Source organism: Syzygium oleosum, unplaced genomic scaffold (genome assembly GCF_021117445.2).
Source record: "Syzygium oleosum isolate NSW1041296 unplaced genomic scaffold, Sole_v2.1 Sole_v2.21, whole genome shotgun sequence".
Lineage (NCBI taxonomy): Eukaryota > Viridiplantae > Streptophyta > Magnoliopsida > Myrtales > Myrtaceae > Syzygium > Syzygium oleosum.
Window position 1 is genome coordinate 4,938,390 of NW_026607505.1, and position 275,338 is coordinate 5,213,727.

Genomic DNA, 275,338 nt, shown 5'->3' on the forward strand with positions numbered 1-275,338 from the left:
GAAACAAGAAACCAAAGAGGAAAAGAAAAAGATATTGCAAAAACACCCACACAACACAAAAAACAAAAACAAAGCAGCCAGAGAAAGATAGAGAGAGAAAACCCACACCCCCCGCACACAGCACAGCACAGAGAGAAGAGGGGGGAGAGAGAGAGAGAGGAGAAAAGTGGCCTCATAGCTGAGATAATACTCTTTAAGCTCGAAAACCCAGAATTTTAATCATCACTTCTTCTCATATCTCCCCTTCCTTCTCTCTCTCTATTTCTTGAATATCTTGCTCTGATCCACCCCTTTGACCTCCAGCCGATGCTTCGATTCAGCTCCTTCCGCAAAGGTACGTGTGGTTTGGTTCCCCTCCCCAACCCCCCCGCCAGATCTCTTCAACGCTTTCCCGATTCCTTCTGTTGCTGTCGTTGCTGGAATCGTCTGCTGCGTGTTGGGATTCGTTTTTTCTGTCACGGGTCTTGACGGGCTTGATGGTTTCGAATTGGTTTGAGGGCTGGGGTTGTCGGTTTTCGTGGATAATGGGGTTGGGGTCGCGTCGATGTTGGGTCTACGTGGATTTGGTGGAGCTGTTTGGGGTTCAGTTAGTTAAAGTTAGGGTTTTGATTGGTGGGGTTTGCAGTTTTGGTAATTTCGCCCCCGTTCGTCTTGTTCTACCTGGGGAATTCTTGGGCTGGTTGGATTTTAGGGTTTTGAGTTCGAGGGTGTTGTTTTTGAGGAAGTTAGGCCGGGGTAGTTTCTATATATATATGGTAAATTCGTTGTCTGATCGTTTGTTGGTTGCTTTTTCTGTGTTCAACCGGCACATGATTTGGTCGCCACCCGGCCGATCAATATCGTTCATTCGTGGAGCATATGTTTACTGTTGTCGAGTGTTGTTTGGTCAAACTGTTTTCGGGACAGGTCAATTGTGATTTTTAAAAAGCTGGATTCGAGCGTTGATTATTCCTCTTTCAAAATTGTTTAGAATCATGTAAATTGAAGCTACAGTTGTACGTAAAGATCCGTTTTTTTTTTTAACTCTTCATTGTCAGTTTCTGATGTTGCATGAGACATGAGTCTCTGGGTAACTGACTTGAATTTTTTGGCAGGCTACTTTATAAATCGAGACACTCATGGTTTGAACCTTTTTTTTTTTTTGCAGGTTTTGGTTGAAGATTGCCGGATTTCTTTGATTTCTGACAGTGTTAGTTTCTGAATGTAGATATTTTGTTTCAACTTTCATAAAGAATGAGCTTATCCAAGAAAGGATTACAATCAAGTGACACGAAGCTAGGTTCCTCGAGTAAAGCCACCGCATTGAATCCTAATGCGGCGGAGTTTGTTCCTTTCTCTCTTAGATCACCATCCTCTGTAAACTCCAGTAACACCGATGCAACAGCAAGATTTTTGTCTTCTGGGTCTTCGGGGAAACCAGTTATAAATAGATCAGAATCATCTGTTTCGAATAACTCCGATGATGAAGCCCACCAGTTTTGGCGTCGCCAGCTCCCTGATGATATTACTCCCGACTTCAAGTTCACGGGGGATGATGAGTCTCAGGGTCTTGGAGGGCTGTCTTTAGCGGGCTTGTCCTTGCATGATGATAGTGAAGCAGCGAGATACTCGGCTTCTGCAGGCAGTGGATATGTGTTGAATGACCTTCAGGAATTAGTTTCTCATCAGCTCAATGGCAATAGTTTCACTGAAAAGCTCAGATTTACCGGTTCTTCCTTGGTAGATAATTCTCCTTCAGCTGGCTTTCTGTCTATGTCAACCAAGCCTTGGGACAAGCAAGTTGTTGTTAATGATGACCAGCTTTTTGGAAGCAGCAGGGAAATGACTTCTTATAACGGGACTTCCAGGAATACTTTCGTAAATGATGTTTTTGCAGAGCACAGCATTGTTGATGATATGGATACAAGTCCTTTAGATTTTTTGGCTTTGCATTTTCCTGGTTTTGCTGCCGATAGTCTCACCGAAGTGTACTATGCCAATGGATGTGATCTGAGCATGACCATTGAAATGCTCACTCAGCTTGAGGTATATCGAACTTTGCGACAAACTCTTCTATGAGGGTTTTTTTTCACTGTGTTGTAAGTCTGCTTGCGAAGAGGGATTCTCTCTTTTTACAGTTTTTTCTTTGGGGTTAATCTACTTAAAAAATGGGATGGACATGACGATTAAACAAATTCGTAAAATGGTTGATTGCTAGTATGAACTTTTGTTTCTTAAAGAAGCTTAGAGAATACAGATTGGTTAAGATGCATTTTCTAAGGTCAAAACATACTCACTCTCTCTCTCTCTCTCTCTCTCTCTCTCTCTCATGCGCTCTGGCATGTTTCTGCAGACGTACCTGATATGCATTTTTCTGTTTTCCTTCCATTTTGCTCATTTTGTGTTCATGACGGGGAATTGATTATGTCTAAATAAATTATGCCATGGATATCATGGATGATTTGAATACTTGGATGCCAAACACGGGAGAATCTCTTTTATGCCTTCTCTTAGCGAGCGAGAGCTGGCTAATCATTATTTATTGAGGTGGTCTTGGTTTTAAGTCCTATCCATATACTTCAGTTCTGAGGCTCGTCCTCTGGTACAGGGCACTATCAATTTGTATGGGATTGTTTCAGACATTCTTTAACCTTTTTATGTTTGTTCTCTTTGTTTGTTTACTTTTCTCCATAAGCATTTTGGATATTAGGAGGAACAATGTATATTCGCAATATTGAGAGCAAGTATGTAGGAACCCTGTGTGATTGAATATATGACCTTCATTCGTGCTTTAAGTGCTCATGTGTTTAGTTCTTTATGCTGAGGGAAACCGTGTTGTACTTTTTTTTTTCCATGAAATGTAGCTTCAAATTGATGGTGCTTTTACTCCAAACTTGAACTCAAAGACCTTATCGGCTCCAAATCTTAGTGCAATAGACTTTCCAGCACTTTCCTCAGCAGAAAGTCAGAGTGTCCAACAAAAATATGCTGGCGATGATGTCCATCAGAGTGGCATGCCTTATCGATCTACTGACAAGGACAACCTTCTTCTGTTCAAGTCCAGTCCTTCCTTTCCATCTAGAGGTGCTATTGATTTTGCTTCAGCAGTTAAGAAAATGCCATCTCAAGATTCCAATATTTGGAAATACGATAGGAATGGTTCAACCAATTCCAACATTGGTTCCAGTAGAAATTCCCAAGTGTTGGCTGGTGCTTACAATAGTGGGCATGGAAGAGGCATCTATGGTGACAGGTTGCAGAGTCGTGCTTCTGCCCGGTCATCTCCTGTGTGGCTTGAAACTGGAGAGGCAGTGGGTAATATTCTTAAGTTTAACAAATGTCATTTGCATTATTTACTAGTAGGACAGATGTCTTGTGCACATATCTATTTGGCTTAACAATTTTGAGATGGCAGCTAATATGTATTCTGAACTGCGGGAAGAAGCTCGTGACCATGCACGATTACGAAATGTGTACCTCGAACAGGTTTGCTTTCAATTACGTTGTTTACTCCTTATTCCAAACTTTCTCTGATCATAATTTGCATTTGTCCATGAAGACTGTTACTAATCATCTGCACTTCGTCGGGTGCATCATGTTACAACAATGGTACAAAACGTGCCATGAGTAAATAAGTGACACATATTGTTGGGACCTCAAAAAAGATTGTATATGTATTAATGAAGATTTGTTGTGCTTACCGAAGGGTGTGATCTGTCCAGGAAAAAATGGATATGATGGGATTATGGAATTTGCTACTAGTACAGATGCAATTCCTTAATTCATTAGTTGAGAGTATCAATCTGAGGTTCTCTTTTATATTCTAAAAGAAAGAGTATAAATCCGATGTAAGAGAGAGCTTCATCAAGCAGCGCAGAAAGCTGTGTTGTAGTATCTTAGTATTTGCTTAGCCTTTTCAAGTTGATAGTATTACTAGGCGACATTTCTTTAGGAGCAAAGTACAGACTCACACCTTGCCAGAATGTTCCTTTCACATATCTGATGCCTGTGTCTACCACAGCATATTCGATGCTTGTATTCACTGTAGTCATTGGATAGGTTGCGAGCAAGCATTCAGCTGTTTCTGCTGACTGCTGAGCTGATCCCATAAGCAATTGATTTGCCCTGAGTCGCTAGTTTTATTCTTTAAGGTGTGCACTTCTACTTTTTGTCTCCAAGGCGTCCCTACAGGTTCTTATGATACTCTTGCACAATGTACATCAACTAAAACAGGCTCGACAAGCATACCTCATTGGTAATAAGGCACTAGCAAAAGAGCTTAGTGTGAAAGGGCAATTACACGGCATGCATATGAAGGCAGCTCATGGAAAAGCGCAGGAGTCGATTTACCGTCAAAGGTATGTAGCACTTGTTACCCTTGCCTGGTATGCGAAGTAATATGCTGCTGTTCTGGCAGTTGATATTCCTGTCATTTTTAATGGTCATGAAATGATCCTCCCTATTTCGATAGGAATTCTTATCTGGTAGGTTTGGAATCTGTGTAATTCAACAGCTTCTCCGTAGCAATGCAACTCGGAAGTTGGTTAATTTGCTTAGAAATGGAAAAAAAAAACCATCATTTAATGTTGTAAGCTTCATGGTGGCTTATGGCCTTTCTTTCCCCTCTTACATCGGGTTCTGAAGTGGGTTTCTTATCACCATTGTAACTCCAATAGTGTCAATATGCATCATCAAAAGGCCTTTAGTTTGATTACCGGGCATTTAGGCACCACTCAGAACAGAGAATTGGCTTTTCCCTTTACAAGGGGAAAACTGATGCGAATTATTGACCTTTATTCTACTTTGAAAGCGTAATTACTTTTCTCTTTAGGAATCCCGTTCCCGTGGAGCTGCAGGGTGATGGGAGAGGGAAGGAGCGGATGATAGATCTACATGGTCTTCATGTGGGCGAAGCCATTCATGTGCTGAAGAATGAGTTGAGCGTGTTGAGAACTGCAGCTCGTGCGGCAGATCAACGATTGCAGGTTTATATCTGCGTCGGGACGGGCCATCACACTCGCGGAGCCCGCACTCCAGCCCGACTCCCAGTAGCTGTGCAGCATTATCTGCTTGAAGAAGAGGGCCTCGACTATAGCGAGCCACAACCGGGGCTGCTTCGTGTGGTAATGTACTGAGCGCCTCGAGGTGCAAGGTATAGGAGGTTTTCTGACATGGCGAAAGCCATCAAAGGCATAGTCATTGTAGTCATTCTTGTATCTGTAAATGAGGAGATGGAAGAGAATGTAGTCAAGTTGGAAAAAAAATGGGGGAAAAAACAAAAAGGTAAAAAAAGGAAACACCACGAACTTAATTAAACACAAAAAAAGAAAAAGCTGGAGGAGGGAGAAAAAAAGGGGAAAAAAAAGGAGCTGTATCATCACTGTGTAGGCAGGTTGCAAGGATATTGCATTTTGGTAGCTGGCAGGAAGACTAGGATCAGCCGGTCTTTAGCGACTCTTCTTCTTTTTGGGTTTTAATTTTGTACCTTTATTGTATTTCTTTCTTTATATTCCTTTTTTTCCTTTATTCTCAGATGTAACTGATAGAATTTGATTTTACAAGATAGCTGGAGCTTCCCGAAATTTGTCCCGTCATATCATGATGTGTATGGGAGTCTTGAAAGTCCTACTGCTCGTCCCCTGCAGCCAAGTATTCGGTTCCGGCAACAGTCATGTCTCGGCTGCGTCTCGCTTGAGATTGTTGGGATATACTCGCTTTGAAGGGTGTGATTTCCCTCCCATCTACATATCCGAGCCATTAGAGTGTGGACTCGGTAGTGCCTTCGACATTGCGACTCATTTGTCGGTTTGCTCTGTAGATATGGCGAATTGCAATTGCAAATGGGTTGTCCTCACACTCAGCACATTATAACTTCTTGTACTTCTGGAGAAATGAAGGTCACAGGTCATGAATGGCCGTCACCCATCAATTCTTTTCAATTTTCCTTCGACTGTCGCGTTCTTTCCCTCGTTCTCTTCCTACCTTTAAGGGAATAACAATTCGGAAATGCACCACCAAAGAATTTCCCATTGCGGAACCAATGATTTCCAAGTATGGTACAACCACCCAATAAGAAGAAAAGGAAAAAAGAGGACAATGAAAGCCACAACAAGATCAGTAATAGACAACCAAAATCAGGTATTCCTATCTGGGAAAGAAGCCTATGAATGTACAGCTTTATGTGATTAACCTGCACACCAAGTCTCGAGCAAATAAAAGTATTGTCTTATTCATTCCTCTTCAAAATAGAATTTGCGCTAAGCGAACCGGGGCTGTTCGATCAGCTCAGCACGATATCTCCCTCTTAAATCAAATTCGCTGAGTGCTGACTTTCCAATATACAGGATGCAGTTCAAGATCCGATGCAATCATTCCTATGCTCTAACCAACAGTTCATATACGTTGCTGTTATTGTCCCCGCTGACCCGCTTTAGCATTTCAAAGCTCCTGCGGCTACCCAAGAAGTCGATCCTTTTGAAGGCCACAAATCCACAATCAGCAGTTTCTTTACTACAGTACATTGATCTAAGACGGTCAGCATGCCTTGAATCTGTGTGAATGGCAACCTCTATTTCCTGAGCTGACATGTTCTCCTGCAAAATGGCATCAGAAACTTCAAACTTATGCCAGATGAACCAGCCGTTTTATTGTTGCTTTGCAAGATCAACATATTCAGCGTCTGCTAAAAATAATCCACATACAACCGTATCGGGAAAATGGACTTACGTCCTTGGTACACTACTTACCATGCAATGACCGATTATGCACTCTTCATGTGTATCATACATAAATACCTAAGCCGATAAAGTGGCCTGATGGTAAGCTGACATGTCCTTACCATACATTTTATTGCAGTCTAGGGGGCTAATTCACTTAACCGCGGAACAATCGAGGACTCCTATGCCTCTACATTCAAGCAACTAAACTTGGGAAAAAGAATGTAAAAGTATACCTGATAAAAAGCATAAATATGATCCAACACCCGAAAGCATGTAAAACCTTTGTCACTGAAGAATGTCCTTGAAGATGGCCCCATTTCAGCAAAGCGGTCAACTGGGAACAGAATAGTGAGAAAATGGTCTTTAAAAATCAACTCGTTCTTCTCACTGCAATACACAAACATAGATGTTTGATTGAAAAGTCCAACTCACCAATAGTTTTGAGCATTCAAAGCTAAACCAGATTGAATGAAAGACATAACAACAATCTGCCCCAACACACACACAGATCAACCTTTCAGTAAGTGGCCTCGTTAAGTTTGCAAAAGAAGCTTCTGAACCCTTGCCATCGCCTTTTGCATCAAAGAATGCGCGTGGATGATTCTCACGGCCATCATCAGAACTAAACGAATCCGTATAAATGGAAGCAGTTGAAGTTGGCTCAGATATAGACCAGCAAATGGAATCCAGAAGACTGCTTGGGGTTATCGGCCGTATCGGGGTCTGGCACGTCTATTAAAATTAACAAAAGACAAAATTACAGTGCATGTTGTGTCTGGACAACCAAGGCAATAACGATTGTGGCTAATTATGCAAATAAAAAAGAATCGACAGATCATCTGTAAAGAGATCTCCAGAGCGATGTAAAATTCAAATTCCATTAATCTAGTTTCCTACAACTACTTATGGTATGTTCTCCCAGCCGAGAGAGCAAATCACTGCACCCAACTTTTCCGCTGAATTCTAACACAATAAGGGTCCATTTGTTTGAAGGAAAACTATTTCTGGGAAATTGATTTCCAACTTTCCAGTGTTTGGATAATGGAAAACTAATTGATGTACGAAAAATATTTTCCATGGATGAAAAAAAAGAAGCTTAGATTGGGGGAAAACGGCTTCCTCTTCTAGCAAAAAAGAAATCACTTTCCCCAAATCACTAAACAAATGAAAACTAACAATTTTCCTTGAAAATAATTTCCTTAAAATATATTTTCTTTTATCATAAAATTTTCGGTGAAACAACCGCGCCATAAATTAAGATAAAAAAGTTACCTAGCCCTATTCCAACTCAACAAGGTTTCGAAACCTTGAAACTCAAAAGTGGCTAAAGATATTATAAAGCTAGAATTAAACAAGATGCGACCATCTACCTGCATTTTGCGACCACGACGATTTCTCACACCACTTTTAGCAAAATTTACAATTTTTAGTCTTTCTTCATGACTGGCTTTACAGCTCAGCCCTTCGGAGACAACGTCATTCTTCTTTGTTTCCTGGCAAAAACAACATCCCCACATCTTAGGATGCAAAAGAACAATAAAAGGCATATGAAAAGAGTATTGAAAATACAGTTACCATAGGTAAAGGCATACACTCTTTAAGAACTTTATAATAATCGTCTTTGAAAAGTGTTATGCTTTCCGAAAGGAAAGGAATATGCACTTAATGACGACACAAATTTTTCCATAAGAAAGTTTCATTTTAACACACTACAACTTTTCATATCACAATACCAGTCTAGTTTCTTGACGCTTCAAGTGCTCTTTTGATTCTTGACATTTTTAGACCAATTTTAGTATTTCACAAGACGGGCAGCAATTACAACTAAGGCACAAATAAAGCAAAGTATTAGTAGGACTCAGTGGGAAAAGTTGATGCCCTCTGTCTTAAAGAAGCAGAAAATAGAAAACCTCAGTAACCTTTTGCAATCACGAGACTTCTCGGTGCCCATCTTAAGCACAAACTTTAATTCCCAACAAGTCAAATGAGATTACCTCCTTCAGAGGACCATTATGATAATTATCAAGCATCGTTCCCAGCTGCCTGGCCAAATCAGCAGATAGGTGAACGAGCCTCTGGAGATGTTGCTCTTTTGCTGTCTTCAAAAGCCACAGTGGCTGAGCCACATCATTCGAAAAAGGATATTAGAGCATAAAACACAAGATTTGCGAGCACAAAAGGTCAATTAACTGGAATATCCAAAAAGTCTAAGCATCAAAGTTATTTCTTTTCCCAGAAACATGCAAAATTAATCCAAACATTCAAATGCAATGAAAAAATACTCACAGTGACGAGATTGTTGCAATGACCAAGATATCTTCTGATGGAAGTCCCTTCGCAGACAACATGACTCGCATTGCTACCAATGTACCACTTATCTACAACTGAGGCGCCTTCTCTAGTAGCTGCATCAATCACCTGTCCAGAATGTAGACATATTCATACTACATGAGCAGCAAGCAACATATCAAATGAAGAGAAGATTTCTCTATTCCATGAAATTCTAATACAAAGACGAAGGATGAACTTTCAAGAACAATTCCTGATTCTGAAATTCTTACAGAGAAACAAAGACAAAAATATTGTGTTCCCAAAAGATAGTAGAGCTAACCTTGTTCTGTAGTTCAGCCGAAATGTCTGAATCTAAGTAGACAGACTGACCAGATAAATTCATCAAATCAACACTCCTTTGACAATCTCTTCCAGAAGACAAAAGGCGCGATTCTTCAGCCTTTTCAAGTTTCTTGGCTTCTTGAATACTGGCAGGAAGACAAGATTTCTCAGCACCAGTTATCCCACGAGCCCGATGCAACTCTTCTATTCGACTGCCGCTATCTCCAACACTCTTAACACTGTACAATGTTTCACTCAACCTCACTGCATGATGAAAAAGAACAGATAAAATATTAATTTTAAGCACCTTCACTCCACCAATCTATTCAGACAAAATTTGCAGGTATATTTCAAAGACATTGATTTAAACCTTAAGTTACTGAAAGACCTATCTCCTAATATGATATCAAAATGAATCTGATCATAGCTGCAGCGAAACGGATTCAGTTTGAAACTCCAAACAAAACAAAAAGGAGCGCATCAGGAAATCCGATTCCTAAAGTAATTAGACATCTTAAGTCAGGCGGACTACATCGAGAGATTAACCACAGGGCAGGTAGTTGATTTATCAGGAGCGTGTTTGCAATACCTAATTGAATGCAAGCCTGACAAACAAACTCTTTGTTCTCTTCTTGCAGGGGCCAGATGCCAATGGTCCTAACTTATTTGACATAACATCACTGCAGCAAACCGCCCAGACACGTAGTTTTGTGCATATGTCTGCATTTTATTTTTTTGCATTCTGGAATCACAGCAAGAGAGAAGACGATCAATTGTAAAGAGCCAAGTGATGATTTGAACATAGCTCGCCTAGGTATCTTTCTCCATGACAGGTTTCCAACATTACATAATGACCAATTTATAAACCTAACTCTCGCTAGATACATATGAACATAAACTCAGGGTGAAACGCTATGTAGATTCATCACAGGTAGTCTATCAAGTCAAATCCTCATCGCAAATAGACAAATCCTATCCGACGTATGTAACCGGAATGTACAACACAGCAGTCAGCCTCCATACCATTCCTCTTGACGCTCTCCACAAACCATCCCAGCGTAACGATGAAGAGACCATTTTTGGGTCCATGCTTCAATGCGTGCTCAAACTTCCGTCCACCAAAACTGTAGCCACCATTAAGGTTCACACAAACAATGAAGAGATATAATTGTCATGAACTCCACAAAAAAGCACAGGGTACTGGAAAGTTCACCACAGCCAGGCATCACCATAAAGTATCCTCATAAATACTGATCTAGTCACCTAACAAAAAAAACATCTTCTAATTAAAAGCTGAAACGGGGTTAAATAAAAGGATATCTGGACGATTAAATGGGTACACTGAGGATGTAAATCGGGGCTATATTTGCCACCTAATCTCTCTGTTGCATCCATGACTTGTTTCCTTGCTTCTGCAGTACACAATAAAGCACATTTGAAAGAGCCACGAATTTGAGGAAAAACGCCCAAACCTCAAACAATCACATTCAATATCAAAAGCCACAAAAAGAAGGCTACAAAGCAGAATGATATGAGGCTAGCATCTCAAATGCAGATTGGACATAGTAAAGGAGAATTCACAAGCTCTTACCTTTAGAGAGACCGGTCACACATATCACAAGCCCTGAAAATGGACCACTTGATCGTGTGCTTGGCTGAGACCCGACCGACGACGGAGCAGGAGACATGGTCGGCTCCAACGGTTGCAGACCTCTAAAAGAAGGCAATGAAGCCGAGAACCCACCCACTAATTTCGAACACCCCTTGCTACTGATCACCTCCACTCTTCCACTTCCCATGATCACCACCGACACTCACACTCCCCTCATCTCAAAAACTCGCTGCTCCGAAACACCCGCATCCCTCAACTCCTATTCAATGCGCAAATGTTCAAGAAAGCACTCATTTTGCATAACGCGGGCACCGAAGTGGTCGCCTAACCTCAAAAGGGTCGTCGAGAAAGACGCCCAAGAATCATTTTCTAGACAGAACCGATCCCGGGTCACTCGCCAAATACAATCAAAGGTCGTCTCACGACGACCCGGAAACGAATGCCGACAGAAGTTTTAACAAATTGGTCAACTTTAATGCACGAAGAAGCAAGCAAAGCTCTGAGAAAGAAAAGGGTAGAGCGTGAACATGCACCGCTTCGTTCCAGTGAGAAAGGAGGGACGAAAGAATCGGACAAAGCAAGGATTTTTGAACAATCCCTCTGTCTCGCTCTGGTATATGCACTAAAGGGTGTTGGTATATCGCATAAAAAGCGGAGTTTTTTTTGAATCCTGCGCTCGGTCGTCGCCCGTCAGCACTCGCGCATTCGAGTGCTTTGGCCTGCTGCTCCGCCTTTTAATCTTTCATGCTGTTAAAGCTTCAAAAGGGAGACGGGAATCGCAACGCCCACACCACCAAAAATTCAACTGCCAATAGTCGGGGCACGGGTTGGTTCTTTGCTTTTCCACATCGCCCTTTTTCTGTGGACTCCTCACTTCGCGTTCAAAAAGCTCGTTGAATGAACGGGCATGGTTTCCCGCGGAATTACGGTTGTGCCACTGAATGTTCACGTTCTTTTCTTTTTTCTCTCTCTAGGTCCTTGAACTGTCACCTAGTTCTCACTTCAGGACCAGAATTATAAAAATTTTGGCAATCTGGTCCTGTTCGGTTTTCTCTTGTTTGTTCCCAAAACTGATGGTTTTTGGTCGCATGTGTCTCCAACCTTGAATGCAGTAGATTCCATTGCGCAAAAGTTTTTTCGAGCAAACCAAGTTTCATTAACTCGAAAAGCCAAACAAGAATTGAAATGCATTTTATCGAATGAACTGCAATGTCGGAAGTCGAAGCTAAGCCAATATGTACTATTGCAAAAGAAGTATAGAATATCTACGCTAATATCAATAAAGGTTGTGTTGGGTGGTCTTGAGACTTTCTCATCTCAAAAACTAACTCAAAGGGTAAGACTTTCTCTTATACTTATAAATTGACCACCAGTATCTTTTACAACCGACGTGAGACAATCTCAACATGTAGTCAGGTTTGTTTCTCATGAACCAAAAAAGTTTCTTATTTTTCCATTTTGTTTATGCCATTTTGGTATAGCAATTCGCTTCGGCTTCGTCCCGAAGAAAGTACTGTCCACATGCTCGAATGCTTGCCTTCGAATTGAGTAGACCCAACCTGTCTTCAATCTTCACCCCTACGCAAGAGTGCATTGAGATTTGAAGCTTGACTCAATGCAACTTCAAGGACCAGCTATGTAATCAAATTTGTGGGGGAAGCCATTGCAAAATGAGAATTGGGGAATGGGAAGCCCCACCCTGCAAGCAAGCTGAAAGTGAGTGAAAGAGGGAAACATGGGCCATGCGGGGCGGTCCACCAAGAACACCGCGTGGGGGGGCAAATCGGTAAATAGGGTCAACTTCAATTAGGACAGGGTGGAGGGAGATTTTAATTTCATGGGGAACATCAACTTCAAGTCTTCAACCATCATCATCATTTCTCCTTTGAAAGAACGGATTGGAAGCTACGTGACAGTGATCTTTTCTCACTTTTTTTTTACCTCATAAGAAATGCCAATTAGGAACTTATAGCTCGGTAGGCATATGACATATGTTCGATTTTTCACATTATTAAGATCGATCAATCTAATATTTGAGTCGCACCCGAATGAATTTTGATTTGCATCTTATCCGGTCACGAAGATACCGGACTTACCCGAGCATCAAATCAAAGATCACTTGGGAAAGGGAAGGAAACGTAATTCCGGGTCATCTCTTTAACATGAATATAAAAAGGCACCAAAATTTACCCTCATGAAACAAAAAAGGAAAAGAGGAAAGGCGCCTCTTTTTACAAGCCAGTCAATAAATGCGGGATCACGGGTCGAATTCGTACCGCCCGCAGCTTCCTCATCATGCCTATTATATACAAATATAACCAAACTCAATACCCAAAAATAAAGAGAAAATCAATGCGGCAGAAGGCAAATCGGTCAATGAACAGCGAGGAAACTCATAAATATGCTTGGTCAGAAAACGACCGAGGCAGATGAACGAAAGGGAACTGCCATCCTCCTCGGATTTTATTCGTTTGCGCTCTTAATTGCGCGTCCTGTTCAACAGACTCGCTCCGCATCAATGATCAATGGCGTGGCTCGACATAGTCGAAATCGCTTGAAATTTATTGAACCCCGTGGCGTTAATCGAGTAAGCTAATCATATTCCGATCTTTACGGCGATCTCGATAAAATGTGTCACTAATTACTTTGGTCCATAGGTCATGTCAGCTTCACCTCTTTCTCTAATAGCGTAATTCGAAAGCATCTAAATTATCTTTCTCGTTAATTTTTCTGTGTTTTTTTTTTGAACTTTTTGGTTGGTGTGTCGTTCAATTTTCTCACGGATGTAGACGTCCCTTTCCATGCGGCATCCCGGTTGCTACCCAGACGTTGACCTGCATAGTTTGATCAGCCCCTCCACAACCCCTATAAAAGATCATTATCGTTGACTTCATGCCCACATGTTGGCATGTCTTTCTGCACTAACTCTCTACTTACCCAGATAGTCACGGTGATCGAAGATGAGCATTGCTTGCGCGCTCAGTCATGCGCTGGAGGAGCTACGCGCGGCTGTGAGAAGGATGCTGAGGTTTGCATGCTTGGTTGGTCCAGCAGACTATTGATATTATAATGCTGCGGCAACTGCTGGCGTTGGAGAACTGCTGAAGACGTTGTGAGTAGTTTTTTTTTTTTTTTTTTGTGAGTAGTTTATTGGCTTATGAAAAGCGGCACTTTGGAGTCGTGTGTGGGGACTGGAAATGCCTTTGCTTTGTGAGGAATATGGAAGAGGGTAAAAGGGTTGTTTAAAGGAGGAGAAACAGACGCGCATGCAGACACCGGAAGGAGGAGGAATAGTCAATGAAGCTGTCAACCTCCGACAACGAAACGGAGCAGGCACATGAAGTGAAGGTAGCCCCGTTCAATTTGGCCGACTGATGGGTCGATGACAGCTAATTATATAATAACCCAATCTTTCAATCAGGAAGTTGTGATATATACCGCAATCTGTCGCATTGATGGATGGTTAAAGGTGACTAGTAAGCGAGAGTTACTGGAACATGAGAACAAAGAGATGGGGTCTCACCAATTTCTGTAACTTCAGGTTGTCACCTCTCGAATCCATGAGTAGCAGATATTTGAGAGTTAAAAAAGTTCCTTGGAGGCCACGGGATTGTCGACATCATGAAATTTACTCGACAGCGCAAAATTACACACTGACTACACCTCACTAGTATCTGAGAATAAGGAGTAAAATCTTAAGGCAAGTCATATTTTGTTGACAACTTGACAAGCTGCGAACAATATCGAAATATCACCATAAGCAGTTGAATGTGAACTATGATTGGAAAGTTCATTCTGAGATGCATATTACTGTCAAAAGCTCATACGAGGAAGTTTTGCTAATTTGTAAGCATGAAATGCTTGTAGTAGGCAGAGAAAAAGTCCTCTGAGGCAGTCAAACTTACAAACAAAATAAGAAAGCTTGATCTCAAACCAGAGCCATAGTACATTCGTCGTGCAATCAATAATCAAGCACATATCCCCAGAGAACCAAAAATGTGTTGTTTTGATAACACAAACTGCAAGAGACCAGGAAAAAAAAATGAATCCAATAAATTTTCCCGTCTCTCCCGTTCTAGGGCAGTGGTTCGGAAAGAACGGCCAAATATCCTATCGCACCTGTGCCTTTAGTGGGAGACGGAGTTTTAACCATTCTGTTACAGAAGGACAGGCACGCCAGAAGAAGAGCAATACCAAATGCCAACACTTGCATTTAACTTCTATCAATCATTCTTCTTAGTATTTAGGAATTTTGCAGGAATGCGGGACTTAAATTTGCATCCAAATGAGAGAGCTTCCAAGACTATTGCATCGATTTCTTGTTCCTTCTTCTCATACACCAAGAAAGCTATGAAGCCGACAGGAACCCCTGCAGCGAGATTTTAGACAGGCATTACTTTCAATTTGAAGTGAGTCCCAGAGCCAATGCAGCAAGATATGAGGAGTTAGCACAAAGTTGCGTTCATGCAAAATACTGAAATGAGAAACATCGAGACAGAAAATTATTAAAATGTCCAGACATGTAGTTGGAGAGTTGTCCCTCATAGATTATCCCGGCCATATGGCATTTCCATTTTGAGGGACTGGAGAGAATCACAAGATTTTCTTTTTTCCAGTATAAAGAGAAAAATCAAGGGACTTTCTTGAGTCCATCAAAGTGGATATAAATTGCCTATTAATTTGACTCTCACCAAAGAGCTGGAGCTGAAAAAGAAAACGAATAACTAAGCCAAAAAAAATCATGATAGAGAAATATTGACAATGGCCCCATCATATTTGGACTTATGGCACTAAAGATAGTCGATGTCAGGCAATTTCTCTTTTTCCATGTTGACTTAACAACAATGGCAATCAACTTCAACATTGTAGTGGCAACACTGGGACATTTCAAAGATGCCCCATTTCATTTTACCCATCCGTATTAGCATCAATTTGACTAGCAAGAGTAAATAAAACAGCAGACTGTACTTTCCAGAATTCCAAGCGTGCCATTGGCAGGAAAACTGGAAAAAGGAAGAGCATTGCATCCAAATTGGCTGGCATTAACAGCCATATCTTGTACATCAAGTAAAGAGAAAAGTCTTGTCTTTTTGTGAAAAAGGGCCCATCCATCAGCGCACAACAATCACAGAAGACAACACAAACAATCAATACTAACAGCAACCAAGCATTAACAATTTTGAATGTCTTCTCTCGAACTTCTCTACATTTTCTTCATGATTCTCCCACTCTCTTCAACATTGCATCATAGCCATTTCATATTCAATAAATAATGACATGTCTAAATAGCATGGCGAATACCAAAAATGTTAACATTTCCAAATCAACTTAACCAAATTTCCCTCAACTTAATTAAGCATCAGTGCAGTGTCAACTTCAGAAACATTATACTTCAAATCTTTCTCATAAAAACACAATCAAACTTCTTCACATTAGGTTCATTCATTTATTATGCATGAGCAAATAAGTGGCAGAAGAAATACTGATATACCTCTTTGTCCACGTACTTTGTGTAAAATATGAGTATAGCATGTTCATGCATGGATATATGTACATTTGTGTGCGGGCGAGAGAGAGAGAGAGAGAAAGAAAGAGATCTAACCTATCGCAAATAAACTCTGCACAGGGATGGCTCCAATGATGCTAACAATAAGAAGCACACCGATGACCTGTTTCATTTAAAAGGCAGAGTTCATTAGCAGAAACTGGCTATTGGAACAAGTTTTTCACTCTTAGGTACCATGATAGCAATAAAACAAAGAATTGCACAATCAACATTTAAAGCCACGTGCAGGATCTAGGTACTGCTCCCAGAAATAATTTATTATGATGATGGGCGGGAGGATGTCCAGCAGCTCTGCTATGGATCAGATACTTTTTGCAGAGTGCGACTGACCCCAATTGGTGATCAAATTTACAGCCATAATAACCCAGCGACTATGAGAAATGAGGAACAATCTTTTCTAATTGTGCGAGAAGTTGATCCCTGGTAATATACTAATATCGTAAGAATGTGTCTTTCGTTTGGGGTCGGTAATTTAATTTAGGACTTCATCCCGAAAAGTAACAAGAAGTCATCACCAATTCCAGCCAGTTTTGCTTGTCGCAAGAGTGATATCCTTTGAAAAGATATTTACACTTAACTATTATTTTTAAGAACTTGATTGTGCTATTGCACGCATGTCACATGTCCATTCCCTTCATTATCATCTTTAAATGCAAGAGAATAAAAACCATGAGAAGGAAGTGGAAGCAAGCAATTAAATAAAATCAACCAAGAGTTGAAGTACCTTAAGAAAAAGTATCCAATCATTACCCATGGAGAGGGTTGCCATAATTTTTACAGCATCATTCCATGATGAGGCCACTGACAAAGCAAAACTTTGAGATTTCTCTTCTGATATATAAAAACTTGATGGGGAGATTTTCTCGATCTTTAATCCCAATCTGCACAAACATAAAATTTTACTAACAGTCAGATTTGGCTTCCCTCAAGTATGAAGGTAGAGATTCCGCACTGTCATATTAAACTAGGCCCAGAATTAATCAAATTCCAACATAGAATGAGTTTCTTCCTGTTTTCCTGTGTAGATGAACTATTGACCTCAAATCGCTCCAACAACTCTTAGCTCAAAGAATTTCAGTTACTGCTAAATGACTTCAGTAAATCAAGTCATTTTAAAGTAACACAATCAACTGCATATTGTGATCTGGTCACAGTGATATTACTGCTTTCCGAATGAAAAATGGGCAGAACCATAAAGCATGTACATAAGGTAGAATAATGTGTTCTTCGGGTAAAAATGAAAAGCAAAACAGAATTGGCTTACATCTTTGTTGGTAAGATGCCATGAACAAACAAGAATATGGATGCCACGAGAAGAAACTTCGAAAGAGCAGTGATGATAGTTGACCCCGAAGCAATAAAGTTGTAGTAGATTGCAGCCAAAACTACTAGTGTGGTTAATGTCATTTTCTTGTCCTTCCAGAGCAATGTGTCAGCAACTGCAAACAGTGAAGACTAAAAGATACCAACTTGTCGAAACAAGATATTACAGCTGTCTTACATGAGAATTTCCAAGGGGCAATAAGCCTTGTAGCAAACAATTACATAATCCAACAGTAATGACAACCGTTATACCAATTCATGACACCAGATCCTCATGCCCACATCAATTTTGTCCAAAAAATTGCATCCTTTTAAGAAAAATACTATGATATTATGCATCAAAGAGAGGCAAAAATGCACAGAAGGCAAATAAAAGATAAAAGACTGACAAGTACCAAGGTAGTTCCCATTGCTTTCAGCTAAAATAATATGTTAGATTCTATAGCCATCCATCTCACATACCTATAGATTGCAATAAAGTTAAACCTCCTGCTCTTAAATCTTTTATCTCATTATATGCAGTTTATACCCTCGGGATCCAGTTTATGGACTTCCGTCATCAAAAACCAAGGAAAAAAAGGCTTGGATAAATATTGAACAGATCTATCCAAACTAATTGGCTAAAATGCTTCTTCAGATACTCTGTATCTTTCCTCAAACACTATCCCCCATCATTAATAAGTTTTTCCTCCGCTATTAGCTGCACACTGCAAAGTCTTTAGCATGTTTTTCTTTTTTGGTCTAAAAGTCTTTAGCATGTGGAAACCAGCTAAAAAGTCTTTTTTTTTTTTTTTTGGTAAAAAAGTCCCATGGATGTTGAGGAAAAGGCATGCTTTAGATAAAATCAAATTAACGCTGCCTTTAACTCTCTCATTTATTCATGCATTCTAAATGTTCCTTATCAATCAGTCATATCAAGATTATCATAACCCTTTACTACTTTAACGGTAAAGAGAGAGCATCTTAAGCAATAAAAATCAATAAAAGATATATTTTGTGCAATTGACTGCAGCATAAATATTCTTCATAAGCACCACATACACCATTGTTCAATCATATATCCCAGCCAACGACATCCCAAAAGCACCTAATCTAAGGCAAGGTGACACGTGGACAGATACAGCTACATACCCCTTCCATTTCCAAGATATATGGATGCTTTAGATGGCCCTTCTCTTCTAGGCTGATTGGCAGCCCTGAGGTGTGCATATGACTCTATAGTTCGCCTTATACCCTCCTGCAAGAGATCTATGAGTCCAATCACATCACACAAGTAAACAACCTGGTGGCACCAGGTATAAGCACTCCAAAACTTCGTCATGCATAAAGGTTCATTTCATCATATACAACGCATAAAAATTAATGCAGTTGAGGTACTAGGAAAGTACTGGTCTATTCTCATGTAAGTTATCCTGTAGTATTGACACAATATGTTTATTAAAACTACAATAGGAAACTCAGTACATAGATGGACAAGATCTGACTTATTTAAACTTGGTACAACAGCACTTCGCATCTTCATCATGCAACAAATAGAGGACAGTTTAAGAAGCGACAAAACTACCATATGCCATTAAAACAGCACCTTAGTTAAAGTAAATGCAAGCGACTCTTAACCTATCTGATAGAAGAATGAAAACCTGAAGAGGTACAATGGGTGTGTAGCCAAGTCGATCCTTTGCTTTCAAACAGTTAAATGATCTGCTGCAAGAGAGGAGTCTAATGCGCGAAGGTGTAAACTGTGGAATCGGCATCCCATACTGGCCCAAAAGTCTATAAGTTAACTCCACCATATGTGCAATCGGCATTATAGCAGCAGCAGGAATCTTTATCCGTGGCCTGCAAATCATTAAAAGCTCTAAAAAACTGGTATAACATACAACGTACATTAGATTTGAAGTCAAAAACCAATGGCCAACAGAGAGACAAGAACTCTGTTTGTTCGTTGTTTTTTTTTCAACTTAGATGGGTAGGAGACCTGTGATACTAACTGCTTAACCTAAATTGCCCCAAAGACAAGGTCGCGACATCAACCTGCACTAAAATGTGAGACAAAAACAGAAGCAGTAGAAATATTCTGAACAACGAGATCAATAAAATGCTCCTAAATTTCCTTGAAAGCAGTTCCAGCGAACATATCCTTTAGAAGTTAGAAGAGTAGAACCTAGAGAATCATGTAAGCCGCAAGTTCCTGATTCATATAAGGTTGATGACATGAAATCAATTAGCGTTCATGATAACAGTTATCCATTAATTGCAACTGAACAGTTCATGAGAAGCAAAAATAAAAACAATAAATGTGCACGAGTATTTCACAAAAAATAATCGACTCACAGTTTGGAATGGTAGCCTTGACACCTATTTTTAAATTATGACTAGCTTGTCAGGATATGCATTGGATTCTAGATTTGATGTTTCATGTATCACATCAGCAGCGTCATTATTACTGGTGATGTCAAGAAACTTAAAACAAGCTACATCACAACTCTCACTCTGGGCTACTGTTAGAGCAGCAAGACTTGTCTCCAAAATCACGGTATCAAGGATGGTCGCAAATTCTTTTACCAAGAAACAACAAGAAGTTTCTGTAAACTTAAACAAGAAAAAATCTTAGGAAAGAACGAGAAAAAAAAAAAAAAAGTACCTTTCATAGCCAAGACCTTCAAGAATTAATGAGACAAACTCCCAAAACTTGATTGGCTCCTTATTAGTTATAAAATACGCCTGCAGAAAGCAATTCTTTTATCTAGAGAATGCCCAAATCAGAATCATCTCCTAGCTAGAGACAGCTCTTATATTATCCAGTACGACTGCTATGTCACCTTATGACTTCGAAAAGAAGGTAATGCAGGTATATCCTTGGAAACAGATTTCTCAATTTCCTCTATTACAATAATCAAAGCAGCAATTAAACTCTATCTCAACATTGCCATAGCCAAGAATAGCAGCCATGGCTTTAAGAGAAGCGCAAGCAAATTGCTTCATTTCAAGGATACTCAGTTTGCATGCATCGGGCCTGTAGATAAGGCAACTAACTGGCTCATGCTCAAAACAAATTTTTCTTAGCCCAAACTAATCTTTATCTTCAGATTTCAGCCTTCCTCTACAATCCTTCTTTTAAGGTAGTACAGCACCTGTTACCAACTAATAATCGAGAACAGTCTACTAATGCAAGCAGCAGGATCTGGAAATAAAAACCCTTGGTGCACTTGAGATGCTACCATTCCAATGCAGGTCCACAATACAGACGTGAAAGAACAGCAACACAATACAGAGTTCAAATCCAGGTTTTTTCTTTTCTTTTCTTGTCTTTAACAAGTTAAACTAAGTCAAGATGGATTTTGATGAGAAGCAGATTGAGTTGATTCAGGCTCAGCCAATAATAAAAGACCTTTTGCCAAAAAAATATGCAAAATATAGAGAAGATTAAATGCACCTGCCCTGAAGCCTTTTCTGATACATCACCTCCTGATGCTAGAGCTCTTTCAGCACATATATGGGCATGAGCTACATTTTCAACATAAGTGAAGTCGTATAGATTGTTGCCATCACCTATAATGAACTGGTCGTTTACAAAACAAGCAAATAAGTACGTAAAGAAATAACTCAGTTCATAATCAGCTGGTCATAAGAAATTTTTAAAGCAATTACATCAGTTTCTACACATATCCTTTCTGTATTCAGCAGACAGAAACACTAAAAGACTTTTGAAAGAGTCCGACATGAAAAAGATTAAGCAAAGAGACTAGAGATGAAACCACAGAGAGGGCAACAATAAGAGAATTAGCGATTAGAAGTTTGTGGTAAACAGGGGGAGAAATTGCAAATTACCGGGAGAACTGCCAGGACAACTTTTTCAAGAAAGTAATGGTACTGACAGTGCTGATGATGGACTGGAGGTACAATGAGATAAAATAGAGGATGACATAGTAGTTTTATTGCCACGACATCACATTTGAAACGCTAAAGACAGTTTAGCATGACTCAAATTCATTTATTCAGCCATATTTGGAATGCAACATAAAGATAAACAAATTACCTTTAATTTTCCCACTCTAGCAGCATCCACTAAAGATGGAACCAACAACTTATCACCAGGACCGAAAATGCTGCTAGGACGTATGCAGCACGTCAGGAGCCCATCCCTACCATTCGACTTAATCACCAAGGCTTCTCCTTCAGCTTTAGTCGCTGAATATGAATCATTGTGCTAAAAGTTCAAAAAGTATGTATTCAAAGTCAAAAGATGATATAAAAGGCAAACGCTAGCTAAAGGTTCTACAAACAGACACATGCATAAGTCCGTATGTACAAACATATTACATGCCACTTTTCTTCTAGATGCTCATGTTAGAAGTCAAATTACGTTCCTTTCATGCAATAAAAAGTATAGGCAAGCATTTATGTGTGAAAGGGTAGTTTTCAATACTTTGAACTTTAACCAGGTTAATACCTTTGGTGGATAAGGCAGCGATTCATCCCCGTTGAGTATTCCATGGACTCCATCAAACACAACACTGGGGGAGCTAGTATAAATAAGTCTCTTTACTTTCAGCTCGACACATGCGTCAATCACATTCTTCGTTCCTGCGAGTTCGAAAGAAAGTAAAGACAAGAACTCCATTACAAAATAAAAACCCTGGAGACAAGCAAACTGTACAAGATGGCCCAAATTACCTTGCACATTGACTGAATAATGGAGCTGCTGGTTATTGATGGATGAATTAGGAGCAGCCATGTGGTATACCACCTCAGCTCCTTCAAATGCTGTGGAACAAAATGAGATAGCTTATCTAACCGAAAAGGAACAAAGTTATTTCCTGATTAAATCTCTCAAACTTAAAACCCGTAAAACACTATAGATTATACCACACTATGAGCAAGCCCACCAGCGATTTCATATAACAATGAGTAAGTAAACAGAAGCAACAGTATTAAACATATTGATACGAAGACAGAAAAGTTGCAACCTTTAAGCACTTGGGCCTTGTCTCGGAGATCGACGGACACGTATTGAGCGCGGCCAGACCTCAAAGCCTCCCCGAGGGTCCCGTTCTCTTCGGACTGCTCGAGCTCGATCTTCGACCCCAAATCAGCGACGCGGACCGAAAACATCTCGTACTTGATCACCATCTCCACCAAATGCCGCGCCGCGAAGCCTCTCCCACCGGTCACCACGCACCACCTCTCCTCCCCAGCCATTCTCCTGCAATGCCCTTTACTGCACACACACGCACCCGCTAACCGCTCAGAATTTGCACACCACATGCTAACTAAAAACTACTAGCAGAACAAGAAGCGCAAAAAAACACATCTGCCCATTTCTTCTACGGAGAGGGTCAGCACCGGCGGGGCTCAGGGGTATGGAGACAATGCGGGAAACATTCGAAAGAGAAGGGAAAAAAATCGGAACTTGACGAATCTAACGCTTCGTTTCTTAAGAGGGTATTGCCGAATTCGATCGCTCTAACCTTTTCGGAGCGGAAGCGCCGGCGGCGGAGATGGACGGGAGATCCAGAAGCCGATGAACGTCGAGAAGATCGAACGGGGGTATATGGAATGCGAGTGCGACTGTTCGAGACTCGATGGGTATGTGCAGCGGATGTCAGATGCAATCGCGGGGACAGAGAGAGAGAGAGAGAACGAGCGTGTCCCACTCGTTGTCTTCTATCGGTTGTGGAATCTCGCGGTCCGGTCGGACATGGCAGAGACTCTTCTCTCTCTCTCTCTCTCTCTCTCTCTCTATTCGTCGTCTCCGTCACATGCACGCCTGTCGCTGGCCATTGGTCGGAGCCGCGGATGCTCGCGGATCCGGATCGGAGCTTTTCGGGTCGGGCGACGCCGAACCGGCTCCACGGGCCCGCCTGCCGTTCGGGCGGGCTTGGGAAATGTTGGGTTTTTTGGGCTCTAAGCCCTTCAAAAAATCAAAACAACACAACATTGAAGCTGGGGAGGGAAAAAATTATAGTTTAGGCTCGTTTTGTTCATCGAAAAATGAATAATTTAGAAAAAAATTTCCTAAAAATGATCATCTGTATCGCTTGAAATAATTATCTAATGAAAAATGCTTTCATTATATTGTCTAAATATTTCGTGGACAATGAAATTTTTTTTCGTTGTTATCATTTTTATAAGCTATTAAAATGATCATTTTTGGGACAATGTTTTTCAAATTATTTATTTGTTCACAAAACAAACATAATATTAGTTTGGAAAAAAATATTTCGGGTGATTTTAAGTAGGAATAGTAATATCGAGAGGAAATTACACAGAGTCCTCATGAATTTTTAAGGCGTTGCACGCTCGCCACCGAACTCTCAACAATTACGCGATACTACTCCAAACTTTCATTCTTTTATTATTTTTCTAAGAAATGATTGGGTGATAGTTTTTAATGTACTGTGAGAACAACAGTCTATTTTGTAGACCTGTCAAACAGGTAGGTTGGGTCGGGTCAGGTCTGGATTAGGTCAAAAATAGTTCAACCCAATAGATCCATTTAACTCGTTTTTAACCCATTTTCATGTAATGCAAATATAATGACCCATACCTAACCCGACCCGACCCGACCCATATTGCTAAAACACTTCCATATTTAACTCAATCTTGAACCCAAACTTAAATGAGAGTGCAAAGTGAATGAGTGCGAGATTGAGCGAGGGCAAGAGAGATGAATTGAGTTTAAATAAGTTATAAACCCATTTATGATCCATTTAAAACCCATTTATGACTCATTTAACACTCATATTATGTTTATACTCATTTATAACCCATTTACTGATATATGGGTTAAGAAATGGATTTATGACCCATTTTAACAGGTTTACTATTCTGGGCCTTAAAAAAACAAATAATGAATAATTATAAATTGTTGCGAGGTCCACTCATTTAAGAATTTGTAGTTTACAACATGCCATTACTCTCGCAATGGCCTAAAGACTGTTATGCTAACAAAGCCACATTTTTCTTATTTAATTACTTGATAGGTGCTCTAAATACACTTTTTAACGAGATCCTCTACAAAGAGAAACGGGACTTCCGGAAGACTTGAGATCTTAAGGAGCTAAACACTTCAATTGGAGAATCAAATAGCAAAAGGAGTTAGAATTAAGTTATAAGTTACCAAGCTCGAATTGATATGAATTCCTATCGTCTATTCAGAATCCATTTATATCAAAAGTAGTTGTGATATGATGCGTTCGGCCACGAATTTCCATGTATGCAATTGGAAGTTCGTCTGAATTATTGGATTAACTAGGACGAGTGTATGCACTCCTAATTATGCAACCTATATATGAATACGATCGATTGTATCGGCTGTGCTTACTCTACTTTGATCCGATGATATTTGCTAACTTGAAAAAGCTCACAAAGTTTTCATTGTTGTGATACCCGGAAACCCGGCAACGGCGTACCAGGAGATCGCCGGTTTCTCGTGCCCTAGTCTTCAACAGATTCATGCACACCAAATGCATGTCTTCAACCTCTTCCTGATTCCTAGTACCTAACCAGACCAAAGTCTCATATAAGTTCACTTCATGCCACGGTGTAATTTCCATCATCTTCGACCAGAAGTTATTAACAACGTTTGACATTTCCGAAACCTTTGGACACCAACTATGTCTTCTCACAAGCCCCTAATGATCTTCACTCTCTCTTTGCTCTTGCTTCTTGCAGGTCCATACAAAGCCGATGCACGCCTCCGGCTAGGATCGGTTCCTACCGTTGCTACTAAGCGCGACACCTCCGATCAAAGTCTAACCCAGAGGCTGGTGGCTCGGGACGTCATCACCTTGAGCATCGGCGAAGTCAAGAACGCGAAGAAGTTCGTCAACATGATCCCGAAGCTCAAAAGCGTCCAGCAGACCCCGAACTCGGACCCATCGAAGCTGCTCAGCTGCGTGGACGGCCTGACCGATAACTTGAGCAATCTCGAAAACGTACTCAAGAGGCTAAGGCATCTCAAGGACCCATACGTCGCTTACGATACACGCGAATTGGGTAGGGTTGAGGGCCGCATCATGGGCATCTCGGGCCCTTGCCGCAACGCGTTGAAGGATGCGGATGGAGTCGTGACCCAGATGCTGAATAGCAATCTAGCAGATGTTGTTATGCTCGTCGGCAGCGTCGAACGCGCCATTTTCGGCATCGGCATTACCGACAAGGGGGCAAGAGATCCTTAGTTACCATGCGATCTTCATGCTCTTGATCACGTATAATTACGTCAAACTTAGTGCCTCAGATAAATAAATGGGGTTATAATAAATAAGACTTATTACCAAGTGCCAAAATGCAGAAGCTGTGTTTTTCTTTGTGGAGAAATAAATAATGACGACCTAATCGTATCTAGATTTCGTCAGAATCACCCCATTTTTCATAAGAAAGCATATAACTTTGCGACAGACATATTTATTTATGTACGTGTGTGAATACGTAGCTTTTTATATTTTTGGTGAGGTTCAATGTGAAATTGTCAAATGCAATCGAAATATTCATTCAGGAAGTCGTTCTAACAACTAAGATCAAGCAGTAAAGTCAAATCCATGTTGCAACTGAAATAGTACGTCAGACATATCTGCATCACCTCCAATCAATCAATGCCTAAACCATCACCTTGAAAAGGACCTTTGAGCCAAGGCTAGACAAGGGATGACAAAACTTGACATTCTCAGTTAAATGATGTAATCGGAACCGCCCGAGCCGAAAATTATCCGAACCGGCCGATCATGGACGGTTCCCATGGGAATTGGTTCAGTTCACAAAATAAAAACCTTAATCGCTAGTTTGCCCTAATCACTTCACTAGTTAGAGTGTCCTAATTCACTTGACTCTCCTCTTGGTCACGCAGCACACTCACACAGGGACATCAAGTTCAAAATCCTAATTGCCATTTGCTGCTTTCTAGTTTCTTCACTCAAGTCTCACGCCTCTCTCTCGCAACTCGCTCTCTACTTTGACATCGGCAAAAAAGTCAAAGGTCACTCCATCTCCTTTGTCGTCAATTGTCTTGAGCTCATTTCTCCTTTCACGCACATCCGGCGGATTTTCTCGTCTGTTGTTCTGTTCAATCGTTTGAGGTTTTTTTGTTATTTCATGTGATCATTATTGTGGTTGTTTGTGGTGCAGATCTTCTCTTCAAGGACTACCAGAGCAACCACAGGTTCATCATCACTACCTCTTCGGTCACGTTGTGAGTTTTCATCCGTTTTTTTGGAGACCTTTGCATGTATATTCACTTCCTCTGTTTTCCTCTATTTTTTTGTATCAAAACATTTCCCATTTCCACAACATGGCCAATTCCTAGACCCTTGAATCGGACCGACAGGGCCGTTCCGTCTATCAAGTGGGTCCAGGACCAGGTGGGCAGTTCCCCATTCCACAAACCGGGAACAGGCACCGATCGGCCCTTACATGTAACCTCTTCAAACATGTTAACCTAGTATGCCCCATTAATGCGCATGTCAAAGCTTGACACCGCATTCAACTCAAACCGGTCAGTCATCACTCGATGAACCTAACATGACATCTCTTCAAAGTCAAATACTAGGAATTGTCATCTTATATCATAAGAGAAATTAAAAATTAGATTGACTTGGTAGTTCTGGTCCGTTCGAGTTTAGTTTATCTTCATGTTGAGAACAGTTGTTATAAATCATTTTCCTAGGAAAATTCAGCGAGGTTATACGATCTTGTCTCCACGTTGATGATTCCTCTGGGGAGGTTAGATAGAGCAATGAGTGGGGAGTTTCTCAGTTGACTCTCTGAGTACCAATGAATAAAAGAAGTCGCTCGTATTGCCGTCCTAGATTCAAGACATCCCACTGCATAACAATCTTGACTTGTTCATTATCCCCAAATATAAAAAAGAAGAAGAAGAAGAGAGTGATTAGGTTGACTTTAATACTGATAACCAGCATTTGTCCCATTAATAATGTTGCAAGCAGTGGTTAGAGAGACTTCTTCTCTTGGGTTTGCAAGTTGCAATTTCTTGACGATTGACTGCATTTCAGGTCAACCCTAGCTTTGTATGTAGACTCTTAGACACTTTGAAACGTGAGCTCTCCAAAATTTAATAGTCACAAATGGGAAATCCTACAGTGACCTCACGTAATATAAACATAAGCACACTTTCTCCTTTGATATGCATAGATGCATCAGCTAGTTCGACATGCGGAGAAATTCTTAGGTGCATTGGTCGGGATGCGTCGAGCCCAACCCGGAGCATGCAAATCGTTGTCTTAGCCTGCCTATCATAATAAACATCTTACTTAAAGATTTATGATGAAGCCGGATCTGGTTAGACTCAAGTAGAGAGTCGGACTTCCTTTGAAAGATGCCACTGCCAAACTTGTTTACGTTCGGTTAGGACTAATAATCATCGAGCCAGGATCGACCAGCCAAATAGTTTGCCCGAATGGGGCAGCCCCATTAGACAACCACGCCCACGAACAAGTCCAGCCACAGAGTGATAGGAAAACCTAATCAAGAACCGCTTTAATTTGGAGTTTCAAATTCAAATAGATCTTCCCATGATCATACAGTCACTGTGATGAAGATCTAGCTTTGTTCGAGCTTTGTATCAATTAGTAATGTCAAGGGATTTCGAGCCTTGAGTTTATGGTGTTAAGTTGAATGAGGTTACATGCACAAAGTCAGGATACAACCTCATAAACCAGCAAGTTGCGATTAATTATTTCCACGTTCTTCTCTCACTGACAAACTAGGTTGGTGGAAAAAGCAAAGTCTAGTCAAGAACTGCTTTACTTCGGAGTTTCGAGCATAAATAGGTTTTGGCATTATCATAGAAAGTCACCAAATTAAGATCTAGCCAGTTGGTGGCGTATGTCAAAGGATTTCCCGCCTATAATATTAAGATGGTACGAAAAGATTGTTGAGTTTTGACTCAGAACCTCTTATAAGAAGGCACAAGTTTATAATTATTTAAGATCACAAACAACACCATAAACAAGCGATATGAAGTTAATTGCTTTTGGAAAGATATTTTGTACGAAGAGATCTAAATAACTTGTCCATAGACAATCTTTCATGCAAGTGGTGTACGATATAAAACTCGAACTTTTGATATATGATCAAATGCTTCTAGTATTTTAGCTATGGAGTAATAATAATCTTAGCACGGGAACTAATTAAACAAAGAGATTAGAAAACAAAAAGAAAAGGGTCTTTCTATCTATAATGCATAGCAGACTACAGTGGCTGCGATTTCAGTACTTACTATGACATATGGGCGGCGAGATCAGCATGCTTTAGTGGAAGACCTGAAGATATATCTCTATCGTTCGTCCTTTCTTTGTTCAGGGTGTGAGTGACAGACATCTCTTTCCTTGAGAACACGCATGCATGTGGTTTTCTCTTAGTCCACTCCCAAAAGCAAGTGCCCTTAAGCCAGTGGAAAATGCATATATGGAGTTGGGCGCGCTCCTATCCGTTCAAAAGCTTAAGTTGTTAGAAAACGACTCAGAATATATTTTTGCATTGTGATAATCCTCCTCGCACGAGGGCGACTCGGCAAAAAAAAAGTCTCAAGGGTGAAAACCGCAATGCGAGTGTGGACCGTGGGCGAAAGAATCGTCAGATCCCGTTTTTCCATAATTCTAAGGATATGAATTCGGGGTTTTTTAGTTCAGATACTAGTTTGAAGTTGAGTGCGTGGTCATATTTATTCTAAAAAACTTAAGCTATTCGAGAATAAAGGGTAATATATATTTTATCCCTTTTTAAAAAAATCGTGCATGTTCCATAAAGAGTACTTAATAGTTTGTGACATATCAGAAATCACCCTACGTGTTGGCTACGCTAATTACTCTTGAGACCCGTCCTATGGATGATATCACTACGGTATACAAAAGCAATAGCGTTGAAAGAATAGGTAAAATAATTGTCTAGGACCCATTGTGCATCTTATTGTTTATGAATCTCTAATCAGCTTGATCTAATAGAAAATAATCTATAATTGCTCCATGATGTTATCATGCTATAAGGTACGTACACCCCTTTTTTTCCCATGAAGGTACTTACCCCTTTAGGAATAATGGCGAAGACGAAGAACATAAACTCAAAAAGCCTTGGTCGGCTTATGATACATCGTAGTCACAGAGAGACTTAGTTAAGTGCTTAGATTCCCAGCTAAATACATGCACATGCACACTCTCGCCCTCCACACACCAAGCTGGCCACGTGAGTATGTTGATCTCATCTCTCTTTCCATAAAATTTCCTACTTTCTTCCCAGATGCTGCCCTACGAATTAGGTCTTGCCACGACAAGAAAAGGTCTGATGTTGGCCTTAGCGTCCCATCTGTTAGCAATAGAATTTGGCAAAGTGGCATTGGAAGTTTGGCTAATGGACAAAGTGGCAAACTAGGGGTGCAAGCGAGTCAAACTGCTCGAACTTGACTAGGTAAGTACTATTCAAGTTCGATAAGACTAAATTTCAAATTCAAATCGAGTTCTTTTCGACTATTTGAGTGGGTATCACTCATTGAACTGATGGGGGGTAAAGCTCAAAGTGTATTTGAGTTGAGCAAGTTGCTAGCGAGCCTAATTGAATGTTTTACTTATTTGTGAGTGCAATTAGCATATACTTGTACTATTCTCCATACTTCTAGACTCGAGTTCGAGCTTAAGTCGAGTTCTTGAGTTTGAGCTATGTACCGAGATTTAATTTCGGTAATCGACCTTACGAAAGTCCTCTTGAGTTACACAATCGGAGGAATCATTAGGCAATAAGAGGTGTAGCAAAAAGATATGATGTTGGCAAGCTTAAGCAACATCATTTAATGATAACCTCAACCCTTTCTTCTCCTCCCGGGTAAATTACGATCGTTGCATACTTCTCAAATGCGTCATATAGAACCAACTTCCTATGACAAGTCTACTACATATAATCTCGATCTTCTCGCAGTTAGAGCAAACTTAATTTAATGAGCCGGCCAATTGAAGATTCAAAAAATGGACCAACGCGAATAAAATTAGTTGGAGAGAGTCAAATGCTTCACTTGGGAGACATATACGAGTCGTGACATCATCATTATATTATTTGTACCATCGCTTAACTACCTAAATAATGTTAATAATTGAAAACTTAGATCTGAAAAATTTTGATATGCGTTGACCCATAACCGAGAAACGCGCCTCATGCCAGGAAGGTTATATCGCGGTCAGACTCCAGATATGGGAACACAAGAGTTCAAACTGGTCTTGTCCTAACTAACCCATAAAATATGTGAGCAAACTATAGTTTATTGCGATTATAATCGAATTCACCACGAGAGGAAAAGACCTGGCTATGCAAAATCAGTATTGTATAAGTATCGTGTAAGGGAAATGAGAAGCATATCGTGTGTCATGCCATGCATTCTTGTTTCTCGAGCAATCATTTTTCAAAGAGTTTATAGGATATCATTTCGAGGAAAATGGGCAAAAGAAGACTACCCTTTAAGTTAAGTACAAAGTTCAGAATAGTTTTTTTCATAATTATAATGATATCCATGGTGACTAACCGAGAAAATGTCAAATGGTCATCCTAGAAACTCTATAAATAGGCCCCTCATTCCATAGTTTCGAAGCACACACAAGAAAAACAATACCGATCATTTGCTTTTCTATCCATATATCAAACCCTCCCGAATCATTCGAATCACATACTAGCCTTTGTACCGATATGTCTAGTGATCACGAGCAAACCCTTGTGCGGACGTCGAGAATCGGCATCATCGGTGCTGGAATCAGCGGCATCGCGGCTGCTAAGGAGCTCTCGAGCTATAACCCGAGAGTTTTCGAGGCCACCGGCTCAATCGGTGGCGTCTGGAAGCACTGCTCTTTCGCTTCCACGAAGCTCCAGACCCCTAGGTGCGACTTCGAGTTCTCGGACTACCCGTGGCCCGAGAGAGACAACGTGAGCTTCCCCTCCCACGTCGAGATACTGGACTACCTGCATGGGTATGCCGCGCACTTCGACGTGCTAAAGTACGTGAAGTACAACTCTAGGGTTGTGGAGATTCGTTACGTTGGTGAGCATGCAACGTCAACTTTGCCCCAGCATGATCACGGAATGCTGAGCTCTAGCGAGTATGGTTCGCTGTTGAAAGGCCAACCCGTTTGGGAAGTTGCCGTGGAGACTGGCCCTTCAGAAACTGTTCAGGTTCTTTAATCAAACTTTTTCTCGAGAGCGTTCTACTTTCATAACACAGTTCACGCGATCTTAGGTCTCGTCTTCTTATTTTAGGACAGTATGTCCCTTGATATAAACTCTCATTTCAGTTTGAGTGGTGCTTCTAACAATCGGACATGCTTGGCGTGTGTTTATTGCAGTGGTATGCCTTCGAGTTCATTGTGATGTGCATCGGGAAGTATGGCGACGTGCCAAGAATGCCGGATTTCCCCCGGAACAAAGGCCGAGAAGTGTTCCAAGGCGAGGTCTTGCACACCCTGGATTATGCGAGGCTCGATGAAGATGGCGCAAAGAACCTACTCAGAGGGAAGAAGGTGGCCGTCGTTGGCTACAAAAAATCCGCCATCGATGTTGCCATGGAGTGTGCGGAGGCCAACCAAGGTATATTCCTTGAATTGCATCCTAACTTACTAATCATCTAGTCCAATTTAGAAGATTTCGGTTTTCAATTATTGAGTTTTTGTGAATATGATTATATATATCCGAAGAGTTTTTCCGAATTCGTCACCTCTTTAAAAATTGAAGATTTCAAAATAAAAGATTCTTGAATTCTTGATATGATTTTCCATGTTGATATGAGTGGAGTTTCTCTTATAAGGACATGTTTACAGTACATTCACGTACCGCACTGCGTTAGAATTCGAAGTTAAGATGATTGCAGGAAGGCCAAGAAACAATAACTAAGGACTATAATATCAAAATGACGGGCGATTAATTAATCAATAATTATTCTTGACGCTGACTTTGTGGAAGGCCGTCAATTGGTTTATTAAGCGGACGACTGACATCTACTGAACAGGAAAATTGACTCATTGACCACACGTTTCCTCTGTTCTTTCCTTTTCTCTCTCCTTTTCCTTTCCTACTCTTCTTTTTTTCTTTTTCTTTTTTTGGGAGTTGGGCCATACTTTTCCTCGTACCGGATAAAAAATTACCTTAATTTGTTGCAAGTCTAATGTTGTCCGAGCGCAACACCTTGATGTGGACTGGTCAACAAAAGCGCAAAGTCTAATGTTGTCCAAAAAGCTAAACTCGTTAAATCATATCGTGGAGCCCTTTCGGTCCTAATTCTTGATCAGTTTTATTATTCCTGAAGAATTAACCTTAGGCTTCCCTTTCAATTCTATGTAAAAAAAAATATCAGGGCCTGAGGGAAAACCATGCACAATGGTGATAAGGACACTGCACTGGACAGTCCCTTCGTACTGGATATGGGGACTCCCATTCTACCTGTTCTATTCAACAAGGTCCTCGCAGTTCCTCCATGAAAAGCCCGACCAAAGCTTGCTCTGGACCCTCTTGTGCCCTCTTCTCTCACCTATGGTAAGCCCAGTTTCTGCTCAAAAGCACTGTCACCAACAAAAATCCCAGTTCCAAAGAATGATATGGTATGACTAAACACGTCCCTCTCTCTTCCTTTGGTTTGACAGAGGAGGGCCATCTCAAAGTTCATCGAGTCGTACTTGGTGTGGAAGCTGCCGCTGGTGAAGTACGGGCTGAAACCAGACCACCCATTTGAGGAGGACTATGCATCTTGCCAGATGGCCATATTGCCCGAGAACTTCTTCTCGGAGGCTGACAAGGGCAAGATTCAGTTCAAGAGGGCTTCATCGAGATGGGATTTTTGGAGTGGAGGGATTGAGTTCGAGGACAGGTCCAAGCTGGAGGCGGATGTGGTTATCCTGGCCACTGGTTACGATGGCAAGCAAAAGCTCCAGTCTCTGTTGCCTGAGCCTTTCAGCAGCTTGGTTGTGGACTCTTCTGGAGTCATGCCCCTCTACAGGTAATTCGCACCGACGCTAGTATTAATCATTCGGGATGCGCCCGTTAAATCACGTGGGTTCCACTAAAACAAGGTATTCAACAACCGTGATCAATCCGGAGGACGTGCTCGATTGTAAGTGCACGAAATGTATTGCATGCCTCATGATCAAGACTATAAATTCAGTAAACTCACCAAAAAAGGTCACACGAGAAATTTTACCAGACATGATAAAGGTAGGTACAGATTTAGACCCGAGCCTAAAATTCCTTGGTCAGGTCTGCCCATGATCTCAAAAGTCATCGAGTTTTCTTAAAAATTGTGCTTGGGGCCCGATAAGCTTTGACGGTCACAATGGTCTGCCACCAGACCATGATGATCTGGTCCAGTTACTATTTGCTACCGGGCCCATTATGGTTCAAACTTCACATCTTGGACAAGATCTAACTCTGATATTTTTGGCTGCAACAGAGGCACAATCCACCCCATGATCCCAAACATGGCCTTCGTGGGATACATCGAGAGCGTGTCAAATCTCCACACAGCAGAGCTGAGGTGCAAGTGGCTGGCTCAGCTGGTCAATGACAGGTTCAAGCTGCCCACAGTTCAGGCCATGATCAGGCAGGTGAGCCAGGAGATGGAGGTGATGAAGAGGGCCACCAGGTTCTACAAGAGGCACTGCATCTCCACCTTCAGTATCAACCACAGCGACGAGCTCTGCCGAGAGATGGGCTGGAGCCCATGGAGGAAGAGCAACTGGCTATCCGAAGCCTTCGGCCCCTACAGCAGCCAGGACTATGCAGACCAGACGGTGAACAAGAAGAATGACTAAGCGAGAGAAGCAATGGAGGGTTTGTTTTACTAGTGGCGATTAGGACAGATGAATAAGGGCAGATGAAAAGGGATTTGGTTTGCTATATGACTTTTGTTTTGACCATTAGAGGTCTCGTGCATTATTCTACTATCTGTGATATTTTTCCTATTATATATGGAATGTTTCAAATGGGAATGATATTTAGTCAACAAATTATACCTATGGATATGTTTTCTGTGAAAAATATATTCAATTTTCATTCTCCAGTTTGACCCACTTGCTTGAAACTTCGTGGAAATTGAGTGAACTGACGAGTAAAACCACAAATGAATGATATAAAGAAGATTTGGAAACAAAAAATTGCTTGGTATATCTGAAAAGGCAATAGAATCCCAACGGAGTAACACGCTGAGTTTGCTGGAATGGAATTGAAGTTGTCTATCACATTTTTCCCGGGATAATTACCAAAAAAAAAGTTCTAATTTTATAGTACGATGACCAATTCAATATTAAATAATTTAATTTTGTCAATTTAGTCATAAATCTTTTGACAATTTATCAATGTAGTCCTTCTGACCAATTTTGGCTCGCTGACGTAGATGAATTTTTTTCAAATTTTTAAATTTTCTGAATTTTTTCATTTTTTCCTTTGGATTTTGAGCCGACGAGATTGCCAGGGCTTCGATGACCCTCGCCGGCCAACAGGTGAGGGGCTGGATCCTGTGATCAGCAAGAGCGCAGAGGCCCTTGCTCGTGGCCAACAAGGGCGTTGCTGGCCACCGCTAGGGCTCCACCAGCAAAAAATCCACAAAGGGAAAGAGAAAAAGGAATGAAAGGAAAAAAAGGAGAAAAAAAATAAAATTTTGGAAATTTTTAAAAATTTTAAAAAATTATCTACGTTAGCATCGATCTTGCCACGTAAGACGTCTAATATTAATGTCAGCGATTTTCGTCCAAAACTGGGTTAATAGATTATATTTGTAAATCGTCAAAATATTTAAAATTAAATTAATAAAATTGAAATGTTTAAAACTGAATTGATCGCCGTATAATAAAATTATGACTTTTCTTATAATTTTCTACATTTTTCCCTGAGAACAAGGTTGACTTGAAGGAATGATAAAACTTAAAAGTCAAAAAAAAATCACAGGACTCTTGGGCTTATTACAATCAATGAGGGGTTCATGATGTTCCTGCATGGCTTCCATTTGGCCACAATTCTGCAAAAAACCTTATGATGGATAGAAGAGAGCAACAACCACCTGTAACCCAGCAACCTCTCCTTATTCAATGGAGTAAAACAAGGGACAAAAGGCAGAAAAATAAAAATAAAAAATTGATTTGTTGAAAGAGCATAGTCATCATCCTTTCTTTTCCTGTTTTTTTTTGTTATTTGGGGCTTCAGATCTGATTTGTTGTCTGCAGTTGAACCAAATCTCCATTGCTGTATACCTAGCTAATGTGAACATAGGCAACTTGGAAATTATTGGTACTTAAAGCCAAATTGAATGCTGGAATTTTTTATCATTTTAATTGGTGAAATATTATTATCACAAAAATGTCAATGTTTACATATTTTTAGAAGATTTGAGGTTTTTAATGTCAGATTGAAATCAAATTTCAGATGTTAAAATAAAAGCAGGAGCAGGATGCTCTTCCAAAACACCAGAAGACTGACAATGTTTGGGTTGTACCTTGATCTCATTGGATAAAAGCAATGTACAAAAGTGTGTTGTAGCCTGATTATCATGTAAAATATATGGCGTCAGTGCAATCTTGCAAAATATATGTCAACTGGTCAAGTACAGTTCATCATGCTGTGAATTACAGAGTTAAGCAGTACCCAACATCCTCAAAAGCTGTGTGGCACACGACATAAATCCATCTAGGCAACATCTATCAGTATTTCTCGGTCCTTATCTCATTCCTATTTTATTCATTTCCTTATGCTTTTTTTCCCTTCTTTTTCATTATGAGGTGGGTGAAATATGCCTAGCAACAGTTCAATGCCAAAGGGGAAGGCAAAGTTTTAATATGAAATCCAGCTGTGGAACAAAAGAATCTCATCATGTACGGAATGATGATGTGGAATCACTTATCTGGTCGATAAAAAAAAAGTATATATATTATATGTAATATATGTATACATATTAAAACTACAAAAATTTCCCAATAATTGGACCTAGACTGAGGAAAGCACATTCACTTCCTTCCCTAGAAGTTATTCTTTCCTCTTGAGGCTTCGCCAACTTCAGCTTTCTTCTGCAAGCCTTATTAATGTGGGGGAGGAGGAGGGAGAAGAGTTCTAAGAAACAGACTACAAAGTACAAAAAGAAGCAACTTGATCCTCAGAAAAATATGCATCTGCAAGAAGCAAAGATTTGATTAACCAAAAAAAATCAATCTTTGTCACGATAGCCACTCCCCATCAATTCCTTCGATTTCTCCTATGTCCATGCTGTTCCATCAACACAAAAAAGGAAGGACAGAAATGAGTTAGCACAGGATCAAAGCAAGAATCAGATGGAAATGAAATTAAACAATCAGAATATGATAATTTGGTGTCATTTCTTTGTTTCTTTTTTTTCACTCCACTAAGCTAATTGAGTCGCATACCGCACCCATCACTGTTTATACGGGCCAGCCTGGATCTTCAAGACAAGGACACGAAATTCCTACACAGAATACTCGTTGTTCAAATTTTAAGAGGACTTTGGAACTGGGCCTTCCACCAATACAATCTACTTCATTGTTGACTAACCATGGCATACAAAATGCTTAATGTCATAAGAAGTGAGAGTCTACTTTCTTAGCTAAATTGCATCAATTTGATTAGGGTTTCCTGAGAAAATTATCAGTTTTCGCACTTAAAGCTCAACACTGATGGTGAATAAACGAAGCTGATCCCAACCATCAGGCAAAAGGACTACCAGAGAAAAGTATATGTATGTCCTCAATTTCAAACTTCTTATAAAGATTTTTAAAAAATTGTGGACTCTTACCAAGGTAAGGCAGGATCTTGGTAATAGTCCTCTGAGAAGCAATCATTGAGATGTTGCTGCAAGCAATTCTCATTTGAACTCAACCAGGAAGGGAACTCCATGACCTCATCAAAGGGTTGGTACCCATCATCCTCAGCCTTCACTTCAGGTCCAATGTCCAAATCCTTCAAGCACTTGAACCACCAGGCTGATGTGACCAGGTTCATGGCATCATTCCACTCCATCTGGTGCTGCTCCCCAATTGACCTGATCTCTGCTATCTCCTCATCGGCCACCACCTGGTGCAACCCTCCACCACCACTAGGTGACCCTGGCTCAGTGGCCTCAGCCACAGCCACCATGGGAGGCCCCTCAGAAGAAGAAGCCCCCACTGAAGGAGCAGCCTCCTCTGCAGCAACAGACAAGGTAGGAGAGGAAGATGATGATGGAGACGAGGCTGAGTAGATGGATGGTGGGTTGTTACCATTGTGGTAAAGATTGGTCTCTACGAGGTTGTCAAAATCATGGAAATTCAGATTGAGCCCTAAGGGCTGGTTTGGAAGTATGAAGTTCAGGCTCTCAGCAGCAGGTAGAGGGGAAGTTGGAGAAATTGGCCAGGAGGAAAAAGGGTTTGGAGGAGGTGGTGGAGGATATGAGAAAGAGGGGTAGGCAAGATTTCCAACATAATTTGAGGAAAAGGCATGGTATGATGAATGGCTAATCTTTTGGTCCATTCTGGGCACTATTTTTCCTTCTTCAGGACATGGCTGAGGTTGTGGATGAATTGGCAGCGGCGGCGGTGATAGCTGCTGCTGATGTTGATCTTTTTCTTGTTGTATCTGTTTCTCTTTGGCTTGTTTCATAGCTGCTCTGTGGAATTTCAGTGCAGTGACAATCTCTCTCCTAGCCTCAGCCATATTCAGAAGCCTTTCTTGGAAAGGCCTACTGGTATGGAGTCTCCTCCTGACCTGCTTTTTGTGGGGTGGTGGAGGTTGCTGAGATTGTTGTTGGGTTTCACCGAAAGCCTCTTGAAATTTGGATAAACTTTGGGCAGAGAAACCATCGCTATCAACGGATTCTGGATCCTGTTGTGAGCTCATGGGATCTTTGGTTCTTGATGAGGTCAATTGTTTCACCAAGCTACGGATATAAGCACCAGAAAGATGAGCCTCGTCCTTGAGCTTACAGGGCTTACTGCCTATTTCCATTGCCTCTCTGGTCTCTTGTTTTGAAGATCTGCCCATAATATGCCTTTTTGGGTGTGTTTTGATTCCTCAGAGTAGGAGGAAAGGTAATACAGAGAAACGGTGGTTAAGGAGAATCATGGGTTTCTTTTTTCTTACACTCTGAAAGACAAAGTACAGTATGCAGAGAGAGAGAGAGAGAGAGAGAGAGAGAGAGAGAGAGAGAGAGAGAGAGAGAGAGGGGGGGGGGGGGGGGAGAGAGGAGGCAGAAGCTGATCCTGAGATGTCCTAAGGAGGGTCTCGTGGATGTGTGATATAAATAGCTTGGGCCAGTCTAGAGTTTTTAAACTTTCTTGGATTTTTCCCTATTTTAGCAAACACGTTGGTTACCATTTTATTAGCAGGAATAATAAATGGGCAGTTAGGAAGGGTCTTCTTGTTCCTGAAGTACCCTACTCTTTCACCAACATCTTGTGAAACACTAGCTTCTTTACCTCGGCAAAGGTTTATCCCAAAAGAGAAAACCCAACTCAGGGAAAGGGTAAACACCACATAACCAACTCGATGCTTTTCAATAAAGAAAAGAAAATGACTGATAGCTCATTTGGCAGTCCCGTAGCTTTTGGTGCTGAATTATGCCGTGTTGAGTTGTGGCACAATTGTGCCTATAAGGTGTTCGCAAGCATCTACTTTTAAGTGCAAGTCCATATCCTAAGCTGTTGAAAAGACAGTATCTGAAATGATAAAGCTATTTTTGCCAACATAAAGCTAAGGTGATAAACCCTCAAATCCAAGTTTTTGCAAAATCACCTTGGCTACTGAGACGCCAGGACTTGTGAAGTGTCGCCAAACACCTCATTGCGCTGCCTAATAAATTCAAAAGCAGCAAATGAGCTACACATATTTGTCAACAAATTGGTCCTAATACCGAACTCCATTCACCAAGATATGCAGAAGCTTCGTCGAGAATGCATGTTTTTCTACCATACTGACAGTGAAAAAGAGAAATATGCATTCAACTTAAATGTATGAACGATAATTAATGCATGGAAACAGACAACGCAATGGATTTTGGTCCAAGATCATATGACTGAAGCATCAAACCACGCACACAAGAACTGGTAATCCTAGAAAGGTAGTCCTCTTTATGCAAAGGTGACGACCCTTTGATTCCTAGGTTGTTGGTACACCTTAAAGTTGGATTCTTGGGTTGGTGGGGAAGTAGGGTTCTTTTTAGTACCATGGGTGAATATTGGTTTGTAATTTTCAATTCCCGCAGTGATTTTTTTTCTCGCTCTAAAAAGGGTATTTTGGGGCATGAAACAAGGGTGGGCACGCTGAGATTTTGGCTTGAAAATAACAAGGGACCGGGCTCCAAAAGGACTTCAGCAAAAGCCTAGAGAGACTGACAGAAGAATCTCCATTACTGTTGTAACCTTCTCTATTTTTTTCTTTTCATGTAAATGAGTTGGGAAAAAAATTTCCTCTTTTTTTCTTTTTTTTCTGTCTAAAGGAATCCTCTAAGATGATTAAAGTCTGTTCAAGAAACAAAGAATTTGGACCTTTTCAAAAGACAGTATGTTAAAAGACAGAAATGCTCCATACCAGTCTCTCTCTTCCCTTTGATTACTATTTTCCTTTTCCTTTTGCATCTTTCTCTACATATTTTGTTTTTTAATGGACGCTCCAATTCTCTTGACTCTAATTGGAGGAAGCAGAGGCAAGGCTTCTGTCTTTTAGCAGAGGTTCCAGACAGCAACAGTAATGAAAATTAAAGGCCAAAGAGAGGAAAATTACTGCTGCAATAGATTGATGGACATGAAACATGCACCCTATAAATGGGATAGACAGAGTAAAATAAAAAATAAAAAACAAGAAAATGGTTCACCAAACTTGTTGCACGAGTGAATTAGTAGTGTTCAAAGGGAGCAACTATATCATTAGATCAGCAAAAACAAAAAATATTAATTTCCAGAACAAGACTAAACTCTACTTTGATTTGTCAACTGGTCCATTCCATCCGATTCAAGCAGGTCAAATTTTTCATGGAGAGAGAGAGAGATTGTTAGGTTGGAAAGCAGTCTGCCCCAAGAGGGTAAACTAAGTTTTAGACTATTACATCAACAAAGGCAAGGCAATGTATCGGAGTATCAATCAAATCATTGTCAGGCAAATGAAATTTTCCCGACAGTGTTACTGAAAAGAGCCAGTTTTCTTACTGGTTGTGACATTTGCCGACTCTGAAACCCCTGCTCCATGAAGCGTTAAGCAGCTGTCCTCAATGTCCAATAGGAAGCCAAGACACTTGCGCTTCCCTTCATCACCAGAAAATTAGAAATACTAGCAGACTCTGCACTTAAGAAATTGAACCAACAGCTTAATCGTAGCTATAATGTAGTCTGGAGGTGGAATTGTATAAGAAGTCTAATCCTTCTTGAACAGGAAATTTAAGTGTTCTGTGCTATAATAAACCTTGTAAAATTAAGACTTGCCTAATGGACCAATTTGGCTCAATACTTTACATGATCAACCTCAAGCTCCTCGTCTGCCTCCCGGACAAGCCGATTTTTGTTAAGAGCAAATAATGTCAACACGAACAATGGTAATCCAGCTCAGATCAAGAGACACAACCATACTACAAGTGACTGGACTGGTATCTCTGAAGCGAGTGTCTATATATTGTAGCTACAAATAGTTGAAACCATCTTTCCTATAGCAGATAAGCAAGTAATCCCCAATAGTAGTAACCGGCTTGCCAAATCATCATGCTTCCAGGCGCAATAACATTCTTCAAGATAAAACTAGTGTAGCTGTGAATTTGTAACCCTCGTATGCCAGCAGAAATCTTCGATGACTTTCAGATTTTTCTATAAGATAAAAGTTCGAAACCGGACCGAGTTAAGAATATCCTAAAAGAAACATTGAGCATCACATTCGATCTCCCTTCTTTTTCCAACAAGAAGTATCCAAGAAGATGCACCAATCAAAATTTGTCCATCTTTCACGACCACAAGATTCAAACTCTAAATACTCTCAAAACAGTTTTATACAGCAGATCAAAACCTTAATTTAACAAACAGCATCATCACAGGGTAGTAAAATTTGAGCCTCCTACTTTCTGCCTCTAGCCATAAATCCTCTGAGTATCATAGAGGGCGAGTATTTATTTCTGTCAATGTCTCAGCTTTGACACTTGCACTCTTTCCCTGCACGACACAAAGCTTTTGGCTCTCTCTCCAGCATCTCACCATCTGTTAACAATAGCGAGCGAGTCCCGAACTTATTTCCCTTTGCCCAACTAATGCAATTTAGCCAATGTGGTCCTTGCATTGACAGCTTGATTCTTGCTGAGACAGACCCTTCTGATCCAATTTCAATGTCCTGGCTTCCACTACTACAGTCTAACCTTTCCCATTATCACCAAGAACAAATTTTTTTACTTGGGGCTACTTTTTTCCACTTACCCTTTTGTTTGAATAACATAACCAATTGATAATTAGGCACCAAAAGGATTTCCAGTATCAAGAAATGACAATCACTCAATCAAGAACTAATTCTGTGCCTGTTTTTTTCCCTCGTGACGGTTAATTTGAAGCCTTCAGCAGGAACAAAAAATACATAAAATTCCAAAAGATCGTGATACGTGAAAATACAAGAAACCAATCATGAGGCCCCCCAAAAATGAAATTATTATGCACGGGGGAAGAAACCGAGGAGTGTAATGGAAACACAACGACATCTGAACAGAAACAAGTAGCGTGAATTGCAGGCTGAGAAATGCAAGAGGATAAATAAATAATTTATGTGAGGAAATCATGCCAAAACTAATATTTTTATAAAGGAGAAAAAAAAAATGTGCAGTAAAGAGAAGGAAGAGGGGGACTCAGCTGTTGGGTTTTCTGCTTGTGGACAAAGATGGAGGATGGCTTCTTTCTTCAGAGAGAGAGAGACAGAGAGACAGAGAGAGACAGAGAGAGAAGCTTCCACCAATCGGGTTCACGCGCAGGTGGCTCTCCCTGATTAACAAAGAAGATCACTTTGACGAATCACTCTTGCCCGCCCACCCCCCAACAAACAGTCAAATCTCTCTCTCTCTCTCTCTCTCTCTCTCTCTCTCTCTCTCTCTCTCTCTCTCGCTCTCTCTCTCCAGTCTGAAAAAGAAGTGATTTTTCGTATACCCTTTTATCCATTTTGCAGCAGGAAAATCGCGAGAGAGGAAAAAATAGTGGAACTCGCACGATCTTGGGGGAGGAAAAACCATCATTGATTACTCGACTGCTGATGAATGATGATGACACAGGCTGAGACAGACAGAGGGAGAGACTACACAGATCAGCTGGACCTCTGCGTTCTTGCTTCCCCTCTGTTCCCACGAATGTGATGACTGGAGTGGAAGCGATTTAGAAGTTAGAGCTCGTTTCGTTTGAGGCACGATTAACCATCGTTACGATATTGCAATGCAGAAATTGGCAGATGTATTTCGCAAATCGTAACGCACTGTACTTTCAAGAATCTCATAACTCTTGTAATATTACTAGCAAATTTACTTAGCGTTCCTAAAACACGTGTAATTATCTCGTGTAGGTCATGGCATTACGTCGAAGTAACTACGATTTAGAATACTCTACTCGATTAATAGACTCGGTCGAATTTGTTTGAAATGAATTACATTTAATAGGCTAAAGATAAGTTTAGTTTCCTCTACTTTCTGCTTTTCCATTTTCTGCTTCTAGTTTCATGTGCATTTTGAATTTGGAGGCCCCTTTACCCCACACACACCCCCCACCACAACAAGTTGAAAATAGTTGTTTATCACACAAACGGTTTGAACAAAGATACTAAATTGATATACACAATAAGAACACGATAAGAACACAGTATTCTTAAACTATGAACTCAAGCCCGCGAATTCAATATGAAAATATAACATTAGGGAAGTATAAAGGTCCGTTTGTTTGGAGGAAAACTATTTTCGGGATATGGTTTTCCGACTTTTCGGTATTTGGATGACGGAAAACTAATCGATTAACAGAAAAATGTTTTCCACATACTGAAAACAACAAATTCAGATCGGAAAAAACGATTTCCCTTTTTGCCAAAAAGGAAATCATTTTTCTTTAACCACAAAACAAATGAAAATTATCTATTTTACTTAAAAAAATATTTTCAAGAAAAATCTTTTCCTTTGTCGCGAAGTAATGAACGAAACAAACACGCCTTGAATGAAGAAATTCACAAGTATAGGTTTTTTCATTAGCATTTTGCAATTATATTTTAGTCAATTTGAAAACCCAAAATGGAATCGTTGCTTTAAAATAGCCGTAACTATTTCAATTTAATTTCAAACGGTTACGATTGAGTCGCGATTGGAATATTTTCCATGCATCACACTTTTTGGAACAAACTTGATCTTCAAGATCACACCTTTTGGAATAAAGATTATCGAGATTTGTTTTCATACTTTTTCATACGATAAAGTCGTCGTTCTGTCACAAGAAACGATCGGATCGATGGTCCACAATTGACCCACCTAATTTTCTTTTTCATTCTTTTCTTATCCAACGAAATGCAATGTAAACACAAATATTACCCCAGTAAAATTGCAAAATTTAAAATTATTATCAGCAAGTGCTCTTCTTTTTTGGGTAAAATTCTTTACCTAGGGTCAATAAAAGTATATAGCGCATAAGGTGAGGGCCAAAAAGCACTGTACAAAATAACGGACCTGATGTGACTAGTCATAATCGAACGGCCATATTTCACCACCAGGAGGAGGTGCCGACAGTGATGACACGTGGGAAAAGATTAAAGGCTCCAATCAGAAGGAGCTCTCCACGTGGGAATCAAAGCTAAAAAGACGAAAAAAATATTTGACCTTCGCTCGGTCCCCCCCAGGCGGTAAATAATTACTGCAGCCTTAAATTCGAGAATAAATGATTAAATTACTTTCTTTTTTCTCCCCTTGCTGAACAATAATCTTCTGATAGTGCTACGTAATAGCCCATGAAAGTTTTTTATTTTGTTCTTTATTATCTGCAATTCATTAGGAAATTATACAAATATTATCATCGGAGACAGAAAATATTTTGGCACAAGATCTAATTGTGCTCCAATCTGTCAAGTAAATTTTGTTTATTATTTCATCCGCGATTATTCTCTTTGCTGTCAATTGGACCAACTTAGCCGTTTTGCATTCACCCAGCTTTTATATATATATATATCAACTTTATTTTTCCTTTCCGAACTACCATTTCGTAAAAAATTAAAGTTACCCACCGCTCTGTTTTCATCAATTAACTATTCGAGTCATAAACATTTAACAACTGTCCATTTACAGATCCATTGAATTCATTAATCACTCGATTACTTCCACAAAAAAAAAACGGTCAATTTATCTTCATACGTAATTAATCCACCCGGAATCACGCACATGCCTATTCCAACACTAGTCGATAACTAGGGAAAATCGGGTAATTCCTCGCGTGCCTGGGCAAAGTCGAAACTATTCGAAGAAAGGCGTGTAGGCTAACTCCATCTCGCGCGCCGATCGACATCAAGAGCGGCAATAGAGAACCCCCAAGTCTCGCGTACGGTCAATTTCACGAGCAAAAAAAATCTCATGCCCACATCACCGGTCACATGCAACGTGTCGAAAAGGAGTTACTTAGGACATGCATCCCACCATTTATCCTTTAATTAGTTAAATATGTCGAGCTAACGTGGCATCACAGTAAAAACAGAGTCGCCCCAAGTAAAAGTTGTGTTTTTTTATCCGCCACGCAATGGACCATCAAAATATAAATTCGTCTTCCTCACCGCCTCGATGTGCATGTATTTATGATTTCTTAATGAAAAGAGACAAGATCAGAGAGCAAGGGAAGGTCAACTGTGTTGCCCCTGCCCTCCATAAATTCACGGGGGGCAAAAGCTAAGAAACCACCCAAGAATTCTGAGGCAAAAGGACACATCTCGTTTGACGACGAACAATTGGCGAACGGTCTGAATCGAGCATCTCTTCCTCATCTCTTCTTCTCCTTCTTTTATTAGATTTATTTATTTTCTATCGTTTTTTCTAAATGCCGTAAGGCTTGACGTAAGGCTTATGTAATTTGGAATTCGGGTCCCACTTTGGGAGTTCTTCCATCGCAAGGGACAATTATAGAACGGAATCCTTCCACGCGTTCAATCTTATAACGGAAGAATTGTCCAAAAAGTCGTAAACTTATTATACTTTTGTCAATTCAATCCTAAAACTTTTTAATTGTGCCAATTGAGTCTTAAAACTTTTCGCATTTCGTCAATTGAGTCTATTCGGTCAATTTTGGCCGAAAATCGCTAACATGAACATCGGCCGTCCTACATAGTACGACCAATGCTGACGTGAACAATTTTTAATAACATTTTTCGATTTTCTCTTCTTTTCTTTGTTTTTATTTTTGCAACTTTGCTGGCCGACCATCGCCGGCCATAGGCAAGGGCCGGTGACCCTCACTTGGTCCGGGCGAGGGCGTTGCGGCCCTCGCCTAGATCTGGTGAAGAGATGACGGAGCAATCATCTAGCTAGCGCTCGGAGAGGATGAGGCACTGGGAGGGGATAGGGGTCCTGGAGATCTCGAAGATGCGGCGCTTCATGGAGAGGGCGTCAACGTGCGAGGTGTTGAAATTGAGGATGAAGGTTTTGGCCATCGATCAACTTCACGAAGAACTGGAAAGGCCTGGAGGATTCTGTGGAGGTTTCCATGGTTGATTTGATTTCCCTCTATGTGCGTATGAACAGAAGAGGGAGAAAAAAATTGGCCGAATTGACTTAATTGGCAAAACGTGAAAAGGTTTAGAACTCGATTTGACAAATTGAAAGGTTTATAAATGAATTAGTAAAAGTGCAATAAATTTATAACTTTTGAATAATTTTCTCGATTACGATTGATATAAAGCCCTGTCCAATCAGACCTCAGCGGTGCGGGTCAAACCGGTCGGCCCGTATTGGATAACCTTTGGTGATGCGGTATTTATCCCGTTTCGCACATCAAATTGGACACGGAATACATATCTTACATTGCGAATTATCAATACGGGCAAAAAGAATCGAAATTTGCGAAAAAAAAAAAAAATTAGCCATCTACTCATTCTAATCTTGTATATTTTGTTCCCTATGTAACGTCTGAGGCTAAGATGAGGATAATTTGATACATATAGGGATAAAGAAGTCATCCAAAAGCCACCAAATTTTGCCATGGATATGGATCGAGACTAGAGGGGGTCACAATTAGCAATAGTTTGAAACTTGGGGGTTCAAATCTCTCTGTGCAATTGGACCCTTAATTTGAACTTTCTGCCCTTTAGTGGGCGGTCAGTGTTGATCCGATTTCACAGCAATCTCTCTCTCTCACTCCCTCTCTAAAAATATTTTTGGTGGCAATAAATAGGAAAAACTCAATTTTGATCATTAATTTTTTTTTTATTTTTGCTAAAATTTTGATCATTAATTGAACACGAGGGCGGGGGGGGGGGGGGAGGGGGGGGCGGCCTCAGATGATGCAGCCCCCCCCAAATTGAATGGTCACTTTCCGCTATAAGTGTGGGGATGCGGTGGGACCATTCTTATTTTTTCGAATTTTTTTTAGTATAAGGTTTGGACCGTTTTGATTTTCAATCAGCCCCCCAACAAAATTCCAGCAATCCTTTTTTGTTGTATCCCTGTGTGCAAGTTATGGCGAAGAGACGTTTTTATTTAGGGCCGTGGCTTTGATTGACAAGTTGCAAACAATGAAAACCAGCAAAAGGCCGATCCCTTTGCGCAACATATGAAAGGGGACTCGCCATTGCCATTGCCATTGCCATTGCCATTGCCATTGCCACCATCCAACCCCACACCTTTTAGGTCCACTACCTAGATGTGCTTTCGTATGTTACTCTTTTGGTGTATGTATGGGCGTGGAAGATGAACTTAAAAGAAAGATTGTCGTATAAGAGACGCGTGCCGTGTGCTCTTTTCCTTCGTGTCGAAACTGACAGGGAGAATTATAAAAAAAAGTCCTAAATCTATCGTAAATGTGCGAAATCTATATACATACATATATATTGTTGGTAGGTCATGCATGCATGAGGGGAATACGTCATGGACGATGCATGCATGAACACAAAACCATGGGCTCTTTCCCGACAACGTATCCTATTCAACATAGAGACAAACGGCCTCCTCGTCGATATCCCCCCATGATTAGCCTATTCAAAATCATTTGGGTCCTCGTCACTCTTCATATCCGCAACATTGATTGAAAGGACAGATTGTTTTTTGCCTAATGCGTCTGGCACATATGATGATTTCGGATCCTCTGGGTACGAGTTTCTCGCAACTACGCACGCAATACGTGTCGAGAAAACTCGAACACGACACAACAAAGCACGCCCTCGAGCTCGACTCATGTGTGTATCGGCAAGAGGTGACGTGTTTATGTAGAAACTCAATCCCTTCGGGTCATTAAACAAGAAATACAAGGATGTCGTGATGCCGGCATGAAATGTCCCGATTGTTGTTAATTCGAGTCTTCTATGTTTTCGAGTCTAGGGTTAAACGGTGGTGAAATTTCTTGCGGTGATGTTTACGAGTTTCGTTACATGGCTCAAGACTCCAAGGTGAAGTGACGATGGGCTTGGTTCGCGGCCGCAATGGACGATCAGATACCATCTGAGCAAGTGATGTTCTGTCCTCAAGCCCAGGACTGTATTAGCACCAGCACTTCTATTTTCGAAAAATGACATGAATGGACCATGTATTTTGATGTAATGTGCGACATCGTCCCTGAATTTTTAATTTGTTCAATATGGTCTCTCTACTTTGGTCTAATATGCAATATCGTACTTGAACTTTGTTCAACATGATCCCTGAACTTTTAAACATTTTCATATAGTGGGACTACATGGAACATTTACCAGAGACAACATTGCACATTGGGCTAAAATTCAGAAATCACATTGCACATTAGACCAAAATTCAATGATTATTTGTGCTATTATCCCTTCTATTTTCTACGCACACATCTCCTCCAATCCGCCGAGCTTCAAGGCTCAGAAGAAAGTTTCAGCTGATAGTAATGGCAATGGGACCAAATAATTTAGAATACAAAGAACCAGAACCGCAGTTCTCAGAGCCATACGCATTCAGAAAACTAATCTCCTACATTCACGAGGCACTTACTGTTATGAGTGATTACAGGACCTCGAACGACCCTTCAACACTAGCAACTCTTAATTTTTATTACGTGAGGCACTGACTGTTGAAGACCGGATTTAGATAACTAGTGTACTTTGTCTTGAATTCACATTAACTAGTATCTGCTTCTCGGGGGGAAAAAGAATCGTTTCTTGGCTTCCAAGTGAATTTCTCAGACAGAACATCAGTCTGACTTGTGACGCAACCGCGGCATAATTCGATAATCTTTGGATTGCTTTGCTACATTTCACATTATGCAAGTTACATTTGCTGCACTCTTAATTCTTGAGCCCTGTCCGGCAGAAAAATGATTTGAGAGAGCTGACTTCGTGATCATTAGCTTGCCATCGACTTCCATTACTGGGATGTGTGAGAGAGAGAGAGCTTACCTGGTGATCATTACTTTCTCGGTTGCAAAGTTTTCAATCTAACAATCAATTCCTGCGGCTAATATCGCAAGATCGTGTACTACATCGAGCATGTTGAAGTGAAAATAGGGACCGACACCCTTAAATTCCTCAGAGAAGGATATTGACAAGAGCTCCTTTATATATGTATAGCCAACGTCCTCCAATGATTGGCTTCTGCTTGATGGATGAATGAGCCCAGACCGGATCCATAGATGACTTAAGAACGAGTTAGCATGCGAGAAATTTTTGCAAAAAAATTGAACAAAAGGCAAAACACTGCTTCAACTGGGAGGGCAAATGATCATAATTCCACATAAGTACAGGTAGAATGCCATCCTCTGTTTGTCACAATCTCCTAAATATTGATCTTACAAGTACCCGATGTCCTTCGCTATCTTTGGCATACAGTAAGCTTCCCAATGTTTTCACAGCAAGGGGAGCTCCTCGACATTTTGCGACGATTTCATTCCCAATCTGCTTGAGATCAGGATGTAGTTTCTCCATTCTTTCTTTGATCACCCTTTCTTGAATAAAGACATGGAAGTCTTCATGAGAAAGGCCTTTGAGGTTGTATGCTGGAAAAGAAGTCAATCGCACCTTTCCACCCATGTTGCCGTACAGATTGTTGACTTACTTCATGAAAACTTCACAGTGAATTTCATCAAACAAGTCCTCGCCAGCCATCGCATAGCACATCTTTAAGTTGGCCTAACCAAAGTCTTAGCCAGTGCTTGTCTGCCTGTTTGTTCTCAGCATCTAAGAGCACCGCCTTAATCGTGCTCGAGGTATGCTCGAGCTTCCAGAGTTGACTTTTGAGGACAGAGGCCAAGAGAACCACTTCTCGGAGGACAAGAGAGACTGGCTGCACAAGCATTCTCTCGCAATGCTGAGAGACAAACGATGTGGCCATGTTTGATCAGAGTAAAAGAGTAAGGTGTGGGGATGTACTAGAGAGACCGTTTCTCTGATGAAAGAAGGAATGCTTTCATATAAAGATGATTCAACTGCAAAACTAAATTCAAAAACAGTGCTAGACATGTAGAATGACAAGACAGACTAATTCAGCTTCCATATTATCTACTTGTTTAAATACTCATTCGCAGTTTGTTGGTAATTTCATAAACTAGTATGACAAATGAATTACTGTTTCCCTAATACTACTCTTAGTGTATTTGTTCTAACCCAGTCCCGTTTGGTTGCTGTACAATCGTCAGCCCAGCGAACCATCAATGGTCATCAATCTGACCAAACTACAGTGTTATTGAGTGAGGAACGTGTAAATAAGTCATTTGTCAAACGTAGTTATCGTTTTTATCATTGGCAAAACGCTTGCTATAAAATAATTGATTGGAGTTTTTCATGTTGTTGCAGAGTGCCGGATCTTCATTGATTGAAGAAAGAGTGATGCTAGGGATATGCTTCAGCGTAATCATTGTGGAAGAAATCCAGCCTTGAGCAGAAAAACAAGTTGATGTATGAACTCGGAATAAAATTATGAAAGTCATAATCTTGGCCTAGCAATCTTTGGCCAATAAGCAAAACAAATGGGAAAGAATACAAAAATCAGTAGCACTCCTAATCCCTCCAGTACAAACACTCCCGCAGTCAAACTAAACCGTCCTTTTTATCACCCACAAGCCTCAATCCTGGGCTCAAAGGAGAAGGCAGACATGAACTCCATCACTTCACCCTTCATATCACATGTTGGCAATTCAATCCATTCATTGCCAACAGAATCATAAAGAATGTACCTAAACAGCTCGCTTGAATTCAAGCATATCAATATCCGGTCACCAGCCCCAAGGCAGTTTATGTCCACCTTCTTGCCATAAAATTCATGGGCCATGGCCGGTGGCATTGCCCCGATTTGCTGCCAAGACCTGTTCCCTTCGTTGTATCGCCACATCCTGAGGCTTGCACTCTCGAAAAATTCCGATAAGACCACGACTATCATCTCACCTCTGCACTCCACTATGTCAACGGAGTACTCGGACCAAATAGGCAGTAGCCTCGGGTACTCGGAGAAGCACTTGCTTGTCAAGTCGCAGGCCACAACTGTCCCCGAGGAGCTTAGGAAATAGACAATCTCATGACCATTCTTGATGGTCATAACTGAGGAATATTGCTTTGATGGGCTTCTGAGCATATAGGTAGCCACCAGATTGCCTGCCTTACTAAGGAAGTAGACAGCATCCTCTTCGATCTCCCCAGAATCTTCGTGATTTTTGCTGAGCGGATTACCGTCATCCCATCTATTGAGTGCCGAATTGAAGGTTTTGAAATAGACCCTTGGGAATTCACCACACACCAATACAAGCTTGAAAGAATGGTAAGGCCCAGGACTTGATTGCATCACTATGGCATGAATTGTTTGGTTCTCAGTATGTGGGAGCTCACGGAAAGACCCTGTCACGGGATTGGACACGATGAAGTTCCCGGAAGCATTTCGGAAGCAGATCAAGCCACCAGATGAGGCCACGGGCATAAAGCTGAGGTCCTTTCGGAGGAAGGATGGGTGATTGAGTTGCTTCCACTTGGATTCGGCCGAGTCGAAGACGACCGATTTGTTGAGGCATGAGCCAACCATGAAGAAACATGGCTCACGGGAAGGAATCTCAGAGCAGGCGAGCTTGAAGCTCGTGGAATCAGCAACCGACTTCCACCTCTTGCAGACCGAAGTGAGGCGGAAGAACGCAGAGGTTGGTAGCCGCGAAAGCACCTTTTCAAGGAGGTCTTGATTGAGATCATCCAAGTCCAGGGTTCCATGATCTTCTTGGTATTCAAACTTCCTCTTTCGACTCAATCTTGAAGCACACAGATCATGGCTATCCATGTCGAGTAGCAACTTGTGGAGAGAAGCCTGCAATTACAAGAAAAGATAAGTGAAGTTATAAGCTACAGGTTATGCTTTAGTCTCTGTACCATATGCTCTTGGATGAATTAAAAAAGGAGCTTCAGTTAAGATTCGAGCGGAATCTTTAAGAAGTGAAAACAATATGCATGGTAAAAATAAGCATCTATCCACTAGTATCTACTTGTTAATTAATAGGCTTTCATTAGTTGAAGATAGCACAATGCCTCAAAGGTTCATGATTGGAGAACTTTTCATGGGAAAAATTGACCCTTCAGATTTGCCGAAGCGATCAGATTACTCCAAGCAAAGAGTGACCACTGAAGACCAAACTTCAGTGTGCTGTGGACTAGGAGCGATGAAATTTCAGCTCACACAGAAGAAGAATCAGTTAGAGAAGCTTCATCTTGAAACACTGACTTAGAGCAGGAAGAGGTAAGACAAACATGACCATCACCCACAAGCAGAAAACCAAAAAGGAAGTAAATTTAGCAAAAAAAAAATTTTCAGTACCCAGGCTCAAAGCAGCAAAAAGGAAGAGCCAAGCTCAAGAGCAGATGGAAAAAGTACCTGCTTGTTTGCTGCTGCCAGTTCTTGCTGCTACAATGGAAGTCTTGATCAGAAAGAACACAGAGAGAGAGAGAGAGAGTAGTGAGCACTGAGCAGTGCAATGTGATAGAGAAGTATTGGAGGGGGGCTTTTGGGGGTTTTAAAGAAGAATGGGGGTTGGACTTTGAAGAGAGAGACAACAACCCAACAAAAAAGTGGAGTGGGAGAGCTTGTGGAGGAAGAGTGCCAGGAAGGTTCCTTTTTATGCTCACTTCTCCCTTCTTGTTGGGTGTTGACACCAGTATTGGTGTAGTGAAATAGTGAGTTCTGCGTGCGTGCGCGCGCGCGCGCGCGTGAGAGAGAGAGAGAGCGAGGGAGAGAGAGAGAGAGTCCACCCACAAACAACAACAAAAAGAGTCCACCCACAAACAACAACACACGGGTGGTTATTGATTCTTGTTTAAAGAACCAAAAGGAAAAGAAAGACGATTCTTGTTCACGGGCATGTCTTCCTTTCGTATAATTTTCTTTATCTCACCAGGTTGGACCTGCGTGCTGTTTTGACTTTTCTTTTCTCCCCCTTGCTACAGCTACTGCTGACTCTAGCTACGGATGGCCTCGGATCCGGGTGTTAGCTCCCGACCCAGAAACCCAAAGCCTCAAGCAAAGCCTGCGCAACAATGTCAATGTGCGCACTTTATCTGAAAAAGAAAAGATGAGCGTAGTGTGCGTGTGAAACAGCGACGAGGAAAAAAGGGGGAGGAAAAAGAGAAAGGGGTAGGGCTTGGTTTCAATTTCTTTCGCATGTCAAGGGGGGCATTCCTGCTAAAGAAGGAGGTGAACATATGTTATTTAATGAGTAGGGTTCTTGGTTCTGACCTTTGGAAAGCCAAAGGAGGAAAGGATAAAAAAGCAAAGGCGAACCAAACTTATGCTTAACTTTGAGCCTCGTTGAGGAATCTTTCGGCTGCGTCTGCAAGTCAAAATGCCCAGAATCCAGGGCCATCGGCTCCTTCTCAGCTTCAGGAGAGAGAGAGAAGACGAGAAGAAGTAAAAAAATAGTTGTCAAGCAATTCATAGAAGAACAATAGGATTACGACACAAATAGTTCCTAAATTTTGGCTGAATGTGTAATATGATTTCTGAACTTTTAACTTATTCAATGCGGTGTATAAACTTTAGCCCAATATATAGTGTGGTCCATAAACTTATAATTCATTCAATATAGCCCTGAACTTATGGTACATGTTCAATTTAATCCTTGAACTAAATGAAAGTGTTCGATGTTGTCCTGTCATTAATTAAAGATCATGGACAATATTAAATATTTTTATATGATTTAGAGACTAAGTTGAATATGTATCAAAAGTTCATGAACTATGTCACATCGTACATTAAGTTAAAGTTCATGAATCATATTTCACGCTGAGTGAAAGTTTAAAAATCATTTGTGTCGATTTTCATACAAAAATAATTTGTTATTCTCAGATGAAATTAACAGGCTTCGAGTGCCGTCCTTTAACAAGACTCCAAAAACAAGAACGACAGATAAAAAAAAAAAACTGGGACTGGCCCCAACGGAGATGAACAGGGGCGAGAGATAAAGCCGCCGATTGCGATCTCTTTTCGCGCGCGGCCTCATATGCAAAGATGGGAGATGCTTAGTTTAAGTCCCCATGAGTGCAGAGATCTCGATGACAGCTGATCTGAGCCCCTCGATTAATAATAATTTCTTCGAACTCAAGAGGGTTCTTTTGTGCTTGTGCGCTGGTTTCAGACCCTTTGACTTTTAGCTCGCGGGTGGGACGATGCTGTCCGTTTTTTGGAGTCGATTTGTCCCTTTGTTTTTGGTCGTCGTCCTCTGTTCTGGCCCCGTGTTTCTGGGTCCTATGCTCCCCCTCGTACTTTGTTTCTTGGCCACCAGCGCCCTCTAATTCACATGTTCGCTCGATATAAGTAGGATTCGGCCGGTGCAGATAGATTGTAATACGGGTGACTGTTCGGCAGTTTTGTTGGGACCAACAGCTGCATTCAGTTGACAGAGAAATGTTCACGACTCGCTACATAAGTATCGACCACTCGGGTTCGTAGATATATAAGCGGTTATCGACGTATGGCTTAGGGCTGTACAGCCAGATCGGTTCTACTCAAAAACCGGTTGAATCTCGATTCCCAGTGAAGAACCACCCGAGAATTGAACATACTTGATCGAATTTGAAACTGGTCTCATAAAGTCAAAAAACCATAATTTTTCTCTTGATATATTTTTTTTCAGATACTTCGTGACTCTCTCGCCCTCGCTCATTCCTAACTCACCTTTGCTCGTTCAACCTCGTTTATCTTTTACTTTGAACGACTTTGTTGCTCATATTATTTTACTGTAAAAAAAATTAAACCAAAAAAAGGAACAAAAGAAAAACGGGTTCCCAGGGAGACCTTGGATCGGACCAGAGAAATAGAGTCGATTTCAAGGCAAATTCCTAGTTTCAAAAATTGAGAACCGTTTCTAACATGATAGGTTTCATGTTTCAGATGTTGAATCTACTCATCTTGGAACCGATCATCCCTAGGATGGCCAGCCTCGAACCAGCTTTCTTTTGAGAGTCGACTGATTGAAAGAAAGGATTGCGTTCAATTTAAAAGATAAACTCTCTATCTCGGATATTGGTCGCTACTTAACATGGGGTTTGGAAATTTTGAGTTTATGACATCACGAGAGATTCTTGAAGTCCGGACGGCAATATGGGGTGTGTTCAGGTTGGTGGTGGTGGTGGTGGTGTTAGACTAAAGCATAATTATTTATGCTTGTCCATTTATTTGGTCACTTCTTCTTTCCCCCTCCTTATCTAGTGTCTAGCACTTTGGACTAAGCAAGTTTAATTGTGCTCGAGTCTATCCAATTGATCGTGCCCATTATCGTTAACTCTGATATTTGTTATTAGGATTTATATTATGATTATACACAAAGCAATTCGTGAAAGGGGTTAAGGTTTTTATTAATTTAATTTTGGGTTCTAGATTTTGTTATTGGAGTCTAGGATTTCACTTTAATTAATTCATCGAGTGTCTTAAATGCTTTATTGCTTTCTTGGGGCTTTGACTCCATTGGAACCAAAAAAAATAAACGGGTCATTTTATAATCATGTGGGATCGATGGCTTTACATTTTAATCTAGTTTTCTTGGCAAGAAAATAACAAGCATAAGTCCAAAAATTACTCTAAACGGGCTTATAATCTGCGTTATGAAAAATGAATCATCGTTAAAAATAAGAACTTCACATGTGTCTATTTTTAAAAACTACTTGTCAAATATATTCGCTTATCACTTGTGTTGTACGTAGACTAAATATCGAAATTATTAACCACTTGTATTTCTAGAACCTCTCAACACCTTTGGATCCGCCTTAGGCCAAAGGCCTCTTGGAAATGCAATTGTATCTTCCCAAAACTCTCCAAAAAATTTGTCAAATGGTACTTTACACTCCTTAGGAAAGTGGTTCCCAAACGCACTATTAGAAGCCCAAAATCTCTTGAGAAAGCTGAACCAAACGCTGTATAAAACCTTTTGTTGGACCACTCGAGTCACATGTGGTAGTCATAGCAAGCTTATTATGTAATTCTTTTAGTCTTCTGATATATAAAGTGTTATTTATTGCTCATGACAATTTAGACATTAGTTTGTGTATCCTCCAATTTTCATTGTATAATCCCTGAAAGAGGTTTAAATGACAGTTTATGCAGTTCCATACAACTATACTTGATTGTGTTTGCCCTGATCTAGTGGAGTTTTGTGACTTGTGAGCTGAGAAGTTCGGTTGCATTGGATTTCTGTTCTCTCCTGTTATCCTCACGTCAGGGCGTTGAACAAAAATATCATCTTTTTGAGAGTAAAAACGGGGATAACTTGAAAAGAAGAGTGAAATCTCATGTTTTTGTAAAGAAACGACGCAATAGAAGTTATGCCATAGAGATGGAAATAAGATGAGTGAAATCCTCAAACCCCATCCTAACTCCAAAGAAAACAGTCAGTAAATTTCCAGTAAGTAACAGCTCCCTCTTAAACAACTGCAATGGAAAATGTCTCAGAGATTGAGCGGCCTTGAAATAGCACGAATCGATCTCTCAAACACAAAGTGTTCTGACAAGGCAAATGTAATGCGTTTTATAGTAAAGGACTTCAGAGCAATCATTTCCGTTTCGAGTACTCGGCAGGGAGTATGGATGTTACAGTTAACGGAATATATTGATCGGAATTGCGAATTTATCAAGTTGCCTTCTAGCATAAGAAGCCTTTCATCGTGTCACAGATTCCTCTGTCCAATTGTTTGAGCTAGGTTCGCAGCAAAGATTGAGTAGTTGCCTTGCAAGACAAAAGAAACACGGAACACATGATCTGCAGAAATAATGACCTTACATTGCACTGATCAGAAAGCCCAACGTATTTGAAAGCTTAACTCTAGCCGAATACAAGTTAAACTCAAGTCGTCCCACCAAATTCACATACGAGGCCATGGATGATGCATCGCCAGAAAGACACATAATTACAATATGAAATCCAGCTCTCGTTTTTAATGATTAAGGTTTTTTTGGATGAATCACATTCAACTTCACTCAGAACTGCATAAAGCTAAATGTTTGATATTTGAAGCCGAATCACATTTAGTCCTGATTTGCATCTTCTAGATCTTCATCCTCTGGGACGCCTCGAAGATACAGGACATTGTTACATCTGCAAAGAGGGAGCGGGGGCGTGTAAAAGAAGTGAAGCTTCTGAACACCGAGCTTACTCCACGAGAAAAACTCAGCAAACATCAAAATTTACAATTATATAAGTGCCCAGCTTACCCAAGTAGGAAAAAAAATGAGAGTATATGTTGACCACCCTAAAGGGTCCACATGCATGATGCAACAACTATCAAAATCAGAACTACTAAAGCATGCAAAGGCCACAGGGAAGGACAAATAAGGTCACTCATCAAGAGATCGGTTTTACTGCTCCTGTAATCTCCCGTTCTTGCTCAGGACAGACATAAAATATAACAAAGAACTTCAGCTTGCCAAAAATATTGATGAAGACTTCTTTTCTCCACCACGTTGGAAGTTACCTGATCAGAATCTCTCCCAGACTTCCAGTGAATTGTCCATCTATGTATTCTTCTGTGTTGGCAAGCTGCACAAGTTTTCAGATTAAGGAAATCCTTGAGAATGTTGACAATTACCAGGAAGAGCTACCAAGCCCATGAAGTTAACCGGACATGCAACCATCATAAAAGAATGTATTTACAAATCAGTCAGAAGGTACAAACCTGCAAATTCATGTAGGAATCCACCGAGACAAGAAAACCTACAAAACATATAACCGAAATCATACTAGGTTAGTCAACAAAAGGCACACTTACATCCGTAATTGCAGCTAAAGAAGCCCATCATATATTTATCGCAGGAAATACATAGTGGTAAAGTTTCCAATCGGAAAAGTTCAGAAGATTGCTGGAATTACCTTTGTATTCCATGCCCCACTTAAGCTTCACAATAACTGGCTTCCCAGTCAAGTTGTTCAAGAAAGGTTTAGGATTAACTGGAATAGTCTGCAGTGTATGGAAAACTAGTTATAAAGCGGATGAATACTATAACCACCAATTACGAAAGTTCAGTGACTCGATTGACGATCTCCGGGAGCATGGTATTAGTGGAAACGCCTCAAAATGGCAGGAGCGAATTCAACAGAAAATGGCAACAAACACCTCTTTTTTCTTTAATTCTGACTTAACAAGCAAAGTAAGCAATTTTCCTTACCAAAAAAAAAAAAAAACAAAGTAAGCAATTTCTATGCTTTCTCATTCTCTACTCGAGCATTTGCAAATCTTTAAAGGACAAATTTTTATCCAGAGAGAGAAGTGGGCAAACATATACTATGTTAGAGATCAACCGTGCGACTAAAGACTATATAGATTTAAACAGCTAGACATATTCATCCGAAAAGTAAAAGAGAAATCTCATGGAACAAGATTTGAAGGACCAACTTTCCGTATCCCACCGCATCACTCCGTCTCTTCGATACCGATATTCAATTCTTACACCAAAAATATTCAACCATTTTCGTCGGAGAAACAGCTAGAAACTGGCTAATATCATCAATTCCAGCACAGCTTAAGACCGAGCACGAAAACTCCCAACGAAAGTAAGAGCTTTCACCGTGAAAAGAACCAAGCAATGCCCATTTCGCTACAGCCTTCGAAATGCAATGTATCGACCTTCGAATGCACGAGAAATCGAAACAGATCCACCAAATTGCACACCACACGAGTCCATGCGTGAGACGTAAACAAAGAAAGAAAAGGACTCGCGAAGCGAATCAGAGCACTCACGGCCATCGGAAGAGGAAGGAGCAGAGGGAATTTTGGGGGGTTCGCAGAGAAGGAAAGGCGCGAGGATTCTCCTCCACTTGCGCAGCTCCGCTTGCCTCCGAATCGCGGGAAATTTTAGGGTTTTGCCAGCTTCAAATTTTCGTTGAAGAGATGAAGTTGGGTGGGCTTTTTACTTTCGATTTCCTCTATTGGCCTGCTACATGATGAGGTTGGTGAACCCAATGACGTTCTTTCACTTTTGAAAAATGACACAAACAATCATTGAACTTTAATAAATATTATTCCTAAACTTTTAATTCGTTCAATATAATTCCTAAACTCTAACTCAACATGCAATGTAATCCTCGAACTTGTAATTTGTTCAATGCGATTCCTGAACTTTTGGTACATGTTCATTTTCATGTACGAAAAGAAAACTTGCTTGTGTTTTCCCTAAATATCATCAAATCTTAAATAAATTTTTATCAAATTAAATTCTCGCAACTTACATACTTTTATAGATTGTAAATAATTTATGTTTTTTAAGTTATGGGACCCAAGCTCTGATGCTTAGGTCCCTTGGGGTGCTTGAGCTCGAGCGCCAAGGTCTTGGACCCAGTCAGAAGAGGACCCAAGCAAGGCCATTGGGGCCATTGGGGTTCGAGGGCTTGGACACCACTGCCAAAGGCCTGGGCACGAGCACCGAGGTCTTGGACCTAGTCTTGAGGGACCCAAGCCCGATCACCAAGTCTTGCATTTGAGTGCCAAGGATCCTAACTCGGGCGTCAAGCTCGATCTTAGGAAATTTGGGTTCGATTGCTACGGTCCCCAAGCCCAAATGTGGAGACCATGGTTGCAGGAGCTAGAGTTTCTTGGGCCCGCCACTTGGAATCCAAGCACCAGTGCCAAAGACTTTCTGGTGCTTTTGGTTTGGCTTTTGAGGAAAGTCTTTGAGAAAAATGCAAAAGACTTGAAGTCAAAGGAGTTTTTCGAAATACAAGTAGTGTTTGGTAAATTACAGTTTAAAAATGGATTACGAAACAATTTTATTTCAATTGATGTTTGGAAAAATCACACTTTGTAAACGACTTTTGTGAATGTTCTTTTAAAGAAAAATCTCAAAACCTGCGAAGGGCTCAACGGTAGGGCGACGGCCTACTAACGGCCTGTTGGCAGCTAAGCCCTTCGCTGGCGACATCGTATGAGGTGAGGACAGTTCTGAAATCAGAAAAGTTTAGCGAGGGTAAAGTTGGAAAAAAATATATTAGCATACCAGAAATGCTCAAAGCCTAAAACATCTCCGCAAATTGAAACAAATCCACCAAATTGGGCTTAGCCGCCGGCAAGTCGCCGAGCCCTTCACCAAATTTGATATTTTATCTTTAAAAAATCAACAAAAGTTCTTTGCAAAGTGTGATTTTTCCAAACATCAGTTGAACCAAAGTTGCTTCCTAATACATTTTTAAAACTCGATTTTACCGAACACTGCTTGCGTTTTCGAAAAACCCCTTTTAACTTCACCTTATTTTCCCCCCGTGTTTCACAGTTTTCACGGCCGGGTATTCAAATTTCACATTGAAACTCAGCTATATCTAGATCCTTCACCCAATGTGGAGGGAGCATTGGAAAAAACTCCCATTGCATTCTCCTCCTCCTCCGTCTTCATCCTTCTCCAAGCACAAGAAAGCTACATCCTCCTTGCCGAACTGGGCCCAATCTTCAATTCAGATCGTTCCCCCCAAACTGGGCCGAACCAAAAATCGCGCCTTTCCACGTCCCACCGCTCCAATTCCTACGCCAGAACCCAGAAAAATCGAGTCTTTGCACACGATACTTTCACGAACTACAACGTGTGCAAATGCAAACGCCGTAGGTACCCACGACAACAAAATGGCGCAGAATTTGCTGACGCTCCGCAACTCGCAGTCTTCTCTGCTCCTCCTCCCACGAGAGCTCACCTTCTCTTCCCTGCGGCAACACCCTCGAGCTGCCCGATCTCGCCTCCAGTTCTCGCTCCCCGGGACACCCATTTGCTGCAACTTGAGCGCGAGGCCGAACCGCTCCGTGGGTCTTAAAGCTCCGGGGGTTCTGTCGGCGGATTCCGCGACTTCGGCGGGCGTACTCACCGTTGACCCGGAGGGCAAGGGCGTAGGCGCGGAGCCGGACGCGACCAGCGGCGGCGGGTTCGGCGATTTGGGCGACGGCGGTGGAGGCGGCGGAGGAGGCGGAGGAGGAGGAGGAGGAGGAGGAGGAGGAGGCGGTGGTGGTGAGGGAAAGGGCGAGGGCGAAGGGGGGTCGTCGGAGGACGGTAGCGAGAAGAAGCCGGGGATGTCGATGTCGCAGAAGTTGACCCTGGGCTATGCTGCACTCGTTGGAGGTGAAAGTCATGCCTCGCGTTTAGCTTTTCCTTGATGTCGTTTTTACAGTGTAATTTCATTCGATGGTTTCTTTGTTTGCTGTTTATTAGAGACTGTTACCTCCTATATTTTGTTTCTCTTTGTGCTGGTTAGGCATTTAATTTAAGGTTAATTTATGGAGTTGGATTTGAGCTTATGGAGTCTTGAGCGTGGATTGTGTCGAAGTTCTCTTTTCATTGGTCTTAGTATGATTGAAGGGATAGGCATCTTCATTGTGAATGTCATGTGTTGGTGTGTGTGGAATCAATAGTTGCATTTCCATGGCTGACTGAACTTAATCTCGTAGGGAGGCCATTAATCTGCGGATCATATGTTAGTGTGTCGAGAATTTAATTTAGTAGTAGTAATGACGTCACTAGTCATATCACTTTCGCGATGACTAATTAAGCTTCATATCTGATGTCACTTGGGCTCCATAGTTGGAAGAGTAGGCAAGGTTTGACAGAAACTATTGGGATGAAATGTCTTAAGTAATTACATTGATTGTTACCGAGGGATTTCAATAACGACTTGTTAGATTGAGTAGACAACTATTGAGACGGTTGTATTTCTGCTTTGCTGTTGATACACTCTCTGTAGCCATCGTAAGAAAAATTTGCAGACGATGATTTCTGATGGATTTACAATTCATTTGTAACTTAGATTTGCTCAGAACAGTGGAATGACCTGTAATTGCATTAGCTAAATAACCAATACAGAAATGATGAAGAACAGTTCATCTCACATTAGCTGCTTTACAAGTTGCAGTATTGCGGGGATATATGTCGGTCATACAACTTTTGAATATCTTCGACATTTTGAATAAAGCAGCTCTTGTCAGTGTGCTTTCAAGTTTCCTGTGCTCTCGCAAGATCTCTTGCAGCAACACGTCTTCCTTCTTTATAATCCTCCATAATTTTGCTGTGTTTGCTTTTCTGGATCTGGAGTTCTCCTCCTGTTCATCTTGCAGTTGCTGCCTTGATCTAACCATGGTTCATCTTTTACAGTGGGTGGAGTCATGGGGTATATGAAGAGTGGAAGTCAGAAGTCTCTTGCTGCTGGAGGTCTGTCAGCCGCAGTATTGTACTATGTCTACACTCAGCTTCCATCTAATCCAGTTTTTGCATCTTCTATAGGGCTGGGTGAGTGATCTTACTTGCTTCAGAATTGTTAAATTTATTCTTCCTAGAATGCTTCAAAATCATTTGCTTCATTGACTTTTGCAAAAAATGGAGAAAAAGGTTCTTCCATATTGATTTTGGGTTGCGTAATCTAAACTATCGATGGACGAGGAGCCTATATTCCTTCTGTCACAAGTGACATTTGGGCCCTTTTGTTTTTTTTGGATAGTACATCTAAATAATAACTATGGTTTTTGAAAGGGACATTCATATTACTATAAATTGGCAAATGTTTGATATTTGGCTTTAATATTAACGAAGGAGACAAGTGTCTTGAGAATTTCCAAACTTCTCAATTGTCTAGCAGCTGCAGCATTTGGCTTTCCTCTAGTAATTTGCTGCTTGCCAGTGCTGCCTTAAAAAGAATTAAGCGTTCAGAACTTTATCACCACATAAGCTTGAGCATAATTGTAGTTTCTAGAAGTTCTAAGTAATTTTCTGGAGCAAGCATCTCACCAGATCTGGGTGATATTGTGCACCGAGTTACTTGAATTATCCCGGAAAAAGCTTGGAAGATTATGAGGACCGGGGTAATTAGATTAAGTTTATAAAAGAGGACACTTCTTAGGATATTAACAATGTTATTTGCATTCCTCTTCTGTTGCGTCTTTTCTTCTCCCTTCTTCTTTTATGATGAAAAATTATCCTCTTACATGTGTGTTTATGATTGAGACTTGTATGTACCTTCTCGATTTCCAGGTATATCAGCTGCCCTTCTGGGAGTAATGGGCTCTCGCTTTAAGAAATCAGGGAAGATATTCCCAGCAGGTGTAGTATCCGTGGTCTCTCTGGTTATGACTGCTGGCTACTTGCACGGAATTATGCGGAGTGTTCACTAAGATTATCATATGTCCAGTTGAAGCGGTTGTCCGTCCCCTCTTCGTTTGTTTACTGAGATAAAAAGGAAAACAGCAGCTGTGTCTCATAGCTAGTGTGTCTGTTTTATGTTACAGTCAAGACCATTATCACAGCTACATACTTCGGTCCTTTTCTCTTGTTCTTTGTGGTTTTTTTAATCGAACTCATCATGGTTAGTCTAGCTCGTATGGTCAGTTGACCTTGTTTTTGTTTAAACGAGAACAGTGCTGTGGCGGATCAGACTATGTTTCTTCTTGTGGAAATTGCGAGTCTCTGAACCTTCTGTTACTGCGTTTGCTGCTCCATTTCCTGTTTCCAAGCATTCGTGTCTTTATTTTGTTGTCAAGTACGGATTTGATATTCGAAGAGTTGGGCATCATGCTTCTTGCCGTGGTTGAATCATATAAATGCATGCTAGGAGAGAATGGAGGAGTTTCTGCAGCTAGATAACAGATGCTTTCGTATCAGGAATTTTGTTAGGTTCGTTGCCGGTCGAGGAATGTTTTTATGCATGTATTGATCTGATGACAGTATAGAAATCGGGTTATCATGCCCGGCTTCTTCCGTACATATCATGTGATCCAAATGGTGTGAAAAGATTTGTCTCCGCTGGCTCGGTGAACTTAACATTTGCTGGTTACTCGCCGTGCGCTCCTTTCGTTTTCACCAGGTTTGTCCATAAGAGCTTGTGTTGCGTGGATTCGCACACGAGAGCGAGAGTGTGTGTGTTTGTGCGAACGAGCGTGAGAGAGAGGGACAGGATCGTATCCTTAAATCACGATGAACCAAGGAAGCACCCTGAATTTCTTACCTATAGCTTTGGACAAATGCAAGCACATTAAAGACCTAAAAGCGAATATAATGGGAAGTGACAACTGTTTCAATGAATTAATAAAGAGAGCATGCGCCAGCCAAATGCATTTTGCCAACTCACCCCCCATCAACACAGAAGCAAGTCACCTATCCGAACAGTTCCAATTACAGAAATCAGTATTAATAAATACTATTTAGCCAGAAAAACGACAAAAGAAGATAAAGGAAAAGGAAAGAAATCAACCACCTAACACCATGTTTAAGCAGACAAAAGATTTCAACTGCCAAAGCCAACGTGGAACAATCATCGCCTATCCGAAGCACTATCAGACATTATCTACACGTGATGATATTAAACTCCATTTTAGAGACCAACAATGCTGTTGGGTGAGCTTGAGCAAGATTATGAAAGTACATTACATTACACGGACAAAGGAAGACGCGACTACGTAGCCATCCTTCATTAATACGACGGCGATCAGAAACTAGTAACATGTTCGTGTCCTAAGACAAGTCATACATCAGAGTCCAACATGCTTTGCATTAGTGCAGCTGACACAGAAACATCCGGGGTAACAACACCGGCACACACGCACAAACACGCGAACGAACATTAGATACATAATGACACAAGACATGTTAACGCTATAAGATAGATAAAGCTCATGCAAGCAGCGCTGTGGCCTTCAGCTGATTCTCTTCCTGAGGCACCAGGGGCTTTTCACCACAACTGACATCAGAGGAAGCCATCGTTCCGAGACCAATTTGTTTGTCTTCAGCCAGTTTTGATCCTGATGGATTTGCATATGGTGTCTTGTTCACCAACCTGCCCCCAAATGGAAAACGAAACGGCACAAGAAGAACAACTTACTCAGCTTGTTTTACCCAACATTTAGTTGCACTGATCAGATGCATATGTGATGGAATAAAGTTCTGCTGCTAAAGGTTGGATAAAGTATGATTCTGTTTAAAGCTTGATCAATCTATCACTTCAAGCTTGCCTATAGAAGGCAACAAGTTAAGAACGGTTGCCATTCACTTGTCTGTGAAATTAAATATCGAATTTTGGGACGAAGAAATGTTTTTATGATGTTTCAAATAGAGAGAAAGCTTTTGCTTTCCTTCATACCTATCCCGCCGTTTCTCAAAGAACCGCTGCAGGGAGTGCCTCCTTGCAATTGGTAAATCTGACCCAAGATGTGCAAACAAGGAACTAGTCAAGCTACAGTCGTCATTATGGCCCATAAAAAAGCTAAAGATATCATATTATGACCATCAGGAATGTAGTTGCTATCAATTAGTCAGAGTCTTGTGAGCAGATTATTACCAGCTTGCAATTTGCAAAGCGGGTTTTGCTGCATTGGGTGGATCTGAGGCTTGGGTGAAGCCAAAGCAGTGGCAGTACTTTGCAGTGAAGGGGACCTTGTAAGAGCTGGTGAAGAGGGGCCGTAGCTCCCGCTGCTCTTCATATCCCCAGGCTTAGCCGCTGCCGCAGCAATTAGCATGATTTCACGGACCTAAACATGCGATACATTATCTTTATCAACATGAAAATCAATATCAGTAGTTTAAGCTTGAGGAGAGGCCAACCTTTTCTGGCGGGATTGCATCAAACACGCTGACATTTCCACCATAAAAGATGGTAAGCTGAGTTGACATTGCCGCAGCCCTAAAAATATCGAAGGCAATATAGTTCACAAAATTGATCGAGGAAATTTATATTAGGATTGCACATCCAAAACAAAAGAAGTAACCATTAATCAGAATATCGTGCAGACATTGGTGAGAATCTGTTTCTAGGGTTAGTTCAAACCGGAGGATTAGGACAAAGGTAAATGAAGGAAGCATCCGCTGAATTACTGCTTGACCTATTAAATGCTCAAACTAGACTCCAAAAAACTTTCGTTGCTTGAGGTAAGAACAACAGAGAATCTTTCCCTTTAATTCATATAATAATTGGAATGTTATGTATTGTCTTCTTCATCCAAGAAGGTTCCTACCACAGACTCTGACTAACCAACAAGGAAACTGCCAACCTACAGGACGCAAAAAGCTATCAGACAACACAATGATCAAAGCCGACGACCCTCTTTGATGAGCACTAACAAAACATTCCGATCTTGAGTGAAATTCACTCGCATACGGGGGACAATACGAAATTGATAAGCCATCACTTAGGGAATCTCCTCTTCTTTCAGCAATATGCTCCTGCATGACTGGAATGCACCTTTTTCTTTGTCAAATTTACAAACAAACTTCAAGTTCTTTTGACCAAATTGTGAACAGTGGCCGCCGACAGGCCCACTCATGAATAACCCGAGGTCAAAAGGCAACATCTTTGTTTGGTTGGTTCAACCAAATCCGTGCCCCCATTTCTTCTTCCCCAGTTTTTCCACAGTTTTATCAATCAATCCCCTTCAATTGCTTCAGATTAGCCAGATGGGTCACTTAACCACTCTCCCAAAAAAAGGGGAAAAAACCATCTTTCAACTCTCCGTCAAAACACTCTCCTGAGACCACCATTCGAATTATTCTTCTCCACCAAATAATAATTTTACAGAGAATAACTGCAGGCAGAGATAAAAAAAAAAAAAAAAGAAGTAAAATTTCCATCTGTGCCGTTTCAAATTTAGCAATTTATTTGACCCGAGAAAAATCAGCTCAGGATAAACCACTTAAGCTCCTTAAAGTTAACACCAGCTTAGGTTTTCATTCTTTCTAGAAAATTCACGACAGAGAGGAAAAAGGAACAAACTTGACAGCACCTGTTGCAGGTGGCACCGTTCGTCCAAGGCTGGACCATGCTCAGATCGGGAGATCCAGCGTCGCCCTGCTTCGCGGCGTCGTTCTTGGCACCACCCAGAAGCAGCTCGTCCGTCTCGCTCGAGCTCTCGCTCTTGGCCTCCCCGGAGCTCGCCTTGTCTTGAACCACCTCCTCCTCCTCCACAGGCTTCACATCACCAGATTTCCCTTCCATCTCTTGAATGAAACCTCACAAAAACAAGACGCTCGACCAGCCCTCTCCTTCACCTGGATCCTTCTCTGCCTTCAGCCTAGAGAGAGAGAGAGAGAGAGAGAGAATTGAATCCCAGCTTTGCCAACAGCCGGTGTTTCTTGCTTGTCTTCCTTCCCAAAAGAACCGAAAGTTCAGTCATTGATCGAATTTTCGCTTTCTACTTTTTTTTTTTTCCCGAAACTCCTTTGGATTGGCGACGTGTCGGGGTGGGATTGGCCGGAGGGAGCTGTAGACACGATTCTGGGGAAGCAGCACGACCCAGTCGCGGTATTCTCGTACGGAAACGCCGTATTTTTCAACGAAACGCGGGCGTGGCCGGTCGCCATTGGTTGTCCGTGCGATTGCCGGTTTTAAGGAGTCTCCTCGCCCCTTTTTTCTAAGTGAATGAAACCACCCAAGATGGGTCGACTACTGTGACCAGTCAATTCTCATGTTTTTTTTTTTTTTTATAACCGAGATGTCCGGAGCCAATTACCATACAAGACCTCGATTATTCCTCGAGTAGACAGGACAAAGAACTCCACCGCCACGACCCCGCACTTAAACATGCTGCTCACTGTGAACCGAACCTGGGACCAGTGCGCCTAACCGCACAATCCCAAGTACGCCCTAACCAACTGAGCTACCTATGAGTGGGTGGTCAATTATCATGTTGTTTCCTTTACTTTAGGAGAATAAAGTAACAATGGTCAATAGACATGCGACCTTACTAATAAAGAGATTAGGAAGATAGGGATACTCTCGCTCTGCAAGAGGCAAAGTAAAAATCAAAAAGTGAGAGGGGAGTTAGAAATAGAATAGACAAAAAAAAAAAACACCACTCGAGATAGATTGGTTAATTCTCGTGTTGTTTTCGTTAGAATGATGTTCTTTACTTTAGGAGAAGTAGCAATGAAAAAAAAGTTTTATGCAGCAATGAGAACTAGGTTTACTAATTCCAAATTATGGATCACGTCGCCCGACAAGAGAATTTTGGACGCGAGGTGATTCTTTAAAATGATCCACGGATCTCGAATGAATCCCGATCTACTGATCGATTCCGCCCTGGAAGTATGCATAAGTGATGCATCTTAGGCTCCGCTTGTTTCGCGAAAAATATAACGTTTTCCAGGAAGTTATTTTTCAGGAAAATGATAATATTTTTCCAGTGCTTCGCTAAAACCTGAAAATGAACTAGAAAATATTTTCCGTCATTTGGTTAGATTTTCCTATATAGACATATCTTTATTCAGGCACTGGTGATTTGCGCATGGGCAGCCAGGAAATTGAGTACGGGCACCGGGGCCTCTAGTTCGGCCTTGATGGACCTTGACTCAGGCATGGGAACCTAGTCCTAGACATGAGCACGGGCATCGATCTCAGGTCCGATCTTGATGGACCCGTGCCTAGCCTTGATAGATCTAGGCCGGGTGTCAGGGACCCGGGCCCAACCTTGATGGACCCAAGCCTGGCCTCGATGGACTCGGGCGCAAGTGGTGAGATCTTGGGCCCGGGAGCCGAGGACCTGGGCACGAGTGCCAAGGTCCCAAGTTTGGCCTCAATGGACACAGGCTCGGCCTCTAGACTCGGGTTTGCTACTAGGGCCCAAAAACAAGCGTTTAGATTCCCGTGCTCAAACATAGGTTTTCTGGTCCAAGCGCTGATATTTAATCATATTTTGAAAAATGATATCCGATTTTTTTTTTAAAAAGAAAACGATTTTCATGAATTTAAGAATGGATTTTCCGTTAATTAGGAAAACATTTTCTGTTAACTCGTTTTTTTAAGTGATCCAAATGCTAGAAAATAAGAAAAATATTTTCCACGAAACAATAAGGAACCTTAATTTGTCGTGCATATCCAGAAGTCTTGTAATGCTAACAACAAGAAGTGAGTTTTTTACCATCATGCGATGTTAATTAATGTATTTTCGCTAGTCAAGCCAGAGGTACACATAACGAGGCACAACATATCCAATGCTATATTCCCCGGCTATTTCCAAAATTAGTCAATGAGTTATTACCAAAAGATTAAAAGTTACTAGCTATTAAAGTGATAAAAATTGCCCTTTCCTTTAGAGAAATTACAAAAAGCATTGAAAACTTTACTCATTGCTGGTTTTATTGATGCTAATGCATCAACACCGACGGCCACCAGGGCGCTCTTGTCTGGGCCCAGAGCAGTCAGCAACGTGCCACCACCGTCACCTCACCACCTCCATAGATCTCTTGCCCTGACTTTTTATTATTTTATTTTTTTTAGTATTGTTTTATTTTGTGCCTCCTTGGAGCCGTATGCCCATAAAAGACGGGGGAAATTGATCTAGGGAAAATGATACGAATAATTCTTAAATTTTGGTTCAATATGCAATATCATTCTTGAACTTTCAATTCGTTTAATATGGTCCTCGAGACATTCCTCAATGTTTGATCTAAACCCTAAACTTTTGAACGAGATTATAAGACAAACAAACCTACGTCATTCGATCATTTGACAAATGCTACGAACTAGTTTTGCCTAATATTTTTTCGGTTATTAAGGTAGCTTGTCTCACCCTGGAGGGTGGGAAGAGTCGAGAACAAAGTGGCAAAGGGGTGCGTAAGGCGTGGGAATCTACCGAACAATTTAGGCCAAATCATGAAGAAAGCTAAAAAAGTGCTGCTTGATAGGGCCTAAGTAGTGTTAGGTAGCTGGTCAGGTAAAGGCATGCCAAGCCCCAATGATGCTTAGCTGGTCTTTTCGATGATTAGACACACTGGGGAGTGAGACACGACCTTGCTTGACCACGGAAAGATAATCGAAGAAAGTTTGAAAAGCACTGTGGCATTAGAATATAACTTCTTTTATTGGCATGGCCCCTCTATTTATAGCTTTCCCATCCCATAAGATAAATTTTCTATGTCCATCCCGGGCGTGGGTCTCTCTCTTTTGATATTGAAAAAACAGTGCATTCAAAATCTGGAAACACGAGTAAGGAATGCTATCTTATAAATACTTTCAATTGGTTCAATTGAGTTGTAAACACTTCAAAAAGGGTAATCAAGTTATTTCACGAGAATTAGAGGATTACTTACGCATCTTTTAAAGATTGCATGCGTGACATCGTCAAACTACACCTGTTAACATAAGCTTTGGGGATTAATTACCTTCTTCAATAGAGGTTTAACACCCAATAATATGAATATAAAAGACAAAAAACCTAATTAAACATCTCCCAAAAACTCTTCCCTCTTTTGAAGCTTTCTCGTAAGCTCTCGGCTTTGGGTTCTGAAGGTGAAAACCTACTTAGTCTTTGGTTTTCCATTTCTTTGCTTTGATTGTCATTTTTATTCGTCTCCCGTTCTAATTTGGGAATTTGTGAGTGTTAATAAATTTCTGCAGCTGAACTTGGGTGAACGTGGAGACCAGTTTGACCATTTGTCCGGTCGATAGCTATCGAGGAGGATGTCCGTGACGTGGCGGATCCGTTCTCGAGGGATGAGAGTGTGCCTTTTAGTTGCAGATTGTGCTTTGTTATTTGCATTATGGCATTTATTTTGTTCCATAATTATTTGGGATTTGCTAGGCTCTAGCATTATTCCGAGAAGTGAATGTAATCTTTCTTTCGACAAAAAAAAAAAAAACACCTAATTGAACCAATTGAAAATTTTAAATCTCGACTGTACTTTTCGATAAATATTTAGATATTAATTGAATAAATTGAAACGTTTACAACTCAATTCTATTTCATAAACGATTTACTTTTCATTCTCTGTTTAATCTAAATCTTGCAGCTCCCGCAGTTCGAGTCCGACTTTTCTTGGAACTTTCGAAATCGATACCTAAATTCATGCATAATTCTTTATAGCTTTTAAAATGCGAATAATATCTTAAATTTTGATAAGAAGATAAGAAAAAAGTCACCTTTGCTTATTTTTTCACTGTAGTAGACGAACATGATCGGATCGTTGGATCGGGTGCGAAAGCGGGTTGGTTTTAGCCCGCCCACCGCAAAAGCAGAACACGTCAATTGTGCTCCAAAACCGAGACCGGACATGGAAGCCATCCATCGAAAGCTCGCAGTGATCTCCTCCTTCGACCTCCACCCATTTCCAAACATATAAAAGCCCGAAGAACCCATCCGTCGTGTCCATCGAAACGGCCATCGAAGATGGAGCCCCCTCCCTTCCAAGAAGCAGCCCGCTGCGATGTCTGCAAATGCAGCTTCAACACCTTCAGGCGACGCGTAAGCTCCTTCCTCTTGCGAACCTCTTGCTCTGCTCTGTTCGATGATTTGCCGATGTGGGTCGGCGATGGTTGTGTTCTTGAATCCGAGGCGTGAGTTGCGTTGTCTTTCGAGCTTGATCATCGATGTGGAAAAAATGGTTACCTAGCTTGATTATCGATCGTTTGTGTTTGATGGATCTCGTGAGGCGCGGGATCAAATTCTGCAGTGACTGCTAATTGGAAGTTGATAGAAAAGGGCTCGTTTTTTTTTGTGGATTGATCGAGCATGTTCACGGATGGCTTCTCTAGACTCGCTTATAGACCGACCCTTTTTGGGTTTTAAGGCTAGAGTTGACATTTTTGGATCAACGAGTCATTGCTTTGGTGGGTTTGTTATGTAAATGGCGACTTGCATCTTTGTGGGTCTCTTTTCTCCTCGCTAGCTGCTGTGCATGTGAATTCGCTGGCCTGTTATAATTAAAACCCGTAATGCCAGAATTATGTTCCCTGGTCGATGCTTGAAACTTGAAGAGTGCTGCCTGTAGGCCAAACAGAAATTACTGCCTTGCTTTAGAGGCGAGAATGCGGCAATTATATACAAGAGCTATCGTGGAGGATGTCTAGCTTCCATTGGTTAGGTTTTTATAGCAGTAGTACGAGGAACTTGCTCGAGGCAAGGGTGGGCAGAGTGGTGCATAGTATGTATGTGGAAGAAATCAATAGCTGGAGATAAAAGTGAGATTGAACTGATTCTTTATTGCTTCATGATTTTAGGGAGTTGATGTGTCAAGGCCTGCATCTTTGCTTTACCATCACTTGATCTCATACCTTGTTACCGCATGGCACTGTCTGAGAATGCTCATTAACTGGGATCTGCTTTCTGCTGCTTTATAAATTGCAAATCGACGGGTTAGTGTGGGCTCTATGAAAGCTTATGAACTTTACACAAGCAGATGCTCCTCTAACCTTGTAGCTCTCACTTCATTCACGCATTGTTTGATGATGACGTGTTTTTCCTTTTCTGTTTTGTTTTGGGAGCGTTGAAGAGTAAGTGCTGTTGTCATGTGAAATGGGGCTTTTAATGTAGTCTAGAACCTCAAAAAGTAACTACTCATTCCAGTTCGCCATTTGCTTCAGCATCATTGCAGATGCTGCGGAAGGACCTTGTGTTATGAACATTCATCAAATCAATTGGTAAGGCCTCTCATCTTGGTCTCAACAACTAATATTCTTTGTACAGCTCCTTTTTTCGCTCATGAATCTTAATTAATTCTCTGTGTGAAATTCAGGCTTTGCCACAATTTGGTATCCACTCACTTGTCAGAGTTTGTGCAGATTGTTATAACAACCCTTCTCAGTAAGCGAGACTATGCTGCTTTTTTCAGAGTCTGTAGTGTTCTAAATATCTGTAAAAGTATTTTGAAAATGGGAAGCTTCAACTTGTTTTTTCATTCCATAAAGTTCTTGTTTCTCTGTTACTTAGGGTTGTTCTCATTCTTGCAAGTATGCTTGCTCGATCATCATTAGACATCTGGGTCCTCACACCATAGAAACCGGTATAGCCACAAATATTTGAGATTGAGCTGCCAGAAATTCTCCCTATATGGGTAAACATCTGACTGGCATGGTCACTAACTAATGCTGTGCCTGTTTCCTCTGTCCTGGTCTCTCTCTCTCTCTCTCTCTCTCTCTCTCTCTCTCTCTCTCTCTCTCACACACACACACACACACACATGAGCGCACGCGTGCACACACACAGAGACACGCATGCACGCACGCACACGCACACACACAACCTCAAGTCGCTTATGGGTATAGGCGGAAGAGATCCATTGCCGCTGAATTGTGGAATATTAAGTGGTGGCGGCTATCTTATGATTCTGCAGACAGGTTAAATAATGACACCATCCTCCAATATGAAAATTGAGCTACAGTTCCCTGAGCATTCATCCCAATTTTTCACCATTTAGTTTTCTCTATCCAGACAATATAAGGTTGTTGATTATTCTTATTAAGGTTAGGTTACTGTCGCTTGTATAGTATTTGTCTTGCCTTTAGTTGATTGGTCTTTACATGTTGAAGATATTTGCTTCTATAGAGAACTTGTAAGCTCGATCCTTATTAGAAGAGAAACTTTTGATGTACTTGTCAACTAGTGTTGTACCTTCTGTTTGCTGAACACTGTAACCCAAAAAATGTGTAAGATGGCAGGAATCTGTTTGATTTACATATCACTTCCCGTTCCACCTTGCCTGTTCCAATATTAAGAGTAAGTTCAGAGAACTAAGACTGATGACTGCTATTGTTTTGGTAATAAGCCTTTTCGTGGAAATTTGTCTACTTGGATCTGTGGTTCTATACTATCTGTCATTTGATGAGATAAGGTCGGCAAAGGGTATTAGGATGATAGTCAAACAAAGAATCTTGCAGTTTACTTTATATAAGGGATCAAACCAGTTGAACTAAAGGAGATGTGAACGTACATTATTGCATTTGAGTCCTAAATTCCACTCCTTTTTTCCCTCCTGCAAGATGCAATAGGCACATCCCTAGTGAAGGCCGTGAAGCTCACTGTCCTCTAAATCCCTATTTACATGTATATTTGATGCTTTTACACTTCTTTCTTTATGTATCATGGAAAGATTACGTGTGGCTAGAACTAGCCGCTGAAAATATCTCACATCGTGTAGATTTTCCAATATTTGTACTAGATATATAATTTGCTTTTCAATATGTTTGGAGCAGACCTGCAAAGGGTGATAGACAAGCTTCAGTAGAGGGAGTCGATCATGTTACAGATTCAGTTTCTAAATTAGACATCGGTGATGTAGTTCCAGAGGAAAAACCAATTGCAGAACATCAAGCTGGCCAAGGTGTTCCAGACTGCAAATGCGGGATGCCTTTATGCATTTGTGAAGCTCCTGCCCCATTTGTCGATACGCTTCACTTACAGGTATGAAGTATGAACAACTTTTAAGTTACCAGAAGTGTGTGCACTTTATAATTGCTGTGGCATCTCTCTTGCAGACAAAAACCACTTCCACTACTTCTCAGTCAAGCCAAAGACCCAAAAGGGACCCTGTTCCGAAGAATAGGGGCTCCACCTCAACCAGCAATAATTCGTAAGTAACATATTAATTCTACTTCAAAGTATACTCATCTTCTTGACCAAGTAAAAAAGTATACTCATCTTCATAATTGACTGTTTACCGTTGTGTGTTCATCCTGCACATATTTTCTAGCAACCCAAATTTTTTATCAAACTGTATGGTGGTCTAGATAACAAGATGTTAACACCTTTGCTCCCTCAATCTTTATATAGGAGGAGTACAAGGTGAGTATAGATAATTATCTTCCTTTAACATGAATGTAATGTTGGGCAGTTGGAGTTGCATAGATAATTCAAGTTATTGTTTTAGCAAAAGGCAAAGACAATATGCTTGACTCGCTCGTAATGTCATATCACATATGCACCGTCTCTGTCAGCACTTGTGTGTGTGTGGCCGGCCTAGTTTCCCTGTAGGGGTGATATTTTCCTTGAGCAGGGACACATACCTCTCACTTGCTGGCATCCAAGAAAGCAGATAACTTTTTTTAATTAGTGACAACTTCTAAGTATAAAGCCCAAAGATATCGGTGAGACTAAGCTCAATGGCTTGAGGGACGGAGGTGGCGTGTATATAGAGGCCCAAGGCACGCCAAAAAGGGAGGTCTAGACGGCGTCGCTTTCCGCGGAACCAGGCATATATGTACGTGACTAAAAAAGCATGTAGCTACTAGTGTAACTGCCGGTTTATGTGGAGTTCATCAGGTTATATCCTTCTTGATTAAGTGTACTGCACAACTCATGATTACCTAAGGTCTTCACCTCGGATATGCGGATAGGCATATAATGAGGATAGATGGTAGTGAATTACCACGGGTTTATGAACTACTGCTTTTTTTCTTTTGTTTTTTTGTCATGGATATGCTAAGGCTCTATGATTGTTTTTATATTACAGATCTTATAAATCATTTCCCTTTGCTCTCTCTTTAGTACAACAAACTTGTATCCCTGTAAAGTGGTTTCTGGTGCATATACAAGCAACTTACTCTCTTTAAAGCGATTTTGTATTTCCTCCATAACAGTTGAACTTGTCTGGAAATAGATGCAGGTGTTGGTTTCCATTATCAGTGTACATCAGAGCCGTACCGTTATTCTGTCATTTTTTATGATAATTAGCTTTTTACGCAAAATTTGCAGGTCAGTTTTGAATGCTGGTCAAGTTTCCAATGGCGCTCCAGAGAGACCTAAGATGGATTATGATGTAAATGGCGAGGTATTTGCTGCTGCCTGCTACATTAAGAAGGTGGATTATGTATTGTGAAATCTTAACAGTATATTCCTGTGCCTAGGGTCTAAGGGAAGCAATAAAGAACGATGATGCTGCTGCAGTTAAGAAACTTCTCAGTGAGGTATTGAGCATCTGTTTCTAGTCATAAGGGAAGTTATGAAGTCTTGTCGTTGCACGTTCATATCCGGTGACTATAGTGCTGAAGTAAATACATTCTAGCCCTCTCACATTGCAAATTACTGTAAGAATTTTGTAAATGAGTGCCCCCGTGGCATTTATTAAGCAACCAAATAAGGAAAGTCGACAATTAATCACTCTCTTCTCTCATTATATCTTCTCGTGGTATATGTAATAATGACTAGATAATGGTAACATTTGTCATTGACTATGCTTAACAGGTTTGGTGGGGCACTTGTTAACAAGATCCTTACTTTATAAGGAACTTAAATATTAATTATGTGTCCCATTTTGACTCTTCAGTTTCAACCACTTTTTTGGTGGTCCCCTGAGACTCTGAATTAGCAGTTAAATCGGTCCCATTCATCGGTGATCCAAAGTGAAAGATAATGAGGCGTTAGAACTATATTTGTACTGTGACCCACGATGAACGGGATATGGTCAAACTGAGCTTTTGAATTGTAGCGGCATTTACAAACAAGTGCATTTTCATTTGCACAATAATCCTTTATTCTTGTCGTTGTCGATAAGTCAACTTTTCGCACATAAGATGTAATGCTGCTTTTCTGCGTGCGTGCGTGTTAAAGGTGAATGTCTGTTGTATAAAAATTGTAAATAAATATCATGTTGGTCAATTGCTATCCTCGAAGAAATGAATTTGTTCTCTTTTTTGGGGTTATGGCATGTTTTTGTTCATCTGATCTGTATTTGACACAAAATACACAGCAATTACACGTGTATTGACCTTTTGACTAATATAGCTAAGAGAATGTGGAACTGATTGTTGTCATGCTGGCAGGGAGTGGACCCTAATTACCGTGACAGACAGGGAATGTCTTTGCTGCATTTGGTACTCTCTCTCTCTCTCTCTCTCTCTCTCTCTCTCTCTCTCTCTCTCTCTCTCTCTCTCTCTCTCTCGTTTTAGTTATTTGAGAATGTTGTGTATTCTTGCTCTGTTTGTGCAGGCGGCAGTTTTTAACCGAACCGACGTTGCTTTTATCCTTATGGAGCGGGGAGCAAGCTTGGATTACAGGAATGCACAGGGTAACCAGTCATACCCCTGTACTGTACAAAGTTGTTGATTCTCCTATGAATTAGCACCTAGCTGTAGAACTCTAAAGTTTAAAATTTTAGGAAAAAAAAAATGCATCAGTTGCCTATGCCTGTATGCCATGCGGCTGCTAAGAAGCTAGATGTAAGTTAAAAAAGGAAAAACAGAGAATTGAAAACCTTGGTTGAGAATGGCCAACCTGACTTGAGGTGCTTGATGTCCAACATTTAGAACTGTATGATGTATGTGTTTCAGTGTTTTGGGACGATCACAGCAAAAATAATAAGTTGTAGAATGAACAACTTGCAGTTTCCCTAATTTCGAGCCGCATTTTTGTTGGCCAATTCTTTTTTTGTCTTTAGGAGAAACGCCTTTGGATTGCGCACCGGTCACTTTGCAGTACAAGATGCGGCAGAAAATGGAGGAGGGTTGCTAGTACCAGTCTGACTTGCCCCAAATTTGTTTCAAAGGAAATACTTGCTTAATGCTTGAAGTGTGCTTGTTATCTTTATCACTATAAGGAAATGTCTAATCGACACCATCGACATGTTTGATTGGCTATTTTCGGACGGTTAATGAGAGCTCTTTTCTGAGGCAAATAATCTGCTCAATTATGATGGGGGGCAAGATAGCTTTGCCCTGGATTTTCAAATCTCTTTCGTCTTTTTACAGAATGAATATTCTTGAGTTGTGCTGAGGATATCCTTCACGGACTTTTTACCCTTTTATAGATTAGAAGGAACCAAGTAATTAGTACACAACCGCGTTTGATGCTTTCTTAAATTGGTCTGATGTTTTTGGCAGAAGTTGTGTTGAATGAATATTCCACCCACGATGCGCCACTTTCACTGTTACTGCTTCCAGAAAAATATAAATATGACAATCGATAGAATGATACTGAGTCTCTGGTATCTTATTGGGATGCTTGGAGTTTTGGATTGTTTAGCACGCAGCATTAGTGATATTTGATGGTTTATTTGACCATCTTTCACTATCATGTGTTTGCATATTCTTTTGACTATTGTATAGATCCTATTACATTCTTTCCTTCCATATACAGTCTTTCCTCCTCTTTCTTTAGAAAATCAGCAAGAGTCAATCATTACGAAAGTCTCGCCGAATTGCACCCGGTTTATATCCATCATTTTTCCCTCCGTCCTTTTAATGTCTGCGAATATTTTCTGGCTCGTGCGTTACCGAAGAGATGCATCAGAATGGACAAGGCACTATCGAGCAGAATTAGACAAGAACAAAACCTTATGGAGGGCGGCCTAATCGCGCTTTTTGTATTGTCGTGTTTAGCCTGAATACTTACTGCTCTCTTCTAAAGAAACAGAGACCTAAATATGTGATGCCACAGGTACAATGAAGCGGCAATATAAAATGCCAAGAGCCATATCAGAATGGATGATAGGCCACGCTCCTTTGTAGCCTTGTGTGAATCATCAAAGCACCATGAAGAGCAAGATTGGTCCGTGAGTCAGCAACACTTCATGCCTCCTGACTGAACGCGAACGAGAAAAGATGTGCTTGGAAAATTGGTAGTAAAAGCGAAAAGAATATGCCATGCTCTCTTGCTCATGCATCATCCACCTTCCCCTCCTATAAAAAGAAAGGCCAAAATAGCTAATTTCCAATCATCTCTCTCTCTCTCTCGAGATCTCTCGACAATGGGTTTCTTGATGGGGGATTCTAAGACGATTGCCACGCACTATCTGCTGTGCAAAGGAGCAATCTTGTTGGCCCTACTGAGATGGGTCTTGTCTCGGGCTGTCAAGCTAAGAGACAGAGCCGCCATGACCCTCTTTTCAAGTGCCTCCACAGAGAGCCTCCGCTCTCGTTCTTCTCCACCTCGCGCGCCGCCCTCGGAGCTCGCTGCAGACGGTCCTCCTCTGGCCGCCAACTACGGAGATGTCACGGTCAAGAGACTGCAGGCGAGCTGCGACACCTGCGCGGTCTGCTTCAGCCCGTTGATGGAGGGCGACGAGGTGAGGGTGCTCAGGAACTGCTGCCACGTCTACCACAGAGAGTGCCTCGACAGATGGGTCGGATGCGATCCCGATCATCATCACGATCATGATCGTCGTGATGATTGCAGCAATCACAGGACGTGCCCGCTTTGCAGGGCCCCGCTGTGGGCTCCTTCGCAGAGCTTGAAGCTGGCCAGGACAGAGCCCAGATGGACCGTGAAGAGGCTCTGTTCCTCCGTCTGGGGATGCGATCCGTAGCGACAGAAACCAGTTCGGACATGCACGATGAAGAAGCACGAAAGCAGATATATATGTCATTCACTTCCCCTTTTCGTTTTTGTATTTGAAGTTTGTATTTTCTTTCTACTCCTTCCTTACTAAGAAGAGGAGAATCTTGGAGATGGATACCCTAATTTTGGCTTGTCTATAAATGGAGGTAAAAAAGTAACTTTTTTTTTGTCATTTTCACGAGAAGGTATTGAGTATCATTTGAATCTTGAAAAACTACGAAAAAGTTAGAAGCTAATCCTTTTAAGGTGTGTGACAAAACCTTCACGAATGGCTGCCCTCTTTCGTAGTTTTCGAAATCCCGCCCTTATTCGTTAATCAATCGGGTCTAACACGCGAGACCTTATGTAAGGGGAAATTCTTGTCTGAACTCGAATCTGATGGGTCAAGCATATCGTGACCGTTAATTTTGAGTGATTCACAAAATCAACAATCGCGATGTACCAGGCTGAGCGACCTTGATTTAGGGAAGAACTTCCCTAATATAAAGACCACTAGAAAATACCTGCGCTTTGTGGTGCATGTCCTGTTGAATAACTCGTCATAAATATCTTAAATTTTTCATACAATGATTTCCATACTTTATTAGAGTGTAGCATTCTTTCGTATTTTAAGAAAAAAAATTGTATTTTTCCGTACATGTATTTGTTATATCTTCTCAAAATCACACTTGAATCAACTTATAATAGTCCTGACTAATTAAATGAGCATCTACTTCTCTATTCCAAAAGCACGTGGAAATCAAAGCCAAGAAACCTTCCTTTTCTTCTATTAAAATCCCATTCTTGTAAAGTTCAACAAAATAAAATAAATTAAATCGACAAAAAAGATCATCGACAATGTGGAAAAAATATCTTTTCAAATACTTATCCATGAAATAAACTTTTGCTTAATCCTAATTGACTAATATTAAAAAGGAAAGCACCTTAAAAATGAATAAGCAATTCTTTTCGCTCCTTTTTACTTGAATTTTGAGTGTAGGACCATCCTTTCTAAAAGTCTAAATTATATGTATTTGGTGAGAGACACAAAATATACATTACACACTGCTAATTTTTACCACATTTAAAAGATTTTTTTTTTATGTAACTAAGTAATTGACTCCGTATATTCGTTTATTAATATAAAAAGATTTTGTCTACGTAGCAATTGAAAAGGAGAAAAAGAAAATGGAAAAAGGAGAAAAAAAAAGAGAGGGCATAGTCTGAAGAGGCAAAGTACCAAAAAAGCCATAAACTTATTGCATTTGTATCAATTCAATTATAAACCTTTCAATTGAGTCATAAACTTTTTGCATCTGTGTTAATTGAGTCCATCCGGCCAAACTAGGTCGGAAATTGCCAACGTGGACGCCGGTCGTTTTGTATGACACTGGCAACCGGCGTCGCTGACGTGGACATTTTTGATAATATTTTAATAGTTTTTTTTCAAGAATTTTAATTTTAATTTCTTCTTTCTTGTTTTCTGTTTTTTTTTTCCCGCCTTGTCAGCCATAGGGCGAGGGTCGCAGCCCTTGCCCTTGCCCGCCTAGCTCGCTCTGACCATCGCTAGCGAGCGTGGACAAGGCCTCCTCTCCCAGATCTGGGCAAGGCCGGCTTTAGCCTCGCCATCTGCGAGCGAGACCACGGTCGCCTTGGCTCGTGGTCGGCTAGGCCCTGGCGAGGCGGCCTCAATTGGCACAAATACAAAAAGTCCTGTACTAAAATAGCCCAATTGAAAAGTTGAGGATGGAATCGGCACCAATATAATAACTTCAAAGACTTTTTTGGGCCCAAATTGATGGGCTCAAACATAACCGCGTCTCGGCCCAAACCCGAGGACCCGAAAACCGAAAAATCAAAAAATCAAAATAATCGCCGGAAATAACAAAAAAAAAAGTCAAAAATCCTTGCTCTTTCCCTTTCCTTCGACCCTCGCTCATCATAGAATATTTTACCAGTTGCGCTCACCGGAGCCGAGGAAAAAAGAGAAGTTGCAGGTTCCTCTTCCTCCTCTTCTTCTTCTCTAGGTCCGTGCAGATCTGCATCTCCCCCTTCCCCCCCTCCCCCTAGATCTCCGATCCCGACGAGGCCGAAGGTATGCTCCCGCCGTCCCTTGCGATCGTCCTGCGCCTCCGTGCATGAGAATGCCGTGATCTCGTTGCGGGAGATCTCGATCCTCTCCGATTCGGAGGTTCGCCGCTGCTGACTCTTCCGTTTTTTGTGTTCGTGCCCCGGCGCAGGGAGCGCGCGCGCGGCGAGAGAGAGAGAGAGAGAGCGAGAGCTGGAATCGAGGAAATGGCGGGCGGAGGAGCGGCGGGCGGGTTCGTCACCCGAGCGTTCGAGTCGATGCTCAAGGAGTGTGCCAGCTCGAAGAAGCATCCCGACCTCCAGGGCGCCATTCAGTCGTATATAGGTGCGTGCAATTGGACATCCGCTCTGGTCATTTTCCTTTTTGCGCGCGCGAATCGCGAAGCCGGTGATTGTCGAGCCGGAGATGCTGATTTGCTAGCTCGCTCGTTCGTTCGTTGCACAGAGTCGTGCGCATCGGAATATTTTGTTTTTGTCTTGTCCTGGTGCCCGGTGCTGTAATTAGCTTCAGGCTTTTCGCTTGCCTATGCAAGTGCGCTGGCTAGTTAGTTCAGTCGTGCTCTGAGAAGTGAATGAAAATCGCTAAATGAAAATGTATCTGTTTCGGAGAAAAGCCGGGAAAGATGGACAGCTCCAGTGCTGGAATGGGGCTTCTTATAGTGAGAGTTGCTGTTGGTTTCTATGTGTCTGTAGATGACTACTATTTCTGGTTTGATTGTAGTATCTATGTTCCCAGTCATGAGTCATTGAGGCAGAACATGATTTGGATTTTCAGCTTGTCAAATTTTTTTTTTCTCCTGTTAGAATGCTGGTCCAGTTGCCAAGTTTTGGCGTTTTTTATTTGATGTAATGATTCCTTGTGTTTATTTGAGTCTATCGATTTTCACGTCATCTTTTTTTATTTTTATTGCTAAGCATTACGAAGGCTCATCGAGGTTTATGTTGTTTCAGACAATACAAAAGAGGTGGCTCAACCTTCTGCCAACAATGAGGCAAAGGGAGCGCAACAATTGGTTGCCGAGGGGAGGTATGGGAGTAGACTAATTCAAAACTTGCTAGCTTTGTTTTCATTTTTCAATTTGTCACTATAGATTTCTTTAAGCTTCTAGAATTTTCTTTATTGTACTCGTTCTTTCGTATTTGAGATTGCGTGCCGCGTAAATGAGATTCACCTTTAAGTCAACGATTTTCCTTATCATGCACCATTGGGATGAAAATGTAATCTCTAGGTGATTCAGTGTATGCAAAATTTGTTGTTTACTCCGTTTTGCTTTTTATTGGACATGCATTATTTGAAATAACGTAGTCTTGTGATGAGGCTGGTGTTTTGCTAGGATTTAGGACATACGAGAAACTTTTGTATGTACTTGATTCACAAGTGTAGTGGACCGTGTGTATATCGTTCTCCTTTTCCATTCTCACCAGCAAAGAAATTGGTTTTAGTCGCTTCCATTGTTATTTATGTATTTTATTGGCAAAATCTCTCCAAGAACGTGTTGTGCTTATGTTAAATTAAAGAATTTTGCATCTCTGTACTTGATGACATGGTAAAATGTGATTCTGAGATGACATGTAAATTGCAACTACATAATCTTTGGACAAGGATAAACCATAATGATTTATGCGGCATATGCCACGGCGTAATTGGTGGTTAAGCATTTAAATTAGAAGGAGTTGGATGTGGTTGAAACAATTGATGATTTCATAATGGATGGGGGCATGTTGAAAGGGATAAAAAGGATAGGATAGAAAGATAGTGTTAATCGTATGTCACATTGACTAGGAAGATCTAGGAGTATACGGGCGCTATGTAAAGATGTTCCTCTCATCTCATGGAGAGGATGCTGGATTGAGATTCTGGGGAAAGACTTTATTTGTGCAGATTCTAATTTTTTTTTCCTTTGAAAATACTCATGATTGAGGACACAATTTTTGTTTGCTTGGAAGGACTGTGCGTTCAGGTGTAAGGAATCGGCACCTTTCCAGGATGGGAATGCCAATAACTTTGCAATTTTGCACATTAATTTTGACTGTGTGCGCACGTTCTCTTTCTCAATAATTTATTTAAAGGACATAGTTGACATTTTTCACTGCTTCCTTTCCATTTTCACCTGCGTTATTAGTCACAACCAAAGCAGGCAACTGAATTCCCTATCAAATCCATTCATCCACAGTTACATCCTATTGCTTGTGCCAATTGTAATATGCATTCTGTTCTTCGCCCTTTATGATTGGAAAGGAGGGGAGAAGTGAAGGGAGGAATTTGACCTATCTTGATTTGGGACCATTTAATCTCTTGTTGCTGTAATCTCTTCCTCTGTTGGAGAAGTTTGAAAATTAACAGAATACTGGATTTGCATCATGTGATTCGATGTATGGAAAAGACTAGATGCGGATGATTCTGACTTGTCTTCAAAACCCCCTCTTTCCCTACCCAATTTTCTACTCTCAGTGTGGCTGAAACTGATGGTGGAGGTGCAAAACAAGTAATAGAGTCCGATCAGTCACACACATTGGCACCCAGTGGTGAAGGAGCAGAGCAAGTTGTGAAGCCAGTGGTTGCAGCTGGAGCTATTACAGCTGCATTGGCTAGTGCAGGGAACACTTTAGGAGGAGCTGAGGTGGAGCTTGTCCTGAATCCACTCAGACTTGCTTTTGAGACAAAGAACACGAAAGTTCTGGAACCTGCTCTGGATTGTCTCCATGTATGTAACAATAAACTCTTGTCTAGTTCCAACTTCCCCATGATTCTTCTTCCGACTAGGAACCATGGTCGAATTTTAAGGGTGGCTATATTCAGTCTACTATTTAACTCTTTGGGTCTTTATTATTATTATTATTATTATTATTATTATTATTATTATTAAGTATTTATGCTTTTAGGGCTGTCGCAACATATTAGATTTGACATGGCTGGGCTTCATCAATTGGGAGCAACCAGCTATCTTTTCTTGACAAGATACTTATAGTACATAACAACTGGGCAATAACCTGTTTATTCTGATTATTTTGTCTTCCAGCTATTGTTTAATCTTACTTCAAAGTATGGTTATCTTTCCTTTGATCCCCGTGTCCAGATTTTATCATCTTGTCATAATTGTCCTTGTCACACTTCAAATGACTTGGTAACTAATTTTTCCAACCGAATGTTTTCCAGAAACTTATTGCTTATGATCATTTGGAGGGAGATCCTGGTTTAGATGGTGGGAAGAACGTTCCTTTGTTCACAGACATTCTGAACATGGTTTGTGGTTGTGTCGATAATTCATCACCTGATAGGTATATATTCTTGAATCTTAGTGATCTCTTATTCATAATATAGTAAATGGGGACTATTGTTCATATATGTTGCTCGTTCTGTCCATTTTGTGAAACAATGTGCAGCACCATCCTGCTAGTGTTAAAGGTACTTCTCACTGCAGTAGCATCGGCAAAGTTCCGAGGTATGTTCTGACCAATTAAAACCTTTGTCTGTGCTTACTTTGGATTTCTCGTTCAATTAAGTAATTCCCAGTTTGCTATAGTGGGTGAAGGGGTACAAAGTGGTGCTCTTATTAAATGAGTCAGGCAGATGCTTTCCTTTTCCTTTCCTTGGGATTTGAGTAATCTAAGTCCATTTAAAGGGGGTGCTCCTGTTATCTCTGTGATGCTGTTCTTGTTGGACTTCATATTGAAAAAAAGTGGCATGTGTCTACATGAATATGGAAATATGATGATACTTTGATTAACTCCTGCTTTGCTGAGTGTGGTTGTTTAATGCTAAAATATGATCTGTATTCTGTGGTGAAATGTCTTTTGGTAATCAAGTGCCAAGTAGTCCATGAAGTAAGGCACACAAGTTAATAGTCCTTGCCGACAGTAAGGCACACAAGTTAGTAGTAAGTCTTATGATCAAGATTGTTTGCCTCTTGTAGGACCTCCTTACAAGAAGTATCCTTATCAGTTAAATCTAAAGAAATAATAAGCCAAACTTAGTTGATCAGTGAAGCTACAGTTCAGCTAGAATTGAGTGAAGCATAGATATTGATGTATACATATTTTAACAACAATCTTTATGTCGTAGTTTTAGCATACAATGAAATGATAGCCGACATTTCAACAGAGGCACCTGTGTATTTCAAGATTCTGTCCTATAATCTCCTTTATCATTGAGACTTGATGAAAGAAATCTGAAAAATGTCAGGGTGGTGGACTGTATAATGACTAGACTTTAGTTTGTAATTGATATTGGTGATAATAGATCTCATGACTGAATCACGTCAAATTATAAGCAGTGACCAACTGCATCTTGGGCAATTATGTATACTTGTTTTCTGCAAATATATTACTAATAGTAATGTGGCCAACAGGTTACTTGTAGCACTCATACTGTTGTAATTTGAGTTTCTGCTTCCCTGCATACGTGAATATGTCATGATGTGGTGATATCTCAATCTGCATTATACGTCCGTGTTTATACTATGCCCTTTTACATACCCTGTGTTGCTTATGTTGCAGTGCATGGGGAATCTTTGCTGGGAGTGATCAGAGTGTGCTATAATATTGCTCTTAATAGGTACGTCCTATTGATTACCATCTTCCATGTGATGAAAACTCAAGAAAATAATTGTGACTGAACATTCTATTTGCAGCAAAAATCCTATAAACCAAGCAACATCAAAGGCAATGTTGACACAGATGATTAGCATCGTATTCCGGAGGATGGAGTCTGATCTGGTAGGGATATATCTTTTGTTCTGAAAATCCATTAGACCTGTATGCCTTGATGCATTTAGATATAGATATGTGTGTGTCGCATGTAGGGGTAAAAACAGTTCTCTTTGCTGTTTGTCCAACAAAATTAACATCTGTTGAAATTATTAGGTCTCTGCTCCCTCAGTTTCTGCTAGTGCCCGAAAACCAGAAACTCCTTCAGAAGAGAATTCGAGCTCAACAGCTGAAGAGACTTCTTCCAGTAATGAAAATGAGAAAGAAATGACGTTGGGTGATGCGCTAACTCAGGCCAAAGAGACCTCTCTTGCATCTGTAGAGGAACTCCAAAGCCTTGCTGGCGGTGCTGATATTAAGGTGAAGTTCTTTTCATATCATCTCTACAATTTATTTGATTGATATCAACGATTAAAGTCACTGGTCCTCATTTGTGCTAACTAGCTTTTGGGCAAACATGCACCCTGCGCTTTATGATTTATCATGTGGATTTGAGCTGCCTATCATGATTATTTAGAATCTCTAAATCACATATGTTTTGGTAGTGAGAGAGATTGCTAAAATGCAATGTTCTTTGCACCTTTGATCTTAGTTTATGAATTCATAGGCGCTTAATGTCCAAGATAGCTTCATATTGCATTACTGTGTTTTTTTAGGTGCAATGGCAATATAATGTTGCAGGCATATGGAACCGTTATTTATTGTTTTGTAATGGCATATGCAAGCACAATGCAACTATTGTAGCAGAAAAAAGGAAAGGTCAATGGCATTATAAGTGCTTCAGTTCCATTGTATGAATATGCTCTATGGTTCAGCATATATTGCTGAGGGTCTGATAGTTCGGATGGAAGCTTTCCTCTCTCTTTATTTTTTTCTGATGCCATAACATCTTAATCTTTTGGAGCAGACACTTCCTTGCTAGAGTTTCCTGTATTAAGCTTTATATTTTCTACATTTTTTTATTTGAATTTATGAAGGAAAAATAGTTGAAATTTGTATTGTCATCTTGATATATATGCGCAGGCAAGCATCGCATATATCCATGCGTGTCAATGAATCCGATTCTGACAATTTTTACTACGACGACACTTTCTTTCTTCATAGGGTTTAGAGGCCGTGCTTGACAAGGCTGTCCACCTTGAAGATGGTAAAAAGATAACAAGGTATGCATAGCTATGTGCTAGGTGTGCTTGTGAGGTCGTTATTCAAAAATAATTTCCTGGATGCGTGAACATTTTACTTTCACAGAGGAATTGACCTGGAGAGCATGAGCGTAGGACAGCGTGATGCTTTATTGGTGTTCCGAACACTTTGCAAGGTTGGTGTTTTACAATTATTTCTGCATCTCTTTATGCTTTCATAAGCATCTTCTGAATAGTCTGCCTGCAATTCATGCAGATGGGTATGAAGGAAGATAGTGATGAGGTTACGGTGAAGACACGTATATTGTCTCTTGAGCTACTGCAGGTCTTCTTGAATCTCTGCTTTGATGCAGCATGTTTCCTTTGTTATTTTACTGGAATAATCACCAAATATCAGTTACATTCTCAATGTCACCCGACATATTTAATTTCAACTGTGGTTTGGCATGCTTGTAGTTTCCTCTGTGAGGAGTGTTCTCGGATTAATACCCTAGCTTCTATTGTACATTTTGATGATAGACTTATAGAATCCACAAGCAATGTGATGTATAAAAGTGGTTTTTTTTTTTTATCTTGAGATCTTTGTTGAAAATTTCTCTGATAGTTTGAAACTGCAAATGAATTAAGCTGGTACGTAATATTGCTGCAGGGGTTGCTGGAAGGTGTTAGCCATTCATTTACTAAGAACTTCCATTTCATCGATTCAGTGAAAGCTTATCTTTCGTATGCTTTACTGCGGGCTTCGGTTTCTCAATCCCCTGTCATCTTTCAGGTTTATATTGATATTATACACGCTTGCTTTATATATGCTTGAAGATACTTGGTTTGACTTAAATCTTTTGCAGTACGCAACTGGCATCTTCTCAGTACTCATGCTGCGGTTTAGAGAAAGTCTTAAAGTATGCCTTGCTCTGAGTACACCAGAAATACTTTCTTTCTTAGTTTTGTTGTTAGGTGCCCCATGATCTTTGTTCCTACCTGACTTTTCAGGGAGAGATCGGTGTCTTCTTTCCCTTGATAGTTCTACGGTCATTGGACGGCTCTAAATCTCCCATTACCCAAAAAACAAGTGTTCTTCGGTACATTTATCGTTCGATTTGTTATATCCTTCAACTCTTGGCCACCTACAAATGGTCAATATTCAAAAATTGCTATGTGATGGAGCATATTTCTGCAGGATGCTTGAGAAAATATGCAGGGATCCTCAAATGCTTGTCGACTTGTATGTGAACTACGATTGTGATCTTGAGGCACCAAATTTGTTTGAGCGCATGGTGATCTTACTTCCTATATCCCCATTCACTGCACGTTACTGCACTCATATCCTGCCCTTTGACTCTGTTATATGGTTGGCACATCTTTCTCAGCGTCTGTTCGTTGCTTTAGGTTACCACGCTGTCTAAATTAGCTCAAGGGACACAAAATGCCGATCCCAATTCTGTTGCTCATTCACAGGCAGCTTCCATCAAAGGTTCTTCACTTCAGGTTGGTTAATCTGTTTACTGAGGTCTCGAAAGTTAGCTGTCAGTGTCTTCCTTAACTTTATATCTTTGTATGCTAAAAGATGATGGTATATGACTCATCAAACCTTTGTACATCAATTCTGCAGTGCCTCGTGAATGTGCTCAAATCGCTTGTTGATTGGGAGAAGGCACACAGGGAGTCAAAAGAGCAGAACAATCTTGATGATGTTTCAGATAGAGAGTCGTTGGAAATGAAAAAAAAGGAAGATGTGCCCAGTAACTTTGAAAAGGCGAAGGCTCATAAATCATCATTGGAAGCTGCCGTCTCTGAGGCAAGTTACTTACGCTTGTGATTTTTATGGAGTATGTTCATTTTGATAGATCAGGAACCCGAGTATGAGAAAGAACAAGCAGTGCAGGAGCTAACATTCTTGCATAGTGTTTCAAGGCAAATCTCTTTATTCATCGAAAGAAGAATTTTCTCGTCAATATATGACGAGAGAAACGTGACCAGAAGTTGAGTAAACCATGCATTTCCCATCAGCCAGTTCTATCCTTGTCATGATTTTTCAGAGAAAGTGACCGAGACAATTAGATTCTTGAATCTGGAATTAGGATTTACTGGAGTCAGTTAGGTTTTTATCATCACCTTCAAATAAATCAGTGGAGATCAATCTGCGGAGTATTGCTGATTGAAGATGAATGGCGATTAGTTTGCCTTTTACTGTGGTCTTTGATGTATTTCTTATTCTCTCTTACTGTTTATTCAATTAGAAATGGCATCTTAAGGATGTTTGTTAATGATTGCTATAGTAAGTTGTGGATGAACACAAAACCATAGAAGTTGTCCTGTGTTTTGATACCTTATAACATTAATCTAGATGGCCTTTTCAAATTTTATCTGTCATAAATAGCATTTTTCTTGGTTATCTAGTTAACAGAACCTTTTTTGTATAATGGCAAATTGTTGCTTGCACTGGATATCTCATCTAGCAAAAAGTTTAAGAAAGCATCTTCTTCTGAGATATTTGATAGTGGTCTTTCATTTTTCTTGTCCCGTGATTAGACTTTACTGGCTTTACTTCTGCAAAAATATCACTGGGTGATATGTTAGTCCTGCACTGTGTGAAGAATACTCTTTGTCGTTGTTTCAATATGCAGCTCTATTGAAGGGCTCAATCTTAGCTTTGTCATGTTGCAGTTCAATAGGAAACCTGTGAAGGGTGTAGAGTTTTTAACATCAAATAAGTTAGTGGAGAATACACCTGCTTCTGTTGCCCAGTTCCTGAGGACTACAAACAATTTAGACAAGGTTCGATCTCTAGACTACATTTCACCAATTTCAAGTTTGATATTGAATTGTCTCAAGATTGTTGCTTCTGCAGGCTATGATTGGTGATTATTTGGGTCAACACGAAGAATTTCCGCTCGCTGTCATGCATGCCTATGTGGAGTCCATGAAGTTTTCAGGAATGAAGTTTGATAGTGCCATTCGTGAATTCCTTAAAGGATTCAGACTTCCAGGAGAGGCTCAAAAAATAGATCGGATTATGGAAAAATTTGCTGAAAGGTTTGTATCTGTCTTCTTTTGTCCCTGCCTTTGGCAATTAAGTTATAGTATGCATAGATATGATCGGATTCTGCGTGATTAAAGGTAGACAACTTATGCAACTGGGAGGTAAATGGTCACAGTCTCAATTTCTGGGAACCATCCTGTATTTTCGTCATACAAGTTGATCCGAAATTCTTGAACCAGCTTTGCTTTCCATGAATGCACGATTATGTACATATGGATGGTTCAATCTGCTCCTGTCGATACAATCCACATTGTCTATGTGATCATTGGCGCCATTGGGAAATTCAATTTGGTTACAGATTGTGGTCAAGTTCCTCCTCTTTCACCCTTAATCTTTCGTTATACTTGACATAGCAAAAACTTGCACACATTTAGCATTAGACGGTGAACCGAGTTTTTGAAGGCTGTCAATGTTGTAATGGTTTTGTTGTTCTGGCTATGACTGACTCGATATCATGGTTTTTTTTGTATGTTTCATATTTGAGAGGCAATGGAGGAATACGGTGTTGTTCTTGTCATGTCACTTGTCACATTTTCATCTTGACCTTATGATGGGGATCATTGGTCTAACAAAGTAATAAGCATCCTTTGCTGTTTATCTTTGCTATCTTCTGAAAACTCTTATCTGTTGTTTTGGCAGATATTGTGCCGATAACCCAGGCCTCTTTAAAAATGCAGATACTGCATATGTTCTTGCTTATGCTGTTATAATGTTGAATACCGATGCGCATAACCCGAATATTTCGGCTAAGATGTCGAAATCGGATTTTGTACGCATGAATATCATGAATGATACTGATGACAATGCCCCGAAGGAGCTTCTTGAAGAGATTTATGATTCTATAGTTAAAGAGGAGATCAAATTGAAAGATGAGACAGCTGGTATGGGGAAGAGTAACACATTGAAGCCAGAAAATGAGGAAAGAAGTGGCCTTGTCAGTATTTTGAATCTTGCTCTCCCTAAAGGAAAGTCATCAGTGGATCCTAAGAATGACAGTGCTGCTATCGTCAAACAAACACAGGCTATATTTCGTAAACAAGGAGTAAAAAGAGGAGTATTTTACTCATCACAGAAGATTGAACTTGCAAAGCCAATGGTTGAAGCCGTAGGATGGCCTTTGCTTGCAACTTTCTCGGTTACAATGGAGGAAGGGGATAACAAACCCAGAGTTCTTCTTTGTATGGAGGGGTTCAAAGCTGGGATACACATCACTTATGTTCTTGGAATGGATACAATGCGCTACGCATTCCTAACCTCCCTGGTTAGGTAGGTTCCCTTATCAAAGCTCTAAAAGCTGATTCTTTACCTGAACAACACACCTTCTTTCCCTCCTCCTTCCTTCCTTACGGCATCCTTTGACATTGGGTGTACAGTACCTTTTACTAGTTTTCTTTACTTTAATTTTGAAAAACCTTTCTTGTTTATGATGTTTGCAGTTTTAGGTTGCAATTTATTTTCACTAGAATTAGATATGATCTTTGTAATGTTCTTCTACAACCCATTTTCAATCTGGAATCTCACCAGCTCCCTTCATGCAAAGGGCTCTGCAACCAAAATGGCTACCTGAACCTTAGCTAGCTAAAAAGTAATCTAACAATGTTGAAAAAGGGTGAAATTATTATTGTCAATTTTTTTTGGGTGGTGGGTGGGTTGAAGTTGCGGGGAATGGGGGCATGGGCTATTTAAAAATAAATCTTGGAAGGTGTTAGGTTAATGCTGGAGGTCTCTCTGGTGCAGACTATTTAAAATTGTTTATTTGGTGGTCGATTTTACTAGCATGTTTTGTCTATATTATGGTCTGGTTTTGCAGATAATTAGTTTGCTAGATAATGGCTTCATATGCTTTTTATAGGTCTACCTTCTTGCATGCGCCGAAGGATATGCGCAGTAAGAATGTAGAAGCATTGCGGACATTGCTTGCTCTATGCGATACAGAGACTGATTCTCTTCAAGACACTTGGAATGCAGTTCTCGAATGTGTCTCTCGGCTTGAATACATAACATCAACACCGTCAATAGCTGCAACTGTGATGCATGGATCCAATCAAATTTCTAGGGATGCAGTTCTTCAATCTCTTAGAGAGCTGGCTGGGAAACCTGCTGAGCAAGTATTTGTAAATAGTGTCAAGTTACCTAGCGATACTATTGTAGAATTCTTTAATGCCCTTTGTGGCGTATCAGCTGAAGAACTAAAACAGACACCAGCCCGTGTTTTCAGCTTGCAAAAGCTTGTGGAGATCAGTTATTACAATATGGCACGCATCCGGCTGGTAAGTGTCACCTCTTATCTACTGATTTTCACTAAGTTCTTCAATAAGAGAACTGTAGATGGTCAAGTGATGTACTCTTCTCAACTAGTAGATTATCTATGAGCTATCTGTATTTGATGATTAATCTCTGCAATTGCTGCTTATGATGATTTGTTGTTCTCTACACACCTTCAGCTGACATTGTAAATGCATGTTATGATTCAGGTATGGGCACGGATATGGTCTGTCTTGGCTAATCATTTTATTTCTGCTGGGAGCCATCATGATCAAAAAATTGCGATGTACGCCATTGATTCTCTAAGGCAGCTTGGTATGAAGTATCTGGAGCGTGCTGAGTTGGCCAATTTCACTTTCCAAAATGACATCCTCAAACCATTTGTTGTGCTGATGAGAAATAGTCAAAGTGAATCTTTAAGGGGTTTGATTGTTGACTGCATTGTGCAAGTACGAATAAGTGGTTTTCCTTACTGGTAGTCTTTGCTGAGTGCATTATACATAAGTTGTTACAATCATGCATTTTCTGTTTCATGTCAGATGATCAAATCTAAAGTTGGAAGCATTAAGTCTGGCTGGCGTAGTGTATTTATGATTTTTACGGCCTCTGCTGACGATGAGTTGGAATCTATTGTTGAAAGTGCATTTGAAAATGTTGAACAAGGTCAGATTCAATTGTTTTTGTTTTCTATTGCTTCATCGTCAAATATATGTACTTTGTGATGTATTAGTGTTCTTAGAGCCCGTTCAGTGGCTAATACACAGAACATTTTGCAGTTATCTTGGAGCACTTTGATCAAGTTGTTGGAGATTGTTTTATGGACTGCGTTAACTGCCTTATTCGGTTTGCTAATAACAAAAGTTCTCATCGAATAAGTTTGAAGGCTATTGCTCTTCTACGTATATGTGAGGATCGTCTAGCTGAGGTAGGTTCTTGGTTTTCATGGTTGAGCATATTGCTTATTTTCTGCTTAAACTATATACCTCATATGCTATGAGCTTGATAAATATTATGAAGATAAAGGAATACTAATTCTCATAGTTCAATAAGACAGCATCTCAACAAGAGCCTTCTTCTCATGTTGCACTATGATATAATACTGTTTTTGCTGGGTAAATGCCCCTCAATATCTCTACTGTACAGTGATTATATTGACCTGTGGTGGTTAATGCAAAAAGAAAGTATCTTAGTTTTCACCAGTCACATGTTTTTAATCATTGTGCATATGGTGGTCCGTTGATCTTTCTGTATATTCTGTAACTTTTATCACCATATGTTCAGGTTCAGATCAATTTTTTTAGGCTGCCTAAAAAGCTTGAGTCTCCTTAACTTGAATCACAGAAGTTTTTGAGAGTTACTGCAGATTGAAGCCTTTATCTGTCTCTAAAGATGATCATCAGGAATTTTATATGGGGAAGGGGATCCCCTATCTACCTTTAGTCACGATTCATGAAAAAAATATATTTTGAAACTACAAAAACCTTTTGAATTATGATGAAATTGAACAGGAGTATTAAAATGTGTAGAAAGATGATGTGAGATAAGGCTACGGAAGAAAGACATGATTTCTTGGTGGAAACTTTCTTGAAGTGAATGTTTGTGCTATTATCACACTATGCCTTAGCATTGGAAGAGTGTTGCCTTTTTAACTTCTAAGAAAGATGGCTGTGTTTCAACTTTATTAAAGAGAAATCTGCCCTGCTGTAAAGTGGCGGAAAACCAACTGTTCTCTAGAAATTATGATAATATGGGTTAATGTCACCAGTAGCCTGAGTCTTGCCTGAAAATCAAAATCATACCTCTACTTTCTTTTCTTTTTTTTTTCCAAAAGCGTCTATTTACTATTTAGAAAGCGCCACTCATCATCCCAAGGTTGGTCCAATGGTGGAATTTGGTAACATGGCATTAACGCCGTTAATATTGCTGGCGTGGAATTTCTTTTTTCAAATCTCTCACGTTGAACCAGGCCCCTCCCCCCCCTGGAAACTGCGGATTCCTCCTCCTCTGTCTTCTTCAAACCCTACCTAACCAAAAACTCACAAAATCTGACACCCACAGCCACACCAATGCATAAACCATGATTCTTACCCACTCACTGCCATGGGCACGAGCTCCATATTTCACGGAAGAGCATCGAGGATTGGCTACTAATTGACTGCTATGGCAAGAATGAGTTTTGTGTTGCATATGTTGAAGCAATTTGCTATTTCTATATTTCATTTTCAAGATATAGATTGAACTTTTGAGAGTTCGAGTTTTCAGTTGAATTTGGTATCATAGGAGCCAATTTCTAGTATTTGTTCATGCGATTGACTAGAGACCTCTTCTATTGAATCGATAGCTGCGTTTGAATGTAGCTCAAATGCTCTTTGTCGTTCAATTCAATTGGGAAACATGGTTTCCCTATAGAATTGAATCTTTTTCTTGCCTGAGTCCATGGCCACGAGCCCAAAGCATGAGCGGCCATGGCAGTCATGATCCGAGATCTTGAGCTCGAGTGGCCATGGCGGTCACAAGCCTAAAGCTCAAGCTTGAGTGGCCATGGTCACAAGCCTAGAGCTCGAGCAGCCATGGGCGAAAGCCTAGATCTCAAGCTCGAGAGGCCATGGCAGTGGGCTCGAGTTTTGTCCATGGTGGCCAAGAGCTCAAGCAGCCATGGATGCTGTGAGCGAGCTTGAGCTTGAGGCCATGATCGATGACTCTGGATCCATACTCTCTCTCTCTCTCTCTCTCTCTCTCTCTCTCTCTCTCTCTCAGTTTTTCTTTTCTTTTTTAATTTCTATGTTGCCTGATGTGGCGCTTATTTGATGCCATAATAAATTCGAAGGAACCATAACACAACACGCGTATTCTGCAATCCATGTCAGCAAAAATTGACCGGCAGGAGAGAAAGTATGACTGAAGAACTGGCAGTAGCACTTTTACAATGTAGAGGGACGCTTTTGAACCAATAACAAGTAGAAGGACGATTTTGATTTTTGGATATAAGTATAGGGACCAGTTGGTGACGTGTGACATTAACCCTTATGATTTGAATGCCCTATATTGGATGTGCAACTGTGTAGCATGATTGAGGAGAAGGGAGGTCTGGCTTTGCACATCATTCAAGTGGTCTGGGAAAGTTTAGGCGTGTGCATCTGAACTTAGAGACTGTTTCGCTGGTTTGACACGTGCCTCAGGAACAGAACCATTTCCCTTGTGCTTAGGATGTTGTCAATTTGTCCCTGATTGTTTAATCTATATGCTGCTGCAATTAGAATTTCTCTTACATCATTAGGATCACTTTCGTTTGTGTTGAAAACTTTAATTAGTGATGTCAAGTTTCGTTCAAAGGAGGCATTCTTATTTGTCTTCACCACAAACAAGTGGCATTTGCTTGCCTTTGCTAAGCTGTTCCATTATTCTGATTTTAGGGCCTTATACCTGGTGGCGCATTGAGGCCTATTGACATAGAGGCAGATGCAAACTTTGATGTGACAGAGCACTACTGGTTCCCAATGCTGGCTGGTTTATCTGATCTGACAACTGATCCTAGACCAGAGGTCAGAAGCTGTGCACTTGAAGTTTTGTTTGATCTATTGAATGAGAGAGGTAGCAAGTTTTCAACATCATTTTGGGAGAGTATCTTCCACCGTGTCTTGTTTCCCATTTTTGATCATGTGAGGCATGTGGGAAAGGAAGGCTCAGTTTCTTCTGGCGACGAATGGCTTCGAGAAACCAGCGTCCATTCTCTTCAGTTGCTGTGCAATCTATTCAACACTTTTTACAAGGTATTGTGAACTTGGGAATTAGGTGCCATTGGTAACTATGACTTGATGATACATATATTCGTGAAGGAAAGCATGAAAATTTGTGGGTAAAATAATCTGTGTTCTTTTATACAGGATTCACATAATACTTTCATAGCAGCACTTGATAAGACTAAAATTACATGGGTAACTCAATAATCTGATATATCAGGGTGTTGTTTGTGGATGTTAGCTATGGTTTGACTTTTGGAGGACATTTACGCATTCATCCTAGAGAATATTTTTTATCCAAAGATCTGCCATATAGGACAACAAGGGAGATATGCACATCTTTCTCTCTAAATGTTTATTTTTGAAAGTTCTGGTCACATCCTTCCTCTTCATTCATACCCATTAGTTTCCTTTCAACCGAACAGTAGACTGATAGACTGATTTTTCAAACATTTGTTCCTATGGACGATTAAGTTCCCTATATAGCTATTCTTGTCTCAAAGTTTCCGTCTTTTGCAGGAGGTCTGTTTTATGCTGCCACCGCTATTAAGTCTGCTCTTGGATTGTGCCAAAAGGACTGATCAGTCCGTTGTTTCAATTTCTCTGGGTGCACTGGTGCACCTCATCGAAGTTGGCGGACATCAATTTAGCGTGAGTGATTGGGAGACTTTATTGAAAAGCATAAGGTGCGTTCATGCACGACTCGATTTTGTCCTTTCCTCTTCTGACTTTTCAAAGTTTAGGTGCCTTAGACTTTTGTAATTCATTGGCACAATTTTCTCCTGTTTTTTCTGAGCTAATTCATGTACGACTCAATTTTCTTCTGTTCATATTGATTTTGACTGATAGAGATGCTACATATACAACACAACCTCTTGAGCTTCTCAATGCATTGGGATTTGAGAACCTGAAAAACCACACTGCATTGACCAAAGAATCGGAGGTTAATACGGGGGATATTGCCTCACCACAGATTCTAGACAATGGTGAAGTGTATGATCATCAATTGGATGTCAATGATGGAACTCCAAAGAGCACAAGTGCGTATCTGAATCACCATCAAGAATTGGCATCTCCTTCTAACTTGGATGGTTATGAAGGTGAAGGTAAGTTATTTACTTTCCTAGTTGATTTTTTTTCCTGTTGCAGCATCTGATGGCAATGAACTGCACTTTCATTGGAATTTTGTAAAAAATAAAGTAAATGAATGCTTTTAAAACCATTTTGTCGATCACTAGCTTAGGGAAGCCCAAACTCGAGCAACAATTTTAGAAGATTGTGAAAGTTTAACACACTAACCCTATCCATTGTAGGTGTTCCATCACCATCAGGAAGATCTCAGAAATCAGTAGAAGGAGGCATTCAACGTAGTCAGACTATTGGTCAAAGAATAATGGGGAATATGATGGACAATCTCCTCCTTCGAAGTTTTACGTCCAAATCGAAAGGTCATGCTTTGGATGCTTCAGTGCCATCTTCTCCAGCTAAGGTAACGTTCCATCTATCATCTTTATAGAATAACATATCTTCTTCATTTCTGTAGGATAGTTACACAATTCAGCTAGTTAGTTTTTACCTGGACATGCCCCTACCTTGTTGTGACGTCGGGAAGAAGTCTGCATTTATGCTCTGTCAAAACGTAATATAGTGGTTGTTATTAATCATCCGTCCAAACTTAATTTGGTTGCAATTGATAGTGTACTTACGTTCTCCCAAAATTAATTTCATTGCCATCTAACGTGATGGCGTGACATATCCTCTATGTACAGGTTTGAGTCGTGTGTTTGATAATTAATGTGTGGAAGGTAGAAAATCGAAAATTTTTACACATCTCTTTTATTCTCTTTTTTGTAATTGCTACTGTATTATAGGTACACTTGTCGGATATGAAACGAATTTATTTTCTCATTTGGCACATAATGTGTATTTCTTTCTTGATTAGTATCGTATGTACTTATCGAATGAATATGGAGCTAGGACTTTATATGTACTTCCACTGTCAATCTGGAGACTTTCTTTTCAACAAACCCATTGACTGCAAACCAGTCATTTGCTTTACTTATTCAAGTTCTTAGAATAATTTTCTTGAGTTACTGTGTCAATCATCATATCAGATCAATGGGTATGGCAGCTTTAACTCTTTCCAGCAAAAGATATAAATATAATAGGTCAATGAACAATCTATTCGTTTAACTGATGATGGGGAATGACCGATATATCATATTCCTGTATTGTTACTGCAACATGAATGGATGGAGAGAAGAGAACCGATATTTCTACATTATTCTAAGGTAATTTGCTTTCACGGGTGATTCACGGAAGGGGTTTTTTTCTTTGTTTGAAGCATTTTAGGGTAATTCTAGTCATTGCAAGCCAATGAAGGCGATACTTTTAATATTTCAAAGCATTGATGCATGTGATGAATGGCTTTTGGGTTGCCTTTTCTCTTAACGGATCTACTTTTTACGTAGGTTTCAAATGTCACTGAACCTGATGCAAAAGATGAGGAGGAGACTCCATTGTTACAAACAGTTAGAGGAAAATGCATCACACAGTTACTACTTCTTGGTGCCATTGACAGTATTCAGGTATTATTTTATATCTTTGTTCTGCTGTGCATGTCTTTTCAAACTGTTAGGCCACCTCCAGCCAGAGGCCATAGTACAATGATAGTCATCAACATTATTTACCATTTTGAGGGCTGCTTCCTTCTGTTACAGAGCGGTAAGATTACTCACCAAAATGACTTCCTCTTAATTTGCAGAGGAAATACTGGAGCAAGTTGAAAGCACTGCAAAAGATTGCGATAATGGACATATTGTTTTCGGTGTTGGAATTTGCTACTTCTTATAATTCATACTCCAATCTCCGAATGCGAATGCGATACATTCCTGCTGAAAGGTTTGTCCGGACTCAGAACCATTCAATCCACTTTCTTCTTTCTAGCCAAAAAAAAAAAAAAAAAAAAAACTCCACTTTCTTCTATTGCTCTATTGCCAGTTGATAGAATGGGGTGATTGGGCTTCCTAGTGAGCGGTTTATCTTTTGCAGGCCACCAATTAATCTTCTTCGCCAGGAATTAGCTGGAACGTGCATTTATCTGGACATCTTACAAAAGACAATAGGACATTGTGTCAAGAATGAGGAGCATTCTGAAGCCAATGGGTCTTCTGATCATACTTCATTCGACAGTGATGAGGAAAAACTTGTAGGGATTGCTGAAGATAAGCTGGTGTCATTCTGTGAACAGGTGCTCAAGGAGGCATCTGATCTCCAGTCCAGTGTGGTGGAAAGCACTAATATGGATATCCATCGAGTTCTGGAGTTGCGTTCACCTGTCATAGTAAAGGTACATCTGCTGTATCTTTCAGTCCTTAAAGAATGAAATTATGGTTTTAAGGGTCAGTTATTTTCCTGATTTGGTTGTCTAAGTTGGTCTGCATAAATTGTGTTCAGAAACATGCCTCGAGTTGCTATAGTCTCCTGCTGCTCCTGTATATTGCATGAAATCATTATGCCTTTACAGATAAGAGATTTTTCATTTTTCATCTACCTCCAGAAAGTATCATTTCCATCAATCTTTTGTTTTTATTTGCCCTTAACAGTGATGAAGGCTTCCACTTTTTTCCACACTCAGTTCATGTTGGTTTCTTTAAAAATGGTATATTTTTCAAATCCAATACTAGTATGTGATTATTTCTTCGGGCATATATATTCCGTCTATCTGTCATTTAAGGACAGCTTGACTAAAACTCACCCAACCATTCTTTACTGTGAGATGTGAGAATTTCAGATGCAGTGCAGTTTTTTCTACGTTTGGCTGTACTGTTTCCTGAAGGGTAAATGACACAAATGTTCCCTGAACTTTGGCCCAATGTGCAATGTGATCCCTGAACTTTAGCCCAATGTGTAATGTTGTCCCTGAATTTTTAGTTTGTTTAATGCGGTTCCTACACTTTTGGTACATGTTCAATTTTGTCCTTGGATTGTATGAAAATATTTAATGTTGTCATTCCATTTGTTCAAGCACAAGATACTCAAACTTTAGTGGGGATGTTTACAGTCTCAACTCTTCACCCTTGCTTTCCCTGCGTCTAACGAATTTATTTAAGTATAGGCCCACATCATTTTATTGTATGAGTTGTTGTTTGTCACAGAAAGTTCTGGATATTACAGAAATGACGGTGTTTTTTCTTTTCAGGTGCTTAAAGGCATGTCCTCTATAAACAGTAAAATTTTCAGGAGACACCTTAGAGAGTTTTATCCTTTACTAACAAAACTTGTATGCTGCGATCAGGTACTCTCCTGCTTCCATGGCCTATTTTTTGGTCTAAGGCTGGCTTAATCAGGTTCAATGTTGTGAGCTGCGATTTCTTTAACATCCTCCTTGCAATAATCTCTGTCTTCCAGACTCTTCAATGGTTCCTTTAAAAATATTCTTGTTATATTTAGTGATCGATGGGTATGGCAGCTTTAATACTTCTCAACATTATTCTATCTTGATGAATCTGCAATCGCCTGTTGGCAGCACTTAAGAATGATAGAAGGTTTTATATTTTTATGGTTAATAAACATAGTAGACCATGCTGAAATCCTTTTGACATGGATTGCACTTGTGGAAATGATACACGATTGCATTTTCTAAGAATTAACAAGAAATGATTAACAGCTAGTGTCTTCCTCAGTTAAGGCCATAGGCCCATAACTTCCATTTGAACTGGTTTTTTTCCTTCCTTTTAGTTTAGGAAATATTTGGTTATTACAATCTACTGCTAGTTAATTTGTCCTCAGAAGTGAAAATAAAATCAAGATTTACCCTTCTGATTACTCACCACTATTGGAATCAGTATTTTATTAGCAACTGAAAATAAGACTAATTTTCGTCATTATACTGAAAATATTCACTTGATTAGTGTAGGACTTCTCGTGCGCTCAACCTAATGCTAACCCCCAACAATTTTCCATCCTGGGTAGTATATGAAGTTTTGCAAAATTTTTTACTCACTCAGTCCGGGGTTTTAAGTGTACGGCGGGAATGTCTGCTGCTGTAAGCAAATAGTGCGAGAGAAGTGCTTAATTGAGCTCTAACTGAAGGGCGGAGTTGGATTGGAAGGGGTTTTAACATTTTTTATTCATTGATTCAGTAACTTGGAAATGATCTCAAAGTGTCGAGTGGGTGCTGATGATGTTCATAGTTTACCTGCGATGAACATATCTGATGGATTAACATCTTTCAATTATGCAGATGGATGTTCGTGGAGCTCTTGGCGATCTTTTCAAGGCCCAATTGATGGTTCTCCTACCATCATAACCTGCATTATTCGTGAGCTTTTCCAAGTGATGATTTTCTGCGGTACATACCTTCCGTACAGATCAACTCTTGTTCTGCCGACTTTCACGATCTCCTGCCATTTGATATTGTTTGCTAGAGATGGGGTGAAAATGTGGATTTATCCCGTCTTGTTTTACCCTCGAAAGAGATATACAATGCCGATCATGTATTGCCTAGGAAGATTTTGAGCCGATCATGTATTGCCTAGGAAGATTTTGAGTAGCGGACGGAGAGTTAAGTTCTTTTCCCATCGTAAGGTTTTTTTTTTACTTGTGGGGGTATATTTGTAGAAGCCTAGGATGTGTATCAAGAAGTGAATTAGAGAACTATTAAATGAATTTTTGTTATACAAATGAAGTGGGGCTTTCTCTTTTCAGAAGCCTATGACATAAGTTATCTACTAATTCATACCGTCAGTCCGATTTCCACTGATGCAGTTCCAATAAGGACAGATCGAGGCTGTTGCTATCGCTCTCCTCTTGTAAAGCAATGCCAGTGATGTATAACTTATACTTGGACCCTTCCAATTTCATTTGTGTTTTACAACATGGATGGATACCACCACTAACTACTTGAGTTCATCTGAATTATCGAAGAATGCTCGCCACATTGTGCAGTGCGGTGGATAAATTGTTGCTATATTCTGCAGTTAAGTTATGTTTGCTAAAATAAGTTATTTAATTAGTGCAGCATCTCTTTCTGTTCCTTTTTCCCAATGTAGGGTTTGCACTCAATATGTTAGTTGAAAGACGCTGCTTAGTTCGTCGAGTATACAGTGCTTTTAAGGAAGATTGCTTGCTCTCTCTCTCTCTCTCTCTCTCTGCAGTCAGATGTAATGACAACTAGATAAAGAAAATGGCAGCTTCAAATCTATATCATGATTGTGTGAGTCTGTATGAGGATGCAGAACCAAACAAGAGAAAATAATACATTTCCGTGGCTTCTTGCCTTGAAACATATTTCATTCAAGCCTGGAATCATTCCTAGTTCCACAACCCTAACCAAGACCCGGATGCCGACTCTCGATGGGATCTCACCGGTTGATCAAAAGGGGCTTTTTTCCTTGCTAGAGGAATAGGTAGCGAAACCTTGATGAGAAAGGTAAGACGGTGAAGCTCCGAGTTCCAAGGAGCCGCCACTTGTTCTTGGACGAACATTCTCTCACCAAGTTGGCCTGCTCTACGGGGAGGAATTGGCAGATCCACTCAGGCACCGATGCGTCCTCCCCGATTTCTTTCGTGAAAGAATGGAGCAGCTTCGGAATTAGAACCTTACCTTTGTTGCTAATTCCGACCGATGCTCGTACATAGTCCTTCAATGACTGCCTCAGCATGTCGGCCACATTTCCAGGCTTGAAGATTCTGACCTGTCGTTAGGAAATGCTCAAAGTTATACAAAGAAAGAAGTATCTCTTCTTTGGGTCTTGAGGGAACCTTACATCCATCAAGGCATGTCTAGTTTCCAATTGCTAATACTAATCGTATGGCAATCACAGAGAACATCTAATAAGAGCAATGTAAGCATCAGTAAGCAATTCAAATCTCATTTGCCAGATTCATGTGGTAGTAAGCTAAGCATCCGTGCTTTCCAGAGGCCTCCAATAACTAAAGGGAATGGAAGGGAAAGGTGCTTTTACCGCCGGTGAAGAATATGTCCCACAACTTAGCGCGAATGGAAGCAGAGGCTCCGGTTGATCGATCGAATACATTTCCTTCACTTCGAGTTCCTTGAATTCATGGAGAGCTAGGCACAAAGCCTGGCATCAAATACCAAATCAACATAGCATGTAAGCAACTAAAGAACGCATTAGATCGCTTCTCTTCTCTCACAATTGCAGATGCCCTATTTCTAGTTACTGTCATATGTCATGACCTGACAAACATGAGGGAGCTCATTTTTGCGACGAAATGACCATGAAAAGACACAAAACCATATAAGGAACTGATTCATACAATGTGTGGGCGATGAGGAGGAGGCTTCATCTTGAGCATGATGTATTCAATCTCAGCTGCACTGAATGACTGCCCTCCAACTGTGTACATGGCCTGAAATCATGTTGCCATAACATAAGAATCTCGCAGCTAGCCATCTGCTTAAGCATTCAGAAACATTTCACTATCGACAAGTTTTGTCAAAGTGAATCAGGAAGATACAAACATACATCAAAATTTAAAGAGCAGCGATTTTTTTATCAATCATTTCCTCTAGCCAATTTTAGCTGCTTATCATGGCTCTTCACCAAATAGAAGACCATTATTTACCGATGACCCAATGGAAGCATCGTTATGCTTATACCTATTAAATACAGTAAAACCACGACTCCATTTACATGTATTAGAGGAAATCAAGCCACTTCCTTTTCTCTTTTTAACTCGCTTCCTCAATCCACTGCCTTTCTGTTTCTAACATTGGTGCCTTCCCCAGCGACTAAAAACTCAAAATGAGAAGAAATAGACGTAGAATGTTCGAAAGGATAAAATGCTTACCTTCTGCATCAAGGAAAAGAATTTGACATCACTTCTAGGAATTCCATATGCTAAATATGCCTGGCAAAGTGTAGATAAAATAAGTAAAGAGATCAGGGCATCTAAAGAATGTAGTCCAGAAGGGGAAAAAATACAGAAGCTAGTAAAGAGAATGCCAATCATATAACAAATCAATCCAGGATAAATGGGAGGGTAATACTCAGTGCAGGTGTGAATGAGAAGGTTTTTCAAAGGGGTTTGAACAGAGGATCACATGCAAGGAGGAGAAAAACCTGACCCAAAAACCAAAGGTCAGAAAATGGAGATATTTACATGCATAATCAAGGCATTATACAAGTTGATCCAAAAAGCTAGCTTCTCGTCGTGCGTCATTCTAGATGGGTCCAGTTTGGCCAACTGCTCCACGAGGAACCTAATAGAAGGTAAATTGAGAAGTCAACGACATTTAGAACCTCTGCTGAAGAAATTTGCGAGTTAATTCTGAAAGTAGGCACAAATTGATCAGGTGCATAGGAGTATCAGATCATGACTTCATTGTAGTTCTTCAGTCAATTTAAATGAGAAATATTAGGAAGAGTTTCCTGATTTTTGCTCTAGATAGAACAAGCTTCTGTTGAAATATCTGAAAGCGGCAAGGAAAAGTTTCTATGCATTAATCTACTCTTTGAACACACAAAGAAGAGACAAGATTCATTGCGAAATTCAAAAGAAGACCATTGTACGTAACAATACATCAATTGCTCTAGAAGGAAGTTTCAAGTGTCGACCTGAATCTTTTGAGAGCTCCGGCAGCATAAATAAGTTCTTTCTTCCCAACGGACAGAGCACAGACTTGAACTGCCATGTTGTAGGCTCCGACAGTTCCCAGCCACTCCAGCTTACCAGGAAATCTATAAGGATCAAATGTCTCAACTTTGGCAAAGACATCATAACTGCTTTCCAAATCGCAGCCGGAGGACCTCCTTGCTGGTGAAGTCCAGAGGGGTGAGTCTAAGGAGGATGCAGCGGAGTTATAGGAGAGTGGGCGCATTGGTGAGGCCGGTGAAGCCATGTTTTGAGATGAAGAGTCTTTAGGTGAAATTGATAGAGAGATAAAAATGTCTATCATGCACAAAACCATTTCTTCAGACAGCTGGTTAGGGTGATGCCATAGGTTCTCCTGCAGAATATCCTTATTTGGCCTCTGGGTCACGTCTAACCATCGACTGACATATCCAATCTCCACATCTTTCTTCTCTCCACCGTTTGGATTCATAGGCTGCATTAAATCACTCAACTCTCTCATTTTGTTTTTTAATCTTCTACTAGTAAAAGCAAAAGAAAACTTAGATATATGGATAGAATGCATAGTTCTTGACTACAGTTAATCCAAGAACACGCAATTAATACCTATCCACCAGAGCAGTTAAGCACACCAGACTTCATCGATAAATTTAAGTTATATATTCAAGAAGACCTTGATGGAGAGAGAAAGAGAGAGAGAGAAAGAGAGAGAGAGAGGACCATCAGTTTAGGATAAATCTCTGATGCTGATGAAGCCCTAAAGGAAGAATGCCTTAGATTGTATTCCGCCAGGTGGCGCTCATTCCTTTCTTGATGTAGCTGATGTTGCAGGACAATTAACTCCCCTTCAAGTTTTTCCACTGTTGTCTCCAACAATGTTATACTGCCTAACAGATCCTTGGCCTTCAATCATATGATGGACCTTGAGATGTGAACGAGAATATCGAAGAAGAGAAAATGGAAACAGAGAGTAACCTTATCTGGAAGCTGGCTGGATGAGTCAGACAAGGATGGATCACAGTGCTCAATAGCGTTTGCCAGGGTCAAGTGTAACTGAATCTCTTCCTCCAACTCCTTTTGCAATCTTTCAATCTGTCAGCATTCAAGCGATATTCAATAAGGCATTTCACAAGAATCGATATGGCTTTTATGGTCAAATAGTGAAAGCATTTGAAATTAGGTGTTCCAGTTATCGGGTGAGAATTGAGAAAGAATCAAATCACTCAAAAGAACTTCGCAACACCAGAAAGAAACTATTTCAGACATTGCCAACATGTATCCAAACCAGAACTCGATTGGCATCACCCGTCAACTAGTTTTTTATACAATGCCAACCCCGAACACGAATACTTTGTCAACAAGCAGAACCACAACATCAATAGCATGCAAACAAGATTTCGGCGAACTCACATCTTGCTCGAGCTGGGATCGGTAAGTGTACAGCTTCCCACTTTTCTCTCGCCCGCTACATTTTTCCTGAATACGCGTTGCCATCAGATACTCAGCGAAATCTGCTCAAACAAAACTCCAAAGAGCCTAATCCACCATTCATTCATTCCATATGCAAGGGCTTCACCATTAACGACATGAAATGAGCAGAGGAAAGCAAAATATTTTATACCTCGAAATCAGAATTAGTGGAGCATCCATCTCCGGAAGAAAACGACTTGCTCCTCATTCGACAATTTGACCTGCCACTTCTCCTTAAATACCTCTGTATCGAACCTCCCCTGTTCAAAACCACCCATTATCAACAAAAGGAAAACAAAACAAAACAAAACAAAAAACCACCTCAAATTACAAGTGGTGAAGCAGCTAGAGAAGAGTGAGGAGATCTAAGATTATAACACCTACAAGTCGACAGGGAGCACTAAGCCGTGGCTGCTCGTACTGCTGCTATTGCGAGGAGAGAAGCAGGAGTCGCTACCGCCGCCGTCGTCGAAGACTTCGGGTCTCAGGCAAATCATATCTCCAAATCTTGGCGACTACCAAGTTTTATATCAGCAAATTCTGAGCAAAAGCATTCGCCGATCAGTCGATCCCAGATGAATGGACATGAGAAAAAACCAAGAAAGACTCGAACTTTGGATGGAGAACAGAAAAGGGTACTTCGCACAACAGATCAAAGCGCAGTCAAGCTCCGACGATTGAGGGGTTGATAAAGCAAAACGCTTTTGTTCAGAAGCATCTTGGCGTAAAGAATGAGAAAGGAAAAGTGAAAGGGTGTGGAAAGATGAAAGAAGCAAAAGGGAAAGAGAGAGAGAGAGGGACAGACAGACAAAGACTACTTAATTGTCAGTGTGTTTTGATGTTCGGTTCGTTAAGTGGGGACCGGGAGTGAGTGCACCGTGTTGCGTTGAGTCGGTCATTTTCTGGCGGAAGTTTCTCAGGCTGGACTGTTCCGACACCGACACTCCTCCCCGCCACTCTCTCTCAAGAAATTGCCGTCGACCCGACGACACTTGAATTTGTCCCATACTTCTCATTTCATGGAAAGACTTTGTCAAACACAATTCTAGTCTCGATAAATTACAAGAAAAGAAATCACTTCAAAGAGTTATATTGCTGTGACCTCGCTCTAAAAGAACGTGTTGAGTGATTTTGAGTTACTATCGACTAATCCCGTAGAATTTTGCTATAGACAGTGCGACCATCCTAGGTGCTTTCCACTACGTATTTGGCCGAGAGCCGAAAAATGTTTGGTTAGGCAAAGTCGAGGAAAAAGAAAAAGCTTCTGGTTGCTAGTACATTTACGAGTGATGATTAGGGGAATGTTTTAAAAGAGACTTGACTCTGACTGACCCTTTAGGCTTTGATTTTCTTTTTGCGGAACAGAGCATATTGCTCTTTTCCTTTTTTCTTCTTCCCCCACACTTTATGAACAGTAAAAGGGTCAACAATGTGAGTTGACCAGAAGCACCCAACAGCTCAATTTGCTCTTAATGACGATTTCCATCAAGTTTCCTTCCCAAAATGCATCCTCTGTTCCGAGGCAGTCTCAAGTTTGTGCCGATTTCTTTAGTGCAAACTGGCATGGCTCAAATCCAGGGGAACGGGGTTCCCCAAGAAACTACTCGGTGACAGAACGTTTCAGGACAAGGTCAACCTTCTCCAATTTCATTGATTCTCAAACTTAGGACCCCACTTCAGCGAAAACAGGTAAGTATGCCACGACAAAATAATAACCCCACGAATTGTGCAGTGAAAAGTTCATAAAGAATCTAACTCTGTTGGCTTTTAGTTCTAAATATTGATAGCAGTACAGATGAAATCACTCTCAGCAATTGTGAATGAATTCCTTGTCTCATACTTTGATGCAAACAGTACGTCGCACTATCTAATTTTCACTAACTCCAAGAACATCCTAATATAAAATAAAAGAAGAGATCAGAAAGGAGGAGCACAGAAAGATGATGGAGTTCGAGATGGTGTGCATCGTTTTTGGGGGGGTTCTCTGTTCTGCGGAACATTTTTGGCGCCAAATAGAAAGGACGATCTCTGATTGGCCAGGTCCAACTTTCTTTTTTCCTCGTTTCCTGCTAAAACCAAACCGAAAACCCCACGACTCCATATAAAGCCATAATCGTTGACCAACAGAGAAAACAAAAAGAGATACATGTGGCGTGAACGATAAGCAGAGGTGTCTTTACCAATGGTGGGATCTTGATGATGCCCATGAGCAGCAGCGGCCATCGGGCCCATTGCACCAGCTCGGATCTTCTTCTTCCTGCAGTGGCAGCCCTGCAACTTCTTCCAACACGGAGGGCATTAATTTCTTGCTACAGCCATGTTCCTTCATGGTACTTTTGGATGCATGAAGACGAAAAGATGTGAACTTGTTATGGTAAATAAGTTGATACAGTTAGTGTCCGAAAAGCCTTTATCAATGTAAACCGGGCATCTTATGGTGTTAATTAGAAATGGATCTTGATAACAAACATACAATTAGTGATTTTAATCTGAAAAAAACTCCAAGTATTATCTCCAGGCTTTGTTTGACTGGTCGGGTCAAAATCTGGCCTCGGCAAAAAATAAAGGTCATGAAGGGGCCCGTGAATTGCACTACTCGCTAGAATTAGCCAGCCTTGAATGGGGATGAGTTCTTAGACCGAGCGGTTTCAAAAGTGCATCTTAGCGAATGGGAAAATGACACAAACAGTTCATGAACTTTTGCCCAATGTGCAATGTGATCTCTGACCTTTTAATTTATTCAATGCTGTCCACGAACTCTTGATACATGTTCAATTTAGTCCATGAACTATTTGAAAATGTTCAATGTAGTCCTTCCATTAATTCAAATTTAGGGAATATTGAATATGTACCAAAAGTTCAGGGATTACATTGAACATTAGGTTAAAGTTCAAGGACAATATTGCACAATGGGCAAAAGTTCAAAGATCACATTGTATATTGGGCAAAAATTCAGGGACTGTTTGTATCATTATCCCTTATCAAATCTAAAGATTGAGACGTAGCGAGGTGTATCTTGAGTATCTTTTCCACCACATACAAATCATATTGTCACTTCCTAATGTGATTCAGGATTAATCCTGGATATCAACGGAGAAGCTGGGAGAAAACTTTAATGGGCCTCGATTTGCTAAAGAAAAAGATACTCGAAACTATGAATTTATAATCGCATCTGGTCGGTTTGTAAACAAAAAAAAATACAAGATAAATATGCAAATTTCGGAACAAATGTCACGATCTTTTTTCTTGTAGGAAGCCGATTGCTCTTATTACAATTCTAAATATGAATTATTTTATGAATAAATATAGGTGAATATCCACGAGAAATATAATCAGTCATCTACTTAACGAGTACCAAGATATTGAAGAAAACATCAATGCCATCAAATAAATTTTTGCAAAGAGATTTGGTCGATCAAGCCATGAATTTTGGTTTACTTTGGGCACTTGGTGGACCTTAAATTTGTTTTTTCAAGAGTGGGCCTGAGCTATGGGTGTGGACATAAGCCGAATTCCATCTGATGAGAAGTTGTCATTCTTCGAGTGAGGTCAAAATGTAGGGGGTGTCAAAAGGCCCTAAATTCATTGGGGTCCTGATCAACATCCGCAGTGATTGCAGAAACTTCTAAGGCAAACTAGCGTACCACCCAACTTTTACCGACACTTCAACACTTACTTACGTCGGATCGTCGTCGCGTCGTAAAACAATTTCACGACACATTACGTCATCTTTTTGTACATCGTTCAGCGATGTTCTTTGTGACGAGCAAGAAGCTAAATTATCCACGTTTATAATGTTCTCTGTGACGGAAAGAAAGGGGATGGGCCCTTTCCTTGCACGACAAGAACACGTTTTCAACCATCCACATAAAGTTCCTCCAACTCCAAAACGATAACTAAGAGAATACCTTTTAAGATATACAATCCGTGTGGAAATTTGTTTATACAAGCTAGTCTAGATAAACGTCGGATATATTTTGGAAAAATTACGGAAAAAGTTATAAACTTATTGTACTTATACTAATTCAATCTTAAACATTTTAATTGTGCCAATTCAGTTTTAAACATTTTGACGATTTTTTAATATAGTCCTTTCGGTCAATTTCAACGAAAAAAAAAAAAAAACGTTGACGTGGCGATCCAATAGCACTAGCCATCCTATGTGGCGTGGCCTCGACGCTGACGTGAACAACTTTGTAAAATTTTCTGAATGTTTCTCCTTTTTTCGTTTTTTATTTTTTTTCTTTCCTTTTCGCTGATAGCCGGTCTTAGGCGATGACCGATGAGGGCTGGCTGAGGGCAGCGACCCTCGCCAGCAACCAACGAGGGCTTGTAGGCCCTCACCCAGTGGCCCTCGCCGGCTGCAATAAAGAAAAAAAAAGATAAAATAAATAATAAATTCAAAAAAAATACTAAAAGTTGCAAAGAATTGTCTACGTCAGTGCTAGCGGTGCCACGTAGGATGTCAGGCGTCCACTTTAGCGATTTTCCGCCAAAATTAGCCGGATGGACTATATTGGCAAATTGTCAAAATGTTTAAGATTCAATTGCCCAAATTAAAAAATTTAGAACAGAATTGGCACAAGTACAATAAATTTATTACTTTTTTGATAATTTTCTCGAATTGTGCTCGTAGAAATTGAATCGATTATATTGACCAATTTTCATTTATCTACACATCAACCTTGAAAACGAGAACGACTTGATTTGAAATGACTGGACAAATCGATTTAGGAATATGCTCGAAACATTCTGGTGCGGTTTGACATGAGCATCACCGTTTTCTAGAATGTCATCGATTTGATTTATAATCAATCAATCAACCAAGTTAATGATGGCCGACTTCCCTCCTTAGATTGAGCTCAATTAGCTATCTGTTTGGCATCTTTTCCCTTTCCCCTTCTAACTTCCCTACTTTTCGGGAGATAAAATGATGCTGACGTATCCGTTTGGGTGCACCAATCCCTTAAAATTGCCATAATGACACACTTTTGTACTCTAAATAGTCCTTGAATTTCGATTCGATGTGCAACGTCATCTCTAAACTTTTAATTTGTTCAATGTGGTCCTTGAACTTTAGTTCAATATTGCAATATCGTCTATATGCTTTTAATTTATTCAATAAGATTCTTGAACTTTTGGTACATATTCAAAATAATATTCAATATTGTCCGTGAATTTAATTTAATGAAAGGATGACATTAGATATTTTATATAGTTTAGGGACTAATTTAAACATTTACCAAAAGTTCATGAACCGCATTGAATAAATTAAAGGTTCAGGTACGACATTGCACATTGGGCTAGAATTCATGAACCACACTAAACAAATTAAAAGTTCGTATACCATATTGAATATTAGGTCAAAATTCAGAGATCATTTGTATTGTTAACCCTTATTTGAACTATGGTGAAGACAACATTTTACAATCTTATGTTGTAACTTAATGAATGGTGATTGCACCTAAGATAAGTGATTCACAATTTCCATCTATGGTGCAAACGAAAAGCCTTTAATTGGAGGTAACGGACGGCGGCAATCATGGAATCTGGTGGTGCTCCTGTGGTCCATAGCACGAGAGCATAGTAAATATAATTTTTTTTAATCACTGTGGTCTAGTAGGGACATAGTATTATCTAAGGATTATCCAATAAATTCCCTTAATTCGTAGTAGTTTTTTCGTTTTTACTCAAAGAAGGACATGCTTTTATTCTCCTGAACATGCCACTCCATCCATTCCAAGGACTATGGAAAGCTGATCTTCTTGGTATTGTAAAAAAAAAGATGTGACTTCATTCTATACATTATTGGTGTAACACCTTGTCTTATCACAAATTAGGTTTTTCCTTGTATAAACGGAGAATACGAGTCGAATATTGTCCATGGCTATTATCTGGTACCGTGTAGAAACATAATCTGCAACCGAGAGATTATTTCCCTAGGAAAAATCGCCGAAAGCCAGGAAGATTCATACAATCGCGCACTTTTCCACACCCAATTCGAAATACACCGTGATTCTAGAGTTCTTACACAAACACACGCAACGTAATCAAAATAAGCGTGCCTTTTCCAAAACTAATCGAAATACCTCTTAGGGAATCCGAAATAGCGACCATTGATACGCGGGGGGGGGAGCGCACGTACTTACGACCCCCTTTTTATCTCCTCCAAATCCTTCAAGCCGACTCGAAAGACCCCGTCGTACACTCGCTCAATTGATTACCAAAATGCAAAATATTAAGCGCAAGAAATGGACAGGTAAAGGGATGTTCGAAACAGGCAGAGCAGAAGAGATTGCATGCGACAACCTCGAACCTTTTCTTTGTTTCTTCATCTTCTGCTTTTGCATTTTCTTCCTTTCTGTTTTTGAGCCGCTCCTTTGAATCCCCTCGTTCCAAAATTTCGTGTGACCCCCTCCCTCCTATTTCAAGAACCTCTTTCTCTCTATTTTCTTTCTCTCCCCCCCCCCCCCCCCGCAAGAATCACTCCGCCCCCGAGGACCACACCCTCTTTTTACGTTCCACTATCGCCTCTTCTTGTACATTCCGTTGAGATTTCAAAGGCTGCCACGCTTTTGGATTCGACGCCCAAATTTGTCCACTTTCTGGTTTTTTTTTCCTTCTCCTCTAGTTCTTGTTCCGGGACCAGTTTGTTTTGGGCACCTGCAGAAGTATCGGCCGGGGGGGTGGGGGGTGCGTCTTTTGTTTGATCGAGTCATGCGAAACGTTTTTCGGGTTTCGTCTTTTGAAAGCTTTTTGTCGCGAGCCCCGTGATCGCAGGTTGTCCTGCCGGGCCACTCAGCCACCACCCACTTGCCCTGTTTCTCTACTGAGCGGAAAAAATTTCCCTCTTTTTTAGGGTTTTCCGTTTTTTGCGAACGTAGGCTTTACTTTCGTCCACCCCGTAAGATTCCCCCCCGAAGGGAAGCGGTGGATATCATATTGGTTTTGTGAGTGCCCTTCTCTTGATTCATTGCCGCATTCTTGTCTGGCCCCTTTTCGTTTTCTTGGTGGGTGGTGCTAGATCGCCATAGCCCGTGACTTGTTGAGGCCTTTGGAGCTTTGGATTTCGAAATTCGTGTGTTTTTAGGAGGGGGGGCATTGGTTTTTTTCATGGTGGAATGTAACGATCCATGGTTATGCTAAAAGGGCTGGGCAGTTTGCTGCGACGCTTGATTCAGCAAGATTGTGCGAGGCATTGTTACTTAAAGAGCGAGGGAGGTTTCATGTCTTCTTTACTCATCAAAGATCCTTTATTTTCGAAGGGGTTTCATAATTCGACACACCCTTCACCCTCTTTGCCAATTCAAAACACGTTTTTTGTGGGGAAAGTTGTGCCCAAGATCGATACTTGCAATGGTTTTAGGATTAAGGGAGGTGGAGTCGGATTAACGCTTAAGGGGTGCTTTGAATTCGAGTCTCATAAAAAGAAGGGGGATGCTGATTCTAGGAGCATTATGCATAATCCTCTCACGATTGCTCTAAGTCAACAATTCAAGCTCCATCGTGTGGATGTGGAGTTTGAAGATAAGAAGGATGCTGGATCTGTAAATGGTAGTCGATGGAGCAACCATTCTGGTTTCCTGCGCCAGAACTCACCAGAGAAGATAGTAGTTGCGGTGGATATCGATGAAGGTATCAATCCATCTCGAATATTGTGTTCGATTCCATGGCGCTTTGATTGTTACGTTCCGGTTTATCTGTTTGAAGTACAATGAGTTCTTATGTACCTTACCTAAATAAGAAAGAGTACTTGTGGTGGGAAAAACTTCTCTGCAAATTTTTTTTGGGGATTACTGTTAGTGTGTGCATATTGAATTGATCAGTTTCGTTTCTTGTTGACAATATATATTCGAGACTTCTGGTCAATATTGAGGATATTGACTTGGCAATATTTTCTCTTGAAGTCAGAAGGAAGACATTTTTTTTCATTGGTAGCTGCCGGTGTCGGTCATGTTTACGAGTCATAGTGGATGTCATATTTTCAGCAGACATTTGCCATAACCGCTAGAAATCATCTCGTGTGTTTCCTGCACCAGAACATTCACCCACCTATTCATCATCTTCAAATTCACTTCTGTTCTGGTTTTGGATGGATGGGTTCTCTCTCTTTTCCTGTTGGTGTCTCTTCTGATCGGTTATTTGGAATTTCTCCCCCTGCTGTTTGGCAGTATTGGGTAACTTTGTCTCAGCTCTCAACAGATTCATTGCGGATCGTTTCTCTTCAAATCATTCGGTCTCGGAGTATCACGTGTACGAGTTCTTTAAGGTAATGGTCGACCATTGAGCTATTTTAATCCTCAAATTATTTGGTCTTGGAGTATCATGTTTGCGAGTTCTCGGAGTATCACGTTTCAAATAGTGGGTAGTGTCAAGCGAAAACTGTATGGATGGTCTTTGAATTTGCACTCTTTGTTCAGTCACTGAATTTATTTTCCCCTGTTTGATTGCTCGACTTCCACAGAAGCACTTCAATTGGATCATGAGTTGAGTAAATAAATCAGTACAATACAACTTGAATAGGGTCATAATTGATTGGCTGATATCTATTATTATCTTGTTGCTAGAGTTAAGGTGCTCTTTTAGATCTATTTCCTCTGTTTATGGGGACCTAGTCATTGAAAGGAGCAATATTTAGTATTGTTTGACCATAGTATTAGCTAAGCTTATTTCAGTCCAGCATCAGCATCAAACTTTAAATCAAAGTGAACTGGCAGGCCAGAGAGTGCTGATTGGATTGGTTTACAATTTTATGCTGTAATGCAGAAGCAATTGCTTGATCTGATATATGGTGGTTGGTGCCTTGCTAGTACCAGTCTGAGTGCATTCCTGATTGCCTTTTCTATTGCTCTTCTTTGTTGGAACTTCCCAGATAAAATAAGCATTCTTCATTCTCTTTGTATCATGATCTCGACATTGTTTATGCATATAGCTGCACTTGGATCCCTGGGAACGGATAGATTCTTCGCTCATTTGCTGATTTTTATGTAGTTTAGCTATAATATTGATGGATTCTTGAATTTTGACATCTTATTTACATTATTTTAAGACGTTCTCTTGTTGCCACTATTTATGAGAATGGTCTTCTTCTGGTGCTGTAATCTGTCTCAAATAATAAATAATATATGTAGTTAATGCATACGTACATTGGCCAGCATGCAATCTTCTCTAATGTTCCCTCATCTTTCTGTGGCAGATTTGGGGGTGTTCTCGCAATGAAGGTACTACTCTACTATTGGTTCTATCCATTTTTTTCCGGTTACCCTGCACACCGGGAAAGCTTTTTCTGGCGGTAGTCCTTGTATGCAATTGTAAAAAGGCCGGTTAAAAACTTTTGCCTGCGATTGGCTTTCTATCTCGATTCTTTCTGTCTTTTCACAAGTTGGCTGCTTGATCATTCACACATGTTCAACTGAAGAACTTGTCCAAAAACTAAAATCAGACAAATGAGAGGTTCCCTAAAGAAGTTATTATGTGCTTTAACAATGGCATCAGAATTTTCAAAGGTAGTTTAGTTTCCTGAGAAGTGGTTAGTGGTTCCGTCCAGTTCTATTTTAGTCCATGTGAGTTTCTGGATGGCATTAAGTTATGTCCATGAAGATGCAATGTTTGAGAGCTACTCTTGTTGTGACAGCTGATCTACGTGTTCATGAGTTCTTTAAGACACCGTATTTCAAGAAGGGGATTCACCCATTGCCAGGTGCTCAGAGAGTACTTCACAAATTAGCGAGACACTGTAAATTCTCAGTGGTCACGTATGCAAGCTCAAACTCATTCCTTTCACTCTTAAGATAATCTAAGGATTAGATGATCTTGAATTTTTTATGTCCTTGTAAAGGTCGAGGCAGAATGCAATCAAGGACCACACGATAGAGTGGATCGACAAGCATTATCCTGGATTGTTTGAGGAGATTCACTTTGGGAATCACTTTGCGCTAAATGGGGAATCTAGGCCTAAGTCAGAAATATGCAGGTATGCATTTGGACAGCTCTTACATTTGAGCTTTATAAACCTGTCTCTTGACTTTTGTAAGTCGGGTAGTTGGTTGTTTGTATATCACGGGGGGAGAACTAGAGCTGTCATTTGGGGTGAAAAGGACACTCTCGTGCACCCATCAAACCGTTGTGCCACACATGATTTTTTCTCTATATAGTTGTCTCAAATGTTAGGATAAATAAGTTTGGGTAGAGAAGAGCTTATCTAAAAAATGGGCAGCCTTAGGAATACTCGAGTTTTTCTTTCTTCGTGTCCTTTGTGTAAAGTTGTATATTGCTTTAGACATTCAGCTGAAAACGAACACCAAGGAACAATTGGCTTAGTTTCAACTTATGAAACCACTTTGGCAGGTCCTTGGGAGCCAAGGTTCTGATTGACGATAATCCAAGATATGCTATCGAGTGCGCCGATGTCGGAATCAAGGTTCTCCTTTTCGATTACGAGAATTCCTATCCATGGTGCAAGACAGAGTCAATCGATAAACATCCCCTGGTCACAAAAGTCCGTAACTGGGAAGAAGTTGAGCAACGATTGGTTTCTTTGGTTGCTGCTTAGTTTTGTGACGGAGCAGTGAGGCTTGCGGGTACACCATGACTCGATCAAGAACCATCGCAACCAAGTTCCTGCGCCTGGAGCTTCATGATGCTTGATGCCAACAGAGGTCACCTCGCTGTTTAGCTCATTCTTTTAGTCGAGCCTTCTATGTCTTGAAGGGATCAATTAGTCTTGTTAGTATGCTACTATTGACGGTAGGGGAACACTATGCGAGTGTCGGTACCTCTTGAGGACGGCTATGACTAGGAATTCATCAACTTTGTTGTATTTATTTGGGAAGGTCTGAATGCAACGTTATAGAAAGTATATACGACCTTTCTGCTACTCAAATCTCAAGAAATAACCAGATCAGTGCGTAATCTGCTGAGAGCTCTGGTATCTTGAGCTGGATAGATAGTGTGAGCAAAATGAACATGCTGAGTATAACATCTCTACACCATGAAATCAGGGTATAACATCATCTTTGGACTCTTGAATCGTCTTCTCAAATCATAGACATTCAATCAGTACTCATCAGCTGGGCCACGGCCAAAGGTAAAAAGATTAGTTCTGAGAGAAATTTTCGATTTTTTGGGGGGTCCAAACTAAGTGAATTCAATTGGATAGGGGGCCCCTTTCCAGGCAATCCTGGGTGCTCATATTTATGTAAGGAGTTAATGTTGTCTGGACCATTCTTGAATGCCTGAAGAGATTCGGATAGCCGAGATATTCTTCTCTTGCTAATTTGCTGACATTTGCTGGCCCTATATCTTCTTAAAGCCTGATTAAGATTATCCTGGATTAATTAATGATATCTACGATAAAGCTTCATAAAAGAAAGAATTTGGAGTGATTCTATGCGTGGCTAAAATTCATTTAAAACATGGACGCGGAACACCTTTCCGCCATCGATTGAAATAAATAAGGCTTAATACCCTAAAAAACCTTCAACTTTAGCTCTTGTCCCAATTTTACCTTTTGTCTTATAAAAAACTTTCAACTTTAGGTCATGTCCTAATTCTACCATGAACTTTTTTTCGTTTCATAAAAAATCTCCAACTTTAGATCCAGTCCCAATTCTACCTTAAACTTTTTTTGTCTCATAAAAATCATCAACTTTAGGTGCACTACCAATTCTACCTTAAACTTTTTTTTGTCTCATAAAAAAATCTCAGCTTTAGGTCTAGTTTCAATTTCACTCTAATTTTTTTTGCCTCATAAAAGATCACAAACTTTTACTTGAGTCCCAAATCTGTTCTGCATTAACTCTTCGTCAAAATTGCCCTTAGTGATTTTGCGCTCGCCAATCTCTTGTGCTTGGGAATGTTCCATCTTTTGCGGTCAGAGAACTCGCGCTCGGGACGCTCGAACAGCTCGTGCTTAGGAGTTTTCCATCTCTCGGTTGTCGATGAGAAATTTTGGATTTGAGGGTTGATGATGGCAGATTTGTGTCTCAAGTAAAAGTTTGTGGTTTTTTATAATACTATAAAAATTTTAGGGTAAAATTGGGATTGGACGGTAAAATTAGGATTAAGACCTAAAGTTGGGGGTCTTTCATAGGACAATAAAAAAGTTAGGGTAGAATTGGGACGTGACCAAAAGTTGAGGGTTTTTTATAAGACAAATAAAAATTTATGGTAGAATTGTAATTGCCGAACTGAATCTAAAGTTGAAGGTTTTTTATGAGATAAAAGGTAAAATTGGGACAAAAACTAAAGTAAGATGTTTTTTAGGGTATCATGCCAAATAAATAATAGGTAGAAAGTAGAAGGGGCAATCCTTGTCGTTCATTCTCGGAAATCCACTCGAAGGCTTCTCTCAGCTAAAGTTGCCGACGGCGTCGCGATACCCTGCTAGACCTAGTACTTCTCGAGTTTTGCCTGCTGCACAAATTCGAGCAGTCTTATGTCCATCTTCGGTCTCCCACCTTAGATCGAGGATATTTTCTACGCCGTCTCTAGATCGATCTTCGTATGTATAACTCCATTTTCGGTCTTCCGACTAACTCATTCGTACTTAGGCCCCCCCTTCAATGATGATTTTCTGCCTCTCGACCCATTGCATGACCATAGCAAACACTGCACGCAAAACTACAAAATGATACAGGATTGATACGAACATGAAAAGCCTCCTACGACAGGCTTTTCTCTTCTCTCTTCCCCATGTGATTGTCACTGGATGGTTAATGTGGTGGTGGACCAGCTTTCAGAGGGAGACATCAGTGCTGTGGTTCATAAAAGAGACCACCCAATCTATCTTATCTGAGTGCAATAATAACTCACCCACGTCCGGCGACAGAGGGCCCTTTAATGATGCCTTCGTCCTTTTTAGCTGTCGGCGAAACGTTCTGGTCTTAGTTTTTAGCATGCATGGACATACGTGCTATGCAGACTAAACTCATGAACTGCCCTGTCAATATGTTATTAACGTGGTGCGTAATGACACGAAATCAACGTGGGACTTTACTCAGGAAACAACTTGTCGAGCTTACATAGAACCGAGCATAGGCAAATTGCTTTACTGGGGTCCCTATTTTGACCCTTCTTCTCTCCCAAAAGTCCTTCCATAGCTTGGCCTCACCCAAATCCATCGGCTGCCTGCTGAACACTCTCATCTTTCTCTCTCTGCATTCTTCATCATCGGCCCCAACAATGCCGCGCTACTCCGAAGACGCCCAACCCAAGAACAGGAAGAGAAAACTCTTCTTCGCCATCTTCTCATCCTTCTTCCTCCTCGCTCTCGCCCTCACCGCCGTCTATGGCCTCGCCTCCCGAGTCCCGCCAAGAAGCTCCGCCATCGACGATCGCCACCGGGAAGCTCGGTCCCTCATCAAGTCCTCCTGCAGCTCCACTCTGTACCCCGACCTCTGCCTCTCTCAGCTCACCTCCTCGCCATCTTCAGCTGCCAGCGCCGTGAAGACCCCCAAGGACGTCATCACGCTGGCTCTGAACCTGACCATCGCCTACGTCCAGCACAACTACTTCGCCATCAAGAAGGTGGCGGCGGTGCGGAGGGGGCTGACGGCGAGGGAGAGGACGGCGCTCCACGACTGCCTGGAGATGGTGGACGACACCCTCGACGAAGTCCGTGAGACCCTGGTGGAGCTGCTGGCGTACCCGAGCGGGGGCAACAAGTCGGTGTCGGAGCTCGCCGAGGACATGAAGACATTGCTCAGCGCCGCCATGACGAACCAGGAGACGTGCCTCGACGGCTTCTCGCACGGCTCCTCCGACAAGAAGGTGAAATATTCTTGGAGATTCTTGAGCGGAAATTTCTTTTATGACGATTAGGTCCTTTATGCGAGGCCCAATGGCACAAAATTACATTGGTACCATAACGCCTCGTTCTTCGCTCACAGGTTAGAGAGGCCCTGTTGGGTGGCCAGACGCACGTGTTCCACTTGTGCAGCAACGCGCTGGCCATGGTCAAGAACATGACCGACGCCGACGTGGCCAGCGAGCGGCTCTCCTCCTCCAACAGGCGCTTGAAGGAGGAGGAGGAGGGCCCGACACGGTGGCCGGAGTGGCTGTCGGCCGGGGACAGGCGGCTACTCCAATCGACCGCGGTGACGCCGGACGCGACGGTGGCGGCGGACGGGAGCGGGGACTACCGGACGGTATCCGCAGCGGTGGCGGCTGCGCCGGAGGGGAGCGCGAGGAGGTACATTATAAGGATAAAGGCGGGGGTGTACAGGGAAAACGTGGAGGTCCCGAAGAAGAAGACCAACCTGATGTTCATGGGAGACGGGAGGACCAGCACCATCATCACCGGAAGCAGAAACGTCGTGGACGGCAGCACCACATTCAACTCCGCAACTGTTGGTAAGTGTGTACCTCTCGCTCTTCTCTGCTCGTTCTTTTCGAAACTAATCTGTCTTGTCTCTTTCCGTCATAATTGTCGTTTATTGAAAATTTTCACAATGCCACGTGCGCTCTGCATTAAGATGCCAACTACCCTGACGTTAAACTCTCTTTGATCTAGGAAAGAAAACCAAGAAAAAATTGTCGGCCTCGTGTGTCCTGTCCTCGGAAAATTCCGATCGCTAGATCTCACTTGGTCAATCGACTTGAAAAAACCAAGAAAAAGACATAAAGATAAGCACTGCGAAACCACCGAAAATATCTCGGTTGCAGTTTCGAAATTTCCGCAATTAGAAAGAAAGGAAATCGAAAAACAAGAAGAAAAACATTTGATTATACAGGGTGAAAACTCTACTAAGATCTCGAGACAACGGGTCGCTTCCGGATCTTTGATTGGATCTGAAATGCTTGCAGCTGTAGTTGGGGACGGGTTCTTGGCCAGGGACATAACCTTCCAGAACACCGCGGGCCCGTCGAAGCACCAGGCGGTGGCGCTCCGCGTCGGGGCGGACTTCTCCGCCTTCCACCGGTGCGACATGCTGGCCTACCAGGACACCCTCTACGTGCACTCCCTCCGCCAGTTCTACGTCGGCTGCCTCGTCGCGGGCACCGTTGACTTCATCTTCGGGAACGCGGCAGCCGTGCTCCAGGACTGCGACATCCACGCACGCCGCCCCAACCCGGGCCAGCGCAACATGGTCACTGCCCAGGGCCGCGACGACCCCAACCAGAACACGGGTAGTTTTCCCCAAACTTCACTGCAGCAATTATAGTTTCGAAACTTCGCCGTTTCAAAACACGATCCGTTTGTTCGACAGGTATAGTGATCCAAAAGTGCAGAATTGGAGCAACATCAGATCTCTTGGCAGTGAAGGAGAGCTTCCAAACTTATCTGGGTAGGCCATGGAAGACGTACTCGAGGACCGTGATAATGCAGACCGCCATAAGCGACATCATCAATCCCGCAGGCTGGTACGAGTGGGACGGCAACTTCGCCCTCGACACTCTGTACTACGCGGAGCACGCGAACACCGGGGCCGGTGCCAGCACCGAGAACCGGGTCACATGGAAGGGCTACAGAGTGATTTCGGCTTCTGAAGCTCAAGCGTTCACCGCCGATCAGTTCATCGCCGCGGGCAGCTGGTTGGGTTCCACGGAGTTTCCCTACTCTCCCGGTCTCTGAAAACGAACCGGAGCATCGAATGAGAAAAATTGTATCTGATCATTCGGAGACGATGATGAATAAAGAAACTGAAGAACATTAGCTTTGAAGGTCCATGAGGATAACACCTAACAGTGGCATCCCCGTAATTTCTCCCAACATGAAGGGCATTAAAGTGCCCGTGCGGGGGTCGGCTTGTATTAGGAACAGACGCGGTGCGCACACTTCCACGTCGGACTGGTCTTTTGTCGTTTTCTGCATGCCATGGTCCCACGGCATCTTTCCTCCGTAACTTACGTGGCCATTCCTTTTCTTTTCTTTTTTTTTTCCTTGTGAATTATTTTATTTTCTTAACGCATTTCAGAACGCACTTAGATTTGAAAGATTGTTATGATTAATTATTTAATCATTTCTAGTCAAATTGATTTGTGGAACTTGCTGAAGTCATCCTAAGATGGCTAGTTTCCCTGATCAAATCTACATGAAATTTGGAAAGTACCATCTTTAGATTTTACATAAAATGAGGTCTTTCCTAAATTTAATTTGTAATATTGCATTCTTTTCATATGGTGCTACAATTGCATGCTAAAATTCCAATAAAAAGGCTAAATAGAACTTCGATAGCGTCTCATGTTGAGTTTCACGTTCCGAGAAGTCGAGCGATTTCGAAAAACCCGTCTTGGTTCATGCATGTTTCATGAAATATTTTAAAGTCTCGAGTTTGAATCAGTCCTCTCACTTTCCTTTATACGTCAACAAGAAAGACAATGCACGTTATAAATGAGTTGCATATGTCATGGGTTAGAGTGTCGTGCGCATCTTAAATAAATTTATGGAGCTACCGAAATGTGAATAAGTGCTAAAAGTAGGAATTAATTGGTAAAATGTCGTGAAAATCTGTATGATTGACATGGTACGATAACCCAAGGTTTAGTCATTAATGTTTTAACTTTTCGAAGCATAAAGGTCAATTCATAGAAAATCTAGTGTTATTTTCATCTTTAATTGCTACTATCAAAGGGAATACTTAGGTTTTTTCTTTTTTAATAATCTAGGGATATTAGCGTGGGGACTTGGACATGTGGAGGCCTATGGAATATAGCTTAAAATACTAATGAACTGATGTAAGTTCAGACCCACATGCGCATGGTCGAGTTGATAGGCGCTTTCCTTCCCTCAGAGAGGTTTTGGGTTCGAATCCCCGCTCGGTTCCGTCATTTAAGTGAGGGGCTTTGGTGGTGGGTTCTTTGAAATTTCTCCACGAGATATAGGCGCTCCAGATTACACCGTGTGGGCTCGTCGGGGAATGGTGGTGGATCCTCGGTTATAAAAAAAAAAAAAAAAAAAAAAAACTGATGTAAGTTCAATTTTTTGGCTAGTGCAGCCGTGCCCGTGGCTCTGGCCTAGAGTAGTTTTTAATTCCCGAAGTTGAGAAATTTAATGACGTTCCACCATATGTGCCAATTTGGGTTGCAATTTGTTCACCTGTCAATTGCTTCATTCAATTCTTGATTGGCTTAGCCTCTAACGTGCCTTTATGAAGATTGTCACTTCTGCGAGACTCTATCCTATCGCATGTGTTGCCTTTGAACTTCCTCACGAGAAAATATTCGGGAGTTGCACAACGCCACCTCAATTGCTGATGTGACGCGTGTTATTTTACTTATGTGCAATAATATATTTACACTTTGTTTGCTAAGTTGGAATAACAAAATAAGAATAAAAATACGAATTTTCTTTTCTTCCTTCACCATCCATTTTTCTCTCTAAATCTGGCCGCCGGCATCGCGTTCAGGCATCGTTTTGGCCGACTCTTTAGATCTGGCCGTCGCGCCCAGCTGCAAGGTTGTTAAGCTCGTTGCCGACGGGCATGGACGAGCCAACGACTCGATCTCAATCATAAGCCAAATCCGGCGAGTTCCCTCCCTTTGCCTTTGTTGCCGCACCTCCAAATCCCGTCACTCTTTTGCATGGCTATTCCTCTATTTTGCTTCTTGACACTTGAGCTCCGTCCGCGGCCGCAATGAGGCCTACAGATCTGGAAGTCTGAAGCAATGCTCTAGAACGGAAGCCATGCTTCACCAAACCTTCGCCATGCGTCAGATCCGGAGGCACGGCTTTGAAGGAAGACGGAGCCGACCACAAAGATGACGAAGAGAGTGGCTTGGCTTGGACATCCGGCAATCGTCAGCCTGGATGCGGTGCTGCAAGCTCCGCCGATGGCGATGGCAGGGGGAGGCGCGGAGATCAGGCTCAAGTGGGTACAGTCGGAGGAGGAAGAGAGTTCTTTTTATCTACATCCATGTTAACATATACGTGTCAATTTGTAATTGGCTCAGAGCGCATGGATGCATGCCATCAGCAGCGGGACATGCCACGGCTGCTCGCAAATCACCGAATATTCTCTGACTCCAAACACATGCACGAGATTAGAGTATGACCAGATGCATTGTTCTCAAATGCATTAAAAGTTCATAGGAATAATTTAGCATTTCATCTTATGCTGCGAGCTCAATCAAGTGGAATACTACCAAACCCTATCCAAACACCAAAAGCGGATTGAATCCCTCGAATTTGAATTGCAATGGAAAACTACAAAACTTGGTCACAAGAATCCTCACCCACGTGACCCGCAGTATTCGACAATGTTCGGTGATAAATTTCTTCATAAAAATTGCTTTCGGTGTTTGCAGTCAAAAGAAGGTAACCGACATTTTGTTTTAACCTTCTTGGCTTGTCGGAAATTTCAATTAATTAATCAGTTGCTATGTTAGATTTTCTTTTGTCTTTAATGAATTCCAGATTATTATATTTTCAGGGACAATAGTGGGGGCAGCAACATGCATGCTTCTGATAATCTCTTCATTTCATGTTTGCCTGGTGCTGTTTTTCAACTTTTCGAATGTCGTAAATAAAAGCTAGAGACAAAAATGACCGACATTATTTCGTTATTATTATTTGAAATAATTAGTTAATAAAAAATATTTTTATTATTGATGACCATTTATGTCTAAGCATTTTTTGTAGATGATGAAAATATTTTTAATTTATTCATTTTTATAAACGGTATAAACAATTTTTTTATGAAAATATTTTTCATAAAATTGATTTTTTGCAAAACAAATGAAGAGGATTATCTTTTTCCCTCTCTTTGGAGACGTCTTAGTTAAAACGGAATCGAAACATTCTCTAATTAGTCAAGGCGAGGCTTCACCCGTTTACGTTCCGAATCGATCCCATGTTTCCCATCCAATTGACCAATTGATGATGGTGATAAGTGTGTTTGGCGAATAACCAATGGATGATCGAAACTTGAAACCGTCGAATAAATACTATCTTCAAAATTGAGAGCTAACTTCATCGATTTTACTAAGATAGATAAATGATATCTGGAACATATTTGCCAATTTTTATTTACATAAAATATATAATAACAATGTCTTCTCGAAGAGTCGTGTCTAAGGTAGACATATAAAATTCTAACTTGCAAGAGATTTGATCGTTCTTCTTGCAATGAATACTTTACTTGTACTTCCCACTCATTTTACCCAATATTACTATTTATTAGCCTTATCCCTCTCCCTCGTAACTCCTTTATATTAAAGAAAATTCCCACCTTAATACTAACAATATATTTCAGATCTAAGGACAGCACAAGTGTAATAACTTTAGTACAACACTCATTTGAGTAACATAGTTTTTTTTTTTCGATCGCCTGAATGCCGTGACTTCTAAAAAAACGTTCATTTGAGTCTCATAACTTTCAATTGATTAAGCAAGTGTCAATTTTCACCCTAGTGTCGTAAATCCAACATGGCACAGCACTTGTGGTGAAGATTTTTTAAAGAGTTTTGACATTCAAGTGATGGATTGAAAAGTTATATGGCACTTAAGTGAACGGAAAAAAAATCATGGCCCTCAAGTGAGCAGCATACGAAAGTTATGACATTTGTGGTATCCTTTTCCCCAATATTTCATATTAGGATACAAATTCATGTACTAAATTAAAAATATATAAGTTACGTGTATTTGAGACAAGGCAAATCATAAATGACGTTTAATAGGTCAAAACATCAGGTTAATTGTGTTTTATATACGTTACTCATAATGATTAATGTTTAGAATCATATAATACATATTGTAATCTGAAGTTTTTTTTATGTATATCATCTTTAATAAAATTAAGGGATAACGACACAAATAGTCTTTGGATTTTGACCCAATATGCAATGTGGTCCTCGAACTTTAACTCAATGTGCAATGTCATCTCTGAACTTTTATTGAACATCTCTGAACTTTTAATTTGTTCAATATGATCTATGAAATTTTGGTACATGTTCAATTTAATCACTGGATTGTATGAAAATATTTAATATTATCCTTCCATCAATTAAAGTTTATGGAGAATTTTGAACATTTTCATACAGTCTAAGGACTAAATTGAATATGTATAAATAATTCAGGGATCGCATTGAACAAATTAAAAGTTTATGGATGACATTGCACATTGAGTTAAAATTCATGAACCACATTAAATAAATTTAAAGTTCAAGGACCACATTGCATATTAAGTCAAAATTCAAAGCCCATTTGTGTAATTATCTTTTAATTTTATTAAGTTAAATTTCAGAGATCATATTGCACATTGAGCTAAAATTTCAAGAATTAATTATCTATCCTTGTGTTGTTCTAAACTAGTAATTATGCGTACGCCCCTCTCTCTCTCTCTCTCTCTCTGTGGCATTTTGTCACCATTCTTCCTCTTTTCAAAAATCCACGTCACTAAAGTTTCCGAGGTGAACCCATGCAACTTTCGATTCCCAATACAACAAAGGACAAACCCCATTTCACGTTAAAAGCCTCCTCTCTTCTTCTCACCTTCGCAACTTGCCAAAAGCTACTGAAGAAAAAAGCTCTTGCTTCAGCTGGAGCTCCTCTTCTGCTTCCATGGCTTCTCGCTTCCTAATGTCACTCTTTGCGCTCTCTGCGATGTTTCTCTCGGCAACACTCGCTATCAACACCACCGCCACCTCCTCCTCCTCCTCCTCCTCCTCCTCTTCTTCCACCTCTCTCGCCACCCACAATCTCTCTTCCATCAAATCCTTCTGCTCAAACACACCCTATCCAGACTCTTGCTTCGACTCCCTAAAGCTCTCCATCTCCATCAGCATTAGCCCCAACATCCTCACCTACCTCCTCCAAACCCTCGAAGCCGCCATCTCCGATGCCGGGAAGCTCTCCAGAATCCTCCAAACCGCGGGCCGCGGGAACATTGTGGAGAGACAGAGAGGCACGATTCAAGACTGCAGGGAGCTGCACCAGATCACGGTCTCCTCCTTGAAGAGATCGGTCTCCCGGGTCCGGGACGGCGACGTCCAGAAACTGTCCGACGCGAGGGCCTACCTCGCCGCGGCCCTCACGAACAAGGACACTTGCCTGGAAGGCCTGGATTCTGCATCGGGGTCACTGAAGCCACTGCTTGTGAGTTCACTCATCAGCACTTACAAGCATGTGAGCAATTCCCTGTCCATGCTCCCGAAACCGGCCACCCCGAAAGGAGGAAAAGGCCGCCGTTTGATGGGCTTTCCGACATGGCTGTCGCGTAAGGACCGCCGGATCTTGCAGAGCTCCAGTGACGAGTATGACCCGAGCGAGGTCATCACGGTCTCGGCCGACGGGTCAGGGAACTTCACCACCATCTCCGATGCCGTCAATTTTGCTCCTAACAACAGCTATGGCAGGACAATCATATACGTGACGGAGGGGTTTTATCAGGAGAATGTGGAAGTCCCGAGCTACAAGACCAACATCGTGTTGCTGGGTGACGGAGCCGGCCTCACAATCATCTCTGGGAACAGAAGTGTGGGAGAAAATTGGACCACATTCAGATCTGCAACTGTTGGTAAATGTCTCATTAAATTGTAGCTAAGTGAACTTATACTCACCGTGTTGTTCCATTAGATGGCAACTGAGATTTTTTGTTGATTTGTTGATCACACACACAATGAATATTGAAGTCCTGGCCTAGATTCCTGATACCCATTTCTGGGTTGCTCTGTTCTTGCTCCTTTTTTGAGTGTATAAATCTGGTCTGAAGCTTGATTATTCAGAAAATTTTCCACTGACTTTTTGCTTTTCCTGAAACGTTTTCCCTTTTCTTTTGGTTTAATTGTTTTTCGCAGCGGTTTCAGCTGACGGCTTCCTTGCCAGGGACATAACCTTTCAGAACACGGCCGGGCCAGCAAAGCGCCAAGCAGTTGCTCTCCGAATCAGCGCTGATTTCGCCGCGCTCTACAGATGCTCCATCAATGCCTACCAGGACACTTTGTATGTCCACTCCTTCAGGCAATTCTACAGAGAGTGCGACATCTCGGGGACCATCGACTACATCTTCGGTAACGCGGCGGTCGTCTTCCAAGGTTGCAACATCATCTCCAGACAACCTATGCCCGGCCAGTACACTGTCGTGACTGCCCAATCCCGAGACACCCCAGACGAGGACACGGGGATCTCGATCCAGAACTGCAGCATCCTGCCCGCAGACGACCTGTCGGCGGCCATGAAGAGCTACCTCGGGAGGCCATGGAGGAACTACTCGAGGACCGTGGTCCTTGAGTCCTACATTGACGGGTTCATCGACCCGAGAGGGTGGACCGAGTGGTCGGGCGACCAAGGGCTGGACACTCTGTACTATGGGGAGTATGAGAACAATGGACCTGGCTCAGGCACTGACGGCAGAGTCACTTGGCTTGGGTATCACATAATGGACTACTATGACGCCTCCAACTTCACCGTGTCCGAGTTCATCACTGGTGACGAGTGGTTGGAGTCCACTGCATTCCCTTATGACGATGGCATTTGAAGCTTCATTTTGGTTAAACTTCTAAATTGCATTGTATCTTAGCTTACTCAAATCACCATCCAAAATTGACTGCTCATTAAGAGCCATGAATTACAGGACAGAGAGAAACTCTCTCCTAAGTGTATACGAGGCCACGTTATATGGAAGTTAATATTTGATTGCCATTAGAGGAATTACATATCTTTCACGGGACGATCTTTGTGACAAGGGCATTGGTACTGTCCTATCCCCACCGATGAAAAATATCGTTGTACACCGGAAAGGAGACGCTGTCCTTCCGGGCCGCAGAGTGAAAGCGACTATCTGACAAATGTGTTAGGCGGACTCCCGGAAAAAAATCTCGCAAAATGAGTATGGTTGTTGGTGTATTTCTTGCAGTGCAATCTACTGATAACATCTAGATGCTGCAAGACAAAATGACTTAATACATCATCAAGATATGTATCAGCAGCAGGAGGACGAACGCGAATCCAATTAACATGGCTCGACCCCTCTTTCATATACTTCGTCGGTTGAAATCCGCGACGTTCCACGCCAACGATGCGTATGAACCCGACACCTCTACTTACGGCACTTAGCAGGAACCCGTACTTGCAGGGGCATCAAATTAGTGACTCAAAATGCACCAAACCGAGACGTATCTCCGTCTCCATCAGCGACTCCCTCCAACACGGGATGAAGGACTGATTTGATGAGTCAAGTCGATACCAAAAGGAGCCAAAGACCCAAGTGAAAACCTCACTTAGTTTTTTGCCCATTTTCGATTTTTCAGTTGTCGTTTTGGGGGGACTGGTGGGGAGCACCACCGAGCCGACACTGTGAAGGTCACGAACTCGCCATCTTTCTTGCTTTTCTCTAAAAAGAACGCGTCGCGACTTTTGTCGTTTGGAGATGCGTCCGATGAACCTCCCCCAAGTTGCAGAAAACAATGTCCGGGAGGGACAGTGGAGCGCAAGTGGATTGCTATTGAGCTTGTGATAACAAACCTGACAACGATTGACTGCTGTTTCGCGAATTGGAATGTTGCTGAAGTTTGTTTACTCGTTTTCGGTTGAAACGATTTGATTATCTTGCATTGCATGTGGTTGGATTTTGCAAATTTGTTTGGATCATTTGGCGATTCTGCTACCCCAAAAAATTATGCTTTTTTGTTATTGAAAAAAAGGGAAAAAGCTGCAAAAAAAAAAAAAAAACCCTAAACTATGCCAACCGTGATACATTTACTTTAAACGTTTTCTTTGTAACATAAAAAACCCCAAACTATGCACAACGTAACACATTTATCCTAACCTCAAATTTGTATGTGACACATTTACCCTCCGTCAAAATTCTGTTAAATGGATTTTTCAGCTAAGTTAATGTTGTTTTTATTTTACTATGTAACACCGTTTCCTTTATGACTTTCATGTAGCCAGATTTTTAAAGGTTCTCATTGACAAAATTTTGAAAGAGAGTAAATATGTCACACGGGTACAAGTTTGTGATTTTTGGTGTAACAGAAAAAGTTTAGAGTAAATGTGTTATAATGGGCATAGTTTAAGGTTTTTGGTAGCATTTGTCCTAATAAAAAAAAATCGAGACTCACACGCAACCTCGGGACCCCTGACCCAAAACTTTGGAGGTTGGACTTGGGACCTCGGGTGTCGGCACAAAGACCTCAACCAATCTAACCAAGAACAGAAAGGCCAAACCAAGGATCCCAATCTTAGGACCCGAAAGGCCAGACCCAAGACCCCAACGCATGAATGCGGGACCCTAGGAGCTAGTCGAGATCCTTGACCCCTCATACGGTGGACATTAATGGTTGAACTCGAAACCTCGGCCCAAACTCAAGACCGAAGATCCCGACCCTTCGATCGAGACATCGGGCGCCGGACTCGAGACCTCAAGCTAGGATTGGGCCGGACTCGAGACCTCAAGCTAGGATTGGGGAACAAGGTTTAGGGGTTTCGGTGTTGGGACCTTGGTTTCAACCCCGAGCCCGGGGTTTGGGTGTTTGGGCTCCGATTTGGGTGGAGGGTTGGCTAGGTCGTCATCCATGTCCTATGGTTCGAATTTGGGGTCATGCATATGCATTTAGTTCCAAACATTTATATAGTAGCATGTTGCAATATATTCATATTGCTTAGATTTGGTCTAAATTGAAGAGACCAAGCCAATCCTTTGTGTTGCAAAAGCCAAACGATCGAATAATAAAATTGACAGAACCAAAAAATAAATCGGACACCAGATTTACGTAGTTTGATTGTAGTGACTTACGTCCACGGGGAGAGCAGCACCGAATTCGACTATAGATCAAGCGATACAACGTAGATTACAATAACACTCGAGTCACTCGAACACTCTAAGTATTTCCCAAACCCTAATTACACCCAATAACTCACGTAGTGTTTAGCCCCATAATTTCTAACGAAATAATCTCTCAATCTCACGAAGGAATTATACACAAATCTTACTACAAGATTTAATCGCTACAAGCACTTGAACTCTTGTTATAATTCCATGAAGAAAATCCACACCAAGCACTCGATTAAATACGGCGCTTCAAGAATCAATTCTTCGTTCTAGACATGGACTTCATGAGAACCACGCCGCTCTTCATCAACCTCAGCGCTCCGAAACCCACAATCTGCTTTTATATGTGTATAGTCAGGAAGAGGATGTGGCCAACTCAGAATTGGAATTGGAAATCTGGATGATTCGGTCAACCAAGTATGGCTGGGAATTTCCTTTGTTGACCGTGACTCCTACAGGAATTAGGAAAGAATATTTTATTCTTCTATTTTCCTTTTTTTTTTGTTTGCTGCCAACTCTTGCACATTAGGAAAGTAAATTTCCAATATTTCCTTTTGCTCGATTTTGGACGTCCGCAAAATATCAACTCAGAATATTCAGATTTTCGTTTCTGACTCAAACTCGAGACATATTTTAACAATCTCCACCTTGGCTCGATATTTGAGCCAAGTCACAATCGCTTTGATAGAATCCGAATTTCGCTACTACTCTCCTACAGCCCCAATGGGCTCAACTGCCACAGACGTCTTCCAAGAGCAAGCCTCGCTTGAACTTCGCCATAGCCGTGGACCTCATCTGAACACCAACTCCTCATGCACCTTTAACTACTCCCCAAGGATTCTCCGATATAACCTCCTCAGCCGCAGATAAAGCAAAACCATCATTGCATCCATATCTATCAGAAGATCGAATACGTGCCTTGTCAATTTCAGCAATTACAGTAACTATTGGCTTTACATGCTCCACCTCGCTATAAGCACCATCTGTGTCAATTACTTCATTAGTACTCGCTACCTCAGGAGTTTCTGGTTATAAATCCACCTCAAGCTGAACACCGTTTAGATCCGTATGAACACTGCCACATACATTCCTACCCAAAAGTACTAGAGACTCGTCAAATGTAACTTCTCTACTGACAACATGTGAATTTAATTCCAGGCACCACAACTTATAGCTCCGCTCACCTTGTGCATAACCTAGGAACATGCACTTCATTGCCCTTCCATTGAGCTTTCCATCACTAACTTGAATATAACATGGGCAACCAAATATTCTAAGAACAAAATAATCAGTAACGTTACCTGACCACACTTTTTCGGGAGTCCGATATCCAATCGTAGTTGATGGGGATCTATTTTTCAGGTAGCTCGCCGTACTAAGTGCATCCGCCAGGAATCTCCTAGCCATACCAGCACTAGAGATCATTTTATGGGCCGTCTCTAGTAATGTTCTGCTCATTAATTCTGCAACATGTTGTGGTTCATTGGCACTAGTGCGGTATTTCACTATGCCTTCCTTCATGCATAATTCGTTTAATAGCTTCGAGCAAAACTCCATACTACTGTCAGTCCACATATGCATGATCGTTTTCCCAGTCTCCTTTTCGATCAAAGCTCTCAACTGCTTGATCTTGACAACAGCATCAAACTTATGCCTAAGCACAAACACCCACGTCTTCCTCGAGTAATCATCAACAACTGTTAACATAAATCTGGCACTCTTCCTCGAAGGAAATCGCGACAACCTGTAAATATCCAAGTGAATTAATTCTGCAATATTCGTGGTTTCTCTGATAATTGTACTTAAATCACAGCACCTGCATATATTCAGTTCATTAGCAACATAACCACATAGCAAATTTCTTTCACTTAGAACCTTCAAGCTTCTCTCGCTAATGTGCCCCAAAAGCATAAACCACAATTCAGACTCTCGAACCGATGCATTTGACGTCTCCATGGTGAATTCTATCACTGTCTCATCTTGAAACTCATACAGGCCATTGTGCTTGATTCCTTTCATTATCACCAAGACACCTCCAACAATTTTCAGAATTCCACATTTAGAAGAATATCGACACCCAGCTGAATCTAGGGCACTAAAGGAAATTAGATTTTTCTTCAACTCTGAAACATGCCTCACTTCAGTCAATGTCCTCACAATACCATCATGTATTTTGATTCTAACATCATCAACACCTACAACATCGCACTCAACGTTGTTCCCCAAATGCACTTTACTACCATATGTTCACTGATAAGTAGTAAACAAGTTCCTATTTAGTGTAGCGTAAAAAGAACAACCATAATCTATAATCCATCTGCCAAATGACGAATTATCAGTGACAGACATGATATAATCAGCACTATCCGAATTACTATATGATATAACTGCAACATCATCCGCAAAATCAATTCTAATTCCTTTACTCTTGTCGTTTTTCAGTTTAAGGCAATCCCTTCTAAGATGCCCTCTCTTGCCACAACTCCAACAGACAACACCACCAGTCCTAGACTGACTAGGTCTATTTGAGTTCATACTACTTCTGCTAACATGTGTACCGGCTCTTCTTCTATTTTCACCTACTAAAGCAGCAGATACATGTTCGCCAGATTCTCTTCTACAAATGTCCTCACTCAGAATTAAATCTCGAACACCATCAAACGTCAAACTTGTTGACCGAGAGGAATTGCTAGCAGCAATAAAAGTAGTATTCCAACTATCAGGCAATGAGGATAATAGAATCAAAGCACGTACCTCATCTTCAAAGTCAATATCAACTGAATTCAATTTACTAACGATCACATTGAATTCATTGATATGATCAACAACTGACGCACATTTGCTCATCTTTAAATTAAACAGACATCGCATCAAGTAGACTTTGTTGATTGTAGAGGGCTTCTTGTACATGTCCGACAGGGCTTTCATTAAACCCGCAGTGGTCTTCTCTTTCACGATGTTAAATGCGACGTTACGAGCCAACTTCAGCCGAATAACACTCAAAGCTCGTCTATCCAGCAATTCCCAGCTAGCTTGCTTTATCGTCTCTGGCTTCTCCCCAGATAGGGGCAAGTGTAGTTTCATCTGACATATATGATTCTCAATCTGCATCTTCCATAATCCAAAATCCTTCCCATAAAATATCAATTCGGAATATTCAGATTTTCGTTTCTGGCTCAAATTCGATACATATTTTAACAGTTTGGATATATTCATCTTTATATTCGTTTATAGATTTTGTTAGTTTTTATTTTTTAAAACTAACCGATTTTATGTGAAGTCATCTAAATGGCGATTTCATGTGAAAAACTATTCGTTTTCACTCAAAAAATAAATGAAAACGATTCCGCAAACTTAACCAAACGGCCTCCGATTTAGACGTTTATTGTCTGCACAAAGAATCGCTGAAAAAATAGAACATCAAACTAATTAGGGGGCTTGTCTTGATTGACTTTTAGTTTTTACTAAATTTAAATTTTGCAACCCACCTGCTTTAACTTGTTTTAAATTTGACAATCACGAAATTTTCACAACACTCAAATGTCAACATGTAAATTCGCACGTATTTTTGTTTCTTTATTTTCTGAAATTTGAATAAGATTGTAACGACCCAAGGACCCACCTTAGCATGATATTGTCTGCTTTGGGCCGGAGCCCTCACGGATTTAAAATGCGTCGTACTGGGTTAAGGCTCCTCAAGCCTTATAAGCAAGCCTAAGGCTCCTTCCCTAGGCGATGTGGGATAGGAGAGGTACCCCACTTCCCTGCGCACGTTCGGGGTAGTGGCGCGGACGCACCGCCATCCCTCCTCTCCGTGCTCCGCCGTTTGGCTTGGGCCGTCACAAAGATTTTACTCAGTTGTAACCAAAGTGTATGAGATGCTCGAGAATAGTTACTTTGCATCATTATTAATAGCGAAAGCGCACATGCGTTGCGTGTAAGTTTTTGTACAATCATTTTGTAGAAAATATTTGAATTATTATTTAATGGAAAGAATTATTGACATAATATGGTGAGGTTATAGACATATACAAGGAAAGAGAAGAACATTTCGAGATTTGAAATTTTTTTTTTGGTAAGGTTATCACAAGAGAGAACAGATTCGAAGTTTAAAAATTAGAATAGATTAGAGATAAGATAGAATTATTAATTCATCCTTTTGCCCATTGATAGAGCATTTACAAAAAAAACTATTTGAAAATATTTTGGGGAAGAAAAAAGGACTGTGATATATCATCATCTTATCATCATCTTCGTTTGTTTCGCGCAAAGTAAATAATTTGAAAAATATTTTCTAAAAAATGATCACTTGTATTGCTTGAAATAATTAGTCAAATGACAAATATTTTCATTATCGACAATAATATGTATCTAAATATTTTCGTAGATAATAAAAATATTTTCCGTTCCTTAATTTTTATAAGTGACACAACCGATCACATTTAGGAAAATATTTTCAAAAATCATCTCTTTTTCGCGAAAACAAACTAAGCCAAAATTTCATTTCCCAGGAAAATGTTCCCCTTTTTCCAGCTTAGAGAATTCATTTTCTTAACTTTAAAAGTGCGCGATTTCTCTGACCGTAAATGATTTGCGTTAACCGATCATTTTCAGTCCAGGCTAATCGTCAAAAGGATTTGTTTTGTTAAGAAAGAAGTGCTTAGCTAAAAATCAATTGCTGACAAAAAGAGGGGTCAAAATTTGGTTTTTTGTGTTTCGTGTCCGATCCATTGCATGGTTTCCGGGTAGTCAGCGCAGGCCCGTGTGTTGTCTTACGTTTGACCAAATTAGCAGAGGCCGGAGAGAACTCGCGGGAAAAAAAAAAAACAGTTTGACGACAGCAACGAACTCTCTGTCCGGCCATTTCCAGTCACACCCCTTAACGAACTTTTGAATCCGCCAAGACCACCCTAAAAGCCCTCCTGTCCAGAGACCTCATCGTGCGGCAATGTCTCAAAGAACCAGACATTACAAGATTAGCCTAAATTAAGGACGAGGCAGCAGCTTGATCCTGAAACTCCCCCGGACGCCATTAAACCTTTGCGCGGCTTGCCTTGCTCTCTCTGCCTTAGCTTTTCCTCTAAGGCAGGGAGATCAGAGAAACCTTCCCCGCCTCTCGAAAAGGGAATTATCGCGAAGATAAAGAGATAAAGGAGGAGGTGAAAAGATGGCGTTCCAGGACTTCGATCACTTGTCGGAGCGGCGACGGGCCGAGAGGCAGCAGAAGATGAGGAAACGGATCGCGATCGCGGTGGTCTCGTCTCTCGCCCTCGCCGGGGTCGTGGCCGGCCTCGTCATCGCCGTCGTGCAGAGGTCGGGCGGGGGCGGCAGCGCCGCCGGCGCGACCCCGGCCGAGCCGGTTAGTCAGATTTCCCACTCCCAAAAGATGATAAAGATGATATGCTCCTCGACGGATTACCAGGAAACTTGCACGAACACCTTCGAAAAGGCCGTGAAGTCCAACGCGAACTTGACCCAGCCCAAGGACCTCCTCAAGGTGGCGATCGGGGCCGCCTTCGACGAGGTCGAGGAGGCCTTCAACAAGACGAGGCAGTTCGAGTTCAATACCCCGCAAGAGAAGGCCGCATTTGAGGACTGCAAGCACCTGCTGGAGGATGCCATGGAAGAGCTGGGCTTCTCTGTGAACAACCTCGGCGACAGTATAGGAAAGTTCTCCTCCAAGACCCCGGACTTGAACAATTGGTTGAGCGCCGTGATGTCCTACCAGCACGCGTGCGTGGATGGGTTCCCCGACGGTAAACTGAAGACCGAAATGCAGAAGACAATGAAGATCGCCGAGGAACTCACCAGCAATTCCCTTGCCATCATCTCGGAGGTGTCGTCGTTCCTTTCCACGTTCCAAATTCCAGGAGCTACGCGACACCTCCTTGAGAAGGAGGCGTCGGGGCTGGCAGCTGCGGATGAGGATGGGCTTCCCAGATGGATGAATCAAGAGGAGAGGAGGATGTTGAAGGGCAATAATGGTGCGAAATTGACTCCGAATGTTGTTGTGGCAAAGGACGGCAGCGGGAAATTCAGGACTATCTCTGAGGCATTGGCGGCGATGCCAGAGAAGCACACCGGAAGGTAACTAATAATTCTTAAATGCTACTTCCCGTTTCAATCGTGTCGAATCGAGCTGGCTTTTCTAATGAATATCCTTCTGTTGAACCTTACTCTCTTCAACATTCGAAGTCTCTCCTGGCTGGGTAATGCTTTCTGGAGATTGACTCATTCGGTTCTATAATGCAGATATGTCATCTACGTCAAAGAAGGAGTTTACGATGAGTACATCACCGTGACAAAAAAGATGGTTAACGTGACCATGTACGGGGATGGGTCGCGGAAGACGATTGTTACCGGCAACAAGAACTTTGTAGATGGAGTCAGGACTTTCCAGACCGCGAGTTTCAGTATGCATCTATAACTTGGCTACTGGTCACAAATGCTGTCCTATATCTCCATGAATCTAGGAATTTTCGCTTGCATTGTATTATTTGGTCTATTTACCAATTTCTACAGCCTCGTCAATGTCATAGGTGACAAAGTACTTCACTTACTAGTCCTCAGATGAGATTTAGGAAAATTTTTGAAACTCTAGGATTCTGTCATACTCTTAGCGGGCGCACGCTTATGCGAATAAAATTTGACTATGTTCATTGTTATGACAGCTGCTCTTGGAGAGGGCTTTATGGCCAAGGCTATGGGGTTCAGGAACACGGCGGGCCCAGAGAAGCACCAGGCGGTGGCCATCCGAGTCCAGTCAGACCGCGCCATCTTCCTCAACTGTAGGTTCGAGGGGTACCAGGACACCCTGTACGTGCAGACCCACCGCCAGTTCTACCGCAGCTGCGTGATTGCCGGCACAGTCGACTTCATCTTTGGGGATGCCACCGCCGTCTTCCAGAACTGCCTCATCGTGGTGCGCAAGCCTCTAGACAACCAGCAGAACATCGTCACGGCGCAAGGGCGTTACGACAGGCGTGAGACCACGGGGGTTGTCCTCCAGAACTGCCGCATAACAGCCGACAAGAAACTCATCCCCGTCAAGTCCAAGATCCGGACCTACCTGGGCCGGCCCTGGAAGGAGTTCTCGAGGACCATCATCATGGAGTCAACAATCGGGGACTTCATTGATCCGGCAGGCTGGCTGCCATGGGAGGGTGAGTTTGCGCTCAAGACCCTGTACTACACGGAGTTCAACAACAAGGGACCGGGCGCAAAGCTCGAGGCCCGAGTGAAGTGGCCCGGTTACAAGAGGATCAATAAGCAGGATGCGGCCAAGTTCACTGTCGGGACTTTCCTTGATGCGGATTGGGTCAAGCAAGCCGGTGTCCCTATTCACTTCGGCCTGTATTACTGAGTCTCTCCGAGTATCAGACCGATGAGTGTGGATTGTGCAGGGAAAGTGATCACTGAAATGGATTCTTTTGCAGACGGAGGAAAACAAACTCATACTTCATTGGTAGAGACTCTACAATGTGAAAATCCTGGGCTTTTATATTATCTTCTGTCGTTGATTGATCGCGCTAGGAACTTATCGATGCAATTTGTTAGAACAATTGATGATGCCTTTTGTGGAGAAAATTAGAGAGAAATTTGCGTAGGCCTTTGATCTGTCATCTAGTTTCAAATCATCTATCATTCATAATTCCGAGCACTGACTTTTTGAACAACAAATTAGCAGGCAATATCACGGGGATTGACCAGTATAACCGCTAACATTAGCAGGAAAATGTGAATTTAGACCATCATTTACTATATATGAACACCAGATTACCAGGCAAATATAGTTCTTACACGTTGTAAACTTATAGGTTCGAGCAAATTAAAGATAAGATGACATAATGGATCAAATCAAAAGCCTTGAAATCGCCAGAAAGTTACTGCACAGCTTGAAAAACCGCTCATTTCTCTCGCTCAATGGAGAGTCGTGGATCGCCATCTCCTTCAACCCATCCTCGCACGTGTCGGAGTCTGTCATGGCAGCCGACACGAGCAAGTTCACCGTGTCAAACTCCCTCTCCTTCATGGCCTGCGCCGACTCCTTGAGACTCTCGACGGCATTGTAGTATTCCTCCTCACAGTCGCTCAAGCATCTCAATACGGAGTGATTGTCAGTGGAAGAACCATTGGCCCTCAGTGAATCGACGATGACCGACAAGGTTCGCTCACCATGGGTGATGCTCTGGTCCAGCGCAATGGTGGCGAGCCCTGCGAGATCGACTGTCGTGTTGGTGCGAGGGTCGGATCGGAGTGAAGCTACGCAAATGTCGAAGTACAAAGCGTGACTGCAGGCTGCCGACACCAGGTCTCCACCATTTGGACTGCTGTCGTCTGCGGCGATCGCTGAGGAAGCCCGGAGTGCAAAGTCGATGATGGCGATCGTGATTACGATGAACAAGAATGCTTTTTTTGAGGAAGAAATACCTGAAGCCATCTCTCTCTATAGCTAGGGTTTTGATTTTGCCTCCTTCTCTACATATAAGTGGAATATGCGAGATGGAGGATATAATTAGCGCACACGAGGGATGTCGTCCCCGTTGCCTTTAGAGCTATTCTTTTAAAGCTTGCTTCCCTGCAACGAGCCAACCACAAGCAACTAAAAACAGTGAGACTCTTGTTTTAGATCTCACTAAAAGTAAAAGGTAACCATGAATTTTCAGGTACTGTTGGACCATTAAGTCCTTTGGGCCATCATGAGTATGTGTGCATATGATGTAGTTTTTCTTTCTATTAACCTCCTGTGTTGCTTGACGTGGAATCCATCTTCTTCTTCTTTTCCTGTTTTGCTGCTTGCTCTCTTCCTTTGTTTTCTTTTTTCTTTTCCCATGCGTGCGGTTGAAGAGAAGGCCCAAAAGCTGCCTTGCGCTTGCCTTTGGAGATGGCTTCAAGGTGGTCTGGTGCATATGCAGATAGCATTAGCATGCAAAGCTATATATAAAAGCATCAAAGGTGTGCTTTTCCATCTGTATATCTGAATTAAAACATACAAAAGAAGCGTACAAATTGATAATGAGGATCATCTTCCAATGTTTTATCAAAGGAAGGATGCATCATTACAACGAAGTCATGCTATATACGATGCCATCTCTTCTTTTCCCTCGGCCATACATGGTGGGACAAAAGAAATGACAACTTTATTTAGGTTTGCTAATAGGAAACCTTACATTCGTGAAAATTATTGTTAGGAAAATAAATAGGCTCGATGTTGGACCTTTATCTGAGTTTAATATGTGAGAATGACATATATTTCAGGGCAAGTTTTCTTGGAGAAAACCCTAGATCATGGCCTGCAGCTCCTTTGCCGTCCCTTGAGGGTTCAAGCCCCATGCTGTATATATCAATTTAGCTAGACGCGGATCATGAGGCTAGCTGAGTGTATAGAACGGTGATTATCACCCTATGATATGCATGTAACAAACAATTACAGGACATGAAGTTGGAGGAGTTGAGTGTCCACGTTCTCGACCGCAATCCTTTGCTTTTCATCAATTTTTTTGCAATCTTGATGCGCCCTTTTCACAATAAATAAAGTTCTGAATGAGAAGGTCCTAACTTTTTCTATGATGCTTTTCAATAGGAGGTCAAAAAGACGAGGCGCAAAAGAATATGAAAGCAGTACATATGCGACTCTAGTTAGACAGCTTCCTTTACATGAGCCTTAGTTAGCATAACAATATCGTATATTCAAATTGCACAATAACATGTTTCCTAAAAGGACTTAGTATAGCGGTCGGCCCAAGTCCAAGTACCTTGTTAGAAAAGTGGAATTTTTTCATTGGAGGACTCGAAATTATGATGACTTACTCATGCTAATGCAATCTTAATGGTGATTTGACGGTAATTAATAGGTAATCGCCCGTTCTTATCCCTCTTAAGCCCTTTTCTTAGGTGGGGTCTATAAATAGATTATTGGGAGTACTATTTAGGATTCTTGATTAGGATCTCAGATTCAAAGTACAAAAGGATTAGATGAGTGGGAGATGATAATTTGGGTGACATTAGATTCGTGGTTGCTATTCTTGCCCTTTTCTTGTGCAATATATCGTGGGGGTCCCGAGTTTCTCCATCGATATCATTGATTTTGTTCGCAGGAGCCAAACAAAAAGAGAATGATTAGTCTTTCTAAGATAATTATTAGTCTATAGTTGGAATAATATATCTTAGTGTTAGGCAAGCAATACCGCCCTTTTTCTCTCCCTTTTTGGCTTTTTTTTTTTTTGGTCGAACTTTTTGACACTTTTCGGTCGCCAGTTTTTCTCCTATTTTGCCTTGGTGATTCTTGGACAGATCAAACGTATGTACGTCAAACTTTCATCCAGTGACCTACCTAGCCGACAGTACGTGGTTACGTGCCATCAGCTTGTAGCAAGAACGATTTAACTTTTTTTTTCCTTCTAATTTCCTTGGCCATGTACAGTGCGTTACATCGATTTCATGACATACGTATTGAGAGACAACAAAGCTTTTTTCCATAATTAAGCAGGTATAAGGACGAAACTCGAAAATTACAACAAAACAACAAGCGGATAGCATGGCGAACAAGGAACATGCAGTGTTTGTATATCTTGCCCGTACACATAGAATGCCTTGCAATATCTTACATCGAATGTTAACAATAAATGAATCATTAGGATGTACAAACTACGCATGTCACTACATCCAATGACTTGAACTTATTGGGATGGAGACCTCCGACGGACAAAAACGTTCGAAAAGGTTAGCCTTAACAGCAATTATATCATGGATCGAGATTGATCCGTTCGAAAAGGTTAGCCTTAACAGCAATTATATCTTGGATCAGGATTGATCCATACGTTAGTGTCCTTCTTGAATTGCCTTTTCCATGTTCTTGTGTCCCCCGGAAAACCATGAACGAGATAGCAAGTGCAACGACACTGCGTTGGTGCTCACTAATTAAGCCTCGGCGTGCAGTTCTTTTTTCTCAACTTTTGACACGTCGATTGCGACAACCGATCGGCACTTCTTTAGATCCCACTGAAAGAATGGCCCCCCAAAAGATTCGAAAAGGGAAAAAATCCCACTGATTCCACAAAAACCATCCGCAGCTTTCAATTCTTCCTTCCAATCGTTTGTAGCTATGCGAACAGTTCATATCCCTCCCGGAATATATAGTGAGTTTGTGTATGGATCGTGGATCACCCATCCGAGTAACTAGGTGCATTACTCAAAAGGGGGAAAATTACCCAAAAATTTATCCACCTATTGCACTTTTGTCAATTCAGTCATAAACCTTTTAATTGTATCAATTGAGTCCTAAACATTTTCACGTTTTGCCAATTGAGTCCCCCTGACCAATTTCGAGCAGAAATCGCTAATGTGGCATGGTCGGCATTACGTGGACACTTTTAATAATGTTTTTCGAATATATATATTTTTTCCCAACTGTGGCCGGCAAGGTCGTCGGCTAACCATCATCGGCCATAAGCGAGGGCTAGCACCCTCGCCCAGCCCAAGCGAGGGCGTTGCTGGCCCTCGTTGACCACAAGTGAAGGTGTCGAGGTGTCGGTCCTCGCATCTCGCCGGCCATAGTTAGTGGAAAAAGGAAAATAATAATAAAAAATTCGAAAAATATATTAATAAATTATTAAAATTGTCTATGTCAGCACCAGCGTCCACATCAGCGATTTTTTGCCAAAATTGGTCGGATAGACTCAATTGATAAAACGTAAAAAGGTTTATAACTCAATTGATACAATTAAAAGGTTTAGGGCTGAATTGGTAAAAGTGCAATAGGTTTATGACTTTTTGGACAATTTTTTCCTTCAAAAGGAGCAGGCTCCAAACTATTTCGGTGGCTCTCTCCTCAAGTTAGCACACCGTGCTCACCACGTCGTAACAGAGCGGTTTTGCCGAAGTCGACGGAGATCACTATATCGTCGGCAGTGGCGTCCTTCTTTCGAAAAAAATAGAAATTAGGGTTTCGAAATTCTCATCTCGGAATGATTGTTATATACGATAGTGATTTATAGAAGAACATAATTTCATCCAAAAATTATGTGGACCAAAGATTCCCGCATGAACGTGACAAATAGATAGCTCTGGATCGACAAGACATGGAAAATGGAGGCTGGGGTCGCAAAACGCATCACGAACCCCCCATTTCTAGTCCACCAAAAGTCACCTTTTCTTGGCCTTTTCCTCTCTCTTCCCCTCTTCATAAGCCTCATAACTTTCCGACTCCTGAAGAACACACGATGATTCACTTCATTGAACCATGGCCATCTTGCTTTCTCTCCTCTCTGTGCAGTCCATCTCCTCGCGCTGAAAGTAGCTTTGGAACGTAATCGTTTTCACGCAGGTGGACTTCCAATCCCTACAGATAGCGAGGGAGATCAACTTTCATGTAAAAAGGGGTGATGATCGTGGATATTGGATAATCGAAAATGCTTTCATGAAGTAATTATATGGTATGGTCCCCATGAGCCCAGGAAAATTATCCAGAAAGTCCTAAACTTATTATATAAGGGCCAATTCAGTCCTAAACCTTTCCATTGTGTCAATTTAGTTCTAAATCTTATAACGATTTGCCAATTTAGTCATAAACCTTTCAATTGTGATAATTTAGTTCTAAACCTTTTGATGATTTGCTAGTCTAGTCCTAAACCTTTTGACGATTTGCCAATGTAGTCTTTCCGGCCAAATATCCAAATAATAGATTTAGGATTAAATTGGCAAATCTTCAAAATGTTTAGAACTAAATTAGCACAATTGAAAAACTTGGGACTAAATTAGAAAAATCGTTGAAATGTTTATAACTGAATTGGCTGCCACACAATTGGTTTAGTACTTTTTGGACAATTTTCCCTCGTGGGCACGATTTGATAAATGGTTGGACAATTAGGGTTAGCATAGACGCAAGTTTTTCTGTCCAATGTAACTTTGGTTGTGTATAGTTTCTTCTAGTGAAATTTAAGGATCTGCCGAACAGGTCGATCGAAGGTCAATGTCCAAAATTTAAGAAAAACAATACGGGTACATGAATAAATTGCGTTCGTGGAAGTTTGGACTCCGCGGAGGCTAATTTGCACTAGAATTGACATTGAAAGCGAAACTGAGTTCATCCAAAAACAAGAACAGGACCACATTTTCCACTGAAACATGACCTGAAAAGGCACAACGTCTTGGGGACGGCGCGCGATTGGAAAATTTAGTAATTAAGGTAATATCAAGCATCTCCACAATGACAAATGCCAACGCTATGTTCGCTCGATTCGTGCTAACGTTCCGTGCGAACTTGTCGATCCGATCAAAAGGACATCGCGGAAAGCCCGCCTAACCGCCGGCAGCCTCGATTTCTCGAGACGATTCTCTTCCGAGTGGAGTCGTTTTCAAAGATCTCGATACGAAATTTGTATCTCGATTTAGTGTGATTGGAAAGATCGATTTTCAGTAGTTGTGTTATTTCATTGCAATGCGCGCATATCTCAAATTCATTTATTGAGTGCAACGGAAGTCTTTTCACTAGTAGCTTTATTTAAGCTGTTGGACAACCGCATGCGCAATCCATGGGTTCTCTCCCCAAATTCATACGATCGAGATGTAGGGTTTGAATGCCAGGTACTTTGATGAGGAGAACATAAGTAAGAGCAGAAGGGGCTTGGTCAATCTCGTCCTGTGAATGTTACTTCATTTATGATGAGCGGAAATTTCCTCCAACCATGTCTTCTGATTGGTAGGTTTTACGAATTGTTACCTCGCTCCTATGTAATAACTGATTACAAAATGCGGGTGATGTTCAGATTTACAACTAACGATCAGACGGCTCTTCAATCGAAGATGGAAGAAAGCACGAGCCTTTTTACAAAACAATATTAAATGCATAACTTTTCCCCTCGAAAAGACTCAATTATCACGCGCTTCAATTAAAGTATACCATAAGGTACTCGACTTTGAAATCCTTAATTCATCATGACCGATCGGGCACGGGCAATCTCCTTCTTATCGAACCCTTTGACACGAAAGAATACCTGCACGATGACGATCTCGGACGGTCAATAAGTACAAGAAAACTAAGTTGAAACCCTATCATGTGAGACTTTTGTTTTTTTCCGTATGTAAAGAACAACAAGTACATGAAATATTCGGCAATATAACCACAAGAGAAATTGACCTAACAGAGGAGGGCCCAAAGATGGAAAGGAACTCTCCTTCCTTCCTTCCTTCCTCCCTCCGTCGTCCGTATGTACAAACGGTACCCAAAAGCTGACATGGCCCACCGCACCCAAGTTGGTTTCCCCAAGGGCCAATGCCTGGCCCGTTCCCCACGTGTGGGACCGAGCGACATGCACATCCGAGCTCCACTCTCTTGTCATGGCTCATGAGAATAGACCCCTAAACTAACACTCAAAATGCTCTTTCTCCTTCGTGGGGTCGGCAAAAAAAATCCTTCTCGAGTTCATCGATACGTCGATACTCTTGATCCATCGCGAATTTTGTTTTCACACGATCTATATATATCCATCGCTCCCATTTTCTATAGGCTCGGTCATGATTTGGTGGTCCGTCACAGTCCGCTCAAGTTAACAAATACTCGAAATATGAGTAAGACAGCTTAAACAAATAATTATTTTCTTGAATCTGGAACTGTTCAGGCTCGATTGTCGCAATCGAGTAAATTTTTTTATTCAATGGGACATTCTCTTTATGGTGCAAGAGCATCGACACGTGATTTTTCGATAACTGTTCTGCTTTGCTCGCTTCTTTTGGTTAAGGACACAGTCGTAACGGGATAAGCATCACGATTCCCTCGCTATAAGTAGCACCCCCTCGTCTTCTCATTAAGTCCTCGTAACAGTTCCTCAACAACTTAATCGACTTCATTCTCCTCCAAATCTCTCTCTCTCTCTCTCTCTCTCTCTCGTTCATGGGGACTATTAGGGGTGGGTGGACGGTGCTGTGGGCGGTGGTGTGCATGGTGATGTGTGGAGGGGCCTCCATGTCGCTGGCAGGCGCGGCCGTCGAAGGACAGGAACAGTTGAGGCATGTGCAGGAGCAATGTGGGCTCACCAGGTACCCGACCCTGTGCGTCCGGACCTTGGCAGGTTCGGGTTCAGCTGACATTCTCTCTGCTCTGGTCAACAAGACCATCCTCGAGACCAAGCTTCCTTCTTCCTACTTTTCCCAGATCGCCTCCCTCCACGAGACCCAAGGATCTCAACATGCAGCAGCTGTTACAGGTGTGTATCCTTTTCTTTTACACTACTTGGGGGAAAAGGATTGTTCCATTCCACGATAGAACTTTATCTCTGATTTGTTTGAGGGCTCTACTTATGACAGTCGTCCTCGATGATGTTTCGATAGTGATGACAATGGGGATGGGAAGAGAATTTATACATGGGGTGTTTAAAAATGATCTTGTTATAATCTCAGACAATTTGTTTTGTCGTGGTTAGATTACTCCTGGTGCATGACTGATGTAAAGGCCCTGTAATCTGTGTAATTTGCACTGCAGCTCATTTCCCATGTCTTTATCATCAACATGAACGACACTTGACTTTTCTTGTCCTCACGTGAATCCTCTTTCCATGTTCATCCAGATTACTGTGAGGATGCCATGACCCTCTCCCTCAAGAGGCTCGAGCAGTCGCTTGAAGCCCTCAAAGAGCCAGGGAAGAACAAGGGGGACGTCCAGACGTGGCTCAGTGCTGCGATGACTCTTCAAGAATCATGCAAAGACTCGGCCCGGGGCCTCGATGCTCACGGTCTCTCGAGCGACCACGGGACTCGTTTGTTCCAGAAGATGGACTATCTCGCTCAGCTCACCAGCAACGCTCTAGCGCTCGTCAATCGGATCACTCACAGACGACAGCCGTCGAGGACCGGCAAGAACAGGAACCTCGGCGAAATGCGTGATTTTCCGAACTGGGTGTCGAAGAAAGACAGGAGGCTGCTCGAGAGCGCCGAGGTGCAGGCAAACGCGGTGGTCGCGAAGGATGGCACAGGGAATTACAGGACTGTCTCGGAAGCGATCCAGGCCGCTTCGGGTGAGCGGTTCGTGATCTACGTGAAGGCGGGGGTTTACAAGGAAAAGATCCACGCCAACAAGGACGGGATCACATTGATCGGAGACGGGAAGTATTCTACGATCATCACCGGTGATAGTAGTAACGCTGGGGGTGCTTCCTTGTCTGGCACTGCTACATTCAGTTCTCTCTCTCTCTCTCTCTCTCTCTCTCTCTCTCTCTCTCTCTCTCTCTCTCTCTCTCTCTCTCTCTCTCTCTCTCTCTCTCTCTCTCTCTCTCTACATACATACATACATATATATGCATTATGTAGAAATATATAAATACAGAGATATATGTATATTTCTTTCGTGAAAGTGAACCATTTGGAAAATATTTTTCAAAAAATATCACTTGTATCGTTTGCAAAAATGATTGAGCAAATAATATTTTCATCGTTCGTGAAAAATTTTATATATAAATTATTGCCGATGTTGAATATATTTTCATCGACTAATTATTTCAAGCAATACGAGCGATCATTTTTTGGAAAATATTTTCGAAATTATTCATTTCCTGCGAAAGAAGTGGAGCCTAAGAATAATGTTAAAGGGCCAGAATTTTTAAAAACCTGTAAGTGACAACATTTAAACACACCGTAAATATCAAGAGAAACTTACTTTCATGAGAAATTCAAAATGAATTTAACACCGCAACATAAGAAAAGGTCATTTTAACTAAGATTGTTTAAACATTACTTTAAATGTTGACATCAATTTTTTCATTAGAAATTTGACGTGTTCGATAGATAACACCAAAATTCCAAAGGCTAAACGTAAAGACAAAATATAAATGTCAAAATTAATTCACAAATTTTCTACTTTACTTTCATTCCATAAGTTTGACAATTAAAAAACCAGGAGAAATTATATAGAATTTGTAAGTGTCAATAATTATATCTTTTAGAAGGTTTTTGGCGTGCGTGGGAAATAAAAGTTAAATTGTGAGAATTGTAAGATTGAAAAAATAGTAGATATCTATAGTAAAAGTCGCACCAAAAAAAGAACATCTAAAAGTTAACATGATAATTTCTTAGAGTTATTATTCCCATGATCAATAAAGCCGATGCATAAATAACCTGATTATTTTACTTCTTGAATATTTTGCATTATCATCAGAAAATTTTAGATCGACTCAATTAATTTCTCACACTCAAAGATAACAATCTTCCACTTCATTGATCTTATAGCAATCACCGGCGATGGATTCATAGCCCGAGACATCGGGTTCCAGAACACGGCGGGGCCCCAAGGTCGTCAGGCCGTCGCCGTAACCGTGGCCTCCGATCACTCAGTATTCTATAGGTGCAGCATCGCCGGCTACCAGGACACATTGTACGCGCACGTGCTCCGCCAGTTCTACCGTGAGTGCGACATCTATGGCACCGTGGATTTCATCTTCGGGAATGCGGCTGCTGTCTTCCAGAACTGCGAGCTGGTAGTGCGGAATCGTGGAAACAAGGCCTTTACCGTGATCCTTGCCAACGGGCGCACCGACCCGGGCCAGAATACCGGGTTCACGGTCCAGAGATGCCGCATCACCTCGAACTCCGGTGGCTCCTACCTAGGCAGGCCATGGAAGTACTATTCTAGGGCAGTGGTCATGCAATCCACCATTGATGGTGGATTATCTCCTAGGGGCTGGATTGAGTGGCCAGGCTATGGAAGTTCAGTGCTCAGGACACTCTATTTTGCAGAGTATGCAAATCAGGGACCCGGTGCTGGGACCTCAGGGAGGGTTCAATGGCCTGGTTTCCATCTGATTGGGGCTCAAGAAGCCGTGAAATTCACTGTCCAGAGCTTGATTTCTGGGAATTCATGGCTGCCTTCAACCGGTGTGGCCTTCACCTCCGGCCTCTAGTGAAGAAAAACTTCATGTGAGTATGTTACAATGTGATAGTTTGGGACAATCTGATGACGTAAAGATGGGTAACACAAGTAAAGATGTAAAGATGTGTAACACAAGTGCAGCAATGGCACTTGCTAAGCTTTGTCGATTAAGCATAGAAAAAGGGTGTACTTTAAGATGTTGTGATTGAGCAAAGTGTAACATGATTTCACGTGCTGGAATAAAATCATTTGGAAGTTCCTTAGAGAATTCAATGTGGAACTGGTGAGCTTATAAGATTTAGGGTGCCAACAGAAAAAGAGTTAGAAAGACAGTCTTTGTAATCGATGAAGCTGATTTGCTAATTTCTAATAAAACCACGTAAATTGCACCTTCTTCGATTTTTTTCCTGAATTTAAGTGTCTTTGGTGCTGAGCTTGTGTCAAAACACTATAATCGTGTTGCTTTTCTTTTGTTTGAGTAATGAACACCACAACTTGCCCTCTTTCTTTTGGAACATTTTGCCTATTCTTTCTATCTTTGCTTCAGTTTTTGCTAAACGGTATTGACAATAAAGTTACTTAATTTAATTCCTTAAGAGCGTGAAGTTTTTGTCCATTTGTATTGCGTCCACGTCCAACATCCACCTTTTGTCCCATTGCAAACCATAAGATTCAAGTAATAGCTTAGCTTGGGCATATGGACTTCATACATACAACAATCTAAACTCTATATAAAGAAATGTTGCGGAAGCCAAGCGATCGAACAATAAAATAGACAAAATAAGAAAAATAAATCGGACACCAAATTTACGTGATTTAGTCGTAGTGACTTACGTCCACGGGGAAAGTAGCACGAAATTCCACTACAGATCAAGCGATACAACGGAGATTACGATTACACTCGAGTCACTTAGACACTCTCGGTATTTTTCAAACCCTAATTACATCCGATAACTCACGCAGTGTTTAACTCACAATTCCTCACGAAATAATTTCTCAATTTCACGAAGGAATTGCACAAATTCTTACCACAAGAATTTAATCACTATAAGCACTTAAACTTTTAGTGTAATTTTACGTACAAAATCACGAACCCAATGCCAAGCACTCGACACCTATGAATGTTGCTCGCACTCCCACGGCACTCACTGAAAACGGTGCTTCAAGACTTTTCTGCCACGACTCTCCTTGTAATATATATTCCGCAGCAAAAGAACACGCAGAGGCCGACTCAATGTGGAGAAGATATTCCATGATTCGGTCAACAAGTCCAAGGTTAGACTTTCTCTTCTTCTTTTCTTTGGTCGTGTAAACAATAATTTGTTTCTTATAAATTTCTTTCTTTGTCTGACACATGTTGACCAAGAAAGACTGCAAGTTCCGCATTCGACTTTCCTGTTTCATGGGCTTCCAATGCACATTCCAACTTCAATTCGGAAAGTTGATTTTCATATATTTTCTTTTGCTCGATTCCAGACCCTTTAATAAATCTCGAGTCGGGATTCGTCTACAGGCTTAAACTTCGAGATATATTTTAACAAGAACTTTATGGTCTCAATCCGTAATTTGTCACTTCAAAAACCATGTCATGCATGCATGAATTATTGCAATCATGTTCGGTAATTAATAAATGGCAAGTGAACTATGTCCTCGAGAAAATGATAAATATATTACGGTTGTGAGTCATTTGTCAAGTCAGATGAATTGATACTATATTGGATCATGATAATGGAATATAAAATTGTCAAGGGTATTGTCGGCTGCATGTTCTTTACGTAATATGCAAATAAGTTTGTCACGATAAGCATGTCTTGAAATGGAAAAGATGAAAAACATTGATAACTGCAAAAAGATGACACGACGTTTTGGTTGTGGGTGAATTGAATGCTTTAGATTTTCTTTTGGCCAATTGAGGCCTTAAAGGTTTTAAAAAATCCCCAATCAGATTTAGTGTTCCTTTAACTGTAGATAGTTGTCTCGTGTACCTTTTATATATTCAAATGGCAAAAGGAAAATTTCACTCGTCACAGACTCAAAAAAATTCACTTTTTAACTATATAAATATAGTTCGATCCAAAAAAAAAACTATATAAATATAGATTATAAATTACATTATTTGCTTATTTGCATAAAATTTGCTCAAGTAACACCTAGGTGACGGCTATTTTTGTGGAGAAAGCATCAATTCGAACAATTTACAATCTTACGTGACGAAATTAAAGATAACACTTTAAAAAGACAATACCTTAATATATTTATATGGTTATGGATTGTACGAATCAAATTCCTTCACGGATCCCTTTTTAAGAACTATGCTTGTCCTGTCCGATCTCTACCAAGTACCAAAGTAATTTAAAAAAATTATAATTGCAAACCACAAGTCAAATCTCTTGTAGCTTCCTACCTTCTGATCTGATCTCTGTGCAAAAAGCTAATGCTGGGACAAATAATAACACTACAAAGATAAGGTGTCGGTGGATCAAACAGTCTAATCCTGAAGCCAACACAAATGGGTCATAGCCAGAAACAAAAAGCAAATATGATAATTAGATCAAATGACCAAAAAATCACAATGTTCTCTCTATAGGAAACCTTCCCTCTTTCAACTCTATCGCATCATATCAAAGTGGGCACCCTTATCATGCACTATGCGATATAGGAGAATAATGCAATGCTTAAACCATGGTCTAGAGGACGAACAAGAAACACCCGTGATCAATAATTCAGCCATTGCTAAAGTGTCAGGAAAGATCAGGAAGGACCATTAAAACCCTAGGTACCCCCAACGGATTGATTTATTCACTCTTGCGTGTTGGTCATGAGAATAGAAGTGAGTGCGTTGATTGCATTTGTGTTGGATTGTGTTTAGAGCTTGAAAGAAGAGAGAGATGGGGTCATCGCAATTATAGCTTGGTATCGCATTGTCCCGTTTGGAAAAGACTAAAAAGTTGACAGAGAAGTTTAGTCTTTATTAAATCCTTATCACCGATTGGAGAGCGTCTTAATTAGTTCTTTATCACCCAACTGGCACACGGCCCGGTGGTAAGGGAATTGGCATGTAGGGTGGGAACATTTAGTTTTAGGTGTGAGGTTCCATTCCCACATTCCGTAGAGAAGCGGAGTAAAAGTTCAAGAGAGGTGAGGATAAGAGTAAGACAGACAGAAAAAATAGATCCTTATCAATTATTATTACTATTTATATCTTACTTTAATTGAAAATAAGCAAATGTGCTTCATTATTAAGTCCTTCTTAAAAAGGAATATACATCTTTCTCAAGAGCATAATTTAGCACTTACGAGGGGAATTTGTATTTTTAATGATATTAGAGATATTACGACTTGTTACGAAATCGGTTTACAAAAATGATGTGTTAATTAGTTTAATGTTTGAGTACAATTAAATCGATTAAATTGAAAGGTTTAGAATTAAATTGACATCCGTGCAATAATTTTAAGATTTGTTTATCGATAATTATCCCTTAATCGATTCCATTCCTTTCCCGGGGATTACTTAGGGTGCTCGCTTGGAGAAATTAATGGATTAAATTGCCATATAACCACATTCTGCTTTCTTTGCCTGCTGATTAGTGCAAGATTGGACCACCCCAACTGCATAATTGTGAGATTACATCATTGTCAATCTTTAGTCTGCGAAGTCGAGGTCAACATGGTCCCGAAAGTGCTGATGACAACGGAGCGCGAAGGAGGCCCTAAGGTACCCCCTTGCTGCTCACGCAACCGTACGGTAGCGATTGACTTAACCTAATTTATGTAATTTCTTTTATTACTCAGAAATATATTATACCACCTATGTTTTTGTATAATTCATAGATAAAAATATGTTTCGCCCACCTTACCAAAAAAAAAATATGTTTCGTCCATCCATATTTTTCGTTTGGTGCAGCTCTGGTGAGAGTTTTTTAAGAACTTGAATACCGAACCAAGCTCGCTACTTTGGCGACACAAACAGAGTCGGTTGAAAGGTTGGGCTCTTCGTATTATTTAACGTAAGTAGATTTTTATGCTTAGAACATCCAAATAGATTTTAATATAAGATTTATCTTATTGGGATAATAGCACAAATTGTCCTTGAACTCTGCTTTAATGCTCAATGTTGTACTTAGATTTTTAATTTGTGCAATGCGGTCCCTGAACTTTGGCACGATGCGCAATGTTGCCTCTAGACTTTTAATCTTTTTAGCGTGGTCCCTTGACTATTGATAAATGTTCAATGTAGTTTCTAGACTATATGAAAATGTTAAAAGTTCAAGGAATCACGTTGAATATCTGACCAAAGTTCGGGAATTATATCGAACAAATTAAAAATTCAGAGACGGCATAGCATTTTGGACCAAAGTTCGGGGGTTCATTTGCGTCTTCGGGGAATCACGAATAACTGTGATCATACGTGAACATCAATAGGGACAGCCCGTCCCTACGCCCTGTCAAATGAATGCAAGTGGAAGAAAAAGAGTGACCAGCATACTATGTCTCGCCTCACATCACACTTTTAAAGCAAACCACCGTTCGAAACCTCCTGCGAATCGTGGAAGACAGAGCTCGACTGCTCGATCAACCTCACATCCCCTCGCTTTTCTTTGGGGACCCCATCAATTCAATTTGATTTTGGAAGCTTACACTGATAATTGCGGTGATAATTAGTGATTTAGACTGTAGGAATCTTGACTTTTCTGAGTCCTTTTGATGGGGTATGGAGAAAGAGAGAGCTTGTAATTGAGATTCTCCAGTTCTAAGGGCCACGCGTTCAATTTATCATGGAAATTAAGGGCCTCGATCTAATCGTTGTTTGCGAAAAGATTGTTATTACTAGTTCTTGTGTCCCGCTTTTGTAAAGCGATTTTATTGAACTTTTCGATGGTCCCGGGCTCGTCGGGGGGCATCCGAGGTCGACTTCATAGGGGGGCATCTCCTAGCTGATAAGTGTTCGGTGAGATGTCTAATACTTGTTTAAGGACTTGGAATCGTTCTTGGATTGTCGATTCAGTGCAAAGGAAGACAAAACTTCAGGATGAGTGTTTGAGGTCGACTTTATTCTGAACGCATGTAATATGGGAAGGTGACAAAGAAGACATTGTCAAGTGTAATCAAGTAATGGAATGGACATAGGAAACTGGGATCTCCTTGGCTCTTCTGAAGTAGTGATGATTCTAAGTTGAAGCATGATTCTTTCCCCATTGGTAAGGGTGATTGGTTCCAGGGTGGGATGGTCGGTTCCCACACTGAAACCGGGATCCCGACCAAAAGGGTCGGTTCTTAATTTGTAGAACTAAGAATCAGCCCATCTGGTGGGCTGGTCCTAGAACCGATCCGGTTCCGTTCCCGTTCCTATTTCCGAGTTGGTCCAAAAACCAACGTGATTTTTTTGTCTATTCCCTGCAAGACTACAAGTGTGTCTATGAATATTGTTTTTGTTCTCTTCTCCAGCCTTTGGACAACCGGACAAGGGAAGGAAAGAAAGACATGGTATGGATAGGAAGATTGGAGAGAGTGCTTTTTGACGAGGGTGGATCTTCCTCCTTTCAAATGAGACTTCCAACCGAGCAACTGCTTCTCAGATGGCTGTGTACTGATCAACGTGCCCATAAGATAACCCAGCCACAAGAATTAGTAAATTACGATGAAGAAAGTTACTCACAAGAGAGGGAGGGATGGAGGGGGAGTATGGTGAGAAGTGAGAGCGAGAGAGTGACGCTAACGATTGAGCAGTGAGAATGAGAGAGGGAGGGGACTGGCAAGAGAGTTTTGCGAGTGGATAGAGGCGAACTAAGAGGCAAGAGCAACTCGCATAAGGCAAGACTTGAGATGGCATCGAGTGAGAGGGAGGCGTCGAGCCGCGAGCGAGAGGGACTAAGGGGGAGGCGCGAGAGGTGTGACTCACAAGACTGAGAACAAGCATCGTGAGCAAAAGGCATGGCTAAGAGTGAGCATCATAGGCGAGAAAAGAACAAGCAATTAGGGTATTTTGTTTGTTAATAATATGAATTAAAAAATTTATCAGTTTGATCCGGGTGGTTCGGTCCACTCCTAGAATCGGGAACCGGACTGATTATCACCGGAAAAAAATTTTAGGAATCAGGAACCACCCAAAACCAGTCAGTTTGGTTCGGTTCCCGATTCAGTCCAATTCTAGTGCTCACCCCTACCCGTTGCCTTTATTACCTATGTTTACACCATATTATATTTTTATGGTTTCTACTATAAATACTTTGTCTTCAATTTTTATGGTTTGTGCTATAAAATAATATATATATATATATCACTGTAGCACTTTTACCGTTCATCACTCTATGAAAGTCCATCTCTTCTCACTTAAGGAACACGCCTTTCTTTCCTCAGTCAGAGAAGTTCTTCCCCTCTTCCTCTCCCTTTGATAGTTCTGGTTTTTTTCTTACAAAGATTGTTAGTTAGACTGGACTGTAAACGACCATTATAGAAAGAAAAGTTCTTAGCACGGTTACCCATTTTAATAGGAAATCACGTTCGTGATCAAATCAGAGAAGAACATGATAGTCAAATCCCTTATCATATATATGGGCCGGTTCCTCCCCAGGAAACAGGAGCTAGATCGATTCCCTTGAGAGCCATCCAGAACCGCCGGTTCCCGTGTTGGACCGGGACCGATGCATACCCCTAATTTGAGCTCTTTCTTCAAACCCATCACATATGGGTTGCCCGGCCCACTATCACCTTCCTATCCGAGCCAATTGCATGCGGATTGGGCCCAACGCAGGCTCAGTTGGCCCGGCCCAAAACAGGCCCACGAAGAAGCGCGGCCTCAAATCGTACCCGATACGCCACACACAAACTCCCGCGCCACGTAATTTCATTTGATATCAAACCCGAAAAACACCAAGAAAAAGGTTTGCTTTTTCCCTCCACTATCAATCGCATCATCTCTCTCTCTCTCTCTCTCTCTCTCGCGCGCGCGCTCGCTGCTCTTCTTCGTCTTCACTCGAGGAGGCGAAGACCCTCGGTTTGGATCTCATTCGGGTCGAGCGCGGCAGGTCGTGGTCGGTGGCGGTGGGCGGTGGCGGTCATGGAGCAGCAGAGGAACCCCAAGACGGCGGAGGCGCAGGGCGAGCAAACCGAAGAAATCCAGCACGGCCCGTTCCCTGTCGAGCAGCTTCAGGTACGAACGCTGAAATCTCGAATTGGGTATCTCTCGAAAACTCGGCAATTCTAGAGGCGACTTGTTGTTCCGGAAGAGATCGTAGTCGTTGTCCCCCCCCCAGCTGTTCTGTCTTTCGAATGTGCAAAGCGAAGGGTTCTGTTTTGGGAGCTCGAGTTCTGTTTCGCCGCTTTGGTTTTTCTTTTTAGGAGTCGCTGATGAAGGAAAAATGAGTCTTTCTCGAGATGGGTCGGTGTCCTTTTCGACGTTGAAGCTCGTATAATGTATCTTTGAAGGGAATGCGGAACTTGGATCTTGGTATTGGCTTGTAGTTTAGCCGGTTGATGACTAAGCCCTAGTAACATTGCTTAGTGTTTTTGTGCGTATTTCCTCTGCTGGTTGGTCGTGTATTCAGCTGAATTCGTTTAATTGCAAGTTAATCCGTCAGAAATTAGCTGAACTGCGAGGAAGCAGAATCGTTGCCTTTTACTTGGTCGCGTCTGTGTTTTGGTTTACCTGGGCTCTTGATTTCTGTGGTAAAAAAGAAATTAGCATGTGTGGAATCTGCCGATTTCGTGAAGGTTTTGACGAATGACAATCCACCTTAACAATTTTCTCTTGAACTGTATCCCAAGAAGTGCAATGAAGTCTAGCTCTGTATGTTCAACATGTTGTGCTTCTGTTCTAGGCGTCAGGCATCGCTTCGGTCGATGTTAAGAAGTTGAAAGATGCTGGACTCTGTACGGTTGAATCTGTTGTTTACTCTCCCAGAAAGGAACTGCTGCAAATTAAAGGAATCAGTGAGGCCAAAGTTGACAAAATCATTGAAGCAGGCATGTTGTCGCTTTCTTTCTTGCTTGTTGCCTTCTCCAGTGTATACACAGATTTACAGTTACTTGCCAATGAATCTGATGTGACATGATGGTTTGGTTGCTTTGGTCTTGGGCAGCTTCTAAATTGGTGCCTTTGGGTTTCACAAGCGCAAGCCAGCTACATGCACAGAGGCTTGAGATCATCCAGATCACATCTGGATCAAGAGAGCTGGACAAGATCTTGGAAGGTGATCCTATTACCTTCTATTCAGTCATGTAGATGCTCAAAGAAATTAATTAAAATAGAGCTATTAGCTGATTATGTTGGAGCTAAATTGAGGGAAGCTGACCATGGGGACGATGCCTCTTGATGCTTTGGCAGGAGGTATTGAGACAGGATCCATAACCGAGATATACGGCGAGTTCCGATCTGGAAAAACTCAGCTCTGTCACACACTGTGCGTCACTTGCCAAGTATGTTACCTTCTTCTGATTTTTGACCCATTGCATGCATTCTTCATGCTAGAAGAAGCTCTATTTGACTGATAATACTGCATATGTCGGTACAAGGAACTCTAGAGTCTAGCTTTGGTTGATGCATTTCCTACAGATATTGTGGATGTTGCTAATTGGATTGCTTTCAATAACTATTCTCGCCTACAGCCATCATATGTTATGTGGCTTTGTCAATATCACACTTCTAAAAGCCCTTGTATCTCAGCTTCCGTTAGACCAAGGAGGCGGAGAGGGAAAGGCGATGTATATTGATGCTGAAGGTGCATTCAGGCCACAGAGGCTATTACAGATAGCAGAGAGGTATGAAGACCATCTGGGGATAAGATTTTCCTCCAGGCTTCTTGAAGTATCTAGTGACAATCATTTCCCATATTGTTGATCTTGTATCTAATTTTTTGAACCATAGGTATGGACTTAATGGAGCTGATGTATTGGAGAATGTTGCCTATGCTAGAGCTTATAATACTGATCATCAGTCGAGGCTTTTGCTTGAAGCAGCTTCAATGATGGTGGAAACAAGGTAGTATCTAATGTCGTTGCCAGCATTCTGACAGTTTATTTTTTTTGTTAAAAACCCTCCCGTTTCTGTTAGACTTCTGAAGATTATTGAGTGCTAACTTATCTCTCTTTCTGACTTGTAATTCAATAACTATACCACAGCTACTAATGTCATTAGAAAAATGCATGATGAAACTTTTTAGTAAGAGAAAAATAAAAATGTCAGTTGGCCCTCTTTGGATCTGATGCTTCATCGGGCTTTTAGATGAACAATGTGGTCACTTAAAATGGTAGGGGATCAACAATGAAAAATATTGATTGGAGGAATTGCTTAACAGTCGTTGTGACTTCTTGTTTCTGATTAAATAGAAGGAAGAAGTTCCTTTTTTTGAGTACATTTCACCACCATATGATAATAGAGGCTGGATAGCGCCAGTCTAGGGATTCCGTTCTATGACCTCGCTGGGGCATAGATCTTTTTCAAAGTTTGAAGTTTTATCTTTTTGTTCCTTGTCTGATGTGCTTATTTTATTTAATATTGAATGTACAAGTGTCAGACCTGATCTAATCATATAAATGATGTTCTATTCTCCAGATTTGCCCTTATGATTGTGGACAGCGCAACGGCTTTATATAGAACCGATTTCTCTGGGAGAGGGGAACTGTCCGCTAGGCAAATGCATCTCGCTAAGTTCCTCAGAAGCCTTCAGAAAATGGCTGATGAGGTCATGTGCTATTATATTATAAGAGCCATGCTAACATGACTTCATGTCTTCATTTCTCCAATGACATGCATTTAGGCGACAGGGATTGTTCATCATGAAAACCTTTCATCCTTTGATTCAAGTGGTCCATGTACAGTCTTTATAGACCTCTGATAGATTGTTTGACTGCAGTTTGGCGTGGCCGTCGTGATCACGAACCAAGTAGTTGCGCAAGTGGATGGTTCTGCCCTCTTTGCTGGGCCTCAAATCAAGCCTATCGGTGGCAACATCATGGCGCATGCTTCCACAACAAGGTCTTCACACACTATATCCTCCTCTGCTTACACATCCTCAGAATTTGAAATCAGTAATCCACTATTCTGTCCTCACTCCTCAAATGTGATCGGTTAACCTGTCGTTGTATCAGGCTTGCTTTTCGGAAAGGAAGAGGAGAGGAGCGCATTTGTAAAGTGATCAGCTCCCCTTGTTTGCCGGAGGCCGAAGCTCGGTTCCAAATTTCTGCAGAAGGTGTTGCTGATGTCAAGGACTGATTGGTTTCGCATCGTCCTCTCGAAAGCTTGTTCGGGTCGAATCCGTTCATTGGCGGCTCTTTTTGCATCATTGGATCGGGAAGCAAACATAGCACTGGCTCGTAGTTCAGTGTTAACAGATTTTGAGGGGCTGTGATGATGATGAAGCCTTTTTGGCATTGTTCAAACTGTCACATGCCTCTGTAAGCATCAATAGAGAGTGACTCAGGATCTCAGCCCGTTTGTCCAAACTTGCTTTTTGAGATTGAACGCCATTGCATTGCCTTTCTTGTGTGGGGATTTGCTACTTAAAATCATATGTACAGTCCCTTCATATGTATTTTGCAATACCTAAACAATTACATCAGCTTAGTAGATGTTTTACAATCCTAATCAAAGTAGTGCAATGGTACCTACTTTTTTTTACAACAATAATAAATGCAACAATCCAAAGTACAAAAGAATCGCACAGCTTAAAATAAATGAAAATTAGATATAAGGAAAATAAGTTCTTATTATGGCTCTATTTGTTTCGTGAAAAATTAATAATTTGAAAAATATTTTTTTAAAAAGATTGCTTGTATGATATATAATAATTAGTCAATGAAAAATATTTTTATTATCGAATATAATTTGTGTCTTAATATTATCGTTCATTTATTTTTGTAGATGATGAAAACGGAGTCTATGCATAGATTTCAATGGTGGCAATTAAACTTTCATATAATCCATAACATAATCCAGCAAAGGACATCAATATTTCTATTGTTTTTAATTAGCAATACCTTTTAATATGACGAGAGAGTGACGTCACTAATGAAGCCCTGAAACGGCAGCGTTTCCTCCCTCCCTTTCGTCTTCTTCGTCTCCCTCCGCTGCGCGCACAGGCTCTCTCACACAAACGAACAAACTACTGAAGAGTCTGAAACAACCGTCGACTCGATCCCGGTCGTTCCGCACGTCGCTCGCCCCAGTTCGACGCAGCTGCCGATGCGTTGAAGCATTCGTCAATGGCGGCGAAAGCGAGCCCTCCGTCGGCTCTCCCCAAATCCGGCGCCGTCTCCAAAGGCTACAATTTCGCTTCCACTTGGGAACAGGTGCGCCTCCTCATCCGTCCGTCCTCGTCCTCCGTTTCTCGCGCGCCGCGCGATTTCATCGCTCGATCCGTGTTCCGTAAGATCGGATTCGATCTCCAAATCCCCCGGCCTGGCTTTTAGAATTCCTGTTCTCCAGAAGGTCGTGTGAGTGACCGGATCTGTGGTGTGGAGCATTCGAGGAATCGGCGTTCGTCGGACTTTTTCGAGTGCTTTTTTTTTTTTTTGACGGGTTTTCGTTTTGTTGTAGAGTGCGCCGTTGACGGAGCAGCAACGGGCGTCGATCGTTTCTCTGTCGCACGCGGTTGCCGAGCGGCCATTTCCCGTCAATTTGGTGACTCTCTCTCTCTCTCTCTCTCTCTCTCGCTCTCTCTTTTTTCTCTCTCCGGCTGTAATTGCTTGCGGAGCTGAAATGAAATGTTCTGGACGAGTTCATTCTTTTAAATTGTAGCTGTGAGTTCGGTCTTTTGAGACTCTGGTTCCTGATAATCGAATGTTTTGGTGCTGAATTGGCTGGCTTTGTGGAACTAGGCGCAAGACAATGTCGCTGGGCTGGACGGCGGGTTGTCTGCGTCCAAGCAGGACAGCGCTTTCAGAGAACCCGAGGCTGTGGAAGCAGTGTTGGTCAATACAAATCAGGTGAGGTTTGAATTTTTCGCCGCACAAACGCTTGGATGCTGTTTGGTCCACCATCGAATTGGATTAATCAAGAAATGAGAATCCTATTCCTAGAACTTTCATGTTTCGGTAGAAACTTCATCTAAACATGCGCATGAAAATTCTGGCATTAGGATTCTCATTCCTTGTGTAATCCAATTGCCGGATGAACCACACAAGGCTTTAGAGTCTTCTGTTACCATGCCTTTTGTGGTTTCCGATGAGGACCTCTTTTGATTCCGATGACTCAACTAGCATGAATAATGTAAGACTTAGGTCCTGTTCTAGTAATTACTTACAATTTTCACTTTTTTTTTTTTTTCAAATTGCAGTTCTACAAATGGTTTACGGATCTTGAATCAGCTATGAAATCAGAGGTTCTTTCTATTCTCTACTGGGCTGTACTTGGTGTAAGAAAATTTTGCACGTTCGCTAATTACATCTTGTCGATTTTTTAACTTAGACTGATGAGAAGTATCAACAATACGTTAACACGCTGACTGAGCGAATACAGACGTGTGATGCTATTCTTCATCAGGTACTTCATCATCATTGCTATTGTTTTTCATATTAAAGTGTGATAAGTCCTCCTCCTCCTCCTCTTCCTCCTTCTTTAATTCTTTCCTCTGTCTGTTGATGCTGCACTTTGCTCGCTTCTTGATGAAGATTAGTTTCGTATCTGTAGGTTGATGATACCTTGGACTTGTTCAATGAACTTCAGCTGCAGCATCAAGCAGTGGCTACAAAGACTAAAACTCTGCATGATGCATGTGATCGGCTGGTATATTTAGCTCCCTTTCGTTTTGATGTTTCACCAACCTAGTGCATAGTAGCCAGATTAAGCAGGAATTTTAGTTGCTTCACTGAATGTACCTAAGAGGAACATATTGTTGTAAATATCGACATATTTGATGTTCTAAGTTGCAAAGGTATTTGCTTTGTACTTTTTGACATCAAATTAAAATTTCCTTTTGAGCATATCCTTTTCTGTTTGTCTTGGAACTTGAGTATCGAAGGACGAAAGTCTTTTTATCGGTATCAATAAGTAGAAGGAGACTTATACAGAGTGATACATTTTTTGGATTATTCTAAGTTTTATTATCACTATATGTAGTTCAATTGTGAGCTAAAGGGTCAGCCCAGCTGTTAGAAGCAACTCTACTCTGGGTGCTGGCTGTGGGTTTAAGTCCCACCAGGCAGTGATGTCATCCCTCTCCCTGCTATATTTAATTGGCAATATTAATTAGTTGTGATCCATGTCAGTTCATTCTGATATGTCATTTTTTTAACCCTGCTGCAGTTAATAGAGAAGCAAAGGCTGATTGAATTTGCAGATGCACTTCGGAGCAAACTCAATTATTTTGATGAATTGGAGAATGTAAGGTTTGATTGGTATCTATGCTGGATGAAGCGGTTTTTCTTTTACTTCTTTTTGTATCATTATAGCAAATTTCTTTATATCCAAATAGCCTTTTCGAGTTTGTAAGTTTCCTGCTACTATCTGAAGCTCTCACTGATGTTTACCTTGTCATATAAATCTTTGTCCTTGCATTAGGAAGTATTTGGCCTACGTTGAGATATCTTGTCTATGTTTAATATTAAGATACCTTGCTTAATGAAACATTGATTCCTTACCTTCGCTTTCTAATTATTGATCTACGTGCAGATAGCAACCAATTTCCACTCTCAAAATATGAACGTTGGAAATGAGAACTTCCTCCCACTACTTAAACGGCTTGACGAATGCATATCGTGAGTGGACTCCTTTTGATATAATCCTCCTGCAATATTACATGCACCACATTTGCTCAAGCATAAGCATGTGATTTTTGTTTACCCAATCCAAGAAACCCTAGCTGCTCATGAAGGTCAACTGTTGATTTGTAGACATTCTAGTTAGTTCTCTTTTCATATAATCCTCCTGTATGATTACATGCACCACATTTGCTCAAGCATAAGCATGTTGCCAAACCAATACACTCTAGCTGCTCATGAAGGTCAACTGTTGATTTCAAGACATTCTAATTCTTTGTTCTATTTGGTCTTTCAGTTATGTTGAAAGCAACCCACAGTATGCAGAATCTGGTGTATATTTGGTTAAATTTCGTCAACTCCAGGTATAGAAATGAACAATGGATTTCAAAGAAACTTTATGTGGTTGATGGGTTCCATAGTGAGCAATTTTATGCTGTGCTTAGGAGTTTAGTCTTTGCTGCTTGTATTTCTTTAAGCTACTAACAATTCACTCTTATTAATGGACAGTCTAGAGCACTCGGGATGATTCGTTCTCATGTACTTACAGTTCTCAAGGGTGCCTCTTCTCAGGTGAATTGTCTGAGTGCTTAAGTACGCTATATACTGTAACTATGAGACATTACAGATTATGCGTGTTGCTTCATGTCCTTCATCAGGTCCAGGCAGCGATCCGTACTACCGCTAGTGGTGCTGCTGTTTCAGAGGGTGTGGAGGCATCCGTTATATACGTGCGCTTCAAGGCAGCAGCGACGGAGGTAACAGTTTCTTTTTTGAAAGATGGACATTTTGTATGGATATGGTTGTTACGAAGTTAGCGGCCAAAGGAGGAATTTTGACACCGATTAGTATGTATAAACCCTCGACAAACTCTATTCAAGTATTCTATTTAATGAATAAACAATTGTTTTTTAAGAAAAGATGTTGAAAATTTTTATTTTTGAAGAAACTCTTATCTAGATTGTTTGGCCAAAAAAAAAAACTTTTATTGAGATCTATTAGATGTAAGGCAGCTCTAATACCCATTTCTTTTGAGGCAAGTGCTTTTTCTCACAATTGCAAATATTTTCAGCTAAAACCTGTGCTTGGAGAAATTGAAAGCAGATCATCAAGAAAAGAATATGTTCAGATTCTGGCAGAATGTCACAGATTGTACTGTGAGCAGCGGCTTTCACTGGTGAGCACGTTACTTGTTTCATTTGCGTACGTTAATGTTCTCTCATTATGGTCAATAAAATTGCTTTCTTTACCTTACAGATAAGGGGCATTGTGCATCAACGGATATCTGAGTTTGCTAAAAAAGAGGCTTTGCCATCACTAACTAGATCTGGATGTGCATACCTTGTTCAGGTAAAGTGGTTAGTCTCCATGCTGTTCTAAGTTGCGATTCCCCATATTTTTGGATGTCTTTGGGACTCTGAAAGCAAGTGCTTGATTTGTGGAGTCCATAACAAGGATAATGAAACAATTGTTGCTAGTGGACCTTGACGTTTTGAGGTTTTAAACGTCGGTTATAAGTTGTATGACATGTTAAAGACTTATGCTGAATTTCGATAGTTGGCTTTAGGAATACGAATGTTTTCGATAACAAGAATTACAGCTTATAACAGATGAAAGGGTGCATTAATATTTTCTTTTCGTGGCCCAAGGTTGAATTGTATTCAAGAAGTAAAAATTTGTTTGTCCTGTTCTTTGCTTTCAACTTGATTGTTTGATCTGAAAAGGATATGCATCACTCAATATTAGTGAAGATAGAGAAGCTCCTGAATCTCTCATTTGAAGTTCTTCTGCCAATAATGCAAGTAACTGGTTACAATGCTGGTATGGAGCTAATTTTGTGGCCCTTTCAATATGAAGGTCAATGATTTTATAGCTGGTAATCGGAGGATAGAGTTTATGAGGATTGACTTTAGATTTGTTTTTTTTTTTTTGTCAGAACTTTAGATTTGTTTATAGAGCAGTAAAACCTTCCATTCACATGGTGAACCCAGCTCTCTTTTTTAAACGGTAGTAGTCCTAGTTCAGTAACTGGATACCAAACTGGTTCAGTTTCGATATCATTTATCGAGTATAATATGGGTTTTTATGTTCAGAAGCAACACATACACACTTTTTGTGGTGTGATGATAATAGTTATCTTGTTTTGGTATAAAGTTAGTCCTTTTCTTTTTCTCCTAACTGATTGACTGGTCAAATGCTATTGAGTGTCTGCATGCAAGTTGGTTAATGAGAGGTTTTGTGTATGTGCCACTAGAATGCTGTAGAGACTTCCCTTCTAATCAGTGAGATCCTGGTATAAATTGCCAGGAGCAAGTGTTCATTTGTATGTACTATTTACATATTCTATCAATACCTTTTCATCGTTAGGAGTTTCATCTTTGAGCATATGTCGTAGAGATCCATCTACTTTAATGTATGACGTAGTTGCAACACCAAAAAAACTTATCCATTCAGATTGGCATATGCAGGTCTGCCAGCTGGAGCAGCAACTTTTTAATCACTTTTTTCCATCTTCTGCAGAAGATGTCTCTAGTTTGGCTCCATTGATAGATCCACTGTAAGTGTTGTTTTAGACCTTTTCGTGGTTGTTTTCCCTATAATTCATGTCGTCCTTATCAATGCAAAGCTAAAGTAAAATCTTTGATTTAGTTTCTTTAAACCTATACACTGGCAGCATGATTGCTTTTTTTGAGGTGGCCCTGGATGTGGAAAGAGCGTATCTATTTCTTTGGAGGATGATTTTCCCCTACAATTTTCCTCTCTATTCTGAGGATAACCTCTTCCTCAATTTGTTTGTCTGCATAGACGTTAGTAATTAATATAGTTTCTGTTACATAACATTCTTCGGATCTGTAAGGTACTTTTTTGTCCGCTTTGCTCTCTGTTTTGGCACTCTATGATGAATTACTCTGAGGAAGAACTCTTGATGTAAAATTATGAACTTTGGGCAATATTCTGCATCATTATGCCGGATAACTTCCAGGTCGTTTTTTCTCGTTTACCTGTCTGTTATGTCACCCCGCAAGAAGATTGTCCTATTGAAAGAACTTGTAGCTGTAAAACTATGTGCCTTTTGCTCCTGGTGTTGACAAAGGAGGAGTTGTCTTTTGCCTACACAGCTAAATGCCTTAGGTTTCTCTGTCTTTTGTCATTTTTTTCTGACCTGTGCATACCTTTCTGAATTCTAGTGTGATTACTTCTCCCATTTGGAAGTATTTAAATTGCTTTATATGACACACCTATCTACAATCTGTCTTCCTGCCTTTATATCTTTAATTTCCTAATATGTAGTTATTGTCTGCTAACTTATATGCAGATCCACTTATTTGTACGATACACTGCGCCCCAGACTTATCCATCAAACCAATATCGATCTCCTATGTGAGCTTGTTGACATCCTTAAAGTTGAAGTTCTGGGTGAACAGATCAGTAGACGAGGTGAACTATTAGCTGGGCTCCGCCCTACATTACAGAGAATCTTAGCAGATGTTAACGAGAGGCTAACTTTTCGTGCTCGAACACATATTGGTGATGAGGTACAGATCATGCTGTAAAAGCAATTTCTTGGATTTGTGCTGTCACTGCTACACTCTCCTGTTATTTCTGTTATGGCCCTAATTTGGAATTGTCTGATATGGATGATCTTGGGAAGTGATCCATGATATTTAATTCATGAAACTCGTACTAGGCAGGCTGTCATCTGTTGGTTTTGTAACTTTTCCCATTTTGCCCAAAGCTAATTACTCTTTTTAGTACCTCATTTGAAAGTCAAGGTATCTGAGAAGCTGGAAGCTTCACTTGTTTACAGGGAAAGCTGGACATAACCATCCTTTAGTCAAAGTAAATTGAGAAATTGAAAGTGCTTACACTAGAAAGTAGAAGTTTTCTATGGTTATGTAGGCCAGGTACTCAAAGAACCTGTCGCCACTAGGGAACATGACCGGGCCCTCAAATGAGTTGGGATCACGAAAATGTTGAAAGTAGTTATATTTCATCATCTTTCAGACATAACTAGAGCAATAAAGAACTATTTAAGTCTTTGTATAGTGGATGTAGGCTCTAAAGCAGTAAAGGGGCTTTATTATTGGCAAGGAATTGTGGAAGATGGAATGGTTTTTGGAAAGATTGAAGTTAGACAATGTTAAAAGAAAAATTAGTACTATGTAATTCATAATTGAAAGAATAAAATCATTGGTTATCATTTTTCACCACTTTGAAGGGGTGAGAGACTGTTTTTCTTCTATTGTCATTCCCGCGTGATTAGCAGAGTGTGTTCTAGTGTTTCACGATAACCTTCTTCGCTATACGGGCCTTATATATGGTCAACCTTTCGTATTGGAAATTATTAACATGTTGCATTTATACAATATCTTTAATGTATAAGAATAACGTCTACAATGTACTTCTGCTGGTGCATTTCCTTTCCCTTTTGAAGATAGCAAACTATTTGCCTTTGGACAAAGACTTGGATTATCCTGCAAAGCTGGAGCAATCTGCCCAAAAGGAATCAGATGCTACGATTGTAATGCCTCCGACTGCCATATTTGCTCTCATTTCTTCTTGCTAGTCCACATACTAAATCACTTAGATGACTTATACAAGCCTCTGATAAATATCGCTTTTATGTTTCTGAAAATTTAATATTGTAATGAATTTGAAACTAAAGCAATGGATGGTGGAATTTGCTTTTCTGCCTTTTTATTTCAATTATGTTTGCATTGTTCTTAGACATTTGTACTTCAGTGATAATGCTGAATCCATTCTTCTTTGTCAATTGGTTTATCAAACCTTAGGTTGATGAAAACTCAGATGTATATAAGTCTTGGTACCCACCTCTTGAGAAAACTATATCATGCCTTTCAAGGTTGGACCATTGTCTAGAATCTGCTGTTTTCACTGGCTTAGCACAGGTACTTTATTTTTTCATTTACTTACATTCAACTTGGCCTTGTGTCTTGTTTATTTTATTGAATGTCAGTACTTTTGATTTGTTAATCAGGAAGCTGTAGAAGTTTGCGCTCTATCCATCCAGGTAATCAAAAGGCTTCAAATGATTTACAGAATTTAATTCTTTGTGAACTTTGCAGTTCATTCTAAATGGCATGTAGCGTGAGAATAGCTCTTTCTGTTTTATTGGGCTTGATGAGTTAAACTGCTTCTTATCATTCAGTTTCTAAATGCAAACTTTCTTTTTTCTCAGAAAGCAAGCAAACTAATTGCAAAGAGATCGACAGCAATGGACGGGCAGCTCTTCCTTATAAAACATCTCCTTATTTTAAGGGAGCAGGTTGTGTATTTTTTTTTTTTTTTGTTCCTGTCTGCTGTTCTACTTGTGAAAGCTTTGTGTAATGCTGTTTGTTCACTCTGTGTTTCTAGATTTCCCCATTTGATATTGAATTCTCCGTCACACACAAGGAGCTTGATTTCTCTCATTTGCTGGTTAGTATATATCAGCCTCTTTTAGTTGAGATGGATCGAGTATTGTAACATTCTTGCATTGAGATGGGTTGATTATAATAACATTTAGTGCTGCTTTTACTAGAGTTGTTATACTTCGCTTCTCTAAATCAGTTTTTATGGTGTACATCAAATAAGTCATGAACAAGGCATGGAGAAAATGCATCTCCATAATGAAATTTTTGTTTCTTAGGTCACGTTCCTTTGAAAGTATAGGCTAATGTGGTTCGGTCAGGTTGCTTATTTCTTTCTGTTAATCATCTGAGTAGAGGGTTCAACTCATGCTCATAGGTTAACCTTCTAACTACCATCCATTTTGTGCTGTAGCTTATGTTGACATGTATTGTGAGCACCTTCGGCGAGTACAATTTGTAATCTCCTTAAGACTCGTTTATAGTGGAAAGAAGGAAAGTTTCACTTTTAGGATAATGGTTTTGAATTAGAATTATTGTTGAAGTGCCGATATTCATGCTAAATATGCTAAACTTTTAAGTTTCCAACACTGCATAGTTTTTTTTTGAATGTTAAACTAATATAGAAATCTAACCTAAAAAAGCCTTGCGATTATGGAGCTTTTTGATGAATATGTTTTGCTTATTGCTTTGGGACTATGGCCGTTTTATGTGAAAATAAAGTTATTAGCACTTGAAAAATGGAGGTTGGGTCCACTTCAGCTTTTCTCTGGAGCGTCGCTCATCATAAACCATGCTGATATGACTTCCACGTCAGGATAGAAAATGTTTAGCCTTTGAAATTATTATTGTAAGCAATGATCTGTTTTTGGTTGCTTAAAATGCAAAGAACTATAGATGGTGGTTGGCACTTTCCATAAATGCATTTGCTATTGTGTACCAGTATGCGTTCTTAGAACTGCATGTTTTTCTATATGCTGAAGAGCTTTTATGACAAACCATCTAAAAGATTTTCCAAGTGGTTTCTTTCTTTTTATATTTTTTGTTTCTTTAGTGAAACCCCATGGCATGTTTGTGTAGGAACATCTGAGACGAATTCTTAGAGGTCAAGCCTCGTTATTTGACTGGTCAAGGTCTACTTCATTGGCGAGAACTTTGTCTCCCAGAGTTTTGGAAAGTCAAGTAGATGCCAAGAAGGTACAGTTTCCTTTAGTTTATCTCTTGCTTCAATTACTTGTGCTACAAATTGAGCTAAAATATGTTGGTAGCCTGGTAGGTCTAAATTAGGTAGGGAGAAGTGTACCTGTTTGTGACTTTATGTTTGAAGTGCAAAAATGCTGTCCCTGCTAAAATAAAAAAAAAAAGTGAATGATCTGGGAGGTTTGGCACTCACCACTGAATCATGAATTGTTTTTAAATCTTTGTTGTGCAAATCTGTCTGCTATAGTTTTTGCTGCTTTATTTTTTCGTCTTTCCCAAGTGTCAGTTGGATGAAAATTCCTGATTGATTAATTGCAGGAGCTGGAGAAAAGTCTGAAAACCACTTGCGAGGAGTTCATTATGGCAGTCACTAAACTAGTAGTTGATCCTATGCTTTCATTTGTAACCAAGGTCATTCTTCCTTCCTCCTCCTTCAAAATATATTCAATATATACCACATATTTGTAGAATCTACGTAATATAAAATAATGAAAAAATGGAAGTCAGAAAAACAAGCATGGCATTTACATGTGTATCGCGCGAGAAGTTGAAAGAATCAACAATACCAAAATCAGAGCTGTGAATGTGGTTACTCCTTTATCTGTCTAATCTAACTCGAATATTGAGTCTATTTTGGTTTTAAAGTACATTCTTTTTCGGATAGCCAATTTGTAACAAGGAATGCATAGAGAGTTTCTGTGTCATGGCTAGTCCAATACATACAGCTTTGACTTCATGATTTTGCATATATAGGTGACAGCTGTGAAGGTTGCACTGTTCTCTGGCAGTCAGAAACAGCAGGTGGAATCTGTTATGGCAAGACCACTTAAGGAACAGGCATTCGCTACCCCTGATAAGGTGGCTGAACTTGTTCAGAAGGTATGTACTTAAGTACTTAGCTTCTTATATACTTGGAAAGGGGGTCATTTTGTCAATTTTTTTTTTTGGGGGGGGGGGGGGTTAGCCAGAAATCAGCAGATATTTTGCCTTCTGTGGACCTTTTTTTTAATTAATTCACTTGCATCTGAATATGAAAGAAGGGTATGATGACGAGTAGATTTTGTGGAGAGATTGAGAAGCTACTTGTCACCCTTATCTTTGTTGGCGAAACAGGTAGGTGCAGCTATACAGGAAGAGTTGCCCAGGGTGATGGCTAAGATGAAGCTTTATTTACAGAATCCCTCCACAAGAACAATACTTTTCAAACCAATAAAGTAAGTTAACAGCTTTCATCAGTTATAATGCCACTCGTGGTTTGTTTCCTCTATTCAAAGAGAGCCTGCGGTCATCCTGCTTAAACCAACCCTTGGCTTGATGTTCATTTTAGAACTAAATTAGGAATTTTGGTTCATTTGCTAAATTAGGGTTTCTCGGATCTGTTGAAAATACCAGTCAAGCCATTGGGTAATTCTGGTTGAAAAATTGATGCTTGTCACCATCTAGGATTATGCAGCAAAAGATTGAAGCTTAGGTGATGATATGCTTTCAAATTTGAAAGGCACAAGTTGAGAAATTTTACTCAGAATTGGTGGATGGTGTTGATTATGATATTTCTGTCAGCAGTTTTTTTAGCGAATAGCAACATAACCCTTAGTATAGAGTTATCCCGTTTGTACTTTCTATCTGGAAATTTCTATTTGAGCCTTGATTCAACTTGCAGAATCTTCTCTCTAATTGAACGACTCAATTTGCATTGCAGGACAAATATAATCGAGGCCCATGTGCAGGTACAGTCCTTATTGAGAGCAGAGTACTCACCCGAGGAGATTCAAAGTGTCATAAACATGGTGTCGATTCAGGATCTTCAAGCACAACTGGACAGTTATTTATAGGGAGCTCCAGACGCTTACCCGATTTTATCCTCCCAAAAATTTTGTCTGTGAGAGTACTATTTAAGATATCTCGAAAGCAAGAAATCAGCGGCGGAAGAATGCCAAATAGAGATATACAGAATGATTCTGTGTTTCTTGTATCTTGTGAGAATTGAGAAATAACTCCGGTTCATTCATTCTTTTCAGAGCCAGTAGAGGTGCAAGCGCAACATTCTGGAATATCTGCTATCGATCATATGCACCATAAAAGGGTTCTCATGTTATCATCGACTGTCTGCAAGAGAAAACAGATTTTCTCTCCCCCTCTCTCTACCTCTCTCCAGTCACACCCCCAACCGCGCTGTTGCTGTTTTTCTCAGATTAGGGTTAACATGATAGTACCGATCTCTTTTGAGGGTTGCAGCTTAGGTTTCTGCTTAAGTTGGACATTACAGACTCTGAATAACTGTCCCAGTTGTGCTTTGGTATCATAGACACATTCGACCGCACCTCTGTCGATACATTTATGTGCGTATGTACACTACACAGACATCTAGTGTAGAAATACAGAATGAAGGATGATAGATTCTATCTTGGGGTCGTCGTTCTGTTTTGTTTTCTAATGCGGTTCTCTGTGCGTAAAGGGGAATCTCATGTCCAGAAAAAAGGCTACTCTTTTCTTTCTTATAGGAAGGTCATCCTTCACAAGAGAGACATACGTTACCCGTTCTGATGCGGAAATTTGACAGAATTCAACAGGTCCTTGATTGGTAAATTCGAAAAGGTGATAGTGATGTGTCGAATATGTTGGTGAATTTTGCTACTGCCCTAGTAGTTTTTCAAATCTATTAGTAACGATGGTTGGTTTTGTTAGAACTATCCGACAAAGGACAAAATTAGTCCGGCAGTACTGGTCAAATCTTTATCACTGTCGATTTCATCGATAAGCTTATGTCGTCCGTTGATTTCACCATTGACTCTTCAATACTCTTTAGCAAATTTTCAACTTACCTCCCTTGTAAGCCATTAACCCAAAGTGACCTTGCTGTTGAGAGAGAGAGAGAGAGAGAGATTTGACAGAAATGGAACATATGGGAACATAGTAAAATATGGGTAACTTAAAACCTTGACTTTCAATATCAAGAATCTAATGGTTTGAATGCTTCAATGAACCTTACTTCACTGAAAATTTTGGTAGATTCTACCTTGTCGGGATCAGTTTTCAAATTTTGATACGTGCAGCCTACTCTATAGGCCCTCGAATTGACCCTGAAGTCTACTTGAGAACTGACCAATTCTTCTTCTTTTTTCTTTTTCATTTTTCCTATTTCTTGAAAGTACAAATTTTATTAAAATATCCCCTTAGAGGTGGCAACAACAAGAATACAAGATAAACTAAAAGAAGAAAGTTTGGGTTTCTCGATCCGGTTCAATCCGGTGACGCACCTAAATGCGGGAATCGGGCTAGTAATAGCCAACGGCCCGGTAGGGTTGGTCTGGTCCAATTCCAGGATCTACTCAAGGCTGGTGCTCGCTCCTAGCATTGCAGGCATGACATGTCCTAAATTAAAAAGGATCTAAGTCTTGTTCCCCAGCTTGGGCCCATTTGGTGCAGATTTTTTCCTAGGTATGATTCCTCTTATAATTTTCCCTCTATAATTTAAAAGATGACAAAAACAAAGTTTCGAAAAAGAATTACGTACGACTCACTATTTTGAAAACTTTGAAGCCTTCCATATTTTATAAAAATCAGAAATGACTTTGCAAAATTCAAAGGAAACAAAAAAATTAAAGTAGGAAGCTGATCATTAAAACGGATGTCGAGAACTAAGGAAGAATAGTCAATCCTAGTCAGCACTAGGCCTAAAGCACGCGGTCAACCTAGTAACTGTGGGCCCAGACACATGCTTCCTTCAGAGCCTCGCATAGGTCAGACAAGAGCATCCCCCAGACACACGGAATATAATAATTAATCTTTGTCTTTCGAACAACCGAAAATTTCGAAAAACGAAAAACCGAAGAACCCCCAAAAAGAAAAAAGAAAAGAACAGCAAAGAAAGGAGCGGTCTTGGAAGATCGTTGTCGAAACAGAAAAGAAATGATCAAATTTTTACGCAAAAAAGAAACGATTTTTATTCAAGAATCTCGGGTTCTGTTGACTGCCCAGAAATTTCCCAGAGCAGAAATGACACGTAATACAAGAAACTTTAATCGCTCATCATTCTTGCAGAAGACGATACCATGTTGCTGTTGTTGCTGTTGTTGTATCTCGGGCGTGGTTTCGGATTGTTTTTACCCGAATCACGTGGACAAGCTACTAATCCCCGCACCACCACCACCAATTACGTGCTTTGGAAAAATCTGTCCAATGGGAAAGGAGAAGAGATGGGAAAAGCAGTCGAAGTTTTACTCTGTTTTTTCCTTCTTTATAATCGCGATATTCTTGTCGATGAAAGTTTTGGGCTCGTTCGTGCTCGGAAGAGAGAGAGATGCGGCGTTCGAGACTTCGTTGTTTCTTATGATTTGTTTTGACCCGACTGGGGATTGGAAACTGTAGTAAAAACTGACACTTGCCTGAACACCCGCATAAAGGAGCTTATGCAAATTTCAAAATTTTTTTTTTTTTGCTCAAAGGAAAAAGCTTTAATGCTTTGATTCTTTCTGATTACCCGAGTGGGGCTTTTTGATTGATTTGTGGTTGATTTTTATTTGGGCAAGGCAAGGCAAGGCAAGGCAAAGGAGAGAGAGAGAGAGAGAGAGAGAGATGAAAAGAGAAGCGTGAGGGGGATTTTCATTAAAGAAGGCGAATTCCTTTCCTTGATTTTTATTTCTCTCTGTTTCAACATCTTGACCCTATTAGGGTTGCTTCGCTTTACTGTTTGGTTCTCTTTGTTCTTGGGTCGATTTCTGATGCTTGCTGCCTCTTGGGACCGGACCCATCCTTGACTTGACCTCCTCCGTATACCCTTCAGCCTCTATTGCTTAATTCGTCAATCTCGGCAAGTTTCTTCCACAGTCCCTGTTCTGCTCTGGGTTTTTTTTTTTCAAGATTTCTGTGTTCTTTTTTACCCTGTTCTGGGGGTTTTCTGCTGTACCGGCGATCGTATTTGCTCGATTCCTGGCTTCTGCTCTTCTGGGTCGGTGTAATTTTTCGAAGTTGTGTGCCCGAATCGCAGATTTGGGGCAATTTGTTGTTTCAATCTGGAATCGATGTGAGAACGGGCGATTTTAGGGATTCTGGAGCAGTTGATTTGGGCATTTCGGAGAGGGCAATGGTGCCCAGTCTTGAAGGCGAGGTGGAGCTGCTTCATTTGCGAGCTTGAAGATATTCTGATTTGCTCTGAGAAGTTTTGAGGGGGCGTTTGGTATGAATATATGATGTTACATGTGAAAGGTCCTCAAAGGAATCGCTGCTCTCTTCTTGCCGTTTTCTGCGGGGAAGTTTCTGATAATAAACATAAGCATGTGATTCCTGAGGATCAATCCACGTACCCTTTTCCAGAGCTCACTTCTTCTGGGCGTCTTGAGGTATTTTAATTACTGCTTTGGTGTGTTTGATTTTGTTGCTGAGCTGCATTGACTATAGAAGTTCGTGGGTTCTAATGTTGGGCATAGAGATTTATGTTATTTGAGTACATTATTGTACTGCTGAGTGCAGGTAAATAGTTTGAATAATCCAAGTACTGATGAGTTCCGGCGAGCTTTGGAGTCGTTGGAGCCCAGTTTTCTGTACTTGCGAGGGGAGCAGCATGAAGATGGTGAAGAATTGGGATCTCTGGTTTGGAGGAATACCTACCTATCCACTCCAGATGACCTGTGTGCATTATTCGGGTCTACTTTGCCTTCTGCGGTGAGTCATTGAGCATTCTGTGCTTGGCACTGCCTCAGAGCCTCGTTGTTCTTTAGTTTGTTTTGTGTGCGTTCAGATATGATGCATAGCACTGCAATAACAGGGTGCTGGAAAGTTGGGTAATGGTGCATGTGCTTGGGCCTCTTATTAAAGATTTTACTTTGCAGCATCATGCATTTGTCATCTCTCCGTTTTTCTCCTTTTTTGACATGGGGAAGGCTCTAATCTGCATTTGGCTTTTAATTTTCTGACTCTAGAAGTTAAAACAGAGGTGCATGAGTTGAAACATGAATCGAATTCACAGTACTTCACGAGGACATTAAACTATCATCTTGCCTATTCTGTCGTATGGAGCTAGGATCGGCTAGATGCTCCAGCTAGAAGCTTTCTCATCTAGTTACATTGAGGTGATAGATACCTACGTTTTCTCTACAAGTTGAAAATCCGGACTGCTTCTTATTACTGATGAAACAACCTTACCATGAAATACTTGTGTCGGTGAAAATTTCAAGATTAAACACGAGTTCTTTATTATTGATATAACTTCAAAGTACTTTGTGAATGCAATGGTTGACACTTGACAGTATTATCATGTATCACCAGTGATTTGTCCATGCGAAATGGATTGTAGAAAATTTGCTGCCGTGATTGAAACCATGCTTTTGGAACCACTTAATCTTTTTCTTTCACTTTGTCATGTTGTAGCGCTGCATACTTACCATTTTCCATTTTTGTCCAGGTTTATCTAGAGATTCCTAGTGGAGAAAATTTAGCAGAGGCACTTCACTCTAAGGTTTGATAACGGTCCCCAAAGTTTTATATTTTACTGTTTATTGGAAAGTAAATATTGCTATCTGTTATAGAGGAGAAAATGGTGTTATGTTTTGGATGGGGTGTTTGTCGAGCATGGATATTCAACTGGAATTAAGAGTTAAAACAAATTGCATTTAGCAGTGCATCTATGTATCAATTGGGTCAAAGAAGTTGCTTTCATATGCAGGGTGTACCTTATGTCATATACTGGAGAAGCACATTTTCATGCTATGCGGCTTCTCATTTTCGTGGAGCATTGTTTTCGGTTGTGCAAAGGTACATTGTTAAATTTTGGGGAGTGAAACAGTTTGATTTTGTTGCAACTTTATTTTAGTATTATTATTTTTTTTGAGTGTGTGATTCTGGGTATAATGATAAGCTTGCTCCGTCCTTACCGAGATGGTAGGGGCAGATCAAAACTGTCTATATAAGATGCAGAAGAGAGAAGCTTGTGTGTCTTGGCTCCTCCGCAGATGCTGCATTCCTTGAACTTTGGGATGCCTTTTATTATATTAGTTTGTATGATAGCATATGGTGTACTTTTGTGTTGGAGATTAATTGCGTCTCTATATTTTGCAGTTCATGCAGTCACGCATGGGATGCATTCCAACTTGCAGATGCATCATTCAGGCTCTACTGTGAAAATAACAATGATATTTTGCCCGCCGATAGCGAAAAACTTAGCTATAAGCAGAGACCACATATTCTTGGGGACCCTCCCAAGATTGACATTGTTCTGCCTGAGGCTACTACGCAAGGAGAAGAAGAATCACCCGAGAGTGTTCCTGAAATAAAGATATATGATGATGATGTGACCATGCGGTTTCTAGTTTGTGGGATGCCATGCGCGTTGGTAGGTTTTGATTTTGCTCGCTGCATGTTTGAAACCTTGTCGCTGGTGAAATAAATTTGCTGATGTTTTTGCAGGATGGTAGCATATTGGAATCTCTGGAGGATGGCCTTAATGCTCTTTTGAGAATAGAAGTATGTATACACGAAAACTTACGATCATTGTTCTCTTATAAGCAGACGTTTTGAACGGAATGTGCCCCTTGACCCTTTGCCCCTGCGCATCATACTTTTGTGTTGATTGTTCTATTGTCTTTGAATTTTCCTTGAGAAAATACATAAACATAGTCATAGTGGTATATAGTGCCTATGACTGATTTCTATCCTTCTTATTAATCAGATACGAAGGAGTAGACTTCATAACCGCTCAAGGTATGGGGATATTTCTAACCATCTACAATCTTATATGCAACTATACTTTTAATTGCTATTACAAACTAACATTGCGGAATTATTGTGGTGGTGACCTTGGTCACTGGTGGACTATTTATTTGATTTCATACAGTGTCTTATACCAGGCCATGTTTTTACCAAATTGTTATACTAGCAGAAAATAATTGTAACCTTGCTGGTTATCATATTGCAGTGCGCCTCCACCTCCTCTTCAGGCTGGAACATTTTCTCGTGGTGTAGTGACCATGAGATGTGATTTTTCTACCTCTACTTCTGCTCACATTTCTCTTTTAGTATCTGGTAGTGCACAGACTTGTTTTAATGATCAGGCAAGCACAGTTATATTCTAAGAATTGATTCATTTTTCTTAAGTTGTTTATGTCGATTACATTATTTTTATGATTCCAAATTTTTCATGTCTTCAGTTGCTAGAGAATCATATTAAGAATGAAATTATTGAGAACAGTCAGCTAGTCCATGCCTTACCCAGCTGCGAAGAGGGCAAATTGGCTTCACCTGAGCCTCGTAAATCTGCTTCAATAGCTTGTGGAGCTAGTGTTTTTGAAGTTTGCATGAAAGTTCCTACATGGGCTTCACAGGTTCCTCTCTTTTTAGCTCTTCTTTTCGCAAATTTCTGGCGCAACTCGTTGACTCATGTAGAAAGGCATGGTAATTAACATCCCAGATGATTTGGTTAAGTAAATTGTTCGGTTGAATTTGTGATAGACTGTAACTATTGTCTCCACATTATATTTAGTTTTGTGCTTGCTTCTCCACTATATATTCGCATTTTATAGGAAGTGAGGGGCAGAATCACTATCTTAACCACTAACTGCCTGTAAAGACAAATTGCAGCAAATCACCCTTTGAATGTGTGGAGTTGTCTTTAATGCATCTTTTTCGCTGTGCTTATTACTGTTGTGCAAAATGCATCTCCAGGTTTTGAGGCAGCTAGCTCCAGATGTGACATATCGCAGTTTAGTTATGCTGGGAATTGCCAGCATTCAAGGGGTTTCCGTAGCTTCTTTTGAAAGAGATGATGCAGAACGCCTCCTGTTCCTGTGGGCCCGGCAGGGTAAAGAGTTGCATCAGAACAACTTTGTTCTATCCACACCTCCTAGCTGGATGACACCTCCGGCCCCTAGTCGGAGGAGGTCTGGACCATGCCAAGTAACAAAACCGCCAAAACCAGCTGGTTCAGAGAGCGAGAATGGTGGTTCTATCAGGAATAAACTGCATGTTGCTGCAATGAGGCCGATCCCTCATACTCGGCGTCATAAAATGCTTCCCTTTTCTGGGTTTCATGAATTGGAAAGATACAATGGAGATCAAGTAAAGGCCAATCTTCCAGTGGCTCCAATAAAGCACACTCCTCCACCTGCTCCTAGGAAGTCATTTTCGAGCTCTATCCAAGCTCAGCAGATCATATCTTTAAATCCCCTACCTTTAAAGAAACATGGTTGTGGCAGAGCGCCTATCCAAGTCTGTTCAGAGGTTCGTCGTTGCTGCTGCTGCTGCTTACCATTGCAAGAGCCTTAATTATGCACTTTTATGGCTTAGATCAGTCACTTTTTTGTTTTAAGTTTCTACCAATCCTTTTTTTTTCGTCAGTTTCCTGACCATACTTCTCTTGCTTGCAGGAGGAATTTCTCAGGGACGTGATGCAGTTTCTCATTCTACGTGGACATACCCGTCTTGTGCCTCAAGGTGGATTTGTTGAATTTCCTGATGCTGTTCTTAATGCGAAACGTCTTGACCTTTTTAATCTGTATAGAGAGGTAAGTTGTTTCATATATCTCGAAGTTATTTCTACCTTTTTATCCCCATTTTGTAAATGTTGCTTGTCTAAATGCATAACAGGTGGTTTCAAGGGGTGGCTTTCACGTTGGGAATGGCATCAATTGGAAAGGACAAGTTTTCTCTAAGATGCGCAATTACACGCTAACCAATAGAATGACCGTATGTTCCTGTTTGATGTGAATAAATCACTGTGCTATGATGACATTCTACTTGCTTGTGCTGACTCTACGAGTGCTCTTGATTATGGAGAGTTTACTTGCCTTACTGCGTTCCTGCAGGGTGTAGGGAATACGCTTAAGAGGCATTATGAAACTTATCTCTTGGAATATGAATTGGCCCATGATGATGTAGACGGAGAATGCTGCCTCTTGTGTCATAGGTCTCTCTCTCTCTCTCTCTCTGCACGCAAGAATGCGGGTGATTTTATGCTTTGCTAACAATCCTTTGTATTGCAATGCAACAGTAGTGCACCTGGTGATTGGGTTAACTGTGGTATATGTGGGGAATGGGCTCACTTTGGCTGTGATAGGCGGCAAGGGCTTGGTGCCTTCAAGGTTCAAATTCTTCATCTACTTCTGGACTTATATGAAATTAAAGCAGTTCTTTTTTGGATCTTATAATTGCCTAGCCCGCCTCCTTATATGAAGAGCTAAGAGTAAGAAAAACTTTGTGCTCGTTAGAGCATGTAAACATTAGTTGGCGGGTGCCCCCTCTTGGGAAAAAAAACAAAATGTTTTGCATAAATTGGTTATAACAGTATTAACTATCTCTTTTCTCCTTTCTCTGGATACTCGAGATGAACCCACCAATCCTTCCGTGAATTAGCATCTACGTAGCGGAAACCAAGAATGTGCACATATCTTAGGTTAAGTCTATTGACTAAGTTTCTAAGCTACCATCTACTAAAGGATGTAGTTAGGGGGTGCACTGAAGTTTTAATAATTTTAGGAGCAGTTGCTCTGCATTGTTTCCATTATGTGCTGATCCTCGCCCGTTGGATGTGCTATAGCACAATGACGCGTCCATGGGAGAGAGAGAGAGAGATGTCAAATTCACTAATGCATATTCTCTTAATGGTCATGAATGGCAGGACTATGCAAAAACAGATGGATTGGAGTATATCTGTCCGCATTGCAGCATATCAAATTTCAAAAAGAAGTCTCAGAAAACCGTGAACGGATACTGACGGCGTCTCGAGTTTCGCAGTCTCAGTGCTGAAGAGGACTCCTAATTGAGCAAATGTAATATGTACCATAATATTGTCATTGTCGTCATCAACAGTTTAACGCGACAGGAAGCTCGCTCCCCAAATCTTTCAACCCGTTCGCTATGATCTAGAGATTAGGAACTTTAAATGTGAAATGTAGAATGTAAGCCCCATATTCTTGCCTGAATTAGATTATTTATGTAGCTTTTCTCCTTTTTTGTACTTTCTCAAATTGATTATATCTGTCAATGAAGTCTTGGCTCACTATTCCACGTTACCATAGTTTTGCTCGATTCCAACCAAACGATGAGAAGTATTGATGTGGTAGACAGAACCGATCGAACCACAGAGAAATCACAGGAACTTATTATTTCTTTTGTGGGAATCAATCGGTCCGTATGGCGACGGTTCTATTATAGTTTCTGAAACATTGCTCGTTTGAATACCGTTCATAGGAAAATTCATGTCAGCTAATTAGCTGTGAATGGTCTGAATCCGAAAGTACCCAATTACATTGATTGGACTTAACAACTTGGTGCTTCAAGTACCTAATCTAAGCATCACCGGTTTAATTTAAGCTCCTGTCCTGCCAATGGACCCAGTGATAATTTAGTTATAATTCCTTAACTCATGTTCGTGTGTCGCTCTGTTATATCAGGACTCTGAAAAATGCAAAATTACGACCGCAGGAAAATTAAAAAAAAAAAATTGCGAAACTGTCGCGGGGTCAGGTACCATCGCCGGTGATGGGTTGGATCGGTCGGGATTTTAGTACGGTTCAGATGATTGAAAATTCCATTAAATCAACGTGAGGAAATGTTGATAATGAAAACCGGTTGAAAAATGAGACGAACTCGGAAGTAAAAACAACGAAAAAAAATTAATCAATCATAGATGCCCAAAATCCTGTAATGGCAGTGTTGATAATGTTCAACGTAACTTTGCTATCAAGTCCACGATGAGATTATAAAGAGGAAAATTCAAGGTGCAGTAGCAACATTATACTGAAAAAAAGGGTTTTAATAATCGGAAGATCAAAGTTTTTCTTTGTTGTTTGATCGGTGGATTGAATCTATTCATTTGATTATTCTAACCTCCTCCCCAGGTGATTCGTTCGTGGCACGATTTTATGACTGCCTTAGACAAAACATAATATATGCACGAGATGCTTCTAATCCAGCTTGTTTTTTTTTTATTTTTTTTTAAGCCTAATCCAGCTTCTCTTCGAAGCATGACAATCTTCCATCTTTTTATACGCTGAGTATTGCATTCGATGCGCACCAGAATGGCAAAACAAACATGCTAGTCATTTCTTAACTCCCTACCAGAGAGAGAATCAACAGAAATTTGATTCCATTTTACGAAACTGCGCCATAAGGCTTACATGCAACAAATGAATTGTCACTACGCCTATTGTACACTATCGTTCACCTTCCCCGGTCATATTCGAAGCTTCTTGCCAGATTTTGGTTCGTCGTCGTAATGCCCGCCATCGTCATTTGACTCGCCCTTCTCCATCTTCTTTCTGGCGAGTATCTTGTTAATCTTGTGCAGCTCGTTGGTGAGCTTCTGGTCCTTATTTTGCTTTCGGGTCTTCCTACCGTCTTGCATCTTGACCCCGAACTGAAATGCGGCCTTGGGCATTGCTTCCTTCTGCTCATTGTATTTTGCCCATTCATCTTCCGTCTCAAAGTCCCAGCGGTGAAGTCGCCCCTTTGCCTGTTTAGAGCAGATCAAAATGATAATCAGTAACTACACATGCTTCCCACACAGGAACATCTTTAATACTTTGATTTGAAAGGGATAGGGTAAGACAAGGCTGAATTTGCAATAACTCTGGATAGAACTGAGAAGAAACCCTTGAACTCTTTTGCCCTTTTGTGAAAGACAACCTTCTGGAAGGGAGAGGGTCCAAGAATTTTCCAATGCAATAAAGTCATTCAATGTTCTTTGGCGAAAAAAGAACTTACTCGTCCACCCATATCCATTTTTGACAAATCATCTTCGTCATCACTGTCTACGATCTCCCGGTTGTACTCCTGATATCCGGGATAGCATTCAGAATAACTCTCAGAAATGAAATTCGGATCTTTCTCTCGTGAATCTTTCTCCCTCAATTGTTGAAGCCTCTGATCGTCTCGCTTGAAGACGGATCCTAGACCTCTATCCTTCTCCTCTTGTGTCATGAACCGTGGATCTTGATGGGCATTTAAACTGGCTTGAATATCGAATGGGGGCATGTTTGGCTGGAAGTACTGTTCCTGGTATGCCAATTGCTCAGCATACTGATAATCTTGCCACTCTCCCTGGTAACCAGCAGCTAATGCTTGTCCTTGTGTTGCATCGTAACCGTTCTGAAACCACATGGCCAAAGAATACAGAATGATTACCCAAACGAGAAATAAACAAATTAACACTAATACTCCTCATGTGAGAGCAGCAAATTAACACTTACAATTTCTTGCCATTCTTGAGGAGGCAATGAAGGTGGGACTGGACCATACACAGGCTCGCTGAAGTAAGAAACCTTTTCCTTATTCCGAGGAGATTCTTCCATATCCTCTGAAAGAGGGCTCTGATTTGGGTCCTTACCAGGAACGGCATAATCAACTCCATCCCCAACAAATATGTCATCGTCTTCTTCTCTAGCAACTGCTGGTCCTTGTTTCTCCATGGACTCCACATAAATTTTCCTTGGAGGGGGTGGAGGCGGTGGCAAACTCTCTTTTTCAGTCTGATTCTTCAATGCTCCATTATCTGACCTGGTTTTGTGCTCCTCAAACCCATTACTAAGAGTTGAAATCTTTCCTACTGAACAAAAGAAGCCAAAAGATAAGTACAACAAAATAATCAAATTCATAATGATGGCAGAGCAAAATACAGGAGAACAGAAGCCTCCCTAATATGTTATCACTACTATGGACAAGGGAAGAAAGGTCCCTGGAGGCAAAATCTCTCCAGTATGAGTGTGATAGTTTAGCATCCATGTTCCCAGAACTCTTCCGATCCTACTAATTCACCACAGCACGTGTCCTTTTTTTAGTTAATGCCATCCTACTTGATCTTCTAAACTTTCAGCATCGAAACATCCTATTTATTTGTTATTGAGAGGAAAAGGGAAAAGAAAGAGCACTTGATTCTCCATCCCAGAGATTGAAAATGACAAAAAATATCTCGAACTGAAATCATGAACTCAAATAAGAACATATTTGCAAATGGTCTGCAGATTGCTGCACTTAATTCCCCAACTAACTCATTTTTAAAGCAATTACAATTTTATGCATGCATATGCATGGTACATATGAAAAGATTAAACAACTCCAATTTAAAAGTGGTCAAACTCACATGAACAAAGGAGAGGGCAGTGTGGATGTCTGTAACAGGACAAAAAGCAATTGCATTCACCCCAACAATTTAGCGGCTATTTATCTATTCCAGATCTTGGAAACCACAATAAACAATTTTTTCTCTGACAGACAGCCTGCAATTATTAAAGAACCATCTATGCCACTTTTGTAACGACAAGCTATTCTAACGCGCAGATTATAATTACCTCTTGCATCTTTTTCCTTCTTTTTCTTCTTAAGAACCTTCCCAGAAGACCCAAGGCGAAGATACGACATAATTTTTGCAATACGATCCAGTACAGAACCATCAACACTGACAGTCACCATTTCCTAATACACATGAAGGTGACAATCAGATGGCTGCACATCAGATAAGTGAAAAATCTAACCAAGGGATTCAAAAGGGGAAGAAAAAACCTCAGGCACTGGACAGTCAGCTTTACTTCTATGCAAGGTCGTCGGAATATCATTTGAGTATCCACCTTCCTACACAAAAGATTCAACAAAATATGCTCAACAAGATCTTCAAAGACTTGGAGAAAAATAAGACAACATTTCAAAGTCAGCACCTATCCAATTTATGGTTTTCTAGGTCAATCTATACAGACGTGCAATGCAAAAACTCCACCCTTTTGCTGCCAACCTATCGTAGTATTACCTGCTTCATCCTTGATGTCTATAACTAATCCAGCTTAAGTATCAACGGACCATGTAAAATGACGTCTTGCATATGTAATATTTTCCACAATTAGACCATAGTTGACATTTCTCGAAACACATCAATCTCCCAAGTCCCAATTACAAAGGCTTAGCAATCCCAATAGGGAGAGGGCAAGGCAACCCAAAGACTAATAAAAGTACAGAAGAACAAGAACATTTGCAGATTAAATAAGCCCAATCAGCCTCCGAGATAGAGACCAGAGACAGTAGATAGTATTTCATTGAGAGTTATACTGGAAATACTCCGCAATGTGAACCGTAGTGTCTTATTTAGATGGCAACTGATACGCTTCTCTTCAACAAGCCTAGAATTTCCAAGAATGTTATCTAAGAACGAGAACTGACTCTCTGAGATTGTCAAATCAAAGAGGGACAACTTACCATGTTATATATGAATGCCATTCGACCAGGTAGAAACATCTCGTTTGTCTTGATAACGGTTTGAGGCTTCACAATCCATTGATAGATTGACTGAAAAGGCAAAGGCATGGATTCAAATTAAATGATGCAGACCTTAAGTACCAAGCACATGAAGATGTAGTATTTTAATCTGGCAATAAGTTCCAATTGCCACACAGAAGCTTCAATGAAAATGCACCTTTGCAGTCGCAGTTCGGAATGAGAGTTGCTGGTCTTCTTTAGTTTCTCTGCCACGAATTCCCAAACTTGGGTCAGTACAAACTACTCGTAAAATCACAAAATGCTGAAGTCGAGGATTAAGCTGGGCATGAAACGTTTCTTCACATGGTTCAATGGTAGACACCCAACTAAAAAAAAACTAATTTTTTTGGGCATTTTCATAGTTAGCCTCACAAACAATGAACACACCAGCGTTCATATTCAGCAATTCAAGCAGACGAACGTACGGAGTTCCAGATTGTACACCGCAAATCAATACAAAAATTACCTAGACTTGGCATCAGCATCATCTCCAGCCTCGGGTTTCTTGACCATCTCGCTCCTGACCTTATTAAGCAAGGCGTAATCCAAACCCTTGACCAAGTGCGTGTGCTCGACATCGCCTCCGAGATACTTGCTCTTCTCGATAGACAGCTTGTGCGCATCGGCCGACCTGAAAAATTCCCACCATCCCTCAGCAGCCAAACGCGAAACGACCGTCGAATTCCGAGACGCGAAAAAGCGAGCTCATTAACCTGAGATCGACGTTGCCCGGAGGAGCGACGGCGTGGAACGAGCCCAGTTCGGTGAGCTCGTAATCCGGATTCTGGTCCTCCCTGCGCTCCTTCGCGCGGTCCCTGTACTTCGGCAGCTCCGGCTCCTCCGGCTTCTCCTCCCTGCGTTTCGCAGACACGATGAGCAGCGCCGTTAACTTTCCATTTTGCGAGGGCAAAGTTTTTCCCCCCAGGAAAAACAGAACGGGAAAATCTAGTAAGTGGAAGAAGGATGGGGTGAGAGGGCGGAGGAGGTCGGACTCACTTTCGACGCGCCATCTTCTCCTTGTAGTGCTTCTTCGAGGAAGACATGGCTCCAACGACGGTGCGGAAGGAGGAGTTTGCAGAGATCTCTGGCTCGCTAGGGCAAAGGACGCGACGAAGGGAGGAAGAAGAAGAAGAAGAGGATGAAGATCACCACCACCGGGGAAGGACGGTGGTGATTTACTTTACTGCCCCCCCCCCGGCGGGTGTTGGTAAACGGGCGGGGCCTGGCACGCCGCGGCCCATTTACTGCATTGGGCCGTTCCGGGCCAGCACTGCAGTAGGCCCATGCCGTGCCGGGCCAGATCCGTGGGCCTGATGGGCCGGTATGATTCGGCCCTGTTTTGGCCACTTTTGGTATTGATTTTGGTTTGGGCCCACGCAAAAGTAGTCGTGGGGCTACTTTTTGGGCCAGCGGTAAAGATAACTTGTGGGATCGGACCGTATTGGCCCATTAGCCGACACTGGGTCAAGAGCTCGGGTCGGATGGAGCACGGTTCGGACCGGATTCTCAACTCCTAGAGCCCCGCCGCCGGCACGAAGGAGAATTCTCGTGGACCGTCGGCCTGATGGCGCGTCGAATCTCTATAGTCTACGTGTTTTTGGTAATTATTAATCCCTGAATTTTTGCAAGTTTTCTCATTCGGTCTAATTATTTAACTTTTGAACATAGTTGTGGTTCTTGACTTAAATACAACGTCGAGTCTCGCGTTTTTCTCAGAGGGCGCTCGTGCTCGATGGGAGGTTGTTCCGAGTAATTTCCTATAATAGTTGATGATTTCCTAAGGTGATTATTACCTGGTCAATGCTGGAGCACAAATTTTGGAAGATGAACCACGAGGCTGAAGAGTCAAGATTTCAAGTCTCCATGTCTTTATTGCACTTCATATTTCCTAATTGTCATCAATGCATTTCTTTCTGAGTTCACGGATCGACCGAGTTGAGTACGAGATCGGGGCCCAACTCTCTTCTTTTGAAGTTCGTCCACGAAGAGTTCCAATGCTAATTTTCGGACGGGGTTCGGCTCGGCTTCTATAGAAAAGATCCTTTCTCCAACAACTCCCACATTTGTCCAGTAGATCGGAACGGGTCGTCAAACCCATCCCCAAGTACCATCACATACGACTACCATGGTGAACAATTATTATGTGGACTAGTTCCTTGTCCCCTTAGAATGTTCCGATGTGGGGTTGGACTGACTCGGTCACATACAAATGAGATCGGAGGAGGCAAGAAACCAAACCGAGACGGCTGCACGATGCCAATAAGGACGGAGTTCGCTAGGTTGATGATTATCACGAGGAATTCTATAATAAAAACCAAATAAGTCTACATAAATAAATGAATAAATAAACCAACATGGATAAAACAATCAAAAAAGCATCACGTGGCATTGAATTCAACACCTGCTCCGAGCCCCCCCCCCCCCCGCGTAATAAAAGAAGAACCAAACTCCCACCACCAACTTCAGCTTCTGACTTTCTGGTGCATCATGGCAAGTTCAATTCATCTCAAGGCGCATCAAATCTCTCTTCTTCTTCTCTCGCTTTCAGTCCTTGCCGCCTCCGATGAATTGGAGGCGACCGCAAGCCCGGCCGGCCTGAGGCCGGAGGCAGCGGACGCCGCCGCCTTCTTCGTCTTCGGAGACTCCACCGTCGACCCCGGCAACAACAACTACATCAAAACCATCCCCGAGAACCGCGCCGACTACGAGCCCTACGGCCAGGACGGCTCCTCCGGCAGGCCGACCGGCCGGTTCTCCAATGGCCGCGTGATCGTGGACTTCATAGGTACCTATGTTCGTAGCTTTCACCATGCATATAGCTTGTCCTCTTTTCATTCCTTCTTTTCCTGAGACAAAAACTCTTCGGTTTGGGTCCGGGATGACTTCGCAGCGGAGCACGCGAATCTGCCGGCGATCCCTCCGTTCATGCAGCCTTCGGCGGATTACAGCCGCGGCGTCAACTTCGCTTCCGGCGGAGGCGGAGTCCTTCAGGAGACCAACCAAGGACAGGTCAGCCCCTCTTTCTTTGTACATAATGGTGTCACGTATTGTATTTCGGGTCATCGGCTGATGAAATTATCTTGGGGGGTCAAGTCAACTCTAATGTGGGTCCCAGGCCTTATTGGAAATAGCCAGGTGGAATTTAGCGATTGGTCACCGGGAGGAGTGACGTGGGATGGTTGGTGGTGCTACAGGACACAAGCCACAATGGCTTGACCGTAGTTTCCCTCGATAACGAGGGCATAATAGTCGTGAGCTGGGGGTCGGTCTTTCTGATGCATACACAGCTTAGAAAAATAAATTTTCCTTCTCAAATTAACGAAAAAGATCATGTGCACGATAATGTCCTCGCGAACGGCGTAAACTATAGAGTAAATACTACATTTACTTAAAAAGATTTAGTAACTCTGATCTATTAAGGGTGTGTTTGGTTTGGCTTTGGCAATGGGATTTAAGGCTCTAAAGACCGGCCTTGGGCAAATGCTGAAGTGTTTGGCAGCTATTTTTAAGAGCCCATTCGGCAAATGCTAGCATTTCCAAAGTCCTCTGAAGTCTCTTAGCCCGATACAAGTCCTAACCAGTATTGGATTTCGAGTGTTTTCGAAATGTTACTTTAGGGATTGATGAAATTTTTTTCACATCCAATTTTGCCTTCGTTAAACTTTCAAAATTCAACTTTTACCTTCAATGCACGACGTCGCCGAGGAGCCAGATTTGACGTTGGACGAGCCAAATTTGGTATCGACTGCTGTCTCTTAGGGTCGCCTGAGGTTGTGGGCGACCTCAAGTGGGAAATGCTATTGCTAGATTTGGATCGTTGACGTCAAGTCGTCACCTGAGCGCCGCCGGAGTTTCAATTTTTTATTAATCTAAAAAAATAACTAAAGTCTTTTATAAGTGAAATTTTTTCCCAAACGGCACTTAAATCAAAATTGATTTCCAATACACTTTTCAATTATACTCCACTAAGCATTATTTGCATTTCAAAGAAACCATTTAATCTAAATTTATTTGCATTTAGACAAAGGCTATCCTCAAATGCCGAGTCAAACGCGGCCTAAACGAGTCACAACTCAATTGCCATGTCATTTTATAAGGTTGACTCATCAAAAAAGGGAGCTAAAAACCAAACAAACAAATAAAAAAAAGGAGAGAGAGAGAGAGACAAACTTTTTGACTTTATTTTGATATATAATAAAAACCCGACCATTTCTTGGAATTTCGACTTTTAAATGTTCGGTTGTTGTCTTTTGCATGTGATTATTTGGGTGGTTTTGTTGCAATTAGGAGTTGAGAAACAGACTTTTCATTCCCGCTAATTCGGAAAAAAATGATTTTTTTTTAATTTAAGATCCAAAAGTCAGTTCGAGATAGAAGGCTGCAGAAGTTTTTTTTTTTCCTGTGATTATCATTTTTTTTTTGGGTCAAATTCTTTCTTATGATTTTCATTTTCTGGTTTTGATTTTTTTGTTTTTTGTTTTGCTTTTATTTGCTGAATCAACGTTCATTTAGGGACATGTCATGGCCACACCAAAAAGGCATTGTTAATAAACCAAATTCAGTAAACCTTTAGTAAGTCCAGCATTACACTAAAGTATGATATTGTTAATTTCTTTCCCACAAATAATAGTGTGTACAAAGCGTGCATTAATCTGAGCCATATGGATTTCACAATTCACTAAACATGAAGCCTCGGAAATGACTTCTCTAGCTAATACATTCAGAGAAATAGGGCTGCATTGCACGCAAACTTATCAATTTGTTTTACCCACAAAAATGAAGATCTGTTTGAGTTGTTAATCGCATTACATAAGAGTTAAATTTCTTAGTAGATATATCTATTTATACAAATGTTTCTCTAGCGAAGATATCTCTGAAATTTATGGGCGATTGCTCTAATTTCGTGTGATTATTAGGCAATTGATCTTCCAACGCAACTGAAGAATTTTGATCAAGTGAGGGGGAAACTGATTGAGACATTAGGAGAGGCGAGAGCGCAAGCAGTCGTGTCGGAAGCGGTTTATTTCATAAGCATCGGAAGCAACGACTACATGGGTGGCTACTTGGGGAACCCTGCGATGAGGCAGCTTCACCCGTCCGATTTGTTCATCGGCATGGTCATCGGCAACTTGACAAATGTGATCCAGGTGAGCTTCCTCGTCGTTCTCCCGACACCTTAAAAGGCTTCGAATGATCGGTCGCGCGCTCGGTGTCATCACGCCATCCGGACTACCTCGATACGGCGACTCAATTGAGCTCATATAGATGTCCAGTTGCTAATTTTTGGCCCCTTAATTTTGGGTTTTGCTACTGACCAGGAGCTATATCAAAGGGGAGGGAGGAAGTTTGGGTTCCTGAGCTTGGGTCCACTGGGTTGCTTGCCGGCACTTCGAGCGGCGAACCCTAACAGTAACGCCGGCGACGGTGGCTGCTTCGAGGATGCTTCGGCTCTTGCTCAAGGACACAACACTGCTGTAAACGGCATCCTCCTGAGCCTCCAGCACATTTTCAAAGGTTTCAAGTACGCCAACTCCAACTTCTACGAGTGGCTTGCCGATCGGATGAGCAACCCCTCGAATTACGGTACATATACATAGTAATCTTTGTCCCTGAAGTCAATTACTCAAACCTGTCTTGTTACTTAGCCTATGTACCATCTGCAATATCTGGTTTTTTCAGGATTCAAGGATGGTGTGAATGCATGCTGCGGTTCCGGACCATACGGCGGCGTCTTCACGTGCGGGGGCAAACAGGAGGCCGAGTACAAGCTGTGCGAGAACCCAGAGGATCACGTGTGGTGGGACTCGTTCCACCCGACCGAGAAGATCCACAAGCAGTTCGCCAAGGCGCTGTGGGACGGACTGGTGTCGGTCGTGGGGCCTTACAACCTCCGGGACCTCTTCTTCGACAAGGACAAGGCCACCATCGCCGACCTCGTCGACGGAACCGTAGAGCAAGACTTCATGTACTGAAAAGTTTCAAAATTTCAGAGTCCTTAAATACACTTTCATGGTTTGTCTTTCTTGATAAATTATACAAGAGAATTTGAAAGTTTTACGCATTTTTGACATGTTGCCATAGGGACCAATTCATAGAGGTATATAGAGATCCTCTAAAATTGAGACCGATGATGATCTTATATATCTTGATTTACCTTTTCAAATGACGGTTCATCAAAACCATGGATAGATAAGAGAAAAGATGTTATCGATAGTTTAATTTAGCCGGTATAGTTCGTCTCAAAGGAAGATCGACAGGGACAGGGATGAGCACACTTAACCAAAGTTTAGTTGGCTCTCTTTGGAGGAATGAATTGAAAGAAAGGTGGAAAATTGGTGGAACGAAGAGGACAGAAATCGATATCATCGGCGGAATACTGGCAAAATAGCCTCAAAAAGTGTTTGAATGGAGACATGTTTTTGGAAGTTGGTAAAAGAGGAGGGCTCATCAAATGACAACCCTCAAAGTCAAGAAAGCGAGGTTGGGGTTCTATGTTTTGGTACTCGATTACTTTGTGTACCTCATTTGAAAAAGGGAAAGTATAGAGAAATCCCAGCTTGGAGAGTCCAAAATGGGCCGAGAGGAAACGCTCGATGCATATTTTCATGCATCGACAAAAACGCACGAGTGATTCCCCTAAATAGTGCGGCAAGAACAAGGCGACGCAAAGCAATTGGTGTGCCTTCAGCTAAAGAGTAGGCTATATCGACAAGGTCATTAATTAGAAACTATGATGGGTGGATGGTAAAGGATGTACTTGAAAAAGCCAACACAGCATGAAAGCAGTATGTTTAGTTTGAGTGGCTTCCTAATCAGTGTTACGGAAGAATCTGGTCATGAAAGGGTCATAAGAAAGATTATCATCTTCAGCACGCTCAAAATACTTGCATTGGGAAGTTTCAATATCCCTAACATTTGTTCCAAATGGACAAGGACCAGTAATGCCAAATAAATCGAGAAGGGCGATTGACATTGACCCTAAAGGGAAGAAAAAGCAGCTTGTCAAAGGGCACTAGAAGTTAACAACGGCACCTAATAGACTCAAATCCAGACAGTAAAATATGGACCGAAATTAACCGAAATAACTACATTGAAATTTCGCACAAATTGACTAAAAGTTTATGACTAAATTGACAAAATAGAAAAATTTATAACTAAATTAGTATACGTCTAATAAATTTAGGGTTGATCGGGTAATTTTCTAACTAAGGGTATATCCATTGAAGAGGGAAAATGATAAAATATTGAGAAGGCGGAGACGGCAAGTATAGCTGACTGGGACTTATTGTCCAACTCTCACTACCCTCCCTAGGATTGCGTAGTGCTTGAGAAAATGAAAGTGAGGGATGCTTCGAGTGCAAAAGAGAAGTGGATCATCGCACCCACGATGCAACAAACACACGTTGAAATGCTTCTCCTTTACAAAAGGGAAAACGACATGGAAAGCTGCTGTCGAGATCGATGCGTGTATCTCAATGCATCGACCCACTGATTTTGTCCTAATTTGAGTCGTACACCATTCCATTTGGTGCAGACAGAATGTGTGTGTAATTCTCTCTAATTGTCCTTCGGTGAACCTAACTTTTTTCCCGACTTTGTTACTATCATTCTCACGATTGTCATATTCACATCATCAGCTGATACGAGCGCGAAGCCACCCGTACGCCACGTTAGTCGGTTCATGACTTCATGGGATATTGCGGGATCAAGAGAACATATTGTTACGAAAAATTCGTGATTGGCCGATAGCTACCCTTCAATTATAGATCCGAATGCGATTGAAGGTTGCGTTCGTACTTGAATTTGATCATTTGAAGTGACGATGGGGAGTCATAATTTTGTGGGTCTCGATTACTTTCCACTATAGTTCTGACTAGCCATATCTTCCATTTCAAGAAAAGGGCGGGGTCGTTGAGAGCTAACGACAATATAAAGAGACTATAACGAAACTTTAATCATCTTTGTTAGTTGAAGAAAATCAGTTGGAATTTGGAAAGTGTGCGCTTTACCTTCTGATGAGATGGAGGGACATTTGGGGGCCACTTCGCATAATCCTGTTTGCTTCTTTGTAAATTACTAAATCTGAAAACATAAGACAATACAAATTATTGGGTGTAACGGTTAGGTGGCATCACGGATCGGCTCTCCCGCTGGACTATCTGCATTCATAAATTATCGGTTTTAATCATGCATTTATCTTGGGTCGGTCAGTAACATATCAGCTTCATCCGTTAACTTTATAAATTATCAAACATAAGAACACGAGACGATGTATTCTTGGGTATAACGACCGGGTGGCATCATGGATCGGCTTTCACACCGGTCTATGTACACCTCTCTGATCCGATTAAAGGCGGATCATCCATCCGGGACCGGGGGAGATTGCTTCCCTGGGGCCTTAAATTAGAATGACATATTATACAAGCACATCCAAAAAGTCATGCAAAGTCACACAGGTCATTCCATGCACAAAGTCCATGTGTGCAAGTTCATCTGCAATTCTAAAGGCCGCATGCATATTGCTCAGGTTACCCAAGCTTGGAAAGAGGGAGAGGGTGGTAGTGTTTGATCTTGACTTCGAGTTGAAGGTGTTGGGCAGGTCACCGAACCCCACCCAAATATATGCTGTATTTATCCACTTGCATTAGGAAAATTACAAAGTTTTGCCGTGAATTTCACAGCTATTGGTCGATCATGAGGACCCTACACAGATATTCAGAAATTCCCAATCTGTGAGTTCATGATTGGATGATGTCCATTTCATGAGTTCATGGAGAGTGGTTGGGAATTTACTGATGGAGAAAATCGACTGTCAATGATGTTGCAGCAAGTCAGCACGTACTTGTGTTATGGGGTGAATGACTGATGTGCGAATGCCAGATGTTCTGTGCAATTTCCACTTTCGTAGTGGGTTTGGTTGGTGGGTATAGTCATTTATTTCTGTTGCGCTTCGAGCGGATGGTCCAACCACATTGTCATCATCGACTAATCCACCGCGGCAAGAACCTAAAAGATTATATCATCCTTACTAAACAGGAACCATTCGTTTTGCGAAAGCTGAACTTCGCTAGAAGATATTTTCATAAGCAAGTTCTCTTTTATTAAGAGAATGATTTGATTTCCCAATGTTTTAATCGTCCTTTGCAAATAAAATAGAAGTCAATTGTCTGATATTCGTTATCAAGAGAGTCCGAAACATACTTTTGAGAAAGAGAATCGAGTACAGTCTCGAGGACCAAAGTCCGAGCGTCTAAGTTTCGTGTTTTGGCCATAGGGGACTCGGATCCGAGCAATTGGGGTCTTGGGTCCAGGCTACCAGGGGGTCCATCAACTAGGCATCGGGTTCGAGCACCTGAGACGGCTTTGTTATGGTGAATGTTGAGTTGTATTCTGAAAAATGATTTCTAATTTTCAAAAGAGAAAGTCATTTCCCTTAATTTAAGGCATGCATATTCTAATAATTATGAAAAAATTTGTTCGACTCGTTCTCTTAAATGATTTCAAGCTGGAAAATGAGAAGAATGTATTCTAACAATTAACTAAGGCAAAACAAACGAAATGGTTTTGTAAAAAATACTTGTTAATTCTACATCGTGAAATTGTTATGTCGGATCCATTGTAAAAAGATAAAGGATCATAACCGATTGATATAAGTCTATCTTAATATTTAACTTATCGGTCTTGATCACATATTAATCTTGGATCCGTACCTAACATATCACCTTCATCCATCAACTATATAAATTGTCAAATATAAAAATAAAAATAAAAGAGATAACATAGGAGCAAGAGTCCCACACTAGTTAGGCAAGGCGTTTTAGGCTTGAATATAAGCTTCGAGACCCGCACTGCTATCAGCTATAGCTTTTGGTACGAGACCCTTGTAAGTAGGTATTAGAGCCCGGTGTTCGGTTGACCCTGTTAAGGTCACACTCTCCACCCACCGTCCCTAGTGGCTAGGCAAGTCCCCTAGGGCCCCGATGTGGAGGACTGGGCATCATTTGTGCTAGTGGAGCATGGTGGAGCAAGAGTACCACATCGCCTAGGCAAGCCGTTTTAGGCTTGAATATAAGTTTCAGGAGCCCCCTCTACTATTAGCTATAATTTTTGGTATAAGATCCCCGGCGTTGTATCCCACTAAATTTAGAGAAGTCATTGCATGGTCTATGGACCACATGAAACAATATCATCTCAACCACCGTAGACTTCACATGATCGACGATTGAGGTGGACTTGACCTTGCATGATTTTTAAACCATGGCACTCGCTTTCTTTCTTACTTCACCTAGCTATAAAATCATGCCCTACTAATTAAAATCCTATCGAAGATCACAAATATAAATCTATTCAAAAACTTATCCCTCACCATGGAGCAAAGAGCAAAAAACTCCACCATTTGGTCACATGAACTGCAATAAATTCTGGCTAAAGATGAAATCCAGCAGGCGACGATGCTAGCATGCTGATGTGCTGCTGCGGAACATGACATGTCTTGCCGCTGATCGGCAATGGCAATAGCCCTGAACATGGATTCATCAAACGAATCCCATCCCAACTAACAAAGGCCACACTTCTATCTCAAATTTCTCTAACACGTTATAAGTAGAAGGGATAAGTATATTGAAAGTAATAAAATTTGTCACGAAAATATAATTGAATTGTAAAATTTTTAGGAAGTGCAATTTAAGACAATGGCATTCCCCTTCTCAAATTAAAAAAAAAAAAAAAGAACAAGCCACGTGGAAAATTTCGTACAGATTTTTCCAAATGGGTCAGAAATTTCTGAGACTCCCGTACCGTGGCCCACTTTGCCCCCGAATCCAACTATCTCTTAGGTGGCAAACCGACAAATGCAGCAATCCGTGTCCAGGATGCCAGCTGGACTCCGACAGATCCACTTCTCCTCTCTTTGTTTCTTCTTCAATTTTTTCTTTTTTTTTTGGGTTAAATCTGGTTTTTCCTGCTGTTCAAGCCTCAAATTCCACCCGGAAATTCCCGGCCCCGCAGCCGGAAATCGTCGAGAAATCGAAGCGCCCGTGAAACTTTCATTGGAATTACCGAGCCACCCACCAAAAAAAAAAAACAGAGAAAAAACCCTAGTTGCATTAGAAAATCAAAAAAATAATAAAAAAGAAAAAAAGTAACGTTTTGTGGCACCAAAAATTCAAATACCAGAAACGCCAGCCGCCGGATTCCCCAATCCGCCGGCTGCTGCTCTCCCATCATTGGATCTCATGCCACACCCTAATAAAATAAACTAATCTAAATTAATTAATTAATTTAATTGCCCTTAATGGATAAGGCGCCCTTTTTGTTTTGCTAAATTCGTCGGTTCCCCGGTTTTATCCTTTTGACCTTGTCGGTGAGGTCACGTCGGACTGCGACACCATCTAAAAATATAAAAAAGAAGTTTGATTTAAAATTACCATCACGCATGAAATAGTAAATTACAAATCGAAAATTATTTTTTTTTTATTTGGTTGGTTTACAAGTAACTTCCATTAATAAATTACCTTCTCATTTTTTTATAATTTTTTATTTCTTCTTTGGGTCTTAGCGTGGGACCTACTAACTGCTGCTTCTCATCTCGCAGGCGGCCACGTCAGCACGTCGGAGGGCTGAGCCCCGTCCCGTGATTTTCCACCCGACGACGTCCGGCTGAAAGAGGAGATGCGAAATGACGCGAGTGCCCTTGCCGGGAGAGCTGACGTGGTGGACGTTGAGTGCGGGTAAGTGACGGACTCGACCACGTTGATCTCGCCAAAATTTCCGCCAGCCCCTTCTCCTAGGACAGGACCGACAGATTTTAGGCAAAGCATATGCCCAACGAGACGCAAAAAATCACACACCACACGCCAAGAAATGGAATCCAACCGGTTCGATGCGGCGCAAATCATCCCGTCCACATCTATCTTTACGGGCACAAGAAAGCCGATTCAAATATGTAAGCTCCGAACGGGTGATATCCTCGAGGAAACGAGCTTGTTTTACGCTCGATGGCGTGAGGAGTCGGACCCGTGTTGCGTGCGCCTAATTCGAGCACAAAGTTCGCTCCTTGTAACTTCTTCATCAACGCCACTTTTTAAAGCGAGAGGAAACCGACAAGTCAACACTAGATTTGAAAACATTAAATCAAGCATCTTTACGGCTCGATTTGAATCAAACACTTAAAAGTTCTGAGGATTCACTCTAAAAACCTTCGGATGATCCGCGCGGGTGGAGATGTTTGCTGCATTGTTTGGACCAGACTAATAAGTATGATTTCCACTGTAGATAAGATAGCTTTGATTTGATCCCGGGCATTGCATCTGTTACGGCTCCTTCAAATTTTTTTTGGGTAACATAAGATGAAAAGGCACAAGAAACAGAGCACCCTGTTTCGGTCAGAAAAGAGGGAAAACCCTTCAGGCACACGGGACTCGATTAGAATGCCTAAGTATCATCGGTGAAAAAGAAGAGATGGGTGCTGTTGTAGGATCATCGTACAACATTAGTATAAGATTAAAGGAGGACAAATCGGAGGAGGAGGAGGTGGGCCAAGTGGACAAATCCGGGACATGTGTTGACTGTTGATGGAGAGCGGTTTTCTGTGTGAGAGGAACGACGAAACCACAGGAATGTTCAAGGCAGTAATTGTGGCTTTTTCACGGAAACAGAGGCACGGCTTCTACTCTACTTGTAACTTTTTTTTTTAAAAAAAATTCTTGGTTTTTTTTTTTTTTTTTAAATCTAAGCACCGTTACGTACGAGGAAGGGGGGGTGGTGGTGAAGAGGAGAAAAGGGATGAGCAATTGAGCGAGAGCAGAGCTACACTCTAGATCTGCGTGTATAAAAGGGTGTCTTTGCTTTGCTCTTTCTCCATCCCCCGTTCGATTATTCTCCTTCCCTTCGTTACTTTTCTTGCGTTTATTTTGTTGCTCGAGATCTGCTCTGTGTTGGGTCCCGTTTGGCTTTCTTCTCTTCTGCTTTTGTAAGGTAAAAGATTCTGTGCGTCTTTGAGCTCGTCATGCATTGCAGTTTCTGGCTTTGTACTGCAGTTTTGCCTTGTTAAGCTCGGTCAGAGTCGAACATAAAAAAGAGCGGAGAGACTGGGAAAAAAATGCGTGTGTAAGCTCTGAGATCGTTTTGCATGGACAGATAGATATCTGCATTGTTCGATCGGTGAAGAAAAGGTCAGGTTTTGATGCACTAAAACTTAAGAGAGCAGGGCTCGAGAATGCAGGTCGCTACCTGGAAGTCTTTCTCGCGAGTTGTGACAAATAGTCACGATCATCAGCCATCACACTATTCAGCATTCGATTCTCACTAACCCTCCCAAAACCAGTTAGAATTCAGAGAGGACCATCTGAGCTTTCAGCTGGAAAACCTGTCCCCCACACCAACAACCAACGAACCCAGTTAAATTTCTTAAATTTGATATTTTTTTTCCTTTTAATTATTACTTTTTTGAGTGAATCCTTGGGGATCAAGATTCCAAAACTCTGACTTTGGTGTTGCCCAGAGTTGATCTCTGGGGGGAATAATATGTAATGTGGTGACTTTTGCCTTTTTCTGCCCGATCTGCGTGTTTCTTCTCTTAGTGTTGAAGTCTGTAAGCTAATCAATCATCCATATATCCAGATTGTGCGGGAAATCTTTGGGACGTTACTTAAATACCCTGAATCTGTAAACTTTTCTCTTTCCTTTTGTGCTCCCTCTGATTCAAATCACTTCTCTTTCATATCATAGTAGTTTGCAAGAGGCAGAGCAAAAGTCAGAGTGTGAGGAGAGATAGGACAGAAAAAAGAAATTGCAGTGATCTGCTCTCTGGCCAAGGATAACTTTAACGTCTTTTGCTGAACAAATGTGTTTCTTTTTTCGTTCTTTTTCTCCAGTCGAGTAAACCAGCATCCTCACGCTGACTATTTTGGTTGATAGATCATTTTGTCAGGCATGGTTGTGTCATCATGTTGAATTTCCAACTTTCTTACGAAAAATTTCTGTCTCGGTCATCATTATCATGGTTTATTAGGAATTCTCCTTGAGGTGAAGACTTTGTATGCTTCTTCACAGATGATAAGGGTTGGTTTAATGCCATGAGTGAACTAGATCCGGTTCCCCTGTTACCTCACACTTCAGGTTGCTAGATCTCGTGCAATGTGACTGTTAAGGTTTTATCATCTATGCATAAAATTAAGTCTTTCATGTAGTTTATACCCTGGCACAGTCCCAGTGGGATCCTCACTATTAATACCATATACTCATGGTTTTTAGTTCAACCACATAAACATTAAATACTAAAACATGTGGTGGTTGGTGGTGCATTTTCAATATTCCAGCATTATTGAATGATTACCGTTTTGGTGGGTTTTGACTTTCTGGTGATTAATGTTCTCCTTTTATAGTGAAGAGGCTTTTTGTTATTTGGATCCCAGTTTCTTATACTACCTTTCATCTGTATTGCAGTGTCAAGGTTCTTGAGAGGATTCAGACATGGCGGAACGCTTGCTTACGCGTGTCCAGAGCATCCGTGAGCGTTTGGATGAGACCCTCTTGGCTCATCGTAACGACATCTTGGCTTTCCTCACCAGGTTATCAATTCTGGTCCTTATAGTGACTGCCTGCATTGGGCATCACATCTTAGTGATTGCGCAATTCTCTAAATGAAACTGGCATTTTATATTCTGCTACTTTACAAAACAAACAATCAGTACATAAAATAATTAGACAGGAAGAACCAAAGATGCTATAGATTTAAATTTCTGATAGTATACAGGTTCTTTTACTCTGTAGGATCGAAGCCAAAGGAAAGGGTATCTTGCAGCATCATCAACTTATTGCTGAGTTCGAGGCGATCCCCGAGGAACATAGGAAAAAGCTCGGTGAAGGAGCATTTGGAGAAATCTTGAGATCCAGTCAGGTAATAGCTCTTCTAATATGCATTATTGTGCATTAAAAAAAAAATTTACAGTTTGATTTCTCTATTATTGTTCTATCGATATGCTTTTGTCATTTAGGAAGCAATAGTCTTGCCTCCATGGATTGCCCTTGCTGTTCGTCCCAGGCCCGGTGTGTGGGAGTACATTAGGGTAAATATCCATGCCCTTGTTGTTGAGGAGTTGCAAGTGACCGAGTTTCTTCACTTCAAGGAGGAACTTGTCGATGGAAAGTAAGTCTTTCTTTTTCTTTTTTGGCTTTTAGTAGCATACTTTGCTTTTGGCCAAAGGACTGTAGGTTAAATGAATTTGTGAATTGTTGGCTGTCATGGTATTACATCATGAGACCTATAATATGCAAATGAACGCCGCTTACTCTGTTGCAGTTTGAATGGAAACTTTGTGCTTGAATTGGACTTTGAGCCATTCACCGCCCAATTTCCTCGCCCAACTCTTTCAAAGTCCATTGGTAATGGGGTGGAGTTCCTCAATCGTCACCTTTCGGCCAAGCTCTTCCATGACAAGGAGAGCTTGCACCCTCTGCTTGAGTTCCTCCAAGTTCATTGCTACAAGGGAAAGGTAAGCCCATGGGTTGATAACACTCATCTCACTCTCTCGGATCTACTTCTTATGCGCCGCGTGTATCACTTACTTATATTGACAAGATTGTGTAAATGACAACTCAAAGGAAACATTGCGACATTCACATAACTTCATGACAGTTGAAAGGACAATTCAGAGTTGCTCATATATTAGATGCATGGACTGAATCCCTTTTTTTTTTTCGTAAACAATTACTCGTGGCTCATTTATTTTGATCTGCGAACAGAACATGATGGTGAACACGAGAATTCAAAATGTCTTCTCCCTCCAACATGTCCTGAGGAAGGCAGAGGAGTACCTCTCCGCACTCAAACCCAAGACGCCTTACTCTCAGTTCGAGCACAAGTTTCAGGAAATCGGGCTGGAGAGGGGCTGGGGCGACACCGCCGAGCGTGTGCTCGAAATGATTCAGCTTCTGCTGGATCTACTCGAGGCTCCCGATCCGTGCACCCTCGAGAATTTCTTGGGAAGAATCCCCATGGTCTTTAACGTCGTTATCATGTCGCCTCATGGTTACTTTGCCCAAGACGATGTCCTCGGATATCCCGATACCGGTGGCCAGGTCATTTGTTGTCTCAAATCTTGATTTAGCGTTCTTGCCAGTATTTCTACATGCATTTTCATCATCATGCGTTGTACTCAATTTGTAGGTTGTGTACATCTTGGACCAAGTTCGTGCATTGGAGAGTGAGATGCTTCACCGTATCAAACAACAAGGGCTGGATATTACTCCTCGGATCCTCATCGTAGGTTCTTGCTCTTTAACTGATAGTGGAATAGTTTTGCTGGTCACTGCAACTAACTCGTTATGTTTGTTTTGTGTCCTGCCCTTATGGCTGCAGGTCACTCGTCTTCTTCCTGATGCTGTAGGAACCACGTGCAACCAGCGTCTTGAAAAGGTTTTCGGAACAGAATACTCCCACATTCTTCGAGTTCCCTTTAGAACGGAGAAAGGGATGGTCCGCAAGTGGATTTCACGATTCGAAGTGTGGCCTTACTTGGAAACTTACACCGAGGTATATTAGCTCATAAGATACTGCTCTGCGACCAATCTTTCGTAATATGAAGACTAACCTTATCTTCTGTCATCAGGATGTCGCCAATGAAATTGCTGGAGAACTACAAGGGAAGCCCGATTTGATCATTGGCAATTACAGTGATGGCAACATTGTTGCTTCTTTGCTGGCCCATAAGTTGGGCGTTACGCAGGTTCGTCCCTTCCTAGTTTTACTCTCTATAGTGGCAATATGATTTAATCAAAGAACCGAATGCTAAATATTAGTTTCTTCTGATTTATTATGCAGTGCACAATAGCTCACGCCCTTGAGAAGACGAAATACCCGGAATCTGACATCTACTGGAAAAAGTTGGAGGAAAAATATCATTTCTCTTGCCAGTTTACGGCAGATCTCATAGCCATGAACCACACCGATTTTATAATCACCAGCACCTTCCAGGAGATCGCTGGAAGGTAACTGATCTTTCTTTCGGATGTGGATTCACGCCGAAAGGCTCCTCCATCCTTCGCAATGTGCTAAACTGCTCGTATAATTTACATGTTTTCAGCAAGGACACGGTCGGGCAATATGAGAGTCACACCGCTTTTACGCTTCCTGGACTGTACCGAGTCGTCCATGGCATTGATGTTTTCGATCCCAAGTTCAACATCGTGTCACCAGGGGCCGATATGAGCATTTATTTTGCATACACGGAGGAGAAGCGGAGGTTGAAATCTTTCCATCCCGAGATTGAAGAACTTCTTTTCAGCGATGTGGAGAACAAGGAACACCTGTGAGTTTGTTTCCCTATTTTAGCATCCTGTGTTTTGAATGATAACGTTCAAGCTCAAACAGAAACTGACAGGGATGTGTTGGTCATTGTCAAAACAGATGCGTATTGAAGGACCGGAACAAGCCAATCTTGTTCACCATGGCAAGACTGGATCGTGTCAAGAACTTGACTGGGCTGGTCGAGTGGTACGGAAAGAACACCCGCCTGAGAGAGCAGGTCAACTTGGTTGTGGTCGGTGGCGACCGGAGGAAGGAATCTAAGGACTTGGAAGAGCAAGCTGAGATGAAGAAGATGTACGATCTGATCGAGAAGTACAATTTGAATGGCCAGTTCAGGTGGATCTCCTCCCAGATGAACCGGGTGAGGAACGGGGAGCTCTACCGCTACATCTGCGACACCAAGGGAGTGTTCGTGCAGCCCGCCCTCTACGAGGCTTTCGGACTGACTGTGGTGGAGGCCATGACATGTGGATTGCCGACATTTGCAACTTGCAACGGCGGTCCTGCCGAGATCATCGTGCACGGCAAGTCCGGATTCCACATCGATCCTTATCACGGGGATCAGGCAGCCGAGATCCTCGTGGACTTCTTTGAGAAGTGCAAGGCGGACCCAAGCCATTGGGACAAGATCTCGCTGGGCGCGATGCAGAGAATCAAGGAAAAGTAAGGCCGGCGATTCTTGTTAGATTCACTCTTCGATAGGAAAAAAAGAGAACATTTCAAACTTCTTGTTCATGGAACAAGTGGGTAACATGCGGTTGCTTTGCTTTCTGGCAGGTATACATGGCAAATTTACTCCGAGAGGCTGCTCAACTTGACGGCGGTGTACGGCTTCTGGAAGCACGTCTCGAACCTCGACCGTCTCGAGAGCCGCCGCTACCTCGAGATGTTCTATGCCCTCAAGTATCGGAAATTGGTAAGTGACTCGGCTTTTCATCAAAACACGAGCATGGCGATCCGCACGCATATTTCTGACTCCTAGTTTCGACAATTCACACTGCTATGCTCCTTGTCTTGACAGGCCGAGGCAGTTCCCCTTGCCAAGGAGTGAGCTAAAAAGATGAATGAAGGGGCAGATCTCAAGAGGGAAGCTCGAAAATCTCTCGAGAGTTTGAGGAATAATTGCCATTGGCATTGGATTGGAAGAGAGCCTTTTCTTTTTGCTTTTCTTTTTCAACTGCTTTCGTTGATCTTGTTCTTTTCCTTACTTTTTTTCTGTGAATGTAATGTTGGGTTAGGTTCTTCAGACGGTCGATTCAATAAAATTTTCCTTTTTCGTTTCCCTAGTGTTGTCCCCTCAATTTACCTGTCGGTCTTCCAACTTGAAAGTTCATGTTCAACCGATTTTCCTTCGCTTTTAAGCTTGGCAATGTGGATCCAAATGTCTCGTTTACTCGGAGCACCGTAATATTGCAAATGAGCTTTGGGAGCTCCGTTTGATTTTTGCTCTAACTTTGGGCACTTGGGCCGTCAAGAGATACTTTAAAAAGTAGCATGCAAATAATTTTTTTTTCTAACTTTGCTTTTGCTCAACTTTCCTAATTTCGAAAATGTTCTCAAAAATCCTAATTTGCCAGCAAAGGTCTCAACTGCTGGCGAGCGACAGCCGCACGGGGTCTGGCAAACCTTAGGCGACGCTTGGGTCCTGAGATCGGTCGCCTAAGGGTCCTGAGAACGCAATCTCAGGGGAGGCTGGCCGACGGCTAAATCTAGCCAATCAAATTTTGCTGATAAATAGTTTGAGATTTTTTTTTAAAAAAAAATTAGAAAAGTCCTTTACAACCAAATAACATTTAGATCAAATTTGCTTCCTAATGTATTTTTCAAATACACTTTACAAAATACTACTTGCATTTTGAAAAATACCTTTAATTTAAAAGCCTTTGCATTTTTCCAAAGACATTCCTCCAAAACCAAACCAAGCGGACCCTTGAGTTCATTGAATAGATGGGCATAGACGATCCAAAAAGTAATACAGAGACTAAAATAAGAAGTGCAAAATAAGTCTTCAACAGAATCAGAAGGAAAACTTGTACATCGGACTTGACTGTTTGGTCCAGTCAGCTGTACACATCCGTTGTATAGAGAGGACAATCAATACAAAAAGAACAGGACGTGGAGAGAGCTCATACTGTACAGTTTCATGTTATTCCGGTATTTATACACGCATCGACACAACACACTCTGTCAAAATTGCTTTCTACTTCTGTTCTGACGCATTCTATTTCAATCTATCTAAACCTTCACGAGTAAAAGAAAAAAGAAAAAACCGGCCGAGGCTAATAGCGAAACTCCCATAATTATCAACGCGTCTAACCCAGAATGCAAAGTTTTATTATGCCCTCCATATTTTGTGCATCAATCCACTAGTCATGTAGTTCCCGTATAGCTCTTGTAAGTTTCTTTTTCATGATGGCTTCTCTTGGATAGAGCATGAGTGCCAACACCAAAGAGAACGTAAGGCCAACTATCCCGCTAAATGGTTGGAAAGGAGTCCCCGTTATCCAAAGAGGGAAGTTGGGGTTGTGGATCAAAAAGCCACCTGATTGGATAGTGTAACTCAAGACTAACATCCCTGCTCGGAGCCCAATCGGAATGGCGAGGCAACCTTCACCGATATGCCGAAGCCCAGCCAAGCTTAGTGATAAGAGCCATAGCCCCGGTATCGCCCATGGAGACCTGAAATTCGGCGGGTAAGTCAAATACCTTAATTTTGACTCGGGGGGAGGATCAGGGTCAGAAGCAAATTGATCGAGTGCATGACAAAAACAGGAACCAGGTTCAAAGTAAATGCATTAACCTAAAAGCTAAAGGATGAAACAGTTGAGGCATGCATAAAGATCAAGCTAAGAAGAAAGGACGTTGTCCTCGTTGTAGCTGGTAAAGAAGGTGACACGACACTAACAGATCTAAGCCTTTCCAGAAGGCAAGTTTGGCAAGTCATAAGTTTGCCTTCATCATCAGAATGTTTATTACGAAAACTTCTCTCAGTAAAAAACAAAAAAATTGCCACTTGTTTAATCCAGAACCAAGATTTCAGTAAGGACAGGTTAGCAGTGTTGCATGATACTTCAAAATATAGAAAGGGTGGTCACCAAGTTACTATTGGACTTCCAGGAGTACTGATTTACTTGTCATATATTGAGTAACATGTTTTTCCTGGCCCCAGTAGACATTCCGCAACAAATGAAGAACAGAAAATTGATGGAGAAAATCCAGAAAAAGGAGTTAAGAAGTTGGAAGGAACATGACTTAAATTTAGCAATGCACCTCTGGAACAGGGAGAATGCAAGCCCTGAAAAAATAATTCCCTGATGATATCCAAGATCAGCAGCAATTTCTTGAGTTAACCATGATCTGAAAAGCAACTCTTCCACAAGGGCAACAGAAGTTGCTGTAACAGCACCTCGACCGACCAAGATGAGCATTTGCCCATAAGACTTGAGCCTTGTCATGGCATCTAAAGACGATGAATGAAGACTTGGAGGCCAAGAAAAACTCACGCAGCCTAATAACGAATTAACATACTGTATGGACAAAACAAGCAAAATTCCCCCAACCAAACCCCTCAAAACAGCTTGGATCTGCAAACGAAAAGCTGAAATGAGATCATGAAGAAGAAATCCCACGGAAAGATCTCATGCATGGCAACTATGATGAGTAAAAGCCAGTGCAGCACCACATAAGAATTTTAAAAAGAGAACGAACTGCAATGAATTTTACGTCAGCAGCAAAGGCAAATAAAACGAAACCAAACAGCTGGACTTGTTTGAACCATATTATTCAAGCTCGTGATGTTCAATTTGCTGCATTAGCTTTTCAAATGGAGCTTGAGTCTACTAAAATTCGCTTTGAATGGTATGCAAGCCAAATCTAGCATTTAGCGACTGCTATAATATGTCTAATGGTTTTTATTACTGCATTTACACTTTTGACTTATTACAGCATTTACACCTCTCTCTCTCTCTCTCTCTCTCGCGTGCGTTATTTTTCAGATTTGGTTCTCTCGCTAACATCTTTTCAGCGTAGTTTTTGTTCTTGTTCATTCCCCTTTTAAAAGCATCTGTTTTTAAAGTTTGTATCTAGTAAACATCTGGTATTGTCTGTAGATTTACAATGAAATGCTTTGCTAGTTCGTTCTCCACAAAAAGCAACATAACAGACGCCTCTCCAACAAAAAAACAAAAGAAGCTAATAGAGAACTTCTCACATTGTACTAAGCATTTGCTAGACCAGAATCGTAAGATGTTTAGTCACTTAGTCAAATCAATGGCATGTTATTTTCAATATCATTTGATCATTTTGATTTTATAGATTTCTCGAAAATTTTTCGTTGAGCATTTTACTGACAGATGGACTCATGTCTCCATCAAACTCAATTTGACTGCATGCAAGAAACATTTTGCAAGAACATCAACATAAACCTATGAAATGGTCCTGAAATTTTAATTAGATGCGGAAGTAATGTTTTGGTCAAAATTTTTGCATAGGTGTGAAATACAACGTGGCTTTGTTGAAAAATCTCGAAGTTCATAATATTACCAGATAACTTTTTTAAATGTTGCTCTCATAAATATCCACGATCAGTAAGTTCCGCAAAGATTTCCAGCTTATATATGGGAACACCAGATATACTACTACCAATCACTTCTGGTACTATTCTGAAAGTTGATAAATTGAATAAGTAGATTACTGGATGTCAATGCCTGTTCAGTATATTCGCCTACAAAGTACAATGCGTGTGTAGCAAGAGCCCTCTCCCCCACACATAGAGAAAATCTGAACCACGATCCCACATGCATCAACAGAGACAGAGATGCGGGCGTGGGACAAAGGTATGTGACATGCAATACACAGATAAATATTTGTCAAACATATGAATCCATACCTTCTGCATCGACATCAAATCCAGCCCATATTGCTTAAGGGGATATTCATACCCACGGATCCTCTTGCCCCATAACATAACAAGTATCGTAACAGCAATGTAAAGACCAAAAATGCAAGCAAAATCAGCAATTCCGGAGGAGCTATGCGACATCCAGCTCTGCACAAGTTTTGGAAATAGTGGAACAACAACAGGCGACCAGAGAACAAGAACCATGGCAACGAAACCCACAATCCTAAGAAAATCCCAGCAGAAAATTGCTCAGAATATATAGCAAATTGCAGAATAGACTTGGGAATCCATTCAAACTACAGAAACTAGAAAAAGTAATACGAAGAACGTGTGTTTTCGAAAGAGTTCTAAGACATCACATGTCATGTGCAATATCTGTTCCAGGGCAGGGAAGATTATCTTTGATTCCTTAAAATTTGTTACCTTAACGTCAAAAAATATAGACCTCTTACTTGAAAAAACTATCTGGAGCTGTTCAAGATAAGAAACAATGTGAGGATGTGACTAAGTTTTATGGATTATTTTGCCTGTCAGACAACAAATCAGTTTGTATTAATAAGGAAACACTGCTACACCCAACCTTAATTTCAACTGGAGAAGAACCCACGTTTTGCCGCGAATATAGCTTTTCGTTTACGAAAAAAAATATCTTTTTGAAGAATAAAATATCCAACACGAGAATAAACAATTATAAAATAGTAGAACGTTTCTTTTTCTCTTTTTTGGAGTAAACAATTTTGACATAGTTCCCGGTAGTTTTGATATTTTTTATAGACAATAATTTCACAACAATTTGCAAGATTTATAAGCAACACCATATTATTTGCTTGACAATTAAATCTGAGAAATAGAGAGAGAAATTGGTATAGAATACATGGCGAAATTGGTATAGAATACATGGCCCAGGGAGTAATAGATATTCCACATCAAAATAGAAGAATTTATTATTTGCGTTGTGATCTCTAGTTACCTCTGAAATAGTGGTCTTTCTGCTATGCGCAGCAATGATATGAGTTTATCAGTCAAACTCATAGCACCACGTAAGCCACCCCAAAGCAAGGCAATTTTACCAACCAGCTTCAGCATTCCACCCCTCTGACCCAAATCCGCCAGCATAGCTACCAGCCTGGAATCACAACCAGAAACATTTATATAGCTAAAGAAAAGACAACAATGCTTACACATTAATTAATGACTAAGAAGCAAGATAAAGGTTAAATATAATCACAAAACACCTTTCTTGATCAACTTCACCATCTTCTTTTGTAGGAACTACAGGACCAGCCACAGACATGGCTTTTTCCGCAAGGCTTGTGACTATGTTATTCTCGTCTTTTCCTGATGATGCATCATCAAGTTTGTCAAGTTCCTTTTTCTGAGCTCCTTCATCTCCAATGCTGTCGCCATTGTCTAATTTCTGCACCACCAAAAAGCATCATCCTTACATAACAAAATAACACAAAATATCTCATATTACCACTTCCAACATTATGAGATACTTAAGAAATTACTCTCGTTTCAATCCTGTTATTTGTCACAGTGAACAATGAAAACATGGAATGGTAGACAGACGTGCTGTCTAATTAAAGAGAACGATTTAGAAAAAAAAAAATTAGAAGTGATACGTGCCATCAAATAGGACCAATAGGAGATCTACAGCCAAAAAAGTGCGGTAAGCAGCAGTAGTACAACCAGATTGATAGACAGAGTAAGGATTAATGCTGCCAATTCTGGAAAAAATTGGACCATATTAAAGCGTCATAAGCAACAGGAAGGATTAAAATAGATTAACACACCACCTATATTCACAGGTGTTACTTGAAGGCCAGACCAAATTTCTAAAAGCAAACCAACGCATTGATAATTCTATGAGCATGTGTTTCATCCAGAACATGAAAAAAATAACTATTAACAAAGAACTATCTAAAGAATTAAGGATCACCTGTTGTTGCACCAACAAAGCAGATGTTCCCAGAGCAGCAGCAGCAGCAACCATGCCGGCCATAGCTTTGCCATTGTTTCCATTCTTCCCATCATTATTTCTCTCTTCTGTGCATGGTGAAGGACTCGTAGTATCTTGATCAGATTGCTTAATGGATGATTCGTCAATTCGAGAATCGCTGGGCTCGCTACTATTGCTCCCTGCAAAATTTTGTGATTGAATTACATCTTTTTCATCAAAATAACCACGAGTAACATCCCCAAATTTTTGAGCTTGACTAAGGTCAGTGTCCATTTCAACGTTATCCTGTGTTGTTGCCACATCAAAAGACTTTCTTAAAGCTGCCAGGCAAGAGCCTATGATAACACCAACTGGAAGTACTCTTCTCAAATAATTTGTTTCCTGGACGGCTGATGATATTGCAGTAATTATATGCTCTCCTTGAAGGATGCCCAACTTCTGTGAACCTTGACCAGTGCTATATTTTTTTGTATCGAAGTCTAAAGTGTGCTCCTTGTCATGGTCAACAACTAGACACACAGCATTAGCAACATGATCAAAATCTCTGGCAAGACTAGATTCCAATTCCTCCATATCTTCTAAATTGCGCTTGCGATCAACTTCAACCTTCAAACAATCAAGGATAATCTTTCTAACAAAATGCAATAGCTCAGTTGATCTACTATCATCAGTACCAGCCTTCTTATCCATCCTATCAATCATTTCGTATTCTTGAATTGGATTCTGTAACTTTTCAGTGTCGACTATCGTGTAGGAGGGTTCGATTGTTCCCTTTTCTTCTCCTGAATAAAGGAGTTCGCTGTCCCTATCAAGATCTCTCTTCTTAGTGAGTAAAACAGTATAATCTCCATTGCTTCCTGGTTGTTCCAAGAGCTTCCATCGCCCTTCTTCTGGGATATAGTCAAGTAATAGGGTCGTAGTTGCATCCTTATCAAGTGACTTAGTTGGGTACTTAGAAAGAAGATAGCTGTGAAAATATGCATCACGAAGAAAATCTCTGTATGCATTAGCTCTTATGTACAAGGGGATATTATTTACACGTCTAAGCCCATCAGGGCTACTATCTACAAGTTTTCTGTTGATTAATTGACCTTGACCCTTTTTTCCAATTTTATGCTTATCGATGTTATTAGATATATCCTCTCCTTCAGAAAACCGGTTACCATCTACAAAAACTTGAGCTGGCTTCTCAGCCTCAAATTCATCTTTTCCATTATTTTGTCCATCTGTAATCTTCTCTTTGCGATTGTATGCATCTACATTTTGCTCTTCAGTTGCCTTCTCATGGACTTGATCATGTTTCGGGGACAAAGAATCGAGTTCACCATCCCCGGCCTTGTCGTTCTCTTCATTTTCCCGATCTGAACTTTCTTCGAACTGAGTAATCATTTCCTCCAAAACACCAAAAACGCTGTTGACAGCCACTTGGGTGGAATCATCCATCCCTGTTAAAGCATCTAATGCTTCTGAAACTGAGAAAGTGGGGGAAATGGAATCGGTGATGCTGGACTTATTCTGTTCCAAAACAGGCTGCGAGCTCTTATTTTCTCTTCTCTGAGGATCACTATCACCATTTTCCACTTGTTGCATCTCAGAAGTGGATCCAGAGGGTGATTGAAATTCTTCCGCCTCATTCGCTGATGTCATCCTTCTTGGTTCAGCTAAAGAGTCCCCACTTTTCTCTTCATTCTTCTGGCTGTTAAACTCCTCATTTGTTGCCAAATCAGCAACCTTATTCTTGTCATCTATTTTAGGATTGTCAGATGGTTCTTTCTCAGGCCCATCCGCCCCTTCAGGTCTAACAGGTTTTACTTTGGAAGATTCAGCAGTATCATGATTATCACCTAAGTCACTGGCATCTTTCTGGATACCATCTTCGTTAAAGCTTGCTGATTTATCTATAGAGTGATGCTCCGCTTCTAAGGTAGCAGGCTTTTCTTTTTCCAGCTGATTGTCATCAGAAGCATTTCGCGAGCCCAAGTTATCACTTTTCTGCATCTGATCTGAAGAATAGGTATGCTTATGTAGACCATCTTTAATTGAGATTCCGGTCTCATTTTCTCGAATCTCGGACTTCAAGCCAGATGAAAAACTGGGAATGCTACCAATGTCAAGGATCCCATGCAGTTTCAAGTTAGAACCTTGAGTATGCAAAATTCCAGATACAGCAGTTGTGAGCTTTTCCCGAACATCTTCTGGCACGGCATCCTGCAAAGCGTTCACAAGAGTCTCCCCCTGACTGACAGCAGTAAGGACCTAGACATTTAAGATCGAAGGATGAATCGACAGAGAAGTAATTATGTGAACAGTTAAGGCAACTCCTAGTAAATAACTGCAGATGAAAACAATTATTAGATCAGAATTTCAGCATTTCCTGGTACAAAATGACCAGTTCAACTTGTAACACACATTAATCAGTTTAAAAATTTAAACTTGAAGGAAAACTGAAAGATCCTATTGTCATTTAGCATAATGCAAACCACAAATCAGCACTAAAATAGCAAGACTACTGAGGCTTTTCAAATGTTACAAATCAAGAAAGCTAAATCCATCACCCTAAAAAAATCAAAAGACTTTCCATCTCCACATTCATTAAGAGGCATACTTAAATTTCACGAATCTACATGCTTGGAGACTTGATGGGCAAACATCATGTCCATTTAAATAATCGCTCCATGCTTATTATCATCTGGAGCTAAACCACAAGTCTTCCAGATAATTACATAGTTTCAGATCCACAATTATTAATTAAAGATAACTAACATACTCTTAAACATTACCTTATTCTTCTTATCTTCTGTCAGGGTACCAGGCATAGCAGCATCAAGCATATTCATAACAACTTGTGCTGACTGTAGCACCTGTCCTCTTTCCATAACTGTTGAAGAATCTTCCTCCTTGACCAGCTCTTCATCAAGAGAGCTGCTCTGCGGCATAGCACCATCTAACTCTCTTCTGGGGCTCTGCCTAGATCGGAAATTGCCAGCGGCAGCGTCACCATCTTCAAGCATCTTATCTCTAGGATCAGTTGTATATCCATTTGAACCATTTATCCCGGTAAATTCTAAGAACTTACTAACCCTGTCACCCTTGTTGGATGTTTTCCCTTCCACAACAGGTAAGCCTTTTGCAGGGTTTATTGTCACATCTATATCTGTCAAGAGAGGATGACGACCCTTCAGAAGCCCGAGTTCCACTGCTGCAAGCCACTGCATGAAACATGCGGGAAATTTTGACTTGAGCAATCACATGCTCAAACTTATCTAAAAAAATTTGGAATGCCGTAACTTACAAGTAAAGAAGAAAAGAATGAGACTTTTGAACAAGTAATGTGCCAAGAAAAGTTCTAATCATGGCATACCAGAGACTACAACCAGCATATTAAGAGTATGATCTGCACAGTAGCATGTTGGAATTGATCTAGCATTCAATTTTCAGTTGCTCCGCAGAAGAAAGTGTTGAACAAATAATGTAGAGAAGATTAACGACAAGACATTCAAATTCAAAACACATGGGCAAAAACTAGGGTGATCGCTGATCTTACTATTATTGAATAACTAAGTAAGTGCACTAATTTCATTCCTATTTATAAATTGATACTAGACCAAACTAGCGAAGTGGATCCCAAGTCTATATCAGGGCATATACAGATCTTGCCTTTACAAAGAGAGGTTGATCCATGTCCGGACACTCTATCTCATCTGTGATCACATTATGAGCCGGAATTTTGAGTAAATATTCCTTTTTGCACAATCAAGACCCACCTACATACGTATTCCGATGGAACCAGATAACCTAACTTAATCCATGGAAGAAACCTGGGACGCTGCCACTATGCTTGAGTTGGTGTCCAATTCAGGTACGCCCGCCTTTCCCTCCAGACTATGAAGAATCTTGTTGAGTTTAGTCAACAAATATTGTGTGCCGCCTCTTTGATTTCTTAAAACCAGCGCACCATCCAATAACCAATCCCCATTGGATCTGATTTAAACATGACAATATATTTTATTTCATCTCAAAGATTGCTTCAGCCCGCTTGTAAAGTTTAACGAAATCGGGAAGATCATCCTTGGAGTGGCAGAAGAGCCTCTTACATATGTCTGAAATGCTTCCCCTACAAATGGTGGAATAGGGGAAAATTCTTCATCTCCCTGGTCGATCTCAAGTGGCATTTGGATCGAGCGTATGCAAGAGAGTCCTTTTGAAGGTCCTGCATAATTGTAAAAGGAAGGGGATCGGAGTTGTGGGTGGGCCAGACAACCCACGTCCTGCTCCCTTCGAAGTTCATAGGAACTACCGAAGAGCCACTGCACTCTCCGAAGGCAACAATCCATTGGAATATCCAAACAAGAAAACCTCACCTCATTTCTAGTACTTATTCAAAGAAAAATTCTCCTCTTCAAATGTTTAGAACCATGATTACAGCAAGCAAGGAAGGCAGAAAGAGAACTCAATCAATGCATCCATCCTATACCTGACAGAGAACTACTCCATTGTAAACCCAAAACAGTGAAGTTCATAAATGGAGGTTGAGGCAATACTTATACAGCCCATTGAAAATGTACACATGTGAGCTCCAGTGAAATGAAAAACTAATTAGACTGACAAGAGCTTTAAAAGAGACCTCTGAACTTCAAGTCTTTCTTTGTAAATTACATTGTTCATAAAGTAATGGTGCTAAAAAACTCAATCTAAATAATGGACCCTATGACTTGGGGAAATTTTCTCTATTACCTATGAAACAGTAAAGTAACTACTTTACCCCAATTTCTGTGTATAGGCAAATCAAAACACTCTGAGAGGTTCTGAACGCCTTATCGTTAGGCATATGAAAGAAAACTATCTTAGGGAAAAGAAGAGACACTGTTATCGTAGGCAACATTGACACATTCCTCACCCGACATATCAGAAAAAATAAACAAGTCCAGCAAATCTGATACAACATTAATCTAACAATTAACAAGAGGCTTCTCTAAATAACATAGTAAACTAAATGAACATAAATCTATCTTACACAGAGGATTTACCTGGATTGTGAGATGCCGGCACCAAGATAGAGCAGATCTGCTGTCAGCAGCAATGCCAGATGGCAGACAAGAACACACTAATAAGCTTGTGTAAGGATTTTCTGCTATCTTACTGCGTGGAACGGAGTAGAGGGGCACTGTTCCATCATCATTCTGATAAACATCCGAAATTGTTAGAGTTTTCTACAATTCCTCCTTCTTAGGGGAGCGGGGAGAGCACACCAACATTTTAATCAGAATTGTATATAACAAAGAAGAACCAAAAATCTAGACAGATAATATAAGGATTCTTTTAGCAGTTTCACATCAATTAACCATCACATGCACATCGATGTGATGCACAGACATATGAAGAGATGTAACAGGGTCACAATTCATCTACCAAAGTGGTATCATGAACTCAATTTTACTGGACATGTGAGCAGCTATAACTGTCAGATAAACAAGTTCAATGACAGTAAACAACACCTAGTTTTTCTGACAGCTATGCAACAAAAGCAAAGGACATTTTATTTAACCAAAACATGTGAAATTCTGTGTCTACCAAAACCTTCAAACGAAGGTTGTATTATGGTTATGGAACCAAAAGGCTGTGACTTGACACATTCAAAGAAATTATTTAGAAACTAGTCCCTTTCTCTATTATTATTATTATTTTAATTATTATTCACTGATCAATTCATTCAATTAAAAGAAGAGATAACAGAGGAGGATATGCACCTGTATAAAGAGAACGGGAATCTTCATGCTTCCCACTGAGTCTCGTGTGCTTGACTTTGAGTAAAAATCTTCTATTGCTTCAAATCCATAAAATACCATAGATATTGCTTTCTCAAATTCTAGCACAGATTTTGCTACCAAAGCCTTTTCCACATCAAATCCTTTTGCTCTCCCTTGGAAGAGCTCCTGATAAGGATGAAACCGCCATACAGTTAATTATTCATAGCAAAGAGCTAAATTGCCGAAACTACAGAAGTCACATCACTTGAATCGCATTTGCCGCAAATGGTCAGCTTTCTGATCCAGGATGAAGAATACCGGGACTAGGAGATACCTTATTGCTACGTAGAATATCTACTAGTCCACTGGTGAGATTCTCATCTGTGCCATTGTGACGTGCAGAGGACCTTGTCACTTCCTCCAAATCAAAAGGGTTGTTTATGCATATTGCCGCTGCCAGAGGTGTCCTCTCCCCAGCCTCAGCGAGGTACTTTGTCAGCATATTTGCCCCGAAACCCCACCCAACCCCCATCAATGTCGTCCAAGGCCTCGCCTTACCGATAAACTGAACAGCTGTGGAGATATCATCGCTGTCAGCAGCTGTGAATAACCTACATAAAATGAAAGTATTCAGGAGTTCCTACTATCAGCTTGCTTTTGCTTGGATTCGGACAAAGCAGCTCTAACTCTGAGGATCTCCACCCAGGAAACTTATCTCGAGATTCTACTGCAGAAATGAGCACGGACAGATCCTAAATGCCAGTGTCCATCCCGTGATTCTATGGATTCCTTACCCACGCTAATTGACAGTGCATATTCAAAGTACTCAATACGAAATTCTTTTACTCATACTAGTAGAAATGTGTCTAGCACATTCAAAAGAACAATCTCCTCTAAGTAACTAACCAACTAACAACATCAACCCAATCTACCAAGAAACAAGGAAGCGCCTTACCTCGCCGTCGTAAGGGGCGAACCAGCGCATCCCCTCGGGTTCATCACAACCGGAAAAAACCCATGCCGCAGCGCCTCACAAACAAACGCCCTCACATTCTCATCCATACTCCCCTCCGCCGTCCCCGGGACCAGCAACAGCGTTGAATCCAACCCGTGCTCTTCCCTCAAGTCCAAATTCGCCGGCCAATCGATCGAAATCACACCGCCGTCCGCCGTCCCGACGCAGACTCTCTGATACTCCAATTTCTCCTCCAGCTCGCCGTCACCTTCCCTCACCTGCATCCTCCCGCTATCGAGCCTCACGAAATGCCGATCCTCCTTCACCAGCTTCTCGTTCACGTCCTCCAGCAGCTCGCTCCCCTCGAACGATATCGACGGGCACCTCAGCAGCACGAAGCGGTTGAACGGCGTCGGGCTGGAGAAGAGAATCCACTCGCCGACGTCGGGGCAGCGCCGGCCCCGCCCGGCCTTCCGCCGACCGAGGGAGAAGGCGGCGCCGGAGGCGAGGCCGAAGAAGGTGCCAGGGAGGAGGACGTCGGGAGAGAACCGGGAGACGAGGCCGCGGAGGAGGTCGTCGAAGGGGAGATGGAAATCATCGAGCTGGGCCCTGAGGGGCAGGTGGCGGCGGTCGGCTGGCTTGAGCCGGCGACGCTTGTAGACGCGGAACTCGCGGGCTCGGAAGGGGCGCGCGGGGCAGAGGAGGGCGGCGGCCGGCGGCGGAGGGGCGGTCGGGGAGCGGAGGTGGTTCATCGGGGGGAAGCTCAAAAGTCGGCTGCGTGCGCAGGAGGAGTGAATGATGATGACGGGAGTGTGTAGAGAGAGAAAGCTCGAAGCTCGAGGCGGTGGATTTAGAGAGAGAGAGAGAGTCGCGGGAGGGTGGCGGAGAAGACGGTGGCGGTGGCGGGGAGTGTACGGAAGCGGTGGTTTTCGGCGGGGGCGATGCGGTGGAGCCCGCCGTGTGAGGCGTGGGAGGGGGGCGGAGGGGTTGGCGCACGGCAGTGTTGCTTTCCAGAAGGAACCCGAGACGGACCCAATAAAATTTAAAAAAAAATATTCGAAAAATGATGAGAAACGGTTGATCCAATGCGATGCAGAATTCGCGGTCAGGGAACGATGCGCGAGCCAGTTCCGCCACGTGGATCCTTTGCTGTCGTAGGCTCGTCAATTAAAATATAAAAAAAGGGCGGTGCGTTTGCCGACACAATCAAATCTTGGTAAAGCAAAAGCGGATCGGGGCCCCCCACCGGACCGGGGGTAATTTTGTAGCAATAATAGAGTCGGGAGTTCGACTCCCGACACATCACATTAGGATTATGAATGGTGTAGAGTGAACATGGATCGATTTGAAAGTTCCGTAATGGGCTGCGGCGTCTTTATCATCCTTTCATCACTATATGATTGCCTCCTCCCACTCTATTAATTTCATTAGAAAAAAGGAAGAACATTGTGGAGCTAGGATCCGTTTGTTTCGCGAACATTTTTCAGGAAAAATATTTTCCCCATTTTTCGATATTTGGATCACTTAAGAAAATAAGTCAACGGAAAAATATATATTTTATTTTTCAAAATATGATTAGATATTGGCGCTTCAACTAAAAAACTTTACGTTTGAGTATAAAAACTCCAACGCTCGTTCCCAGGCTCTTGGCAGCAGACTTTGGTCTAGAGGGCAGGACGGGATCCACCAGGATCCATCAAGGTGAAGCCCTAGTCAAAAGAGGTCATGCCCAGAATTTTAGCGCCCAAGCTTGCGTCCATAGAGGTTGGGCTCGGGACACCGGCACCTTGGCATGGGTCCACCAAGGTCGAGCCTCGGACCTCGGAACCCTTGCTAGATTCCATGGCGCCCCGGTCTAGGTCCATAGAGGTCGAGCCCCAAACCCCGATGTTCATGCCCAAATCCCCAGTGCCCAAAGCCAAGCCCATTGAGGTCAGGCTTCGGTCCACAGAGGCCAGGCTCGGGAGTTCGGTGCTCGTGCCCTAGTCCCCGATGCCCATGCTCATGCTAGTCTCCTCGCACCTGAGACCGAGTCCATTAAGGCTGCGCTTGAAACCCTAGTGCCTATGCTTAGGTCCTCCACGCTTGGGCCCGTGCTCATCAAGGTTGGGTCTGTGTCCATTGAGGCAAGGCCCGAGACGCCGATGCTTGTGCCTTAGTCCATCCAAGCCGGCTCGGTATCCCAACTATCAAGCCTAGTCGCCTCAATAGACCCTAGCACGGGAACACAAGCACCGAGTTCCTGTGCCTTGGCCTTGATGGACTCGGACTCGAGTGTAGGGATCTAGGCACAAGCACTAGGATCTCGAGCCCAAGCGTCAAGGACTTGAGCATAAACATTAGGTCCCGGGGCCGACCACTGTGGACCCAAGCTCGAGAGTAAGGACTCGGACACGAGCACCAGGTTCCAAGGCTTAAGCAACGGGTTCCTTGGCTTAAGCATAGGGGTCCCGTGTTTGGCCTTTGTGGACCTGGCCCGGGCCTCAATAAATTCGAGTCAAAGTGCCACAGATCCGGGCATGGGCACCCGGGCCTCAAGCCTCGCCTCCGTGGACTCGGGCCAGGGTGCCAAGGAGTCGGGCATAGCCACTAGGTTTTGGGCTTTGGCTTCTATGGACCTAGGATTGGTGGATCGACGTCCATCAAGATCAAACCTGGGATCTCAATGCCCATAGCCAGGGGTAGCTAGTTCCCCGGCTACTCATGTGAAAGTCACTAATATCTAAATAATAAATGTCTATTTAGGAAAATCAAATCAAATTTTCTGTATTAAATAATGAAAAATATTTTTCAGTGTTTTTTTAGATTTCAACCAAATATCGAAAAACATTGTTATTTTCCTGAAATATGACTTCTTGGAACGTTATAGTTTCCACGAAACAAACAGAGTCTTAGATTAAATAAAAGACGCGCATGGCCGATCAAAGCGATAATCAAGTAATTTTACCAGCCTCCGACAAAATTTTTTTTTTTTCTAAAAGATTTATCTAAAAATGACATATGTTCGATACTTGAGGACTAACCAGAGCTGTTGTTTAAGTTAGTCAGACGATGCATATAAAAATTTCGACCAGAGAAATTTTCTCCACTTGACCAGACGCATCGGCTTTTGATGGACATGGCCCATCCTCTCCATACACCCGATCCAACAATCGAGCCCAAGCCCATCAAAATGTCACGAACCATTCAGGCATTCACTTTCCGGAGAAGGGGCAGGGGCGAGTTCTTGTGAGGTTAGAGACTTATTTCACCATATCAATCAACCACATATCAAGAAAATCGTGCATGACCTAAATTGGGTCCCGCCAAAATATGCTAGCTATCCTACGGTTCATGACTGTGATCGGCTCTGTCAATCACATGATTTGATACACGAGTCGACCTAGCATCTTGTTTTTGGGAGGAGGGGGGGGGTGTTTCTCATTTTGCAATCCGTTCATGTTGTGTTATGCATACCAACGCTCGCAAACCCAGACATGCGCCGAGAAGACTTAAGTTGAAACAAGCCCGAAAAGGGTTTCCTCTCAAAAGGCCCATTTATGATGATCGCAAAAAGTCCACGAGCGAGGAATGCCGATCCCCCGATGAGAATGACTAAGTTGACCCTCCGGAATGGGCTAAATCGTTATCGAGTTAGACGGCACAATTGCCTAGCTCCGGCTGCAGCCAGAGGTTGCCCTTGGATGAACAAAGTTGTGATCGGGAGTCTAGTCCACCGGTATTTCTACTAGATTCGGAGGCACGAAGTGAAAGCTTCGCTTCTCAGATTTTCTGGAGTTCAATTTCGCACATCTTAATCAGAAAAAAATATTAAATTTTCCCCCCAAAAAAACAAAGAATTTTCTTACAAGCACGTTCCGATCAAACCCTAACCCACCCACTAACTCTTCACGTGGGATCATCAATCGCCCCCAGAATTTGACTGATCCCCATGGCAGAAGACTGGGAAGAGAGAGCTCGGCATATAATAAGCTTTAGCCCTACAACACATTGGGAAGAAAGCCATTTGACCCTCATGTGTCCCCCCGGCTTAGAACAACCCTTGTACCTCCAATGACAAAGCTCACATGCACCCGATCTCGGCGAATCTCGGGTCGACACGTCTCGATCTGTCGTTGTCCACCTAGCCTTCGTTTCGGGTTTTTTTTTTTTAAACCCGGTTTAACAATGTAGGTACATGCTTATGTCGATATTCAATCGGCCGAGATGCTAAGGAGCTGTTCGAGGTAACTCCGACACACGGATCTCGCACGTGATAGGGATCGTGTCCGGGATCAAGAGCGCCCACATCGCACGGGACTGTTGCCTCGATTTTGACAGATCCTGGGTGCGATCCGACCTTGCTGGCTGCACGCATCGAGCATCGAGCGGCGGACGTTGGACCGTGACGGAGGAGATCGCGAAGGGGATCCGGGCTGTCTCCTCCCTCGACCCAGGTAGGCCAATACGGTCCCCCTCGATCATATATCTGAGAAGGGTTTCATTTTCGAATGGAGGAATTCGTTCGATTCGGTTTATTTTTGGAAGAAAATCATCATCATCGATAAGAGGCCAAAGGAAACAGAGCGCCGACTGTCGAGCAGAGATTTGTTCTGATTGATTTGGCTTTGTTTTGGTGAAAAATGACAAAGCATGTTCGGCCAAATCAATGGTTAGCGACGATCACGGTGTGCGGCCGTGGTGGTTTGTGGATTATGCGTTTGCATTTCCTTTCTGGTTTGGGAGAATAATTGATAGCCAAGGCGCCGTTCTTCTTTCCTTCAAATTGACTAGCTTTCGTGCATTTATTCAACTGAGTATTTTCTTTTTGGGAAAAAGCCACAAAAAAAAACTTCAAATTATGCCCATCGTAATACATTCATCCTAAATTTTTTTTGTAACATCAAAAATCCCAAATTATACCCACCGTGACACATTTGCCCCAACGTTTTTTCGTGACATAAAAAACCCTAAATTTGTTCTTATGTGATACATTTACCCTCCTTCAAGGTTTTCGTTAGATGATTTTTCGGTCAGAACAACATCGTTTTTATTTCACTTCATGTTAACATTATTTGTTTTATGGCGTACATGTAGGCAAATTTTTAACGTTTTATCATTAACGGAACTTTGACGGGAGTAAATGTGTCATACAGTTACAAGTTTGGATTTTTTGGTGTCACAAAAATAAGTTTAGGATAAAAGTGTCACAGTGAGCATAATTTATGATTTTTGGTAGCTTTTGCCCTTTTTTGTTTATCAGTGGATTTTTTTATAGAAAAAAAGTACAGATCAGAAATTTTTCTGTTCTTTTCAATACCTTAAAAATAAAAAATTTAATCGAAATTTAGAAAAAGAAGATGAGAGAAGGATGAAGTTGGTTCCTGCAAATGTAGAGACAATTCATGATTTTCACTGAAAATAGTTTCCAGGCGAGAGTGGGCAGTAAACATTTTCTTTCAACTTTACTTTTATCGATTTTCTTTGGCCATTTTCACTTCTTCTTTTTTTGTCTTTAAAGTTAAATTGATAATGCATATTGGGCTAAAATTCTGGGACTACAATAAATAAATTTAAAGTTCATAGACTACATTACACATGAAACTAAAGTTCAGAGACCATTTGTGTCATTTATCCGAAAAAAAAAATTATACGACATTAATCCCGATTATTATAAGCTTTCGCAACAGAAATGAACATGCCACGGCAAAGAAAATGTTTATCGCGGCACTTGGGTTCGGCGTCCGATGTTTGGACCATCTTGCATGGCTCACATGGGAACGGTATGTTCAATTTAGTCTTTGGACTGTTGAACATTTTCATACGGTTCAGGGACCACATTGAACAAGTTAAAAGTTTATGGATTTCACTATACATTGGACCAAAGTTTAGGGATCACGTTACACATTAGGCCAAAGTTTAAAGACCATTTGTGTTATTTTCTCAAAATGAAATTATACATAAATTAATCCCGATTATTATAAGCTTTTGTAACAGAAATAAACATGCCACGGCAAAGAAAATGTATATCGCAGTCCTGAGGTTCGGCGTCCGATGTTGGGCCATCTTGCATGGCTCACATGGGAACGGTATGGGCACGACACGTGCTGTAGAAGAAGGGGAGATACATCGGATGATGTTGTGATACGCGAAACCTGCCTGCGTCCATGTGTGCATCACATGGCCCCCTCACCTCCCCCCTCGTCACCCTCGGCCACATCGCGTCTCCGTCGAAGAATTTATGTCGTGTTTGGCTTTCCATGGTAGATGTAGATGCGTGAAGCTAGCACGACCGGTCGATTCACGTTGCGTCGAGGGCAAAGAGAAATGGGGTTTTCGCTGAAAACGGGCCGAGGAAAACCGGGCAGCATCGCGGTTCGCACGGTTCGGCCGCTAAGGAGGTATTCGTGGTCATCGGATCACGGGAAACCCACGGATCCACAATCCGATTATACTTGGAGGGGTACATTTCGTGGGTGACGGGGTTCTAGTATCAAGCGCGCGCGTGTATGCAGATGGAATTACGTCGCGAATCGAAGACGGGAATGAGGCATATCTTTCGTTGAATCGCTAATCGATCGACATTGAACACATTCCGACACGCACGCATGTGTAGGAAGATAGAGATTTTTTGGGGATGGGGGTTTGATGTGTGATTTTCTATGAAGCATGGGTGTATTATTATTAAATTGGATTGGAGTAAACAAGACACATGATCCGGTTATGGGGGAAATGCCTAATTGGGAGTGGATCTCAGTTTTAAAATAAATTACTCGCATGTGTATGGTTGAGAGAAACATAGTGGCAACTTCTTTAGCATCAACAAATCCTTTAGCGACTCCTTTTCATCGATTGGGCTTCTCCCTTCAGTTAACTCACATTTGACCTCCATGCTTCTCTTGGTAAATAATCACTTTGTTAAAATACGTCTACAGTTTGAGCGAGTTTCCTATTTTGGATAAATATATATGTATTATACGGCATAGCAAACGAGAAGAGTATCGGATTTTCTCTCCGTGAGTTTCCTGAATGAGCTGTGAGATAGTAATTCTGGGTTTGCTTTGGACTTAATCAGGGTGTAGGAAATACTTGAGTGTGTGAGCGATTGTAACTCTGTAATTCTCCAATTGATTAGCTGATTATTTACCAACGGCTCTCCCCGTGAATTAGATACCGACATTCGGACCGAACCATGTAAATCTTTGGTATCATTTAATGTTCTTTGCTTATTTTTTCTGGTGATTTTGTGTTAATTTAATCGCAAGATCCTTTAGCGTCTCCATATTATATTGCGATGCACTTTCCAAAAGAATGTTCGCGTATTGAATGCTCATGGTGGTCACACGAAAGTAAAAACCTTTAGGGCAAATTGAGTCAATAAATATATTTCCTATGGATAGAAGGGTGGGAATTGGCAATGGACCCCTCACAACGTTACCGTAAGGATTCCAACACTCGTAATAGAACATTCAGTTCAAGTCGTAATTACCCTCGTGAGCTCATCATCGTCATCATACTAGTGGGAGTACAGCCAAGGCTAATCTCAGTCCACAGCATGTCCGAACCCACACCGCAAACGAACCGAGGCTTCCTGAGGACGAAGAGCGACCGAAACGATTCGAACTGTTGGACGGGGAGGCCCCAAAACGCTCGGGACTAAAGCCCTATACCCCTAGTTGACCTTGATGGCAAAAAACGAGTTGCTATATAAAAGAAGTCATCAATGCTACACTACTGAAAGCATCGACCAATACTACTAGTAGTCCATTACCATAGCTAGCGAGTGGTTGACATTTTCACGAAGGAACCCCCCCAAAAGAAAAAGGGTTATCTTCTCTCGTCCGCCCTTATTATTTCCAACCAAGGTGGTTAGCCCCCGGTTGGTCACATTTGACATTTGTAGAAGCAGAACAAGACAAAAAAAAACAAAACATTAATAATCACGTACGACCTTTGGTCAGAACTATAAACACAACCATAAATTTTGCCCCAAAAAAAAAGAGGGGGTAAAATCGGATAATAAGGCTAGGGAGACCTACGCACATGCCCGTCGCTATCGCGTAGCGATTTTCTTTTGCCAATTGAATAAAAGGGTAGGCAAAAAATGTTGAATAAAATTTTAAAAAAATTAATGGGTTTATATATTTATTGATATTTTAAATCTTTTTTTCCGGGAGATGATTCCTCATCACGGTTTGATGGAGACCACCAACTCTCTCTCCGGTTGGTACATGTACATGAACGTGAAGGGCTTAATACGGACAAAATTGTCAATGCCCCCTTTTGGCGACCAACGTCCTTTTGCAGCGCCTCGTGCCACTATTGCAAACAACAACAAACTTGAAAGATTAATTCCTCACTCGACTTTAGAATTGGGTCGGATTTGTTCTGTTTCAATCCCTCCTGGCATGTTCGATTGCAGCAGCCTATGCAGAGCCACATACTCGTGTTTGGTGGAGCGGATAGACTTTGGAAACACCCAAGTAAAAAACACCAAATGAAGGGAATTCGTGATCGGAGCATTAAGGGTGTAACGATTGACCTATAACGAGTTCGTTAGGTATTGATTTCTACAACTTTTCAAATTATCGATGGACGTCGTGCCATTTACTTTGCATGCCAGAATTTCTTCGAATATGTCATTGAATTCATTCGAGACATTGGTGCACTTGACCCTGACGTCGTATTCGACCGAGTGAGCAATGAAGGGAATTCCGGTGTAATCTACCCGTATGAAACGAGCTTATTAGTATATTAGTATACGAAATTTATACGACAAAAAGAAAAAAAAAAGAATTGCCTTGTTGGCAAGTTGTGTTCAAAATTATTTTTTTTTCATGCGTGGGACCTGCGACGTGGGGGAGTGCCGCTTGGACCCACCAAAAACTATTTGCACCAACACCCGTCTCCCTCTCCTTCGATCCTCTCCTTTATATTCGAACCTTCCCTGCTCCTTCTCACCCTCTCCAAAACCTCTCTCTCTCTCTCTCTATCTCTCCCTTCCTCCATGGCCAAAGGTGGCAAGCTCACCAAGCTCAAGTCCGTCCTCAAGAAGTGGAACTCCTTCGGCCGCGCCAGCAGCAACGGCGCCGCCTCCGGCCGCCGCCGCAGCAGCAGCAACATCTCCGCCGTCTCCGACGACGGCGGCGCCCCCGCCTCCCCCACCGCCGTCTCCCCATCCGACCTCCACCCCGTCTACGTCGGCAAGTCCCGGCGCCGCTACCTCGTCGGCCCCGCCGTCCTCCGCCACCCGCTCTTCCGCGAGCTCGTCGAGCGGTCCTCCCCCGGGGACGACTGCGCCCCCAACGACGACGAGACGGCTGCCGTCAGCGTGGCCTGCGAGGTGGTGCTGTTCGAGCACCTGCTGTGGATGCTCGAGAACGCTGACCCCCAGCCCGGGTCCATGGACGAGCTCGTCGAGTTCTACGCTTGCTGAGCGAGTCCAGACCACGACCTTCTGACTCGGTGCCTGCACGACGCCGTATAAAAGCTGTATATTCTTTTCGAAGGTAATAACGCGATTAGCTGGGGCGTAGAAAGTTTCAAACGATGCTGAGCAACATACTAAGACACTGCTAGAGAGAAAAACGTTACCGCTCGCGAGTTGCTCGTGTTGTGTGACTCGGTGAGAGCGAGGATTGACCTATTTTTACGCCGGCTAATCTCGATTCTGGATGGCTGGTGACGAAAGGATTAATTGCGATTCCCATGTAATTGTACTCTTGTTCAGTTATATATTCAGAGTGATGTTCGTTTTGCATTCGCGATTTCATTGTATGCACAATCCCCGTTTCACGAAAAGGGTCCCGTGAATCAGCGTATCTCTGGAATGCAAAATGTGGGCAAAGTAATACCCCGAGATCACAAATCATGCGAAAGACGCACTCTATTAGCAATGTACTTGTACCATAGCACGTAAATCACAATTTTCTCGTCAAAAAGAGCGTGAACAAGTCAATATACGCGAGACAACTATCATTTACTATGAGCCATAATCTCCGAGGACGGGCAACTTAGCAAGTAGCACCCTCATGCGTCGTGGCATCCCGTACCCAAGAAACAAAAGGACAACAATGGAAAAAAGTTTCACATGCATGCGGCAGACTATCGGAGCTAAAGATTAAGCGGATAAAAATCACCTATCGATGCATACATCATGTCATACTTTCCAATTTACCCAAGTAACGGAATCTTATAAATGTTATTTTTTTTTTGTGGTCTCACTCCTCTCTTCTATGTATATGTGTATGAAGTGCTCACGGGGATCAAACCTTGAACTCATTACTCTCCTGCCCCACCCCCCAATCTCTTTACCAGCAGGTCCGCATGCTTATTGGCGAAAATTATAAATGTACTAAGCGGGCAAAGATTATAATCTAAGCGATTTACGATAGACATGGTCCTTGATACTTCGAGGGGCTGGGACTGCTTGGGGACGAAGGAGATAGTACCTGAACAGCGTTTAGAGTTATCTTCACTTACGTTATAGAGTCGGTATCATGCGATTCAAAGTGAAAGAAAGAGTTAAACAGATTCCATCGGTAGTTGGTATCGAGGCAAAAAAACTTTTCCATTTGCGCCCTACGTCGCTGGACATGGATCTGCTGTCATCCACAAACCACGAACGAGGACGCAGCAACCGAAAGGACCCATTCGATCCGTCATTTTACATCGTCCATTCATCAAACCATCAACACGAGACAACAACGTTAACGTTAACGTCAACGTGCTTCGCAAAGCTTGACATTTGAAGGGCATCTTCTCGCGGGCGACCAACAGCAACGGGTTAAAACGAGAGGACGGCAAAAAGCAAAAAAGCACGTACTGGACAAGAACTTACGTGGAAAAACAAATGGGTTTTGGAGTCGCTTTTTGGAGGGGCGATTAAGAAATGTGATGGGTAGGTTCCGATACTACTGTGCTAATGATGAGGTGGGTGGAGATGCTGGAGCATGGATTGGATTGTCGGTATCCTCCAAAGGAGCTTTATCTTTCTCGTGGCTGTATATGTTCGAAGACTTTCATTTCTTTTTTCATAGCAGAGAGCTATAAAATACACAAACTTTAGCAACCGCGACGCGTTTCCAAGCTGCCATTGACAACCCTTCAAAAGTTTGTGCTTCTGAAGGAAGCCCTACGCCCCTCGAAAAAGAAAAGAAAAGAAAAGGAAAGGAAAGGCGTTGCCCTACCAATTGGGTGACAAGCCAGGGTGTGTGCGGCGGTCATTTGACCTTTCTCATCGTCATCGTCATCGTCGTCGTCGTCGATGTGTAAGCTTAGCTCTCGAAAAACCATACATGAAAACGTAAACTCGTGCCGTAATGCCTAGGTATAATGTCTCTCCCTCGCGCGTGCGTGCGTTCATGCCTTTCTTGGCGTTGTTGTTGCCTATGTCGCGTTGCCGACGCCGACATTATAAGGGACGTAATGTGGAGAAAATCACGTTATCATTGTAAGGGCGAGTAGATCCTCATGATCCCTGTCATTGCAGTGGATGAGAAAAAATATTAGCTGCCCCTAGTGCATGTGAGGGCCCCCCCCGGTCTCGCGCATCGCCGGACGAGATCAAAACTCACTTGATGTGACCGCTGATGTAAGCTGGGTTCATGGTTTGGGTGCGTGCAGTATTCTCTCGATTTTTGGGGCTGAGACCGCGCCGACGTGAGAGTAGAGTGATAAAGTGATGATCGATGGTGGCGGAGCTAGATTTCGCAAACGGTGGGAGATTGGGATTTTCGTTTTCATGTGAGCTATTTAGTAATGTCCAAGTGGAAACCTATTTAGATATGTAACCCGCCAAAGTAAGCCCTAAAATCTAAGGGAAGAGATTATCTTTCTTTTTCTCTTTAATGTGGAGAAAATCAGGTTATCATTAGGTCTTAAATCTGCAAAACCCGTTCAATGCATGTGACTGATCCTCTCCCAGCATACCGGGTGATATATTACATCTTTGGTGCGCAACTCGGGTTCCAAGGATTTTCCGGAGCTCCTGCCTATAAGCGAACCTACAACCATGAACACAGGTTAGGGCATCCGAACCTCTTTCTCGATTTTGAAACGGCTATTTATAGAGTTTTCTACTTTACACGCCGAGTTAGTATTGACAGGTGATCACCGAGTTGTGACAAGTGTCGGCTTCTTACGACAATTGGCAATGCGTGGTGAGGAGTATGATATATCATGTGACATGTGACGGTCCAACCGTTTACGGTGCGTCTTCAATTTGTCCCGTCTTGACTCAACAACCGAGTTGCGTCCTTCGTTAGCTATTCCCATCGTGTAGGAATAATTCATTCTTTGCAAAACAGACGGAGCCATAGCAGTCACACTTACTTATTGTTAACTGAGTATATTTCTTCCCTCCAACTTAAGAGGGTCTAACTTTTCCGTTTCCGACAAACCGATAGGGATTGAACATGGTTATGGAGGTCTATCAACGTTTGCTTGGTTGTAATTTGTTGAAATTAATGTCTATTGCCTTTTCAATCATAAGGACAACTAATCGAATCTTTTCTCCAAATTACACTTCAACCCGTTAGCATCATGAAGTTTGAAAAATTATCGATCCATCATTTCAGTCACTTGCTGGTGCATGAAAAATCACAATCTGCACGCCATGTTCAACTTGTGACTTCTAACTTTTAGATTGTGATGGATTAAACCGGTTTGACCGCATCATAGACCCGATTTTCTAAATTTTTTTTTACATATATGTGGTTTCTGAAATTCTCCGAGCACCCAACTAATTTTCCATAAGTTGTGGCACACATGTCGAGTAATTATCGAAGACACACGGGTCTGTGCTCCTAAGGGTGGCCTCAAAAGAAAGCGCAAGTATAACGATTTGTACCTAGGCCTCGAGAGAAGAGGACAAATGCACTTACGGCCTGAGCAATCTCTTGAGATTACTCGATTTTCCAGTATATATGATCCTAGAATGCATATTATTTGGCATGATAGTTATCGGACGTGCGCAAGACTGCGAGCAGCCGTAAGTTATGTGCATAACTAAAGCTTAAAGATGTTCGTGGGTCGTAATTAAGATGTATATATACTTCAAGACTCTTCCAACCCCACATGACTAAACATACTTTTCGTGAGGTTTAAGCGGAGCTTAAGGGCACACTTATTAGGCAACTAACAACAAAATGTGTTCGGTTCACGTTTCATAGATCAAACTATCCATTGTCAGTATGCTTAACAATGTCTTTTAAGACAGGTAAGACACACTCTCTAACATTGTACATAGGCTTAGAATTGCTTTTTTCCCAAGAGGGTTCTTAGGGAATTCGTCAAATGATTTTACGAAGAACGTCGACTTTTCTTGTGATATACGTTGTTATTATAATTTTCGAAATTGAATATTCACTTGTTACTCTTAATTATGGATTTTCCTTAAATTTTTGGTGTTCTATTGAGAGTTCAACTCACCAAAAAAAGAGAGTAAAAGCTTTTATAAAGGTTTCCATGACCTCTTCCCATCCTGTGGGGCGGCCTCCACGGATACCTTTATTATTTTGACTTATCTTCTGAAAAATTTTATATTTTAATGATGTTGAGATCCGAGCGAGAGCAAGATGAAATGTTTTAATGACTTCAATACGTCCGAAATGTGCTTGACAAGCACTCTCGAACCAATATAATCCGTCACACTTCGGGGCATTTCCATGCTCTGTTCGTCTCCAACGTAGACGACGAACCCCGGACATCGCCACGAGGCATGCCGCAGCCACGTTTTGCGGCTTTTGTGCATGAGATGAGGAGATGATGTCTCGCTCAAGTCAATCGAAGTCACCTGACAGACCGACACGAGGTCTCCCCGGTCATTTGGTTAGAAGGGGAGGGGCAGTTCGGTCTTTCCCCCCCCCAACTCCACCCCCCGGTCGGTCAGCGCCCCCCGAAGACAAAGCCCACGTGGCCTGTAGGTGGATCCCGAGTCTCGAAATCGGATTTCGCTACTCGCACGTGGGGGCCCGCGCCGCGACCCCGACGTTCGTCAGTACACGGTCCCACGTCAAGCTTTGGAATTTTTGCCCACCACGGAAAAACTCAAAAATAATAAAAATGATTTTCGGCAGGAAAAAAACAAGACCCAAATATTATAATAATTGGGCGAAAATCTTTTTCTTCACATCATTTGCACACATGCAGCACTCATTGCATATGACACTGCATGTGGCATGTTGCTGAGGGGTCCCTCCCTTATCTAAATTTTTTTCATGTGCATTAAATACGCCGGAAAAAGGAATAAAACCCTCGATAATTTTTTATCTTCAAAATCGAAGGCAATGAAATCCGAAGGAGTGATCGAGATTTTTTCAGCAAGTGCATTGCCAAAGCGGACAAAGATTAAACCCTTATTAAGGATTATTGTGTGCTCTGCGATTTCAATTATCTTCGTTTGGATTTTAACTTATGCATATTCTTTTTTTTGTATGATGAGAGATTCGTATCTGATACATAAGTGAACTCCGCGTGAAATTGCACATGCCTTTCTATACGCATAGCAGTTCTTCTGGGATCTGTCCTCGTGGGCTTTGTCCCCCTTGCACGTCAATATTCGTATGCACAGCGAAAAGTCCGGGAGATATATAATGGTAAAGATGGTAAACACTCGAGCGTCCCAAATTTCAAATCTCGAGTCATGAGAGTTTTCAGTAGGATACTTGATAGCCCTTCTTGGTTTTTTTGGGAGATTAAATCTATTATTCCTCAATGCTTGACTCCATTCTCTAGGCTTTTGAGTGCTTGGACTTTATGTCTAATCGTATTATCACAGTTTTGACAATACGCTTCTCAGACCGAGAAAGCGGGAACTTCTTGGATCGCCTGTTAGCTGCTCGATCTCAATTACTTCTCCGGAGCGCGAACTGCCGGGACAAAATTTTCGGCAAATCACGATAAAGTCGACCGCTCAGAAACGTCCATCGGGCAGGCCTGTCAAAGCCCCCATACGGAGGATAGGCTGTCGATATAACCAAAAAGAAAAACCCATCACAAAACAAATCCAACTTAACTGGGCTTCGGCCTGATGTAGCCCTCCACCAAGGTAGAAATATTTATATTTAATTTATACGAAGCGGTGACAACAAGTCGGGGATGTAGCTCACATGGTAGAGCGCTCGCTTTGCATGCGAGAGGTACGGGGTTCGATACCCCGCATCTCCACTTTTTTTATTATGCTTTTCCCTTTTTCCTTCCCTCCCCCTTTCTCTCTCGTTCTCATTTTCGCGAGCTTCGAGCGGGGCAACGCACGCCTCGCCGCCGCCAGAAGGAAGAAGCCTCCGCGCCGCGCCCTTTCGTCCTCGCATTCCAGAGGTCAGGTCGCGCTCGCTGGTTTCCTACCGACGCCGTCGCTCGCGCGCGCTCTCTCTTTTTTCGTCTTGTTCTTCGTCGCAGGTAGGACTCGTGGAGGCCGCACCGAGCATGGTGATCTCCAGAGTGTCCGGAATCGGAGCTCGGGTGGTCCGAGAGCTCTCGCGGCGAGGTTCGTGCCTCTCTCGGTTAGGGATTGTGCGCTCTTTTTGGTTTGGTTCCATGTCGGTTCTCCTTCGACGGCTTCTGATGATGTCCGTTTGGCGTCGGAAGATTCGCGCTGTGAATTTTTTCCCTGCTGATTCGTTCGGGCTGGGTTGTTTTTTTCGATTTGGCAGGCGCAAGTACGTCCCTAGTAGGAAGACTTCTTGTCGCGCGAAGACGTTCTAGTCCCGCAATGCAGCCGCCTTCGGTTAGTAATATAATCCTTCGGTAGTGGACATGGAGTGGTCGGTTTCCAGCTTCGAGCGTGCTGTTTTGGTTAATTCTCTATGTTTCGCGATTGATAGTGAAGCGAGCTGTTGGTATATGAGCAGAGTGTCATGACTTGAGTAGGCAATTGGTACCTGCTGGATTCTTGTTTACTCTTTTCTCGTTGCTCCGAAGCTTTGGAGGATTGGTACTGCATGAGGCGCGGTTGGCTTCGCAATGAAGCGGTCGCTGCTTTGAAATGTGAATGTCCCCATTTTCGTTATTAGAGAGCTTTAGCTGCAAAATACTAAAGAGAATCCTGCAATGCATAGCCCTACGGGCCATATGCTCTGTTAGCAGTTTTATGCGGCTCATACTTTGCCTTTGGAAAAGTTATTAACCATGTTATGAGCTATTCTGGTTGCAAATGTCAGCAAGAATTAGATTAGATGGAAAAGCATGGCCTTCTATGACAGTTAGTTCCATAATATAGTCACCACTTTCAGCACCAAAATTATGTGGTCATTGCTTTCCTTATGGTTCGCGGCGGCTCTGGATTCTTTGTGAAGCTAGGTTATCTATTGGGCTCGACTTCGTAATACCTTTTCTTTTATGTCATCATTTTTCCTGTTTTGATTTGTTCAATGTCTAGTCTTGAGTTTTTGAAATCCAGAGAGATAATGTCTGAGTGAATAGTCCTTGAATTGATTCCATACACTTTTTCCATATCAAAGGGCCTGCTCAGGTAGAATAACTGTCCTTTTGTTGGAGTGAGCACATTAGTTGATTTTTACTGTACAAGAAATGCTCGTGGATCTTCATATCTTTCTCTTGCTGTAATGGTTGCTTAATCATAGCACAATTGTGTGCTTTGCAATGCTTGTGGGGGTGGATCCTGTTCTGCTGCTGGCTTGATGTCCATGTTATGTTATATTGCTATCCAAATGTTATGCAAAGGTTATTTGCCCCCTGCAAATTTACATAAGTTGGAATATTATCTCCAGAGTGCGTCCATAATTTTTCGCTTTCCTCTTTCACCTGGAATTTCTCTCTGTTATCTGCAGCTTCTCTTTTAGTTGGATTGTTCTGTCAATAATGGCTGTCTACAGATAAAATCCCTGTCTTTAAATTTTTCTTCAATGGCTGTTACAGGATAAGCTGTTCCAGGGTGCCCTACTTCAGAAGCATTTCTTTTGTTCTGCAACCACTGCTGACGATGCTCATGTGGGACGTGATGAAGAGAAAGACAAGTGAGTTTCTATTTTTTTCTTTTGTTATTTTTTCTGTTTTTGGTATTAAAGAAGGTGGAAATGCAGTATATATGGTTGCATGCACTGTTGAGGTAGTTATGGTCAACTTAGCAGATCATTTTTGTGGTGAGGGTTAATTTAGTGCGTCATCCTAAATGAGTGCGGCTATTGGATGATCCCACATGAAGATTTGTTTATCTCCAGTTATGAGCCGGGCCCTCATTCAGGGGTTTCTCTATAATCGGACCACTCTTTAATGCTAGTGTACTTGGAGGTATTTTGCAGGATATCTGTGACATTTGTCGATAAGGATGGTGAAGAAAAGCAAATTGAGGTTCCCATTGGAATGTCAATGTTAGAAGCAGCTCATGAAAATGATATAGAACTTGAAGGTACTTGTATCCTTCTGAAGCAATTGTCATGCATTCTTCAGCTTTGCTGTCATCTTATCTGTGTGTTGTTGTCTGAATAATGCCAAGTTCTCTCTAAGTAGTTCCCCTCTCATCGCTGTTGCATCATAGAGTGTCCCAGAATGTTTATATTCCAGATTAGGGTATCTGTGTGCGGTTGATAAAGGATTGTACCATGAAATCTTAAGTTGCTGTGGCAACTCGAGTCTAATTTTGTCTTTTCTGTAAACTGATTCTGTGCTGTTATTCGGATATCAGGAGCATGTGAAGGTTCACTTGCATGTTCAACATGTCATGTCATTGTGATGGTATGTTTCTGAAATGCAACTTCATAATTGACTAGCCTTCCGAGTCTGACTTAAAAGGATCTAAAACTACGAATCTCATGACAGGACATGGACTACTATAATAAACTGGAGGATCCAACTGATGAGGAAAATGACATGTTGGATTTAGCTTTCGGGCTTACAGAAACGTGAGTGCTCACTCTTATGTTTGGTTTGGGGTCCACCCAATTTTGCACAGGGATGAAACTTCTCTGAGCGATAATAAATGGCTTGTTGGCAGTATGCCCAAACCTAGGAATGGCAGCCAGCTTCTGTTCAGAATGCACAGTGCTGAATAATGTGCCCATAAGTGAAATTTTGTCTCTCTTGGGTGTTTGCAGGTCTCGTCTTGGTTGTCAAGTGATTGCTAGACCTGAATTAGATGGAATGCGCTTAGCAATTCCAGCAGCCACGCGAAACTTTGCTGTTGATGGATATGTTCCAAAGCCTCATTGACATAATATAACTCTGGAAAGTTTTCTCTGAGTGTAAAGGATGCAGTCATCCCAATTTTGTAGCAGAGTACACTTCTAATCTCTTATTTTTTTTGTTTATGTATTGATTCCAGATTACATTTTACCCTATACACATGGTGTAAAATCCAAACCAGGTCTTTCATACGAAAGAAGTCTAAATAAAATTTGGTCTTCCTTAAATGTGATTGTGCTCTTTTCTCATAATTAATATTTGATCTTTCTTATTTCTGAGGGAATGTGCTTGCTTTTCCTTTGGCAATGTGCATGCTTTGTAGCTCTAGGATTTTGATTCTGTTCGCATGAAGAGAAGTTTCAAGTCTTCATTGTTTTAAAAAAATTTAGGCCTTTCTTACATTTTTCCGACAAGGTGAAAGGCTTGTTAAAGACCCAAGTAGAAAAGCGAGTTGGGAAAAGGAAATCATGGTTTGTATGTGCATGGTACTTGACGAGGTACAACACAGCATATGAGGTTTTTTTTTTGGGTTGGGGGGGGGGACATGCCTCAGAAAAGTAAAAACTCATTCTAATTCACAGAAACCATATAATCAAATTGTGGATAACTTTAAAGGTTAATTGATATTTTTATAAAGATTTGAGGTGTTGAATATCAACTATGGGCATGGTCCAAACACTAAAAGCAAAAGTTGACACATTAAAAGCCACATCCACCCCAAACACATTCTAAGTTTTGTTTGTTCTGTGGGCCGGATCTTTAGCTACCACTTCTTCTGGTGTAGTTCTCCCTTTCAGTAATCAGATGCATATCTTCTCCGTCCGAACGTGAGAAACTTTTTCTATTTCTTTTTCTCAATACTTGCTAAAAGGTTGAATGATAAGAGGGATGTGTCCTAAGAATTTCCTTCTTCTGTAGGGATGCAGAACTTGCTCCGAGCCTAATTTGTTACTCATGATAAATTAACAAGGTAAGAGATCCTTCATTCTCGTGACTGAGAGAGTGGAAATCTCAAGTAGTTTTAGTTTGTTGAGTGGAATTCATAGATGAAATGATAATTCATCTAGACATGCATGGAGCATCTATTGACCAAGACTTAGGTGCTCCAATGCTTTGATTACTATCTATTGGAACATTTATCCAGTCTATGCTTTGCCAGAACTTGTTACAATTGCATAACATGATGCTACTCTGTGTCAAACTGCATATGGTCACATTATTGAGTAGCAAAAGTTGGAATAAACCTGTAAGTGTGGACTAATCTCTACTTTTTATTTATGGGTATTGTTCTCTTTTTTCATCTAAGTTATTTATGGTGGCTTCAATGAAGTTAATGATAGTCTACTAATGCTAATTCCTTGAGCGTATGACAACTTGTATTCCTCCCTTGCCCATTATAAAAGATATAGTCTTCTAACTTCTAAGGAGAATAGCATGGCCTGCCATGCCAAAACCCAGCCTCCACAAGTAGATTTGAAGGTACATGCAGGAAAAAGAACCCACTCTGATCTTTCCTTTGCTCAACATCTATATTATATATCCCCATTCCATTAGTATCACTAAATTAACTTTGCCATCCCATGAGTATCCCTTCTAATTTAACTTTTAAGATCCCACCACTGTGGTGGGGTCTATGCAGAACATAGAGAACTAATTGTAGTGTAAAGATTGCCCTCTTTGCTAGCCTTCTGGTAAAATGCCGATTTGACGAAGAAATGCGACATATAAATGGACCATTATGCTATGAATTTGTCTGACTGTATCCCATCATGCAGGGCCATTTTCAATTATCTATTAAGAATTTTTCAGGGAAAATTTCTTGGTCACTGAGAAATGGTTGTCAAGCAAATAGACGAATTACCAAAATTTAAACGAAATTTTTTGTGGTCATGGCGATTCCCTCACCTTTAGATAAGTAATACTTGTTCCATCCCAACAATCCATTCGCCTTTGGTTCTAGCTGCTTAGGGCAAATCCTTGAAGATGATACGAGGAGACCACCAATATGGCCCCTTCTTTATGGCCAAAAACAGGAGCCGGGACTGCAATTAAATGGAGTAATATTAGCTTTTAGTCTTGCCACCTCTTCAAAGGATTTGAAGATAGATGCGATAATAGGAGTCGGTGACACACCTGATGGGCCTCTAAAATGTAAAATGGTAAAATTGGCTGGAGATGTGCCATAGAATCCACTCACAGTACCCCTCTCCAAAAGTTTCATGAGCCTAGAGATACGTGATAATGAGCCTAATTTAAGGCTACATTTGCATATTATGTACTTAGAAGGACATTTTCTTTCCTGTCAATCCGTGTAAATATGAAATTTTTTCTTTTGGGGTTTGGGGGAATATGTTTCATGGCTTACAAAACTATGGGTTTCCCCTTGTCTAGCTAGGGGGGATATTGGTTCGGTGAGTATGTGTTAGACTTGATGTGAGCCCTTTTATCAATGGATCATGGTTAGAGAGCAAATACATCAGTGTGTTGTTTTTCATACTCTAAGTAGATCATTAGCCTTCTGGGTAGAACATATCTTGGTATAATTTGCTGGTCTATTCATGTGTCAGAGCCATATTATTGTCCAGTCATTGATGATGAATTCGATGATGTATGGTGAGAGTGCCTGTCAGTTTGTCTCCTCAATGTCCTTGTGTTGTACTTCATATGTTTTTCTTGTTCGCTGCCAAGCTTCAGCTGCTAGAAGATTCTTATTAGCTAGTTCTTTTGGGGCCTTTCCTCATCTTTTGAAAGTTGTTGGGCTGCTTCATTCTATGGCAACTCAAGATCGGAATATATCATTTTGGCCGATAGCATTGATATGACATTCAAATGATGATCCCTTTTACTAACATGCTTGATTATAAAGAATTCCCTCATAAGATTTGCTCATGGTGATTGATTCTGGATTCTGATTCTTAGTCACTAGATGATGCTGGGTGTTGAGGGTGCATCTCTCTCTGTTTCCTTTTTGTTGATTTGTTAGTTCAACCTAAATGGCAGATTGTTGCTTAAGAAATCATACTAAGTTCTGCAGTACCATGTTTGTACTCTGCAGTACATATCTTGATGTGCTGTGTGTGGACCAGCACGAAATTGATTATTGGCCATTATCTTTGTACTTGATAGGAAATCGCGCTGTAGCTCAAGTTAATACGTTAACAATCTGCACACGACATGTGAAAACCTGGGGCATTTCTTGTAGCATAACTTGTAAGGCAACATATGCGATAAACATCTAACCCTGAAGTAGAATACACTCCCAAGGCATAAGGAGGCATCTGTATGTGCTGATTAGTTTTTTAAGGAATTGCAATTTGAAGATATACTAGAGCTTTAATAGACTCTGTGTCTCAAACGCTTTATCGGTATTCTTTTGCTCGGGGTCCACTGTTTCTACATCAATTACAGTTTAAGTGATAAGTGGTTCTTGATGTTGCATGCATGGGCCGTAATGGTTGTATGTAATGATGATTAACGTATAATCAATATGTATGTAATGACGATTAATGTATAATCAATAAGCGATTGAGTATTATACTACTTCACTTTGCCGTATCTTTATACTTTACTAGTTTGGCTGGACTTCTCTTTAAGAATTGTATCATATTTGTCATTCACAATGACTTGATCGACTGGACCTCTACTTGCAGGCTTCCACATTTTCTTTTTCCCCTTGAGTCAATAAAATACCACGGTTCACCAAACTCATACAACTATTGCGTTGCATACTGCATGCTCCTTTGTATATTCGCATCGCTTGAACCTACTGGATTTCTGCTGATTTAATCAAGCAGGACTTGCCATCGCTCTTTGTTTTTTCTTCTTTCTTATCTCTTTACGTGCTTTTTCTCCAAATGGAAAATACAAATGATGTTCACATCAGTCCTACCTTCATTCCTCTGTTCTTCAAGACAAGATTACTTCCTAATTCCCTTTTGATTACGTTAGGGAAAACGAATCACACATGCCTCAAAATCGAGACTTCCTACTCGAAATGTTCTCTTTTCGCTCGCAAAGTCAAAAGAAGTTGGTTGGGGGGTTTTACCTCTCCAAATCTAACGTCGAATAGGGGGGCTCGATCGACACTCCCGTCTCTCCCTTTTTGCTTCTAAGGCGACAACTACTCGTAGGCCGTGGCTTTCAATGGCATTGCAAGTCTTGATAAGTTGGCCCTTGAATTTGAAAAAAACACAAAGTAGAAACACACACACACCAAATCCCTAGCAATCCCATCATTTCTTTATACGACAAGAAAGCAAAAAAGAAAAGAAAAAACCATGGCCTACCAACAATTTGATCGCATGCTTCCTATCTTCTACCTACGCGAACCCACTCGCATCGCTCATGACTCCTATGAAAACGATGATAATCTTTAGTCAAATGATATGGTTTGCGTTCTGCCCCCTTATTCTACAATTCATCTTCGAGGCTACAAGCTCTTAGCCTAGTCGTCACCGTTCGTCTTCTTCTTTGTGCGAGGTAACGACGAAATAATTGTCATCAACTAAAACTGGGATATTAGAATAGAAGGCGCGTAGTAATCATTTGGATTGGGACCATAACTACTTCGTTTTGGACGCATCTCGTGGACAGCTACGTTAATTTTATGGACTTCCAACGATGGCATATAATCTTGTATTATTAGATGACCACACGACTTTCATCAGTATCGAAACTAGGGGTACAAATATGGGTTGTTGAGATTGCTCGGCTCGATCAAATCGCGACCGGTTCGTCCCAGAGTTTTACCGCGATAAACTGGGGCCCTTCAAAACTATTTCGTCAACTTCAAATGACAAATGACATAAAGACTTTTTAACGAAAAAATCATCACTAATCATGCTTGGGACTAAGGAATCGCCTGATTAAGTAACGCGACAATCATTAAGAATGGAGCAGATTGATGGTCGAGCAGCATTGGTCAAGCTTGAGTAGTTGTGGCTCTATCTCGGGAAGGCCGTCATTCAATTTCCAACTCAAATCGACGCTTCATATTCCCACGATTGATTTATAGGGTCATTAGACATGCATGCCACGTTAATTACCTAACCCCCTGACGTTGATCGACGACCCCCTCCACAGCCTCAGGCTCACTTTTTATTACGTGCATGAGAGTTTGCTTTCTTCCCCTTTCGGGCACTCCTTAAGCACGTTTCGGTTTTTACCATGCATTAAAAACAACGATCGTCGAAGGATTACGAAACCCGGGCGACCCATCTCCGGTAAGTGAGTGCGGCGCAAGCGACAACGACGGTTTTCATCTCCTCTGTTCTTTGCTGGTGAAAGCAAAAACGACGGTTCAGAAAAAGACTCCCGTTTAATCACCTTCAAGTGTTCCTCAAATCGATCAGAATCAGAAGAAGACCGCACGATTTCAGCCACAGAAAATTGGCTCAAAGGGAATTAACTTTCGTTGCTTCCTTCCCTCTCGAAGCAAAAGCTCGTATCGTCAAGAAAAGGGAAGAATAATTCTCAAAACAAAAGCAAGAACACATGAAAAGATTGTTAATGTAATTGTACTGTACAAGGGTCGTAGACCTTCCAGAAGGAGCCCTTGTCCGTGCAATATATTCTGAATTCTTTTCTTCGATTTCTTTCGTTTTATTATCGCTATTTGATTTCGTTTTTTTTTTTTTTGCTCTCTTTGTTGGTCAATTGTACTACCGGCGAAAATTCAATAGAAAGAGCCAGTACAAATGCTTGGAATATGTACATTATATATCGTGTTTGGTTCCAATGGTTGTTCATGATAATGACACATAATGTGTCCGAGACATTCTTGTCGTATAGAATACTCAAAATGCGTTGAGACACCCTCTGTCCCTCTAACAAACCTCTCGGGGTCTCACCTAACACTGTTGATTCTAGAACAGCAAAAAAATAAAAATCACCCATCGTATATGATAGGAACCCGCGAAAAAATCATTAGGGTTGCGATTATCATCGGATTCACGTCACGGTGCGCGCTCGGTCACTAATCCTCTTCGCGGGGTGCAGAATGCGTCCGTTTAATTAAGTATTTTGAGAGGGAACTAAAGCTGCTAATCATGTCATTAATGAGATTAGCTGATTCCCATAATTGACACAGAAAGAAGAGTCTGGCTCCCACCAACTCCCTGCATGCCGAAGTAGCAAAAAGTCTTCCCTGAGGGCGGCAGGAGAGTGCGATCCATGAACAGATGAGCACTGGCATTTGCCGTTTATTTTTTTTCTGTTTGATTTGTTTATTTATGGTGTGGGAATGGTTGTGAGGGAGGGAGGTCCTGTGTTTTAGAAGCAAAATAGTCACTCGGCCTGCAACATCTCCTTTCTAATCATATGAACCTTGTCAAACTTTGAGTTTTGATGGAGATGGAGATGGAGGGAATCCTTGATCTTCCAAGAAGGGAAAAGAGGTCAAGGAAATTATAAGCAACGACTGGAATGAGAAGCCGAACGAATTTTCATTCACATGTATGTCGGGTTATACGTGATTTCCAGCTGATAAATAAGGATAAATAAGTACCCGAAGTGGAATTAATAATATTGGTAATATATATGTGTGTGCCTGCATGAGGTGGGCAAAGGTTAGTAAGAGGTTAAACATGTCTAAGAAGGAGTGATCTTGTAGCTAATGGTGATTGTTGTTCGCAAAAGTGGTCCGAGTTTTGTTTGATTCGGACGAACGAAGTTGCATAATCTATTCGGTGTCACTATTGAAGGAAATGTTTGATGCGTTTTCCATTTTCATGTGCTACAAATGATAACGAATTTATTATTATGAAAAAGCTATATATAAGTCTAGGAGCATTCGGACAACGATGTCTTCTGATGTGTTCGTTTGTCCTACCATGTGACGAATGAATCATCGTGACAATTTGAAGACAATTTTGGGTTCGGCTACTTAGAAATTTATAATTTAACCGAACCAAACCGATAAATTGAATAAACAGTTAAATTTGTTGTCCTATTGACTAATAGAAAGTTGTAATTTAACCGAACCTAGTAAGATTTTCTCATCTGAAATCGTTGTATACTACTAAATGAAAGATTTTTACTTCTCAATGGCTGGCCATTATTGATATTATTTTACGTTCCATTTATTTTGCAAAAAATAAATGATCATTTGTATCATACTTACCACCTACAATTAATTTGATATAATCATAATTTATGTTCCTTTTTTTTCAATGGGCATGTAGACAAACTAAGTACGCGCTAAACTTCTTACTCTCGTACATCGACTTCATGGTCATGGGTTTGAAACCGAACCACACAGACAACAAACCAAGCCTACCGGTTCGATTAGAGCGGTAATTCTATCGGTTCGGTACTCATTTGGCTCGGGATCAGTCCCAGAAACCGGGCGAAAAGCGCCTTCGTACCGAGCAGCAAACGCCGCGAGCGCTCACGAAATCGACGGCGGTGGGGTATTGGCCAGATCCTTTGATTACTCTCATTTCATCAAATTAAAGGATGAGCCGGACATCAGATGGGGAAATGAACCATGTTAGGGAGGATAAGGAGGAAAAGCAAAGAAAAGAAGCAAATAACAAAAGAAGAAGAAGAAGAAGAGAAGAGCACGTAATTCCGACCAACCTTGCACAGACAACTCTCTCTCTCTCTCTCTCTCCCTCTCAATCTCTACTGGTCTGAGGTTTTCTTTCTTCTCTACCTTGACCCTTCAAGCATCTCATTCCATTACTATATTAAAACCACCACCCCCGATATCTCGTTCCCCTGTCCCTCTGTCTCTCCTCACCAGAAGCCCATTCTCTCTCTCTACAAAAAGAACCCATTTTTATTTCTCTCCTCCCTTCCTCCCTCCCTCCCTCATCTGAGAAATGGACGAGCCGATACGTGGCGCAATCCTCGCCGTAGTTGCTGGCGCAGGAGCATAAGCCAGCCCAGCACTTAAACGAGCAGCAGTACCCACCTCCCCCACTACCTCTCTCCCTCTGTCTCTGTGTACCGCTTTCGAAAGGTGGCGCAAAGCTTTGTTTAATGCGAGCCGCGCGCGACTGTTGCGTTCGAAAGGTGAATTCCACCCCGGGCTCTGTAAAAATGGTGACGGCGGCGGTGATGGTGATGATGATGGGGGGTCGAGCGATGAGCGAAACCCAATTCCCAACCGCTTTTTAAATTCGTCCCACGACTTCGCCACGCCCCTGCAGCAAGAAAGAAGAAAAATTCTGGATGCGTTGAATTCGCGTGTGTGCGCCCCCACGCGCCCGTGCGGAGAGATCGGTTGAGCGGTGTTTGTCTCGCTCCCCCTCTCTCTCTCTCTCCTCCTCTAACGTGTGATCGAACGAAACTCCAAAAGGGTCTCCTCCTGCTCCTCCTTCTCCCGGCATTTGTAGTGAGAGAAAACCACGCAGGGGCGCTCCCTAGACAATTCAAGTGCAGCAGTTGAGAGAGAGAAAGGGAAAGAGATATAGTGAGTCGGGTTCGGTTCGAACTGGGGGAATAGAGGATGAGGTCATCCGCTTCGATCGGGTCGAAGCGGTCCGACTACAGCCGCGGGTTCGACTTGCCCGAGGACTTCGAAGACGACGACGACGCCGCCGCCGCCGCCGACTGCAGGAGGAGCGCCGACTACGGGGGCGTCGGCGGGGCAATGCTGCCCGTGTTCCTCAACGACCTGAGGGAGAACTCGCAGCAGGACCTCGTGGAGGTCACCCTCGAGCTCGAGGACGACTCCATCGTCGTCCGCAGCGTCACCCCGACGAGGAACCACGACCGGGCGTTAGCCGACGACGGCGCCGGCGCCGATCCCCTCCCCCCCGCCGCCCCCGCCGCCGCGGCGCTGGAGAGGAACCTGTCGGTCACGACGAGGATCCGTCGGAAGTTCCCGTGGCTGAGGTCCGGATCGTCGCGGGCGGGGTCGGAGGCGGAGGGCGCGGCGGCGTCCGCCGCCAGGGAGGCGAGGAGGGCGACGGCGAGGCTGGACCGGAGCCGGTCGAGCGCGCAGAGGGCGCTGAAGGGGCTCCGGTTCATCAGCAAGGCCAACTTCGGCGCCACCGACACCGAGGAGCTCTGGCGCAAGGTCGAGGCTCGCTTCCACCGGCTCGCCAGGGACGGCCTGCTGTCCAGGGAGGACTTCGGCGAGTGCATCGGTACGTTCCTCGAAAACCCATCGTCTCGCGTCCTCTCACTTCGCAATTTTTTTCCCCCGCCCATCGACGCATCTCCGCAACAGAATCACGATGCATCGCGTTCTCACGTCACGGCTCATATTGAACTGCCATCATTTGTTCTCCAAAAACATCCCTTTACGGTAGCATTGCATGAGTTGCGTACGCTCGTCTTCATCCGTTGACAACCACTGACAAAAGAATTTACTCGAGCATCGATAATGCATGCGAAGTTGACGGCGGTTCACGGTGGGTGGTTCGTGTTGAAAACAGGGATGGACTCGAAGGAGTTCGCGGTGGGGATGTTCGACGCGCTGGCGAGGCGGCGGCGGCAGAGGGTCGCGAGGATCACCAGGGAGGAGCTGCACGACTTCTGGCTCCAAATCTCCGACCACAGCTTCGACGCGCGGCTTCAAATATTCTTCGACATGTGGGGCCCCTCTCTCTCTCTCTCTCTCTCTTGTCTGTCTCGCCCCCGTTTTGTTACCGTCCGTTCGATCGGATCGAAGCGAGGAGGGGCTTTTGCCTCGTTGACCGCGCGCTTTTCCATCGATCTGACGGCGGGGGGATCCTGACTTCCCAAGGCAGGCCCGGCCCCCCCGGCCGCATGATCTCGCGCTCGTGGTTTTGGGCGGGCGCGCGAGGGTCTGTCATCTTCTCGGGATGATCGCGGGGTGATTTAATCATATCTGACGAGGGAAAGTTGAAAAGTGTCCTGGAAGCTTTAATTTCACTTTTTTCGGAACTCCATTTGATGATAATTATTATTATTATTTACAAAAGTACATTGAATGTCAACTTTAAAGTGCGAAAAAGGATTTTGGTAGTGAATTTTGTGATTTTGAATGTTACCGTTTTTTCTAAAATTACTTTGATGTGTAATCATCTCGTTGAAAATGAAAAATTTATTTGCTAAGAATAAAACTCGTTAGTAAAATCTTGCTAGAGTTAATAGTCTTGTGATTAAGGCTCGGTTTGTTTTGTGGAAAATATTTTCCTACATGGAATCGCTTATATCGGTTAAAATAATTAATCAATGAAAAATTTTTTCATTCTTGACAACAATTTATATCTAAATATTTTCGTGGGCGATGAAAGTATTTTTCGCTTATTCACTTTTTAAACGATATAAGCCATTGTTTGTAGGAAAATGTATTCTCAATCATTCATTTTCCGCGAAACAAACGGAACTTTATAATGTGTTCTTCACACTACCTCGAGGGCGTTCAACTATGCTCGTCAAGTATTTCCCTTTTCTCGGGTCGTGAAAAAATTAATGTTATCAGGTAAAAATGAAAAAAGAAAGTCTCCAGTCGGTTTTGAGTTTTTGAACTGGATTTGTTGTACCTCCTCAATTTACTTTTATAATTCATGTAGCTTTGACAAATATCCTAAAAGCCCTGATGAAAGTCCTGATGTGTGTATATCCTTTGTGCTTTGCCAGGGCGGACAGCAATGAAGATGGCAGAATCACCAGGGAAGAAGTGCAGGAGGTAGGACTTGCTTCTTCCTCATCTCTGCATTTGAGTTTTGTCATCATCACTGGAGTGTTATTAGCAGCATGTTGTCCTTCTTGGCTTGTCCATGTAGACAAGAATAGTACTCCCGGCTCGATAGCGAGGCGACGATCGGTCGTGGCTAAAGAAAGAACTGAATTGTCTCGTTTCACCGACACTTTGGAGCTTCAACCATTAATCAATGTCTTAATTTCAGCTCCTAATGCTCAGTGCATCGGCGAACAAGTTGTCGAAGCTGAAAGAGCAAGCAGAGGAATACGCCTCCCTGATCATGGAGGAACTGGACCCGGAAAACCTCGGCTACATCGAGGTAAAAGCCCTTGAAGCTGAAAAGCAAAACGAAAGATGACATAGTCTATTCAACTTAGGAAAACGCTTTGCTCCTCGAAAAGAAGTACGTTTCAGACGGGCTAGAATTTCACCTGTACTCTCTGTTTCAGTTGTGGCAACTGGAGACTCTGCTTCTGCAAAAGGACACTTACATGAATTACAGCAGACCGCTCAGCACGGCCAGTGTTGGCTGGAGCCAAAACCTGAGCTCGTTTAGACCAACCGACACAGTGCAGAGGATTAGCAGCTCCGTCCGATGCCTCGTGCTGGAGAACTGGCAAAGAGGTTGGATTCTGTTGCTTTGGGCGATAGTGATGGGATGCCTCTTCACCTGGAAGTTCATCCAATACAGGAACATGGCGGCATTTCGCGTCATGGGCTATTGCCTGGCGACGGCCAAGGGGGCAGCAGAAACTCTGAAGCTCAACATGGCTCTCATCCTCCTGCCCGTCTGCCGGAATACCCTGACGTGGCTCAGGTCCACTCGAGCCAGGCCGTTCGTTCCCTTCGACGACAACATAAACTTCCACAAGGTAAAAGATCTGGCGAAATGAGTAGAAACATCATGCATAGAGTTTTGAAATGATGGTTCCCGACATTGTATCAATTGCTCCTGGCTGAATGAAATTGGCATAGTCCGTAAACATAGCCGTTGCCAAGAATGGAAGGGGAAATTCACTATGGCAAGTAATAGAAGTAGAAGATGTTAGAAAGTAAGTCTAAAGATTTCCATGGTTGCAACTTCCAGGGAATGCGATTCCACTAACATGCATGAGCTACAGTGCATATGAACATGGCAAAGATAGAAAGGAAGTACAGTTGATCCAAGTGATTATTTTTAAGCACTACTGTATTTTAGACCAACAATATCTCGTGTATGCAAGATATAATGGAATGACTCTCCATCGCTTTTTTCCCCAATGCACAGATAATTGCATGTGCCATAGTCATGGGGATCATCCTCCACGCAGGAGACCATCTGGCATGCGATTTTCCCCGCCTGATAAACTCCTCCCCGGAAAAGTTTGCCCTCATATCCTCCGACTTCAATGACAGAAAGCCCACATACAGGGACCTTTTATCTGGAGTTGAAGGAGTGACGGGCATTGCTATGGTGATTTTGATGGCGATCTCATTCACTCTAGCGACACACCGGTTCAGGAGAAACTTAGTGAGGCTACCTGCACCTTTCAACAGATTGACAGGCTTCAATGCATTCTGGTATTCCCATCACCTGCTAGGCGTGGTCTACGTTTTGCTGCTCATCCACGGAACCTTTCTGTACTTTGTGCATGAGTGGTACAGGAAAACGGTAAGCAATCTGGCTCATCATATACGCGGTAGTTAAGTCAAGACATCAAACTTCATCATGTATTCTATAGCAGAGGTACTAATTCAATGCCTTACTCACCTCAGACATGGATGTACATCTCTATTCCATTGTTGCTCTACATGGTTGAGAGAAGCGTGCGAGCATGCAGATCAAACCATTACGCAGTTCAAATATTGAAGGTAATACCTCTTTTTATTTCTTTTACATTTCCACTTTTCATTGTTTGATCAAGAAAAAAGACATTTTTATCTTGATGCAATTGAGAATCAACAGAGAATAGACATGACCATAATATAATGCACAATTGAGAAAGTGTGTCAGTGTCTTCATGCACGATCTTCGCAAAATGCATTGAGAATATGCTTTTCCGAAAAAAAAAATAATTCTCATTCAGGAAGCTAATTTCTTTTGGACTATGCTTGTTCTCCACAGGTTTCAGTACTGCCAGGGAATGTCTTTAGCATAATCATGTCCAAGCCTCAAGGGTTCAAGTACAGAAGTGGGCAGTACATTTTTCTACAGTGTCCGACAATTTCCCCTTTTGAGTGGTAAAGTCCAAATTTAATCGTACCTCCTAGCTTTTCCAACATCAGCATTTCCGCTATCAAAGGCTAAGCGCTGTTACCTTCCAGGCACCCATTTTCAATTACTTCAGCACCCGGAGATGACTACCTTAGTGTTCACATCAGGATAGTCGGTGATTGGACACAGGAGTTGAAAAAAACTTTGACTGAAGGCAGAGACTCGTCATCTATTATTGGCCGGGCAAAATTCTCGTCGCTCGGGCGTATCAATCATACAGGGTAATTACATTTCTGGCAGGCATAAGTTCCAAAATAGAGACTATTCTAGGTAATGCTAACTGAACAAACTGTTATGTCATGATGCAGCCAACCCAAATTGCTCGTCGATGGCCCATACGGAGCTCCAGCTCAGGACTACAAAAATTATGATGTACTGCTCCTCGTGGGGCTTGGCATTGGTGCAACCCCTTTCGTAAGCATCCTTAGAGATCTTCTGAGTAATACAAGAGCAGAAGAGCAAATGGTACAGTATGTTGCTAATATATGAATAGCATGACTTAAAATTTAGGGAACACGTTTTAAAGTTTTGCTATTGTAATGCAATAGGAGTCAACCACGGAGACGAGTAGATCAGATGATAGCACAAATAGTTTCGCATCTTCAAACGTGACACCAGGTGGCAAAAGGAAGTCACAGAGGACGTCCAGTGCTCATTTCTACTGGGTGACAAGGGAATCCGGGTCGTTTGAGTGGTTCAAAGGAGTAATGGATGAAGTTGCGGAAATGGATCACAAAGTAATATTCTTCTGAACATTGCTCATGACTGTTTAGTGCATGTGTAGAAGGAACTAAAATGAGCGGGCTAAGTGACCCTATGTCTTCTCTCTTTTTGTATGAGCAGGGTCAAATCGAGCTTCACAATCACCTTACCAGTGTCTATGAAGAGGGTGATGCAAGGTCAACTCTAATCACCATGGTCCAGGCTCTCAATCATGCCAAACATGGTTTCGACATCCTATCAGGCACACGGGTATAATATGATGTCTACATAACAATGCTACATTCTGTTACACTACCATATTAACAATGAACAGGCTACTGAGACAATTGATCTAGAGACATTATAGATAGAATATTTTTTTCTTTTTTTAGCTCGTTCATTAAAGTGAACTGCTTCAACAATGAGGCTGCTAACTCAGTCCTGATATTTGATTCTTGCAGGTAAGAACACACTTTGGAAGACCAAATTGGAGAGAAGTATTTATCAAAGTAGCTTCAAAGCATCCTTACACTACAGTAGGTAAGTGTGATACAAGAAAACACTAGTAAATGCCAAAAATTTCATAACAATCAAACTAATTAGTTCAGAGCCTAGATACTAAAAAAATGATGAAAACTAGCTTCAGCTGGTGCTGGTAATTTATCCCCAAATCATACAGGTAGAGCTTAGCATAGTAGCCTTCTGGTATTAGCAACAACTAGATAAGACTTGCATATTGACATTGCTCATGTGTAACTTCTGTAGATGACAGACTTGTTTTCAGACTCGTAGGACACCCTTATCAGCACTCTGTGGCCAAGGCTACATCAGAACATAATGCAAAGGATTAAAATATAAGATCTTAAATTTTGCGTGAATTATTTAGTAAAACCCTTTGTCTAGGAAAAATGAAGTCTATCTCCTTAATATGATGAAACTCTACAATGTTTGCCGAATCTACAGCTGTCACAAGATATTCACGTTTCAATGATGCCTGACCAAAAGGGGGTTTTCTATTGCAGGGGTGTTCTACTGCGGGATGCCGGTGTTAGCAAAGGAACTAAATAACCTATCCCGTGAGCTGAGTCACAAGACATCTACACGTTTCGAATTCCACAAGGAGCTTTTCTGAGTCGAATAACAGACCTAGAAGCATCAAGGTGCAACCTTTTTTTTGTTTTTTGTAATTATGATACAGGCTGAAAAACATGAAAGTGCATATCATAGTAGCTCAGAGCAGATAGGATGTATATTCCCCCATATACCATCGATAGGAATACCCACCAACACAAGTAATTCTTTATGAAACAAGGACAATATTTTATAGTCTTCTAGCTGCATTTGATAGTAGTTCCTAACTACCCCGACAAGGACTCTGTCTCTATTGATGAGCATTATTTTTCAAACTCTATGTTGATTGCTGGCGTGCAAGTATCCAATTACAACACTTGGACAAAGAGGAGTTGCAACAACTTCATCTGTTTATAAGCAGGCCTGATGAATTGGATGAAAGTAACATGAAAGAGGAATCCATAGTTGACAATGGCTTAAACAAAAATGTACCCACGTATATATCTGTTGGCCTTGCTTATTTGCCGAAAGTCAGCAGTACATCACGAGAAACAGGAATATAGCCAGAAGATTATATAGTTTCCTACCGTCTAATTGAAACAACCGATTCTGATTACCCTTAAGTCTCCGAGATCTCTGGATTAAATTGATCTCGATATCATGATATATCTACCAAAAGTTTTGCAAAGGGAAGGCATTTCCGGAGAGGAAAGCTAAATGCCGGAGCCCTGAGAGTTTTACTGACAAATATCGTTCGGAGGACACGGCAACACAATAGTCGACAAGATTCGAGCACGGCCGGCAAAAGCAAAAACTAACAACAGCACGGCTCGTTCATGAAACTTACGAAACATCAAATTAGAAAAACAACCTTGAATATAACTCTTATCCTTAAGGGGGCTTTGGATCCTCGATCTCAATTTTTTTTCCTTGAATGCCAACAATATCATCCTCCTCAAGCTCAATACGAGATGCTTTGATCCGTTCATTCTAACTCAGTCCCTGCATACTTAGGGTACAACACGACACCAAAATCGGCAATTAGAAAGAAAGTTCGTAAAGTAATGCCAGATCATATCGACGTAGATTAGCCAGCCACACACATCCCCATACCGATGTCAATTTTGTTCGATGCCGAGCGTGTATCTGGTCACAACTTGAATACCTTTAGGCTGCGTTTGGTCGTCCGGATTTCTAAACAGGATAGGACTGGATAGGATAGGATAAGAAATCCTGGGATTTCTTCATATCCTATCCACTGTTTGGTGGACTACGGATTCAAAGTCGGATAAGATAAATTTTTTTTTTTTTGCTATTCACGGGTCCGGAGGAGTCGGTGAAGGAAAAAAAGCCGAGAAATTTGTTTAATGAAAGCGCACAAGGTGTGGGGATGAAGATGACGGCGAGTGGAGCGTAGGGTTTCTGGAAAAATAGACATTAGAAATCCTATCCAGGTCTATCCCACCCCTCCCCTCGGATTTTTTTATCCGGGCTATATCCGGTCTATATCCGACCTTATCCTATCCTGAACCACCACCAAACACAGGATATGATAAAACATATCCTATTCTGGCTTTTATCCGGTCGACCAAACGCAGCCTTAGATGATTAAAACCGTGATACATATCTTAGAGCCCATTTGGAAAAACATAGGTTTTACATTATAAACGCACGAGACTTGACCATACTTTTTTTGTTTGTTTGGCTTTTTCTCTCATTTCGATCGCTTTGAAGATGTAACTCTAGGTTTGTTATTATCCCCATAATCTCAGAATCATGAGAAGGAGAATGTCATCATTGTAAAGGTTAGCTTTGCAGTTCTTGACTCATTAGCGCAAGTCCGATGTCTTATCCGTAAGCTTCAATGAACGACTTTTGCCTCCGACTATCCCGAAAAGAAAAAAGAAAGAAAGAAAAACGCGGCCGTAGAACAAGAGTCCATGATACTCAGATTTGAGCTCGATCAACTTTTGAATCCTCAAGTTCAGACCCAATCCAAGTAAGTTCTAAATGAACTCAAGTCCAACTCGACTCGATCGGCAAATAAATTTATGTCCAAACTCGAACTTAAACGGGCACACTTAAATCACACTATTACTTCGATAACTTTGCTGTCCCTCTCGTCACCTTGCTCCATCGTCATTATCTTGGATACACGTGAATGTAGAAGGACACTCGCAATGACTTGTTGATGGGTAGTAAGTAGTTCATGTTACTTTATTCATGGTTTGACGTCGACTGAGAGTGACTGAAAGTGAAGAGGTTAACCTTCCCGCGACTCTCGCATTGACTTTCCCAGATCGTGAAATCTGGTGGTGGAAGATAATCCTAAGAGCTTGGCTGGCGGCCTACTGGGCCGCTCATGCCCGACCACAAGCTACTGTACCAAGTTATTCCCATCTTATGATCCAGTCTGCTCAGGCCCGCTTCCTGGAGACGAAGTCCGGATGCTGTTTGAGTTCTTCGTGAAGGGCCAGCAATCGTCCACGCCATGAAAAGCATCGGAAAAGCCAATGAACGACCGCAAAAACCTTATCTTTCTTCCCACCACCTGAGCAAAACCCAAAAAAAAAAAGAGAAACTTTTGCTGGTCGCAAGCAGCAGCAGAGACGCACAAGAGCAAAAGAATCATCTTTTTTGCTTTTTTCCCATATTTTTCTGGGCTAACTTTTTTCCAACCCGCATTCCTCTGATTCTTGATCTCAATGATGGCCACGCTTTCACTCCCGAAGCACTCGCTCCCATTTCTGATCCCACCTCAGACACCCAGAACCCAATCTCCCCGCAATCCCACGTTCTTGCCCAAATCTTCAGAGTCTCAGTTCCATGGCCTTAGGCTTTCTACTCCCTCCTCTGCCTCCATCCCTTCTTCGTTCTCTGCCAAGAGCGCCATTCTTGCCAAGGTACATTGTCCCGCATTCAGAGATTTGGAGCATTTGCTGCTCAAGCCAAGAGCACTAATCTCTTCTCGCTTCTGTTTCTGGAAACTTGTTGCAGGTGAACAAAGACCAAGTCCCACCATCCTTCACGCTGAAGGATCAAGATGGCAAGAACGTGAGCCTCTCTAAGTTCAAGGGCAAGCCTGTCGTCGTCTACTTCTACCCTGCTGATGAGACACCAGGCTGCACCAAGCAGGTAACATGAACAACCTACTCTTCCAGTGTCTTGTTTTTTTGGGGAGATTCAAGTGTTGGTCCTCTGTTAGACAATGATAATTTGTGACAACAGCATAACTTCTTTTGCCCATTTATGTGTAATTTCTTTTGCCCCATGGGGTTTTGCAGAGTGTCACTGTTAACAATCACTTGCCTTTTCTCTCTCTTTTGCCGAATATCGTGGTGAAAATGAGTATGCTCTAAGCTAGACTGCGCTAATAGCTTTACTTTCCCTGAAAGAATCGAGTACAATGTGTTGAAGTTGATTAGTGTAGCTAATAGCTGTTGACAGATAGAGGTGAATTGAGCAATTTCTCCATTCAACTAGAGCTTCGGTCTATACTAGACCTTACTGAATCGACCGCAGGGAATTTTCCTTGTGATGGCGGTTTGCGAATAATCGGATTTACTAAGAATGCCGTAATCTGTCAGGCCTGCGCTTTCCGGGATTCTTACGAGAAGTTCAAGAAAGCAGGGGCCGAGGTGATTGGAATCAGTGGGGATGACTCAAATTCGCATAAGGTATTGGAAAAAGTTCCTCTGTTTCCTGTAACTGATCATGTGTTGCATCATTTGAGTTTTACGAAAACTAATGCCGAAAGCTGTACGAACAAGTGATAGGTTTGTCAGGAATGTGCAAGTCTTTCAGGGTAAATGTTCAATGGAACTGCAAGACTCGGATTTTGCACCACCAGAATACTAAATTTTCTTTTCCGGTTTATGATGTCTTGAGAAAACTTCAAGTGTTATTGAGTCTTCAGCTCTCATTGATATTTCCTTCGATGAGTGGTTTCCTCTTCCGATTTGCGGTCGCCGCTGACATTGAGTTTCACTGTTATCATCAGGCATTTGCCAAGAAGTATAGACTTCCATTCACATTGCTCAGTGATGTCGGGGATACGGTCAGGAAAGATTGGGGAGTCCCCTCAGATTTATTCGGGACCTTGCCCGGAAGACAGACTTACGTGCTCGACAAGAACGGCGTGGTTCAGCTCATCTACAACAACCAGTTCCAACCTGAGAAGCACATTGACGAGACCTTGAAGTTCCTTCAAAGCGCCTAATGAGCCATCGTAAATATGTCGATAGTTTGTCCTTCCCGATCTCTTGTTGCTTTTCATTACCATGGCTCCATATGTAAACTGTATTTGGCTCTTCAATGAGATAATCTACGATTGTTAAATTAGTCTCGTACAGTTCGAGGACTCAGATCGATTTTATTCAGATTTGCAGTAAGTACATGCAATCCAGACAAGCTTAATACAACATTTACTATGATGTTTCTCTTTATTCCGTACTAAAACATATGAAAAACAAATGGAAACGATCCTTCAAAGACACGAAACGAATTTCACGATCACGAGCTCGCTGTCACATCAGTCTTCCTTTTCGTAGTCCTGGCTAGTGTAGGGGCTAAATGCCTCGGCCAACCAGTTTTTCTTCCTCAACACGTTCCACCCCATGTCTCTGCATATTTCGTCATCGTGGTTGATACTGAAGACCGAGATGCAGTGCCTCTTGTAAAACCGGGTCGTCTTCTTCATCACCTCGATCTCTTTAGTTGTCTGTTCAAGCATGTCCTCGACACCGGGGAGCTTGAACTTCTCATCTAGCAGGTGAGACAGCCATTTGCTCTGAAGCTCTGCTGAATGAAGGTTTGAGACGCTCTCCACATATCCCAGGAATGCCATGTTTGGAATCAAGGGATGGATCGTCGCCCTGATAAATAGTCAAGAAATTTTAAGCCACTAGTAGTCGAGAATGTGCACAACTAGACGGTGTCGGAAATTGTATTGTATTACCTGTATAAGGGCATGATACCAGAAGGGAACTCCATCAGACTCCGAAATGGTTCGGGCATTATGGACTTGAGCTTCCTCTTCCCATCGTAACCTGTCGCGAAGACAACCACGTCAGCCTCCAATCTATTGCCGTCATCGAACTCGATCCCTCCTTCCCAGAACCACCATTTGTTGGGCCTCTTGAACACGATCCTCCCCTCGTCAGCCTCAGAGAAGAAATTCTCCGGCATGATGGCCATTTGGCAAGACGCGTAGTCTTCCTCAAATGGGTGATCCGGCTTCAGCCCGTACTTTTTCAGCGGGAGCTTCCACACCAAGTAGGACTCGATGAACTTCGATATCGCCCGCCTCTGAGAAAACCAGCATCAAGCATCACGTTCAACCAGCTACAAAGTTTCAATATCAACACAAAAAATGAATTGGTCAATCCCGATAAGTAATCTTGACTGACCAGTGGAGACAGAAGGAAGCAGAGACACGCCCCGAGGAAGGTCTGGTTGGGCTTTCTATGGAGGAACTGAGAAGATCTGGTGGAGTAGAACAGGAAGAAAGGCAAGCCCCAGATCCAGTAATGTGGAACAGTCCAGTGAATGGTTCTCACAATCATCGTGCATGGTTGGCCTTCTGGTCCTTTTAACAATGTTCCAAAAGAAAATAAATAAATTGCTCGTTAGTGTCCTAACATACCAATGTTACCTAAATTAAACTAGCTGAAATGACTAGATAAGCATATATTCAAGTTCACTTCATTAAGACCTTTGAGAGACAAAGTCAACATAATTGGTTTTAGTTTAGGCGTAATAAATTTCACTATTAAGACATGCATGGGATGTAGGAAAATACAAGGAATGGGGACTCTTCGGTTAAAGTACCCAATCAGCCTTAAACTTATGGTATGAATATCGAAAGGACTACGATGAAGTTTCGCACAGAGATTTAGGACTAGATTGGCAAAATCAAAAAAGTATGGAATTGAATCGACGTCCGCTCCATAGATTTGGGACTGATCTGGACAATTTCTTTGGAATCCATCAAAACTTGAATGATTGGTTAATGGATGGTTTATTACAAGAGTGCTTGGTTATTTAGGAAACGCATCATTTTCTTGCCGTCACCGTTACTTTAGTCGATTCGGTTGACTTGCTTGTTCCTCTCGCGCAATGTTCGTGCCGTGCGTGTTTCAATCAGATGAAAAAGTCAATTCCGTTGACTTGCCTTGATCAGTGTCCGATAAAAGTCAAGCATGTGAATGATTTCAACTCAACATAAATAATTAGCATATTTCAAGAATTTTCTTCACACATGTCCTTGGAATCGTTATGTTTTCCCATTTTCTTGTGTGTATATACAAAGTCAAAGCTGATTTTTCCATTTTTTCTCTTTTGGGTGAACAAGACAAAGCAGGATTCGTGTCGTGAATAGTTGAGAATGTGGGCAAGTCAAGAAGTCAAAATATAATAAGACCTGACCTTTGAAAAATTGAATTGACCCCCTTTCTTCTTTTTCAAAGGTTATTGTAAGACAACCAGAAGTTGATCTACAATATGTAATTTTATAAACTGACATAAGAAAGTTTTATTTAGTATGTGAAAATATGGGTTCTTGTCAATATCAATTAACAATTAGACACGTTTCTTCATAAATTTATTTTGTAAATCAATGTTTGTGGTGTAAATAGAAAAGGTGAATATTTCTCCTCAAAGGATTACTCCAAAAATATTATGAAGGCAAATTCATCGCCAGTTGGCAATCACAAAAATTTAACAGAAAATATAGGAGTGATCTGTCTTCTTTAGTTGCCTTCTCAGAGGAAAGTTATAAGCGAATGAAAATCACTTATCTCTTGATTATAAGTTGCACAAAGTGAATGCAGACGATGCAAGGGAGATCAAAATCACAACAGCGCGATAATATCAAGAAGCACAAGTTTTTTTTTTAAATTCGTCGATGATAATTTTTCCTAGAATTCCAAATGAAAACTTAGACGTTTGCAGGTTTTACTAGTCTATATGCACTGTATAATGTATCTGATACTCGATGTTTGCAACACGGATAGCTACTTTGAAAATATTTGCAGGGGTTGTAAATTCCATACCTTGATTTGCCTCTGCACACTCCATGGCTAAATCGATGCCTGATTTCTTGTATCCGACGACAACGACTTTCTTGCCCTTGAGCAATTCGGTCGCGGCTTCGCGGTCGAGCTTGGAGTAGTTGATGGTGTGCAATACTTGGCCCTGAAATATCTCAGGGCCATTGTTGTGTGGGAAACTAGGGATCTTCGGTATATCCCCATATTTGCCGATGCAAATCACCAGAAATTCGAATGAGTGCCACTGATGCAAATTGAAACAGTATGAGGAATTTATTCTTATAGGAAAGATATTTCAAACATGATACTTGAGAGAAATGTAAAATGAATCATGCGTGCACAGATTTGAGTCATCAGATCTGATGGACTAGATGAAAAAGGAAGAATTTCACCATATTACTTAGAATCGGTTTTGGAGAACCTTCAGTTGATCAGCTTTTAACTTTATGCTTGTGTAAAAAGACTATAGAAAAATAAAAGTTTGCTTGAGGCCTAAACTAGGAAGTTTGAATAGAAAACCTGAACACTCTCCGATTCTTGAGTCTGGACGGCGACCTCCCAAGCCGGCTGCTCGGGCAACAAACTACCATAATCTGCCAAATTATCCGTCGGCTTCTGATCGCCGATGAAGCGAACCTCCACCACTTTTGAGTTGAACCTCACAAGCTTCATCAAATCAAAGCGCATGGCATATGCGTGCAGGTAATCGAGGATCTGGGCATGAGAAGGGAAGCTTGAGTTGTCACGGTCGGGCCAGGGGAAATCGGAGAACTCGTAGTCACAGCGAAGGGACTGAAGCTTGGTGGAATTGTAAGAGCAGTGTTTCCAGACACCCCCAATTGAGTCACTAGCCTCAAAGACCATTGGGTTGTAGTGGGAGAGTTGTTTGGCCGCGGCTAAACCGCTGACCCCAGCACCAAGGATGGCGATTCTTGGGTTCATGACAGTAGGGTTTTGCACAGTTTCCATGTCGGAAAGAATGCTTGGAATTGGCTTTGAATTCCGACAAGAAAGAGAGGTGGGGAATACTATAAGGGCGGTTTTGCTATTGCCCTGTGAAAGCTATTAGCAAGGTGATGGTGAATACATATGCATGCAAATGCAGGCTTTTATAGACTTTTGCATGAGATGGTGACTTTTCTTTTCTTTCTCTTTTTATTAATATTATCTGTTTTTTCTGGTTTTTGTGGTGAGCTTGCATGAAACAGCGTTAAAAGCACGTGGAGTGGACGAGAGAGAGAGAGAGAGAGAGAGAGAGAGAGAGAGAGAGAGAGAGAGATCATGCAATGGTAGAGAAGAAGAATAGCTACAGTGTCTTTCTATATTTAATAATATTCAAACTATAACTTAGGGTAATGAAAAAAAAGAGTATATTTTAGGGTATGAACAGAAGTTGTATGAAGTTGGCTCGTCATGAAGAGGAACTTTCGGTCATTCGCGAGCTTTCCTCTAAATTGTAGTGGCGGTTGAAGAAGTTCTATGTTCCTTCAAAACCAATTAAAAAACGATGATACATACATTAATATTCTCGCACCCATCTTCCTAGTCATCACTGACGATGTAAATCACCGATCGTTAGCCCAAGGAAAAAACAACTTTTAATCTTTAGTGGGTAAGTTCCAAGTTAAATATCTATGAGTTTCTGCTAAACATAGAACAATCTTTCTGTGAGATGACTTGGAATTGGACCAAAGAACTAATCAGCAAGAGTTGAAGATTTCAGAGCTACCAGAAAACTTTAAAAGCAAAAGAAGCAAGAAAAACTGACCGCTGTGATGGCGTCTTTTCTTGCTCTTTGTACAAAAATTCTGTGTTCGACGGTCTGATATTGATCAAGACTCTCGAGGGTCGAAGTTCAGTTCAAGGTACCTCATTTTGAGAACTAATTTTCAGACAGTTCTTTTCAATGTCCCTTTTGTGAATACAAAGTTGGAGCAGAATGTGTGTACTGAGCACACGCGGAGCGTCAATTCTTCATGCACATGGACGAGTGCGTCTGAACGGGAGACAAAACATCATTAAGAGTTCAAAGCATGGGAATTTGAAGTACTTTCTCTTGAACAATGTGTCCCATTTTCTGGAAGGTCCATTTTAGCACAAATATCATGGTCGTTGAAGAGGGTTTCTGTCATTATATACTAAATCAATCGATCTGATGTCGAACTCCCCACATTTTCAAAGTGAGATCCATGCTTCGTGTCTTGTAATATTCAAGATCGCAATAATCTATCATATATATTTTCAAGATTCCAACATCCATGACGAACTAGTGATGCACTAACTTTAACTAGACCCCAAGTTTAACTCTTCGATTTCGGCATCACCACTCGTGCCATATGATCGCAACGGGGTTGTGAGATATGGTAGACAGCTCTAAGAGACTAAAGATCAATTGACATCAACTTAAGGAGTATCCCTATAGGGACAAAGCATGGGATGAGTGATGACCCTAGTGGGTCTCATCTCAACTACGTTAATATAAAAACCTCTGAACCAGGCTAAGTCTATCTGGCCTATGAAACTCCATCCCAAATTTCCACTTTCTGGTTTGACCAATCACTCAATTATCAAAGACTGCCTTGTCAAGTGCAAACCCTAATGAAACATTATATTAGAAAGGCACATTGCTAGACTTAGAAAGCTAAAAAAACAAGAATATCACGAAAGCGTCTTGACCATGGAAACCCATTTCTAGCTGGAGCTAATGGATATCGCGAAATCCCAGTTCTGTGAAAGCAAATCGAATATGCGTGGAATATTAAAAATGGGGAGGGTGGACACGGTCCTGCAAATGGAACGATCTGCAGAGGTTTAGATGTTTCTTTTAATCGGAAAGGTCCGAGAAAATGAGACGCAGCTCAGAAGAAGTTGTGTTAGCTTCCACTTTCAAGTCAACTTAGATAACTCTTGGCCCCAGAACAAAGATATTGAACGATTTGAGCTGCATGCATGTCCTAACGTAAAATTTCTCTTTGAAGTCAAAGTTTCTTGTTCTTGATTCAAAGGTTTCGATTCCCATTCATGGAAATTGAGAATAGGCGTTGGATTTTCGAGGAACTGATTAATCTAATTAAAAATGGCTTCTTTTACCTAGTCTTGCACTTCAACTACTTCTATCAGCCAAATTTTTATTTAGGGTCTTTATGAACCATTTACCACGCCAGAGTGCATTAAACTTTATTCAATTGAAAACGTATGGGATTCAACGTTAATTGAAAGATTGATGATCAGAAGAGGCATGAGTTGACAATTTAATGGTCGAAACTTCAAACTTCAAAGCTTGGACTCGACGCCGAAGTTAGCATAATTTCCCTTAATCAAGCAGGTCCATCAGAGGGTAGATTCACCTGTTTCGAAACGTGCGGCACCGTCGAATGCCGTGGGTGGAGGGGAATGAAAGATTCTGGAAACTAAAAAGAGATCGATTATTATGGTAAATAGATTTTAGAAAGTTTAACCCTCAACTGTTTGGTAGAGAAAAACCACATGAGTATAAAGAGCTTATAAAACCCGTTGTCCAGTAACATGGGATGATATTTCAACACCCTCTCTCACGTGCAAGCCGAATTAAGAGCGATAAGTGGAATTCGACCATGGTACGTGAAACTTGACTAATGAGGGGTGGATGCACATGCGCAAAATGATTAGTAATGTCTTTGATACCAAGTGGAGATTTGTAGTAGAAGAGAGAAAAGTGTAGTATTATGTACATTTCCAGAAGAAGAGTACAAGAGCCCTATATATAGGGAGAGAAGGCAATTAGACTTAATTACTACTAAAGTAAATCACAATTAACCTAATCCTAAATCGTAATCTTAAATATATATCTCTAACACCCCCTCCAAACTCAAGGTGACTTAAAGAAAGTCAACTAGAGTTTGGAAAAAAAGATTCAGAAAATGCCCAGGTACATGTGTCGTAATGAAGATATCAATGGTCTGATTATAGAATGCAGTAGATAAAAGTCAAATAATGCCACGATGGATGTGGAATTAGATGAAATGATACTCTATTTCAATGTATTTGGTGCATTCATGAAAGACATTATTATGTGCTATTTGGATGCCACTTTGGTTGTCACAATAAATGATTGTAAAACTATTATGACGCAATCACATGTCTTCCAATTAGAGGTGGCCACGGTTCGGAACCGACCGGTTCCGGTTCGGAACCGGCGGTTCCGATTCGTGGCCAAGTGTGAACAGGTTCCGGGCCGGTTCCGATTTTTTTTCTTTTCCTTTTCCTTTTCTTTTTTTTTTCTTCCTCTACGGCCGGCCATAGCCGGGGCCGGCGCGGAGGTCGCCGGCCTCAGGCGAGGCGGCCCTCGCCGGCGTCGGGCGAGGCCGGCCTCGCTGGGGCCGGGCGAGGCCGGCCTCGCCCGATGCCGGCGAGGTCGAGCCTCGCCGCCGGTTGCGAGCGGGCGGCCGGCCTCGGCCGACGCCGGCGAGGTCGAGCCTCGCCGATTCTGAGCGAGGCCGAGCCTCGCCGGCGTTAGGCGAGGCCGGCCTCGCCCGGCCCCAGCGAGGGCCGGCCTCGCCGACGCCGGCGAGGTCGAGCCTCGCCCGGTTGCAGGCGAGGCCGGCCTCGCCCGGCCTAGCGAGGGCCGGCCTCGCCGACGCCGCCGCGAGGTCGAGCCTCGCCCGGTTGCGAGCGAGGCCGAGCCTCGCCGGCGCCGGGCGAGGCCGGCCTCGCCCGGCCCGAGCGAGGCCGGCCTCGCCGACGCCGGCGAGGTCGAGCTCTCGCCCGGTCGGCGAGGCCGAGCCTCGCCGGCATCGGGCGAGGTCGGCCTCGCCCAGCCCCAGAATGCGGTCTGCTGGACAATTGCAGCCTTTTTTTTTTTTTTTTTTTTAATTTTTTTATTTATTTTTTTCGCAGAACCGTGTTCCGGGCCGGTTCAAATTTTTTCGGAACCGGAACCGGGCCCGTATGCCACGGGCCTGTTCCGGTTCCGAACCGCGGGCCCGGTCAACGGGCCGGGCCCGGGTTTGACCGAGCCGGTTCCGGGCCAAAACCGGCCCGTGGCCACCTCTACTTCCAATAGCCATCGCAACCATAGTAACTCCGATGTCATATCGGCAAGAGCTCGATATTCTGCTTTTGTACTAGAGCAAGTGACAATGGTTCTTTCTACTACGCATGAGATAAGTGAGTTGCCTGAAAAAAAAGAAAAAAAAAGAAGCAGTCTGCAGTGGAACGATAATCTTGAGGGTCACCATCCCAGTTAACATTAGAATAAGCTGTCAACTCTAAGGTAAAATGAAATAATGTACCCTTGACATAGCGAAGAATTCAAAGGACTGCAACAAAATTAGGAGCGTGGTCATGTGTTGGCTGACAATATGAACAACATGGCAATGCCAAGTCGAGTAACAATGAAATATACAAGACTACTAACCAATTGTCGATAGATGAGTCTCATCTCTTGCATCAAATTTGGCATTGGTCTTAATAGGAATTGTAGCAGCCTTATTGTTAGTGAGTCTTGCTCAAGAGCCAAGTCACCCAAGATCTTTTATTTCAAACTGTTGATTAAGATATTACTAGATTTTTGAAATGCCAGTATGATAATAAGCACGTCGTCCACATATAGGAGTAGCATAATGGACCCACAAGATGTGTACCGAATAAAAATAGCATGGCCATGGGGATTGGATTTAAAACCAAATGGTTCTATTGTCGAGTTAAACTTGGAATACCATGCATGAGGAGTCTGTTTCAATCCATATAATGCTCGACGAAATCAACACACTTTGTTAGAAGGATGAGTGTATCTAGGAGGAGGCACCATATAGACTTTCTTGGGGGAAGAACATTAGAAGCGTCAAAACTTGTGTACGGCGCTCACTTTAGTACCAAAATTTTCCGCCGGATCACTTCAGTCCAACTTTTTGAAAAACGATCACTTAAGTGCCAACTCCGGTAAGTTTGGCCGGAAATTCGACGTGGCATTTTTTTATTAATTTATGAAGTCGATGTGGCTCGCCAGAGGTTTAGTCAGCATGTACACTTCGATTTTTTAAATATATTTTTTTCTTTTTTTACTTCTTTTCTTTTTTTCTTTTCTTTCTTCTTCTTCTACCTTTGGCCGGTGACCGGACACCGGCCACCGGCCTTGGTCGACCGCCTGGCTTCGCCCGGACAAGGCTACCGTCACCCACCAAGAGCGATGGCGGCCTCGTCCAGGGGAGGCCAGGCGGCCGGTCAAAGGTAGAAGAAGAAGAAAGAAAAGAAAAAAAGAAAAGAAGGAAAAAAAGAAAAAAATCAGAAAAAATATTTAAAAAATCAAAATATACATATGGAAATGCCACATATATTAGTTTTTTTAAAAAAAAACCCAACTCAGATTAAAATTTTAATTATAAAAGCTACGTATTAATTTGGTAGGAATTCTCGCCGTTGGCACTTAAGTAATCGTTTCTTCTCCGATTTGACACTTAAGTGATCCGGCGAAAATTTTTGGCACTAAAGTGAGCACCGTACACAAGTTTTAACACTTCTAATGTTCTTCCCTCGATTTTCTTAGTGAGATTACCATTTAAGAATGCTTTTTTAACGTCCATCTGGAATAGAGACTAATGCTTAACCGTAACAATAGCAAGAAGACCGTGAAGAAAAGTACGTCGTGCAATAGGAGCAAAAGTTCCTTCTCAATCAATTTTGTATTCCTGAGTAAAGCCTTTCACTACTAGCCAAGCTTTGTAACGGTTCGTGGTACCATCTACCTTTGTTTTAATCTTATACACCCATTTACAATGTAAAGCAGACTTACCATGAGGCAAATAACCAAATCCCATGCATGAGATTTTTCTGAAACCTACAACTCATTTGTCATTGCTCACTGCCAAAGAGGATGAGTACTAGCTTCTTTATATGTGAAAGGTTAAGAAAGGGAAGTAATGGTAAAGTAACAATGGTAATCACAAAATCGAACAAAAGGTTGACTTACTTTCGTGAAACGACGAACTGAGGACTATAGAATATCTAACAGCGAAGAATCCACGAATGGGGCAGACATGTTAGAGTTTGCCAAGGTGGTATCGCCAGAAGGACATGCATCAAGATTAGAAGAAGAATAAGACAATTCTAAAGAGAAAGGTTCAAAAGTGGATGGAGGTGTGGAATCTTCTGGGAATAAATCCACTAAGGGTTGGTGAAGAAGGAAACATGAGTCGATGATATGAAGGGATGAGGATCCGAAGGGATAAAGAGATGAGAACATCTCGCGTTTCCAAAAGGTTACATGACGAGACACATGAAAACGATCGATGATATGATCTCAATATTTATACCCTTTGTGCACAATGCTATATCTAAAGAAGCAACATAAACAAGCATAAGGTCATAACTCCGTGCGTATGTGGATAAAGATGTACAAAACAAACACTACAAAGACTTGAAGAAGACTCTTACTGGGGACACTATCATATAAGCGCTCATAAGGAGAAATGTTACTTATGATAGGTGACAAAGTGCGGTAGATAGTATATGCAACAATAAAAGAAGCTTCTCAACATAACTATATTTTTAGACAAGAGGCGTAGATTAGAAGAGTGAATGTAATAACTAAAGTATACCTATGTTTACGCTCTCCTCGACCATTTCGTTCAAAAGTGCTTGGACAAGAACAATGAATGATAGTACCATTTTGGGAGAGAATGCTAAGAAATTCGGTGTCTTTATATTTCATGGCATAATCAGTACGAAAAACCTTGATTTCTTGAGAAAATTGTGTTTTCATGACAATAGAATCGAGATAAGTGTAAGTAACTTTAGATCGATTTTTCATAAGATAAAGTCACATATAATGACAGTGATTATTCACAAATTTTACAAAATAGCGAGAGCCTCCTTGGTGGGGATTGGAGATGGTTAACAAATATCAGAGTGAATTAGATCAAAAGAAAAATTAATGATATATTCATTAAGATCAAATGGCAAGGCAGAATATTTTCCCAACGAACATGATAGGCAATCAAAATGTTTATTGTCAACAAAATCTAAATGACCACTTGAAATTGAAGAACTTAATCTAGAGGAAGAAGTCAGCCTTAACTGAGAATGTCAAATTTAAGATGATATTGTGGCAGTACGACCAGTGAAAAGTTGGGAATATTAAGGAAACAAGCTCAAAAAAGTGTTTCACTCTATTGCTTGTTCCAATGGTCTGTCCCGTCCGTGGATTCTGTACATGACAACCATGAGAAGAGAATTGAATGCCAAAATCAAGTTCACTCAATTGTCTTACGGAAATCAAATTTAGTAAGAGTTTTAGAACTAGAAAGATATTAGGCAAGGATAATGTGGATGTTGAAATGTTTCTTGTATGGCTGACTCTCATTTATGAATTGTCAACTATTGTTAGATGATGTGGAACATTGTTTTAATAATAGATATGATTAAATGAAATATGGCATTCTCTTATCTTCTCATACATACATACATTTGTAAGAGGTACAATGTAGAAGCCCATGGGATCTTGAGGATCTAAACTAAAGAGTAAAACTAAACTAGAATCTTGGGTTAAATTTATCAAAGTCAAAATAGTAAAAAAAAGATCTATAAAGAATATAAAGAGTTGGATGATGAGGTAGATTATGTTTAGTACAGTGTAAATGATCGGTCAATTAATTTAAATGAAAGTAAAATTATTCATCAATGAACGTAAATAAGAAAGAAGGCAAATGCGATATGTAAAATGACAAAAGAGACTAAATAGAAAGTAAAATCAGTCACACAGGTGGCAGGAACTGATATGAAAATGATAAGACAGTTACAAAGAAATGACACAATAAGATTGGTAGAATGAGAAACTGGCACGAATGTAGAGAGGTAGGGTGTCTCTTCTGCAAAAAGATTGGTAAAATAAGAAACTTACACTGAACCAGGGGACACAAATGTAGTGAGGTAGGGTTTCTCTTCTACAAAAAGATTGGTAAAGTAAGAAACTTACACTGAACCAGGGGATACAAATGTAAAGAGGTAGGGTTTCTCTTCTACAATTGTAAGTGGTACAATGCAAAAGTTTTGCCTTCTACAAGCGAGAGCCGATTCTATGTCATATGTATATACTCGTGTAACTTTTTTTTTCATTTCTTGCCAGGAATTGTAAAATTTTTCTATCTCGCTCTCCAATCTAAAGTTTATGCAACCGTCGTATGTGAGAGAGCGGGTACACTGGACACTCAATGTATGGCAGTAATGAATTAACTTGTCAACCATTAACATTTGATCATTTTCCTTTCCATCGTACCATTGGTTCGTTTATTCGATTTGGGTCCAGAAAATCGATCATGAATCGAGGTATAATTTTAATTATAGTCGGTAAGGGTATTTATAATGAAGACGGGGGCATAATTATAGGTTATGCGGATGTAAATCAACGAGGGTAATCAATCACTAGATCGCGAGTTGAGACATTGCTTTGGAAGCGACCTAGGGTTTTTCCCGTTTCCAGCCTGGGGTGACTTCCAGCTAGTTTTGCTTGATGAAGGACTTCTAAAAATTTGACTGCGCTATATGAGGACATTATCTACTTTTCGAGGTGGAACAGTTACGTAGACTTGTTCTACTACTAACAACGTATAAAATCATACAGTGAAATATCTCGTAAATTGAATCGCGATTGGTCATGTGGGCGTTCCTATGTTGACCTTCGGTTCTAGGTATAACGGATTGAGCACGAATGCAAAAGTCAGAAGGTCAATCCTAGATAGACTTTGAAACTTGTTCATCTCTCTCTCTTTCCCTTCTTTCTGCAGAGTGTTTTTCAATTGAGATTCTCCTTTGAGCGCAAACCAAGTAAAAGTTCTATTAAATTAAAGGGATAAGTGTATTGAAAGTCCTAAAACTTATCACAAAAGTGCAATTGACCTAAAACTTTTACAAAGTATAATCAAGTCCTAAATATATCTCTAACATTTTCTCGAACTCAAGATGATTGAGTTTGAGAGAATAGATATAGAAAATGCCTAGGTGGATATGTTTCAGTGAAGACATCGACAGTCCATTCAGCGGATGAAGTGGAGACAAGTCGAATGGTGACATGAAGAACATGATATCGGATGAAATGACAATTTATTTCAATGTGCTTGGTGCGTCATCATAGCAGAACAATCATTCATTGCGATAACCAAAGTGCTATAAGAAAGTCCAATCCAAAATCTTAATCTAATAGGTGGTAGGAGACCAAAGAACTGTGATAGGTTGCATCGACGTTCCTATGTTAAGCTTCGGTTCTAGTTTTACCGAATCAATCATGGATGCAAAATCAGAAGGTCAATTCTAGATAGACTTTGAAACTTGTTCACCCCCTAGAGTTTTTCAATTGAGATTTCCATTTGAGCTCGGGAAAATTGTTAAAAAAGTCCTAAACCTATTGCACTTTTGCCAATTCTGTCCTAAACCTTTTAAGTTTGCCAATTCAGTCCTAAACCTTTTCACTTCTTTCCAATTCAGTCATAAACCTTTTCACTTCTTGCCAATTGGGTCCATTTTGCCGGCCGGTGCTGACGTGGCCACCCGTCCGGCGCTAACGTGGCCGTCCGGCCAATGCTAACGTGACAATTTTTAAATATTTTTTCGAATTTTTTAATATTTTTTTCAACATTTTCCCTCTGGCCTGTCCAGCGACCGGCGAACGGCCAGAGGCGCGGCCTCGCCGGCCTCTGGCGAAGCTCACCCCTGCCGACCACCGGCCAAGGCGAGCCTCACCTGCCGCTCTGAGGCCGGGCTCACCATGGCTGGGCAAGGCTCGACCTCGCCCAGATCCGGCGAGGTCGAGCCTCGCCCAACCGAGGCTAGCCCGGCCTCGCCCAGCCATGGCGAGGCCGACCTCGCCGTCGCTGGGTTTCGACCTCGCCTAGCCATGGTGAGGCCGACCTCGCCGTCGTTGGGTTTCACTCGCCGCCGCGATACCCAGCGACGGCGAGGCCAGCCTCGCCCAGCCATGGCGAGGCCGGCCTCGCAGCGGCGGGCGAGCTTCGCCAGAGGCCGACGGTGTCAACCTCGCCGGCCCGCGCCTCTGGCAGGTCGCCGATGGCCGGACCGGCCAGAGGGAATAGGCAGAAAAAAATATTAAAAAATTTGAAAAAAATATTTAAAAATTGCCACGTCAGCGTTGGCCGGACGGCCGGCGGCCATGTCAGTGCCGGCCGGACAAATGGATTGAATTGGCAAGAAGTGAAAAGGTTTAGGACTGAATTGGTAAAAGTGCAATAGGTTTAGGACTTTCTTGACAATTTTCCCTTTGAGCGCAGACCAAGTGAAAGTTCTGTTAAATGGAACTCAAGAGTCGCACATCTTATATAGAAGAATAGGTCTCTAGTTTCATTTCTTTCCCGACCAACCCATGTTCCTTTTCTTTTAGCAATGAAAATAGGATCCTGTCATTTGTACTAGACCAGGAACCCTAGATGTCCTTATTTGGACCGACTTTTGCTCCATAATAACCAAAACGGTCCAAACTAACCATGCCATGCATGATTTTACGTATTGCACAGTTTACTCAGATATACAAGGGTTTTAATAGGATAACGCGAGAGTTTGAATATAGATGAGAAATATGAATAGTAACATCGAATTCAAATATGCAAATTACATCGCCGAGAAACCGACCAGCCTAAGTTATGGCCACGCCATGACAAATATGCTGACACTGCAATGAAACTGCTATGTTGCATCAAAAACCTTTGATCTCAAAAGGCTAGAAATTGGTCACGAGAAATCAATCGCCAAAGGTCGGTCGGCACAGTATTTAACAACTGAATTTTTAGCCGGAGAATGTCTCTCCCGACCAACTATTTTGGTCGGTGCTGGAAATTGTCTCTATTTGGTTGCCGAAGACCTCCTTTTGCTATCAAAGTTGTTGATTTAACATAGTAAGTGATCGAAATATACAGTTACTTACCGTGTGTTTGGTTGCCGGAGCCTGTACCTTGGTATAGTCAAGTGAAAAATCCCTCTAGCTTATTTCGTATCTTCAGATAAATTATCTTCGTTTGAGGCTTCACAGCCAACACTCCGCCCGCTCATATCTAATCACAGCCACGCTCCGCCACGATCTCCACCCACAAGCCATTGACCTTGTCATGGCGCCACGCCTAGCTGCGAGTTCCCTCCCTCCACCTTTGTTGCCGCAAATCAGATTTGGCCGACCAGATCTGGAGCCATAGTGAAGGCAGGAAGGCGGAGCCACACGGATCTCGCTGATGACGCCGCCGGTGCATGATCGGCGAGGTGGCTTGTTCACAGACACGAGCCTTGCTCGTCCATGGTCGGTGACGCCACTGCTCTAGATCTGGAATTGTGCCTCCAAATTTGGTGATGACGGCTCATCCATGGCTACGAGACTACACAGCAAATTAAAAGGCAGATATCGACAGCGATGGACAAGTTGCTACGGCTACAAAGCTCGAAAAAAAAAGAGGAAGACGAAGCCGTCGAAGATGCACGGATTAAGATGATGCCAACCAAAAATGATGAATAGGGTGGCTTGATTTGGACGCGCAGTAGCGTTTGCCTGGACGCGATACTAGTGACAGAGGTGGAGGCGCCGGTGGTCGTCTAAGCAGATTTTTAATTTTTTATATTTAATTCCACATCAATATATATGTGTCAAGTTGTAATTGAATAAAAGCACAGAAATACATGTCACGTCAACCGATGACGTGATAAAAAGAAGGAAAAATGATACAAACAGTCATTGAACTTTGGCCCAATAAGCAATGTGGTCCCTGAACTTTAACCTAATGTTCAATTTGGCATCTGAACTTTTAATTTATTCAATATGGTCCCTTGACTTTTGATACATGTTCAATTTAGTCAATGAACTATATGAACATGTTCAATATATTCAGGGACCAAATTGAACATTAGACTAAAGTTCAGGGATTATAGTAAATAAATTAAAAATTCATGGACCAAATTGCATATTGAATCAAAGTTCATGGACTATTTATGTCATTATCCCTAAAATGAAATCACCGAATATTTTCTCCATTCTATGCTAAGCAAAGGGTTGGAATGCGAACATTTTTTGTTTATAATTTTGGGATTTTATTGAACATTTCATATGACGCGGCATGTGAAAGAAATCTGACGGTTCATTAATAAAAAAATAAAAAAATGGGGATTGATGTTACGTAGCTCTGCCATCATTTAACGTATGGACGAATGTAAGAGGTGAGGTTGCTAAAATGAAGGACTGATGCAAATTTAAGGCGAGATTATTCCTCGTGCTTGATGATTGTGCCGTCTGTTGATTAATGCTGGATGACGTGCTTCTTTCTGGTTTTTTTAGGTGGCTCAGGGATTCTTCCTCGGACACTATCGCATATCCCTAACCAATGAAAAGATAAAGTCCATTAAGATAATCAAGTGGGACCCAGTTGAACATACGAGCTACTCCATTAAACAATGCTCCATAATTGACTTAGTTTACATTTCTCAATCCAATTACACCATCAATGATTAAGTTCATTTATAGAGCATTCCTAACAGACGTTGCATCGCGTGTATTAAGGATATTTACTAACGAGGGTTTTTTTTTAAATTGTACGGTCGCCAACGTTCTGACCGTTCATATGTCATGGGCCGAAACTTTAAATCACAAACCTCGATTTGCTTTTTTTGTCCAAGCCAGCCTTATATGCTCTCACTCACAAATTCACATTAAGGGTGCGCTTGTTATACTTGAAATTTTATGATCACAGAAAATATTTTACATAAAAATCATTTTCAAGGAAAATAGTTAGTTTTTATTTGTTTGGTGATTTAGGAAAAGTGATTCTCCTCTCTCAATTTAAATTTATTGTTTTCAATTCATTAAAAAACACCTTCCATGAATCAATTAGTTGTCCGTTGTTCAAGCACAGAAAAGTTGGGAAATGGTTTTCCAAAAATAATTTTCCTTTTAAATAGACGGACCCCATGGAAGAAAATTTTAGAGAAAGAAGTTCTCGAGGATGCTGGCATTCGCTCGAATGCCTAGACGGATCCAAACGTAGGGATGACGCACGCGTATTAATTTACGATCCGATCAAACGGCGAATATCAAAGAGCCTCTAGAGCACCGACTGCTCAAAATTCCCACACTACCCTTTCATTTATAACGTGTTGCGGCGGACGCATCATGATCATCAACTGCTGGGCCCCACCCCCAGTAGCCATTTCCGGCTGTTCGTACGTATGACACCTCGCGCACACGCGCGCACACGCGAGCACAGTCTGATGTTCGGACGCATTACTAGGTGGGTCAGCATCAGGTGCGTCCGCCATCGAACCAACCCACGGGCCACTCACCGGGCCACACGTGTCCGTCAAGATCTCGCGCACAAATCCGGTGTAGTATGGCTGCCCCCGCCCGCATCTACCTTCGCAATTGGCATCTCGCCTCTCGATTCTCGGCATCTTCCATCAGATCCTATCCCCACTTGCTCCATCCGACGGCTCGCGTTCCTCGGCCCCCTTCTCTCTCCCCTGCACCCTATATATACCCACCCTCGGCCCTTCCCCAAACCTCGTGCTCATCGCTCGCCCATCTCTCTTCACTCCCACAGAGAGAGAAACCGCCGCCGCCACCGCCGCCGCCGCCGCGCCGGACTCGGCGATCGGAGAAGAAGAAGAGACGCGATGAACGACGCCATAGATTCCAGGGTCGAGGCGCTCGCGTTCCAGTACGTGAGCTTCGGGCTGTTCACGGTGGCCAGCAACCTCTGGACGCTGGTGGCCGTCGTGACCGCCGCCGTCAGCGTGTGGAGCATCAGGGCCGCCGCCGCCGGCTCCTCCGCCGTCCGGCGACGTCGCGAGCCGCGCGGCGATGGCGGCGCGATCAGCAGGTCCAGCGGGGACGGGCCGATCCCGGAGAGGCGACTGGCCGATGTCGCCGAGAGATCCGTACCGGCGGCCGCCGATGATTCGGGCGCGGCCTCGACGTCGGCCGGCTATCCGGGGAGCGAGCTGGGCGACGGAGTGACGAGAGGGAGGACGAAGTTCACCGCCTACTACAAGGACGACGGCGAACGCGAGCGCGAGGCGGCGTCGGCCGCCGCGGCGGTGGAGGAGGGGGAGGAGGAGGACGCCGCCGGGGAGGGCGGTTCTTGCGGGGGAGGAGAGTGGTGGGAGAGCTGGGAGAGAGTGTTGAAGGCGAGGAACGGGGAGATGTGGTGGTACAGGTGTCAGGACACGGGGGTGATAAACGGGGCGGTGGTGAGGCTGTGGGACGAGAGCAGATGCGGCAGCGGAAGGAGGGACAGCTCAGGCTGTGCTGTGTGGTAGGTGTAACGTGGAGCCAGAAGCCTGGTGGTAGCTGCGTAATTCGTGCGATAATAATAGCTCGGCGGTGACTCAGGATCAGCAGTGTAAATTTTATCTTTGGGAGCTTATTTGGTATTTGAGGTTGTAATTAATTGTACATAATCTTGTTGGTTAGAACAGCCAAAAAACCAGAGACGACATGAATGCAATGCAATGCAATGCTCTCGAGTTGCAGCTTCTGTTCTTGCTCTCTCCTTAGCCAATTCCTCTTTGATCCTGGGCATGCATGAGCCAGATCCTCTTTGAATTCGGGTTGTAGATCGGAGTTCGTTCAATGACCCCACCATTTAAGGAACTTGTTGGGTGAGGATTAAATGGTCTTTCGAAAGACAAAATGGAATTTTGGCAACACCCATTAACATTCAACCAAGAAATTTTTACATGGAAAGGAAAAAAACAAGAAAATCATAACACCCCATCTAAGAAAAACCAAACTCTCCCCCAGAATTCTCGCACATACCCACTATTAGATTCTTCTTCTGCTGCTGTTTGTTCCGCCTTTCAAAAAGTCCCACGGAGATAGAGATAGCTACAGAGATTGTAGGGAACAAGAAGGCACGTGTTAAGTGCTTAGCAGTTTGCTGGTCAAGCTTTTGCTGTCTGCACCTGTTTTGGTCTGTGGGTTCAGGGGAATACTCTTTTTCCGGGCATATTCCTTCGTTCATTGCTGGCTAGTTCCTTGCAGTTAGACCCCCCTATTTGTTTGGGAATACCAATTCGCCCTCCCAAATGAGGGAAGATTTCGTTTCGCTCCAAAAACTTTTGCCAATTCACCTGTAGACGAAACCAAAGTTCTTCCATTTAGCTCGATCTGAACAGGCCGACTCGAGGTTGTCATTGCAACAGCTCTGACTTTTGCCAATCGAGGTTGTCATTGCAACAGCTCTGACTTTTGCCAATCGAATCGTGGGGCGATGTAGTTCCGAATTCTTAGACCGCGTTTTAGTAATTTGGATGGTGCTCACGGACTACTGAAGTATTCTCTTCCTCCAGCAATGTGACATGGAGACTTGATAGTGTGGAACCTGCGGAACTAAAGAAACGGGTACTGAAGTTGGAACTGTTCGAAGATTTGCTATTTTGTCATGCGTATTGAGACGGTGAGGAGAAGCTTTCCGCCTTTTCGACAACTTTCGTTGCACCTATTTCTCATCACATATTAACTTCACGAATTTTGTTAATAAGTGTCCATAGAGCAGTTGTCAAATACCCAAATAGAGAAACTTATTATTCTTAGTGCACTTTTTCCCTCGTATTATATATAATCAGCGCATTGAAAATAAAAAAGATTTCCTTATTAAGCATGGTTTTAAGAACCCACTGAGCACTCATTAATAAGACCTTTTTTGCATATTAATTGGATTGTCCTCAGCCTACAAGTTGTTACTCTTTGAGTGTCGTGTACTTGCTTGACAATATATCTTGCTGGTGCCTGGAATGCACGAAAAGCCAAAGCTCAGTCGCTCATGGCAGAAGAGGGGGAAATTGGATTTCATTGGTCAAGGCAATCTTAAGGGACAAGAATTCCCTAATTCTTGCCAAACAGTAGTTCGGAAGATGCCGGTGATTTGTTGCATTGCGCATGCTTTTGATGAGACTAGCTGCTTAGGTTGCCCACCTAATTCTCTTATTACTGCTCCTAAACAAGGGATGTTAGGACGTTACTTTAGTTTAAGCCCACCGCTATTGACCGTAAATAGAGCTTTACACGGAGCACAAGCGAAGCTTTACTTGGTCTCTAGGACTGAAAAACAAAAACTTGTTTCGACTTGAATCTATAGATCAAGTACAATTCGATCGATGATAGTGAAAATCTCATAAGTTGAGCTCACGCAAAAACTCGTGTGATTAATGGCTGAGATTGACCCATTCCCACGTGGATTTTGGTCCAGGCAACTGTCACCTATACTGATGGAATATTTAAATATTTAAATCTCGTTAGCTTAAGGTTTTAAAACGGTTGCAGTGATTTCCAAAAAATCTCACATGGTATCAAAGCTCAAGTTAGTAATAAGTTTGAACCCAACGTTCACACGATAGATACGTTGTTGCTGCTTCGATCTAGGGCCCAATGCGTGAGGGGGAGATTATTGGGGTTATCCTGTATCGGTTGTGGAAGAAATTGATGGTCAGTCTATAAGTGTGAGGGAAAGTCTCATCCTTTAAACTAGTTTTTCAGATAAGAAAGGCACAATAGCGCCTATACAACCACAGGAGCGTACCCAAAAAAGGATTTTCGGATATTCGTCTCTCGATGGGGACATTGGACCACATAAAACTCGGCTTTTGGGCAACTCACGCAAAACTCGCATGATTAATAGCTAAAATTGACCTGTTTTCATCCGGATGCGGGTTAGGGCAACTGTCGCCTCTACAATGCCCTCACACCACATAATGACAACCACACAGGCATACCCAGGAAAGGGACCATCGGCGATTTGTCTCTCAACGGGACAACGTTGCACCACATAAAACTCGGCTTTCGGGCATTCTCGCTCAATGCACACTCTCTATCCTTCTTCAGGCACCAAAAATGTCAGGGCATCCACACTTTCGCGATCGCAGTGAACACTTGTGGGGCTACATCGTCTTTCACCGGACGCCACAACGAGGGGCCAAAGCCACCGGCGGCCACCAGACGAGATTGAGAGGGACCGCGGGGCCTTGTCATTAGTCTCACCCAGATGATGTTTCCGACCAATGTCCAGCCTTTGTCCTCACTTGCATTTGTCAGCAACATCACCCATAATTGCCATGATCTCGCTGTCGTTGAAGGATTGCCACCTTCATTGTCGTTTTCGTTTGCGTCTGGTTCAAATTTGAGCGCCGGATAGGACATGGACTTTCGATTAGCTTTGGAGCACGGGATGAGCATCTAGACCCTTTCGCTCGTTTGGTCTTTCGGAATATCCGTTGCGTGTTTGGTTTCTCTAAAGATGGCACGAGCCGTTCGCGTTCATTTTCTGCGATCTGTCTTTTCTAGATTTGAATCTCGAGTTCGAATTGTCGGATTCGTGCTTTCGCCTCGAGGCTACCGAGGGAAAGTATCAACCCTCGTGTGCTCATATGATTATTTATCGTGCTTGAGATGAAAGGGACTCGTCATGTAAAATGGAGATCGGTGTGGTGTGTAAGACGCCCTCGAATATACCATTTGCCACTGATTGTTTAAGGCATCTTTTGAATAGAATAACTTATTGCTCCTCACCACGTGACGGCTCTGATACTTGTAAAAGGGCCATTTTGAGTGGTTGTGAGAACTCGTCATATTTGCTTGTATTGTTTTTCGATAATGAAAAGTATTTCTAACAGGGAACAAAAGTATAAATGCTCAAATTTTCGTGTGCGCTAATAATTAATTATTTTGCATCAAGATATGGTTAATAATAACCACTCAAAAATTTTCGTTTCATATTGCCTGTTGTCGTGGCTGCACCAATTTGACAGCTAGGGGTGCGAAATGGGCCGGGCCAGCCCAGATTAATGTGTTGGGGGCGTGCCGAGATGGCCGAACACATCGCGTTGGCCTAGCATAGTATGAGGCCCATGTTATGGGCCATGCCCGGGCCCGTGGATCAGGATGGTTTAGCCTAATACATGTCATTTTTTCCCATTTATTTGTAGGGAAAATTGTCCAAAAAATCCTAAACCTATTACACTTTTGCAAATTCAGTCATAAACTTTTTAATTATGTCAATTAAGTCTTAAATATTTTCATAATTTATCAATTAAGTCTATCTGGCCAATTTTAGCTGAAAATCCCTTTGTGGCCCAAAGGGTCCATGATCAGTAGTCATTGACCACTAAAATATATGGGCATGCCCAAGCACGAAACAATAGATCACATGTCTGGCCATGCCTAAGCATGGCTCGCTCCACAAACAAGTCAAGCCGACACCGCCTGCTACAACGCCGAGCATTGTTGGCTATGGATATGCAAAGGAACTAGAAACCGGGAACCGCCCGAAACCGAACCGAACCGAACCGACCCAAAACCAACGGTTCCCATAGAGACCGGTCTGGTTCCAAGTGTGGAACTGCCCACTTGCCCACCCGGACCGGATTGGTATATATATATTTAAAGAAAATTCCAGCTCACTTTTTAATGAAAGTGAATCGTTCTCGCTTGCTTTTTGCCATTTATCCTATAGTCCTACTCACGTCTCGCGGTCCTCAAAATAGAAACAAAAAGAAGAAACTTTAGCCTCATCTCACTCTCGCCGTGAGAGTCTCACGTGGTCACGCCTTCAACTCTATTGCTGCGTCGCAAACGTACAATTGCCTCGCCTCCGGCCCTCCCTCACATCTCGCATCTTGCTCTCGCCTTACACCTCTCCTTCAACCCTCCCTCACATATCCCTCACATCTTGCATCAAGCTCTTGCCTTGCCTTCAACTTTGTCATTGAGTAGTAGACTTGCAACCGAGTGAAATTTTCTACTTAAGGGTACTCATTCTTTTTGTTGCTGTTGGCAAATTTGATTTTTCAACCTCGAGTGCTTCAAATTAAGTTGAAGTTTTGTTCAAGACTTGTCAGTTTTTGGCTTGTCGTTGCTTTTTGCTCTTGCTCTAACAGTGACTCTAGGTGATTCTGCGCTTACTTGAGCCTCTGTTAGCAGAAAATTTCGGAAAATATACTTGGCCATCATGTTTATAGTATGATTGTGAATCTATAGAGATTGGGAACTGGTTCCATAGACCCACCCGGGAACCAGATCGGATTGGCGGTCCAGTTCCCAAGTGGATCCATGGAACCAATGGGCGGTTCCCGGTTCCAGGGTGGGTACCGCCTACCCGGACCATGCTCACCCCTATTGCTAGTCGACCCATTCGACATCTCTACTCTATATGACACCGAT

At 41.6% G+C, this 275,338-nt stretch overlaps 32 protein-coding genes, 1 long non-coding RNA gene and 1 other non-coding gene across 51 annotated transcripts; 22 read left to right on the forward strand and 12 right to left on the reverse strand.

The window, feature by feature from the left end:
* The first annotated feature begins 102 nt into the window (after positions 1-102).
* LOC115671085 (polyadenylate-binding protein-interacting protein 7) lies at positions 103-5,561 on the forward strand. The gene is made up of 6 exons (XM_030592562.2): positions 103-334; positions 1,148-2,025; positions 2,844-3,294; positions 3,395-3,465; positions 4,213-4,337; positions 4,811-5,561. Exons 2-6 carry the CDS (start codon positions 1,234-1,236, stop codon positions 5,112-5,114), a joined length of 1,743 nt encoding a protein of 580 aa, XP_030448422.1. The 5' UTR covers positions 103-334; positions 1,148-1,233; the 3' UTR covers positions 5,115-5,561.
* A 427-nt stretch (positions 5,562-5,988) lies between these two features.
* LOC115671086 (uncharacterized) lies at positions 5,989-11,757 on the reverse strand. Its single transcript, XM_056320750.1, has 10 exons — positions 10,903-11,757; positions 10,631-10,723; positions 10,335-10,436; positions 9,310-9,575; positions 8,985-9,116; positions 8,693-8,815; positions 8,069-8,191; positions 7,213-7,430; positions 6,932-7,085; positions 5,989-6,572 (listed from the first exon to the last, which is right to left on the reverse strand). Exons 1-10 carry the CDS (start codon positions 11,108-11,110, stop codon positions 6,354-6,356), a joined length of 1,638 nt encoding a protein of 545 aa, XP_056176725.1. The 5' UTR covers positions 11,111-11,757; the 3' UTR covers positions 5,989-6,353.
* Positions 11,758-14,824: 3,067 nt separating this feature from the next.
* LOC115671190 (3beta-hydroxysteroid-dehydrogenase/decarboxylase) lies at positions 14,825-23,536 on the reverse strand. The gene is made up of 13 exons (XM_030592678.2): positions 23,284-23,536; positions 22,783-23,033; positions 22,490-22,579; positions 22,266-22,399; positions 21,852-22,022; positions 21,249-21,374; positions 20,457-20,536; positions 19,453-19,651; positions 18,944-19,049; positions 17,754-17,928; positions 17,214-17,370; positions 16,526-16,592; positions 14,825-15,292 (listed from the first exon to the last, which is right to left on the reverse strand). The coding sequence occupies exons 2-13, from the start codon at positions 23,012-23,014 to the stop codon at positions 15,147-15,149; spliced, it is 1,683 nt and encodes a 560-aa protein (XP_030448538.1). The 5' UTR covers positions 23,015-23,033; positions 23,284-23,536; the 3' UTR covers positions 14,825-15,146.
* Positions 23,537-31,495: 7,959 nt separating this feature from the next.
* On the forward strand, positions 31,496-34,768 carry LOC115671329 (probable flavin-containing monooxygenase 1). Its single transcript, XM_030592871.2, has 5 exons — positions 31,496-31,975; positions 32,146-32,386; positions 33,150-33,328; positions 33,436-33,788; positions 34,239-34,768. Exons 1-5 carry the CDS (start codon positions 31,496-31,498, stop codon positions 34,597-34,599), a joined length of 1,614 nt encoding a protein of 537 aa, XP_030448731.1. The 3' UTR covers positions 34,600-34,768.
* A 1,922-nt stretch (positions 34,769-36,690) lies between these two features.
* On the reverse strand, positions 36,691-42,819 carry LOC115671083 (uncharacterized). Of its 2 annotated transcripts, XM_056320843.1 has the most exons (3): positions 40,966-42,819; positions 37,584-39,613; positions 36,691-37,039 (listed from the first exon to the last, which is right to left on the reverse strand). In XM_056320843.1, exons 2-3 carry the CDS (start codon positions 38,804-38,806, stop codon positions 36,991-36,993), a joined length of 1,272 nt encoding a protein of 423 aa, XP_056176818.1. In that variant the 5' UTR covers positions 38,807-39,613; positions 40,966-42,819; the 3' UTR covers positions 36,691-36,990. The 2 variants fall into 2 exon arrangements, with proteins under 2 accessions (XP_056176818.1, XP_030448421.1); XM_030592561.2 differs by having other exon boundaries at positions 37,584-42,819.
* Positions 42,820-50,820: 8,001 nt separating this feature from the next.
* Positions 50,821-53,565, reverse strand: LOC115671343 (F-box only protein 13). Its single transcript, XM_030592889.2, has 2 exons — positions 52,791-53,565; positions 50,821-52,229 (listed from the first exon to the last, which is right to left on the reverse strand). Exon 2 carries the CDS (start codon positions 52,200-52,202, stop codon positions 50,997-50,999), a length of 1,206 nt encoding a protein of 401 aa, XP_030448749.1. The 5' UTR covers positions 52,203-52,229; positions 52,791-53,565; the 3' UTR covers positions 50,821-50,996.
* Positions 53,566-57,163: 3,598 nt separating this feature from the next.
* LOC115671230 (probable small nuclear ribonucleoprotein F) lies at positions 57,164-59,294 on the reverse strand. Its single transcript, XM_030592734.2, has 5 exons — positions 59,138-59,294; positions 58,270-58,357; positions 58,076-58,113; positions 57,875-57,939; positions 57,164-57,498 (listed from the first exon to the last, which is right to left on the reverse strand). The coding sequence occupies exons 1-5, from the start codon at positions 59,141-59,143 to the stop codon at positions 57,429-57,431; spliced, it is 267 nt and encodes an 88-aa protein (XP_030448594.1). The 5' UTR covers positions 59,144-59,294; the 3' UTR covers positions 57,164-57,428.
* A 1,525-nt stretch (positions 59,295-60,819) lies between these two features.
* On the forward strand, positions 60,820-63,839 carry LOC115671024 (protein FATTY ACID EXPORT 2, chloroplastic). Of its 2 annotated transcripts, XM_056320873.1 has the most exons (4): positions 60,822-61,322; positions 61,353-61,493; positions 62,520-62,654; positions 63,393-63,839. In XM_056320873.1, the coding sequence occupies exons 1-4, from the start codon at positions 61,007-61,009 to the stop codon at positions 63,530-63,532; spliced, it is 732 nt and encodes a 243-aa protein (XP_056176848.1). In that variant the 5' UTR covers positions 60,822-61,006; the 3' UTR covers positions 63,533-63,839. The 2 variants fall into 2 exon arrangements, with proteins under 2 accessions (XP_030448325.1, XP_056176848.1); XM_030592465.2 differs by having other exon boundaries at positions 60,820-61,493.
* A 953-nt stretch (positions 63,840-64,792) lies between these two features.
* Positions 64,793-67,503, reverse strand: LOC115671025 (protein TIFY 3B-like). Its single transcript, XM_030592467.2, has 5 exons — positions 67,130-67,503; positions 65,955-66,033; positions 65,692-65,881; positions 65,494-65,551; positions 64,793-65,190 (listed from the first exon to the last, which is right to left on the reverse strand). Exons 1-5 carry the CDS (start codon positions 67,339-67,341, stop codon positions 65,028-65,030), a joined length of 702 nt encoding a protein of 233 aa, XP_030448327.1. The 5' UTR covers positions 67,342-67,503; the 3' UTR covers positions 64,793-65,027.
* A 3,849-nt stretch (positions 67,504-71,352) lies between these two features.
* Positions 71,353-77,827, forward strand: LOC115671023 (uncharacterized). Its single transcript, XM_030592464.2, has 10 exons — positions 71,353-71,584; positions 72,703-72,759; positions 72,855-72,922; positions 74,311-74,518; positions 74,593-74,687; positions 75,809-75,884; positions 75,961-76,020; positions 76,876-76,926; positions 77,042-77,120; positions 77,490-77,827. Exons 1-10 carry the CDS (start codon positions 71,510-71,512, stop codon positions 77,561-77,563), a joined length of 843 nt encoding a protein of 280 aa, XP_030448324.1. The 5' UTR covers positions 71,353-71,509; the 3' UTR covers positions 77,564-77,827.
* A 134-nt stretch (positions 77,828-77,961) lies between these two features.
* LOC115671026 (E3 ubiquitin-protein ligase Os03g0188200) lies at positions 77,962-79,403 on the forward strand. The gene has a single exon (XM_030592468.2). It carries the CDS (start codon positions 78,708-78,710, stop codon positions 79,353-79,355), a length of 648 nt encoding a protein of 215 aa, XP_030448328.1. The 5' UTR covers positions 77,962-78,707; the 3' UTR covers positions 79,356-79,403.
* A 1,942-nt stretch (positions 79,404-81,345) lies between these two features.
* Positions 81,346-101,825, forward strand: LOC115671307 (brefeldin A-inhibited guanine nucleotide-exchange protein 5). 2 transcript variants are annotated; one of them, XM_056321045.1, is made up of 34 exons: positions 81,346-81,461; positions 81,607-81,779; positions 82,406-82,481; positions 83,907-84,159; positions 84,612-84,733; positions 84,839-84,897; positions 85,952-86,009; positions 86,086-86,170; positions 86,318-86,521; positions 87,266-87,324; positions 87,410-87,479; positions 87,560-87,628; positions 87,953-88,075; positions 88,149-88,202; positions 88,294-88,382; positions 88,481-88,577; positions 88,690-88,788; positions 88,913-89,098; positions 89,968-90,078; positions 90,152-90,336; positions 90,983-91,609; positions 92,196-92,613; positions 92,818-93,057; positions 93,148-93,271; positions 93,385-93,533; positions 96,022-96,378; positions 96,868-97,034; positions 97,198-97,454; positions 97,662-97,837; positions 98,820-98,936; positions 99,113-99,249; positions 99,400-99,697; positions 100,550-100,645; positions 101,594-101,825. In XM_056321045.1, the coding sequence occupies exons 2-34, from the start codon at positions 81,662-81,664 to the stop codon at positions 101,657-101,659; spliced, it is 5,346 nt and encodes a 1,781-aa protein (XP_056177020.1). In that variant the 5' UTR covers positions 81,346-81,461; positions 81,607-81,661; the 3' UTR covers positions 101,660-101,825. The 2 variants fall into 2 exon arrangements, with proteins under 2 accessions (XP_056177020.1, XP_030448703.1); XM_030592843.2 differs by having other exon boundaries at positions 81,348-81,461; positions 81,628-81,779.
* A 702-nt stretch (positions 101,826-102,527) lies between these two features.
* On the reverse strand, positions 102,528-107,329 carry LOC115671308 (uncharacterized). 5 transcript variants are annotated; one of them, XM_056321047.1, is made up of 12 exons: positions 106,804-107,329; positions 106,571-106,679; positions 106,360-106,425; positions 105,925-106,041; positions 105,670-105,852; positions 104,934-105,424; positions 104,479-104,578; positions 104,167-104,226; positions 103,633-103,725; positions 103,317-103,436; positions 102,956-103,046; positions 102,528-102,854 (listed from the first exon to the last, which is right to left on the reverse strand). In XM_056321047.1, the coding sequence occupies exons 1-12, from the start codon at positions 106,914-106,916 to the stop codon at positions 102,664-102,666; spliced, it is 1,734 nt and encodes a 577-aa protein (XP_056177022.1). In that variant the 5' UTR covers positions 106,917-107,329; the 3' UTR covers positions 102,528-102,663. The 5 variants fall into 5 exon arrangements, with proteins under 5 accessions (XP_056177022.1, XP_056177023.1, XP_056177021.1 ...); XM_056321048.1 differs by having other exon boundaries at positions 102,528-103,046; positions 106,825-106,934; positions 107,033-107,326; XM_056321046.1 differs by having other exon boundaries at positions 102,528-103,046; positions 106,804-106,934; positions 107,033-107,321.
* Positions 107,330-113,104: 5,775 nt separating this feature from the next.
* LOC115671235 (uncharacterized) lies at positions 113,105-117,301 on the forward strand. Its single transcript, XM_030592746.2, has 6 exons — positions 113,105-114,054; positions 114,591-114,688; positions 115,616-115,640; positions 116,054-116,174; positions 116,258-116,392; positions 116,767-117,301. The coding sequence occupies exons 1-6, from the start codon at positions 113,553-113,555 to the stop codon at positions 116,969-116,971; spliced, it is 1,086 nt and encodes a 361-aa protein (XP_030448606.1). The 5' UTR covers positions 113,105-113,552; the 3' UTR covers positions 116,972-117,301.
* A 2,133-nt stretch (positions 117,302-119,434) lies between these two features.
* LOC115671309 (pectinesterase-like) lies at positions 119,435-122,082 on the forward strand. Its single transcript, XM_030592845.2, has 4 exons — positions 119,435-120,189; positions 120,309-120,771; positions 121,225-121,548; positions 121,629-122,082. Exons 1-4 carry the CDS (start codon positions 119,602-119,604, stop codon positions 121,991-121,993), a joined length of 1,740 nt encoding a protein of 579 aa, XP_030448705.1. The 5' UTR covers positions 119,435-119,601; the 3' UTR covers positions 121,994-122,082.
* On the reverse strand, positions 120,570-121,309 carry LOC130140730 (uncharacterized). Its single transcript, XR_008818720.1, has 2 exons — positions 121,166-121,309; positions 120,570-120,883 (listed from the first exon to the last, which is right to left on the reverse strand). It is a non-coding gene; the product is annotated as an uncharacterized LOC130140730 (long non-coding RNA).
* Positions 122,083-126,826: 4,744 nt separating the features above from the next.
* Positions 126,827-129,007, forward strand: LOC115670944 (probable pectinesterase/pectinesterase inhibitor 12). Its single transcript, XM_030592353.2, has 2 exons — positions 126,827-127,874; positions 128,155-129,007. Exons 1-2 carry the CDS (start codon positions 126,920-126,922, stop codon positions 128,832-128,834), a joined length of 1,635 nt encoding a protein of 544 aa, XP_030448213.1. The 5' UTR covers positions 126,827-126,919; the 3' UTR covers positions 128,835-129,007.
* A 7,109-nt stretch (positions 129,008-136,116) lies between these two features.
* Positions 136,117-138,635, forward strand: LOC115670953 (putative pectinesterase/pectinesterase inhibitor 45). The gene is made up of 3 exons (XM_030592368.2): positions 136,117-137,216; positions 137,382-137,542; positions 137,801-138,635. Exons 1-3 carry the CDS (start codon positions 136,297-136,299, stop codon positions 138,490-138,492), a joined length of 1,773 nt encoding a protein of 590 aa, XP_030448228.1. The 5' UTR covers positions 136,117-136,296; the 3' UTR covers positions 138,493-138,635.
* A 203-nt stretch (positions 138,636-138,838) lies between these two features.
* Positions 138,839-139,753, reverse strand: LOC115671280 (putative invertase inhibitor). Its single transcript, XM_030592804.2, has one exon. The coding sequence runs from the start codon at positions 139,567-139,569 to the stop codon at positions 138,982-138,984; it is 588 nt and encodes a 195-aa protein (XP_030448664.1). The 5' UTR covers positions 139,570-139,753; the 3' UTR covers positions 138,839-138,981.
* Positions 139,754-145,897: 6,144 nt separating this feature from the next.
* LOC115671228 (pectinesterase) lies at positions 145,898-149,373 on the forward strand. Its single transcript, XM_030592732.2, has 3 exons — positions 145,898-146,332; positions 146,693-147,301; positions 148,347-149,373. The coding sequence occupies exons 1-3, from the start codon at positions 146,020-146,022 to the stop codon at positions 149,015-149,017; spliced, it is 1,593 nt and encodes a 530-aa protein (XP_030448592.1). The 5' UTR covers positions 145,898-146,019; the 3' UTR covers positions 149,018-149,373.
* A 6,491-nt stretch (positions 149,374-155,864) lies between these two features.
* LOC115671229 (DNA repair protein RAD51 homolog) lies at positions 155,865-159,550 on the forward strand. The gene is made up of 9 exons (XM_030592733.2): positions 155,865-156,136; positions 156,804-156,948; positions 157,065-157,175; positions 157,310-157,401; positions 157,649-157,743; positions 157,850-157,963; positions 158,537-158,666; positions 158,838-158,959; positions 159,073-159,550. Exons 1-9 carry the CDS (start codon positions 156,044-156,046, stop codon positions 159,194-159,196), a joined length of 1,026 nt encoding a protein of 341 aa, XP_030448593.1. The 5' UTR covers positions 155,865-156,043; the 3' UTR covers positions 159,197-159,550.
* Positions 159,551-160,063: 513 nt separating this feature from the next.
* On the forward strand, positions 160,064-171,652 carry LOC115671168 (conserved oligomeric Golgi complex subunit 3). 2 transcript variants are annotated; one of them, XM_030592639.2, is made up of 25 exons: positions 160,064-160,272; positions 160,520-160,603; positions 160,801-160,908; positions 161,259-161,303; positions 161,390-161,464; positions 161,612-161,707; positions 162,227-162,304; positions 162,593-162,678; positions 162,977-163,043; positions 163,189-163,251; positions 163,338-163,436; positions 163,751-163,855; positions 163,936-164,028; positions 165,147-165,235; positions 165,995-166,214; positions 167,114-167,200; positions 167,472-167,588; positions 167,678-167,710; positions 167,879-167,965; positions 168,055-168,117; positions 169,128-169,244; positions 169,566-169,658; positions 170,001-170,126; positions 170,361-170,461; positions 170,947-171,652. In XM_030592639.2, exons 1-25 carry the CDS (start codon positions 160,186-160,188, stop codon positions 171,077-171,079), a joined length of 2,352 nt encoding a protein of 783 aa, XP_030448499.1. In that variant the 5' UTR covers positions 160,064-160,185; the 3' UTR covers positions 171,080-171,652. The 2 variants fall into 2 exon arrangements, with proteins under 2 accessions (XP_030448499.1, XP_056176862.1); XM_056320887.1 differs by lacking the exon at positions 167,114-167,200.
* A 1,563-nt stretch (positions 171,653-173,215) lies between these two features.
* Positions 173,216-180,237, forward strand: LOC115670949 (AT-rich interactive domain-containing protein 4). The gene is made up of 15 exons (XM_030592360.2): positions 173,216-174,586; positions 174,717-174,908; positions 175,648-175,701; positions 175,909-175,997; positions 176,301-176,574; positions 176,649-176,705; positions 176,911-176,942; positions 177,157-177,292; positions 177,389-177,562; positions 177,903-178,457; positions 178,604-178,741; positions 178,824-178,922; positions 179,042-179,142; positions 179,227-179,317; positions 179,854-180,237. The coding sequence occupies exons 1-15, from the start codon at positions 174,434-174,436 to the stop codon at positions 179,947-179,949; spliced, it is 2,241 nt and encodes a 746-aa protein (XP_030448220.1). The 5' UTR covers positions 173,216-174,433; the 3' UTR covers positions 179,950-180,237.
* Positions 180,238-181,256: 1,019 nt separating this feature from the next.
* Positions 181,257-185,629, reverse strand: LOC115670950 (suppressor of mec-8 and unc-52 protein homolog 2). Of its 2 annotated transcripts, none has more exons than XM_030592363.2 (10): positions 185,475-185,629; positions 185,192-185,332; positions 184,945-185,109; positions 184,636-184,684; positions 184,419-184,508; positions 183,735-183,803; positions 183,524-183,647; positions 182,426-182,778; positions 181,941-182,324; positions 181,257-181,689 (listed from the first exon to the last, which is right to left on the reverse strand). In XM_030592363.2, the coding sequence occupies exons 1-10, from the start codon at positions 185,519-185,521 to the stop codon at positions 181,411-181,413; spliced, it is 1,701 nt and encodes a 566-aa protein (XP_030448223.1). In that variant the 5' UTR covers positions 185,522-185,629; the 3' UTR covers positions 181,257-181,410. The 2 variants fall into 2 exon arrangements, with proteins under 2 accessions (XP_030448223.1, XP_030448221.1); XM_030592361.2 differs by having other exon boundaries at positions 182,426-182,781.
* Positions 185,630-186,935: 1,306 nt separating this feature from the next.
* Positions 186,936-190,530, forward strand: LOC115670951 (GDSL esterase/lipase 5-like). The gene is made up of 5 exons (XM_030592364.2): positions 186,936-187,263; positions 187,369-187,487; positions 189,395-189,625; positions 189,797-190,061; positions 190,158-190,530. The coding sequence occupies exons 1-5, from the start codon at positions 186,966-186,968 to the stop codon at positions 190,448-190,450; spliced, it is 1,206 nt and encodes a 401-aa protein (XP_030448224.1). The 5' UTR covers positions 186,936-186,965; the 3' UTR covers positions 190,451-190,530.
* A 6,741-nt stretch (positions 190,531-197,271) lies between these two features.
* On the forward strand, positions 197,272-203,068 carry LOC115670947 (sucrose synthase). Of its 2 annotated transcripts, none has more exons than XM_030592358.2 (14): positions 197,272-197,453; positions 198,924-199,048; positions 199,251-199,377; positions 199,475-199,626; positions 199,780-199,972; positions 200,223-200,558; positions 200,647-200,742; positions 200,839-201,012; positions 201,089-201,205; positions 201,301-201,467; positions 201,563-201,787; positions 201,886-202,449; positions 202,564-202,702; positions 202,808-203,068. In XM_030592358.2, exons 2-14 carry the CDS (start codon positions 198,951-198,953, stop codon positions 202,835-202,837), a joined length of 2,418 nt encoding a protein of 805 aa, XP_030448218.1. In that variant the 5' UTR covers positions 197,272-197,453; positions 198,924-198,950; the 3' UTR covers positions 202,838-203,068. The 2 variants fall into 2 exon arrangements, with proteins under 2 accessions (XP_030448218.1, XP_056176782.1); XM_056320807.1 differs by lacking the exon at positions 197,272-197,453 and adding an exon at positions 197,701-197,875.
* A 725-nt stretch (positions 203,069-203,793) lies between these two features.
* Positions 203,794-216,347, reverse strand: LOC115670946 (uncharacterized). Of its 3 annotated transcripts, none has more exons than XM_030592356.2 (11): positions 215,352-216,346; positions 214,731-215,007; positions 214,397-214,582; positions 213,677-213,829; positions 211,430-211,858; positions 208,629-210,905; positions 207,922-208,103; positions 207,657-207,812; positions 206,675-206,909; positions 205,057-205,370; positions 203,794-204,465 (listed from the first exon to the last, which is right to left on the reverse strand). In XM_030592356.2, the coding sequence occupies exons 1-11, from the start codon at positions 216,101-216,103 to the stop codon at positions 204,153-204,155; spliced, it is 5,274 nt and encodes a 1,757-aa protein (XP_030448216.1). In that variant the 5' UTR covers positions 216,104-216,346; the 3' UTR covers positions 203,794-204,152. The 3 variants fall into 3 exon arrangements, with proteins under 3 accessions (XP_030448216.1, XP_030448217.1, XP_056176781.1); XM_030592357.2 differs by having other exon boundaries at positions 214,731-214,969; positions 215,352-215,493; XM_056320806.1 differs by lacking the exon at positions 203,794-204,465 and having other exon boundaries at positions 205,232-205,370; positions 206,675-206,833; positions 215,352-216,347.
* Positions 216,348-224,303: 7,956 nt separating this feature from the next.
* On the forward strand, positions 224,304-225,086 carry LOC115670952 (auxin-responsive protein SAUR78-like). Its single transcript, XM_030592365.2, has one exon. The coding sequence runs from the start codon at positions 224,338-224,340 to the stop codon at positions 224,764-224,766; it is 429 nt and encodes a 142-aa protein (XP_030448225.1). The 5' UTR covers positions 224,304-224,337; the 3' UTR covers positions 224,767-225,086.
* A 5,339-nt stretch (positions 225,087-230,425) lies between these two features.
* On the forward strand, positions 230,426-230,498 carry TRNAA-UGC (transfer RNA alanine (anticodon UGC)). The gene has a single exon. It is a non-coding gene; the product is annotated as a tRNA-Ala (tRNA).
* Positions 230,499-230,539: 41 nt separating this feature from the next.
* LOC115671289 (uncharacterized) lies at positions 230,540-237,274 on the forward strand. 6 transcript variants are annotated; one of them, XR_008818683.1, is made up of 10 exons: positions 230,540-230,817; positions 230,984-231,057; positions 232,209-232,306; positions 232,592-232,698; positions 232,975-233,024; positions 233,109-233,191; positions 233,384-233,564; positions 234,227-234,298; positions 234,390-234,441; positions 237,122-237,274. XR_008818683.1 is itself a non-coding variant. In XM_056320808.1 (7 exons), the coding sequence occupies exons 1-7, from the start codon at positions 230,757-230,759 to the stop codon at positions 233,496-233,498; spliced, it is 588 nt and encodes a 195-aa protein (XP_056176783.1). In that variant the 5' UTR covers positions 230,540-230,756; the 3' UTR covers positions 233,499-233,698. The 6 variants fall into 6 exon arrangements, 1 of the variants encoding a protein (XP_056176783.1); XR_008818682.1 differs by lacking the exon at positions 234,227-234,298; XR_008818680.1 differs by lacking the exon at positions 237,122-237,274 and having other exon boundaries at positions 234,390-234,774.
* A 3,994-nt stretch (positions 237,275-241,268) lies between these two features.
* On the forward strand, positions 241,269-248,457 carry LOC115671301 (respiratory burst oxidase homolog protein E). Its single transcript, XM_030592834.2, has 14 exons — positions 241,269-242,566; positions 242,858-243,014; positions 244,029-244,077; positions 244,298-244,411; positions 244,542-244,964; positions 245,360-245,743; positions 245,848-245,943; positions 246,197-246,312; positions 246,397-246,567; positions 246,655-246,811; positions 246,895-247,083; positions 247,190-247,318; positions 247,510-247,588; positions 248,071-248,457. The coding sequence occupies exons 1-14, from the start codon at positions 241,924-241,926 to the stop codon at positions 248,178-248,180; spliced, it is 2,817 nt and encodes a 938-aa protein (XP_030448694.1). The 5' UTR covers positions 241,269-241,923; the 3' UTR covers positions 248,181-248,457.
* A 2,201-nt stretch (positions 248,458-250,658) lies between these two features.
* Positions 250,659-252,457, forward strand: LOC115671341 (peroxiredoxin Q, chloroplastic). Its single transcript, XM_030592887.2, has 4 exons — positions 250,659-251,022; positions 251,117-251,254; positions 251,707-251,796; positions 252,120-252,457. Exons 1-4 carry the CDS (start codon positions 250,825-250,827, stop codon positions 252,336-252,338), a joined length of 645 nt encoding a protein of 214 aa, XP_030448747.1. The 5' UTR covers positions 250,659-250,824; the 3' UTR covers positions 252,339-252,457.
* Positions 252,458-252,610: 153 nt separating this feature from the next.
* LOC115671118 (putative flavin-containing monooxygenase 2) lies at positions 252,611-256,137 on the reverse strand. Its single transcript, XM_056321062.1, has 5 exons — positions 255,688-256,137; positions 255,172-255,412; positions 253,643-253,706; positions 253,077-253,427; positions 252,611-252,993 (listed from the first exon to the last, which is right to left on the reverse strand). Exons 1-5 carry the CDS (start codon positions 256,135-256,137, stop codon positions 252,651-252,653), a joined length of 1,449 nt encoding a protein of 482 aa, XP_056177037.1. The 3' UTR covers positions 252,611-252,650.
* A 13,659-nt stretch (positions 256,138-269,796) lies between these two features.
* On the forward strand, positions 269,797-270,441 carry LOC115671119 (uncharacterized). Its single transcript, XM_030592595.1, has one exon. It carries the CDS (start codon positions 269,797-269,799, stop codon positions 270,439-270,441), a length of 645 nt encoding a protein of 214 aa, XP_030448455.1.
* Positions 270,442-275,338: the final 4,897 nt, after the last annotated feature.

Bases quoted from the DNA above. Each gene is read 5' to 3' on its own strand.
- LOC115671085 (XM_030592562.2), top strand. From the start codon at position 1,234: ATGAGCTTATCCAAGAAAGGATTACAATCAAGTGACACGAAGCTAGGT. The intron at 3,466-4,212 runs GTTTGCTTTCAA...CAACTAAAACAG, and splicing joins GAAATGTGTACCTCGAACAG to GCTCGACAAGCATACCTCAT. The intron at 4,338-4,810 runs GTATGTAGCACT...TTTTCTCTTTAG, and splicing joins GAGTCGATTTACCGTCAAAG to GAATCCCGTTCCCGTGGAGC.
- LOC115671086 (XM_056320750.1), bottom strand. From the start codon at position 11,110: ATGGGAAGTGGAAGAGTGGAGGTGATCAGTAGCAAGGGGTGTTCGAAA. The intron at 10,724-10,902 runs GTAAGAGCTTGT...TGTGTACTGCAG, and splicing joins TGTGACCGGTCTCTCTAAAG to AAGCAAGGAAACAAGTCATG. The intron at 9,576-10,334 runs GTATGGAGGCTG...TTCATCATGCAG, and splicing joins GGAGAGCGTCAAGAGGAATG to TGAGGTTGAGTGAAACATTG.
- LOC115671190 (XM_030592678.2), bottom strand. From the start codon at position 23,014: ATGGCTGGGGAGGAGAGGTGGTGCGTGGTGACCGGTGGGAGAGGCTTC. The intron at 22,400-22,489 runs GTAATTTGGGCC...TCGAACTCGCAG, and splicing joins TTATTCAGTCAATGTGCAAG to GAACGAAGAATGTGATTGAC. The intron at 19,050-19,452 runs GTTTTCATTCTT...GATCTCTTGCAG, and splicing joins CACCCATTGTACCTCTTCAG to GAGGGTATAAGGCGAACTAT.
- LOC115671329 (XM_030592871.2), top strand. From the start codon at position 31,496: ATGTCTAGTGATCACGAGCAAACCCTTGTGCGGACGTCGAGAATCGGC. The intron at 33,329-33,435 runs GTAAGCCCAGTT...TTGGTTTGACAG, and splicing joins GCCCTCTTCTCTCACCTATG to AGGAGGGCCATCTCAAAGTT. The intron at 33,789-34,238 runs GTAATTCGCACC...TGGCTGCAACAG, and splicing joins GGAGTCATGCCCCTCTACAG to AGGCACAATCCACCCCATGA.
- LOC115671083 (XM_056320843.1), bottom strand. From the start codon at position 38,806: ATGGGCAGATCTTCAAAACAAGAGACCAGAGAGGCAATGGAAATAGGC. The intron at 37,040-37,583 runs GTAAGAGTCCAC...TTGATGGAACAG, and splicing joins CAAGATCCTGCCTTACCTTG to CATGGACATAGGAGAAATCG.
- LOC115671343 (XM_030592889.2), bottom strand. From the start codon at position 52,202: ATGGATAGCCATGATCTGTGTGCTTCAAGATTGAGTCGAAAGAGGAAG.
- LOC115671230 (XM_030592734.2), bottom strand. The intron at 58,114-58,269 runs GTAATTCCAGCA...TATGTTTTGTAG, and splicing joins GTGGGGCATGGAATACAAAG to GTTTTCTTGTCTCGGTGGAT. The intron at 57,499-57,874 runs GTAACTTCCAAC...CCCTCTTTGCAG, and splicing joins CTGGGAGAGATTCTGATCAG to ATGTAACAATGTCCTGTATC.
- LOC115671024 (XM_030592465.2), top strand. From the start codon at position 61,007: ATGGCGCAGAATTTGCTGACGCTCCGCAACTCGCAGTCTTCTCTGCTC. The intron at 61,494-62,519 runs GTGAAAGTCATG...CATCTTTTACAG, and splicing joins CTATGCTGCACTCGTTGGAG to TGGGTGGAGTCATGGGGTAT. The intron at 62,655-63,392 runs GTGAGTGATCTT...CTCGATTTCCAG, and splicing joins TGCATCTTCTATAGGGCTGG to GTATATCAGCTGCCCTTCTG.
- LOC115671025 (XM_030592467.2), bottom strand. From the start codon at position 67,341: ATGGAAGGGAAATCTGGTGATGTGAAGCCTGTGGAGGAGGAGGAGGTG. The intron at 65,552-65,691 runs GTAATAATCTGC...ATCTTGGGTCAG, and splicing joins GCTTTGCAAATTGCAAGCTG to ATTTACCAATTGCAAGGAGG. The intron at 65,191-65,493 runs GTATGAAGGAAA...ATTTGGGGGCAG, and splicing joins TTTGAGAAACGGCGGGATAG to GTTGGTGAACAAGACACCAT.
- LOC115671023 (XM_030592464.2), top strand. From the start codon at position 71,510: ATGGAGCCCCCTCCCTTCCAAGAAGCAGCCCGCTGCGATGTCTGCAAA. The intron at 75,885-75,960 runs GTATTTGCTGCT...TCCTGTGCCTAG, and splicing joins ATTATGATGTAAATGGCGAG to GGTCTAAGGGAAGCAATAAA. The intron at 76,927-77,041 runs GTACTCTCTCTC...CTGTTTGTGCAG, and splicing joins GAATGTCTTTGCTGCATTTG to GCGGCAGTTTTTAACCGAAC.
- LOC115671026 (XM_030592468.2), top strand. From the start codon at position 78,708: ATGCATCATCCACCTTCCCCTCCTATAAAAAGAAAGGCCAAAATAGCT.
- LOC115671307 (XM_056321045.1), top strand. From the start codon at position 81,662: ATGGCGGGCGGAGGAGCGGCGGGCGGGTTCGTCACCCGAGCGTTCGAG. The intron at 86,171-86,317 runs GTAGGGATATAT...TGAAATTATTAG, and splicing joins GGAGGATGGAGTCTGATCTG to GTCTCTGCTCCCTCAGTTTC. The intron at 99,698-100,549 runs GTACATCTGCTG...TTTTCTTTTCAG, and splicing joins GTTCACCTGTCATAGTAAAG to GTGCTTAAAGGCATGTCCTC.
- LOC115671308 (XM_056321046.1), bottom strand. From the start codon at position 106,916: ATGATTTGCCTGAGACCCGAAGTCTTCGACGACGGCGGCGGTAGCGAC. The intron at 104,579-104,933 runs GTCGACACTTGA...ACCTTCTATTAG, and splicing joins GGAGCTCTCAAAAGATTCAG to GTTCCTCGTGGAGCAGTTGG. The intron at 103,437-103,632 runs GTATGAATCAGT...ATTTGATGCCAG, and splicing joins CTCCTCATCGCCCACACATT to GCTTTGTGCCTAGCTCTCCA.
- LOC115671235 (XM_030592746.2), top strand. From the start codon at position 113,553: ATGGTTATGCTAAAAGGGCTGGGCAGTTTGCTGCGACGCTTGATTCAG. The intron at 114,055-114,590 runs GTATCAATCCAT...GCTGTTTGGCAG, and splicing joins TGCGGTGGATATCGATGAAG to TATTGGGTAACTTTGTCTCA. The intron at 114,689-115,615 runs GTAATGGTCGAC...TTTCTGTGGCAG, and splicing joins ACGTGTACGAGTTCTTTAAG to ATTTGGGGGTGTTCTCGCAA.
- LOC115671309 (XM_030592845.2), top strand. From the start codon at position 119,602: ATGCCGCGCTACTCCGAAGACGCCCAACCCAAGAACAGGAAGAGAAAA. The intron at 120,772-121,224 runs GTAAGTGTGTAC...AAATGCTTGCAG, and splicing joins ATTCAACTCCGCAACTGTTG to CTGTAGTTGGGGACGGGTTC. The intron at 121,549-121,628 runs GTAGTTTTCCCC...TTTGTTCGACAG, and splicing joins CGACCCCAACCAGAACACGG to GTATAGTGATCCAAAAGTGC.
- LOC115670944 (XM_030592353.2), top strand. From the start codon at position 126,920: ATGGCTTCTCGCTTCCTAATGTCACTCTTTGCGCTCTCTGCGATGTTT. The intron at 127,875-128,154 runs GTAAATGTCTCA...TGTTTTTCGCAG, and splicing joins ATTCAGATCTGCAACTGTTG to CGGTTTCAGCTGACGGCTTC.
- LOC115670953 (XM_030592368.2), top strand. From the start codon at position 136,297: ATGGCGTTCCAGGACTTCGATCACTTGTCGGAGCGGCGACGGGCCGAG. The intron at 137,217-137,381 runs GTAACTAATAAT...TCTATAATGCAG, and splicing joins CCAGAGAAGCACACCGGAAG to ATATGTCATCTACGTCAAAG. The intron at 137,543-137,800 runs GTATGCATCTAT...TTGTTATGACAG, and splicing joins TTTCCAGACCGCGAGTTTCA to CTGCTCTTGGAGAGGGCTTT.
- LOC115671280 (XM_030592804.2), bottom strand. From the start codon at position 139,569: ATGGCTTCAGGTATTTCTTCCTCAAAAAAAGCATTCTTGTTCATCGTA.
- LOC115671228 (XM_030592732.2), top strand. From the start codon at position 146,020: ATGGGGACTATTAGGGGTGGGTGGACGGTGCTGTGGGCGGTGGTGTGC. The intron at 146,333-146,692 runs GTGTGTATCCTT...ATGTTCATCCAG, and splicing joins ACATGCAGCAGCTGTTACAG to ATTACTGTGAGGATGCCATG. The intron at 147,302-148,346 runs GTTCTCTCTCTC...TTGATCTTATAG, and splicing joins GTCTGGCACTGCTACATTCA to CAATCACCGGCGATGGATTC.
- LOC115671229 (XM_030592733.2), top strand. From the start codon at position 156,044: ATGGAGCAGCAGAGGAACCCCAAGACGGCGGAGGCGCAGGGCGAGCAA. The intron at 157,176-157,309 runs GTGATCCTATTA...ATGCTTTGGCAG, and splicing joins GCTGGACAAGATCTTGGAAG to GAGGTATTGAGACAGGATCC. The intron at 157,964-158,536 runs GTAGTATCTAAT...TCTATTCTCCAG, and splicing joins TCAATGATGGTGGAAACAAG to ATTTGCCCTTATGATTGTGG.
- LOC115671168 (XM_030592639.2), top strand. From the start codon at position 160,186: ATGGCGGCGAAAGCGAGCCCTCCGTCGGCTCTCCCCAAATCCGGCGCC. The intron at 160,604-160,800 runs GTGACTCTCTCT...TTGTGGAACTAG, and splicing joins GGCCATTTCCCGTCAATTTG to GCGCAAGACAATGTCGCTGG. The intron at 163,044-163,188 runs GTATAGAAATGA...ATTAATGGACAG, and splicing joins TTAAATTTCGTCAACTCCAG to TCTAGAGCACTCGGGATGAT.
- LOC115670949 (XM_030592360.2), top strand. From the start codon at position 174,434: ATGATGTTACATGTGAAAGGTCCTCAAAGGAATCGCTGCTCTCTTCTT. The intron at 176,943-177,156 runs GTATGGGGATAT...ATCATATTGCAG, and splicing joins AGACTTCATAACCGCTCAAG to TGCGCCTCCACCTCCTCTTC. The intron at 178,742-178,823 runs GTAAGTTGTTTC...AATGCATAACAG, and splicing joins TTTTTAATCTGTATAGAGAG to GTGGTTTCAAGGGGTGGCTT.
- LOC115670950 (XM_030592361.2), bottom strand. From the start codon at position 185,521: ATGTCTTCCTCGAAGAAGCACTACAAGGAGAAGATGGCGCGTCGAAA. The intron at 185,110-185,191 runs GTTAATGAGCTC...GGAATTTTTCAG, and splicing joins CCGGGCAACGTCGATCTCAG to GTCGGCCGATGCGCACAAGC. The intron at 183,804-184,418 runs GTAAGTTGTCCC...TCTTTTGTGTAG, and splicing joins TGGCATTCATATATAACATG to GAAGGTGGATACTCAAATGA.
- LOC115670951 (XM_030592364.2), top strand. From the start codon at position 186,966: ATGGCAAGTTCAATTCATCTCAAGGCGCATCAAATCTCTCTTCTTCTT. The intron at 187,488-189,394 runs GTCAGCCCCTCT...TGTGATTATTAG, and splicing joins AGGAGACCAACCAAGGACAG to GCAATTGATCTTCCAACGCA. The intron at 190,062-190,157 runs GTACATATACAT...TGGTTTTTTCAG, and splicing joins GAGCAACCCCTCGAATTACG to GATTCAAGGATGGTGTGAAT.
- LOC115670947 (XM_030592358.2), top strand. From the start codon at position 198,951: ATGGCGGAACGCTTGCTTACGCGTGTCCAGAGCATCCGTGAGCGTTTG. The intron at 200,559-200,646 runs GTCATTTGTTGT...CTCAATTTGTAG, and splicing joins ATCCCGATACCGGTGGCCAG to GTTGTGTACATCTTGGACCA. The intron at 202,703-202,807 runs GTAAGTGACTCG...TTGTCTTGACAG, and splicing joins CCCTCAAGTATCGGAAATTG to GCCGAGGCAGTTCCCCTTGC.
- LOC115670946 (XM_030592356.2), bottom strand. From the start codon at position 216,103: ATGAACCACCTCCGCTCCCCGACCGCCCCTCCGCCGCCGGCCGCCGCC. The intron at 210,906-211,429 runs GTAATGTTTAAG...TTAAATGTCTAG, and splicing joins CAGAAGATAAGAAGAATAAG to GTCCTTACTGCTGTCAGTCA. The intron at 206,910-207,656 runs GTAACTAGAGAT...GGATTTTCTTAG, and splicing joins GAAAGACCACTATTTCAGAG to GATTGTGGGTTTCGTTGCCA.
- LOC115670952 (XM_030592365.2), top strand. From the start codon at position 224,338: ATGGCCAAAGGTGGCAAGCTCACCAAGCTCAAGTCCGTCCTCAAGAAG.
- LOC115671289 (XM_056320808.1), top strand. From the start codon at position 230,757: ATGGTGATCTCCAGAGTGTCCGGAATCGGAGCTCGGGTGGTCCGAGAG. The intron at 231,058-232,208 runs GTTAGTAATATA...TGGCTGTTACAG, and splicing joins CCGCAATGCAGCCGCCTTCG to GATAAGCTGTTCCAGGGTGC. The intron at 232,699-232,974 runs GTACTTGTATCC...TTCGGATATCAG, and splicing joins AAATGATATAGAACTTGAAG to GAGCATGTGAAGGTTCACTT.
- LOC115671301 (XM_030592834.2), top strand. From the start codon at position 241,924: ATGAGGTCATCCGCTTCGATCGGGTCGAAGCGGTCCGACTACAGCCGC. The intron at 242,567-242,857 runs GTACGTTCCTCG...TGTTGAAAACAG, and splicing joins GGACTTCGGCGAGTGCATCG to GGATGGACTCGAAGGAGTTC. The intron at 246,812-246,894 runs GTACAGTATGTT...GTAATGCAATAG, and splicing joins CAAGAGCAGAAGAGCAAATG to GAGTCAACCACGGAGACGAG.
- LOC115671341 (XM_030592887.2), top strand. From the start codon at position 250,825: ATGATGGCCACGCTTTCACTCCCGAAGCACTCGCTCCCATTTCTGATC. The intron at 251,023-251,116 runs GTACATTGTCCC...AACTTGTTGCAG, and splicing joins AGAGCGCCATTCTTGCCAAG to GTGAACAAAGACCAAGTCCC. The intron at 251,255-251,706 runs GTAACATGAACA...GTAATCTGTCAG, and splicing joins CACCAGGCTGCACCAAGCAG to GCCTGCGCTTTCCGGGATTC.
- LOC115671118 (XM_056321062.1), bottom strand. From the start codon at position 256,137: ATGGAAACTGTGCAAAACCCTACTGTCATGAACCCAAGAATCGCCATC. The intron at 255,413-255,687 runs GTTTTCTATTCA...AATTTGCATCAG, and splicing joins AAGAATCGGAGAGTGTTCAG to TGGCACTCATTCGAATTTCT. The intron at 253,428-253,642 runs GATCTGGGGCTT...CTGGTTTTCTCA, and splicing joins TGGACTGTTCCACATTACTG to GAGGCGGGCGATATCGAAGT.
- LOC115671119 (XM_030592595.1), top strand. From the start codon at position 269,797: ATGAACGACGCCATAGATTCCAGGGTCGAGGCGCTCGCGTTCCAGTAC.